Source organism: Lampetra planeri, chromosome 18, assembly GCF_965212315.1.
Source record: "Lampetra planeri chromosome 18, kcLamPlan1.2.h2, whole genome shotgun sequence".
NCBI classification, from domain to species: Eukaryota; Metazoa; Chordata; class Hyperoartia; order Petromyzontiformes; family Petromyzontidae; genus Lampetra; species Lampetra planeri.
Genome location: NC_136124.1, coordinates 6,365,200 through 6,631,309, shown reverse-complemented (window position 1 = coordinate 6,631,309; position 266,110 = coordinate 6,365,200). Strand labels below are relative to the sequence as shown.

At 50.1% G+C, this 266,110-nt stretch overlaps 5 protein-coding genes across 10 annotated transcripts; 2 read left to right on the top strand and 3 right to left on the bottom strand.

The window, feature by feature from the left end:
• The first annotated feature begins 3,115 nt into the window (after positions 1 to 3,115).
• On the top strand, positions 3,116 to 16,375 carry LOC144723549 (legumain-like). 2 transcript variants are annotated; one of them, XM_078602385.1, is made up of 15 exons: positions 3,116 to 3,216; positions 3,367 to 3,425; positions 5,567 to 5,731; positions 7,950 to 8,047; positions 9,026 to 9,107; positions 9,538 to 9,623; positions 10,090 to 10,165; positions 10,776 to 10,838; positions 10,955 to 11,021; positions 11,620 to 11,738; positions 12,667 to 12,756; positions 13,944 to 14,147; positions 14,296 to 14,466; positions 14,903 to 14,970; positions 15,165 to 16,375. In XM_078602385.1, the coding sequence occupies exons 3-15, from the start codon at positions 5,597 to 5,599 to the stop codon at positions 15,202 to 15,204; spliced, it is 1,299 nt and encodes a 432-aa protein (XP_078458511.1). In that variant the 5' UTR covers positions 3,116 to 3,216; positions 3,367 to 3,425; positions 5,567 to 5,596; the 3' UTR covers positions 15,205 to 16,375. The 2 variants fall into 2 exon arrangements, with proteins under 2 accessions (XP_078458511.1, XP_078458512.1); XM_078602386.1 differs by having other exon boundaries at positions 3,161 to 3,245.
• LOC144723548 (ras and Rab interactor 2-like) lies at positions 15,952 to 53,290 on the bottom strand. 2 transcript variants are annotated; one of them, XM_078602384.1, is made up of 12 exons: positions 52,792 to 53,290; positions 35,764 to 35,837; positions 33,413 to 33,617; positions 32,790 to 32,904; positions 31,531 to 31,588; positions 30,048 to 30,139; positions 27,649 to 28,841; positions 25,537 to 25,675; positions 24,694 to 25,062; positions 23,915 to 24,046; positions 22,569 to 22,735; positions 15,952 to 22,118 (listed from the first exon to the last, which is right to left on the bottom strand). In XM_078602384.1, exons 2-12 carry the CDS (start codon positions 35,796 to 35,798, stop codon positions 21,828 to 21,830), a joined length of 2,796 nt encoding a protein of 931 aa, XP_078458510.1. In that variant the 5' UTR covers positions 35,799 to 35,837; positions 52,792 to 53,290; the 3' UTR covers positions 15,952 to 21,827. The 2 variants fall into 2 exon arrangements, with proteins under 2 accessions (XP_078458510.1, XP_078458509.1); XM_078602383.1 differs by lacking the exon at positions 31,531 to 31,588 and adding an exon at positions 31,647 to 31,719 and having other exon boundaries at positions 52,792 to 53,289.
• A 10,913-nt stretch (positions 53,291 to 64,203) lies between these two features.
• Positions 64,204 to 205,085, bottom strand: LOC144723547 (sodium/potassium/calcium exchanger 3-like). Its single transcript, XM_078602382.1, has 17 exons — positions 204,150 to 205,085; positions 199,225 to 199,398; positions 143,870 to 143,946; positions 140,977 to 141,051; positions 138,311 to 138,395; positions 133,909 to 134,012; positions 133,041 to 133,115; positions 119,183 to 119,208; positions 118,266 to 118,319; positions 117,891 to 117,985; positions 115,398 to 115,576; positions 111,222 to 111,600; positions 106,723 to 106,889; positions 105,850 to 105,964; positions 101,917 to 102,029; positions 96,864 to 96,929; positions 64,204 to 65,232 (listed from the first exon to the last, which is right to left on the bottom strand). Exons 1-17 carry the CDS (start codon positions 204,262 to 204,264, stop codon positions 65,083 to 65,085), a joined length of 2,049 nt encoding a protein of 682 aa, XP_078458508.1. The 5' UTR covers positions 204,265 to 205,085; the 3' UTR covers positions 64,204 to 65,082.
• Positions 205,086 to 214,717: 9,632 nt separating this feature from the next.
• CPSF2 (cleavage and polyadenylation specific factor 2) lies at positions 214,718 to 232,465 on the bottom strand. Of its 4 annotated transcripts, XM_078602380.1 has the most exons (16): positions 232,319 to 232,437; positions 231,685 to 231,806; positions 230,278 to 230,468; positions 229,338 to 229,497; positions 228,808 to 228,913; positions 227,889 to 228,018; positions 227,609 to 227,724; positions 226,188 to 226,375; positions 225,105 to 225,395; positions 224,475 to 224,575; positions 222,734 to 222,934; positions 221,501 to 221,647; positions 219,929 to 220,154; positions 217,642 to 218,031; positions 217,131 to 217,265; positions 214,718 to 215,251 (listed from the first exon to the last, which is right to left on the bottom strand). In XM_078602380.1, the coding sequence occupies exons 3-16, from the start codon at positions 230,424 to 230,426 to the stop codon at positions 215,159 to 215,161; spliced, it is 2,433 nt and encodes an 810-aa protein (XP_078458506.1). In that variant the 5' UTR covers positions 230,427 to 230,468; positions 231,685 to 231,806; positions 232,319 to 232,437; the 3' UTR covers positions 214,718 to 215,158. The 4 variants fall into 4 exon arrangements, with proteins under 4 accessions (XP_078458506.1, XP_078458504.1, XP_078458505.1 ...); XM_078602378.1 differs by lacking the exon at positions 231,685 to 231,806 and having other exon boundaries at positions 232,319 to 232,465; XM_078602379.1 differs by lacking the exon at positions 231,685 to 231,806 and having other exon boundaries at positions 232,214 to 232,431.
• A 29,515-nt stretch (positions 232,466 to 261,980) lies between these two features.
• LOC144723544 (insulinoma-associated protein 1b-like) lies at positions 261,981 to 265,050 on the top strand. The gene has a single exon (XM_078602377.1). It carries the CDS (start codon positions 262,498 to 262,500, stop codon positions 264,214 to 264,216), a length of 1,719 nt encoding a protein of 572 aa, XP_078458503.1. The 5' UTR covers positions 261,981 to 262,497; the 3' UTR covers positions 264,217 to 265,050.
• Positions 265,051 to 266,110: the final 1,060 nt, after the last annotated feature.

The following is a 266,110-nucleotide window of genomic DNA, read 5'->3' as shown; positions in this document are numbered from 1 at the left end:
AACAGGTTTTGGGTAGCACTTATGATAAAACAAATATTCGTTATTTTAACCAGGTGACAATCTCTTGAAAATTAAAATCTAAGTGGTCAAATACAGGAATAAGAATTGCATAAAATGGTATGAATGTAAAAAAACCCGATTAAACATAGCTCACATAACTCAAAAAATTAATACAAAACACGCAGATGAACATATTAAACAAAAAAACGAAACAAAACGAAGGCTACCAAAAAAAGACCCCACGAAGAAGTCCTCTCTCCATATTAATTTAAATTTTTTTTAAAGGGACTGGCTCCCTACGTAAGATGGCCGCCGCCACGTGCGTGCGTGTTGTTGACATCACGGGGCCCTCATTCACGTGGAGCTGCCACGCCGCTGCCACGCAGGGAGAAGCTACTCCCATCACTTTTAATTCCCCACAACCCACGGGCAGATTATTTTCTAAGGCTCGCGAATGGCTCAGGCCCAGGGGCTCTCTGTGGGTCAACACGCCATGGCAATTAACCGATGGTGTGGCTTCAATTGAGAAGGCATTTCATACTAAGAAATTATCCTGACCCTGCGTGTGGCCAGAGGCAATCCCGGTGGTGTGATCAGCCCACGCGAATGCCCTTTGCACATCATCTTCATAGATGGACGATTCAAGACCTCCCAAAGTAGTGCGATTGTGGGCATGCAGAAACCCCCCCCCCACTAACTCTGGAGTCTGAACCATATCGTAAACAACTGTACATAGTCTGTGCTCTGTCGTGGCTAACAGACGTATCTAGACACTGCCAATTAGTTCCTAAACATTGCTGACGTACGCAAGATGAGAATGATTGTCGAATAGTTGAATTGAATGTAATATCTTTCTCGAGAGCATAAACGTATCTGTGTCGAGAGTATACGTATATACCGTACGTAGTATAACGATTTCGGCATGATTGCGCATATTCATGGCCTCACCTGATGATGGTTGCTTGTGTTGCGATCGAAACGTCGTGATCCATTAATTTTCTACCTACGTGACTTTACCGAAAGAACCAAAGAGTATGGATTCCTGCAGTCACGAAAGCTTCAAATCAAGATATTCATGGCCTATTTTGCTTTGCAACGCGAGTTTGTCTTTGGAAGCGTTTAATTAATTTCAGGTGGCATGGCCCAGCGGGGTATCCCGTGTGTCGTTTGCAGAGATTCGCGGTTCGACCCAGCAGCCCGCACTGATTAATACTGCAGGTGCATTAACCATATTCCACACAGTGAACGTTAAATATCCCTTGATGTCATTCGCAAGAGCATGCCATTGTGTGCCGGTAACAGTGGTCCAAATTTGAAAACAAAATACAGGACTATCCCTGCAAATTACTCGGAATAATATAAAGAGCAATCATCGCCCCCAACTGCAAAAAAAACTTGGCAGGACCCTCCTAAAAAGTTTATATGCCATTTTACTCATGTTTTGCGCAAACGTAACTTTACACTTCGGCTTCGTTCATATTGGATCATCTTCATGAGTTACCCCCCCAGGCCATAACCCCTCCCGCTCCTGAGGGATGGAAGAAGAGGCAATGCATAGACGCTTGCAGATAAACAGCCTTTGCAAATCCACATTTGCTCGGCCATACTTCACCACCAGCTGATCAATGCGGGTTGGATCGGTTTGGAGATCACCCGGTGGGACTTATGATGCAGGGTGGGTGACGCAGTGGATTATATACTTATCTGCGGCTGCAGGTACTTCAGTTTGATTCCCGGTCACGCCTGACATCACTGGCAAGCAATATCGAAACCGAACCTGGCCTTCCACTAGCATTTGATTGACAAATGTCTCTAAATTGTTATTAGATGAGAGTACTGTATAATACATTCAACTGGTGAACGGGTACAACAAAAATCTGTATTGCAGGTCCAGGGTGGTGGGATAAAGTGTGGGTATATCCTCAACCTGTTACAAGACGTCTGCCCAGTGTGGAAGACGAAGCCAACGTACCCCCCTTGGATGGGTTCTCCAAAGCTCCCCTCTAGTGGCGGTCCTTCCATCAGTCGTGGCATGAGCGAGAAATTTCACGGTTGAACTTTAGCCTACATTGGTTGACCATCAACAAAAACACTTTTCTCAAAAGTCTTACAACTCATGTTTAGTGTCTCCTTGGGTAAAGAATTGAAATGCAGACCATAGATCCCGGCTGTATAGTAACAAAAAAACCCGACTAAAACACTCTAGGTATTTCGACTACAATACAATTTCCAAGAATTCAAAACAAAAAACCCTAGAGGTATAAGAGACCTCTAGTCTGGCAACGTTCATTGTCGGAATGGGTTTGGCCAGTGGGTGGTGCTAACCCGGTGGTCGGGCAAACCAAAATAACAAGAGACGACATTTTTAAAAATGTAATGCGGTAACAAAAACCCTTCAATATTTCAAAAGCCCCAATGCATGTAATGAATACGAGACGGTGTGGTCCTTAATAAACAACGCCACGACGCAGGTTTGGCGACCTCTGGCAGCAAACCCAATGTGGTCCCAAAGCGTAAATATTTTTCGGTGCATCACCAGACCACAAACGCTGAACAAGCTGCGTGATGCTGTTTCATTCCATCACGGTTGACTTAATTTAGATATCAGAATAATGACTGTAAAATTCATTATATTGAATTGTATTTTTTTTTTCTCTAAAAGTTTACGTTTGCGCCTCAACTCGTGTTTTTTTCCTTTATGTGCTTATACTCATGTCAGAATCCACTGTGGCCAAACTGACAAAAAATAAGGACTGAAACTACTCGATCATGGCCCCACTACTGCGGAAACTTGACAGGGACCCGCTAAAACTTGATTTGACCCGCTAACACGGGCGCTTTCTTGGCCGAACGAACCGTGACAATAATTTGTAAAACGTGTCAATCATGGCGCAGTCACTGTGCTTCTTGAGTCAACACCGACCCAGTGACTCTACGATCACAAGACCGCTGACATCACCTAACGTCCTAACTCATAGAAACTTGCGTGGGTTTTTTTTGCAATTTTTAGAATCTCACAACAAATGCCAAAGGGCACCCAAAGCCACAGGGGACACGCGAGTTGCAATTGGCCCGACCGGCAATCGTTGCTCGCGTCACGATTGGTCACATTGCCATGTGGGCGTCACCCACCGCAGCTTCTCAACCCAGACACCGACAAACACAATCCGTGTTGCCCTGCGCGCAGCCAAACCGAAAGGCGATTGAGTGTGACAGGTTTGATGTCACACACCGCGTGCCAGCCGGTTGGTTGATTAAGTCTCGGCGGTCCGAAACGTCTAGTGCCTTTTCTACGTCTCGGTTACAGTTTTTGTGTCATTTAAACGGACGTTGTTTTTCACCTTTCGATTTGTGTTAATGGTTTAGGTTTCACCGAACCAGCAGCTGGACATCATCCTTCCGTAATCTTCCAGCGCGTTCAAAAGGTTAGTACTGTACACTCGTTACATCGCCATTCGTTTGCCGTTCGACATATATATATGTGTGTGTGTGTGCCAATGTTGCCAGCCACTGCTCGCAGCACGCCGAGCACGATGTTGGGACTGGTTTACAATGGGATTGCGTTTCGAGTAACATTTGCTGGTCGCAATCACAATCGAGCGAGCCCTTTGTTCGGCCACCACGCTGGGTTTGCGACTAAGGCCGCCGCCGTCTCTGTCTCTACCACGTGGAGATTTCTCGTCCCTGGGCTTCTTGTCAGCTCTGTGTGTGTGTGTGGCTGCATCATTCACAACAAAACACCGGTGACGATTTTATCTGAACCGGTCCTGGGCCTCCCCTAGGTCGACCCGGCCTCAAATGAGTGACTTGGTGCGGCGTGTAAATATTGCCAGGGAGACAAAGGCGGCCGGGTGCGGTTGCTGGCCACCCACCCCCTGGTGTGTCGGCCCGGACTTAATAGGTGCTCGCTAACAGCACTTGCCCCAACACTGTGCTAATTGTGTTTAGTTTGGTTGACCCCGCAGCGAAAGGTCAACATAAAGTCCATACAAGGCTATAAGAGGGGTCTTTTGCCTTTGTCTCTCACTCACAAACAGGGCCGGTCTCGTCCACATTGGACAGACGTCTTGGAAGGGGTGAATTGTAAACACCTTTCGATTTAAAGCTTTCGTGACTGCAGGGATTCATCTTCTTGGTTCTTTCAGTAAAGTCACGTAGAATGGAAATAATAAAATAAGAAAAAATGCAAATAAAATAGAAATAAATAATGTTATATGCTTTTATTATGTTGTATTTTTTATTATTTTATTATTTCCATTCTACGTGACTTTACCGAAAGAACCAAGAAGTTGTAAACCCTTGTAAAGGAGCGAGTGTTGCTTTGTGGATTCAAGAGCTTAATCAGACTCGTACCAGTTAGGCAGCTACAGAGTATACAATTGCAACATTTAAGGCTCCATACATCGGACTGTAAAGGCTAACCTGATAAATTACATAGTTTACATATCTTTGTAATTTGAACATCGTACATCCACATAACAACACACCACAATCGTTATCCTACGTACATTATTTTTCCGTTATATATATCGGATTAAAACTTATATATTTATAAAAAAAATTATTACATATATTTTTAATTATTTTTTAAACATATTAATTAACGCGATCTAACCCAAAAACGTTTATTATGAATATATTAATTAAGTTTTAGATAACAGAATTATTTAATGCAAACCGAATGAACACTTTACGAGTCGTGTGCGATCGACGATGCCTTCTTTTGTTGTCGATTTGACCACGGGCTGTTTTCAACAGATGACCAAAGAGGTCACGCGCCCCTCCTCCACTGCCCACACGGTCCATGGCGCGGCTATTTATTTATTTAGGTCATGGCCTTTGTCTCTTCAGACAGGATCCTATTTGTTTGACCAGGGAGTTGTCCAAAACAGCCCTTGGAAATTTACCCCATGCCTTAATTCTTGTGTATTCTAGATTAGAAGTTTTCGTGACTGCAAGGATCCATACTCTTTGGTTCTTTCGGTAAAGTCACGTAGGTGAAAAATATAATAACATTTCAAATAAAAATGATAAGAATTTTATTATAATTTAGTTATTTTTATTTTAAATTGTATTATTATCTTGTGTATTCCTTTAGGCGTGCATTGACTTAGTCCTGGGGTCGGAAACTTAAATAACAAGAAGAGCCATATTTTTCCAATTCAGTAGGAAAGCGCATTCCAAGCGACGCGATACGTGTGAATACGAGATGGTGATCCTTAATAAGTAACGCCACAAAGCAGCCCTTAAATAGCCGCAGGTTGCCAACTCCTGGCTTAGCCAATATAAATTCAGCAGTAATATATTTAATCCACTTTTCAGTTTTTAAATGTTGGTTTGAGTGGTGCCAGTATGTACAATGCAATTAGGTCAAGCAATCGGTGACGAGATTATCTCAGTCTGTAGATTTCATCTCGTCACAGTCATGCTCTGATCTTTGGTGGGCAGTTCGTCATTGTTGGATGATTATCGTCCACTCGCAGTCACTCACTGTTGGCTAAAAATGAGAAAAACACTCGAATATGTTGGCCCGCTAATTACGGTAACAAAATTAACCACCGCGCAGTTCTGTGCAGGAGACATCCAGCCTGCGAGGATGCGTGCCGCCCTGCTCATGGTCCTGGTGGCAGGAGCTTGTGCCTCTGCGCTGCCCTTCAGTCCAGAAGCCGGGAGGAAGAACTGGGTTCTCATCGTGGCCGGCTCCAGTTCCTGGGACAATTACCGCCACCAGGTAAACAGCACTGCGTGGATATAACACGTGGCTACAGCGATGTACCGGTGCCTCGCCGACTGATATTGAGAGGGGCATCCCTGCATCCATGAACCTTTCAGTTTCATTTATTTGGTATAGCCCTGTGAGCCATTCGCCTCTTGAATTGGGTGCAACCGCAACAAACAAAAAACAAAAACATGAACAAGAAAACATCTTAGAGTGACTACGCGCAAACAGAAAAATGCAGTCAAAAAAACCAGCGTCTCCTGGATTCAATGCCTGACCACGGCTCGCATCAGTGGCAAGCGATACCTGAACCAGTCCTCCTGGCTCCCCAACACGAACTGACCGACGTGGTTGAATTATGGTCAAACAACTGCCATGACTGACACGGCATGGAGACTGGAGAGGGAGTCATCCATCAGCGGATTGACAAAGGGATTAAGGGGCCGTCGATAAATGACGTCAAACACCTAGGGGGGGAGGGGGGGTCAGACATTCGTGACGAGGGGGGGGGGTTGAGAAATGTGACGTCACATCAAAATGCGCAACTTAAAAAAATATAAACAATGGAATTGTTTTAACAACACAAATTTAGATTAATTTTTATTATTAACTATTTTATTATTTAAATATACTAAGGGGCTGTCCATAAATGACGTCACGCCATTTTGGACGATTTTTGTTTGTAGAAAGTTCCATTCCAGTTGAAGTAAGTGTTGGTGAGGCAGTGTCTCACCAGGGCCGGTACATCAGCATTCAGGCCTTGTTGGACCAAGTCTTCAATGATTGCAATGGTGTCAGGCACAGGAACTTTGGTAAACAAATATAGACTACATCGAAACTAACGAGCAAATCACCTGGAGATAGTGAGATGACCTTAATTAACGATACCAAGTGAGCTGAGTTAAGTACAGCTGTGGTGGTCTTACCAGTGAATGGTTGTAAGGTCTCAGACAGAAATCGGGCCAGTTTGTAGGTGGGTGAGTCAACATTGAAGACGATAGGACGAAGGGGTGTACCCTCTTTATGGATTTTTGGTAAGCCATACAATCTGGGTGGTCTAGTAGTAGAGGGTTTTAAGGAAATCCGCTTGGTTGGTTCATTTAAAGATGTAGAATCGGTGAGGATATTGTTGGTTTTCGTAACGAGGCTGTTGGTGGAATCTCTTTAAATTTTTGGATAGCTACCATCATTAAGTAGGTCCTGAATTTTGTTATTGTATGTGGTTTTGTCCATGATTGTGGCATTGCCCTTGTCGGCTGAGAGGATGACGATGTCATCTCTCTTTTTTAATTTGGAAAGCTCAAAACGCTCATCCTTACTGATGTTAAGTTAATCAGTATAGCCTGCTGCAGAGTTGCGTCATGGGCAGCAGAGGGCATTGCAGTAAAATCCACTATTGCCCCTGTACTTCTATGCTCCCGCATCTAGAAGGAATGGAGGTGGTGGTGGCATCAACATCAGTGGATGTGATGACCTCTTTAACTTGAATTTTAGTGGTTCTCCAGACACAAGTGGGTACATATTTTGATTAGGGAGAGGGTGTTTCTGCCCTAGGCCTCCACAATTTTTTTCTCTGGCGAGGTTTTCATCGAACATTTATTTGGGGGCAGAGCTAATGATGTAATCCATTCGAACCTGTCTAAGTTGGACTAATTGGGGGAGAAAGAGCATTTACGGTTATGGGGGGACGTCCGGCACACTGCAATTCCTGACACACGATGAGCATAAAGCTTCACCACATGGTAGCCTGATACATGCAGGTTGACTGCAGAACGCCGTTTCCTACCACACGCAGCATAATTCTCTGTACTTTTTCTTCTTGGTTCTTTCGGTAAAGTCACGTAGAAGGGAAATAATAAAATAATAAAAATAAAACATAATAAAATAATTCTCACGACGTTTCGGCCACAACGCAAGCAGCCGTGAGGACGGCTGCTTGCGTTGTGGCCGACGGCTGCTTGCGTTGTGGCCGAAACGTCGTGAGAATTTTATTTTATTATGTTTTATTATTTTATTATTTCCCTTCTACGTGACTTTACCGAAAGAAGCAGATGAATCCCTGCAGTCACGAAAGCTTTAAATCGAAATTTAAATCTCTGTACTTTACTTTGATTGTTTTTGGTTGTCTTATCCCTCGTCTGATCCCGAATTCTCGCCCCCTTCAAGTCTGGCTTCGAGACGTTTTACTGCAGCGTGTGCAAGCTCAGCAGTTCTGCGATCCTTCCTCTAGGCCGACGTCTGCCACGCCTACCAGGTCGTGCACAAGCATGGCCTTCCGGACTCTCAGATTGTCGTCATGATGTTTGACGATCTCGCCAACAACTCCGCGTGAGTATCCAGGGTCCACGGTCCCACACTTTGCTCCTCCAGGCACGGAGGTGAAAAAGCAGCCACAGGAGGGAATGCGCCGAAGGGGACATTCACCGGCGAGTTGGAGTAATGAGGATGAGCTCTTGTGCATGTGATTGGGTGGGTGGCCGTAACAACTTGGGGAAGTATACATCCAGCAGTAGATTGAACATGGCAGATGATGATGAGACTGTAGCGTGGGCATATAAAATTTCGTCCGTGATTAAATTCAGTATCATTATTTATAATCGCGATTTGTTAAACTGGTTGATCTTAAATCGTTAACAAATATAGCGTTTTTTTAACCACGGTAAGCTTGAAAGCATACAGTTACAGAGCTCGTAAGGGTTACATTATTTTAATTCCGTTTCCAAAAACGATGTCACCCCCTAAGGCTGATTGAGGCAAGAATGGACACCAAGTCGGGTGTGATGACTGTATTTTCCTGTGAAATATGGGGCGGCTTCATTTTTTTATTTTACAAAAGCAATATTCATAATTATTTACGAGATTTATTTTTACGGAAACTGCTTTGCATCTGTTCCTCTCAAACACGCGTGATTGTCATGACTAACTTGATTCTCCAAGTGAAACTGCACACGTTGGCTTGCGGATAATAATCAACACAAGGGTTTATACGACTAACTAAACGCGGTTTGTCAGCAAATAATTATTCAATGTCACCAGCAGCCCACTGGAAGGGTATCTTCTGTTTAACTCATGCCAACATCCACTTGCCACGTCATCGCAAAAATATTACTGTTAAAGTGATCAAACGAACGACGTGTGGTTTTCGAACACCGTCCATTCACTCTAGCTTCCATTTAAAAACAAAAAATCTGAACACAATAGTGGAAAGTCGGTGTCTTCATTTAGACTTCCCTTGAACAATACTGTCCTGTATTTCGGGTCCTAAAAAAAACGCTGACGATCGCGAAACGTTCGAATTTGTCGCAGGAATCCAACTCCAGGGAAGATTATAAACCGACCCAATGGACCTGATGTTTACAAGGGTGTGCCCAAGGACTACGTCGGAAAGGTGGGTCTGTTGATCGTTCCGCTGGTTGCGGCGCTCACAAATAATTCTGTGCCCCCAAACTCGTCGCGGTAGGTATAAGACAAAGGCTGGCGTTTCTATACAAATAGTGTCATTTTGATATTTTTTAAACAATCTTAAACTCCTAAAATATACGCTTTGTTGTTCGGAGTAAAATAATGGTCTGTATGATGATAGCGTAGTAGCTGGAAATAGGCCCATCTTCTAAAAGCACAGTTGTGGTATAAGCAACACATCTTTACATTACACTGTTGGGTAGGGAATGGCACAGGGTAACTTCTGACACAAGCACACTACTTTAGATATGAGCACACTTTGGCCTTCCTCCCGTGTGGTGTGCTTATATCCAGCCTCTGCCGTGTCTGTGAACGTCACGGGCGAACAAACTGCTGTGAATCTTTCCTGCGCGCAGGACGTCACGCCTGAAAACTTCCTGGCTGTGCTGCGGGGAGAACGTGACGCTGTCAACGGAATTGGCAGTGGTAAAGTTCTCCAGAGGTAAGCCCAAAAAATAATATTCGCCGTCGATTCACCCATTGCGACGCTGCCATCGGGCCTAATGAACAACCTGTGACCCGGCCTTGCTGTCGTGGGTAGCACACTTAAGACTTGCAATCCCAAAGCTTCATTCCTTCAGCCCACAAGTTTAAACGATGGCGGCATGAATGGGTGCACCCCCCCCCCTCCCCAGTCAGTCGATAAGCAGGTCATGTGCGGTGGGGTAAAGTGTGGGTATTCGGAACTCTTTCAAAGACGTCTGGCTAACGTGGAAGAGTAGGCCAAGTAATCTAATCTTAGAGGGAGCTCTTTAGAGTTCCCTGCAATTTGCTTGCTCACTTTTACCAAAATCTTTTTACATTCTACCGGCTGAAAAGTATTTATAAGGAATGCTCGCGTTGAATGTGTATGTTGACGGGTGGATGTTACCGCTGACTTGGCCTCTGTGCTTTGTGTGTCTCTGCAGTGGACCGGACGATCACATCTTCGTTTTTTTTACTGATCACGGGGCTCCTGGCATCCTGGGCTTCCCGGATCAAGAAGTAAGCAAAGTGGATAGAAATATAACCTTGGAAGAACTTGAATGTTGAACTGGAGATTGATTAATCTTGATTTTAAGCTTGCGTGACTGCAGGAATTCATACTCTTTGGTTCTGTCTGTAAAGTCACGTAGATTGAAAAACAAATAATAGATCACGACGTTTCGATTGCAACAACAAGCAACCGTCTTCAGGTGAGAAAGAGAAAGAAGCCGCTGTGACGGGGCATTATATAGATCCGAGGGAGGGGAGGGGCTGCCGTAACGGGCGAGAGGGTGAAATTCAAAAGAGGGAACAAGGTGAGAGGGAAAAAAGATAAAACTTAGCAAAATTTAGAAATGTAATGCAACTCAGAGAAGTCGGCCAACACTACAGTTAACACTTTACCTGGTTGATCAACGTCCTTCCAAATCTTGCTTGATGTAATGATCGAAACGTCGTGATCTATTACTTATTTTTCTATCTACGCGACTTTACCGAAAGAACCAAAGAGTATGGAGATTGATTTTTTACGTGGAAACAGGGCGCCGAGGATGTGCCCTTTAAAATGCTGCACTCCTAAAATGTATTAACAGTCACATGTGACTTGTTTCCTCGGTGAAATTGTGTTTAGTTGCACGTGGAGGATTTGAACAAAACAATCCAAGATATGCATGACAACAAGCAGTTTGCCAAGGTAAGAGTTCCACGTGCACGACAATCATTTTGTAAGTATATTAGATGCCTTTTGAAATTGCGTTGTGACTATACAAGCGAACGTTTCGTGTAAATCTTGTGTCTCTGCTCGTGTAGATGGTGTTTTACATCGAGGCCTGCGAGTCTGGCTCGATGATGATTAACCTGGCGAGCGACGTTAACGGCAAGTACATTTTATCCTACACCGTGGCCTACAAGTAATGCCCTCGGATCTTGATATCGTTGATATCGTCAAATAGTTTTATTTTCCCGAAGCCGATGACCGCAATGAATCGTGTTTTGTTCTTAAGAGGTTTGTGTTGGTGTGTTCCTGAAAGATAAAGCGGTTACACATTTTCAATTTATGTTTGTGTGCAAAGTGGGGCTCTTCCATTTTGCATTAATGGTGTAACGCCTGCCTGTCTGCCGTCTGCTGTGGATTTTCACCCACGTTAACATAACTGCGTATCATTTAAATAGTTTAATCTTGTCTCTGCTTCTGGCCATATTAACTCCTCGGTCAGAGGTGGCACGATCCTGAGGATACTTGGCACCTGGACCTAATTAGAACTGCGTGCAAATGTGAAGCATGGTGGCACTGTGATATAAAACGTGCAGCTTGCAATTTTTCACTCTTGATGTTTCTCACCCTCACAAAAAGCATCTTGCATTGCACGAGCACGCATACCGCACGTCAAGCATTTTCTAAAAGCGGTGGATTTTTTGGTGTCCGTCTCTCTCTCTCTCTACAACTTGACATGCTTGGCACTTTCACCTCACAGTATACGCCACGACAGCGGCCGGCACAAACGAGCCATCCTACGCCTGCTATTACGATGACGATAGGGAGACCTACCTCGGAGACGTGTACAGCGTCAAGTGGATGGAGGACAGCGACTCGGTTAGTTCATGAGCTGAGGGGATCGGTCGTATGTGCGTGCGTAAGTTGAACTTCTGATATATAACACAGAAAAATAATGTACGTAGGATGAGTGTTGTATGTTTTTGATGTGGATGTACTCTGTACAAATTACAAACATGTAAACGGTGTAGTTTATCAGGATATCGTTTACAGTCAGATTTATTTTACCTTAAATGTTGTATAGCTGCTTTCTTAGTACGAGTTGTATGAAGCTCTTGAATCTACAAAGCAACAATCGCTCTTTTACAAGGGTTTACAATTCACCCCTTCCATTGTGGACAAGACGGTCCTTTTTGTGAGTGAGACCAAGACAAAGATCCCCCGTAAAGCCCTGTATGTATGTTGAACTTCTTTCGCACCGTACGTAGCCAACCATGCTAATCGGAGGTGCGGGGGAAGAACAAACGAAACACAAAAAGCATTTCTAAAAATACGAGTGTTCATTCTGTATCGATACCACCTGGGGTGGGCAGAAAGCTTCGCGTCAACCATGTGGTTTATAGTCAAGCTTCCTATTTCATTTTTATATTCTGTACATGTTTTGTATCATGTGTGGTTTTTTTCAGCACGGTTTTCTCTATAAAACGTAGCAAGGTACCAATTGATTAAACATTTTCTCATCAACGGCTACCTTGGTGACGTTGCTATCACACAAATTTGTGATCTGGAGACGAAATGCTCCCTAGTATTCATCGCTAGCATTTGCCACCATGGCGGGTACCAATACGCCGTTGTTGGGCCAATGGCCACCTCACATCGCACGTGAACTACCATTCGTTCCTGCTGTTATCCAAATTGTGTCTTTGAAGACACTTGTGTGCGTTTGTGTGACAATACATTTCAATGCAGGTCAGTTCGATGGAATGAGCTAATGGGATATTTTTTTTTTAACCATAATCATTTCCAGGAAGACTTGTACAAAGAGACGATACACAAGCAGTTCAAGATCGTCAAGGAGGAAACGAACACGAGCCACGTGCAACAGTACGGCGACAAGGTGACCACGCGTCGTCACGGACAACGCTCGCACATCAAAACCCGTTGGCCAGGACAGTCTTGTCACAGCTCAGACTGTCTGCGGTCTTGTCTCATTTTCATCGAGACTTATCGTCTCCTTGGGTTCGTTTTTCACGCGTGCGCCGTCAGTTCCCATAATACAGCAGTTGCAGTGATGTTTTGTGGGAGGAATCGCATGTCAAGACGGTAGCAATTGTGAATTAGATGGTGTGTGGTTTCCTCACTACAGCAGTGGCTTAATATTGTAAGCTTGAGACTAATCAATTACTCAATGGCTAAAACGTAAGTCACTTATGAAACTGCGATTGACTCGTATGTTCACGGCAAAACAGAGAATGTGTGCATGCCACATGTTTTAACACAATTCGTGCTTGATGGAGAGCTCTGCTTATGCAATCTTAAAATTGTTGGCAAGACGAGGCTGCAACTCTTGGCACCTCGCCCATCATCCTGCAACATGGGAGTCACTCCCCCTTCTATTTCACTCATGCCTCTCATCTCACTTGCCTCCTGCGTGACGACTTAAGGCCATCTGTCAAAAAAGAGTCCACCTTGCCCAAATAACTGCACGTTAACATTAGGCAGCCCTTAATCCACTGTTGGATTAAGGCCTCCCCCCATGCTGCGTCGGTGACTGGGGGTTGTTCGAGCCATATGTAACCACGCTGGTCAGTGCGGATTGGTGAAGGGGCGCACGCCCATGACCGGTGGCGAGATATTAACTACCTCGCCTGGTAGGCAGGAGGTCGTGGGTTCGATCCCGACCCTTACGCTTGTATATTTGGAGTTTGCATGTCTCTCCCCGTGGTTGCATGGATTTTTCTCCCGAGTCCTCCGGTTTTTACCTCCACATTTAGAAGCAACGTGCGTTTTAGAGTATTTGGCTGTGATCACTTTCCAAGCGGTAAGCCACTTCGTTGAGCGATCAGGGCGCTTCTGAAAAAGAGCTACATAGCTCAGTGGGCCTTACCTGGTATAATAAAAAAAAGTTTTATATCACTGGCCACTGATGTTAGCCGTGGCCGAGAATGACACTCAACCCATCGGAGGGTTCATAGCGCAGTGCGCTCAGCACCGCTCAACGGTTTAAAAGCGCGCACGGCGGTGAGTCGAGCGTCACCCGAGTTGGAGGCTGCAGTGCCCATCTCATCCGTTGCGCTCGTGCAGACAATCTCGCACATGAAGCTGGTGGAGTTCCAGGGCGACCTGGAGGCGGTGCCCCCGCCGCCGCTTGTGTTGCCGCCTGCATCCGTGAAGGACGCCGTCCCAAGCCCCGACGTGCCGCTCGCCATCCTGGAGCACCGGCTGAACGCGGCGCGCGACCCCGAAGTGGCATCGCGCATCTTCGCCGACATCCAGACGCTGCTGCAGGTGAGGTCGTGGCCGCCGTCTTTGCCCCCACCCCCACGCCTCCCATATTCGTAGTCAACTGGGCTAATTGGAGGTGCGGCAGCCGCGCGCACGGCCGGGGCCTGCGTTTAACTCGATCGCGCGAACTCTCGACTCGTCGTCCGTGCAGACGCGGAAGCGCATGGAGGAGGTGGTGAGGGGCATAGTGGGGCTGTGCGCCGCCACTCCCGAGCAGGCCCAGCATCTGCTGGAGTTGCGCCAGGACCTGAACGAGCACGGCTGCTACCGCACGGCCGTGACCCACTTCAAGAGTCGCTGCTTCAACTGGAGCGACCAGAAGGTATCCGTCGCTAGGGGGCGAGCGGCTCACGGTCATGCGTTACACACGAGAAGGGATAGAAGACACGCTTCCCCCACCTTCCCCACCCACCCGCTCCCACCCCAGTTGTTCACAGCGGAATTAGAAGACGTTTGCCAAAAAACTGGATTGGAGTAATAAATGCATAAACGTGAACGGGTAAAATATTAACAGTCTCCGATTTGCCAATATCCGTCTTCGTTTACGAACAAATGAAAACGAATTACAGGAAGTGATAGTTAATAAAGGTCTGCGAAGTGGGGCTCGAGATAAAACACGAGCGAAACAAAAGTCACGGAACGAAACGTGCGTGCACTCCTATGCGTATAGGTAGCGGAGGGAAGCGAGGCTTGGTTGACATCGAGGGCGGCGCGTTATCGCTCTTAACGATTCGTTCTGCTTGTGTGCGTGCCCGCAGTACCAGTACGCTCTGCGCCACCTGTACGTCCTGCTCAACATGTGCGAAGAAAAGATTCCCATCGGAAGGTGATTGTTAACTTTTGTGAATATCTAAATGAAGCCGGCGGTGTCTGCGATTGGACGCGCTGCGCTAAAAGCAAATATTGGTACGGTAACTCTACTGCTGGAAGTTCGTCGGTTAGGTTTTTTAAATTGAATTTTGTATCACGTGCTCATTGAGGTTCACCTACAACGGCCGTTCTGTGCTCTTTATTTCACAGAATCGAGGAAGCCATGGACAAGATGTGCCTTGCACTGTGAAGGGAAAAGCTAGAAGGAAGCTTGAGTTCGAATTTCAGTGAAATTTAAGATCAATAATGATTCAAGAATAATTATTCTGGTTAATCGTTGGGATGGGTTTTAGATTTGTAGTTTTTTTGGATATCAGGTTTGTGGATTCTTTGGTCCAATTTGGGATTTTATTTCCCACTTTCAGATTTACGAATTTAAAAGGTCTTCAACCTGCCCGACTTGTTTTCACACTCAATTGAATCTGTTGAATCACTTTTAAATACGAATCCTGCAAAATGTTAACATTAAGTTCCATCGGTAAAATGGTGAAATTTAACGTAAACATTTCGATGTCACGTGATGGCGCTTTTGGCGGAAAAAAGCGATAAAGTGCGGTGACTTCCTGCGATGTCACATTTCCATATCCAGTCCCTGCTTGGCTTTTAGATTTTTTAAAGATTGTTTAAAAATAACTGAAATCACACCCCTACCTTATAGTATTTACAGTTTTAGTATAAGATATACCACTACTAGCAGTAGTTTATTTTTAACTTGCACATATGTGGCGTGAAATTGTTTAACGCTGACGGTTGTGCAATACATGAAACCCTTTAAAGCGATGTTACTGTTGCTTCTAGATTTTCTGTTGCTTCATAATGTCACAATGAGACAAGAATGTGGATGGATCCTTTCAAAAAAGATAACACTGAGGTTCACCAGCCAAAAAGGTCAAACAGATTAATAACTTTCAGCATTCATTCAAAAACATGCTGCTAAATTGCCAGGACAGCTCTTGCTCATACAGTAACACACCCTGCTGATGAGATCCAATCCAGGGTTTGCCTTGCTCGCACAAACGGTGCTGGGAAACACTGCCCACCAAAGCTTTTTTGGTTGACAAGACTACCTAACTGTTATTTTATTTTTGACGAAGAAACCAACACCCCTTGTGTGTTCATTCTGTCATTACTCACAATCCACAACGACAGCGTGTACTTGTGTGCGCGGTTTACGCCCGTATGTGCATAGGTATTCTGAAGAAATTGCTGCACGCTGACTATTACTTGACAATGTTAAAACATGTTTTAACTTTCCTTTGAGCCATGTCCTATTCTGTTTGATTAATCTCTTGCCATTTGGTTTACGATTACTCATTTTAAGTTTTGTGGTGTTACAAATCAAAATAAACGTTTGAACTCAACCCCAACATTGCTACGTGGAGTTTTTTCAACGCAAAGAGATAAAAAGGCATCCGCGAGTTATTCTGAATTGAGAAAACAAAACAAAAGAGACGCTCAAAGAGACTTGCAAGAGGAATTAAAAAAAACGATTTACTTGCATACAAATATTACATAGTGTTAAAAACAGTGCTTTACACACGATGTTAACGATGAATAGCGCAGTTATTAGCTTTAAGAAACAGATGTGTGAAAGTTAAACAGTCCTTCAAGCCTATGATGAAGCCCATACCGTACCAGTGGGCATCATTTAACAGGGAGCCTGATCACAAGTTTTATTTTTTGCATTCTAATTAATACATAGAGTACATTATGATGTGATGTCAACTACTCCACTATTGCATATTTGCTCTACATCACACACACACAAGTATCGAAGCGCATACATGCAAGACCACTGTAAAAAGCCACCACCTTTTTCACTTCCCGTCATTCCAACAACTGGCGCGTTGAACAAAGAGGAAGACGATCCCTGACGGCGACTGCGATATTGCAATCAGTCAGGCCGGGGGGCTCCTTGGACACTTTCCCGATGCTGCAAGGCCACTTAATTCAAGACTTTTCTCAGATCCACCGCACTTAACTACTAAGCCCCTCTCTCTCGCTTCATAAAATTGACGACGCACAGAGCAAGTTGGCTGCACGGGAAATATTAAATTGCCAATGACTATGCCAGTTTTATTTACTATAATAATAAAAAATACACTTTTTGGAACGATGTCTTTTCCTAGAAACCAGTGGTGCAATATATATTTTTTTTATCAACGGCTGGGTAAAAAACATGTTGTTGTCCAAGAGCATTGACAGTGTTGGTATGCCCAGACCACATCTAGAAACCCACCCCAAGACACATCATCACGTTTCCGGCACTTAAGATGCGACAGACGTGGCCACAATACAGTAAAACCTTGGATTGCGAGCATAATTCGTTCCAGAAACGTGTTTGTAATCCAAAGCATTCTTACATCAGTTGTGATCACGTGACGCTCGGCAGACAAAGCGTATACGTACTACTCATATTGCAAGACCTCGCTCGTTTATCAAATTAATATTTATTTAAAACTTTTGCTCGTCTTGCAAAACACTCGCAGACCAAACAACTCGCGATCCAAGGTTTTACTGTATATTATTGTTGTTCTCGTAAATGCTGTGCTAAAAGTACAGAATGCTTTCCCGCCTTAAAATTACAAGATAACTCCACGTTTACGGAGGAAAGTTTACTTCATCATATCTCTCCTTACCCAATTGTCCTCTAAGAAAAACATCAGTGACACCTCAGATGTGATGCCGCCAATCTTACGTAACAATAACGACACTCTCTTTTGGATGTTTTATCGGTTTATATTAAATTCTATTAAATTTAAGCCAATTGTTTTTTCTTTAACGTCCGCCGCTGTGGTGATCTAATGCCCTCGTCCGTAACGCCCAGTTTTTTTCCGACGGCAGTTGTTTATGAGCAGGCCTCACTAGTGATGAATATTTTGGACAGTTTTTTTTTCACTTGTTCAGTGGCTGCCTGAACTCTGAACATTCTCATAATACATTTGAACGAGGCTTTTTTTTAATTACCCAAGTTTGGTCCCATGCTCTGACAACATTACCAGGCTGTGCAGCACGTGTCACGGCTCGGAGCAGCTGTTCACTGCCCCAAAAAGATTATTTTTAATCGAGAAGTAGCGCGTCGGGTTAGTGCACTGCGCGAATTCCAACCTGATGGAAGTTGTGATATCGCAAGATAAAAAAAAATCCCATTTATCCATAATATATACATTTATTACATGATATCAATGCATCGTATATGCCAATATTGCCATATTGAGTATGCTGTCATACACTGATATAAGAGATCAATACAGTATACATAATATTAAAATGTCAAGTAAAAACACGATCTTAAGTAGACAGTATGATAATAGATTGTGCAGGTGAATGTTTATAAGACACATTTGCCACGTGGACAAATAGCGTCTTATCACGTGAATAGAAATTGTTTAGGAAGATCATTGAGAACATAATGATGGCCAACCAACCACAGGAGTAATCTGCGTTTCGGAAATGTTTCTCTACCATCGACCACATACACACGATCAGATACTGAAAGTTCTAACGAATATCGAATACCTTGATGCCGAGCCATCGGAGACTTTAAAAAAAAGCATGAATTCCGTGGGAAATTTATAAGTCACCCAAGCGTTCACAAAGCAGGGCCTAAATAACAAAACATTTAGATAGAATTTTTTTTTTATAAAAAATGGCACAGCAACGCTGATATTCTGTGAGTAAGGTACTAAAATGCAAATGCAGAATGCAAGTCGGCTGAGGGAAATTGCTTCAGGTTGGCATTAGGATGTCTTCCAAAAATTGTAATAAAGCCACAAACACATGGTTGAAAACATAATAAATCATCTCTGATGTGTTCAAGACACTCGTCACAACAACCAAATGCAATTTAACCGAATGCAAATTAACCGCAGGTTTTTAAATTCGAGAACAACTTGGTAATGATGGCTGCATTGTTGGGTGCAAGATACATGAGCAAAATAAAAGTTAACTTACTAGTTGTACGAAGAGGTTTCCGTGCAGCAGTGGATAGATCATGGCCGATTAAGAGGACTTAAAACATTGTGATGATGGTTCCGAGTTGAATCTCATTTCTGCTCAGCAAATATGAGTTTCAGATACAACCAAGGGCTGAGTTGGGACATTTGCTTATGCGGTAAGTGTTATATTGGACAGACGGGACGTAACATTAGCGTAAGACTAAAAGAACACCAAAGGAACATTAAATTCTCCCAAACACAGCTGTCAGCAGTGGCAGAGCATGCTTGCCAACAAGGACATTCAATTGATTTTGATAACGTTGAAGTGATATGCAGGACTAATTATCACTGGCTAAGATTAGTTAGAGAATCAATTGAAATTGAGAATTCAAATAATTTTAATCGCTGTGATAGCTATAGACTCAGCGCAGCCTGGAAGCGTATTATTAAGTAATACACAACACATTGCAATTCCTTACAGGTGAGTCACATGCTAAGTGGCTGATTACTGATCTATTACATAATTGCATACACTCCCACTTCCGCCTCTGAGCTCGAATCCTGATGGGTTCAACAATGATGACGTCACCCTGCTGCTCTATTTAAGACCGGAAGCAGGTGGATGGCTTTACTATTCTGGCAAATCGCCCGAAGATGCTGGATGGAATTTCCAGCGAAGCGTTGTACTCAAATTGTAAATGTTGTGGATCCACTCTTCAACACACCGGTGGGCTAAAGTAGTGAACTATTTGTCTTTTGTCAACGTGACACATTTTTTACTGATTGGTCGTGTCGGGTGGTGGAGGGTTGCGACACATTTATCCATAACGCGATCCAACCCAAAAACTTTTATTATGAAAAGTTAGGGCATTGAATAAAGTTGTCAGATATGATCGATATTTTACTTTGCAAATAACTCGGCTACAGGATAAGAGATGGGTTAACATATGTCCAGGAGAAAATGACACAATATGCCACTCCATGAGATTTGATGGCACTTGAGAATTTAGTACAGTATTGAACTTATTTTGGCCACAAAAACAGATAGAGTACAGTATTGTAATTGCTCTATATTTAGGTAGCTTATATTTAATAATTAGTGCTTTGCTCAGCAAGGTTCTTAACTTTAAAAATCAAATTAACTTAAGAAATGTTCTAAGTTCGTATTCAAGTAATTGTTTTTTTAAATCTTGCTCACCTGTGCTCCAAAGCCAGCTCAGGCCCACAGAAGAAGCCATAAATAGGTAAAATGTACATCTGCTGATACTAAGCAAAATAAAATTGCCACGAAATATGGAATGCTACCACTTAAGTACAAAGGGCTCTAGCTCTCGGCCAGCCAATGGAGAATAATCCATTCCTTGCTCCCCACACAGTTTACACATTTGTATTGTTGTCACCAGATACGCACCAAAGATGTCGTAATGACCTGTATCGGAGTGTGAACCAAGATTGGTAAAACTGTAAACAAGAACCGTGGGGAGCACGAGGAATAGCATTTTGAAAAACGTAATGGCAGGATGCAGACGAATATTTGCGGAGGTGAGGGGAGGATGCTGGCGGAGCCAATCGTGGACTTTCTTATTGCAGACTTACGAGTAAATATTACCGCGTTCACGATTGGCAATTTAAGTGTCGCGCTACACAACTATCCCACAATAATTGACACGTCGGCAACGACGGTGGGTAAAAACGAGGCAGTGATGACAGCTGGGACCGTCAGGGGGTGTGTCCAAGCTACGGCCACCAGCGAACAGCAACGGTGCACGAACGCCCGGCGATCAACTCGGTGCGCCGCTCGCCGTTGCCAACGGGCATCCTCACGCGCCTCCTTCGCCCGTGACGCTCGTGAGACGTCGCCGCTCGCGAATACACAATCTTTATTTAGACTGGAGGAATCCGATGAGCTGTGAAGCTCTTTTTTCACAGATGGCCCAATAAGATGAAAGCGAGGTCACTCTGGCCAACGCACGCGACGTCGCGATCGCCAAAGCTGTCCACGTGACCGGGCACCATGGCCCTGCGGGCAGATGAGCGATTCCCAACGCTGCCCGCACACCCCTGGCTCGGATCGTGACATCACGGTCTTTCTCTGGACTGCATCGTATTCTAAGTGCATGGGAACTCCACAATGAGGTCACAATTCAAGTGCGTTCGTAGTGCCTCCGTTGCTGAATTCTGTGCGTGTTAAAACACACGTGGCTAACAGTGGCTCATTTCTTTCCGTCAAGTTACAGGGCACCGCAAAAAGGGAGTAGAGTTTAAGAGTCACGAATAATGAACTGCGTTTCCAACGACCACTTAAGAAACAAGACGCGAAGCCGTGCTGGGTCACGACACGGATGGCGTAGGACCACTTGGGTTTTGTCTCAATGTTCCATAAGCCACGCGCGGTCAGTGAACTTAGCCCCTTCTTCCCCTTCGTCCCCCACACAACCCCCTCCACCCTTCCCAACCACGGTCCGAAGGAAACAACTGCAGTTTCAAAAATTAACACATCTGTGGGTTCAGCTGTGGTATTAAAAACAACTTCAAGTTATTTAATCCAAAACACAACCCTGCAAGTTGACCTAAGCGAGAGACGCCGACGATCGCCGGTCTGTCTTCTACGTTGACCCCGTGAGATCGCGACTGTTTTTCCGAGGGCAAATGGACCCTTACGTGGCCCACTGACAGGGAGCCACGCGGCCCAGTTGGTGGCCGCTGGCTCAGCCCGGCAAGGCTGCCACGGGAATCCAGGTCAAGCCCAATTAGGCCCGGTCCGTGAACCAGGCTGGGTCACTTCCCAGTCGTCAAAGGAGTAGTCGCCAGATCCCTCTTTAATCCATACCTCCCCGCCTCCTCCGTGGTGCAAACCTCCCCGACGTGGGCCTCCTCAGGGCCCAGGCGAGGGCAGGGGGCTGGTGCCCAGGCGGCGGTAGATGAAGAAGAAGGGCTGCAGGCGCTCCTTGCTGTGGAGCTCGGCCTTGATCTTGAGCGGGTGCGTGTCCCCCGCGAGCTGTTGCCACGTGCCGTCCACCAGCAGGAAGAGGCCGAAGTTGGCCGGGTCCGGCACGCGGAACTTGTCGGCGCACAGGCGGGACACCTCGTCCGTCGTGGCGTAAGGATGTGTGGACAGGGTCTTGCCCGTGCAGCCGCTGTCCTGGAAAGCCACGCGGATGAAATTCTGTGGGGGGGGGGTGGGGGGGGCGGGGTGGGGGGTAAACAAGTATGATTGATAATAGTTTTGAAATTCCCACAGCTGCTGCGCTGCGAGATACCGAGCAGATGGTAGCACAGCAAGTAGACGCTCGAATGAACCCGGTTTGAAAAATGGAACTTGATCATGTTCAGTTCGTTCATGACCTAATCACCCAGAATGCTTTCCATCTCATTCGATCTCAGAAGCTAAGCAGTGTTGAGCCTCGATAGTAATTGGATGGGGAACCCCCATGCATAACCATGCATAACCAGGCTGTGTGATAATGCTGCCTGTCGTCACCAAACTCGCACTGACCAGCGTGGCGACGTATGGTCAAGCAGCCCCACGACCTGCATGGAAATCGAGGCCGTCATCCAGCAGCGGATGGACTAAAGGGAATGTACGTGCGTTTACGCGGAGTCGTGAGTGTTGAACCTGAATGTCATCAAAGGAGGGCAGGTCCTTGTTGTTGACCGTGCGCCGGCGATGCCACTGCCGCAAGGAGTCGCGTGCGTCCGTCTTGAGCCGCCATCCGGCCTCCTCCTGGTGGTAGTTCTTGAGCAGGAAGAGGGCGCCGTACACCGTTGTCAAATAGTAGCCCCCTGCATACCGCGAAACGCACGCACGCAGGGACACACGCACGCAGGGATGCACAGATATGCAGCAGTCGTCACCACAGGTTCCGGCACATCCCGAGAGAGAGCGTTCAAGTTCATGGAGCTCTGCTACAGATTCCCGCGGAGGTAATTGCGTGCTCACGCGCGCTGCTGCTGGAAGGGCCTCTAGCAGGAGCTTGTGGGGAGCCAGAGGGTATTGTGGCTGACTCTTCCACGCTGGGACAGACGTCGTGGAAGAGGTGGTGGTCTCAAAGGTCACCCACGACCTTTGAGTTGACACACTCGAGCCTGCACACTTGCCCTTAACAAATTCTGAGCGTATAATAATACCACTGGCCTCATGTCGGCGCCAAACTCACACCTTCCAATGGCTCTCGTAAGCCACTAGAGGCCATGATGCACCGGATAAACTTTCGCGTAAAGGCTGCACTGCCTCGCATTTTTTTCCCGATTGTCAAAATCATCGGTTGCCAAAATCTGGACAAATACGATCGCTACCCCCCCCCCCCCTTGTGGGCACCCGGGGTGGCAGTTTCAAAGATATTCGTAGACCAAACCTTCTACTACATGAAATACACTCTTCAACAAACGCTTGTTTTCATTAGCGTCTGTCATTCTATGCCATTGCCATACCAATTGTTTACAGTTGCTCATTGTAAAAGCATTGGTGGTGAGGATTGTGGGTGAGGATTGCTGGTAACGAATCCCAGGAATGTTCCCTCGTGTATAAATCTGCCCTACAGTTGTGTGCTTGGCATGACAAATAAGAATGCTAACAACTGACTGTTGGGTCTTCCCGAGTATGGCTGAGTGGTAGGGCACAAGCCGGTTGTATCTTCTTCATATCTAAACCTGCTTTTTGTGGTTAGTTTGTTGTGCTTCCCTGGCACTTCCGATTAGCACGGTTAACTTGGGAGGGTGCGAAAGAAGCTCAACATATATACATACCATTACAGGTAAGGAACTATCTCATCAAGAAGATGACAGTCCACATACATTCCAGTTCCCGAGAGCTGAGGACTCCTGAGCAGCTACCATTAGGACTGGTCTCACGATCAGCTGTCGAAACATTGCCACGGTTGGAGAGGCATCTTCTCGGCGAGATCTTTCCTTCACCGTAACGGTTGAGACAGTCCCAATCCCGACCGCCATAATAAAAGGCACCTTCTCCACTGAGCAGCGACGGGTCGAGCAGCTCCATCATGTACTCCACCTCCATGTCGAGGAACGGCATGTCGCAGCGCGCCAGCACGTACATCAGCACCGGCATGAAGTCGTCCGCCCCAAACATCGTGCCTGTGCATCGGCACCGAATCGACCAATCAGTGAACAGAAGCGCAAGCGTTACCTGCATGCCCCGTTCCATGCGAGAATTCTCATATTGATTTTTTACCTGCCCCCATCTCCCCACCTAGACCATCAACGCAATGCCCATTATTGCGCTTGTTATCGCATTATTCAAAGTGGCGACATCCAGGTCATCAGTTGGCTCGGTTCTCGTCCAGCAGCAAAACGAACCATGGCTGACAATTAGAAATGGCACGGAACTGTGTCCCAGGCAACAGCTGAATTGAACTGGGGTGCAGCAATTTCGCAAAATCATAAAACGCTCATTCCGGTTGACAACTCCACGCCAACGAGCGAGCACGGAACCCACCGACGATCGCTGTCGATTCCACGCGGGCACCGGTGCGGCGGGTCCCGCGGAGTCTTAACTATTTTTATTTTAGCAGGTAAGGCCACGCTTTTTCAGAAGCTACTTGGCCACAAACGATAGCTCATCACGTGGAAATTGAAAGTGGCCAAATACTCGGGAGAAAAATCCACGAGACCGCGGGGAGAACATGCAAACAAATATACAGCAGGTGTCGGTCAGCATCGAACCCACGACCCCCTGCATACCGGGCGAGGTAGTTAACATCTTGCCACCATGGCGCCCTTACCAAGGCCGCTTCCCATGGCGTCGTAGATGAACTTGCACGCCTTGAGCAGCAGCAGCACCTTCTTGGAGGGCGAGTAGGTGGCATGCATGTGCGCCAGGGTGACACGGATCCGCTCAAGGCAGGCGGCATCCGGCACGTTGGGGAGCCGTACTGCCGCCCCTGCACCGGCCCCCCCAGCCGCCCCCCCGGCCGCTCCCCCGGCGCCGCCGGCCCCGAAGTCCGCCAGACTGCTCTCGCGGGCGAGCTGCAGGTTTTCGCGCAGGCGTCGCGCGCTGCCGTCCATCGAGCGGAAGTCACGCATCCACGCGTCCACCTGGCCCTTGAGCGGCTTGAGCAGGCACTTGTGCAGGGCCTTCTCGATGACCGCGTCTGCGTGGAAGGGACGGGGGTCGAGATGCCAAGGCCGGAGTCGGTGAGACCGGCCGGCAGAAGGGGCACGTACGCGAGCGCGCTCGGGCACGCGACGATGCCGACTCGTGGCGTGATGTGCAGTTTTATGATGTCGTCACACACGGCAAATTGCGCACGTTAAGAATTGATGTATTCACGACTGGTGAATGTTGTGTGTGGGGCGGAGAGGGTGGCATAGTAGCTAGCGCGCCGAGCTATGGATTTGGCGACCCGAGTTGGATACCCGGCCATGTACCTATGACAGTCTGGCACACACAGTGGTCACCCATACGAGCACTATCCAGGCTTAAGCCTGCTTAGCTTCTGAGATCTGAATGATCGGGGCTCATTCTGGGCCATTGGAGGTGATATTATAGAATCCAGTTGAATTTTTTTTACGACCCTGAATATGAGCGTGATGATCCATCCGGAGGGCTCTGCATCTCGCTTTACCGATGTCGCTGTCGGGAATGAGCGACTCGATGGGTGGATCAAGCTCGTGGGTGTGCAGCAGGTAGGCCTTGAGCTGGTTGAGGAGCTGCCGGACGGCCTGCAACAGGTCCGAGCTGCTCTGGTAGTTGTTGCCGTTCTCCTGCGAGCGCCGGGCAGAGTTGGAACGACACGACAATTGGCAATCGCCAGCGCTTTATCTACAGATATAAAAGTAAGTCAGGAGCGAACAGAAGAGATAGGAAAGAATGGGGCTCGCCGACGCTGCTGTTAAAGCAATGTAAAACAATGGGCAGGACACGTCGTGAGAAACAGCTGACGAGAGATGAGGCAAACGTAACCATGGGGTGGCGATCGAGAGAAGGCAGGAGAAGCAGGGGAAGTTAGCGGAATGCAGTGAGATGAAATCACAGAACTCGGAGGCCACTACCAGACAGCAGCAGCGAAGGAAAGGAAGGGATGGAAAATAATCGGGGGAGGCCCTTTGCCCAGCAATGGGAAGGAAGAGACTGCAACAACAATAACTACAGCGACAACAGTGCTGCAAATGCAACAAGCCATGGTCTTGCCCCACCCTATCTTGCTTCTCTCAAATATTACCACTCTATTCCATCCCGTCCTCTGCGCTCCCAGCCTCGACTGTCCTTCTCTGCCCTCGCCCTGCGCCCAGTCACACTCTTGTTACTTTTCCCTTCTTGCTCCCCTTCACTGGAACCAACTACCACTGCAGCACAGAGACATCATGTTCACTGGAACCTGGGGCTTAAATTCCACCTCTTCTACTTCGCCCATCATCCTGCTACTGCTACTACTCCCTGTCCCCCAGTTACGACCAGGCATACCGCAACCCCTATCACTACCCCCCTATCACTACTCTCCTATCACTACCCTCCTATCACTACCCCCCTATCACTACCCCTATCACTACCCCCCTATCACTACCCCTATCACTAGCACTATCACTACCCCCCTATCACTACCCCTATCACTAGCACTAGCACTGCACCTATAACTACTCCTATCACTACCCCTATCACTACCCCTACCACTATCACTACCCCTAATGCTACTCCATGCCACTACCCCCCAGCTATGACCAGGCCTACCCCAACCCCTCCTTAACCTCTGCCACCTGTCCTCCTGTCACCATCACTACACCACCACTTTTAATGACAACCCCACTCTTTATTTTAACCACTATCATCTTATGTACAATTTTATTTTTGTTGTAAAGTACCTTGGATTAAGGCGCTATATAAATGTACATGAGATAAGAGATAACAACAACGCCAAACTGCTTGGCATCCTAGGCGTTGTGGTTCTGCCGTTGTAAAAAAATCTATCCGGTTAATAATTACATTCACGATGATGGATAATATGTTACGAACGTGGAGAGTGCGGCGGTCGGAAATTGAGCAACGGCATCGGCAATAAAAACAACGAAATGTCTGGTAAAGGTGCAGCCCTGCAACTGTCCGCTCATGCAACTGCTGGAGGAAGGGCCTCCACCAGAGGGAGCTCTAGGGAGCCCCTCTCTCTATAGAGGGTATTTGGCCTACTCTTTCACGCTGGCCAGACTTCTTGGAAGCAGTGGGAGTACCCACACTTTACCCCACCAGAATTGGCCTGCCGGATCAACTGGTAAATAGAGGTTTGGGACGTTTAAGAAACCGGCAATGTTCGTTTCAGCTGCCGCGAAGGGTGATCAAATCGAACCAGCGACCCCTGGATTTCCAAGTCCGATGTTTAAAATTGTTTTACCAGGTAAGGCACCACTGAGCTAGATTGCTCTTTTTCAGAAGTGACCTGGCCACAAATGATAGCCCAACAAAGTGGCCTATCATGTGGAATTGTATAGCAGCTAAATACTCTAAACACATGTTTCTAAATGTGGAGGGAAGACCCGGAGGACCCGGAGAAAAATCAACGCGACCACGGCGAGAACATGCAGACTCCAAATATAAAAGGCGTCAGGATCGAGATCGAACCCACGACCTCCTGCATACCAGACGAGGGAGTTAACATCTCCTAGCCACCGTGGCCCCCCAACGTGCTCACCATTACCCTCGGCAGCGTGTGGATTACAAGACCCTCCTGACGAGATGTGGCGGGTACCTGTATGAAGGTGATGTAGTCCTGCAGGAGAGAGCCAAAGTACGAGCGCTTCTCCTGCGCCAACTCCACAATCTTCCGCACGACGCGCCGCTCCGGCGTGAGCAGCAGGTGCAGCACCTCGCTGAACTTGCGAAAACTCGAGCGGACTTTCCCTCGCAGCGCCAGCGCGGTGGAGCGGCGTAGCGCCGGCGGCGTCTGGTAGCTGCTCTCGGTCTCGTCCACCTCCAGAACTTCGCCGAATATGCCTTCCTCCTCCTCCTCCTCCTCGTCGTCCTCCTCCTCCTCCATGCTGCTCATGGAGGCCGAGTCGAGCTCGGGGATGGCGGGCACCTTCCCGGCGATGAAGTCAAACAGGCTCTGGTCGTCGCTGAGCAGCTCGTTGCTCAGAGTGTCCGAGCCCTGGTCGTCCGCCAGAGAATCGTTGCCGTTCGTCAAGAAGCAGCTCCCGCTGAAGGCGTGTGCGGAGGAAAGTGGGACCCGGTAACCCGTTGGCGTGTCCGCACTCTCCGACTCCTGCCGCTCCCGGGGCTTCTCTTCTGACGGGGCCCTCTCCAACTGCGCATGATCGACGTGGTCCGCCACCCAGCCCACCTTGGCCACCCTGCCCTGCGTAGACAGTGGTTTCTTTTCAACGGGCGAGCTCGACAGTTTCTTCAGTCTGGGCGGAGGCACTGGCCTCACCATCGGCGCCTTCGGGACATCGTAGCTGCCGCCGCCGCCACAGCCGCCTCCGGCAGCGTGGCCGTTCACGTCGGGCGGCTCACGGCGCGGGGGGACGACGCCGGAGTCGGACGAGCCGGCTCGGTGGGTGGCGGCGTCGGCGGCGGCATCGTCGCCTTCTCCCGAGAGCGAGTGCCGGAGGTCGTTGCCGTTGCGGGAGCCCGCACCGTCGTTGGAGCTGCCCCGGCGGCGGGGAACGGGTGGGGGCGGGCGCGGCGGCGGGGACAGTTGGCTCGTGCCGGTCTCCGTGGAGACCCGGACGCCTCCGGCGGAGCGGCTCCAGGCGCGGCGCAGCGAGGCCCCTTCCGTGTGCTCCTCCAGGAAGAGGGGGTTGATGAAGCAAAGGGCGCGGCCCTTGGGCGTGGCGAGCTGGCAGGGCGCCCGCGTGCGCACCGACGGGCTCCCGCCCGTGCCACCGGCGTCGCCTGTGCCACGCTCGGCTTTCCTCTGGTTGCGCGAGGAGTTCCAAAACTCTGGAAGAGAAAATAAAAAGTGTGTTGTTGGAAGGAACCAGAAAGAGAGGAAGACCTCAGAGAGAATGGCTTTCTGGTGCCAGAAAGATGTCGCACTACTTGAGCATATTGGCAGACAGAGGAAAGTGGAAACAAATTACGAAATGTGCAGTGGACACCCACGGGCTATTTGCCCATGGATCGTGATGATGATGGAAGAGAAAGAAGCGCCACAAATCCACCGCGCTGTTACTTTCACGGATTTATTTTGGCGAGACACCGTCCACCCCTTAGTATAAATGGGCAACACCGCAGTTAGTCGATGGGGACTTCCACTGCTTCCAAGTTGTCTGGCCAGCCTGGAAGTGTAGGCCAAATACCCACCCTTCTAAAAAATGTATGACCTGTCTCCCTCCTGGACACCTGTGAAAAAGAACTTCATAGCCCATCGGATTCCTCCAGTCTAAATTCTGTCTGTCTGGATGGTGGGCAAGGGTAGGCCCAAAATGCATTCTAGGCCCGGCTCTCTCATCGGCAGCAGTGGCACGGGCAATAACTTGCAGCCCTGCGCCTTTACGGTCAGCAATAATGTGTCAGTTTAATTGCGCGAGTACAGGATGTTTAACTAGAGGCGCGTGAAAGTTCACCGAGATAAGAATCTCTTTGACAAAGAAGGTGTGGTATGTGGTGTATGGTACAGAATGCGATGGTGAAAAGGGAACGATGATAAAGAGACATCAAGATAAAAAAAACGTGTACTTCAGGGAACACTTATTGTACACGCAATTCCCACCACGAAAGAATCCTTCAGTTCTATATTTCCCACAGATATAGGTGAAGTGGTGCGCCAACAAAAAGAACGTTAAAAGAAATAATTTATAAAAACTATGAATAAGCTGTGAAATACACAAGTAACGAAACGTGTAAACCCTTTTCTAACAACGTCGACCAATTTGTAAACGATCTACATATTGTCACTACGCGAGTACAAACAAAGGATGAAAACTTGGAATACTTTGACAAACGTGAGTTTAGAATTGGTGCGGAAAGTGTTACACACGCTCTATAATAAATTCCTGTAGCAATCTCCAAGCAATAACCTCGGTTTATATCCTTTGAACGTCATAGCGATTTACTGGGTGGTAGTAATGAACAAATAAATCAACAACCCTAATGGCCCCTAATGGGCTGTGACAGAGCGAACGATAGCATTGCCGGCGCACGCACCTATTCCCAGGTGAGAAATGGCCTCAAGCTCCTTGGCGGACGTGGCGGCGTCAATGGCGTGCGGCAGCTTGAGTGTGAAGGGCAGCACGTCCCTGGGGAAGGGGGGGGGTGAGCGGAATGGCAGGCACTCGGACTCACAAAACTCACGACATCAGCAGGCCGCGCGAAACACACAAGCCAGGCTCTCGAGTAAAATCTCTTTGAAAAAGGCTGACCACCCCCTTCCCCCCCATCCCCTCCACATTACCCCACACCACCCTTCGCTGAGCGTCCCGGCGCTACGCACGAGTTGCATTAACGCTGCAATGACAACGCGCTGCCGCTCCTGGCTAGGGTTGCCACCTGTCGTCTCGGTTGTACCAGGAACGTTCTTTTTGTTGACGCAGCTGTTCTCGGAAATCTGTGTACGTCTCCCGGATGTTAAAGTCCTGCGTTTTTTTTCTGGCAGTTGCGTAAACAATACACCGCTCGAGATGATCTCCTCTCCCGTGTCCGCCCACCAAAGTCAAACGACTTTCCGGTGGCGAGCACATCTTAGCGATGGCAGGTTGCCCCGCAGGTGACATCTCGCACAGTGCAGGAGCCTTCCTCGAGCGATGGGCAGAGCAAGAGGTGTCGCGCCGTCTGCCTCTCGCCACAGCCGCAGCGATCGCAGTAAGCCCTCTGCTTTTGTGGAGTAACGGACTGCCACGTGGCCAGTTTGGAACTTGGCTTGCCGACTTGGGCACGAATTCGGATCGGGATGATGTATTTAAATGGAGTCTCCCTCCCCCCTCCCCCAACCTGTCTCCTGGTATTGCGAGACATTCTTCGGCTTCGCACGATGCGTCCCTGTTTGTTGTACTGTACCTACTCACAGGTGGCAACCCTGCACTAGGCCTGCTGGGTAACCGCACAGCGTGGTGGTCACCTAAATACACTGGATTACAGGACAGCTTAGAGCATCCGATCATCACAATTAATTTATATGCGAGGTAGATAAAGCGTTTTATGCCTAAGAGGTACAGTCAAAACATCATAAAATCAGTTACGAGCGAACTTTAGCCTAACATCAATACAATGAAAATACAATTACTGTAGCCAACATAAATAAGGCACATATCTTCGAAAAAAGCTTAACATGAATACTTATAGTAATTTGTAAATACAATGCTGAATGAAGGCCATCCCTGAATGTCTGTCATGACAGTTGTTTGACCATACTTCACCGTGCTCATCAGTGCACGATGGTGAAGGGGGCGGGAGCCAGAACCGGTTCAGACAGCACTCGCTACTGATATCAGCCATGGCCAGGTATCAAACCTAAGTTTTCCAGGTTCATAGCGCAGTGCGGTAACCATTGTACCACCACTGATTTGGTAGGTAGACCATTTTTTAACAATGTGAACATAAACCAACTCAATTATGCAAAGTTCAGTATACAAATTTAAACTTATTCTGAGCAAAAAACAAAACCTCATTCAACCAGTCCATGGCCACAAACCTCAACGTGTTTTCAGTGTTAGTCAGCTGTTGATGTTTCCACGCATTCTTTGCATGCACTAAACGAGGCGTAAAACAGCGTCGTGTTATTGGTGGACTGCGAGTTTTCGAACCCACCTGCTTACACAGTAGAAGGCAACGAGGCGGAAAAGGTCGGCAAAACTAATACTGGATCCCTCCAGAGAGAAAGCTTTTATAACAACAGGGGGAGAAAAGGAGGGGGTGGGGGGGAGGAGAAGAAGAAATGAGAAAAAAAACTTCAAAATACGACAACACTTTTGTTTGTTTTTACTCGTCCGCCGCAAATTTCGTGAAAAAAAATAAAACATTTCATCAAAACATTTAAAGAGCTTTTGCTATCGCGGGTCGATGGCGCAGCGCCAGAGGCTACGAGCGAGCGGCACGAACAATATCGTCGCCAAGCAAACAGTAGTGGGCGGCAGTAACGAGCGAGGTCGCCAGAAAGAGCACGCACGCATTTCCCCAGAACGCTACGTAACAAAAATCACATTTGCTTTGCATCAACCACGGGGAATGGCATCGGTGTCAGTGCCGGATTATCTTAGTAGAAAAAGTAGCATATGCTATGGGCCCGCACTTTCAAGGGCCCCGCGCTAAATGCTTTCAAGCTATCAATTCCGGTTCAGTGATTCTGCACTTGCTCTATTACTAGTTAGCGATTTGCCGTATTATCTGGCTGTATAAAAAATGAAAAAATACAATTACTTTACTATGCAAGTAAAAAATTGTGTGTTTTAATATGTGTTTTTTGTCTTATTTAGGGACCCTTTATAACACATGCTACAGGCCCCGCACTGGCTTAATCTGGCACTGATCACTGTTGTTGAGGTGCAGGGGATGGCGAGTGAGGCTCTCTGACGATTCATGTTGCCATATTCGATAATTACATGGCAAACTTACTCAATCGAGACTATACATAGCAATCGTCACCCCATCCTGGCGGACCGATGCCCCAGGTCACTCTTGCAAATGGGACACACCCTGGTTTCTTTCAGTTCACAACTGGTGAGACAAAATTAAATCGAACCAACAACTCTTGTTACCTGGGTCGGACCCGAGATGGACCCGACTGGATGCTGGCATGCCGGCAGATTTCACTCTGCGAAGAACCATCTGGCCGGAAACCAAAGCCACTAAATCTCCAATATAAAACTTAGCAGCGCCGCGTTAACATGGGGGAAACGGTGACTGACAGGACCCCTGTGGAAGTGTATCGTCTCACTGTTTCCAGCCACTCACTTGACTGCGTTTCGATGATGGCAAAGTCTTTGACGAAGCAGGATCCTTCCTCGCTCGAGAGACGCACGGAAAGAATTTTCTTCTGAATGGTGGATGATCTTCTCACTAAAAATGCCTGGGTTAAATACAAAATATCAGTCAGAGGGCATGTCTGACCATACTTCACCATGCTGCTCAGTGTGGGAGTTGGTGAAGCGGGGGTGGACTCAGGACCAGCACTGATGTTAGCGCCAGGGCCGGGATTCGAACTCAGGAATGCCGTGTGTTTACGAGCAGTGCGCCAACCGCTTTACCAACGCCCCACCTCAGGACAAAATAGGGTGCAAGATCTCTCGCACAGCATTGCAACCTTCATTGTTTAGAGAATGTCCCGCAGAATTGGAAATCTCAGAAGTTCTGAAATCGCTGCAAGCGACCCCTGGTACACGCAGCAGGGGGAATCACTTTTTCGCCTGACCTCCGAGCCAGCGTGCCATCTTTTAAAATTTACGACCGTACAGCGCAATCTGGCCCATTCATACGACGGCAAACTTAGCTCAGCGGGAGGTCGCTCATTCTCCTGCCACCCCCCCCCCCCCCATTTGGTGGAACTCTCTTCCCCCAGCAATCTGCGTGCGTCTCACCCCGCAGGGCTCCCTCTGCAAGATGTGCATGGCCTTGGCGGGGTTCACGGTGAGCTGCAGCCACACAGGGTGCGAGAGGATGAGGCGGTCGAGGACGCTGATGTTGCGTCGCGACGGCTGCCGCGGCAGGCACCAGGAGCGCGCCGGCGGGGGCCGCTCCTCCAGCTCATCGTAGTCGGGCTCGCAGCCGGACTCGTCCATCATCCTGCGTGCGATGGACAGATTGCTCAATGTCAATTTGAAGATCGCATTCACCGTCGTCAAGATACCCAGTGGCACCGCTCATGCCTGCTTCCTCCGTCTCAGATCACTGCCACCTCCACACACGCCGTTTCATTTCCTCTCAGCTCGCTCCAGAGGTTGCAAATGGGTTTTGATTCCTTACCCGTACCCGGCCGCACCAGGGTCGAAAACGGGTATCCGTACCCTACCCGATATCCGGCTACCCGTACCCGGCCAGGTATCGGGTAGGGTACGGGTACCCGATTGCGATCTCTGGGATTAAGCCATGTTGCAGGCGCGGGTGGGTTGATTCTAGGAACTTGAATTGTGAGAAGAGACAAGACGTTGGGAAATGAGTGACAAACGGTGACTCACCAGTGACTCACGGCCTACCCATACCCGTACCTGGCCGCACCAGGGTCGCAAACGGGTACCCGTACCCGGCCGGGTACGGGTAGCCGGGTATCGGGTAGGGTACGGGTATCGGGTATTGGGTACCCGGTTGCGACCTCTGGCTCGCTCTACTCCACACACTTCTCCTACCTCTGCCCTCTCATCTCACTCTACTCACCTCCACACAAAGTGCAACCTCTCCCCTCTACTCTCACTCTACTCTTCTCCACGCACTCTCCTACCCATCTCCTCTCATTGTACTCCCCCACACAATCTCCCACCTCTATCCTCTGATCTCATTCTGCTCTCATCCACGTACTCTCAGAACTCTCCACAAAATGAGGTTTCTGCATCTTCGCTCCTTCTGCCCCTATTGTGGAATTCCTTTCACCCAGCCATCCGTGCTGTGGACTCCCTGCCTCTGTCCAAGTCCAGACTCCAGACGTTCCTTTTTTCCTCTGCCTATGATGGACTGCCTCTCTCAATAACAAATGTAAAAAAGCCTACTCTCTTGGTACAGAAGGTTGAGACGAAGTCACACGTAAACACTATATAAATCAAAACCATACTGAAGAAATTCTAAGTCATCCGATTACAAATCCAAACGAGTGGTCACCTGCTGTCAGCTTTATGCCGTTGGGGCTAAACCAACATTGAGCACCTGTCAGGGCTGATACAACACGCAAGGGGATGGACGGTTGGGCAAACACCCCACCTGGCCATTTAAGTCCGGCTCCGTCTCGCGTTGGTGTTGATTCATTTTAGATTAGTTGACCTAGGGGAGGCCCCTAGATTGGCAGGTGAAGGGAAATAACCACAGCTGTCACCGAAGCGCACGGTATGAATAGGAATCGCACGCGGGGAGATTGGGACTGCTGCTGCACAGGTGTGTGGCAATTTCAACGAGGATTGCTCTTGCGCTTTGACACGCAAGAACGGGCACGCCCGTCCGCACGCAAACTTTTACCACGATGGAAAAACGCCGCCGTCCTCCCGGTGCAAGTCAACACAGCTCAGCCCACGCAAGCAGTACTGTGCGCAACAAGGTACCATAGTTTAGATGGAGTGCTCTTGCCAACAACATCTGCTATGCCAGCAGCATTTGTTTAATAAGCCTGACTCTGCTGATTAGTATTATTATTGTTGAGCTTATTTTACCCAGGAAAGCCTCATTGAATCTAATTATTCTTTCTCGGGAAAATTCTGCCAGATTTTTGCAGTAGGGGACAACAAATTTTATGATTTTTTTTTACTTTGCAAAAATTGGACCATAACGGTCGGGCACACATCGGCCTACTCTTAAGAATGACATTACGGGATCTTTAACCGTCAGTGTAGTATATTCACGGTTCTTACACCTGCAGGTATTAACCAGGAGCAGACGCTGGATTCGAATCGGGGGCCTCTGCAACAAGCGGCGAACGCGCTTCCACTGGGTCACGTCACTGATGAGACTAAGAAGGTCGAAACTGGTCCACAAATGCTGCTCGATAATGTTAAAGTGGAAAAACGATAAAGGACTGAATTTTTTTTTCTATTTATATGTGAGAATAGACCAGAGTTATGATGATTTTCACTATGACATTAAAGCAGTGGTCCGAATCCATGTGGAGAAGGTGTCATGGTCAGACTCAAATAGAATTACGAAGGCAAGGGCACACACGCTGCTAGAACAACCTGCAGGGAACACGCATGACGGAAAACACATTTGTAAAACACATTAAAAATCACTTCACCTCTGAAGTTTACTGGGGCCAGAAGTGACTGCCATTGTGGAGGTGTTCTTTGTCTTCTGACATCAACGTAAATCCTGAAAATTAAACAAAAAACGTTTAAATATCATTAACATCCAAACAGGAATGCAGGTGATGAGGCGGTAATGCATTTAAATCGATGACCAACTATCTGTAACGAACCCCAGTTTCGTGATGGGCGGATCGAGTGTGCTGGAGAAGCGCGTGTGGATGCCAACACTTCTTCCAAGACGTCGTCTGGCAGACATGGAAGAGTAGGCCAAAATAATCTCTCTATAGAAAGAGGTGTTCTCTAGAGCTCCCTCTAGTGGAGGCCTATCCTACAGCAGAGGTAGGAGCAGGAAAGCTCAGGGCTGCACCTTTACCTTTTGCTCATTTGATATGAAGAAATGATAAAAATATGTAACGTTTCATTTGTACCATGTTATTCATTTAACAACAAATACAATTACATTAAATGAATATAAATCTCTGGTGAGACCTCTCACTTTGGGTCTGTTGTTAAAAACCATTGGCACCACACGATCAATCTGTAATGGCCGGGTGGGGGGAGGCAGGGGGGGGTGCGAGCGGGGTGGTGGGGGGTTAAGCTGACAGTGAAAATGTCAAGCCAAGGCTTGCGTGTGTGCAAAATTCCAACACACGCTGACCTCACTGGAAAACAGGAAAGGGATAGTCCCAGCGAATAAGGTCACATGTTTTGGGGCTCAAGGCGCCTGTGTGGTTCAAGTTATCTCATTGAGCCTCAAGCCAAGGGGCAGTTAACGCGGGGGTGAGAGGGAACTGACATTCGAAGAAAAACGGTCTTTGGATGCAATTCAAACAAAGATTGCGCAAGCCTTCAAAACAAACCACTGTGCGCCTAGGAAATGGCAAAACAACACAGATAGCTCAGGCCACAGATGTATATTTAGTGAGTTCAACTGAGTCGTAGACATACTCTTTGGAGGCAACACATTTATTAACACCAACACACGGAGTAACTGCCCCTCAACAGAATAGCAACCTATGGTGGTGACCACCAGGCTGACTACGCTAATTACAACGTAACTAGTTACAATGGACTGGACCACAGCTTGGGTCCAGGTCCACATGTTGGAGACTCTGTAGGACGTAGAACGTAGACGAAGGCTTCTTCAGGATGAACAACAACGCCGGTCCCTCTGGAATCCTCTAGCAGGATCTGGACCCTGACCACGTGACCACCCCAAGCCCCCACTGGGGGGCCCTCTGTAGACTTAACCGGTCACGCGTCCTCTTGGGTCAACCAGAGTGCACAGCCTCTAGTAACACCTTTCCTTTGGCCAGCACTCTCCCACCCGGTCCTCTCATGCTGGCATTGTACGCCAAGCGTGATGCCATCCAGCGCTGTCAATAAGCGCTGACAGAGCCCCTCTAGGGCCGGTACTGCACCCACATCCTCGTGGTGTCCACAATGTCAATGCACTGCACGCCGTGCCTCTGTAGGCCCGGCATTACACAGTGACATCCCGCGATGTCACTACATATACATTAGTTATTTTCCTGAGTTTTGCCATGTTTATATGTGCTGCAAAATGTTAAACAAACCTTCACACAACCCAAACTTTGGTATTAATCATTCCGTGGGAAGTAGGCTGTACATGAAGTTATTTTCCGAAAACATCTCACAAGAGCCGTGAGCATGAATTATTCACGAGTTCGTGACAAAACGACAGCCTTACTGAGTATTTGTACCGATTCCTTGCTAACATTTGACAGTTGTCTCATAAAAAGACAGAAAAAGACAGAAAAACACGCTTGTTTTGAGTACAAAATCGTCAGTCCAACACAGTACAACACTGGAACAACTGCCAAAGGCCTTTCCAATAGCTTTAAAATGTGATATTTTTTCCCCCCACACAAAAAAACGCCAAAAATTTAACCAAGGCCAGGGCTAACCGCTACCATTCTACTGCAGTATTAGACACGTTAACAATGCATCGATTATTCCGTTAAGATCGATTGTTACGCTCACGATGGCTGCATCATATCGCGTCTGTAAGAATCGCGAATTTTCAAGTCGGTATGTGTTGTGACAAATTGTTTGGCGATGCTGCTGCTTGCGTTGGCGGTAGTACACAATCACAGACAACACATGAAAATTCAACCACTGTTTGTCAACGACATTGTGGCCTTAAACAAGACCAGTACATAATAGGTGACGTTGCGGGAAATGCCCCTTCTTCGCAGCCTCTCTATTGCATAATATTTTTCTTTTTCATCACGACACAACATGAGCTCCGAGACAATACTGCTATTGCCATTGGAGGAGGAACGGAAACTCCTTGAATAGCAACTCCAATTCGGCGTGGCGGCAATCATACGTGGGGGGTAAGGGGGGGGGTGGATTGGACACGCTGCCCCAGCCAAGTAGGGATCAAGCGCAGGCCCGGACTGGCCATAGGGCAGCAGTCCATAGGGAAAAGGCCCCAGTCGGCCGGTCCATTCTGAGGGCCGGTGGGCCGGTCTGTATGGGGAAAATTGCGAATTTGATCGGAGCAAAACATAGGGCTTTTTTTTATTACGATATTTTATAAGCTCTAATGTGTACGCTTCATTGCGTATTTACGCTCTCAGTTGGCATTAAGTCCCCGTATATTTGGCAGCCTCAAAGATTCTTCCTCACCGGCCAATGAGATCGCACGGCAATTTAGGCCCGGTGTGTTTACAAATACCTGGGACGATTTTTTGTCCCAGTCCATCACTGACCACGCATAGGAGCATGAGGATGTATATGGGGGAGGGGAGGGGAGGAAAAAGGGGGAAGAGGAAAAAGGCAACTAACATACTGAGGGAAACCCAAGGGCCGGGGAGAGAAGGGGGAGAATGAGCAAAGAGGGGAGGAAAGATAAACCCTACAAATAAAATAATATACATGCGGAATATGGGCTCATGCGCTAACCTTCCACCGCTCATGGGTCCGCTCCCCGCTCGTTCATGGCTGCGGGGCGCTGCCCCTCTTTACACCCATCCCCATCTTCCGACCTCCCCGTCCCCTGCTCCCCTCGTTTTAGGTTTCGTAGGAAGGGAGACCGAACCTGGTCTCGAACTTCCATTCCCTCCCTTCAAGCGTGTGGCTTCAGTGGCTTAATAGTAGCTTGGGCTAAAAGGGGTGCTTGCGCCACTGCTTCCACAAGGGGGGGGGGGGGGGGTCAGGACCTATCCAGTTAGCCATATGGTCTTCTTTTGGCCGTAATATTAAAGGTTTGAAGTAGAGCGTGTTGACGTTTTGCCAGTGCGTCGTGTTTCATGGCCCACAGAGTCGTTTCAACTGAAGGGGTGAGATTGGTACGACAAGACGCTTGTTCAAAAATAAAGTCTGTGATCTCCCGGGAGAGTTTTGCAACGTCTGGGTATAGCTAAAAGGTGCATGGAGGTAGGACTGAAACGAACCCCGGGGGACATCTGGGATAATCTGGGGACACCTCCATGAATTTCGCTCTTCTATCATTGGTCATAAGCAGTGGCAGGATGTTAACTACCTCGGTTGGTATACAGGAGGTCGTGGGTTCGATCCTAACCCTGACGCTTGCTGTATATTTGACGTTTGCATGTTCTCATGGTCACATGGATTTTTTTCCGGGTCCTCCAGTTTTTTCCTCCACATTTAGAATCAATGTGCATTTACAGTATTTGGCTGCTATACATTTGCACATGATAAGGCACTTCGTTGGACTATCATTTGTGGCCAGGTTGCTTCTGAAAAAAAGCTATATAGCCCAGTGGGCATTACCTGGTGAACTAAAAACAGTTGAATTGTTTTAACATGTTAACATAGGTGCCACGTATAAATTTGAATTGAATAGGCCTCAGTGGAAACTACCTTGGGCCAGACTGACGGTCTCGCCAGATCTGTGTACACTCCTGCAAGGGGGCCTCAAAGGACAGACACCTGTTCCAGTGGTTCCTAGTAACCGGTCTGGTGCGGGCTATACTTTGTGGTTTCAAAGCAGTGTTATTGAGGAATGTGTCGAGTTTATTTTTTTATTGCCCTGTACGTGTTGCAAGAAATTGTTTTGTGTGACCTCTGCAGCCGATGGCATCGTGGGGGCTGCAATTCGCCACGGCGTTTAAACAAATAAAAAATATACACCCCGTAAAGATTTTCGCAATTGAATTACGACTCCCAAAATCGCGACAATTTATCAAACTCTCAGTCGGGGTGAACTGTTATACGCTTTAATAACGATGTCAACTCCCAAAAAAATGTCAAGACATTTTTTTATGTCAAGACATTTTTTTTAGTTGATTTATGCTTAACCATGTGAGCTGACTTGCGGTAAAACGAGGACTTAACAACTTGAAGAAAATCCTACAGTTCAGGAATATTATCAGAGTCAAAATGCGAATATGTATTTCTAGTGGAGGAATCCGATGAGCTGTTAAGCTCTTTTTCACAGGTGTCCAGTACAAACACACGGTAGTAGTGCAACGTACAAGAAAGGTAAAAAAGCACCCAAACACAAATACAACAAAACCATCCCACATCCTACAAGACAAAGCCCACTGAGGTATTCACTTATTTTTCAGAAGCGACCTGGCCACAAATGAGAGCTCAACAAAGTGGCCCATCATTTGAACATTCATAGTACCAAAACAACCAAAATAATCTCAACAAACCTGTGATGCAATAATAATGTATTTGACAATAGCAGCTGCATGTCCAAAAACATTGGGCTTCGAGAGCCTCCACTTCCGTGTTAACATTCCTGACAGACCGCAGAAGGACCGCTTGCATGGACAAAGATTGGCACCAGATGTTAGCCAGAGGAAATGGCGCACTCCCCGTCTCCACCTTTCTTTCTTGTTGGAGAGATGCATGTCTGGTGTACGTTAATTAATGCGAAACGAGTCAGCGGTCCAACGGCCGTGTTAAAAAAAAACATGGTTTTGACAAACTGAGCGAGAGAGCCGGGCCAAGCGAGCTCGTTTGTTTCGCATGAACGTGCCCCTTTGTGAAGTCACGCGTGGGAAGACGGCTGTAACCAATCGCGCGGAAATGAGTTGCAAAGCGGAGGATCGCTCGCGATTGTGTTTAAAAACGTTTAGACAGGGTGACACAATATTACAAACACTAACGTGCAATTATATACAATTTTCTCAGAAAAAACCCCGAGAGTTACCGACGAAAATGTTCACATTGCCTACACAAGAACTGGTTGAAAATCATCTTGCAAACCTTTTGGTGACAACCAACGTTTACAATCGTGAGCTAGACCAAGACACATTGCAGGCGTGATCACAAAACGGCTCCATCAACTGACTTAAAACTATATTTATTTTACCAGGTAGGGCCAACTTAGCTCCACTGTATAGCTCTTTTTCAGAAGCGACCTGGCCACAAACGACAGTAAACCATACTCTTTGTTTTTTTCGGTAAAGTCATGTAGGTAAAACAATCAATAAAATAAAATAAATGAAAACAACTAATTGTGATTTAATTTAGTTGTTTTCATTTATTTTATTTTATTGACTGTTTTACCTACGTAACTTTACTGAAAAAAAACAAAGTATGAATCCTTGCAGTCACGAAAGCTTCAAATCTAGAATAGATAGTAAACCACTGTCTTCTGCGCTCCTTCAACGGAGGAGGAACAGCAAGATTTCACAAACTCTCCTTTCCTGATGCCCTTAGTCATGGCCAACGGCAGAGAACTCGACTTTGGCATCGAGCTCCTGAACCACATCGCTGCCATCATGCCCAAGACGATTGTAGACTGGGAATGGTTTGATAGCCAACCGTGCAATGCTGCTTGCACCAGTTCAACTATTAAGCATTGTATTTTAACAGGAAAGGCCCACCGAGCTATGGAGCTCTTTTTCAGACGCGACCTGGCCACAAGTGGATTATCACGTGGAAATTGATAGCAGCCAAATACTTTAAATGTACGTTGATTCTAAATGTGGAGAGAACAACCGGAGGACCCGCAGAAAAATCCACGCGAGCAAGGGGAGAGAGACATCCAAACTCCAAATATACAGGCATCAGGGTCGGTATCGAACCCCCACTCTTAGAAGACGTCTGTATACAAATAAATCGTCTTCAGATTTATAGAATGGGGGCCATTCTGGGCTGTGCCTTTACCTTCTTCGATGCCCTAAAAAAACACAAGGTTTTTAATTTAGGTCATGTCTGAGCGAGTCTGTACAGTACGGCCAAAAAGAGGTTCACTGTGATCACTGAATTTTTTATGTGGTACAAACAATTAAAGCTGAAAGCCGTGGTTATAAAATAGGACAGTAATGCTGTGTAAAACTTAAAGTGTCGATTCTTGAATCCAATTGTGATTCCAAACCAGAACAACTAAATTTGAAAAAAGGGAGTGGTGGTGGTGGGGTTGGTAGTCACATACCTTACTACTGCACAATAATTGAATCAAACGCCAATGACCAAATCCCCAAGAATGCGCACACAATCTGATTAAATTCTCAGAAGCCAAGGGCACGATCGGTGCCCGGATACTGCTGGGAGGGGACGCGACCACCACGCGTGGCGCAGGTGTTGTCGGCTGCTGATGCTGCTACGTGGCGAAGCTGTCAGCAGAAGGCAGTGCAGAAAAATCCATTTGTTGTACCGCACCACGATCCAAAATGTGCACTCGGCCTTCACCAGCCGACACCGTTCACCCGACGTATAAACGTGCCAATGTTGGGCTAACGTTGGCACAACGTTCCGTGTTGACTGGGCAGTGGTGGTGCATCGAGATTAAAAAAACAAAAACCCTCGAAGACCCGCACGGCGTAGAGAGGAGGCCCTAATCCCCATCTAGCGCTCGATTGACATCCGGTGGTTGATTGGCATCCAGCGGTGGATTGACATGTACACTGAGGGTCATATACGTACGTTGCTGACACCAAGCGGTCATGGCAACGGGTGGATTACCAGAGGTGGGACAAAGTCATTGTTATGCAAGTCCAAGTCGAGTCGCAAGTCATCAAATTCATGACTCGAGTCTGACTCGAGTCCAAGTCACATGACTCGAGTCCACATCTCATAGGTGGGACAAAGTCATTGTTATGCAAGTCCAAGTCGAGTCGCAAGTCATCAAATTCATGACTCGAGTCTGACTCGAGTCCAAGTCACATGACTCGAGTCCACATCTCATAGGTGGGACAAAGTCATTGTTATGCAAGTCCAAGTCGAGTCGCAAGTCATCAAATTCATGACTCGAGTCTGACTCGAGTCCAAGTCACATGACTCGAGTCCACATCTCATAGGTGGGACAAAGTCATTGTTATGCAAGTCCAAGTCGAGTCGCAAGTCATCAAATTCATGACTCGAGTCTGACTCGAGTCCAAGTCACATGACTCGAGTCCACACCTCTGTGGATTACTAATGATGGGGCCGGCAAGGCGGGCAGCCACGGGCAGTGATGGAATGCTGCTTTCAGCTGGATTACCAACCGCAAAACATTCCTGAGGTTTCAAGCCAGGCTATAGCCTTCCCTCCTTTACAAGACCACTCGGTTTGGTGCATTCTTCTTACACATTCAAGTTTATTTTATTTTTTAAAAGGCATAAGCCCACGTACAGTGCCACAGACTGGAAATCTAGAGGTTTTGATTGACCCCATAGCTGTCAACCCATTCGGTTTATCCGTATTCTTGTACAGGGACATTGAGTTTTCAGGTCTATACGGCGTACAGACGTTTCAATACGGACACAAATTTTGTCTATTTGTTTGTGTTTCTCCCTTGTGATGGGACTTTGCAGGATGAACGTTGAGATGTATAAGGGTGATCAATAAGATTAGTCTGTATGAAGGTAGGCAGCACTGATAAGGGGTTGGCAGGTATGAGACCCATTAGGCCAAGCAAGTACAGTACGAATTGTATACAGTATATAATCTTACTCTAGTAATGTAGTAAAGTATTTCAAGATATTAAATGATTATCACCTTGTCAATCCACTGCTGGATGAAGGTCTATTCATGCTGCGTCGGTCACAGGTATTGTTTTGAGCATACTCCACCATGCCGGTCAGTGCGTGTTGATGAAGTGAGGAGACGATGTTGGAGAGAGGGTCTGGTTTTGATGTCACTCATCACTGATGTTAGCCGTGGCCGGGAATCAAACTCAACTCATTATGGAGGGGGGGGGGGGTTCATAGGATGGAGCACTATCCAGTGTGCCCACCGCTCTACTCGGGGTAATGGGCAAGCCATGGCGAACCAAGCGGTCTGCCCCCTTCGAAGATTTCCTCTCCGCGATGAACCCCCCCCCCCCGCCGTTGAGTGTCTGCTCTGCCCTCGCAGAAAGCGGCGCTCACGGAGACATTTTCAAATCTGCTGCCAGTTGGGCACGCACGGACGAACATCGGGGCAGGGCCATGCGCAATTTTAAAGCTCACTGCAGGCTTCACTCAACGATTATTTTAACCCCAGGGTGGCAGCCCTCGATATACTCCACACACGCTGTGTTCCAGTGGCTGGGTCTCGACTCGGTCCAGTGGTGCTGGGTGGACAGAAATGGAGTGTGGAGGGTGAGGTGGTGGGGTGTGATTATTTAAGAAACTTGTTTGACCTGCCACACCGGGAGATCGAATCGAACCGGCCACCTGCAGATTGCTAACCGTGATAGCAACTGTGACAGGCATCCATTATACTGGTAGGAACCACCTGGTTCCACCAGCCCACAGGGGAGTATTGTGTCCGTCCGTCGTGGTGCCCTTATAAAACTCAACGTTTAACCTACTCACGCCGGCTTGTGCCCGCCCTCAGTCAGGCATATTTGCGGAATACACCACGCCGCCGTTGACCCTGGCCATTGACCGAGCAACCCAACGTTCCTACCAGCCCCCTCCGCAGGAATGTGTTTTAGTACAGTATGTGTGTATAAATGCATACCTTTTTTCAAAATATATATTTCTGAAATTGAGAATTGTACATGGACGTAAACACACATCGGCAGTTGCGAACGTGATCAATTGTGACGTTACACTGGTGTTTATCTACCACATTGTTCCGACCCGTTGTTAAAAATAAATGACCTCAGTTCTTCGGAGCCAAAAAGAGCCTGCTGGCTCTACTCTCTCTCTCTTTCCCATTTGCTGGCCCGTTATTGCGGCAACAGAAATATTCACCGAAAATCAAGAGGATGAGCCCGGTAAGAACATCACGTTCCCAACGTTGCATCAGTAAAAATTGCAATGTTTTGCGGTTATAACAAAGCGTTAATATTGACCCTGCGCATATTTCAGGGTGCATATGACCCTTTAAATCAACATCACCAGCATCTTACTGGACATCTGTGAAAAAGCTTTATAGCTCATCGGATTTCTCCAGTATAAATAAATATTCTGATTCTGATCGTGCAAATTAACTGCATCTCCATTGTACATCTGGAATCTTCCATAAAACATGAAAATATGTATGGCATCGTCTCTGCTATGGCAATACAATATGGAAAGAAATATGTATCAGTAGCAGTGCTTTCTCAATCCACTGCTGGATGAAAGCCCCCCTCCCTCGTGTTTTGTAAGTCACGGGCGTTGTTGACCAATAAGTTGGTGCTGGGCGGTCAGTCAAGGCCCGTTTCCAATATCACTCGCCACCCATGTTTGTTAGCCCTGGTGTGGAATTGAACTCAGGTTTGCCGGGTGCGGAGCAGTGCGGTGCGCCAACCACTGTGCCACCGCTCCACCTGAGCAATAATATAGTACTGTACTGCAGTCAAGAATTTCAACCAGAAAAGGGAACGTCACAATGTAAATGGAACGCAAAGCAGGAACGCGCAATGTGCTATATTCGTCATACCTGGCTGTGTCAAGTCGACAGATGCAGCTTTGAAAACAACAAAAAATTGCCGACAATACAGTACGTGAGAAATTATGCATGCCTGGGGGTGAGGGAGTTCGCTTGCGAATTACAATTGTGACCTCCGCTTATAAATAAATACAGCTCTTACAGCCACAGTGCTGGAATCCTGCAAATGGGAAAAAGGTTAAGGTGCAGGACTGCAATTTCCTGCTCACGCCCCTGCTGATGGAAAGGCGTCCACTCGAGGAAGCTCCAGGAGTCCCTCTGGAGGGTATTTTTGACCTCGTCTTCCACGCTGGCCAGAAAATATTGCAAGTGGTTGCGAGTACCCACACTTTGCCCGACCACCGCATGTGACACGCTGATCGGCTAACTCCTGGGTGGCCAGAGCCAGAGGAGGGGATATCACAACGTTGTCCGCAATTTAAACTGCCACGCCAGGAGATCGATTGATTTGAACCGATCCAAATTCTGCGTTGAAATTCCAGTGCGCTCACCATTACATCACGGCAGTATCCCTCTTGACAACGGGTACCCAGGTACAAAAGCATTTAAATTAAATGGCGTGAAACATCACACGGGCTCTGACATCAAATGTGTGTGAATTACAAGGCAGAGGAGCAACATGCTCGAGTAGCAATGAACCCGATTCCATCGTAGACGGACGTCGAAATGACAAGCCCAGCGGGCGAGTGACGAATCTCTTTTTTTTTAGGGCGAAAGACAAACATGAAGTCGTTATACGACTACACGCAAATCGATTTAGCGCCGAGTAATGTCATACAAACTTTACCCAATGTCTGCCAAGAGAGTGAATTTGCACAGAGGAGCTGTTGTATTATCGGAGATTCGAGCAACTGGGAGCTTTAAATCTGTAAACAGAGCGAGCTGCGGTGGGGGGGGGGTTATTGTCTTTACACATTAATTTGTTCCATGCAAATAATAATTCCTGCAGTCACGAAAGTTCTAAAATTAAGTTCTAAAATTAAGATTGTTCCATGCACCCATCCGTAAAAAAAACCCACCGACGTGTTCACTCGACAATTATGATAACGGAGCATCCGTGGCATTGCTAACGTGAGAAACAATATGCTAACCAAGTTCTTCTTGACCTGGAATACACGCACTCCCTGGGGGTGCGAGACATGGCAGGATTTTTTTTTAGAAGGTAAATAATCGAAAACACAAATTAGACATGGGCACGTAAGTACAACTACTTTGTTTAATCAAACCGATGTATGTATGTATTAACATTATAGATGTCTTAACGATTGATAACCAATGGGGTGCAGGCTGCAGTAACCAGTCCTGTGAACATAACAAGGGCGACCCGCTACTGCCACGTGATTCCACTCCACTTAAAACCCACAAAAGAAAAGATCTCGTCACATCCTGGTTTAAGCAAAACTGACGCTGCCAAAAAATCATCTGCTAATGAGTGTCCAAGGAAATGAGTTCCTGTGCTGGGTTGGTGAGAGGGAGGGGAGGGTAGGCGAACGTGTTGCGTGTCTACGTCTGAAGCTTCAGTCTGTGGCAAAAGCTCGCACGCCACACACACACACTGAATCATTTAAAACGTTCCACGAAAAGAGGACACATCAAATCGGATGTACGTTTTGGTCCATTTTCTCAGAATTTAACACTTTTTTCACGTTGGGAAAAAAAGTGGGTAACCCATATTCTTGGAATCAAATGGCTTGCCCAATGTAAATAAACACCCGACCCCTCTACACACGGCGTCAACACATCCATGCAGTTATTTTGAGCATGAAATCCATTGGTAAATATTAAGAACACGTTCAAACATAGAACTTTCGTATGTATGTATTTTAAACTTATTTCACACTGTATGTCGCCAACAGTGCATATCGCAGGTGCGGTTAACAGATGAACCATCATCACAAGTCATTGTTTATCCACTGCTGGATGAAGCCTGCACAGCATCGTCGCTATCCCACGTGGTCCAACAATGCCACAAACCATCCAACTCCTGCAACGAGATCCGATAGTATGACTCCACCTCTGTGATGGTGATCGTCTGGGGCACTTTGGCTACCATTCCATCACCAATCTCAAAACATCAACCACCATCCATCTCTTCGAGTGACGTCACCTAATGTATGCTGCTCTAGCTGACTTTTCCTGCTGTGACGTCTCCCGGTTTGCGTTTGTTCCCCGAAAGACAAGATGCCTCTTCCTGTTCCTACGTGCCATCCTGCGCACTCATCTCTCTACAATTTGTTGCGCGCTTCCATGATTTTGCTCGAATACACGTGTTTATTTTCACGGCCGTGTTGTGTCCGGGTTGTTCATGTCCGACGTTTCGCTCCACGTGCTCGGGAACATTTTTTTGATAAAGCAGCGCTTTTGCTAATAGCGGGACCGTTTTTTTGCTCGTTGCCCAACGCAATTGCGGCCGCAGAACTTTGCCGTGCAAATCGTTGCCAGAGCACAATAACCTCCCTTGCCGTGAAGAATTTCACCATGCAACAATGAATCCGGCTGCAAAGCTTGAGAACTAGTCCATAGGGCAGTCTCTAATGTGAATCTTTTTTCCTTTTATTTTGCTCGCTCACGTATCAGCTTCTGAAAACTTGGTTGGCATGAAGGGCACCGCTGTAAAAAAACAACAATGCCTTGGTTGTGTAACTAACCGAATCGCCGAGCTCCAAGACAATGAGTTAAAGACTACGGCGAGACACTGACACGCAAACCCACATGGAGCCATCTATCATCTTGCACTGAAAACCCCTCGAACAAAATGTGGCCCTAGAAATAAAAAAACCACACAGCCAATAGGGACCGGAGCCCAGGGTTTAGTTACAAGACAAAAGGGCTACAACCAACCAGACCCTCAGCCGGCGAGCGTTGTTTTTTGGCCTGAGGGGTTGTTGGTGGGGTGGAGGAAACTAAATGCAGATGGATGTCGGAACGCTCACAAGAGTTATAATAAACAAATGGCATAAAACACACACACGTGCCGAAGAGGAACGCGATTAAAAGTATGGATTTAAACACAAGTACTGCAATAGGTAGAGGTGCAGGCCGTGTAAGTATTAGCTCGTGCCACTGCTGGCAGAAGGGCCTCTACTTGAGAGCCTCTCTAGAGGGTAATTTGTCCTCCTTTTCGAAGCTGGCCAGCCGTCTTGGAAGAGGTGAGAATAACCACAGTTTACACCAGAGACAAAGATCCCCCATCTAGCCTGTGACAGACGGTTGGGGCAAGTGCTGTTAGCGAGCGCCTATGAAGGCCGGCACGGTACACGAGGTAGTGGATGGCCAGCACCACGCCTGTCTTCCTAGTGACGAGGTTTACATACCGCGCCAGGTACTCATTTGAGGCCGAGTCCACCTAGGGGAGGCCCAGCACCGGTTTAGATAATCGTCGCCGGTGTTGGCCGTGAGCGGGAATCGAACTCGGGTCGCCGGGTTTGTAGCGCAGTGTGTTAACCCTTGCACTACTACTCCCCACACAGTTTACACCACCACCACCACACGCGACTATGGTTGTACCCATTCGCACTGCTGAGTGGACAGAGGCGAGGAAGTTTTAAGAAACCTCAACTTCAGCGCCGTAAAACTGAATCGATCCGACAAAGTCTGGACTGCAAGTCTGTTGTGGTGACCATCCGCATAACTAAGTACTGTGCAGTAATATTCACCATCTATAATATTACGGTGCCTAGGTGTCACAGGGATATCACTTGAATACAATCAAATGCACCTCTGATGCTGGCATTGGGCCATCACCGCATCATATTTGGTGATACGAAGGGCTCTGGTGGCTGAAGCTGATCCAACAAAAGAGTGCTGGGAATATATCTGGTCAAATTAGCGGACTGGTACTGGGCCAGTGAGCTTGGCAAGCAATCAGGAACTCTACTTTGGGCCTCGATGATGTCGTGAGCCAAGCACTCGCAACCAAAACAAAAGTGATGGCATGGGGTTGCAGAGAGAGAGCGAGAGCAGAAAAAAACACCCACTGAAAAACAAGCGACGTCTCTCCCGAGTTGTGCTCGATACTCAACCAACAACACTTCAAAACCAATTTCGGAGCTTTCGTGACTGCAGGAATTATTCTTTGGTTCTTTCGGTAAAGTCACGTATAAAGATAAAATAATAAATTAAATAATAGCATACTACGACGTTTCGATTGCAACACAAGCAATCTTCATCAGGTATAAAAGAAATAGCAACAAAAATCTAACCAGAAAACGATATATGATGTCTGTCTGCTTGTATGTCTGTCTATAGTTTTCTGGTTAGATGTTTGTTGCTATTTCTTTTATACCTGATGAAGATTGCTTGTGTTGCAATCGAAACGTCGTAGTATGCTATTATTTAATTTATTATTTTATCTTTATACGTGACTTTACCGAAAGAACCAAAGAACACTTCAAGAGGCCTGCGTTAGAACCGACAGCAGCGCGGAGAGCTCGTGATTCTGGTATGGCCGGGCCAAGAGCGGTGAAGTGCTGTGGATGTGCGAGAAGTCAATGCCCCCGGGGTGCGGACGAGTGGCCTGGTTGACGCTGTAACTTGACCGACCGACAGACCGCCTTCTGCGGGGATGGGACACGATCTCGGGCCGCTATGCGTCATTGCCAAAATACCGCGATGGTGTGCAAGACATTGCAGAGACACCTCGGTGGTGTGTCACACCACAAACAACTCAGCTGCTGCGTCCATTATCTCACCCAAAAAAATCACGAGGGATGTTTAAACCATCACCAAATCACACCTGCGGCGTGCAAAACTTCACCAACAAAATGCAGCGTAGCTTTGGATGGTAAAAAATACATATACTAAAAGCCTATTTAAACCATTGCCTATTTACAGTGTTTTAACAAACCATGTGCCGCTGTCAATGGCAAAACTTCATGTCACAAATTTTCAATGACTAGATTTTATTTGCAGCTTTGGCAGGGGAACCCACGATGGTTAAACGGACTCACGTGTTGCGAAACACGACATGCACATGACTGAAACGCAAACCAAGGAAGTTGACTGCCGGCATGTGTGTATGTATGTTGAACTTCTTTCGTACAGCACGTAGCCAACAGCGCTAATAGGAGGAGCGGGGGGGGACAACGAACTAAACACGCCAAAAAGGACATTTCCACAGATTATACAAGCTGGCAGTCAAAATTTCACTAATTCTAAGACTGTAACATACCAGCTGTAATGTTCTATTGGTTTAGAGCACGTGGCTTATTCATGGGATAAAATCAGTGGGTTTGACACAGACTCGACAAATGAATGCACCATCCAACCTCCCAGCATGGTTATACAGTATGTAGAAAAAGGTCACTAAAGGTCTGTTAGTCCGAGTACATTGTGACACCGTGGTATGTTACGCGAGTTCCTCCCTTATCAAGACAAATATATCATTCTTATCTCAACTACAGTCGTAGTTGGTTGATGTCCCAGTAATACTGGTAGGAACCTCCTGGTTACACTAGCCCACAGGGGATTATTGTGTCCGTCCGTCCGTCGTGCAGGAAGGGGAGGGTGGGGCTGGGTGGGGAGGGTGGGGCTGGGTGGGGGGTGGGAGGGGTGGGGCTGGGTGGGGGGTGGGAGGGGTGGGGCTGGGTGGGGGGTGGGAGGGGTAGGGCTGGGTGGGGGGTTGGAGGGGTGGGGCTGGGTGGGGGGTGGGAGGGGTGGGGCTGGGTGGGGGGTGGGAGGGGTGGGGCTGGGTGGGGGGTGGGAGGGGTGGGGCTGGGTGGGGGGTGGGAGGGGTGGGGCTGGGTGGGGGGTGGGAGGGGTGGGGCTGGGTGGGGAAGGGGCTGGTCACCCCGTGGTGCCCTTATAAAACTCAACGTTTAACCTACTCACGCCGGCTTGTGCCCGCCCTCACAGTCGGGCATATTTGCGGAATACACCACGCCTTGGCCGTTGACCCTGGCCATTGACCGAGCAACCCAACGTTCCTCTACCAGCTCCCTCCGCAGGAATGTATTTATGCAACGTTGGGTTGACGTTGGAACCCAATGTTGTACAAAGAGCTTCATCGCTCTTCGGATTCCTCCAGGAAAAGAAATCCGATTCTGATTCCAGCGGATGAATCGACGTCGAACCAACGTTGTACATTTACTTGGATAGTGCAACCGCCGAGTTGAATATGAAAACAAAAGTACATATAAAAAGCCACTTTTAGCGATTACAATTGTAGATATTAGCACGACGCCCCTTAACGTTTCTGCAAAGTCTGTCCCCGGGAAACCGTGGAACCACTCCCCGAAAGGAAACTTTGGAAGTTGCCCCCCTTTTGTTTAGAATCATAAGACGCGCTCTTACTCTTGTGCAGTAAACACTTTATTGTGGCTATAAGCGATCGTGGGCTACGTGGTGCGTCGTATTATCAGGTTTGCTTGAGGGTAGAGAGAGAGAGAGACCAGATTTTGTTGAAGAGTTAACAACATTATTGACACCGGGCACACGCTTGGTACAGGATGCGTCTTATAATCCGGACAATGCGAGTGCGAGGCGTGTGTGATTCTATGACAAAAAAAAAACCAAACACATTGTTCCGTTAAAATCGGCAATAGAATACAGAAGACTAAATAACACCACAGCTCGCGTGGTGTAATAATTATTAATCGTTATTATTGTGGATGTTTCACACCGTAAAACTCCACACGGGTGTCTCTGCTCTAGACGTGGTCAACAGCGTTGAGGATAAATGACGACGATTGGCGCCTCTTGTCCAACGGTTTACCCACAACTTTACCTAACCAAAATAAGGCATCACCCAACAACAACAACAGCGAACGAAGCGACGAATTCAACGGCGCGGCTCCAAAGTTGACACCGCTGGTATGAAGTTGTTGATGATGGCGAGGATGGTGATGATGGTGGTGGTGGCGGCGGTGAACCAAACACAAAAACGCAAAGACAATGTGGAGTTTAAAACTCCGCCGCACACACAAACCACACACACACCACACACACTACACACACCACACTACACACAACACACACACGACACACACAATAGCAACACACTACACACACACTACACACACAATAATAACACACTACACACACACTACACACACACCACACACACACACAATAACAACACACTACACACACACTACACACACACTAACAACACACACTACACACACACCACACACACAATAACAACACACTACACACATACACCACACACACTACACACACCGCACGGGTGTGCAAAGTGAACGAGTGTGCATTGAAGAAGAACTCACCAACAAAGCGTGAGGCCGGTGTGTGTAGAAGTTTAAGAATCTCCGCCGGGAACTACATCGCCGTCCCTCTTCCTCCTCCTCCGCCTCCTCATGTCCAGCACCACCGACTCATCCTCTCCCGCCTTGCTCGCCACTTTGTTTCGTCTCCGTGTGTGTCCGTGTGTGTATCCGTGTGTGTGTCTTCGTGTCTCCGTGTGTGCGTCTCCGTGTGTATCCGTGTGTGTGTCTTCGTGTCTCCGTGTGTGTGTCTCCGTGTGTGTGTCTCCGTGTGTGTGTCTCAGTGTGTGTGTCTCAGTGTGTCTCCGTGTGTTGTCTCCGTGTGTGTCCGTCTGTGTTTTTTGTCGGTGACGTCAGCGGCTGCTCGCTTGTTGCTTTCGGAATAAAGAGCAGCAGCAGGAGGAGGAGAAAAAGCAGACAAAAAGAGAGAGAGAGGGAGTTCTGGGTCTTAAAGCGGAGAAATAATGAAATAAAAGCGGCATTTTAAAAAAACCACACACACAGAGAAACGTGAAGAACATTGCTCCCCCTCCAATTCGCTCAGACCGAAGTCCCCCTTCCTCCGTCCTGACGTCAGGCAGACGTCGCCCGCCCGTCCGGGCAGCCCGGGCAGCCCCCACAACGTTCACACGGGGACGCCCTCTGCTGCCAACACGGGAATCAATCGCCTCCTCGTCAACTTCTTGTGGATGTCCAACTTCTTGTGGATGTCCAACTTCTTTCGCACCGTGCGTAAAGCCGGTGCGCGGTGGGGTGGTGGTGGGAGGAAATACGACAAACTGAACGCACGGAACGAAGTTCTAAAGAAATGAGCTTTCAGTTCTAAAGAAATAAAGAGAAACGAGTATTTTTTACGGCTGCTTTTGTTATTGTTGTGGGGTCTTAAGGGCTGGTCTGTCCACTTCTTCACCACGTGGCTGACATTGGCAGAGAGCGGGCCAGCTGTCCTTCTACAGCGAGGTGGTTCATCAAGTTCAAGTTCATTGATTAGGTATAGCCCTGTGAGCCATTCGGCTCTTGAATCGGGTGCAAACGCAACAAACAAAAAACAAAAACATGGACAAGAAAACATCTTAAAGTGACTAAGTGCAAACAGAAAATCCAAGAGAAGACAGCAAAATATTGCAGAAAAAGTGTGTGCAAAAATCCCAGTGGGATGCAAGTCAAACAACAACAACCACAAGACAACTTAGATTAAGGCCATCAGTCTTCATGAGACGGATGATTGCGCCAGGATTAGCGGAGTTGCTGTATTATGATGGATTCATTTTGAACGATTTGCTTACCTTTCCGATATCTAGATTTGAAGTTTTCGTGACTGTAAGGATTCATACTCTTAGGTTTTTTCGGTAAAGTCACGTAGGTAAAAAATTAAATTAAAAATTAATAAAATTAATAAAAGTAATAATAGAAAGTAATAATTTTATTTGTATTATTACTTTTATTAATTTTTTATTTAATTTTTTACCTACGAGTACCTTTCCGATACTTTATACTCCTAGCATGTTTTGTATTGTGTGTTTGTTGTAATTTACTGACCCGCCTTTACTGGACATCTGTGAAAAAGAGCTTTATAGCTAATCGAATTTATCCACGATAACTAAACAATCAGATTTTGCATCGCTGCTGTGATCATGTCTCCTTATTATACATCTGTGAGTCAATGGGTCTCTGTGTGAGTGTATTTATTGTTCTGTATGTTAATCTATATATTTTTGCCTGAATCTATGGGTCTCTATGTGAATGTATTCTTTACGTGAATCGCTATTGTTCTGTATTCGAATCTATAGATCTCTGTGTGAGTGGCGAGATGTTAACTACCTTGCCTGGTATACAGGAGGTCGTGGGTTCGATCTCGACCCTGTACATTTGGAGTTGTCCTGTTCTCCCCGTGGTCGCGTGGATGTTTCTCTGGGTCCTACAGTTTTCCACCTACACATTTAGAATTGATGAGCGTTTAGAATATTTGGCTGCTGTAAATGTCCACACGATAAGCCACTTTGTTGAGCTATCATATGTGGTCAGGTCGCTTCTGATAAAAGAGCTATATAGCTGAGTGGGCCTTACCTGGTGAACTAAAAAAGAGTTATAGTTGCCTGTGGGTACGTAATAGAGGTGTTTTTGGTTTGATCACTTCACCCAAAAAACGCGATCTAACCCAAACAAACCTTAATTATGGAAAATATTTGTCGCGAAAGCCTACTGCGCGTTAAATTGCCTTTGGGTATGTGAGTGCATTGTTCTGCATTCGAATCTATAAATCTCTGTTATTATTTGTACGGTTGTTATATGGTTTGTAGAGCGACATCTGTAGTTTTACATTGGGCCGGTTAATGAGGCAGATTATTGCATCAGGCGTGGCGGAATGGTGTATCGCTTGCTTGTGAGGATGTCTCGTCGGTCGTGTGTGTGAATCAGGCTCCGCGTCGTCATACCTTGCGCGGTCAATTACGGGTGATGAGAGTTTCGTAATGAGAAACCACTCAACACATTCGTCACAACAGTGTGCGGCCTTAAAAGGAAATATAGATGAGGTGACGTTTCAAGCAAACACCCTACTTCATAGCACACAAGTAGCTCAGAGAGACAGGGCGGATAATAAGACTGAATTTGACACCATGAAGCCAGGTAATAAATACATTCTATCAGTTTCCCGATGGGGAACGGTTTTAAGTTGGCGTGCCAATAGTTATTTTAGAGTTACTTCACATGGCATAGACACAGAGGGAAATACAGACAGGAACATGCACACACAAAGAGAGAAGCCCCAGTGACAACATCGATGCACGTATAGACAAAGACGCAGCAATACAGCCAGAGAGAGGGAGACACACAAATACAAGACACAGGCAGACAGACAGACACACACACACATACACAGAGACACAAGAACAGTTAGAGAACAACAAACACACGCACAAAGACACAAGCCAGATGTATGGACACAGAGAGACGAAGAGAGAGAGAGAGAGTAAATACCACAGAGACAACGCACATTCACAACAGCAGCCACTCGCTACAAAGTGGTGGTGACGTAGAGCCTTCTACACTTCACGTGAGGCCACGTGAAGTGTAGAAGGCTCGCTGACAGGAGGTCACGGTTCAGACCCAGGTGCCATTGGTTGACTGCTGTGCCAGGCTAGGTACGGGAGGTCACGGGACAGAACCAGGTGCCATGGGTTGACTGCTGTGCCAAGCTAGGTGCAGGAGGCAGAGGTCGCAACCGGGTACCCGATACCCGTACCCTACCCGATACCCGGCTACCCGTACCCGGCCGGGTATGGGTACGGGTACCCATTTGCGACCCTGGTGCGGCCGGGTACGGGTACGGGTAGGCCGTGAGTCACTGGTGAGTAACCGTTTGTCACTCATTTCCCAACGTCTTGTCTCTTCTCACAATTCAGGTTCCTAGAATCAACCCACCCGCGCCTGCAACATGGCTTCATCCCAGAGGTCACAATCAAGTACCCGATACTCGTACCCTACCCGTATTCGGCCGGGTACGGGTAGGGTACGGGTACCCGTTTGCGACCCTGGTGCGGCCGGGTACGGGTACGGGTAAGGAATCAAAACCCGTTTGCGACCTCTGGCAGGAGGTCACGGGACAGACCCAGGTGCCATCGATTGATTGACTGAGATGACTGGCTGAGATGACACAGAGACAAAGCACAAACAGACAGACGCAGACAGCTTGAGGGTCTCTATACATATGATGTATGTTGCATGAGTAAACATGACACTTGGCTGGAGCACACTGTCAGTGTGATTGTGGTCCCAAATCTGAGGTTGATCTCCTATAACGTCTGCTGTAGCTGTGTGGTGCACATACAGAGGTAAAATTATTTAAACCATTTTTATTTTATTTTACCAGGTAAGGCCCAATGAGCTACACAGCTCTTTTTAAGAAACCAACCTAGCCACAAACGATAGCTCAACGAAGTGGCTTATCATATGGAAATGTAAAGCAGCCAAATAGTCTAAAAGCATGTTTCTCAACGTTGAGGAAAACAAACTGGACGACCGGGAAAAAAATCCACGTGTCCACAACTCCAAATAATAAAGGCATCAGGGTCGGGATCAGGATCGAGATCAAACCCACGACCTCCTGTATAGCGGGCAATGTAGTTACATCTCAGGCCACCGTGTTGTGGGAATACACTGGCTGGAGAGGGACGCACGTGCTTTGTGAATCACAGCATGTGTAATCGGGCATATGCAGTTTGCCAGGTGGCTCAATGGTAAAGTGAGCGGTCCGCAGTCAGGGGTTGCGAGTTCAAATCCACGTTGGGAGGGTGACTCCACCCATCATTTCGATTGAAAGCTTTCGTGACTGCAGGGATTCATCTGCTTGGTTCTTTCGGTAAAGTCAGAGTCTTATCGACATACCTGTTCTTCGCCTGAGGACGGCTGCTTGCGTTGTGGCCGAAACGTCGTGAGAGTTATTTTACTATGTTTAATTTTGATTATTTTATTATTTCCATTCCACCCATCATCCCTGCGAGATCGGTCAAATGAGTACCACTTCATGGGGAAGTCAAACGTAGTTATCCTACGGTTAGACCTGCCCCGTCATAGGAACAGGGAGTTATTAATCACTGGCTCAGGGCTGTAAACAGGAAATCAGCAACGCCACAGTGCTAATTTGAGCATGGAAATCACTGCTTTTTGACGAAATGCGGTTTTGATGGCTGCTATATGCTATTAGTCTATGAGTCTATGACTAATTTAATTATTTCACAAGTGCCAAAATGTGACTGTCAGATTAAAGTGTGCAACATCACAGAAGAGACGCTGCCAATTTCTTTTTTGGAACATTTAACGCCCCCAAATTTCTGCTTGGGGAAGTAAAAATGGGGAACTCTGCCAAATGTTGAACAGAGATCTTGGAAAAAATTGCTCATTTTTGTTCACAAAAAAAAGAAACACGACCATTTTTTCCCCCACCGCTAGCCTTTTGGTGAAATATTCGAGCATGTGGGGGAAAAACTACTCACGCATTCTATAGCAGCTAAACAACAAATTCCTCTTCTTGGTTCTTTCGGTAAAGTCACGTAGAAGGGACATAATAAAATAATAAAAATAAAACATAAATAAAATAATTCTCACGACGTTTCGGCCACAACGCAAGCAGCCGTCCTCAGGTGAAGAACAGGTCTGTCGGAAAGACAGCGTCTGAATGAACACCACCACGCTTGGCAGCGTATATTTAAGCTGGGTTGGAGGGGGAAGAGCGCCTTGACAAAGGAATTTGCATATCAAATTCCTGTCACTGCACTTTCTAGAGGTAGCGACCATGGCGTGGCTTTATTTTACTGCTATGAAAGGTAAAGGTGCAGCCCTGCAATTGCGGATTGAAGTGTTGGCAGCGGGGCGTCCACTAGCGGGAGCTCAAGAGTGTCTCTCGAGAGGGTATTTTTGGCCTACTCTTCCACGCTCGCCCACGTGGGAGTACCACACACTTTATCCCACTATACGCCACCGACGTGCCGATCAATAAACTGCTGTGTGGACCAGAGATGGGGGTGGGGGGATTTTATGAACATGCCCCATTGTTTTAAGTGCCGCGCCGGAAGATCGAACCGGCGGTGAGCTCTGTTCTGGATTGCAACAGGAACATATTCCAGCAAATGCCCAATTAGTTTTGCTTTCACGGTAGCTGAGCATTTCCCCGTGCACACTACAAATAAAAAGCGTGCATAATTGGCGGTGGAAATTTTTGTTTTAATTACGCTATTAATTTTCTACAGCTGAAAGGTGTGAATGTTGTTCAGGGAAAATATCACGGTCATTGTCTAAAGGCTTATTGGAGTTTGAATCAAAACGAAGCGTTTCATTTTCCCATTAAAAAGCCCCCCTTCTCCCCGCACACTCCTTAGATATGGATTTACACACGGGGTTAGATGTAACACATCTCTAAATTAATATGGTAATGGGATTTATCGTGCTTACACGTTTCATTATGAATGGCGTATATTTGCAAGATATTTTTTTGGCGATGTTTAATTCACATGACCTTACAATCCCGGCCACAAACCAAGCCCCTCATACCACAAAAGACAAAGATTCCCGGTTTAGCCTGAACAGACTGTTGGAGCAAGTGCTGTTAGCGAGCACCTATGAAGGTCGGCACGGAACACGAGGGGGTGGGTGGCCAGCACCACGCCCGGCCGCCTTTGTCTCCCCAGTGGCGATGTTTACACACCGCAACAGGTACTCATTGGAGGCTGGGTCGACCTAGGGGAGGCCCAGGACCGGTTCAGATAATCGTCGCTGGTGTCGAGCGTGAGCAGGAATCGAAACCCGGGTCGCCGGGTTTGTAACGCAGCGCGCTAACCGCTGCGCCACCGTTCCCCACCACCACCGCTCACTCACCATCACCACCGCTGCCACCGCCCTCAGTTTCCCCGACAGCCGCAAGTCTGCCAATCACAATCCCCAGCCATGGTCAATGCACTTGCTGGATGAAAGCCACAGTCTTGCGCTGATCGACACGAATCGCAACACCGCGGTCAAGCCCAGGAGGTTTGCCGGGGCAAAACGTTGACACAGAGGAACACGCTTTAAAACGTATCTTCATCCTTGCAAAAGGGCGCTCAGGAATGACATCTGCAAAAAACGAGTTGGATTCCTTCTCAAATATCCACCGTATCTGGAAGAGTGTGTCCAATCCAATGACACCATGGCGATCTGTTTACAGACACCCCACTGATTTCTTAATGACCATTGGCTCTTAATTTCATTTTCAACAAGCCGATTGAATATTGCGAAAGTGACGGCTCCACGTCTCACGCGTTAAAGGAGTTAATGAGCGAATTGAGATTGGTGGGAGGCGTGTAGAGCCCATGAAATAACATGTTGGGTTCTCTATATAAGTGTTCTTCACTATCTTCTTGGTTTTATCGGTAAAGTCACGTAGAAGGGAAATAATAAAATATTAGAAAGAAAACATAATTAAAATACAATTCTCACGACGTTTCGGCCACAACGCAAGCAGCCGTCCTCAGGTCGTCCTCAGGTGAAGAACCTGAGGACGGCTGCTTGCGTGGTGGCCGAAACGTCGTGAGAATTGTATTTTATTATGTTTTTTTATTTTATTATTTCCCTTCTACGTGACTTTACCGAAAGAACCAAGAAGATGAATCCCTGCACTCACGAAAGCTTTAAATCGAAATTGTTCTTCACTAATTTTCAGAGGGGGCCGCCACGCATTTGAAACCATTGGGGTTTGACAGCAGCACGATGATGATGATGATGACGGGGGGGGGGGGGCGCACGTCAGGGGCCACACTAAATGCCACCAGGGGCCGCTAGTGCCCCCCGCGGGGCTTGCAATGAAGAACGCTGCCCGATATAAGCTCCACCATATTTTAGTGGGGTATCTCTAAACGGATCGATCACCCTGTGCGGCTGTGGTCACCGCTCTATTTGTTTGTGTCGCTGTACCTCATTCTGCCCACGAGGTGGCGAGATGATTGCAAGCCGTGGATGGAATCGGCTTCAGCTCGCGTGTAAACATTGAACGAGATAACGTCATCTCTACCATGGATAAATGTAACTCGCGTTTAAAGTGAAGACGCAAACGTGTCATTTTGTCTGTGGCCACAATATGGTGCTTTAAAAACCGTAACAAGTATAACCCGTAAAAACAAAGTTTTTCACTATAAATCCTTTAGATGCGTGGCGGCTAGAGTCCTCTCGTCCTCTGGCTTGAGATGGCTGCCACCTATGGGTCAGATGATTGCATGGCAGCATTAAGCAATTGGTAATTAAATACAATATTTTTGTCCTAAAAAGTGTAAAATTTTGGAAAAACGAACATGCATTGCCACGCACAACGAGTCTGTGTGCAAAATGTCAGCTCGATTGGATCACGGGAAGTGGGTTAAAAAACGACCGAAAGATTTGCACGGTCCTAAGCAAGCAAGCAAGTGAACTTAATATAAAGGATTTAAAAATGTTGTACGTGTGCCGATTTGTTTGAGCGTAACTTATGCGGTGACCGGGGTAAAGGTGCAGCCCTGCAATTGTCTGCTCACGCCAATGCTGATTGACGGCCCTCCACGAGAGGGCGTTCTAGCCCTAGAGCCCACACCCCCAAAAGGGAATTTGGCCTATTCTTCCTCGTTAACTTACTCCCACGAGGATACAATCGTAAACTCAGCTCGTCCGTCTTCAAGTGAATCATTCAAACTAAACACATTTCTCAATCACACTCCCTTATAAAAGGTTATTAAGTGACCTCTTGGACAACAACCAGTCGCAGCACATCGAGAGGCCAGAGAATGTATGTGCTGTGAAGGGTCATTGCCCGAAACGTCACCTATAACATACTTTTATTTATTTTAAGGCCAGTGTTACCGACTTGGCTGTACTTATGCACCACTGCCAACACAGCAACATCACCAAATACCGACTATAATCACCCAGGAATGTCTGTCCTTAAAGCTCGTGACGTCACTCCACATCGACCAGCCCCCCTAATTAACATTCATGAGCAAGTGACATCCTCCAAATGGACCACCCCCCCCCCCCCCATTATTATGACCTACTATAATGAGCCAAGAATGTCTGTGTGCAACGCTCGTGACGTCACTCCCCGTCGACCAGCCCTCCTCTTTAATACTAATCATGAACATGTTACGTCCTCCACATTAACCCCCCCTCATTAATGATGCGCAGGTGACGTCACTCCACATGGAGCACCCTCCCCCCTCATTAATAATAATCATGAGCAGGTGACGTCCTTCAAATGGACACCCCCCCCCACCATTCATAATAATTAGCGGCTGACGTCACTCCAACTGGGAGGGGGGGCGAGGCGCCTCCTCCCCCCTCCTCAACGTCAACTCACAACCCTCACGACAAAGGCAGAACCCTCACGTCACGTGATCTGCGTAACGCTATTGACACATCAAAGTAAAAAGGACGTCACGATGAACAAGGGATTATAACCTTCATATGAAATAGGTCTGTCTCACCACGCCCTTACACATTGCACACGCATTAATGCAATGAATATCACGTGGCGGTCTGCTTTTCGCTTGCAAGTTTCAGATTTACTGCAATACACCCGTCCTTGGACGGGCAAATGGCTAGTCATTTATAAATGTAATGACCTCAGCTAAGGTGAGCGGGACCACGTTTTCAAAGTCACTCAAAAGATGGAGAGAAAAATAACCTCCGGCAAAATGTGAATAAAAAAAACATTCCAACAGTGACATCATCCAGAGCTTCAGACCTCAATGTCAAACTCGTTCACACCTCAAAAAAAAAATACTAATTCCCATCCACCGACTCGCACTCCCCATACCGCGAAATTGAACGACACAAATTTGACACCTGCATGAACAACGGATAGAAAAACACTGCATGCACAACCACCCAATTATAACCGGTGATTCTTCTTGTTTAAAACTGTAGGGGTAGCGATGCACAATTCACTGACCCGGATGTGATGTGTTTTTGATGTCTTTTATTGTTTTAAAGGCTGCATGTTTCATTGCCGACACGTGTACATAAATCGCCACTCAATTTCATTCCGAGCGAAACTTCTCGATACAAAAAAAACGCAAACTACAAAATTTTCTTGTATCAGCCTTGGCAAAAACATCTCGCTATTTCAAGCTTTTTTGTTGATTTTAAAACCACTTGGCCATACCCGCCCCGTGATAGTTTTGCCTTCGTTCAAATCCAATTCTCAATTAGGTCAACGTTGACCGTGTTACGAGGGGTCAAAATTCGAAGAGAAAATTGTAATGTTGGGTAAAAAGGGACTTTTTTTTTTTAGCAAACGACTGAATAAATGCCCCCAATGAGCTTGATTAATGCTGCTCAAATAATTTGAATGTTGCATTCAAAGGTTCACAAAGGACGGAGAACATTCATTCCCATGCAGCACGGTTAAATGAACACAGAATTCAAAAGCGTCTCTGACAAGGTTGCACGCAGTATAAAAAGCCACACATTTATTGCACGAATTATTTTAGATTTTTGTTTTAAATCATATATATATATTTTAAATTGTACATACATATATTGTTTTTACAAACCCTGCACATGCCGTAAAGTGTAAATACAATTCCCATACAGTTTTTTGTACTATTCAAAAAGTAGTAATTCTACGACACAGCACGACAAATATTGGAGTTGAGACAGCCTCACCGCTCGACAATTCATGCACGCTAATAAAGTGATCTCATCAAAGATTTCCTCCTGTTTTTCAGTGTGGACGAAAATACTACTTTCCCAAATACATTCATTTCATTTGAAGAGAGAGAGAGAAACAGAGAAAGCATTTTTTTTAGAAATGCGTCGTTTAAAAAATCCAAGAAATGATCCATTATTAGCAGGAATCTGCACACTCGTCTAAGGTTACGATATTTGTATGTGTTGTTCATTTGGTGAATATAGTAGTGATGAGGATGGTGACCGAGATTGCGATGGAGTAATAGCTACCATTGCACAGACGTCGAGTGATGATGTATGTCCTATCCGGTGTGCGTTTTTTTGACTTATAGATACAGTATAACGTCTACAAAACTTAAAGCAAACGCACTCTTAACTTGGTTGCATGTGTGTTGTGGGTTATTTACAACCGCTGGTTTCACTGCTTATAATACCGCTCATTAAATACAACAATCATATTCGCCATTATTTTGTTTTTCTTAATTGTAAAAAATAAACCTCACAGAGCATTACAAATAAAAACATCTAAATTGTTGTTAATGGCCTAAGTGTCCTTGCGTTACCGTTGCTTAATTTTGGTGCAATTATGGTACTAAAAAAAAATAAAATTACAGCGAATTATCTCGTGGCTCTTGACACGAGGCCGAGGGACATCGGATCGTGAGCCGAGCCCCAAAACTTCGCTTCGTGTGCTTGGTGACAATGGGGAACCCCCCCCTCACCCATCCTCCCCGCATGCCACAAGGCCAAATTGTATATACACAACTGCCGGGCAGAATACAAAATGTGAACCCTTGCCTCCCTCGCCACTGGGGGGAAACGTCTGTTCAGCAGCTTGTTCAGAATGCTGCCGAGAAACACGGCCAACTTTGCCGCACAACGCAACCGAATGCACCCTGAGCTCGGAGGCCGGGCAAGTTGTACGTGCAGATGCGGCCTCGCGGGGGCTTCGGGATGGATGGCAGATGCCCAATTTAAATATTTCCCTCGAGCCTTGCACTTTCATTTGTAATTCCCCTCGAATCCCCCCGCTAGGGGTGCAAGCGGTTGGTACGGCGGGGGAGTGCCGCTGCGTCTCTGAACCCGACAAGCCGAGATTCACGAGCCGGCAACGGCTAACATTAGTGGCGAGTCGATGTCTCAGGTCCCCCCAGCCCCCCCGCATCGGCAACCCGCACTGACCAGCGTGGTGAAGCGTGGCAAACCTCCACCCCCTCCCCCCTGCCTCCGCTCGCCCACCCAACAACTGCCTATGGTCCTGGGGAAGCCTTCAACCATCGGTGGATTGAGAATGGCTGGAAAACAATCCTCTTTTTCTTGCAGGATTACTACACTGCAAAATAAATTTGATTTCCAGTTAAGGGACATACTGTACCTGCTACGAAAAACAATTGCCGTAAATAGTTACCATTACCGTACGAGTGATGTGTAGCAAATATGAAATGAAAAAAAAACCTAAGCGCTATCATTGTTATACGATTGCTTTCTTGCAATAAATTAAGGTAAACATTATATGCAGTAATTATGTAAACCTGAAATTTATATCAGTAGTTTACAGCAAAATGGAATTAAGTGTAATTGATTTACAGTCATTTATCCGTGCAGAAATCACACATGTCAAGTAAAATAATATAAATTAACAGAAACACCCAGTGCAAACATTGCTTTGATTCAACGATACCAGAATAAGCCACTCGTCTCAAGCCCTGGCAAGTTTTGCCACCTGCAGAACATCGATTCTATTCATCTCTCTCACAAGCAAAACTACACCCAGCATCGTATCGACAGACAAAACGAACAGAACGTTTCGGAGAGAGAGAGAGAAAGAAATGACGACAACGTACATCAGACTTTCCAGCAGCAGCGAAATGTCATTCAATGTCACCACAACCCTGTGCACACATCTTTTCAGAACGAAGCACTTGCAATTTTTAGTTTTTTTCCCCACCACCTTTCATCAATGGCCTCTATAATCTCCCTGCCATCCTAGCAAGGAGACCATGGCTGGTGCAGTACGACTATTGACGGTCATCCCAAAGGAAGGTATTGGGAGGGGAGGGATGGGGGTGGAGGGGGGTACACGGGGAGGGGCGAGGGGGGGGTATGAGCTCATTTCTCGCGGCACGTGGGCAGGTTGACGAACGTGAAGACGTTGAACTCGATGAGGATGGAGAAGCTGATGAACACCACGTAGAGCAGCAAACAGCCGAGGCCCAATTTCTTGTCCAGTCTCCACTTGTTGAGGCCGACGGCGAGCACCTGCACACATGATGAGGAGAGGTGCGGGGGGGGGACAGATCAGTCTCTCATGTCTATCCACTGCTGGATGATGGCATCCACATACTGGCGTGCAAATCGTTTTTTTTTCTTTCTTTGCACGTGAAACTGTTTTCGAGTACAGGCCCAAAACGTCGAATGGCCCAGCAAGCAAGCGGCACCAAAGATGTAAAAGATTTTGCGAGATCCCAGGCCAAATATCGCACTGGTCGGTACAACCTGAGCTTGCATAGCTAGAGTGGTTCTCATTTGTTTCATGAAGCAATTGACGGTGCATTGTGCGATAACCGTTTTAGATGGTTCATCAAGTAATTCAGTCAAAGCAGCCGTATGGCATGGCTAAAGTTCTGCTTGCCACAGGCGGTGTACCACTCTCCGCTCTGGTCCGTGGACTATGTTATCCTCGTTATAGTTTTGACCATTAGATTAGAAGGCACTTTGATAATCATATTCTTGGTTCTTTCGGTAAAGTCACGTAGAAGGGAAACAATAAAATAATAAAAATATAAAACAATAAATTCTCACGACGTTTCGACTGCAACACAAGGTGTGACACACCTGATGATGATTGACAATATGAATCCCTGCAGTCACAAAATCTTTAAATCAAAATTGATAATCATGTTTTAAAAACAAATTAATAATGAAGTGTCAAAGTTATTTCTTATTCGAATGAGCATCGAGGCAGTGATCATGTCCTGTCCACAACCCTGACTCATTGGTGGAAATTTCACAATCCTCTTGGTGGGGGTGTGGGGAGGTTGTAATTGTTATCGACCACAGAGAGATGATGAAGATGATGGGCTGAGTAAACCCCCCCACATCCGGGATGCGAACTCGCAAACCTCCCCATGTTTGAGCTGCTCGCCCTGCCGCCGCCGCCGCTGTAAACAAGAATTCCCTCCCGATGGTAGATTTGCAGGCGATTAAAAAAAAAGTTTTGGTTCCAGAAAAAATGAAAAAAAACACGCGATGTAGATTAATGTGTGTATGGGGGGGGGGTTACCATTTATCTGGATAAACCCGACTTAAAATAACCCGTGTGACACGCTCGCTTCTGCGCTCTTTGCTTTGGCACGTCCGATCCCAACGTTAGCATCAGCAGCCAGTCGCACAGATGGCGCGTTATGTAACGGCGGCCCATGCGGTGGCTCCGCCGTGAGAGTCGGACGCAGCCGTCGTCGTCAGGAGTTTTGAGGTCGTGTCCGCATTTCGGCCGTGCGACAAACGCCGACCTTGCCTCGAGTCGGAGCAGTTCGGACAAAGACAAAGATCCCCTGTGTAACCTTAGCAGACTGTTGGGGGCAAGTGCTGTTAGCGAGCACCTGTGAAGGCCGGCACGGCACACGAGGGGGTTGGGTGGTCAGCACCACGCCCGGCCGCCTTTGTCTCCACAGTGGCGATGTTTACACAGCGCACCAGGTACTTATTTGAGGCTGAGTCGACCTAGGGGAGGCCCAGGACCGGTTAAGATAATCGTCACTGGATGTTGGCTGTGAGCGGGAATCGAACTCGGGCCGCCGGGTTCGTAGCGCAGCGTGGCGCTAACCGCTACACCACCGCTCCCCAGTTCGTCCGCTCACACACGCACACACGCACGCACACGTCCATTCGGGATAACGCCGACAAAAGCTTCAAGTCCGCGTTATCTAAACTTTTACAACCGCCGTTAATGCATCGTAGCAATTAAGCGGCACTCTAATCAATGCGAGTTTGTCGATGTGACGTTTAATATTCCAAGCGCGTAATGACTTTCTATTCTTGACAAAAAAAATTTCGACAGGGTCGTATTGCCATCGATTTGCAGATCTCCCTCGAAAAATACACTCCCATTATCACCACGGGCTCTCTGACGGAAATGCCACGCCATTGCCGGATAATGGGCTCCAACCAACACAGAATCAGAAGACAATCAGAATATTTTTCAAAAGAAAGGTTTTTGGGTTAGATTGCGTAAGTATAAATGTGTTGAAACCATCCACCACCCGACACAGCCAATCAGTAAGGGATATGTCACGTTAACAAAACGCCAATTAGTTACTACTGTCAGTCCACCGGTGTGTTGGACAGTAAATCCACAACATTTACAATTTTAGGACGACGTTTCGCTGGTAATTACATCCAGCATCATCGGGTGATTTGACAGAATAGACAAATCCCTTACTAATTGGTTGTGTCGGGTGGTGGACGGTTTGGACACATGTATACTTACGCGATCTAACCCAATAACCTTTATTATGAATAATATTGGTCGCGAAACCCGACGTGTTAATCAGAATATTTACTGTATACTGGAGGAATCCGATGAGCTATAAAGCTCTTTTCACAGATGTCCAGGATGGGCGGGTAAGAACGTTACAACAACAAACAGCACGAAAACATGATAGTCGTGCAAAGTTCAAGAAAGGTAAACAAATCACCACACCCAGGGGGTCACGTGGGATATTTACCATACTTCACCATACTGGTCAGTGCGGATTGGGGAAGTGTTTGGGGGGGGAGGGGTGTATCCGAATGATCTATCTAGGTTTAGAATAATCAGATTGTATTTATCGTCACTGATAAACGCACAAATATATAAACAAAAATGCTTTTACCAAGTAAGGCCCACTAAGTTATAGAGCTATTTTTCAGAAGTGACCTGGCAACAAATGGTCGCTCATTGAAGTGACTTATCAAGTGGAAAATGTAGAGCAGCCACATACTCTAAACACATGATTCTAAATGTGGAGGGAAAACCGGAGGACCTGGATAAAAAAACACGCAACGACAGGAGAGCGAGAACACACAAACAGCAGGCGTCAGATTCGGCATCAAACCCACACGACCTCCTGTATACCAGGCGAGGTAGTTAACATCTCGCCACCATTGTACCCGTGGCAAATCCCCCCCCCCCCCGTGCAGACGCCACAAAGTGGTGACGTGGCCCAGCGGGTGTGGGCGCAGAGGCGCGCGGTTCGAATCCAGCGGCCAACCCAATTAATACTGCGACATGTGTGTGTATTAGCTGTAATAATCCTCTATGTGCTGTCTGCATCGCAGCAGCGGACGTTAGAGATCCCGTGGCGTCAGTCGCAAGAGTACGCCGTTGTGTGCCGACGTCGCGGTCCAAATCTTGGCAAATTTGAAAAATTACACTGCAAATTTGCCCGATTGGGATTACACATCTCAAATCATCCCCCCCCCCACCACCTCCACCGTGAAAACTTGGCAGAACGCTCCTGGAAAAATGTGAAAAGACTTGGTGTGGCTTTTATGGTCAAACAAAGAGAATATATTACAAATAAATAAGCATAAAATGTTTTTTTTGGCCAACAGCAGGGTATTGAATGAGTCGACAAGATTGTTTTCGTGATGCTGCCTTGTCCAAAATTTCATTTGGTTTTGAAAAATCGGCAGGAATTGATGTACTGTACTTATGTAATTTGTTCTTATATCGCACCTCTGATTGGCATGGTTGGCTACGTACGGTGCGAAAGAAGTGCAACGTTCATCCTACAAAGTTCCATGACAAGGGAGAAACACAAACAAATAGAATGTTTTTTCACCCTATTGAAACGGCTGTACACTGTATGGACCTGAAAACTAAATTTCCCTGTACAAGAATACGGGCAAACCGTATGGGTGTTGACAGGTATGCACACCACGCAGAGTCACTACTCATTGTCTCCGAACTTTTATAATTTTGTATTATTATTGTTGTCTATTTAGGCGAAATAATTCTCGACGGGAGGAGACGGGTCTGAGTGACGAATATGAATGTGCAGTGGTTGTACTCGTTTTGAAGATAGCCACAACAAGATGCCTTGAGATAGTTTATTGTAATGTTAGTACTGCAGTCGAATTGTTGGATGATTGCTGTGCTGTACGATGCATATTTCGATGATTCAGACTTTAGTAAAGTATTCTAAATGAGCAATGGCTTGCTTGTACGTAATATTAAATCTGAACTTGTACATTGTATGGCCTAGTTGTAAACTTGTATACATTGTACACTGTGGGATGGATGTGTAAGTCTACACGATTGCAGTATGCCAAAGGGTGTAAGTAGGCAACGCTGTATTTCTCTTTGTTTCTTTCAGTTTCACAATGGTCCCGACAAATATTGGACGTAGTTCTAATTGAACTTTAAAAGAGTTGTTTCAATAACTACAAAGAAGCGCAGGTAATTTTGTGTTCCACATACATTGTTGGGGACAGTGTTTAACTATCTGTACAGTCACGCACGAGCAGGACAAAATAATACTTAATTTACATTTATTAACTTGCTTAACTTTATGAGACTTTGCACTCCTATCCGTGTTTTTTTATTGTTTCTTGTTGTAACTTTGTGACTCCGTGTTCCAAACTGGACATCTTTGGGTAAACAAAAAAGAGCTTCATAGCTCATCGGATTCTTCCAGGCTAAATACAATTTCTGATTCTGGAGTGATTGCAGGGCAACGACAACATGGGAACACATTCAATGCAGGGACACATACAGACGGAAAAACGAGAAGGGAGTTGGAAACGTTCGCCTTCGAAACTCATGAGCGAGAAGTGTGCATTTCAGGGAAACCTCCAAACTCGCCCGTGACTACTCCAGAGACGGTGTCGGCGGCAAATATCAAAGGTTTATCGCGACGTTTCAACAACGCGTAATAATAATGACTCCAACATGTTTTTTAAAACATTGGACTTTTTTTTTGCGCTGCTCCACCGCGCGGGGTTTTTATAGCGGCGTAAGCATCACTTGCTGCCAGGATTTCCGACTGCTCCGCAACATTTTCATTAAAAAAATGTTTATTTTTATTTTTACAAGGTAAGGCCCCCCACTGAGCCATATGGCTCCTTTTCAGAAGTGACCTGGGCACAAATCCTAGCTCAATAAAATGGCTCATGTGGAAATTAATAGCAACCAAATACTCTAAATGCACGTGTTTATAAATGTGGAGGGAAAGCCTGGAGGTCCCGGAGAAGAAAATCCACGCGACCGCGGAGAAACAGACGCGCAAACTCCAAATCTACGGCAGGCGTCAAGGGGGTCGAGATCGAACCCACGACCTCCTACTTAACGGGCGAGGGAGTTGACATCTCGCTACCACGGCGCCTCGACACCGTGCTCAGACGCCGTGCTTTCGATTTCCCACTGTTTGTTTTAAATCACGCGATTACATTTTTTTCACACCCCCCCCACCCACTCGCCTTACACATTTCATCTCCCTCCTCGGCACTTCCCACCCACTCATTGACGACCGTTGATGGGGGCACGCGCGCGCGGCGTTCCGAAAAGGCGCCGCGAGGTGCCACCGCGGTGATGAGTGCAGAGGGCCGTGATAACATCCCACAAGTCGACGCTCCTCGCCATCCATCTGACACGGCGGCGGTGTGCGCAAGACGAGCTGCCTGCAGAAGCTCGGCGTTGATTGAACACCTCCCCCCCCGCTCAGTGTACACATCGGCCCTGCTCCCCTCCCATCTCGCTCTACTCCCCACCACGCATCAGAGGTCGCAAACGGGTTTTGATTCCTTACCCGTACCCGTACCTGGCCGCACCAGGGTTGCAAACGGGTACCCGTACCCGGCTGTACCCGTACTCTACCGGTACCCGGTCGGGTACGGGTATCGGGTACCTGATTGCGACCTCTGGGATAAAGCCATGTTGCAGGCGCGGGTGGGTTGATTCTAGGAACTTGAATTGTGAGAAGAGACAAGACGTTAGGAAATGAGTGACAAACAGTTACTCACCAGTAACTCACGGTCTACCCGTACCCGGCCGCACCAGGGTCGCAAACGGGTACCCGTACCCGTATCCGGCCGGGTATGGGTAGCCGGGTATCGGGTAGGGTACGGGTATCGACTACCCGGTTGCGACCTCTGCCACGCATTCTCCTACCTCTCCCCTCTCATCGAACTCTGCTTCACACCACACTCTCCTACCTGTCTCGTCTCAACCTACTCCCCTCCATGCACTCTCCCACCTCTTCCGTAAGGTCGCTCGACTCTCCTCTACGCACTCTCCAACCTTGTCTTTGATCGAGCTCTGCACAGATGGATTCGAGAATCCATTGCTGCACAGACCATATTCCAGGCCATGTTGGGGCTGTGATGCGGTTCCAGCGGTAGTGCATTCACTGTGACTGTCGCAGAGAGTTGGCTACGTACGGTGCGAAGGAAGTTCAACGTACATACATAACACGTACCGTCTGTGTAGTGGTGGTATTGACGTGCGCCGACTGTGACAGTGATAGATCACGGGGCGGCGCGGGGTGCGGGGTTGGGCACGCGTTGTGGGCGTGGTGTGGACGCGCGCGCCGGGAGTGACAGATGACGGTGCGGCGCGGCGTGGCGCCCGGCGATTGGTCGAGTGAGTGGGTGCTCGCAGCGACGTCGGCAGGTGGGGTATAAAGGGGGACGCGCGAGAGCACTCGGGGAGAGTTACCTAGTTGAAGACCCGAAGACGGAGCTGAAGACCTAGTGAAGCCGAGTAGCTCAGTGGCGTTAGTCGCCGAGTAGCTAAGTGGATGTTGGTCATCCGAGTAGCTCAGTGGCGTTAGTCGCCGAGTAGCTAAGTGGATGTTGGTCATCCGAGTAGCTCAGTAGGTGTTAGTCACCTGTAACCAAGTTTGATAAAATAAAGAGTGTGTTACCCGTGAAGTCGTCTCCCGCCGAGTTACTACACTACAACTGGTGTCAGAAGTAAACCTGTCTTCAAGAAGTATGGACACAAGGAAGACTACCCGTACCCACGAGCGAGGTCGGGATGACGACGGCGTACCGGGGACACCGACTACGGTAGTAGAGGACGAGGAGTTGCCGCCGATGCAGCACTTCGCGGTGATGGCCGACGCTCCGCTTGTCTCCGACACCAGCCTCCAGGATGCGCACTCCCGGTTGGCGGAGTTGCTGCTCGCCGCCGCTGCAATCTTGGCCGAGATTTCCGTTTCAGCGGGCGGGAAAACGGCTGCGGGGTTGGAGGAAGGAGCGAGGCTGGCGGGATCCCGCCAAACGGCGCTTCGCGCCGAAAGTCTGGAAGTTCCCGCCGTTTTTGAGGGGCCGCCATTGATTGGCGGGAAAGACGGACGCCACGTGGCCGGACACCTCCGCGCAGCGCAGCCCACGTCATCAGCGCGCGCCGGAGCCCTCCATTTTGCGCCTGACAACCGAGCCGACATTTTACACAACTCCAGCGGAGCGCGGGAAAATCTCTCCGACGTCGACGACGATCGGGTCCTCCAGCAAAGATTGCCCGCGCTGTCGGCGTTCAAGGCGGATTGGGCGACTGGGGAGCCTTCCAACGAAGGTTCCTCGCTCATCAGGAGATGTCGGGGTGGTCCGACACCACTGCCCTGCGTGCGTTGCCAGCGATGCTTGACGACGACGCGCTTGCAGCTTTCACATCTGCTGCAAGGTCGTCCCGCTCTACGCTCCAGGCCGCACTACACCTGATGGCGAAGGTGTTCGGGCCGCCCTCCACGTGTCGCCACCAGTTCTACGATCGGCGGAAGGTGGATGGGGAAACGACGCTAGCCTACCGCACGGCACTACTCGCCTTGGCGGACGCGGCTTTTCCCCGCATGGATAAGGAGGGGAAGGACGCCATGGTGACGGAGCAGCTGCTGGTGTTGGCCCACGAGTTGGGGGTCCCCATCAACGTGGCAGACGAGATGGAGATCTGCTCCCTGGCGATCGCCACGAGCATTCACGCGTACGAGGTCCTCAAACGCAGGCCGGGGGTCGTCTGCAAATGGCCGGGGAATGCGGCACTGGCCGCCACGATCGCCGAACCTCAGCCAGCTGCGGTGCAGGAGCGGGGCTTCGCTGCATCGTGTCCGGGGGAGTGGAGAACGGGAGGTCGTTCGCCCGCACGTTCGCCCCGCAAGCTGGAGCAACCGAAACCTACGACGTCCGTCGTCTGCTACAACTGCGGCCTTCGGGGTCACGTCGCAGCCGGGTGCCGGGCCCCGCGTCCGCGCGCCGCAGGACCACGTCGGGACGACGACCAGGGCCACAAGTCATCCCAACAAAACCCGGCAAGTCGCGGCACCTCACACGTTCGGTCCACAAACACGGCACATTCGGGTCGCCGCTTCGCGGTGGGGGGTTCGCGGCTGGGTGCCGGGGGTTCAATTCGGCGAGGGGGGTCCGTATGCGGCCCGCAAGCAGTCGAGTGGTCCGAATTGGCTCACAGGATCGTGGCTGCGTCGGCCGGGTCGTCCGTGGTAACGGGGTTCATTGACGGGGTTGAGGTCCGGGTGCTTGTTGACACGGGTGCGTCGGCCACCATCATCTCGGACCTTATTTATAACATTCTTCCCGTCCAAAGTAGACCCCTTCTGCCGGTAGACGTGCCATTTTATGCGGCGAATGGGGGATCCCTGGGGATCATCGGCCAGATTCGGGCGACTATTTGCATTGGTGACATTAAATTAGCGGGCCCTATTTTTGTATCATCATCGCTGGCCGTTCCCTGTTTGCTAGGTACGGACTTTTTGTCAAAAATGCCCATCAAAATTCTTATAGATCAGGCCTGCATAGAGCTTCCGTCAGGTCGGCGGGTTGCCTTCTTGTCGAGCCCTACCAAAGTGCGCACGGTTTGTGCGACGGTGCAGGCGCTGGCGACTCACACTGTACGGGTGCCCCCGGGATCGCAAATGTTAGTACCCCTTCGGTTCAGGAAGCCACTCGAGGTGGGTGCGGAGGCACAGGGGGTGCTGTTGGGGCCGTCAAACAGAGCCAGTAAGGGCCTCGACTTAGCGGTTGCTCAAACCATGGTGAGAGGGGACAGTGAGCCGTTCGTAATGGTCCTGAATACGGGGTCGCGGCCGGCCGTAATTGCGCAGGGAATGGTGCTGGCTCACGCCGCGCCGCTACCCGTTGAGGAACGGCTCGTGGCTCAAGCAGATTTCACTGTCAAGTCGCATCCTCTGAGTGATGAGGGGACTGAGTGGTTGGACTCGCTGTGTGCGGGTTCTGCTAACTTGTCCGGGGTGCAATTGGGAGCATTGAGGGGTTTGCTCATCGAGTTTGCTGACGTGTTCAGCAAACATAAGTACGATATCGGCTGCACTGACCTGTTGCGCCACCACATAGCTACAGGGGACGCGGCCCCTATTCGTCAGAATCCCTTCCGGCTCAGCCCGGCCGAGAAGGAACATGTGCAATCGGCGGTTAATGATATGTTGGCGGCAGATATCATTTCGCCCTCTTCTAGTCCGTGGGGTGCTCCTATTGTCCTAGTAAAGAAACAGGACGGGTCCTTGCGGTTTTGTGTCGATTTCCGCCGCTTAAACAAAATCTCGATGGCGGATGCGTATCCGCTCCCCAGGATGGATGAGTCGCTGGATGCCTTGGCGGGAGCGCAGTTTTTTTCCACACTCGATCTGCTTTCTGGATTTTGGCAATTGCCACTCGATAACGAGTCTAAACCTAAAACTGCTTTCCGAACACCTGGGGGCCTATTTGAATTCAACCGTTTGCCCATGGGCTTACATTCCGCTCCCGCCACGTTCCAGAGACTCATGGAATTGGTTTTGTCAGGGCTCCAATGGGATACCTGTTTGATTTATCTTGACGATATTATCGTCTTTAGTCGGACTTTCGAGGAGCACCTCCAGCGGCTGAGAGCGGTGTTCCTCAGGATGCGTTCCGCTAAGCTTAAATTTAAACCGGCTAAATGTTTTCTGCTTCGGGAATCGGTCAGGTATTTGGGCCATATCGTGAGTCGTTCAGGGATCTCGACGGACCCTGCTAAGACGCATTGTGTCAGCTCATGGCCAACGCCAACCTCGGTCGCGGAGGTTCGTAGTTTCATTGGTTTTGCCTCCTATTACCGTCGTTTTGTCAAGCAATTTGCCACCATAGCCAAGCCCCTGCACGCTTTGACGGCTAAGGGGGTGAGGTTTCGCTGGGGGGCGGAAGAGGAGGCTGCGTTCTGCTCCCTCCGTGACGCTTTGGTGCAGGCTCCCCCCTTGTGTTACCCCGATTTCACACAACCGTTTTTGCTTGACACGGACGCCAGCAATACGGGTATCGGGGGGGTGCTCTCACAGGTGGTCGGGGGGGTTGAACGGGTGGTCGCCTACGGTAGTAGGGTTCTTTCCCCCGCAGAACAACGCTATTGCGTAACTCGTCGTGAATTGTTAGCCATTGTGGTTTTTACACAGCAATTCAGGCCATATCTTTACGGCCGTCATTTTACGGTCCGGACGGACCATGCGGCTCTACAATACGCTATGCGCGTGGCACAGCCATCGGGCCAATTGTCCCGATGGTTGGAGGTCCTTCAAGACTACCAATTCACGACGATTTACCGCAAGGGGTTGCGGCACTCAAACGCGGACGCCTTGTCGCGGTTGCCGCCGTGCACGGACTGCACATGTTTGTTGGGATCAGCGCGGTGCAAACCCCCGGTTGCCGGCACCCCGGGAGTTGCGCTCGCCGCCACTGACACCCCGGGAGAGGACGCCCCCACGGGGAGGGATTCGCTGTTGTCGTTGCCCCTCATTGAGTGGGGCCGCCTCCAGATGTCCGACAGCTCCCTACTTACGCTGCGTCGGAAAGTTGGCGCTCCCGAAGAAGGGGAGGCGCGGGTCGGTTCCTGGGTGTGCAGACAGGGCCTTTTGATGAGGTGGGACAACATGTCCCGGCGTCACGTGCTCGTTGTGCCTGTTGCTATGCGGGGTAGGGTTGTTCTGGCAGCTCATGAACGGCTCATGCATTTGGGTTTTCACAAAACGCTCGCCCTAATCCAGCGAGACTATTATTGGCCGGGGATGGGTAACGACGTGGCGAATATTCTTAAGGGATGCGTAGGGTGCGCCAAAAGGAAACCGCCACCATTTGCAGCTAATCCACCGCTGCAATCCATTCAGGTTTCGCGTATAAACGAATTGGTAGCGTTGGACATCTTGGGGCCCTTTCCGGTTACACCAAGGGGAAATAGGTTCCTGCTGGTTGGCGTGGAATATTTCACCCGATGGCCTATGGCATGGCCGCTCGCCAACCAGTCGGCTGCGGCGGTGGCGGACGCCTTTGTCCAGGGTTATGTGTTGGACAAGGGCGCCCCCGAACGCTTGCTGACGGATCAAGGGCAGAATTTTTCGAGCGTTTTGTTGCGCGAGGTGTGCGACCTGTTGGGTACAAAGAAAGTGCGTACTTCCCCCTACCACCCGCAGACTGACGGGATGGTTGAGCGTCTGAACAGGACGATTACGTCTATGTTGTGCCAACAGGTCTGCGACGATCAGGTTGATTGGGACTTACAGGTGCCGGGGGTACTTGCGGCCTATCGAATGGCCCCTCATGCGGCGACGGGGTTTTCCCCATTTTTTCTTATGTATGGGCGGGAGGCCGATCCGGCCATGGACGTCCAACTGGGGATTTCCCAGCCACGTGCAAAATCTAAATTGGCAGACCACATCAAATTTAATATCGCCAAATTGACTGAAGCGCGGGAGGCGGCAAGGTTGAATTCGCGGTCGCGGCAAATTGCAAACGAGAAATTGCATGAGCGGAGGGTGCATACGCATGATTGGAAACCAGGCGATAAGGCCTGGCTGCATTGTCCACATGCACCGTTGGCTACGTCCCCCAAGTTGTTGAGACCTTGGAGGGGACCGGTGGAAATTGTGCGGGTTGCACGACCCCAGAGTATACAGATAAAATGGGGGAAACGCCGTTGGTATGTGCACCCCTCCCGACTGAAGCCCTATGCGGCACCGTGTGACCCCGTTCTGTGCCGTAACGACCGGGCGTGTGATGTGACCTTCGACTCGGGGAGGGAGGTGTCGCAGGCTGCTCCTCACGTGTTTCCACCTGACCCACCCCCAGGTGCCTCGGGCTTGACGGCTGCTGACCGTCGGGAGCCTGAACCCTGCGGCACGCACGGGTCCTCGGTGCCTGGCCGATGTCTTTCTGAACCGCCGGCACCACCGGACGTTCAACCGCGTCTGGTGCCGTACGACGGACCGGCAAGGCGGACTCGGGCTAGGGCTCGACAATTTTCATGAAGACGTTTTTTTCTCTATACCGAGCTCGCCCGGTGTTCCCCTCTGCCGGGGTATTGTCCCGTTGTAGGGACGCTCGGAAAGAAGGGGACACCGCACGAGTCGTGAAAAAAAAAAAAAAAATTTTGTCTATTTATTTTTCTTTCTGCATACACATTGCTATTGTCACTCGCCGGTTTGTATATATTGTTCTATTGTCGCGGTGGCATTGGTTGATGGTTGCTGATGGTAGTGTTCGCGTCGTGTTGTGTTGTTACGTTAGTTGTTGTTCTTGTTGTGGTGTTGTGTTACGGGGCACACAGGGCGGTTTGTATATTTTTATAGCAGCCGGGTCGGCTGCGAGCTATGTGGTAGGGGGTGATGTAGTGGTGGTATTGACGTGCGCCGACTGTGACAGTGATAGATCACGGGGCGGCGCGGGGTGCGGGGTTGGGCACGCGTTGTGGGCGTGGTGTGGACGCGCGCGCCGGGAGTGACAGATGACGGTGCGGCGCGGCGTGGCGCCCGGCGATTGGTCGAGTGAGTGGGTGCTCGCAGCGACGTCGGCAGGTGGGGTATAAAGGGGGACGCGCGAGAGCACTCGGGGAGAGTTACCTAGTTGAAGACCCGAAGACGGAGCTGAAGACCTAGTGAAGCCGAGTAGCTCAGTGGCGTTAGTCGCCGAGTAGCTAAGTGGATGTTGGTCATCCGAGTAGCTCAGTGGCGTTAGTCGCCGAGTAGCTAAGTGGATGTTGGTCATCCGAGTAGCTCAGTAGGTGTTAGTCACCTGTAACCAAGTTTGATAAAAATAAAGAGTGTGTTACCCGTGAAGTCGTCTCCCGCCGAGTTACTACACTACAAACATTATTGTTCATTTGGGGTCATTCGCAACAGTAGGTCGTCGGGTGCCGACGTCACGGTCCAAATTTGCCAATTTATTTTTTTACCAACGACTCGCCAAAATTTACTCAATTGCGATTATAATACACGGCTAGCATTTCACCCCTTACGGGGAAAAAAAAACCTGGTAGCACCCTCTCGAAAGAGTGTGTCATGAGACTCGTTGAGAGGCTTTTCCCTGGGTTGAACGAGCGTAATAATAAGAATGTCAATAACCGAGGGTGATTTGGGGACTTGCTGCATAATACGACGGGAATATCTTTTAAAAAAATCACAATCACCACCTCTCACTCTCGTGCATTCGGGGTCAAGCCGACATCACACCACGCGGCTCTCCACTTGCGCGTTTTTCCCGTGACGTTAACCGCGCGGCGAGGAATAAGGAAGCGTGTGTGTGTGTGTCGGGAGTGCATTAGCGTGGCTCTACGGTTACACACTCAAGACGGATTGCACATCGAAGAGTGGCGGGCGGTAAGTGGTGGGTGGGAAGGATGGAGGAGCAGGGGGTAATTATGGTGGTGGGGGGGAGGGAGGGAGGGCACCCCACCTCCCTCTTGAGATCCGTATACACTTGGGACTATGTAAAGGAGTCGCCCCTTCCGAGGCGATGTCACGAATTGCAAAGATCGCAGGGTCTGCGATTGAGATTTAATTATTATTGTCTCGTTTCTTGCCCCCTCGTTTGTATTGTTCAATTTTGTTCAAATCTCCTTTCTACAGTCGTGTTTGATCCATTATCTTTCATGTAAATTCGTGTATAATTTGCAAACCGTTTGCATAAGTAGATGTAAAAAACCCACTGCGTCTTACTCACGTGATTCGATGTATGTATTGTGAACCTTTAGAATCATTATTCAAGGAATTAATGCATTGTTACACTCCTAGTTACCCGAAAACATCACGATCAGCATCAGCCATGATCCATCCTTGGCTGGTGGATGAAGGTTCCATCACCACATCTCCCACGGTCTCAGGATGCAACAATCCGTCTAGCTCCTGCACACGGAGGGAATTCCACACTCCCCATCGCCACCACGGTGGACGTCCCGTCGGACCGTTCACCCTCCTTTCACTGCCACTCCATCGTTAGTCTCGACCACCGCCCATCGTTCCTTACAGTGGCGTGTCATGCCCCAAGCCCAGAGTCGAAACGACGTCCGCTGACCAGGCCCCTACAGAACATCTGTGAAAAAAAGAGCTTAATAGCTCATCGGATTTCTCCGGTATAAATAAAGATTCTGCATTTGCTCTCTCTCTTGCGCACGCTGCTATTCCTCTGTGTGTATTTTCCAAGCACGAGCCTCTCCATGGTCCTAAGTTAATTATTTGAACGTCAATAATATTTGCATTTATATTACGATCAAATGCCAAAGCGCCTTGCATCACAGCTCATCTCAAACACCCCCCCCTCCCCCGGTGGCAGCTGTCCCTGTGCGGCAGGAGGCGAAACCTGGCGATGATTGCTTGTTAATTGCCCTGCGCAATCCTAATTGCGGCATTTTTTAGGGGTTTTGGGAGGGTGGGGGGGGAAATTTGGCAAAGTTGGACCATGACGACGTCACACAATGGCCGACTCTTGAGGGTGACGTCACGGGATCTTTAGCGTCCACTGTGGAGCGGGCGGCGTGGAGTTCAGAGTTGATATGCACACCGCAGTATTTACATCGCCTGGCTTAAGGGTCCGCTGGGCAGGGGTGCGATTTGTCAGAAGTGGACCTGCTGTTCCGCAAGATCCCCATTTCATTTCCCACCCACTTTGTGCGTTTAGGCAGAACCGGCCCTAGACCTTTGGGGGCCCTAAGCAAAATTTGGTTGGAGGCCCCTTTGATGTATGATTTTGTTCACCCACTAGCTAGCAGTGACTCTAGGGGGCCCTCTGCTGGCCACGGGGCCCTTTGCAATTGCAAGGGTCGCTTAGTGGCTGGGCCGGCTCTGCGTTTAGGTGACATTTTTTTTAAACTTCCATACGTTTTAAACCAGGTACTAAAAAATAACTCATTAATGTGTTTGGCTATCACAATTTAAAGGAAAAAAAAAACACCCAAATAACGTGGCATACGAACTTGGTAGAGCAGAACGGGTTTAACAAAACACCCCAAAACAGCACGACAAAACCCCATCATGCTTTGCACACGTGTCATGTGACCACCAACCACACTCGGCCTTACCTAAGCCACCAGCTTGGTAACAGCTGAACGTGTGGGGCAGTTTTGTTGTTAAGGACTCAACAAAAAAATAGGACAGAGTTCAAATCGTTTTTATATCCCTCCTCCATTGAAGGAGCGCAGACTACAGCGGTTTAACCAACTGGTCCATAGTTTGGGTTAAGTGGCCACAATCGCACCGATGCTTTGGATTTTGAATTTGAGAGCAGAATGCCAACACTCGCGATGGGATCTGAACGCTGTTTGCAACTCCCAGCGCGAGTGCACGCGTGCTGAAATTGCATCGCGCAGTGCGAGAGCGCTGCCAAACGTGCCACTTGTGCTCGCGGATTCCAAGAAATTCAATATCCATTCTGTGCCGCAGTTTCGTCACAGAACTTGCGGCATTAGAGTGCAAATAGGCCAAACAGGGTTGCCCAACGGGACACAATGTCTGGCTTGATCCACTGCACACTAACAACATCGCAGTCTATTGGGGGCTAAACGAGGACAGAGTAGGATGGCAGGATTATTTTATCCTGTTTGCCTCTTTTATTTAGTTATACACACACGGCACGCTTTCGCCAGTCGTACGACTTGGGACAACCTCATCACAGCCGCTTCGAAGCCACCGCGATCAACATGAAACGGCGGAGAAAGTAAAATCCTCAGTATTGGTTTAGTGCTGTTACTGCGGTCACCAGTGTCACACCACGGACCACGCGGTTACGCCAAGGCCTTATGAGATAATTCGCCAGCGGCGTTTCAGATATTCACCCAGGCTGGTCCCAAAGCCACGCTGCTACTGCCACTGCTGCTGCCTGGGTTGTCGCAGTCGTGCTGCCGTGTAGCTCTCTTCGCCGTGGTCTCGGGTCGTACCGCGTGTTTTCGGCACGGTGTCTGACGTTTCGCGCCCACGCGGTGGGTAGGAGCTTCAGTAGGAACACAATGGAGGGGCTCACTTCCTTTCCTGCTCGCCCCCAAAGCGAGCAGCTCTATTCAGCTTCCCAAAGAATCTCCGCGCACGCGGAGCCAAACGTCGGACAGTGTGCCAAACAGCACGCGGCACGGCCCCAGCACACGTGTGATAGCTACTCCTGAAGCTGTCCACTGGTTCACAGAGCTCGACGTGAACGTGGACACATCGCCCACCAACCCACCCCCGTCCCATCTGTGAAAATGAGCTGTATAGCTCATCGGATTCCTCCAGTATTAGTAAAGGTTCCGATTCCGAAAGAATGCGTGTTCCATGAAAGGGCACATCTCACGTATCTCTGTCAATCAAAGACAAAGATCCCCCGTATAGCCTTAACAAACTGTTTGGGGGCAAGTGCTGTGAGAGAGCACCTATGAAGGCCGGCACGGCACACGAAGGGTTGGGTCGCCAACACCATGCTCGGCCATCTCCGTCTTCCCCAGTGGCGATGTTTACACACCGCACCAGTTACTCATTTGAGGCCGAGTCGGCCTAGAGGAGGCTCAGGACCGGTTCAGATAACACTGGTCAACAAAACAAACATTTTTTCATGGCCTGGACGTTTGCAGCTGTTTTAGACTAATTTCAGGGTGCTGATTCCAAATCTGGTCTCAGATTTGCTCTATCACATAATTTTTATGCTATCGGCATACCCCATTTTCATTGATTTTACCCGAAATTAACTCTGTCACTTATGATTGCAAGTTGTTGCGAGTCAGTGACTGCTTTAGTGTTAAAATATGGTGCTGTATTTTTAGGATAGTGTGTTTATAATATCATTTTATGTAGATATCCACATTTATTTAATATTTTTCTTCTGCAGTTTTTATTGAAAATGCAATATTTGATATCTCAAAAACCTGATGTGATAAACAAAAACTGATGCCAAATTTGGAATCAGCACCACAAAATTACATTAAAACCTTTGGAATACCTTATGCCAGAAAAAGTGTGTTGACCAGTGTTATCGTCGCTGTTGACCGCCAGCGGGAATCGAAATCGTGCCACTGGCTTCGTAGCGCAGCGCGGTAACCGCGACACCACCGCTGTGCACAGTCAATCACAACTCCCCCCCCCCACCACCACCACCACGCCAGCGAGCGTACGGAGACGCACACGCTCTGTTCATCCGATTGGCAAGGGCGGAGGTTGATCGGTGGTGGAAAGACGAACGGAGGTTGTGGTGACCGCCGCTCGTGGCACGTCACTCGAAAAATCTGCTCGATGACCCGCCCCCCCTCCATCCCAGCCCCCCCTCCATCCCAGCCCCCACCCGCCCCCCACTCGCGTACACCTGGCCCAGGCCACACACGTCTCGCACAGCTGTGCGTAAGAGCGGTGCACGTCCCTGCACACTTCCTCTCCTTCGCATGGCTGATGTCGACGGACAGAGCAGATGGTCGCGTCAGGAGGAGCAGAGTAGTGCAATCGCTGTGATCATGACTCCTTGGTATAGATCTCTGTGTTAGTCCATGGGTCTTTACGTGAGCCCATGGTGTGTGGATAGTAATCTATAAATCTTTGTTAGTCCATGGGTCTCTACGTGAGTCCATGGTGCCTGGATGTGAATCTATAGATCTCTCTGTTAGTCCATAGGTCTCTACGTGAGTCCATGGTGTCTGTATGTGAATCTACAGATCTCTGTGTGAGTGAATGGGTCTCTATGTGAGCCCATGGTGTGTGGATGTGAATCTACAGATCTCTGTGTGAGTGAATGGGTCTCTATGTGAGCCCATGGTGTGTGGATGTGAATCTACAGATCTCTGTGTGAGTCCATGGGTCTCTACGTGAGCCCATGGTGTGTGGATGTGAATCTACAGATCTCCGCATGATATTGATGCGCCTTCCGCGCCACGTCGACCCTGCAAAGCAACGGGTCTGTGTACGGTGGACGCGCATCCAAGAAGTGCTGGCCAGGCTCCACACTCCTGCTTGGCTTGACGAGAGATCTGACGAGATCGGGCGCGTTCCGAGCGAATTTTTCATTGGGGATGCGCGCCCGCGGGTGTATGTGTGTGTGTACATGTGAGGAGCGGTTGTGTAGTGGTTAGCACGCTGTGCTACGAACCTGGCGACCCGAGTTCGATTCCCGCTCACGGCCAACACCCAGTGACGATTATCTGAACCGGTCCTGGGCCCTCCCCTAGCTCGACTCGGCCTCAAATGAGTACCCGGTGCGGTGTGTAAACATCGCCACTGGGGAGACAAAGGCGGTCGGGCGTGGTGCTGGCCACCCACCCTCTCGTGTACCGTTCCGGCCTTCATAGGGGAATCTTTGTCTTTGTACATGCACCCCCCCCCCCATAATGAGGAGCAGTGGCCCTTGCCGTGCAAAACCCCACCCCCCATCCCATTTAGAGGCACTTTCATTATCCGTGGAATATTCGTCTCTGTAATTGCGCCAATATTCATCCGTGGCAAATGGAGCAATTGCACAGACGCGGGGAACACAGCCCGATTCCTACGGAACGGCGGGGCGGAGGAGCCCGAGAATCGGACAGCTCTTCCGACACGTGACGCGTTTGCGCGCTACCACGTCCGATGTTTCGCTCCGCGGGGCGCTGGGAGCTTCTGCAGGAACTCGGGCACGCGCGGGGACAAGCCCGGACTGACGCACATCAGAGAGTTATCAGGTTGCGCCCCCCCCCACCCCACGCGAGTAGATTTCCCCCGAAGGTGCCTCATGTATTACCGCGTCCTAGAATAGCCACTGCTTGAAAGCGCAAATGGAGGGTGCACTTACTCTTGAAACAAAGACCAAAGTCCCTGGCACAAAATCCCGAAACGCTCCCATCCCCCCCCCCTCGACCTCATTTTAAGACATCAATCTATAAATAGACCATAGGACACAGAACAATGACTGGCCGCTGGTGTGTTTGGAGATGTACGTAAAAAAAAAACCTACACTTATCCTGGGCCCAGATCAAAAGCAATGCGGGGTGAAAAACCAAATCTCGCTGCTGATTAAAAGTGTGGTGGTCGTTTAATGAGGCTCGGGATCTCAGCAGCAAAGCTTCAAATGCAACCTCTTCTCTGCCCCCCCCCCCCGATATTGCTGCGAAGTGCTGCAGCTGGGGCAAGCATTTCGATATTATCGTTACCATCAGACAGACAGCCATGGTCAATCCACCGTTAGATGAAGCCCCCCCCCCCTCCACCCAAAGTTGAGTATTTGGCTGCTAAAAATGTCCACGTGATGAGATCAGCCACTTCGTTCGTTGAGCGAGCATTTGTGATAGCCAGGTCGCTTATTACCTGGTACAATAAAAAAACCCACAAATATCTCGCGATGCCACGTGGCTGGCCGCCTGCACGCAAACCGTTACACCATCGCTCCGTCTCCTCGGTTGTGCGAGACCACCCCGACCTCGGATGGACGGGGCCGTCTCGGACGCGTTCCCCCTCCCTGCGGCTGCCACTCCCGTCGCGACTCACGATCCATCCGTCATCGTCCCTGCGAGCCGCGGCGTGTCCTGCGCCCAAGCACGATGGACTCGTCTGTCTTGCTGACAGCCAGAACGATGCCATTAGCCTGCGAGTGTTCTCCAATCCAGCCATTCATTCCACCCCCTTTTCTCCGTCTCTCATTCCGAATGCGAGCAAACGCATCTTTTCCCATTTTTCTTTATCGCAGCACTTATCGTTTCGTTTGTTTCCCGCTTTCTTTGGTAATGATCGTGTTGTTTTCCGATCCATGTCGCAGCTGGCAGTACGGTAATCATTTATTGACATTTCTATGCGAGGCCTTTTGGTCAAACGTTCAATTAAAACAAAAACGCAAGTCACGTGCTCGTAATGTCATCATGCCCAACATTTGTTCGAGTTTTGTATTGAACTCGGCACAGCCGGGTTTAACCCAACGGCGTTGGCGGTGAGGGGGGCACCGACAGTGGTCGTGCAACGGACAGACTTACCCCTGCCATATGAATGAGGAATGTCCACCCCTGCCTCAGGGCTGCAAAGAGGAGATGAGTACCATCCATCTCAATGTGTATTTGAGCAGGAAATTACTGACTTTTTATTTTGTTTAACGTTTGCTTTTGAGCCGATATCGAATTGCTTCACTGCCATCGTTTGTTCTGCTTTTGTCATTTGTGGCGACCCAGGTCACTCCTGAATATGACTCCTCCTGGTCCCTAGAGCACTCACCTCGTTCATCTTCCTCCTCGAATCCCTCCACCGGAATAAACTTCCCCTTTTATGTGAAGCAGCACTGCCCATAGACTCAGCACTGCCCATAGACTCAGCACTGCCCATAGACTCAGCACTGCCCATAGACTCAGCACTGCCCATAGACTCAGCACTGCCCATAGACTCAGCACTGCCCATAGACTCACCACTGCCCATAGACTCAGCACTGCCCCAGACTCAGTACTGCCCCATAGACTCAGCACTGCCCATAGACTCACCACTGCACCATAGACTCACCACTGCCCATAGACTCATCACTGCCCATAGACTCATCACTGCCCATAGACTCATCATTGCCCATAGACTCAGCACTGCCCCAGACTCAGCACTACTCATAGACTCAGCACTGCCCATAGACTCACCACTGCCCATAGACTCAGCACTGCCCATAGACTCAGCACTGCCCATAGACTCAACACTGCCCATAGACTCAGTACTGCCCCATAGACTCAGCACTGCCCATAGACTCACCACTGCACCATAGACTCACCACTGCCCATAGACTCATCACTGCCCATAGACTCAACACTGTCCATAGACTCATCATTGCCCATAGACTCATCACTGCCCATAGACTCATCATTGCCCATAGACTCATCACTGCCCATAGACTCATCACTGCCCATAGACTCATCATTGCCCATAGACTCAGCACTGCCCATAGACTCAGCACTGCCCCAGACTCAGCACTACTCATAGACTCAGCACTGCCCATAGACTCAGCACTGCCCATAGACTCACCACTGCCCATAGACTCAGCACTGCCCATAGACTCAGCACTGCCCATAGACTCAACACTGCCCATAGACTCAGTACTGCCCCATAGACTCAGCACTGCCCATAGACTCACCACTGCACCATAGACTCACCACTGCCCATAGACTCATCACTGCCCATAGACTCAACACTGTCCATAGACTCATCATTGCCCATAGACTCAGCACTGCACAAAATACTCAATACTGACCCCAGACTCAGCACTGACCATAGACTCAGCACTACCCCTGTACGTTGAGCAGTCCAACTCCTTAACCTCCTTCCATTCCTCTCTTAAAGCAACGCCTCTTTTTTGTTGCCCATTCTCTTCCTCTTCCCTCCCTTCGCCCCTCCACTCCTTCCCGTCCCTCCCCTAAAGCCCTTTCACGATCCCCAAGTGACTCCTCTATCGCTGCCAATCATTCCTCAATACCTTGTAGCACTGCCCAAGTCAACTGGGAACGGCTTTATTTTGGTGATTTCGAAAAGTGTATTGGTTTAGCCATGTTTGTTGGTTGTTTGACTTGCATCCCACTGGGATTTTTGCACACAGCGTTGGTGTACGGTGTTTTTTCTGCAATATTTTGCTGTCTTTTCTTGGATTTTCTGTTTGCACTCAGTCACATAATCACTTTAAGATGCTTTTTGTCCATGTTTTTGTTTTTTGTTTGTTGCGTTTGCACCCGATTCAAGAGCCGAATGGCTCACATGGCTATACCTAATAAATTAACTTGAACTACACCATTGCATTCTGTGTCACCGCTTTGTAAGTTGTGTCAGAGCGCCTTGAGGGAAGGGGCTCTTTAAATATGAATTAGATTAATACAAAATTACTTTAAATGCCCTTAGGTGTTGGTATTGGACCCCCTTTAAACAAGGTCACAAGCACAGAGTTGACTGGACTCACCATGGGGTTGCTGCCACTGTGTTGCAAGTGGCCGAGCGTTCCTGGCCCAACCCGCGAGATCACGGCTCGGCAAGCCTGCGGTTCCGGAGCTGCATGCGGTGGCTCTTTAAGGAACTGCTTCGTGACACGTTACTCATTAAAGACCGCCCCGTCTCATATTCACGTGCAATGCGGCTCTTGAAATATTGAGTATTTTTTTTACCGATTTCGGAAAATTGGTTGGCCGACCCATGTGCTGGATTAACAAGGCACGCGCGTGTGTGCGCGTGCGTGCGTGTGCGTGTGTGCGCACATGGCGTCGTGAGATCGCATCTCCTACAACGACGCTAATAAATTCACGATCTTCTCAAAAACCATCTCCCCTTTCCCCCATCGCCGGCTTTTCCGCCGAGCGTCCACATCGCCAAACGCAGCACTTACAGGTGATTTGAACGCTCCCGCCACCTTCCACGGGAAAAAAAAAACGTCAAGGGAGCAATGTGCCGGTGCGATGAAAACGAATTTCAGATTACGCGCACATACTGACAATGAACATCGGGGTTAATCGCTACCTCGGCACGCGAGCTCACTTCGTTTTTGTTAAAGCTATGGGCAACGTTGCAGAGAATGCTCGGAATACGTGTGGCTTTATTCTATATTTAATCAATGCGTGTTTCAATTAGACAGGCGAGAGCCCATTGGGATTAATTTGTTTTAAGATGACGCATATTTTGTACACATGTAATTGTGTGTCCGTCTGTGCGAGGGTGTGTGTGTGATTGCGTATATGCGATTGTGTGTGAGGTTGTGTGTGAGGTTGTGTGTGTGTGATTCTCTGTCTGCGCGAGTCTGTGTGTGATTGTGTATATGTGGGGAGCGGTGGTGCAGTGATCAGCGCGCTGCGCTATAAACCCGGCGACACGAGTTACATTCCCGCTCACGGCCAACATCACTGACCATTATCTGAATAGGTCCTGAGCCTTCTCCCCTAGGTCGACTCGGCCTCAAATAAGTATCTGGTGCAATGTGTAAAACATCGCTACTGGGGAGACAGATGTGGCCGGGCGTGGTGCTGGCCACCCACCCCCTCGCATGCTGTGCCGGCCTTCATCGGTGCTCGCTAAGGGCACTTGCCCCAAAAGTCTGTGAAAGTTATACAGGGGATCTTTGTCTTGTGCCCGTGTGTGTATGTATGCCCTAATGTGTTTTGTGCCAGAGTAGGGAGCGGAGGCACAGCAGTTAGCGCACTGAGCTATGAACCGGGCCACCTGAGTTCGACTCTCGTCCACTGCTAATTCCAGCGGTGAGCCTCTGCCTTCACCAACCCGCACTGACCAGCACGGTGAAGTATAGTCATTACCAGAGGTGGGACAAAGTCATTGTTATGCAAGTCCAAGTCGAGTCGCAAGTCATCAAATTCATGACTCGAGTCTGACTCGAGTCCAAGTCACATGACTCGAGTCCACATCTCATAGGTGGGACAAAGTCATTGTTATGCAAGTCCAAGTCGAGTCGCAAGTCATCAAATTCATGACTCGAGTCTGACTCGAGTCCAAGTCACATGACTCGAGTCCACATCTCATAGGTGGGACAAAGTCATTGTTATGCAAGTCCAAGTCGAGTCGCAAGTCATCAAATTCATGACTCGAGTCTGACTCGAGTCCAAGTCACATGACTCGAGTCCACATCTCAGAGGTGGGACAAAGTCATTGTTATGCAAGTCCAAGTCGAGTCGCAAGTCATCAAATTCATGACTCGAGTCTGACTCGAGTCCAAGTCACATGACTCGAGTCCACACCTCTGGTCATGACCCACACGGTGTGAGGCCTTCATCCAGCAGTAGACTGGCAAGGGTTACGTAAATGATCAACATACCAATTCTGCGTAAACTGCTGAGGATTATTCGGTCCCTAAGAGGAGGGCCAGTGTCACGCCTCTCCTGGTCGTTGGTGTCTGCCTTGCGTTTTGGCATTCGGTCTTGGAGCTCTGCACTTTTCAATCTAGATTGAACACTCATTTCTTCAGTACTGCTTTTTGTGTTTAAAATAGTTTTCCTTCCCACCCCCCCGTACCTCCGATGAGCGCGGCTGGGCTACGTAGGGCACGGCAGAAGTTCAACGTGCACCAACAACTGAGAATTTCTATGGAGAAGCATGAACTTGGAGGGTTTGCGAACCGAGCGAACGTGCGTTATTAGTTCAGCGATCCCGCAAAGGGCACGGCGTGCAGAAGGAGGCCAAGGTGCCAACGCACCCCCCCCCCCCACCTCCTGTAACCGAACGAACCTCCTCCCCCTCCGCCGTTCGCCACCACGATGGCGTCGGGAACGCGGTTGCGTGAGTTTGGCGTGGCCTGCTACAAAAGGACGGACGGAGACCCCGCCGACAGTCGGAATGTGCACCACCCAACCTCAAGGATAAGCCGTGGCATAGAAACAAAACAAACAAAACATTACAGGGGCATATGAGTGTGCAGTGGAGATTTGTGATTTGTGGTCCTCTTTGGGGGCATTACAGTCTGCAGCATAATTCAATATATTAAGAAGCTTAGCATCGAGAGTCTGTGCATGCATCAGCCTCGATTTGCATAAATCCGTATTCACCACATCTCAGTTTCATCAATGTTTTTTTAGTTTAAGTATTAAATCAGTGCACAGGCTGCAAACACACACACACACACATTAGGTTACACAACACCAGGGGGCCGCGCAGGGTTACGCAACACAAGATGTAATCCCGCGCGCGTGTGTGTGTGTGTGTACGAACTGTGTCGAGGTGACACAGCAGTCAGAGCACCGCACTCGGAATTCGGTGACCCCGAGTTCCACGTCCAGCCACGGCAAACGTCGGAATCAGAATATGTATTTGTACTTGAGGAAGCCGATGAGCTGTAAAGCTCTTTTTGTTACAGATGTCCAGAACGTTACAACAACCATCATATGGCAAACTTTGGGCGCCACGGTGGCGAGGAGATGTTAACTACCTCGCCTGGTATACAGGAGGTCGTGGGTTCGACCCCGACCTTGACCCCTGTTGAATATCTGGCGTTTGCGTGTCTCTCTCCCCGTGGCCGTGTGGATTTTTCTCAAGGTCCTCCGGTTTTTCTCTCCACATTTAGAATCAACATCACGCGTTTAGAGTATTTGGCTGCTGTACATTTCCACACGACGATAAGCCACTTCTCGTTGGGCTCTCATTTGTGGCCAAGGTTCCTTCTGAAAAATATCTCTATAGCTCAGTGGGCTTTACCGGGTAAAATGAAAATCGTCGTTGTTATAGTTTAATACAAAACACGATGGGAGTCTAAAGTATAGGCAAGGTAAGCAAAACACACAAAAAAAGCATTTTTTTTTATTTTAGCAGCTCAAGTCCACTGAGCTGTCAGCTTCTCTTCCAGAAGCGACCACAAATGATAGCTCAACGAAGTGGCTTATCACGTGGACATTGATAGCAGCCAAATGAATGTCTATGGCGACCGATTGAGATCCGAAACGGTCCTCCACACACCCTCAACCCCCCCCCCCCCCTTTCACCAACTTGTGACCAGCGTGGTGAAGTATGGTAAAACAATCCCCAACGATTGACATGGTGTGTGGTGTAGGGCCTCTATCCGATCATCCAGCAGTGGATTGACAGATCGGTTGTAAGTGAAGGTGTTTTGTTGTTGCGTAGTGGGAGGGCTGTGGACCACGCCGAACTACGCTCAGACGCGGCACGGGGAGATCTCTTTCTCTCTCTCTGTTGCTCCGTCTGTCTCTCTCTGTCCCTCTCTCTGGCCTTCTGTCTCTGTGTGTCTCTCTCTTACTGTCTCTCTCTCTCTCTCTGTCTGTCTCTTTCTGTTTCTGTGTGACGTCGTACAAGCTGTTATATAAATGGAGGTATTGGCAGTACACTGGTGCAGCATAAAACACCGGGTCCTCATAAAAGTCCAAATGTCGAAATTTGAACCGACATTTGTCCTACGACTACGAGAACTGATGTTGACGCACCACCCCGGGGTTGCGAATCGCGGGAAAATAGATGAATTAATTAATTACTGTGAAAAAATTGCTTTTGAAAATATATACACCATGCATCACTGATGTACCGCAAATACATTCAAATGTAAAATCAAAGAATCGCCAAACTGCGACTGTGGCGAAGCCAATGGCGGAGCCAGGATTTTCAGGTAGTGGGGGCAACCCCTCCAGCAATGACAAATGATAGAGGAGTTGTTCGTAAGTAAGGACTTGTTTTTTTTATTCGACGCGTGTGCGGCGATGGCGCAGCCATCGATCGAGGGTCGAATTCGAATCGTGTGTGATCGGCATCGTGCTCGCTGAAGGTGTTTGCCTTCAGGGAAGTCGTGTGCTGGATACGCAACTGCACACAATTCTGTGAGTCACTTATAACTGCTTTGCCGTTACTTTTTGCCAATTATGGACTCAAACTATTGTCCTATCATCTCATAAAGTCCCTGGCACGTAATAATATGCTGCAATCCCTACAGCGTCGACTGCCGCCTTTGGATTGGTTGAAGGACCTTAACGTTCAACTATGACGTCATCGACACAAACCGTTGCTTCCCCCAACCCCACCCCCCACCCCCCACCCCCACCCCCAACCCCACCCCCACCCATGCCAGACGAAAGGAGGAGGAGAAGAAGAGTTAACGCAGCAAAGGGCATGTTGGAAGTGAAGGGGTGGGGGGGGGGAGCGTCGAGTGACGACTGCGTCGACAGAGCCGAAGTTGGGCGAGAATCGACCGAGACGGCTCGGACGTGTGGCCAGAAAGGCGGGTGGACGATGGTGACAAGAAAGTTCAGAGGGAAAGGAGAAAGAAGATGGGAGATTGAAGAGGAGGCGGCAGAAAGTTGCTGTCAACAACAACGACGACGACGACGAGGGAGCACTGTGGGGTTACCGAGCGGGCGGTGCCGATGGATCGAATGCGACGACTCCTCTCGCTCCACGCGTGGCGGCGTTCACGCCGTGACGCGTCCTCGCTACGACGCCGTTCTTCTATTCGGGAGCAACTTTTCGCACAACGCGGAACTAATTTTTCTTCAGAGCTGCGTCTTGTGTGTGTTTAGTTTGTTGTCCTTTGCCCGCACCTACGACGAGTAGGGTTGGGCTACGTGCGGTGCGAAAGAAGTTCGACTTGCACGCAGAACTGTACGGCACGCAGTCTAGACCGAGATAAAACAGCGGGCAAAGCTTATTCTTTTTTTTTATGTCGCTTTATATTAAAATTAGAGCATGCCGAGTAATCAGATGGCGCTTCGGTTAGCCGACATACAAGGCAATGGGCGCAGTTCTTGATAGCATTGCGTGCACTGTACGCCGAGAGATGAATACATTCCGGGTGGATTATTTTGAGAGCGGAAAATAAAATCCGCGCCAATTTTTGATGAAACGGGGGCCCACGACGGCTTGCGAAGGACGTCCTCCATTGTACCATTTCCCACGTTTCAAACGACCGATCCTCGAATTCCAAATCGGCCTCTTTCACCATCTCATCTCTGCGTTACGGCCATCAAAGCCTATCGTCAGTTCTGAAGAAGACAGCAGCTGACAATGTGCGTGCTGCTGTACATAACGTGGCGTCCTTGCTGCACTAAGACTTCGTCTCGCCCCACACCGCTATCCGTTCTGATTTGACACCTGTGACAAAGAGACAAAGATCCCCCGTGTCTCAACCTAACAGACTGTTGGGGCAAGTGCTGTTAGCGAACACCTATGAAGGCCGACACGGCACACGAGGTGGTGGGTGGCCACCACCACGCCTGGCTGTCGTTATCTCCAAAGTGGCGATGTTTACACACCACTAGTATGGGGTTTTCTTGTTTTTGGCTTCGATATAAATGCGTCGTTAAACCCGCCACCACCCGGACACAGCCAATTAGTAAGGGTTGTCACGTAAACAGAATATGACAATTCGTCACTAATACAGCACTAGTGTGTAGTAGTGTAGTGTATAGTGTAGTGTACTAGTACAGCACACCGGTGTGTTGCAGAACAAATCACCAAATTTACAATCTGAGTTCGGCGTTTCGCCAGTTATTACAACCAGCTTCATCAGGCGACAGGCGGTGGCGGGTTTAACGACACATTTATATTTACGCGATCTAACCTAAAAAAAAACACCTAGATTATGGATATTGGTCGAGAAAGCCGACGTGTTTACACAGCACATCAGGTACTCATTTGAGGCTGAGTCGACCGAGGGGAGGCCAAGGTCCGATTCAGATAATTATGATCACCGGTGTTGTCCGCGAGCGGGAATCGAACTCGGTTCACCGGGCTAATAGCGCAACGCGTTAACCGTGACACCACCGCATCCCACAGACACACAAATTGGTCTTGCACATGTCACTTCGCAAACATTTCCTAAAGTTTTCCACGTCGCAAGAAATTACGCCACCGATAAAAAACGCCGCTTTCTTTTTAGCATCCAAAAAAGCTGCGTCGCACGAAGACGCAGCACATCCTTACAAAATGTAAATTGTGGAAAAATATATACGAAAATTGTGCTGGAAAATGCAATATTTGAAACGTTTTCATATAAAACTCATCCGTATTATATGGCGCGCACACGGTTTCATTTTAAATGGGGCGCAAACTTTTTACAAATCAATGTACTGTTTTCCCCAGCATGATACGAAATATTGAAGCACATTTATTTATTTATTAAATAGGCTAAAGCAAAGCATGCACGGCAAAATAAGTTAGAAACTTAGCATCGTGAAAATCCATATTAATCGTGACTAGAAAAATTATGGGAATGCCCCATAACCACATCAGAATATCAACAACAGGCCAGTGCTTACCACCTCTCAATAGCTGGAAAATTAAAAACACGAGCCACAGTAGTAGTGCGACTGTGGGCATGCAGCCCACACTACGGATCATATAGTAAACCACTGTCGTCTGCGCTCCTTCATTGCAGGAGGAACAGCAACATTTCACGAACTCGACATTGGCATCTCGCTCCTGAACCACATCACTGCCATCATCTCCAAGAAGATTATAGACTGGGAATGGTTCGATAGCCAACCATGCAAACTGAAACTTTTTATTTTATTTTACCAGGAAAGGCCCACTGAGCTATGTAGCTCTTATTTTTTTGGAAGCGACCTGGCCACAAATGATAGCTCAACTACGTGGATTATCACGTGGGAATTTATAGGAGCCAAATACTCTAAAGGCATGTTTCTAAATGTGGAGGGAAAACCTGGAGGACCCGGAGAAATATACACGCAGCCATGGGGAGAACACGCAAACTCCAAATATACAGGTATTAACACTTGGGATCTAACCCACGACCTCCTGTGCACAAGCCCAGGGAGTTAACCAGTTAATCAGTGCCTGCTGCGTCTCAACACAGCTCTTTACGCACACACAAACAAATCTTCAGCGACACAGAGCGACTAGCCAGCCAGACCTCCGGCCAGGTACCCCCATCGTGCCCCCTTGTGAAATGTATTTGCCAACATTGCACAAAGTTAGATAAGGAAATGTGGGTTCTTTATTCTGCACGGATCTATATGTGGGTAAGCAATCACACTTGAGCAACGAATCAATGTTCTACAGCTGCAGAATACGGCCCTGTTGAAATACTCCCACTTATACAACGGAAACTTGGCAACCCATTCAAGAAAACAATTGTAAGCGTTTGATCATGCAAAGGAGGTACAATTTATACCATTAATATAATACGGCCAATTCTCGATCCACCAACGGATGAAGACTGAGCACACTTTGCCAGGCTTGTCAGTGCAGGTTGGTGGAGGAGGGGGAAGGAGGAAGGTTTCTGATATCACTTGCCCTTAAGATGAGCCGTGTCCAGGTATCGAACGCGGGTTGCCGGAATCGTAGTGCAGTGCACCGCCGCTCCACTCTCCATTTCGCCCTCCCCTGCCCACTCGGGCTGAACGATGAATCGATTTCAAATCGAAACTGCTATTTGAAATAATGCAATCAGCCAATCGCAAAGGCTGCGATTTTATGCGATTTGAAAGTCCTATTACTTTCTTATTGGAATAGGTTTATTATTTAGTATAATGACTTAATTGATTTAACATCACAACTTTTTTATGTTTGATTGTTCTATTTCAATTAATTTTTTTTAATAAATACATGTTGGAAGCAATTCATATCTATTAAGTTCTCATCCTTTCATTAGAATAGCAGTTCATATTTAGATGGTATCATGTGGTAATACTCCATCACATGTTTTAAATCTATTACACAGTGAATATTAAACTGAAGCTTGACTTTAAAAAATTTTAATCGCAAATCAAATTGCAATCGCAATATCTGTCAGAAAAATCGCAATTAGATATTTTCCCCAAATCGTTCAGCCCTCCTGCCCACCCCTTATTTCCATAAACCACATTTTTTAAATTACGGGAACCCAAATTAATCTATAACCAATAACATTTAAAGTCTAAATAAAATACTTTCAATTATTCTCAGGGTGGCCGCAACTCGTTTCGACATAACGTGATTAATAGCAGCAACACAAATTTCAAGGCAAGACTCTCAGTGTGTGGCCACATGCACACTGCTGACTGCTCCTGCCAAGCTGCACTCAAATCCTAGCCTCGCAGAGTTTAATGGGAACAATTTACAAGGAATGCTACATCACTCGAGAATTCTTAATTTCAACACTCACCCGCTGCCCCGTGTAGATTGCGGGCCTATTCACCGCAGCTTTCTCTAAACCTCGTATGCAACGTGCACGTTACAGCCCTCTCATCAAATCCACTGCTGGATGAGGGCCTCCCCCCGGGGCCATGGGGGGGGGGGGGGGGGGGTTATCCGACTGGCCTTCTCTGGTCAGTGGCAGGTCGGTCAAAATGGTGAGCGCAGACGTCAGAGCGTGGCACAGTACAAAAAAAACACAACGTGATGCACTGCCCTCCACGCAATTCTACCGAGCGTCCTGGCGACTCTCCAGGCACGAGCCTGCTTAGCCGCCGAGATCCGACGAGATGGTGGTGTAGGGGGGGGTGGGGTGCGCATTCCGGGTGACTTTGGTCGTAGGCTTCCGACAAGCACGCAACGCGCAATGAAGCGAGAGTGATGAAGGGTGAATACAATTTTCGTATTAAATATTCATTTGCCCCAGTTGTTTTTTTGCGTTGGGCACGCCAACAACGTGCGCGCAATTCCACGCACGATCTTAAAAGCATAGCTTGTCAACCGATATGGTTTACCCGTATTCTTGTACAGGGAAACTGAGTTTTTCAGGTCCTTACGGCGTATGGCCGTTTCAATATGGGAAGTTGTAGGATGAACGTTGAGATTTATAAGACCAATAAGGTCTGAATTGGTCTGTAATAAGGTAGGCACTGGTAAGGGGTTGTCAGGTAGTGTAGTCGGGTCTTGTATAGTGCAGTGAATAGTGTAGTGTGAAGTCGTATAGTGTAAAGTAGTGTATAGTGTAGTGCATAGTGTAATCTGTAGAAGTGTCGTGTATAGTAGTGTATAGTAATGTAGAGTGCAATGTGTAGTAGTGTAGTGGACAGTGTAGTGTATAGTAGTGCGGCGTATAGTGTCGTGTGTAGGAGTGTAATGTGTAGTGTAGTGTACAGTGTCGTGTATAGTGTAGTGTATAGGGTGAACGTTGAGATCTATAAGGGCACGGGGTGACCAATAAGGTCTGAATTGGTCTGTAATGAGGTAGGGCACTGGTAAGGGGTTGATGGTGGGTGGCCGTAATTTGCAAGACGACGCGATGGCAAGCGGGTTTTCGCTTGCCGTCGGAAGTCGTGATTTTATTTTTTGAGACTCGATTCGGGTGCCACTCACCGTCATGAACACTGAGGCCAGCAGCAGGATGACGGAGTAGACGAGACCCCGGCTGTTGATGGCCACCTGAGAAGGAAACAAAAGGGGAGGTGAAAAAAAACCCCAACATCACTGCCACCATGAAAGAGATTTAACGGTGAATAACGAACAGTCGACATCAAACGCAACGATTATCCAAATTGTACGTGGAAGATCAGACCGAGATGAAAGATAACGCTATGGCCGACCGTTACATGTAAAATATATATAAATATAACGGTATGGCATTCCATAAAACATTAAAACAATTTTTTTTTACCAAATAAGTAGTTTTGTGTGCAGTGAATGTTGCCTTTTTCAGCATGGATTATTTCACGAGCAGACTGGGGCTGCATTTTTACAAATAGATACAGTGGCAAAGCGGCATATTTCACATTTGAAATGGAAACATTGTGAAGACATACATGGCTTTCACAAACACAATATTTCTTCATATCTTGAATATTATCTGGCTCAATAAAAACACTTTTGCCGACGGCATGGGATGTGCTGCATTCATAGTGGGGCCTTACGTTTGGTCTGTGAGCGAAGATATTTAGCTTTTATTCATATATACACACACAATTTAAAATGTGGAAAAAAACTATATTGGTAATTCATTTCACAATTTGTTTTCGTCGTCAAATTCAACAGGGACTGTAAAAATGGAGATACTGAGGGTGAAATCACGTGTGTTTTTTATTTACCACATCTGTCACTGCTAACACTGCCGGGTAGCAGTAACAGATCAAATAGACCAATATTGCAACGGCCCTCGTTGAGCAGAGGTTTTCACGGCCGTGCCGTGCACCCTCCTCTCCAAATAATTTTCACCTTCTACCGCGTGTCGTTGGGAACAATGTTCGATCCATCGAGATTACCAAACACTTGAACCCGGCTAGCGCGACCTTCTGACCATAGCCCGTGGTGAACCCATTCGTGCTGCTTGGGCGGACAGAGGCGGTGGGAGAGGGGGGGGGGGCGGTGATTTAAGGAAACTTGCACCGTTGTTTCAAACTCCGCGGCGGGAGGTGGCATCGAGCGGGCGACCTGCGTATTTACGGGGTGGCGCTGACCGTTCTACCGCGACGGCGGCAATTCCGCTAATTCCACCGTGCGACGATCGGAACTCAACCTCCGCACTCCGCAGCACGCGGTGTTCGCGACGGGGCGTGCGCGTCGGTCTTCCGCAGTTAGTGCACGCGCGTCAACTGGCTGCCCGTTGGCACCCGTGCGGTGTTTGTCGGCGGTTTGGGGCTGGCCAACACGGCCCGGTGGGGGAGCGCATTCGCCGCTTGTTTGCGGAGGTTGTTGGTTCGGATTTGCCGGGCCGCCCAGGTTGTGCTCACCGTTTAAAAACATATATGTAGGCTACGTGACGTCTGCTTTGCAGTGGGAGTTAATCATCCCGTGACGTCGTTCGCAAGGGCAGACCGCTGCGTGCCGATGTTACGGTTCAAATTTGCCCAATCTGGGAGAAAAAAAATACCCTGGAATTTACTCATTTGGAAGATACGTAGCAATCGTCACCAACTACTACAGGGACCCTCCTGAAAAAATAGTTACGAGCCTGGGGAGATGCCTTACTGGGTTAACAAGTATAACATAATGCATAAAAAAATATATATAATGGTATGGCGGAATGGCGCACAGGCCAAGCAGCTCACGGTGAACAAGCTCGCGACGATGACTCACGCACCGGCTCAGCCTCGCCACACCGCCCACAACCACCTCCCTCACCCATCATCTCCGCTTCTCTCCACAGACATTTCATTTAATGCAACCCTTGCCTGTACCCCCACCCCCCCGGTTTCAGCCCCGCCGCCATTATTTATGCAGGAATTGTGGCATCCTCGCTCCGTAATTGGACGCGGGGAGGAGGGCCACAGATACTCAGCAGTGCATTTCCATTTACCCTGCCAAGCCACCGGCTTACAGCGACTTGTGCTTGGAGTCGCCACAGAGCTAATCTCACGCCTCTCTGAAGACACGTGGGCGTCAAAAACGTGAGGGCAGTGCACAGGTTAGCACACGCACAGGTGCGCGCGCACAGGGGCGCGCGCACAGGCACGCGCGCACAGGCACGCACGCACAGGTACGCGTGCACAGGTACGCGTGCACAGGTGCGCGTGCACAGGTACGCGTGCACAGGTACGCGTGCACAGGTACGCGTGCATAGGTACGCATCCACAGGTGCACATGCACAGGTACACGTGCACAGGTACGCATGCACAGGTACGCACGCACAGGTACGCACGCACAGGTACGCATGCACAGGTACGCACGCACAGGTACGCACGCACAGGGACACATGCAAAGGGACGCGCGCGCGCATCCTGCCAGGTGGCTCAGCGCAAGAGAAAGCGGCTCGCAATCGGGGGGGTTGCAAGTTCAAATTCTGGCTGGTTGGACGTTGATTTCTCATCCTTGGGTAAGAAGTCAACGGTGAATATCTTAGAGGCAGACTCGCCCCTGCCAAAGGAATGTGGAATTCCCACCACCGGATGCAGGCACCGCCTTAATAACGGTCCCTAGAGCAGGAAATAATTTTGAAGCTATTTGTTGGAGAGCAGTAGCTGGATATAAGCACACAAAGGCCATCACCAAGTAAGCAAATGAAATAAACAAATTATTTGGTGATGCTTCTGCGTTGGCAGTGGTGCACAGACATTATTAACAAAAAAACACACCGCATCCATCAAATAGTTCACATGCTATGAAAAAGGGCCATTGCCCTTAAAGTCGCCTATTATATACTTTTCCTTTTAAGGCCACACAGTGTTATTGACGAACGTGTTGATTTGATATTTATTTGAGAACTGTGCTTACAGCCAACTTCGAGGGCACCGGAGGATTCTAAATCTGTGGGCGCGTGCATTTTCTAACCGTCGACGTTTGCAAACTCTTCCTTTGCTCGTGAAGTGTCCCGGCAAGGATGGTGGCTAGTGGGATTGGACGGGGTGGACGGCGGGGTGCCACTGCTCACCGACGGCAGGGGTGGAATGCGCGGAATCGTCTTTGTCAGAAATCGCGTGAAGCTTAAGTAGCCTCCTTGGATTCCAGGTGCTCAGTGCGGGATTTTTATACAAACATTATTGACGTTCTGGGGCCAAGGGGCTCCTTAAAGGGGCCGGGTGGAACTTTACATCGTGCGGCGCCTATCGACCCCACATTGCCGATCGTGGATAAAGCTTTCATCTTCCCCTGGCGCGCACAACCCGTGCACACAACACGCGAGCACAACCCGTGCACAACCCGTGCGCAACACGTGCACACAACACGTGCACACAACACGTGCACACAACACGTGCACACAACACGTGCACAACACGTGCACACAACACGTGCACACAACACGTGCACACAACACGCGCACACAATACGCGCACACAACCCGTGGGCGCAACTTGCACGCACAACACGCGCGCACAACGCACGCGCACAAACACACAAAACACACGCACATGATACGTGCACACAACGCGCACGCACGACACACGAACACACAAAACACACGCGCGCGCGACACGCGGGCGCGTGCGATCAGCGGTTCAGCACAATTCCTCCGGAATCTCAGAATTCAACGGACATGGGGCTTGGGGCTCAAAGCGTCGTAGCATCGAACGTTTGGACGTCTCGGGATTCGGTGGCCACGGGGCCCCTGCTTCAGTGGGAAACGTGGCCGGGCGACCGTCAGTTACTGGAGTTGGGGCCTGGGCCATCAAACGTCCACGTGGCCCACCCAGGCTCACACCCTCCTCAGACTGAATACCTGGGTGTTGGACAGCTGTTTTAGCTGAGAATGGACTAAATTACGAACGATTTCTTTTTCTTATTTTATTTTACCAAGTAAGGCCGACTCTGAGCTATGGCAGCTCTTTTTAAGAAGCGACCTGGCCACAAGTGAAAGCTCAACGAAGTGGCTTATCACGTGGAAATGTATAGCGGCCAAATGCTCTAAACGCTTGTTTATAAATGTGGAGGGAAAAGCCGGAGGAACCAGGAGAAATAATATATAACGTCTGTGGGTTACATCACACGTGACCCAGATGAAACGCCGAGCTGTCTGCTCTGCTGATAATTATAGTTTTCGGTACATGTTGGGACTTGCGTTAATGATATAAATTAATTAGTATCGTGGATTCATTTTTTTACCAATTTCTCACTTCAAACAGAGGCTTATGCTGCTTTCAATGAGCTCCCACCTCTTCACAAACACAGCGAGTCGGTGCTGCGAGTTCAAATCCTGATTTGGGGAGTTCACCCAGCCCATCATCTCCTCCTTCCAGGGTCAATAAAATTAGCATCACCTTGGTGTGCGAGGTCAACAGTTGTTGTTCTATAGATAAGACTCGCCACCTGCCATAGTAATGTGGAATTTCCACCGCAGGCTCTGCGGTGGAAATGTCCACTCGAGCAGGCAACCGCAGCGGCGGCGGAGAGCGATCGTCAAGAGCGGCGACGCGAGGCGCTAAACGGAGGCACCCCTCGCTTAGCGTTTTAATTCCGTTGGCGCGCCAGGGGACTTATTTTAGACTCGTGCGAGCCGGGCGCGATAAATGATGATTGAGGTCTCCTTCAGCCCCCACCGGGGTTGCCGTAGCGCCGCCCCCCCCCCCCCCGCGGGGGTTGCTATAGCGCCCCCCTACCGGGGTTGCCATAGCGCCCCCCTACCGGGGTTGCCATAGCGCCCCCCTACCGGGGTTGCCATAGCGCCCCCCTACCGGGGTTGCCATAGCGCCCCCCCCGCGGGGGTTGCCATATCGCCACCCTACCCGGGTTGCCATAGCGCCACCCTACCGGGGTTGCCATAGCGCCCCCCTACCGGGGTTGCCATAGCGCCCCCCCCGCGGGGGTTGCCATAGCGCCCCCCTACCGGGGTTGCCATATCGCCACCCTACCCGGGTTGCCATAGCGCCACCCTACCGGGGTTGCCGTAGTGCCCCCCCGTGAGGCTGGCCTTAGCGCCCCCCCCCCCCCCCAGGGTTGCCGTGACGCCCCCCATGAGGGTTGCCGTAGCGATGTTCATTCTCACCTGGGAGCCGTGATTCACCGCCAGCGTCTGCAGGGCCCAGGGGAAGCCGAGGCCCACGAGGATATCGAAGACGTTGCTCCCGATGGAGTTCGACACGGCCATGTCGCCCAGCCCTGTTGGTGGTGGTGTAGGGCAGCAGGGATAGAGGGGGGGGGGGGGAGGGGTTAGAGACGGGGGGGGGGAAGGAAGGGGAGCGGAGGAGGCTGGTGCTGGGACACACATTCGTGCACACACACATGCCAAACCGCCACCACCACAGCGACAAAGATCCCCCGTATAGCCTTAACAGACTGTTGGGGCAAGTGCTGTTAAATTTCGATTTAAAGCTTTCGTGACTGCAGGGATTCATCTTCTTGGTTCTTTCGGTAAAGTCACGTAGAAGGGAAGTAATAAAATAATAAAAATAAAACATAATAAAACAATTCTCACTAGTGCTGTTAGCGAGCACCTATTAAGGCTGGAACGTCACACGAGGGGGTGGGTGGCCAGCACCACGCACGACCGCCTTCGTCTCCCGAGTGACGATGTTTACTCACCGCACCAGGTACTCATTTGAGGCTGAGTTGACCTAGGAGATGCCCAGGACTGGTTAAAATAATTCTCACCGGTGTTGGCCATGAGCGGGAATCGAACTCGGGTCGCCGAGTTCACAGCGCAGCATGCTAACCGCTACACCACCGCTCCCCACAGCGACACACACGCACACACGCCGCGTGGTATTAAAACGCCATTCCGAATGCCGGCAGATAATCCATACTAAGTGGGGCACATGTGGCGCTTCTCATCATAGGTGGCACCTCTGGCAGCAACTACACATTACCAGCCCCTGCCACCACCACCACCGCCCCCCCCCTCCTCCCTCGTGCCCCCCTCCCTCAGCACCCGCCCCGGAGCGATCCGGGGGAGGAGAGCGGCGTTCACACAAAATGCTGCTACGAGCAGTTTTGAGATCAGAATTCATTTTGGTGCAGCGCGGCTTGGATTTATGCGGCGTGTAAAATGCGGCCGCATCTCCAGAGGTTGCACGGAAGCAGTTGGGGGCGGGGGGGGGGTATTGTATAGAGAGAAAGACAGAGAGAGACAGAGAGAGAGGCAGAAGAAAACGGCTGGTGTTAAGCTCACACACGGACATCTGCAGGGGAGTCGACAGCACGGATGGCAGAGGGAAACGAGTTCCAGACGACGGGGAGTATGGAGGAGAATGAGCGACTTCTCACCGAGTGAAGGGGGATGCAGGAGAGTGCATGGAGTGGTGTGAGATGGGAGGGGAGAGGTAGGAGAGTGTGTGGAGGGGAGTGGTGTGAGATGGGAGGGGAGAGGTAGGAGAGTGGGTGGAGGGGAGTGGAGTGAGATGGGAGGGGAGAGGTAGGAGAGTGGGTGGAGGGGAGTGGTGTGAGATGGGAGGGGAGAGGTAGGAGAGTGGGTGGAGGGGAGTGGAGTGAGATAAGAGGGGTGAGGTAGGAGAGTGGGTGGAGGTGAGTGGAGTGAGATGAGAGGGGTGAGGTTGGAGAGTGGGGGGAGGGGAGTGCAGTGAGATGAGAGGGGTGAGGTAGGAGAGTGGGGGGAGGGGAGTGCAGTGAGATGAGAGGGGTGAGGTAGGAGAGTGGGGGGAGGGGAGTGCAGTGAGATGAGAGGGGTGAGGTAGGAGAGTGAGTGGAGGCGAGTGGAGTGAGATGATAGGGGTGAGGTAGGAGAGTGCGTGGACGGGAGTGGAGTGAGATGAGAGGGGTGAGGTAGGAGAGTGGGGGGAGGGGAGTGCAGTGAGATGAGAGGGGTGAGGTAGGAGAGTGAGTGGAGGCGAGTGGAGTGAGATGATAGGGGTGAGGTAGGAGAGTGCGTGGACGGGAGTGGAGTGAGATGAGAGGGGAGAGATAGGAGAGTGTGTGGAGGGGAGTGGAGTGAGATGGGAGGGGAGAGGTAGGAGAGTGGGTGGAGGGGAGTGGTGTGAGATGGGAGGGGAGAGGTAGGAGAGTGGGTGGAGGGGAGTGGAGTGAGATAAGAGGGATGAGGTTGGAGAGTGGGTGGAGGGGAGTGGAGTGAGATGAGAGGGGTGAGGTTGGAGAGTGGGTGGAGGGGAGTGCAGTGAGATAAGAGGGGTGAGGTAGGAGAGTGGGGGAGGGGAGTGCAGTGAGATGAGAGGGGTGAGGTAGGAGAGTGAGTGGAGGCGAGTGGAGTGAGATGATAGGGGTGAGGTAGGAGAGTGGGGGGAGGGGAGTGCAGTGAGATGAGAGGGGTGAGGTAGGAGAGTGAGTGGAGGCGAGAGGAGTGAGATGATAGGGGTGAGGTAGGAGAGTGGGTAAAGGAGAGTGGAGTGAGATGAGAGGGGTGAGGTAGGAGAGTGCATGGAGGGGAGTGGAGTGAGATGAGAGGGGTGAGGTAGGAGAGTGGGTGGAGGGGAGTGGAGTGAGATGGGAGGGGAGAGGTAGGAGAGTGGGTGGAGGGGAGTGGAGTGAGATGAGAGGGGTGAGGTAGGAGAGTGCATGGAGGGGAGTGGAGTGAGATGAGAGGGGTGAGGTAGGAGAGTGGGTGGAGGGGAGTGGAGTGAGATGGGAGGGGAGAGGTAGGAGAGTGGGTGGAGGGGAGTGGAGTGAGATGAGAGGGGTGAGGTAGGAGAGTGGGTGGAGGAGAGTGGAGTGAGATGAGAGGGGTGAGGTAGGAGAGTGCATGGAGGAGAGTGGAGTGAGATGAGAGTGGTGAGGTAGGAGAGTGGGTGGAGGGGAGTGGAGTGAGATGAGAGGGGAGAGAAGGCAGGCGGGAGTTCAGAGGGTCTAGAGGACTGCGAGTGCGATCTTGACATTGTTTTGAGTTTCCTACGGTGCTGATGATTGTGCAGTGTGACGCAGCAGTTGCTGCCACTCGCCTCTGCTGCAGCTCCCTGCTGGGGGAGGGGGGGCCTGGTGGGGGGGGGCTGGAGGGAGAGGCACCAGGTGGGGGAGTGGGGGCTTGCACGCTGCTTGTGAAATTCTGTTCGCTGTACGTTCCGTGACCGTCCTCCCAACGGTTTTCATTTGCACGATGGCTCAGGACAAGATATCTCCGCAATCCCTCTGCCGGGATTAGGGATTTATTATCGTGCTGGAACCCCACCTCGTAGCCCGCCAGCCCTCATCACCCTCTGCTTACTGTCGCAGAAAATGTAATGTCTACGCCTCACGTGTCCGTGCTTTTGTAATGCCGTCCTTTTTATATATATATAACATGTCTGCTCACAAGTTCTAGTTTAAAGAGCCGTATCGTTTCAAATAGCCGGTGCCGCTTGCGACTCGCGCTGCGATAAGTAAGGGTTTAGATGACTCGCGCCATCGCCATCACCGTCGGCATCGGCATCATCGCCAGCGTTTCCATGATAATCGTCAGAAATATCACCACACGGCATTCAAAATGTAAACGTGTGCTTTTCTCGCGATGATCACCGATACGATGGTGGTGACAGTGACGACGGACAGTTGATCACGTTCCACCGAGGAGGTGGAGCGACGAAATCGGCTCGCTCGTGTCCACGGGGTGCCGGAGGCGGATTGTCACGACGCTGGATTAAGCAGAGGTGACGGTGGCTTGGGGCAGGCAGTGGATTGACCGTGCCTGGTAAAGCTCACTGAGCCTATATTGCTGTTTTTCTGAAGCAACCTGGCCACAAATAATATATAAAAAAGTGGCTTATCACGTGGACATTTACAGTAGCAGCCAAAGACTCTAAACGCACGTAGATTCTAAATGTGTGGGGAAAAACTGGAGCACCCGGAGAAAAATCCACGTGACCACTGGGAGAGAGAGAGAGACATGCAAACTCCAAATATACAGCAGGCGCCAAGGGGTTGGAATCGCACCCACAACCTCCTGTATACCAGGCGAGGTAGTTAACATCTCGCCACTGCGGCACCCCATTGACGACGCCGCGAGTTCACACTCCTGCCGAGCAACGACGACGCTCACCCTGCCTGGCCACGATGAGGCTGGCCATGCAGTCCGGCACGCTCGTCCCGGCCGCCAGGAAGGTGATGCCCATGATGACGTCGGGAATGCCCAGCGTGTACCCGATAATGGTGACCTTCATCCACGAATGGAGAGATGGAGGAGGGCAAGGAGACAGACAGAGAACAGAAACCACCGCCGATATCAACAAATAAATAACCATGAAAGTCACGGGCCTCATTAGAGAGAGGCGAGACGCACTTCGTTTCCACCGCGCGGCAACGCGACGCCTTCTGCTCGTGAATTGAACGGGGACCGCGTCGCGTTCCCTCACGTCCCCCGGCTGAGCCTCGCCGCAGCAAGCAGCCCCCGCCGGAGATTCCCAACTTCGTGCACTGGAGGTCAGCAGCGCGAGATGCACTTGCCCCCCCCCCCACCTCTCCCCTACCACCACTCCCCACCTCCCCCCACCACGGGACAGGCGCGGTGTGATAACACCACCAAAGACAAAGATCCCCCCGTACGGCCCTAGCGGAGAGCTGTCAGCGAGCTACATAAGCTTCACGCGATCATCGGGACACTTGTATATACAAATAAAAAAAATCACGCACCGAGCAAGCGGAATACAAGGAGGCGACTCAAGCTTCACGCGATTTTTTGGCAAAGACGACTCCACCCCCGGGATCATCTCTCGTTCAAACCCCGCCGTGGGTGAGCAGTGGGCACGCCGCGGTCAACCCCCTCCCGCCGTCCCTTTAGCCGCGATGGTTGTCGGGGCGAGCACTATCGGCGAGCACCTGCGAAGAAGGGGCGGCCCCCCACAAGGGGATGCCGCGCTTCCCCGACACTCCGTTGGCGGCCTGCATGCGCCGCTGGAGCTTGCACGCGACTCACCATCCAGACCATGACGTAGGAGAAAATCGCGATCCAGAGCGTGGACAGGATGAAGGTGGCCATGAACCAGCTCTCCCAGCGCGGCTGGGCCACGTTGGGCACCGTCAGGTAGAGCAGCAGCGCCAGCGGCCACGACACCAGCCACTTGAAGCGGGCGAGGTAGCCGTCTGCACGCGATTGCGCGGGGGGAACGGCACCCCGTCAAGCGGCACAGCGATGGCGTTTCGAACAGCGCGCGGAACAGCACACGGAACAGCGCACAAGACAGCGCATGGAACAGCGCGCGGAACAGCGCACAAAACAGCACACGCAACAGCGCACGGAACACACGGAAGAGCGTGTGGAACAACGTGTCAAACAGTGTATTGAACAGCGCATAGAACAACAGCTCATGGAACAACAGCGCATCGAAGATTGCGTCGGACAGCATGTCGAACGACGCATGGAACAGCACATCGAACAGTGCGTCGAACAGCACATTCAAAACAACAACACGCACTCAACAAAGCCACTCGCTCCCGAGCTGGGCGATTGCGTGGCTTATGCAGACAAGGATGCTGCCGTGGTGCGGTGGTTCGCACAGTGGACATGCAATCGACAATTCGCCGGTTGGATCTCCCGGCGTGGCAGTGGAGACAATGGGGCAGTCTAAATGGTTGCACCACCAAGCCGTTCAGCAGGTCGCGTGCGGTGGGGTCAAGTGTGGAAGAGTAGGCCAAATACCCTCCCTGCAGAAGCTCCCTCGAGCATGTGCAAACAGTCAGTGTGAGCGAGCTGCACCTTTACCTGGTGGGGTCAAGTGTGGAAGAGTAGGCCAAATACCCTCTCTGGAGGGGCTTTCTAGAGCCCCCTCTAGCGGAGATCCTTCCTGCAATCCGTAGCTCCACGCCTTCACCAACCCGCACTCGGCAGCCTGGCTAAGTGCGGCTAAATTGTGTGCTCTTCTTGCGTACGACGGCAGATACGTTCAGGAGCTCAACGCCAACGTTGAGGTTTTTCTGGCCACGACGAGAGGGCTTCAAGGGAGTTAAGACGTCCTGAAACGAGTTCCAGCCAGCGGCACCGTACGGCATGGGAAGGCCGTCCAATCCAGCAGCGGGTTGACCGCGGGGTGGCGGAGAGCGAGCGCCGTACAACCGGAGCGTGACAATGCGGTCACCGCAGACACTCGTCCCGCGTCAGAGATGACATCGCCGTTTGTGTCGGCGGCCGTTTGGGAAACAGAAGAGGTTTTTTTTTTTTTAGCCGGTAATGGTTTCGTTTAAATGAGGCCATCGCCACGTCATTTGTCGGTGCCGGGGGCAATTGACCGTCATGCCCCCCGAGTTGCGTAGTTTTCCCAGGAAGGCGGGGGGGGGGGGCGGGTGTAGTGGGGTGGTGGTGGTGGGTGGGGGGGGAGCATCTGGGGAGAAACGAAGCCAGCGGAGTGGAACGCGCGTGTCGAGTCTACAAGGAGCGTTGCGCGGGCGGCCGCGATACGAGCACCGAACGGAGCATCAACGACGGCCCCCTCTTCCGCGAGCCGCCGTGATTAATGGGCCCCCATGCCCCCCACCCAGCCCCCCCCCCCCGCACGTTCACGCTCGCGTAAGAGAGACGACGTGCGAGAGGACAGCCCGGCGTTCCGCTTGCTCGTCACAGCTTGCGCCAAGGCAACCGGTCCCCATTCCTCGTTGTTGCTGATGTCCTTGGGAGGATTATCACAAGTCTACGCGGTCGTGCAGAAAAGTAAATACAAATATTTCTCTAAAGTTCACCAGCGAATGCCGGTTGGAGGTGAAGGCGCAGACCCTGCAACTGCACGTTCACGTCACTGTAGAAGCATCGATATCTGGCTCTACGTAACGATGGTTCTAAAGCTCTCGCTTTGAAACGAGTTAGCGAACCTCAACGGGCTTACAACTGGACTTTGGATTGGAATGGATTTCATGATTGTATCATTTGACGCAATAATAATTTAATTCGCATTGACGTCGAGTGGACATGGAATTTAAACCAAAGAGCGCTTTGCATTACCAGATGTTGGGGGAAATTGCATGCCTGCTGCCTCTAGTTAAGCTGCAAATTAATGACATTTAGGACAATTTTCGTTCGGTGGCTGCCAACTCGGACACCACAGTGGCTGAGATCTGTAAACGCAGTGTTGTGGCAGCCCCCTATATATACACACACACAATCGACGTAATGTTTCAAGATACGATATCGGTTTTCAGAGGGCCATGGTGTGTTTGTAATCGCACCTCGTGTGTGCGTGTGTGTGCGCGTCTTTGTGCTTTCCTGTACCTCCACCATACAAGCAGAGATTAAATCAGAGCAGAGGTTCGCTCAGAGCAGCGGCTCGCTCAGAGCAGCGGCTCGCTCAGAGCAGCGGCTCGCTCAGAGCAGAGGTTGACTCAGAGCAGCGGCTCGCTCAGAGCAGAGGTTGACTCCAACGCTCAACTGACACTCGCCCCTCATGGCAACTGTAACAACCTACAACGGCCACAGCTGCACATGCTGTCGGCCACACGATAATTAACGTATTAATTAGTAGGCATAATTATTATTATTATCGTCCGCTCATCTTGCCGAGACGAGACGACAGACGTTTTCATCGGCAGCGCGAATTGGAGGCCCCCCCTGCCCCCCATTAACCCCCCTTAACCTCCCTGCCCCCCCTCCTGTCCCCCCTGCCCCCCCCCCCCCCCCCCCCACTAAGAGCACCGCTGAGTCCAGGCCACGGGACCCGCTAGACGACAGAGTGGGTGGTGGTGGTGGGTGTGGTGGTGGTCACGTTGGCCCCAGGTGTAGGAGGGGAGGTTGGCCACACAGAGACCCTGGCCGCTACGGAACCACTGTTGATGACCTGTGATAGTCTACACATGACCTTCTAGAATAGTCTATGAATGATCTTCAACAATAGTATACACATGCCCTTCTACAAGTCTATATATGACCTTCCACAATGGATTACGTATGACCTCCTATAATCGTCTATATGTGACCTTCTACAATAGTATACACATGCCCTTCTACAAGTCTATACATGACCTTCTACAATAGCCTAGGCTTGCTTGAAGTTGCCTAATGGATAATACTACGTTGGACACGTTTATTCAGAACTCTTCACGATTGCGTTGGCTTTTCGACACCGTGGTACCACCGTATCCTGGTGACCCTTCATTCAACCTCACCAGCACGGCTGCTGCTTGCTGGATGCTGGAGAAAAAACGGGCGATGAACATCATCGGGGGAAGGTGTTACGTCCCTGTCCAGTTGGAATAATCCCCTCCCCCCCCTCCCTCCCCCAAATTTTTTTTCCAAATAAAAAAATAAATCAGACGGACCTGGGAACGCATGCAGCAAAAGGGCCTCTGATGACGATCACGGAACGTTGCGTTCACATTGAACGTCCCCCGTCCCTTAATTGGCGTGCTTCTTCTCAAAAGCAATCTTTCTCTCCGCTGCAGGTGAAGCAAAGCGCCACGCCGCAGGTCCCAATTTATCCACCGCCTCTTTCCCTCCCTCCCGCCCCCCGCCCCCCGCCCCCCTAGGCCTTCAAAAAGACCTCGAGGATGAAGTGAATTTTTGTGAACCACTTCCGGCGGCTTAGATCCGGCCGACGGTGGCTCAGCGGCAGAGCGAGCGGCTCGCCATCGGAAGGCCGTGGAGTTCAATCCCGCTTGGTGTTGTTGGCTATGAAGCGATTACCAATTTGTGGAGGGGGAAGTCAACAGTGGTCGTCCTTCGGATAAACTCGCCACCCCCCTTTCCGCCCCCTCCCGTCAGAGGAAAACGGAATTTCCACCGCTGGCTCAGGAGTTGTCGGCAGCAGATGAGCGCGCACTGCCTTATAAAGCTCATCTGAGCGAGGGATGCTGTTTTGACCTGACATATCGTTGATGGAGCCACCGGCGCTGCTCACGGAGAGCAGAAAATCTCTTCGGCATTGTTTTTTATGCAGCTTCATTGAATTAACCTGCTCCCGTGCTACACACGGACGGTGAACGCAGGTTTATTGGTTGGAGCGCAATTCTTGAAATATATTAGGAAATATAAAACGCATGAATAATTAATGAGAAACAGCCAATTCTTACATTTTCCTGTCAATTAAAGCACTGCATGGCTCCCGACATCCACGCTTAATTGGCTCGTTCCTTATCCGGCTACGAGTACAAATGTGGTTTCGCCTTAATGGGTGGAAGACATTTATTGTGAAAGATGAGCCTCACCCTCCTGCTTCTAAGCCACGAGTTCCATTACTGCTCACATTCTGTCTCTCCACATCATTCTACTCCCTGCCTTTTTTCGAGTCACATCCACCGTCCGTACATCGAGATGCACAGACTCACATAAAGATCCACAGATTCACATAGAGATCCACAGACTTAAACCACACGTCCAAAACCGCGGTTGCAAACATCACCTCCGCTCTGTCACACCGCATCACGATGCACCGCATCACACCGCGTCGCTCCACGTCACCGCACCGCGTCACACCGCACGATCGCATTGCTCACCGGGCACAACGCACGGCGAGGACACTCCCTCGTCGTCCTCCTCCTCCTCCTCGCAGCCTGCGCCCTCTTTCCCCGCGCCCTCTTTCCCCGCGCCCTCCTTCCCCGGGCCCTCCTTCCCCGGGCCGTCTTTCGTCCGCCCGTCGTTGCCCACGGCCGCCACCGTCACCTCCGCCGCTGCCGCTACCACCGCTCCCCCCGGCGAGACGGCGCCATTCTCCGCGTCGCCGCCACCGCCGCTGTTCGCCGGCGCGGCGGTGGCGCCCGCCACGGCGTCGCCGCCGCCGCTCGCGTTGGCGCCCGAGCGGTACTTGCGCTGGATCTTGTGGGCGACCTCGCACTCGCTGCAGGCGACTCCGCGCCCGCGCAACAGCCGCTGCCTCTGCTCGGTCGGGGGGGGGGGGGGACACGCGCGCGCAGCACTCAGGGTGTACCGCCGGCGCGTCGTGTCGACGCACGGACGCACACGCGAGCAGAGGCGTCGCCGACAACTGGGGACTTCTGGACATGGGGACAGCACCGTAGGAGTATCACACACCGACGATGAGTGCATGGGTGTATGTTGAACTTCTTTCGCACCGTACGTAGCCAGCTGTGCTAATTGGATGTGCGTGGAAAGCACAAAATAAACTAACGTGATGGTTAATGGTAGATTTGTTTGTTACAACCCAGGTGAATCACTCAGCAGCTGTTCATTTTCATCAGCAGCAGCAACCATTTTCCATCCACTGCTGGAGGCCTTCATCCAGCAGCGAAGAGACCATGGCTGCAACATTCCGGCACGGCCCTGCAATGCCACAATCCACGCGATGTGGTTGCCAGCGATCACCGCCAAGCACAACACGCGCCGCTTGCTAATAGGGGCAGGCACGGGTCACCAGCCCTGACGTACGGACCAGAAACGTTGACACTGGCCAAGAATAAGGAACGGAAAACTATATAAATATAAAATATTTTACCAGGTGAGGCCCAGTGAGCCATGTAGCTCTTTTTCAGAAGTGACCTGGCTATAAATGATAGCTCAACGAAGTGGGCTTATCATTGATAGCAACCAAACAGTCAAAACAACTGTTTCTAAATAGAGAGGGAAAACCAGAGGAACCGGAAAAAATCCACACGACCACTTGAAGAGAGACGCGCAAACTCGAAAATACACAGCAGGCGTCAGGATAGGGATCGAACCCACGACCTCATGCACACCAGGCGAGGTAGTTAACATCTCCTAGCCACCGTGGCGCCCTAAAGCTGAGGAGTGGACAAAAAATAATTGTGAGAAGCATGTTTGGTGTGACACTGGGACAGAGAGAGGGGGGCACATGGAGCAGGGAACACGTGCTGGAGAGATCTCTTCATTTGACTGTTCACGAAAGCAAGGTCGAGGCATGGGCCATGGCGGACGGGCGAGACCGCTGATGAAATGCCAGCTGTGACAGGAACGCACCCTACAGGATGTACACCGCAGACACGGAATGGTGCGATCACTCCAGTCCGGGAGATGGATTGTGGCATTGCATGCTGGGGGGGGGGGGGGGGGGGGTGGGGGGGGTAGAGGAAGGGCCTTCATTCATCCAGCAGTGGACAGAGCGTGGCTCATGATGGTGATGATGATGGTGGTGAGCAGCTGCCATCGGGCACGAGCATGGCTGTGTAATCGCTGTGAACTTTGACCATGAGGTCACGCTCATGACATACAAAGTTCTTGCCACAAATGAACCACAACACCTTGCTGATCTCGTCAAGGAGCATAAGCCATCACGCGAACTCCGGTCACGCTCAACGAAAGCAGCAGCTTTTGGCTAGCCCTCGAACAAAGACGTTGGTCATCGCACGCTTCCAGATGCGCTTCTGCGGTCATCTGGAACGCTCTCTCCTTCCGATGTTAGGAAGCCACTGTAGCTGTGCACTTTAAAATCATCTAAATTGACAAACTAATTTCTTCACAACTGCTTTTTTGTTTGTTTAGTGTTATCCTTCTCCCGCACCTCCGATTAGCACGGTTGGCTACGTACGGTGCGAAAGAAGTTCAACACACACACGTACGTACGTACACAGCAACGCGACTTGTGACGGGGCTGCGGTTGCAGCTCTTATTCGTGACAAAAAAGACAAAGATCCCCCAAGTAGCCTTAGCAGACTTTTCGGGGGCAAGTGCTGTTTTGCGATGAGCACCTATGCAGGCCGGCACGGCGCACGACGGAGTGGGTGGCCAGCACCACGCCCGGCCGGCCCGTGACCAGTTCAGATAATCGTCACGAGTGTTGGTGGCTGTGGGCAGGAATCAAGCTCGGGTCGCCGGGTTCGTAGCGCGGCACGCTAACCGCTACGCGACCGCTCCCCGCACACGCACACGCACGCACACACTAAAAAACACCACTAAAATAGAGGGATTACATCTGTACATGATGGCAAAAGCGGGTTTGTAAAAAGACCAGAACGCTAATTGAGCGGACGTCTGAATAGAAGACGAATGCCAGCAACAGCTGTGGAGGCGACAATGCCCCCTTTGTGAGCCGGATGGAGGAGTGGGGAAGTGGACGGCAGCCCCGTCGATGGGAGAGGGGGGGGAGGATTGGGGGGATACGAAACCCCCCCCCCCCCACAGTCTAAATTATTATAATGCGTAGTAGCAGGCTTTCGCAACCAATATCAGCTATAAGAGGTTTTTTTGGGTTAGATCGCGTAAATATATAAATGTGTCGTTAAACCCACCACCACCCGACACAGCCAACTAGTAAGGGTTGTCATTTAAACAGAAGGTGGGCAATTAGTCACTAGTACAGCACTAACGGGTGTGTTGGAGAGCCCAGCCACAACATTTACAAACCGAGTACAGCGTTTCGCCAGTAATTACAACTCGCTTCATCAGGCAACAGCCAGATTCGTGGAGAAATCCTCCTGTTTCGTTCCTTATATAGAGGCGTAGATGTGGTGACCACACTTGTGCACTCTCCAACACACCGGTGTGCTGTAATAGTGACGAATTGGCACGTTCTGTTTACATGAGAACCCTTACTAGTTGGCTGTGTCAGGTGGTGGCGGGTTTAACGACACATTTATATATTTACCGGTACGCAATCTAACTAAAAAAAAAAAATCTCTATTATGGATAAATTGTTATAGTCCGGTCAACGCAAGTTGGGCAAACGTTTACCGCCACGTTCGGGTTTTATTCAAACTTTGCCCCGTTCGTTAGACACCCATTACCATATCCAGCCTCACACACACACAGGGCCTGTGTGTGTGTGGGTATATGCATCTCTCTATATATACACACCCCCTGTGTGTGGATATTCATCTATACACACATACACACGAGGAGAATGCACGACGTACAAAAGCAGATAGCATCGTTGCTTGTTCTGTTCAGCGTTTAACGTTGGTTTAGAGTTCGTCTCTGACTAGCCCCCATCCTGAGTTTGTCTGCACTACAGGGTTGGTGGATAGAGTGAGCTAGCGGGAGGGAGGAGTGGGCTCGTGGATGGAGGAGTGGGTAGTGGATGGACTAGCATGATGGAGGAGTGGGTAGTGGATGGAGGAGTGGGTAGTGGATGGAGGAGTGGACTAGCATGATGGAGGAGTGGGTAGTGGATGGAGGAGTGGGTTAGTGGATGGAGGTGTGGGTAGTGGATGGAGGAGTGGGTAGTGGATGGACTAGCATGATGGAGGAGTGGGCAGTGGATGGAGGAGTGGGTAGTGGATGGACTAGCAGGATGGAGGAGTGGGCTAGTGGATGGAGGAGTGGGCTAGTGGATGGAGGAGTGGGTAGTGGATGGAGGAGTGGGTAGTGAATGGACTAGCAGGATGGAGGAGTGGGCTAGTGGATGGAGGAGTGGGCTAGTGGATGGAGGAGTGGGTAGTGAATGGACTAGCAGGATGGAGGAGTGGGCTAGTGGATGGAGGAGTGGGTAGTGGATGCAGGAGTGGGTAGTGGATGGGGGATTGGGCTCGTGGATGAACTTGCATGATGGAGGAGTGGTCTAGTGGATGGAGGAGTGGGCTAGTGGATGGAGGAGTGGTCTAGTGGATGGAGGAGTGGGTTAGTGGATGGAGGAGTGGGTAGTAGATGGACTAGCATGATGGAGGAGTGGGTAGTGGAAGAGGAGTGGGCTCATGGATGGACTAGCAGGATGCAGGAGTGGGCTAGTAGTATGGGGCTAGCGGGAATCAGGGAGCCGTCACCTCATTGATGAGCATGCGGCTGGCCATGCGGAGGCGCGTGCGCGGCCGGAAGTGGTTGGTGATCATGATGCGGAGCCCGGCCTCCGAGAAGTCCAGCTTGTGTGGACACACGGAGAGCAGCTCGTCCACCATAAGCACCGAGGTGCTGCGGCACATGTCCGCCACGTGGTTCGGGTTCACTGGGCCACGGCGACACCACGACACACACACCGCACACCACACACACCGCACAGACACAACAAAAACAACAGAATTACATTTACATCGATATTTACATGTGAGGCACTCTTAAATGCTCCGGCAACTCAATGTGCCTTTATCTCATCCCAATTATTCTCGATGTAATGTTGGCCTGAGGGACCCCCTGATGGCAACTGTGCCTGTGTAGTAAGTTCGAGGAGACGAGGTCGGAGTTGAGGCACACTCTGTTTATTAACTCAGTGACAGGCACAATAGTTGAAGGGGTAACAGCCCCTTCACCCGTACTATGGGAAACCCACCCTAGTACTATGCCCTCTGTCCTGTTCCCCAGTCCTCCTCTACTGGGCTACGGAAGACTGACTGATCTGGCCCTGGCAAGCACAGATCTCGGCACCAGCTAAGCCGGCCTTGCATGACAAGGTCAGAGGTCCGGGAGCTCTTGGGCCGCGCCGCTGGCTTACCCAGCTCGGCCCTGACAAGGGCAGCGAGACAGGGGAGTCCCAGGGCCTAATCTCCGAGTCTTCGATCTTCACTGGTCAGCTTCGTGTTGTACTGCCTCGAGCTCTCTGGCTCCCCGCCTTTTATAGGGATCCCCTCAGAGGGCCGGGGGCGTGGGGGATCACGCATGCGGACGTCGGTGCGACCACCCCGTGTGTGTGAGTGCACACACCCCTGTGTTTCTCGTCCGCCGTTTCTCCCGTAATAACCCCTACACCTGCAACAACCCTTCAAGGTGAAGGCCTCAACAGAGCGCTCGACTCTTTCAACCGCAATGTGTTGAACAAAACAAAGAAATACATTAAAACAACGAATTCATACTTTTAGGTTTTTTCGGTAAAGTCACGTAGGTAAAAATAAGTAATAAAATAAAAATTCTATAAATAATAATAGAAATAAAATTATAAATCACGACGTTTCGGAGGCAACACAAGTCTCCGTCATCAGGTGGAACCGTCACAGCCAGATTTACTGTATCAAGTGAGGCAAAAATTCCAAGATACAAGTTCTTAAATACAAGTTAAGGGAGGAGGAGAGGGGGAGGGGCTTATCTGAATGTGGTAGCCAATGAATGGAACGTATTGGGAGGGGGCGGGGCTAAAAGGGAGCAACAGGTGCACATGCTAGAAGAGAACGACAATGCACATGTTGCATTCCTACCCGTAAGCCATAACCACGTGTGGTGCAAGAGTCGCTAGTGAGCGAGCACCTAGGCTGGTACGGCCACACAAGAGGGGTGGAGCGGCCAGCCTGACACCCAGACGCCTCCTGTATTCCTCGTGCTCGTTTGAGGCGGAGTTGACCTCGGAGAGGCCCAGGACTGGTTCGGATATCCACTATCAATTGTAGCTGTGCGTGGGAATCGAACTCAGGTCGCCAGGTTTGGAACACGCTGCACTAGACACTGCGTCACCACAGCCCAAAGACACGCACACTCCCAAAGACACACTCGCACGCACGCACGTGTGCGTGTGTGCGTGCGTGCGTGCACACACACATACGGCACTCTTACGGGCTTCCCGAAACAGCCACCTGAGGTTGATAAATTAATCTTGGCATGGAAGCAATAAAAATGTATTCCTTTGGCTGCCGTGCACCAACAGTAATCTTGCTGTGCCGTTGTCCTCCAATTAGAAATGCACGGGGACGTGACTTTGTTGACGGCACGGCCGTGCGACGCAACTCGCGGAACAAGGCCAGCGGTGCCCGTCGGGAGTTTTACTGCGGGTAACTTTCAAGCGACACTGCAACAAAGTTTGGGCGACCCTCGTGTGAACCCCGTCGACGCCGTGGCCGTGAATTCGTTTGAACGGGGGCGCAAAGCGAGCACCACCCCCCTCAGGGAGTTGTTTCCAGTTGATTTTGATTCACGATGTGAGAGCTCGAGGGACCAGGGTGAGAGTCTCATTTAGGGTCACCAAGGTGGCTAGGAGATGTTAACTACCTCGCCTGGTAGGCAGGAGGTCGTGGGTTCGATCCCCACCCTGACACCGGTTGTATATTTGGAGTTTGCATGTCCCTCTCTCCCCCGTGGTCACGTGGATTTTTCTCCGGGTTTTCCCTTCTACATTTTAAATCAACACGCGTTTAAAGGATTTAGCCGGTATACATTTAAATGCGATAAGCCACTTCGTTGAACTACCATTTGCGGCCAGGTCACTTCTGAAAAAGAGCTACATAGCTCAGTGGGCCTTACCCGGTAAATGTTTTAAAATAGTTTTAGAGTTTAAGTAGTTTATATCGTATCATCGTATCCATGACAACCGCCGCCGTGGGAACCCTCGTGGAGTTTACCGTCCTCCATCTCGTTGCTGTTGGCCACCCCGTTGGCCGTGTTCCTGCCGCCCTTTTGGAGTCGTGAAAAGAAGGCGTGGAGACGCATGTTGAACCTGGTGGGCGGCGTAGCACACAACCGGGGGGGGGGGGGGGGGGGTCACGTGTGGGGGGTCAGATCCGGCCGTAAACGAAAACCCTCGTGCGCCCACCACTTGTCGAGCCGTGTCGGCGACAATCCCAGCGGCGCTTGGTTGCACTTCTCGCACACGCGCAGAGTTGCATGCGTGAAATATCGCTCGCAAAAGGTGCTTTATATTTCAACGTGCACAACGCCCCGGACGGTGTGTGTTGCGTGACGGAGGGGGATATACGCAAGGGCGTACGCGCACTCACTTCATCAAAACGATGTAAATCACGTACATGGTCACGAGAATCACGGCCTCCCACCTGGGAAGAAACGAAGTAATAATTAATTTTTGTATTAAAAAATATATGATCGTACCACTCTTTCCTTAAATATATATTATTTAAAAAGATCACATTCATGTTTAACGCTTATCGATTACACCTTCAATTTATGCTGTTTATTGCCGGCTGCCGGACTTTTCTGGGCCTCTGGCTCAACAACCCTGATTTTCATTACAATTGCAATAACAAATCAATATTATTATTTCAAAATAAAATTACCATCCATACCCATATCACGCTGCAATACGCAACCACCGTGAGTGGTTTCCAATCCTGGCGGACATTCGTGACGTCATCGCGAGACACGAAAAGCGTGCCGCTCATCAGCGTTATCGCGAGACACGAAAAGCAACGTTGCCACGCAGCTCGCGTTTGGCCGAATCGTCGCGGTTCTGCTTCGTAGTTTCAGAGTTATATGAATGCCGTTTGCAACGCAGGAAAGCCTCGGAATGTGTGCGAGTGTGCGTTTTCTCGTCTTTGTGATCGCCACCCACCCCCTCCCTCGTGTGCCACAGTGCCGGCCTTCGTAGGTGCTACTCGCTAACAGCTTTTGCCTGGACAGTCTGTGAAGGCTATACGGGGGTGGGGGAGGGATGATGATTTTTGTCTTTGTTTGCCCGTGACCAATTTCATCATCGTTATGGGAGCGCCAGAAAAAAACGAGCGTGCAAAGTCACCACGGAAATGGCAGGAAAGTTGCATTGAACGCATCGCTGATCGGGGGTGCATTGCGTGCGCGCCGGCTTCACGCGCCGCAAACCTCGGCACGGACCCTCCGCGGGATTGTAAAAGAGGGAAGGCAATTTGTGGGAACGGGGATTGGGGTTTCATTTGTTACGTACCAGACGACCTTCTCGTCGTAAATGAACTGCAACGAAAAAACAAACAGCGCGATGTAGTGGATAAGATGCGCGAGGGAATCGCGGTCGTGTTTCACATCGACGCAAGAAATAACGACAAAACACCGCTTGCAAACGTCTTTCGCGATAAAACGTTCACGTTGCGAAGGGAAAGTTTAAACAATCTCAAAACATACAATATGGGACATTTTTTGCCAGTATTAAAGTAATGAAAAAAAAGAATAGGCTTTAACCTTCCTGTAAATATTTTGCCACAAGCTTGTGTGGTAAATGTACATATCGGCGGTACACCGGTGCAGAATAATACACCGGTCCTCAAGAAAGAGTTTGAAATAAAAATTTTAATCAGCAAATCTGTTTATCAGCCTTTAACTGACCCTGTCACCAAGATTGACGCGATTCGAAGCTGTATTCAGTCTTACGAGACTTACGGCAAGTAGAGTGTTGGGATCGTTAGGGTTAGGTTAGGGTTATTGTAATGGTAACAATAAATGAGGTCAAGAATATAAATCTCTTGTGAACAACAAAAGGCTATTTAAGGACAAGGTTTTCCGAAGTAGGCAGAATTTGTTTATGAAAGGTCAATGCTCGTATTTCTCGAACCCTAACCTGGTCCTAAACGCCCGACCACGTCTGGGGGCAGGAGAAGTCAAATCCGTGTAGAGCACGAGTCGGAACACGGAGCAGCCAATCGTCATCGGCACGGGTGCCGCTGTACGGCAACAGACTGGGAAGCTTCTTCACGTTCAGGCCCTCCGTAAATATTCGTCCTCCGACTGCTTAGACGTCACAAGAACCGATTTTGACGCGCCAACAACCCCACAAGATTTTCTGACCGGGGATCGCGAATCGCAGGGGAAATAAATACAATCAATAAGTTTTGTAAAAAATGTGCTTTCCTTATACCGCGCACTGCCGGTGTACCGCCAATACGTTCAAATGCAGATTCGATGCCTTGCAATGAGTATCGATTCGGTGTTTGAACATCTTAACACCTGTTTTATGTGCCAGCACATGCGAACGCAATACAGTATTTCCTCCGATTAAAATGTAAAAAAATTTACACACACACACATACACACATGGCGCCTATACAATTTTAATGGACGTACCGTGACCGCGTTTTGTTTGGGATGGAACGACGTTACAAAAGATACATATATATAATATACAAACCCCACTGGTGGCCAGGTTGCAAGGACCTCCCCCCCCCAAACCCCCGGGAGAGGACAGACGAGAACAACGAAGCGCTCTCTCAGACTCCAGCAGCACAAAACATCGCAAAATTCGCCGTCGAAGCGAAACATTGGGACCATAATTTTTTTTGCCGGCGAGAGGGGGGGGGGGGGGGACCCCCTCCGCGTGGATGTCCCGATGATGCTCGGTGGAAAAGCAGCAGCAGCAGCAGCGAAACGTCACGGTACTCAAATTGTAAAATGATTTTACTCTCCAACACACCGGTGGGCTGAAGTCGAAACTAATTGGTACATTTTGCTGACGTGACAAACCTTTCTGCCTTGGCTGTGTCGGCTGCTGGCGGGTTGACGACACCTCTATATTTACGTGATCTAACCACGAAAAAATGTTACGATTTCTGATCGCATTTACTGACAGCGAAGACCCCCTCCACGCACACGCCCACCCCCCCCTCCTCCTTCCCCCTCCACCCCCCAAAGAAAATCCTCCCATCGCCGAGGCAATCGCAAAAGTAACATTTTTGTTTCAAAATTCTGACGAAGAGCCCGGCGGCGGTACAGAGCGCAAGGAAACACAACAACGGAAGGGGGGCACAGAAATCCCCGTGGGCCGAAGCCCGACACACGCAGTGCTCACACGGGGTTGGTGGGACCAGGGAGAGACACGGGCTCGCCAAGACCCCACAGGGACTGCGAGCGGGAGCACGGACTTGCTTATAAGGGGAAGGGATGGCGAGGGGAAAAGGAGCAGAAGGGGAAGAAGGGTGGGCAGGTGGGTGAGAAGAGGGTGTGACCAAAGTACATTCTTAATAATGCCGAGAGCAGGTACAGCACTCCCTGCCTGCTTGGGCAATGTGGCCCGTGCACTGAATACACGAGAGGCGCAATGAAGGGGAACGGGGGTGAGGGAGGGAGGGGTGGGGGGCGCGTGAGTTTTGGGGGGGGGGGGGGGACAGTCCTCTCGAGCGAGCGAACGTTAACGATAATTAGGGCGTAATGAACGCGGGGAGTTCACTGCGCTGCGCTGCGCAGCACCGCGTGCAATGCGTTGGTTCCATTAGCGCCGGCTCGTCAGCGGGTGTGAGCACAGATTATACACACAAAGACAACGGATCCCCCGTGTAGCCTTTAACAGATTGTTGGAGCAAGTGCTGTTAGCGAGCACCTATGAAGGCCAGAACGGCACACGAAGGTGGGTGGGTAGCCAGCACCACGAGTGGCGGTGTTTTTACACATCGCACCAGGTACTCAATTAAGGCCGATTCGACCTAGGGTAGGCCCAGGTCCGGTTAAAATAATCATCATTGATGTTGGCCGAGAGCGGGAATCGAACCCGGGTTGTTGGGTTCGTAGCGCAGCGTAGCGCTAACCGCTCCCCACAAGACACAAAGATCTCCCCCGTCAGTCCCCATAGGCTTAACAAAGACACACACACACAGACGCACACACGGGGGGGGGGGGGGGTGAGGGGGGTTCGCGGTGGCGGCGATGATTGGCAGTCTCTCGAGGCGGCTGCCCACTTTTCAAGATTGTGTGTTTTTTGTTTGATTCGTTTTGGGATCGTTAACGGAGCGTGCAGGAGAGAAGCGGGCGCGCTCCCCCCACCCTGCACGACAGCTTCTCACTTTGTGCATCGCATGCGTGTTGAACTTCCTTTGCACCGTACGTAGTCGGCCGTGCTAATCGGCGGTGCGGAGGAAGGACAACAAACTAAAATAAATGGGGTTTCAATCGAGATGATTTAAAAAGACACAGCTTGAATGGCATCCTCATATCGGAGGGAAGAGCGTTCCAGACGGCCGCAGAAGCGCCTCTGCTCTCATCTGTGCCATTGTATTCAAGGCTGGAGGAACTAAATGAGGGTGCCGTGGTGGCGAGATGTTATCTACCTCGCCTGGTATACAGGAGGTCGTGGGCTCGATTCTGACCCTGCCACCTGTATATTTTGAATTTGCGTCTTCTCCCAGTGATTGCGTCGATTTTGCTTCGGGGTCCTCCGGTTTTTTCCCCTCCACATTTATAAAAACGCATTTACAAGCGATTAGCCACTTCTCGCTCGGCGATTATTTGTGGCCTCGGTCGCGTCTGAAAAGAGCTTCACACCTCACTGGGGCCATACCTGATAAAATAAAAATAAGAGCTATAAGGGGTCTCAATTTCACTGGTGTTGGCCTTTAATTTCTCCAGCCTTGGGGCCATATCCTCCTGCCCTCCAGTTACCCGCGGACTGGTACAACAACGCTTCCCCTTTCACGGGTCTCGGAGCTGGGTACGAACCGCAGTGGCGCGGGCATCGTCGTGCGGGGCGCGCCTCCTTCCCCCCCCCGCCCCCGCCCCCTCCCCCTCCCTACCCCCGGGGGACGTGTGGTTAATATCCCCGCACGCGGTGTGTGTGTGCCAGCCACGCGGTGCGCCAAGCCAGCCGTCAAGTCTCCTCGTAACCTTGGAAGCCGCGTGTGGCAGGACCACCGTGGCGGAAACTGGGGAACGTGCAGAGATGAGGTCACGCAGCAAAGCGCCCCCCCCCACCACCTTCAGAGCCTGAACAGACAAGTTTCGGCTAAGTGGGGCAACTATTGAAGCTGGCATTGGAGCACAAGAGACGCTATTGGGTTGGCCAGCACCATGCCTGCGCTGAATTAAGGCTGAGTCGATCCTGGGGAGTCCCAGGAATGATGTTAACTGTGGTGATAAGTGGAGTGCGTTAACCACTGCACCACCTCTCAACCGACTGCTCCTAATAACATACGTGCACAGTATAAACACAAATATCCCCTATAGTCTTAACAGTAGGAGCAAGTGCTGTTAGCGAGCACCCTATAAAGGCCGGCACAGCACACGAGGGGGTGGGTGGCCAGCACCACGCCCGGCCGCCTTTGTCTCCCAAGTAGCGATGTTTACACACCATACCAGGTACTCATTTGAGGCCGAGTCGACCAAGGGGAGGCCCCGGACCGATTCAGATAATCGTCACTGGTGATGTTGGCCATGAGCGGGAATCCAAGTCGGGTCGACGATTTCGTAGCGCAGCGAGTTACCAGCTGCACTACCGCTCCCCAAGACGAATACAAGTGTAGTGGTGATACGCGCTGGGTGTATATGTCGTGTGCCAGCGCGTATGTACGGGTGTGTGTGTGGTGACGCGCGCTGACGGGGAGGAGCAGGCGTCAGTGCGCGGGTGGGGGTAGTGCTGCTGATTGGCTGTGTGCCGGTGACGCGCCCAGAGGGAGTGATCGGGTAGCAGCGCGGTGTGATTGGTCGGGGAGTGGAAACACGCGCTGAGCGGAACCGGATCGTAGGGATAGCGCGTGGGGATTGGGTAACTGAGGAGCGGTGCCGACGTTGAGGTCCGCATCCGCTCCGTCTCCCGGGAAGAAGAGGTATATAAGGTGATGCACAGAGGAGCAGGGGGCAGAAGTGGAACCATCTAAGAATGAAGACGAAGGTGCAGAGATAGAGCCCGGAGAGGAGAGTAGAGGAGAGTAGAGGAGAGTAATGGAGAGTAGAGGAGAGTAATGGAGAATAGAGGAGAGTAAGGTATAAGTGTGTAGCCAGCGAGAGAGAACGGTCTACACGAGCTGAGTAATGTATAGTGTGTAGCCAGCGAGAGAGAACGGTCTACACGAGCTGAGTAATGTATAGTGTGTAGCCAGCGAGAGAGAACGGTCTACACGAGCTGAGTAATGTATAGTGTGTAGCCAGAGAGAGAGAACGGTCTACACGAGCCGAGTATGCATACGGTGTAGCCAGAGAGAGAGGAAGGTCTACACGAGCCGAGTATGCATACGGTGTAGCCAGAGAGAGAGATGCAAAGTCTACACGAGGCGAGTGGAGAGTGTAGCAGAGGCGCAGAGTCTACACGAGGCGAGAGAAGAGTGTAGCCGAGGCGCGGAGTCTACACGAGGCACAGAGAGCCAGCAGCACAGAATCCAGAGAGTCAAGAGAAGCGTAGGGTGAAGAAGAAGAGGTCACGAGTTGTACCGTTGTATGGTGACCGCATTGTGAAGAAGAGAGGCCACGCGTTGTATTGTTACAAGTCAAGATTTAATAAAATAAGTGTGTTCCCGTCAAGGAGTTTCCTGCCGTCATTTTCCAATACTTCACAAGTGTAGAGGAGAGAAATATGTGGCGCGCACAGTAATGCGGGTACAACGGAGGGCAAACAGGTGCGCGCGTTGCAACATGAGGTTTGCACAGAGTGTAAGCAGGTGACTTGTTGCAACGTGTCAGTTTGAGTAATATTATTTGGGTCTTTCGGTAAAGTCACGTAGATAGCTTCAAAGAAAATGACAAAAAATAACAAAAAACTACGACGTTTTTATTATTTTTTCGTTATTTTCTTTGAACCTATCTACGTGACTTTACCGAAAGACCCAAAGAATAAGAATTCCTGCAGTCACGAAAGCTTTAAGTGAAGGTGTGAGTAATTTTTGAAGACACTACACAAGGATCTCCCGTATTTCCTGCACACACTGTAGGAGCAAGGGCTGTTAGCTCCCCAAAGACAAAGATCCCCCGTATAGCCTGCACAGACTGTAGGAGCAAGTGCTGTTAGCGAGCACCTATAAAGGCCGGCACAGCAGACGAGGGGGTGGGTGGCCAGCACCACGCCCGGTCTCCCCAGTGACGATGTTTACACACCGCACCAGGTACCCATTTTCGGCTGAGTCGACCTAGGGGAGGCCCATGACCAATTCATATAATCGTCACCTGTGTTGGCAGGAATTGAACTCGGGTCGCCAGGCTCGTAGCGCAGCGCGCTAACCGCTACACCACCGCTCCCCACCACAGGCACATACACTCACAGACACATGCTTGACACATGCGCCCACACACGCACACCCACACAAAGGCCAGCGACCCATAACACCATCGCTAACCCACCCCACACGTCGCAGGGCTCGCCTCACACCACTCGCTTCAAAGCAACCCCTCCCCCCTCTCGCCTCCTTCTCCTCATCCTCTTCCTCCTCATCCCGCCGCGACGGCCAGGGATGGGAGGGCACGGAGTCGGCAGATGAGCTGACAAGTGGAAGGCGAACCGTCCTCCCACGGCCACCGATGTGTCAAGAGTAACGATCCAGCAAAGAAAGCCGTTTAATTTGGGCGAGCGAGAGAGAGAGAAAAAATGTACGACTCGTTCTGTACAGACAGAGAGGCAACAGTAAAAAAGAAAATCTTGCTGCGATTCCTCTCGCTCCGTCAAGAAAAATGTTCCTTTCTCAACGCGTGCTCAACCACGTCCGTGTGTGTACGCTGCTTAATTAAGATGAATTGCGTCCCATCCCCCCGCCGCCTCCTCCTCTGCCTTGACTTCAAAAATAACCCCCCTCCCTGCCCCCCCCTAAAGAGCGACGAAGCGGGGTGAGTGAAACTGTGAGCGATTCGCAAACGTGTCGCCAAAGACGCGTCCGGGTGATTCTCTGAGAGCGTCATCGTCGCTGCTGCTGCTGCAATTGCCTAATTTGACGCGAATAAGATTATACCGTATTTTGTAATTGCTTTTGATTAGGTTCTTCATAAAATCCCTATTATGAACGAATGCCATTTTTTTCCTTTCACATTTTCCTTGAGTGTGTTCTCTAATTTTTAGATATTTTTTTTATACGTGTCTTGATTTTGTAGGTAGGACTACCTTAGTTTAATTTATACTGTAAAGTATTGTGATGACCTCTTTAGCGGGGGCGAGTTCTGACTCCAAAAAGACATTGAATCAATGAATTAATAGTTTTGTATGTGTATATTAGAAAAACAAACAAACCTCACCGCCATCGCAGAAACGGGCTATGTTCAGCATAATGTATTGTAACTTCTCAAGAAAATTGCGGCAGAGAGGGACAAAGAGAGAGAGAGAGAAGGAATCCCATTAAGTGAAAGGATTCCACAATTACAGCCGAATAAATAAATCATCTCGGAGTTTCCGCGCGACAACACATGGCGCTTAGTGGGCCTTGCAGTGTCCCGTGCGAGTAAAACACATCGCACCCCCCAGGCGCATCAACATCTACCCCCCCCCCCCACTCTGCTTAGGAGCGCTCCGATCGCCCGGTGGCATTGAGAACGGCCCCTATTGTCACAAGAAAGCGGCGATGGCGCTGGAAAGGCCACGGGGCAGTGTTAAGGACTTGGTGGCTTCCGTGGCGTTGTTACTACCCGCTCACGACTCTGAGTTGTTCATACTCTTTGGTTCTTACCGAAAGAACCAAAAAGTATGAATTCCTGCAGTCACGAAAGCTTCAAATCAAGATTGAACCGCCTCTACGGGGAGGATTTCCACACAACTCAGACGTGACTTCAGCCGAGAAGATGGATGCAAAATTTGTAAATCTTTGGAAGGACGTTGATCAACCAGGTAAAGTGTTAAACTGTTGTGTTGGCCGACTCTCTGAGTTGCATTATATTTCTAAGTTTGCTAAGTTTTATCTTTTTTCTTTTTCTCTCCATCACCTTGTTCGATCTGTGAATTTCTCCCCCACCCTCTCGCCCATTACGGATTAGCCGAGGTTTGCCGAGCTCTGCGATCTTACATTGACTTGCAAATTCCATCCATTGCCCCGCCCACTTACCCTTGGGTTGTACCCATCTCAAACCTGTATAACCTTTGTCTGCAGTAGCTCTCCCGCTACATTCTTTCCTGTCTCAGCAGTGCGCCTGCTGTATTGTTTCACCTGAAGACGATTGCTCGTGTTGTGATCGATTGATGCTCCTGTTGTTGTGGAGTGACTCATGCAGCCAGCTATGGCTGCAGGGTTTTGGTAGTACATGTTGTTTATGCCATTTATTGTGAAAATTCCGTCACAGTTCCTATGATTGCTTTTTCATTGCTTTCATGGCTTTATTTTGGTGATTTCGAAAAGTGTATTGGTTTGGCCATGTTTGTTTGTTGTAGTACAGAGTTAGACTGATGGCCTTAATCTAAGTTGTCTTGTGGTTGTTGTTGTTTGACTTGCATCCCACTGGGATGTTTGCACACAGCGTTGGTGTACGGTGCTTTTTCTGCAATATTTTGCTGTCTTTTCTTGGATTTTCTGTTTGCACTTAGTCACATATTCACTTTAAGATGTTTTTTGTTTGTTGCGGTTGCACCCGATTCAAGAGCCGAATGGCTCACAGGGCTATACCTAATAAATGAACTTGAACTTGATCTATTAGTTATTTTTCGATTTAAAGCTTTCGTGACTGCAGGGATTCATATTCTTGCATCTTTCGGTAAAGTCACGTAGAATGGAAATAATAAAATAATAAAAATAAAACATAAAATAATTCTCACGACGTTTCGGCCACAACGCAAGCAGCCGTCCTCAGGTGAAGAATACGTCTGTCGATTCAGACTCTGTCTTCTCGATTCAGATTCTGTCTTCTCGACAGACCTATTCTTCACCTGAGGACGGCTGCTTGCGTTGTGGCCGAAACGTCGTGAGAATTATTTTATAATGTTTTATTATTTATTATTTTATTATTTCCATTCTACGTGACTTTACCGAAAGAACCAAGAAGAGGTGTGAGACTTTATATTACAAAGATTAGATTAGTCGAATAATGGAACTGATCATCGGTCGAGTGACCGATGGCTTAAAAAAATCGGAGAGCCCACCTCCACAGAAAATAGCAGTGGAGCGGTTTCATGAGATATATGATCGTGTCTTATTCTTTTAAAATCAATAGCAGCTCGCGTTAAATATAACGATGCTCTCTGTACGGTAGAAGTACATATAACATACAAAAACAAATAAAACAATTCCGTGCGGAACAAAACTCAATGGGGATATTAAACCAAAAAAATTACCAGGCAGCGTGAATAATGAGACATCACTTTCTCATTTTGTTCGGCTGATAATTACAGTTCTTCTCAAATACAACAACACAGTGGGACACAATTACATTACACGGACTTTTATACACCAGCAAAAAAGAGCAAGTCTCTGTGTGCATGTACAGTATAATTATACGTAACAATAATAATAATAATTTACAACCCCTTTGTTAATCCACCACTGGATGAAGGCTTTCCTAATGCTGTGTCAATTATGGGGGTTGTTTGACCATACTTCACATTGTGGAGCCATTCAGGTTGTTGAAGGGGGGGGGGAGGTAGGGGGCGTGGGGTAGGGGGGAGTAGGGGAGGGAGTACCTGGTGCGGTGTGTAAATATCAGCACTGGGGAGACAAACGCGGCCGGGCGTGGTGCTGGTCACTCACTCCCTCGTGTGACATGCCGGCCTTCATAGGCCTTTGCTTACAGCACTTGCCCCAACGGTCTGTTTAAGGCTACACGGGGGATTTTTTTCTTTGTTGGGGGATGTGGGTGGTGGGAGAGGGGTCCAGGATCGGTCCAGGGTCCAGGACCGGTTTAGATATCATTCTCCAATGACTTTAATCTTGGCCAAGAATTTAAATAATGTCGCCGGCTTCATAGCGCAGTGGCTACCACTACAACAGATGACATTCAGTATACAACTGCAATTTAAACGCAATTCATGAAACTGTAAAAAAAATTGTTTACCTACCTTCCCATCCCCACTTTTGTAGTCGTATTTATTCTGTAAATGCATTTTAATAACGATAATGCTGCATACATCGACTTAACTGCCTAGGGCTGTCATCGCCCTTCAAAACAAACGGCTCTCTCTCAAGCCAATCACGCTTGTGAAATTAGTGTCTCCAGTTTGTGGCAAGATCATCATTCGGTAGGAATTTAATGCCATTTCCTTTTGTGAGGGGTTTCCCACCCCCAACCCCCCCGCCCACCCCTTCCCCCCTCAATGTTTCCAAAAGCTGGCCGACAAATCCACGACGAGAGGATTAACAAAAAGACACGGCAAGCCAAATGTCATCAATACCGATTCAGAGAGAGAGAGAAAGGTTACAATGCGATTCGCGGTAGCAAACAAAAAAAAACCATTCGCATCTCCGGCCAAAACATCAGAGCTTGTTTGTACGTTTTCTCACTTGCAATATTTATGAAAGCTCGTTAATTCAAACCTGCAGAGCAATATAATTCCAATAAGCTTCGGTGCATATATATATAATGTATACAACTGATGACATTGCACGTGTCGCATGCTGATAATGAACACACGCATTTTTTTTGGATGTGCTGCGATGAAAAAATCCTTATTGAACCCTAGATTGATATGGGTATATATATATGTTGCGGTAGGCAGAGGTGTTAATTATTAATTCTATCACAGCTGCGAAAGAGAACACTGTGGACTCTGTTCCCCGCTTGACGAGATTTTCGCAATCTGGGTCGCAATTACTGTTACGGCGTTTGTACAATCCCAACGGGCAGAGCGCACCCACGTACAAAAAAAGTGCTCCCAACGCGTTTAGGTCCAACAACCACCATCTGGGATTTTTAAAAATATAAATGTATACGATTCGCTTTTTTAATTGCTGAAAATAACCACACAAATTATTTTGGGATGTACATTCCATTCCAGTGGAATGTGTTAATGTCTACAAGTGGAATTTTTTTTTATTCCACTGGCAGATTTGCTCACGGTAATATGCATGTGGTTACACATTTGATAGAGGCCCTCGGTTAAATACATCGGGAGAAATTGCGGAGAAAAATAAGCACGTGATTTCAAAGCCTCCACACGTCCATCCCACCCGTCTTAACACAAGCTTTAAATGTTTTAACTCTCTCCCAATATTCATAATAATTATCATGTCAACTTTGAATGCGCTGCACGGCAATCGCTCACTCGTGAAGAGAGAGGGAAATGAATCCGAGGTGCAAGGAGGTAACCAGCCAGTGCCAGATTCTTTCCTCCAAGCTCTGCAGTCCTCCATATATTAAGGTGTTATCGGCCAATTAACGAGTGTTTATACATGAGGGAAGACACCGGGGCACGTGGAGAAAACCCACAGGGTGTGAGGTGGTAATCATGCAGATGGAACAGGTGGAGTCCACATTTTGCTGTACTACCGTCTCCTGGAAAGCCAGGGTATGGCACCTTCTTGACACCCATGGGAAGGTTTTTTATTCACAACATCTGTGTGTGATCCACCAATCCTCACCTCCTCCACTGCTGGATGATGGGTGTGCCATGGGTCTCACAATATTCAATCGCCCGATGAGAATAAACGGGCGATTGAATATCAGAGGGCCATCTGTAAGTGGGTCGCCATGTATAGATGTATTACACACACACAACCCCGCGAGATGTATTCCCAATTTTCGGACTTTTCTAAAAAGTGTGAAAATTGGGCCAAGGCACGAGATTTTAGACGGATCCGAAAATATGATGTTATAGCAAGATGTCGCAGGAAATGTCACTCTATAAGAAGTCACTCTTGTGCCTTTCCCGCCAAAACCTGTATCACGCAGCATCTGGTGACGTCACTCGGGTTAACGCGACGTTGTATTAATTATTCACGTAATGTCAATCTCCCAAAAACATGGAAATCCAAATTGTTTTAAAATCATAAACCTACCTCTCTCTCACACACACACAGATTCACGTTGAAGAAGGGCCAATGCCTGAATCGTCAGCTCCTAAGAAATCTCCATGTTATGAGGCAGTGTTAATGATAAATGCAGAGCGTTTTAGTGAAGTATGTATGTTGAACTTCTTTCACACTGTACATAGCAAAACTGCGATAATCTGAGGTGTGTGCCTATGCATGCACGAAGAATCTGGTTCCTTAATTATAAATATATTTAGTATTTAATCCAAACCACTAACACGTGTCTTTCCATAATGTAGTTTTTTTGGGGGTTCGATCGCGTAAATATAAATGTGCCGTTAAACCCGCCACCACCCGACACATTCAATAAGCAAGGTTTGTCACGTAAACAGAACATAACCAATTCGCTATGAGTACAGCACACCGGTGTGTTGGAGAGCAAATCCACAACATCTACAATTGTGAAAGCCTACGTGTTAAACTGACGTGCCTTTCCAGAGCCACAATCTGTAGCAGGCAGACACATCTGTGAAGGTGAACCAGGACTCGGAGCAGATTGTTGCCTTCAATGTAATAATTATCCTGTGTGCCAAGATTTTGCAATCCGAGTCAATTAATATTTCTATTGCTACACAATATAGACATAACAGGTCATAACATCTGTTGCGTTGGGTCAAAATGACTAATATCTACATTTTTACTGCTTAAAAGTGATAAACCTTTCAGCCATTAAACTGGCAGACACGCTCCGTATGCGTATACGTGCGTGTATACGATTATACGACAACAGCAGCCGCTGTTCACCACTAAGTGGTGGATATGTCACCACGGCGCCTGTGCCAGGCTAGGTGTACTCTGAGGCCGTCACGTGAAGTGCGGAAGGCTCGTTGCTGGCAGGAGGTCACGGGACAGACCCGGGTGTTAAGGGCCGACCGAGATGACTGGCAGATGCACGACCTGCCTGCTTCCCAATGGGCCAACATCAAAATACACGCACACACGCATTCTCGCTGCAGTTTGGAGATTGCCTTAAAACATCAGCCGATGGTATGTTTTGACGTCGTACGGCGGTGTTAATGCCGAATGTGTAGAGCTGTATTGAAATGCGTGTCTGAGCGTCGACCGCCGATGTCGCCCATTATTTATTTACAAACCACGCACTCGTCTTTGCACAGCCAAATTACGCAGGATACAAAAAACCCAAACATAAAAAATGTGTTTTTTTTAAGTATCAACAATCTTGAAGGAAAATTAAGGCTCTGTGCACTGGACCAGTGGAAAACATTACAATAATATTATATGCAAAACATCACACGAAAAAAGTCACGAGGAAAAAAATATATAAAAATAGTAACAATAATTACAATGTAAATTAACGACCCAGGAACACCTCACAGAGTTCCCCAAGACCCGTGTTCAGGAGGGTCCTGGATTGGGAATGTTTGGCCGATCCCAACGATAACCATGTGTGACCTTAAAATTGAAATGCAAATATAAAATAGGCGAGACGCTTCAGGCAATGGGGCCCTCCCCCTAACACAAATGGGCCAGAGGTAAGCGTTGACAAGAGCTGGGAGGCTGCACCTAACAAACGTTGAGTGTTTTGGCTTCACGTGGGGAGGAGACTTGAGAAACTCCGGAGAAATCCCACACACAGGAGGGCCACCTCGCAGCCCTGACCCGCCACCCCTGCTCCTACAACTCCCGGCAAAGCCCAGGTCCCCACCCGTACGAAGCCCGAAGCAGGCTCAAAAATCCACTGCTCAGCATTCCACACCCGACGAGCTCTGGAGCACTCGTGGCGACTTGCGTCAAGGAGGCGTTGGACGTGCCGTGCGATACCGCGGCGTTCAGAACGGGACGCTTTCCGCACGTCGCCGGACGCGGTTATAGCACGAGCTCTTATCGCCGGCGATGGGGCGAGTTGCGGGCCAGAATATTTACGGCCGCGATTTGCGCCACGTGCAAGAGGGGATGCGCCAACCTCCCCAGGTGGCAGCAGCGTGACTAACGGCCCCGCGGGCGGGCGGGCAGAAACAGAACGCCACCACACGCTCGGGGGGCAGGGGAAACACCGAAAAAACAAACCGCGATATAATAATTATTGTTAAATAAAATCTTAAGTCGCTCAAGGTGAAAGAAACGCTCGCTGAGGCGAGGCGATTCAAGCGAGGGGGGGGGGGGGTGGCGGTCGTGTTGGCGAGTGAGCGCCGTGCCCGTCGCTCTCACCAGGATGAGGGCGATCACGGAGAAGGTGTAGTAGACGGAATCCCTGCAGATGGGCCACCACGTGAGGCACACCACCTGCAAGGAAGCGGGCGCGACAAATTAACAGGCCACCCCCCCCCCCTCAACCACCCCCACTCCGTTTACGCCTCCTCTTTGACTTTGTGGCCTAAAACTTTACGACGGCCACACGGTCGCCTCTTTCGAGGCGGTAGTCTGGACAAGGCTGGGAGGATTGTGTGCGCGTCGCGGTGGACACGCGCACGGGCTTTAGTTGGCGAGTTGGTTCGTTAAGTCTTGGAGCCAGCTGGCCAGGATTGGGCAAGGCTCGGCCCACTTGTCACGCAGGGGTTCGTAGCACCGAGCACAAACCCGTCTTGCTCATCACGTGCACAGGTCATCAGCTGGGTTGCCAACTCTGTGCCAAAGCCATCGGTTTGGAAATCACTCGCCACCGGGGGGGGCACGCGCTTCACCGTTCCGCGGAGAGATCGCGGCTGACGGCGAATGACGATGACAGTGACGTTGATGAAGATGATGATGACGGTGATGGTGATGATGATGACGGTGATGGTAACGATGATGATGGTGACGATGACAAAGGTGAAGACGATGAGAGCGACGGTGATGATGATGATGGTGATGATGACGGTGATGATGACGGTGATGATGACGGTGATGGTGAAGATGATGATGGTGATGACGATGACTGTGAAGGTGACAACGATGATGTTGACGACGATACCGGTGAAGATGATGAGAGCGACGGTGATGACGACGGTGACCGTGATGACGATGAAGATGGCGAGGACAGCAGGGCGGAGACGAGACTACGGGCGGCGTGCAGGGGGGGGGGGGGCAGGGTGCCCACCTGGCCTGCAAAGATCCCGCAGACGCCGACGATGCAGAGGATGTTGAAGACGGCCGAGCCCACGATGGTGCCAACGCCCACGTCACCCTTGGTGATGAACACACCTGGGGGTGGGGGGGCGGTGGGGGCAGTCGTTTGACGAGCGGTCAGGTTAATGGCGGATTGATGGTCCAGCACTCACCGATTCACTCCGTTCCCTCACCGGCGGTCAGTCACCTCCGTATCGCTCTTTGATGGCTTCGAGCACGGTTATTTGTTCCAGTGCGCCTCCAATCAGCAAGGTTGGCTACGTACGGTGCGAAAGAAGTTCAACGTACGTACACACAGCTTCACTCGTCGATTTCCTGCACCCACGTGGAGGATTCTTGTTTACCAGACACATTCCACAACCACTAGGCTGCAGGTTAAAGTGTATTGGATTTGTTACACGGCTTATTGCCCCTTTATCCAGCTGCCTGGCTGTTTTACAAGGGAGATTCGTGGTGCGTGAGCACAGCAGCAGCAACAAAACAAAAGTGACAAAAACAGAACTATTGTAGAGAACAACTCGGAGGGGACCTTACGGAACATCGCACAACCAACAAACGAGACATTTAACGGCCGCAAACAGAACACACGAGAATAAGCAAAACAACTGTGGAAATATATTCCGAGAGCAAGTAGAAAAAGTTAGGTGCAGGTGCAAGTAAGTCCTATATTTTACTACTACTACGGTACTATTTACTACTATTTCTATTTTACCAGGTAATGCACATTGAGCTGTATAGCGCTTTTTGAGAAGCGACCTGGCCACAAATGAAAGCTCAACGAAGTGGCTTGTCACGTGGAAATGTATAGCAGCAAAATACTCCAAATGCGTGATGTTGATTCGAAATGTGCAGGGAAAATCCGGAGGACCCGGAGAAAAATCCACCAGACCACGAGGAGATAGAGACACGCAAACTCCAAATATACAGCAGGCATAAGGGTCTGGATCGGACCCGCGACCTCCTGTATACCAGGCGAGGTAGTTAACATCTTGCCAACGCGTCTAACAGTGGCAGGTAACAACCACAACTCGCTTGCTCACCCACTCCATTATTCACCCAATCACCCACTCAACCATCATCACCAGATGATTTTAAGTATGAGGTAAATAGCTTTGTCTCAAAGGAAGTCTTCCCATCCCTTTTGATGGTGTACGTTTTTTGGCTTTCATCAACTAAACCCAACAGAGAAAAATCTATAATTATGACCTGAGAAATCGTACCCGTTCGCTCAGTTATTATTTTAAACTGGTGCCCAATTTCATATGTGAGGGTTTTTTTGTTTTGTTTTATTTGAAGTTTCCACAACATATTATTTGTGCCTCCGAAAAGTTCCACGAACTGGTTTATTTTCCCTGGCTTCTAAATTCCCGAGGGTTTAAATTAAACTCTGTGGAATCCAGAAACCGTCATGAACAAACGACGGACACTGCCACAACTGCCCCCCTCCCACCACCGTCAGCCATAACTCGCAATGCTGACGGCAAAAACATTGTTGTTGGTGGTGGTGGCGGCGGCGATAAGTACAGCGCGCACCTCATTATTTCGCGGGTTGACAGTTGCAGGTCACGTTCAGTTTGGGAGGTGGCTGATGCAGAAAATACGTGGAGGCGAAGTTAAGTGGGTCAGGCCTGGATAGGGCAGTTAATACAAGTATACAGACATTATGAGTGCTCTGCAGGGCCTGAATTGACACAATCTGTGACCTCAATCGTGGCACGGTGCAGATATTTTGAGGCTGCACTTTTCTTTCACCGCAACCAACCGAGATCAAAAAGAATAAATACGTCATTGTGACCAAAGCCGTTGGTGTTAAGACCTCTCACGGGAGACACGCAGACTTCCAAGATCGTGCCCCGATAGTCCCATCCCCACCATCTGTGCTGAGACTCGCACAGAGACCCACAGAATCACACAGAGATCCATAGACTCACAGAGACCCACAGAATCACACAGAGATCCATAGCCTCACATAAAGAACTAGAGACTCACACAGAGACCCAGAGCTTCACAAGAGACCCAGAGCCTCACACAGAAACCCACAGACTCACACAGAAACCCACAGACTCACACAGAGACCCAGAGACTCACATAGAGAACCACAGACTCACATAGAGAACCACAGACTTATGAAGAGACCTATAGATCTACTCTAACAGTATCGCACCAACCCGAGATATTAATGTTTTTATATTTACAATGACTTTGTGCTGTTCACCTTTTGGAGTTATCTGGCCTAACACTGATGAAAGAAGGCCATAAAAGAGGCGGTCTCTGTTGTAGGTCAAAAGATAATGCATATATGACACTGTGTAAAATGTATTTATTTATTTTTGTTCCTGTGTAGTAAGTGTTATTTCCCAATTGCTTATGCCTCAAAAATACAGAAAATGGCTATTATTCCCCACAAACTTTGCTTTTGTGACCAGGACAGTGATATTTTTAAATTTACACATTTTCCAGAACATTCCAGATAGATTCAGTGCCGAGTAAACTTGGAGTAACTTCTAGAACATTCTAGAACTTTCCAGTAATATAAATAGTAGTACAAGTCTAGTTCCAGCTGCCTAAGTGGATACATATCTGCATTCTTCTGAGAGGGCATCAAGAGGCATAAGTAATTACGAAATAACACTTACTACCCAGGAACAAAAATTGTGTTGCGTAGTGTTATCAGAGCATGTTTGTTTGCATGTTTTACCACAAGCATGATGTGTGAGGTTAATGCAGACCTGATGATGCCTTGTGATGGTTGTTTGAACATCTTAACACCTCTTGTATTATCGCTAGCAAGAGTACAGCATATTATATTTTTTCATCACGGTAAGGTAGGCTTAATTATTTGTGTGCATAGGTTGGCCAGAAGTCAGTACGTTGAGGTGCTGAGATCCAGGTTTCTAAACTATACACTATTTATTTATTTTATCAGATAAGGCCCACTGAGCTATGTAGCTCTTTTTCAGAAGTGACCTGGCCACAAATGATAGCTCAACGAAGTGGCTTATCGTGTGGAAATTTATAGCAGCCAAATATCTAAACACGTGTTTCTAAATGTGGAGGGAAAAACCGGAGGACCCGAAGAAAAATCCACACAACCATGGAGAGAGAAAACACGCAAACTCCAAATATACAGCAGGCGTCAGGGTCGGGATCAAACCCACGACCTCCTGCATACCGGGCGAGGGGGTTAACATCTCAACTTCAGCCACTTGTTACGAAACTGGGCCCTTGGGAATGGCGAGTTGATGGTCTCAGTCCAACAATCGCACAACACACACACACAATTGAAAAAACACCCATCGCTTTCAAGTTAGTTTTGCACTTAACGTATCTACATTCCAACTCCGAGAATAAAACACGTCTGTTTTGACTGCTGAGCGGGGGAAAAAACCTCCCCAAAGAAAACAATCTCATAGCAGAGTGTACAGCAGGATATAGAAAGGCCACGGAGAAATAACTTTTAGAAGTCCTGTGAAAAAACTCTAGCGCGGGGTTCCTCCGGCACTTGGGCATGCTGAGATTCACCCACCTGCATGATACCGTGCGTGGAATCGTGGTAACCAGAGGCGGCCGGCAATATATTTAAAATATTCTTGACATGCATCCGAGGCGATTAAACATCGTTCATAGGCCTGTTTAATGCTGTTCATTCTTTTGCTTTGCTTATAACAAAAATATTGGAATTAAATTAGGGTAGAATGGTTGGGGCAATGCGGCTTATCACCATGGCGTTGTTAAGAAGTCAAGGTGCAGCCCTAAAATGTCCTGCTCAGTCCACTGCTGCCGGAAGGGCCTCATCCACTATAAAGGAGCTCTCGACGGCCTTCCCCCCCAAGGTGGCATTTTGGCCTCCTCTTCCAGGCTGGCCAGGCGTCTTGTAAGAGGTAAGAGAACCCACACTTAACCCCACCCACAACTTAACCCCACCACGAAAACACGTGCCCATTGATTCAACTGCAACTCCGGGAGATCGAACCATCGTGCCCGTCAATCGCAAGTGCGGCGTGCTAACTATTGCAATAGCAGCAGTGTCACACGGTGCTGGATTGTTGTTTCTTTTAAGCACTTTTGTCCAAAGTCCTGAGCCTGGCTCACAACCTATGAATTGCAACCAATGATTATGCCCTACGAATTACGACCCACGAATTACGACCTACAAATCACGACCCTACGAATTAAGACCCATGAATTACGACCCACAATTTTTACGACCCACGAATCACGACCCGCGGAATCACGACCCGCGGAATCACGACCTACAAATCACGACCCTACGAATTAAGACCCATGAATTACGACCCACAATTTTTACGACCCACGAATCACGACCCGCGGAATCACGACCGTGGGCAATAGCCGCGATCGCGAGCAGATACCGATTATGGACGTGAAGAGCTCCGGCGCCGAGCTCCCGGCCGCCATGAAGGTGGCGCCAGCCACGTCCTCGTCCAAGTGCAGGCGCTGGCGGGCGGGAGGGGGTGGTGGTGGTGGGGGGGGTACAAGGTTATGGTGCCGCGTGGGGCGATGCATTATTAACGACTCCTTCAAGGTCGTCGCGGCACAACGCGGGAGGGCGGACGGCCGGGCTGCCACCTTTTCCTGCGCACGTCACCACCGGCGAGCGAGCGCCACGCGCGAGTGCACGGAGGTGGAGGAGATGGGGGGGGTGCGAATGCCACGCGCCGTGGGTGACACGCGGGTCGCGTGCGTGGATTAACGATCTACGCAGGAGGGTCAGGGGATGGGCCAGCAGATTAATTTAACTGTGCTAGCGTCAGAAGTCCGCGTCGTGGTTTGCCGTTGATCTTTAAAAACGAAAGGTAAAAAAAATGTACATTTTCGCGTTGTTGGTATTTTTGACCGGTGAAAATGCAGAACCGGGAGACGTTCAGGGTGAGGATGACCGGCAACAGAAGGACGGCTCAAAAACCTACGGGCCGAGTTGTTAAGCTCGGCAGCACAGAGCAGCAGGGGGCAGAGAGAGACAGAAGGAGGAAGATTGTAGAGAGAGTTGGCTGGCAAAGAGGAAACGGCGCAAAATAATCGAGCTGGTTTGTCAAGTGTTTTGGTTCGTGCTAAATGTTTCGAATTTTCTCTCCGTGTGTGCAGTTTTACTAATTAAAGCAATTTAATATGAATGGCGGGAACGTTTGTAGAGTTTCGGTAAAATTGAGAGTGAACATTGAAATGCATTTGGATGCAAATCGCACAGAACGGCATTTGCTAAAAAAAATAGAATTTTAATGGGACTAAAGGACTTAGCTGCTGAAAATTCCAAAATCGTTAAAGACGGTTATGAGCAGCACACTTCCGTGCTGTTTCCTGGATGCATTTGTATTTTTTGCTTTTGCTAATCCGTGGTTGTTTTTACGTAACATCAAAGCGCTTCCCAAGCAAAACAAAGCGACGGAATTTTTCTTCAATCGCAGCCGTTCAGCTGCCAAGACCAGGAGTTTCAGCGGCTGATAAATGATGCATAGGGGGGGGGGGGACCAATGCCAGAAGCTTTACGCCGGTTCGCGATACGAGCTGCAACCAAATTAGCTCCGACAAAACCCAATTACCTTCGCGGTAAAAACACACTTCTGTAAAAGTGATTTGCTGCAAGTAAGAGTGGTGCTCATGTCTTGTTTACAGACTTTGAAACAGTGGTGGAAATTCCACGTTCCTATGACAAGGTTGCAGGAGGGGGGGGGGGGTGTTCACATCTCTTGATTGGAAAACCGCTCGACTTCCCCATGATAATGGTACCCATCTTTGTCGACCCCAAAGGAATGGTGGACCGAATCAACCCCCCCCACGACCAGGATTTGAACTCGGAACCTTTCACGCAAGAGCAGATGATGCAGGATGTAATCTCCAGCGAAATGTCGAGTAGAACATTGTCAACATTTGGCTCACTTTTCAACAATTCCTCCTTGGCTTTTTTGCTGAAGAACCATTTAAGCAAATGGCACATTTGCCCATGGTGTGGACAACCTGATTTGATTTGCTCTGTCGGGTGATGGAGGGTTGGAGTTAAAATTTGGCATTGTACCTGGGCGATGACATTGACCCAAAATAAACAAATGACTAATCGCAGCCTTCTGATTTGTGAGCCATTGGCTCCACTGCCGAGCCGCCGGGGTGGTCCTTACGTTTGATACTGCGACGCCCGACAATCACATTCGATATTTACACTGCCTTGGCTGCGTGTGTGCGCTTTCGTGTGTGTACGCGTGCGTGTGTGTACGCGTGCGTGTGTACGCGTGCGTGTGTACGCGTGCGTGTGTGTACGCGTGCGTGTGTGCGCTTGTGTGTATGTGTGCGCGTGTGTGCGTGTTCGCGTGTGTGCGTGTGTGCGTGTTCGCGTGTGTGCGTGTGCGCGTGTGTGCGTGTGCGCGTGGTAGTGTAACAGTTAATGCGCTGCGCTTTGAACCCGGCAACCCGAGTTCGATTCTCGCTCACGGCCAACACCAGTGACGATAATTTGAACCGTTCCTGGGCGTGCCCTAGGTCGACTCAGCCTCAAATGAGTACCTGGTGTGGTGCATAGTAAATATCGCCATGAGGCAGACAAAGGCGGCCGAACGTGATTCTGACCACCCACCCCCTTCGTGTACCGTGCCGGCCTTCATAGGTGCTCGCTAACAGCACTTGCCCCAACAGTCTGCTCAGGGTTACACGGGGGATCTGTGTCCTTGCCTTCATTTAAAACTCATGGGCTCCACTTAACAAACAGAGGCGTGCGGCAAGAGAGGCAGGACAGCACGGCCTGTGATTGTGCCACATCCCCGCGGCTCCGTTTGTCCAACTTCTCGTTAATAGCGCTAATGAGCATTATCTCCCATTTTGCGGTTCCCATTTGGCACATTTCCGGAGCGCGTAGCGAACACACCGCCTCTGTTAATTACAACCCGTGGGAAATAAAAACCCAACAAGAAGGCAGTGGGGCCACGGGGGTGGGGGGTAGGGGTGGGGGTGCACTCAGTAGAAATGTTCCCCTCCGCTGCAATGCGAAGAGAACAACGAACGATCGTTGGGTTGAACGCGTTGTCCTTACCTCGCAGATTTTTTCCAGTGACGGGACAAAGAAGTCGTCGCAAACGATAGCCAAAGCGTAGAACATGTACATGGTCTGCAACAAACACCAGAACAGGTAAAGGCAGGGAGGGGGACATGCTGCGAAATATTGAATGGCGACACTCTCATACAATCAACTAAGGTAAATGCTTTAAAATAGGGTTTTACCCTTTCTGGCAATACAACAGCTGTGTTAAGATGTTAAAACACCAAAACCGAAACCTTTCGCAAGGAATCATGGATTGCATTAACCACATATACCCGTGGTGAACATGCAAACAAAACACGTGCTCTGATACTATATGTATTGTCTTTGAAACTGATTGGTCCACACCAGAGACAACTTCTTTAGAGCCTCGTCTCAAACAGTGTTAGACCAGAGGACGCCAAAAGGTGAACAGGACAAAGACAATGCACTATCAGGACATTGAGAGCTCGGGGTGAGAAGCTACATCATGGGACCTACCCTTTCTGGCAATTTCTTTAAAGGGTAAAACCTATTCTTACATTTTTATACTGGCAAGGGAGGTCCCATAACGTAAATGTTCTGCACAGTAAAGCCTCTCTTATTAGCCAGATTCGAGTAAGCCAGAATATTGCGTAGCCATAAAAGGCTACCGGAAAAAAGGTAAATAAAGACACAAAATGTCTCCAAGAACACTCAGACTAGAAAACTGTTTTGCATGCCAATTAAGCTGCGAGTGGCAAAACAGCTCTATGCTAATGGCGAGAAGGAAATTCGAGATATGCTTGTCAACTCCAGGAAGTGTTAGATGCCATCCCCCCACCAACGAATGAAAATAAATACAAGAGTTGTAGCGATTTAAAGCTTTCGTGACTGCAGGGATTCATTTTCTTGGTTCTTTCAGTACAGTCACGTAGAATGGAAATAATAAAATAATAAAAATAAAACAATAATAAAATAATTCTCACGACGTTTCGGCCACAACGCAAGCAGCCGTCCTCAGGTGGAGAACAGGTCTGTCGGAAAGACAGCGTCTGGGGCCTGTCATTCAGACGCTGTCTTTCCGACAGACCTGTTCTCCACCTGAGGACGGCTGCTTGCGTTGTGGCCGAAACGTCGTGAGAATTATTTTATTATGTTTTATGTTTATTATTTTATTATTTCCATTCTACGTGACTTTACCGAAAGAACCAAGAAGAAGAGCTGTAGCGTGTGCGCGCACTAGAAAATCTAACGCCACACGCTTATCCGTTGTATGGGATTTGGTGAACCTGTGCCCTCGGATTCCTCGGTCATCTGCACGCTAGGGCGATGCTCGTTACTTTTGAAAAACATTCGGTGATGCTGCTCCGTTAGCAGTGGTGCGCAAGCGTAATTAACGAAAAACAAACTTGACACATTTGCATTTTTATTTATTAATTTCTAATCACAAAATATATTCATCCAGGCTGTCAGAAAATCTGCTCAAGCATCAGCATCCATTCAATTAGTATAAATATTTATTAAATAATTGAGGCTGCCCCTGTAACTCGTGGTGTTGGTGCTGCTCGTGTTACTGTTGTTGATTGCCATGGTGGTGTTGGAGCTACTGTTGGTGGTGGTGGTGGTCATGGTGGTGGTTGAGCTATTATTGTTGCTGCTGTTGCTAGTGTTGATGGTGCAGTTGTTATCGGTGGTTGTGGTGGCAGCGGTTGTGCTGGTGGAGCTACTGTTGGTGGTAGTGGTGGAGTCATGGTAGTTTCTGTTGTTGTTGTTCACGGTGGTGGAGGTGGTGACAGACAGACGTTCATGTTGCTGCTGCTGTTGTTGTTGCTGTTGGTGCGGCTACTGTTGTTGCTGTTGCCATTGTTATTGGTGGTGGTGGTGGTAGTAGAATATGGGCATCTTCATCTTTCGTGGTAGCAGTGGTGGCGGAGCCGTTGCTGGGGTGGTGCTAGCCACCCACCCCTCGTGTGCCTTGCGCCGGCCTTCATAGGTTCCACTCGCTAACAGCACTTGCCCCAACAGTCTATTAAGGCTATACACGGGGGGTATCTTTGTCTTTGGAGCTACTGTTGCTGCTGCTGCTGTTGGTGGTGGCATTGCTATCCATGGCGGTGTTGTTGGTGGATCAATTGTTGTTGTTGGTGATGCGGAGCTGTTGGTGGTGGTGGGGGTGGTGGTGGGGGTGGTGGTGGGAGTGGTGGTGGGGGTGGTGGTGGGGGTGGTGTGGGTGGTGGGGGGTGGTGGTGGGAGTGGTGGTGGGAGTGGTGGTGGGGGTGGTGTGGGTGGTGGGGGTGGTGGTGGGAGTGGTGGTGGGAGTGGTGGTGGGGGTGGTGTGGGTGGTGGGGGTGGTGGTGGGGGTGGTGGTGGGAGTGGTGGTGGTGGTGGTGGTGGGGGGTGGTGGGGGTGGTGGTGGTGGGGGTGGTGGTGGGGGTGGTGGTGGGGGTGGTGGGGGTGGTGGGGGTGGGGGTGGTGTGGGTGGTGGGGGTGGTGGGGGTGGTGGGGGTGGTGGGGGTGGTGTGGGTGGTGGGGGTGGTGGTGGGGGTGGTGGTGGGAGTGGTGGTGGGGGTGGTGTGGGTGGTGGGGGTGGTGGTGGTGGGAGTGGTGGTGGTGGTGGTGGTGGGAGTGGTGGTGGGGGTGGTGGTGGGGGTGGTGGTGGGGGTGGTGGTGGGGGGTGGTGGTGGGGGGTGGTGGTGGGGGTGGTGGTGGGAGTGGTGGTGGGGGTGGTGGTGGTGGTGGTGGTGGTGGGGGGTGGTGGTGGTGGTGGGGGTGGTGGTGTGGGTGGTGGGGGTGGTGGTGGGGGTGGGGGTGGTGGTGGGGGTGGTGGTGGTGGGGGGTGGTGGTGGGGGTGGTGGTGGGAGTGGTGGTGGGGGTGGTGGTGGGGGTGGTGGGGGTGGGGGTGGTGGTGGGGGTGGGGGTTACTCACACACAGCACGTGCAGCAACACGGCGCCATGCCGGCGCTGCACGTTGTTGAAGATGTCTTCTGGGAACTCGTGGATTCCTGCGCAAAGGAGAGAGAGAGATAAAAACATTTATATTTTAAAAAAACGTTGGGGTAAAATTGCAATAAATCTGCGTCGTTTTTCGGCTGGGGCGGAGCTCGTCGAGAGAGACAAACCAATTAAGGGACTTTTGTTGCCAGAGCATTACGAGCACAAATAAAATAACGTATTCTTTGGTTCTTTCGGCATTAATAAATTTTATTATTTATAATTTTTAGTCACTTTTTTATTATAATGTTTTTTTCTATCTACGTGATTTTACCGAAAGAATCAAAGAGCATGAATTCCACCACCACCAAATCACCGGCTGGCCGTCGTCAATAACATTTGGTTTATGACTCACAGAAAACAGAGCAGGCCACGGTGAAGGTCAATTAGGTCCCTCGTCGGGGCATCATTATCATCACGATCCAGATAGCCCGTAGCGGGGTGTCCACTGCAACATTTTGTCATTCCTTTCCACGTTCGTCCGTATTTTGCCAATTCTCTCAAGGAGTGGCCACATCTCTCTGGCACCAATTATCTTTGTGTGATGTCGTCATCAAGCCATTCTCTCCATTGGAACCTCATTTGCCAGTAGAAAAACATGATAATTGTTTTTTTACCCTTTTATCTGGCAACAAAACTGACACCTTTTTTTACGAGGAGTCATGTTTGCATAGACCACAATACCTGCAGTCATAATGCAAAAAAAAACACAACTCTGATAATGTATGCACTGTCCTTGAAGTTGATTGGTCCACACCCGAGACAGCTTTCCTTAGAGCCTAGTCTCACGTGGTGTTGGACCAGATGACGCCAAAAGGCGCACAACTCAAAGACAATGCACCATCAGAGTATGAGATCTCGGGGTAAGCATTTACACCATTGGAACCTCATTTTGCCAGTAAAAAATATGATAATTGTTTTTGTACCCTTCTATCTGGCAACAAAACTGACACCTTTTTACGAAGAGTCATGTTTGCATAGACCACAATACCTGCAGTCATAATGCAGATGACGGCATCATCTGGTCCAACACCATGTGAGACTAGGCTCTAAGGAAAGCTGTCTCGGGTGTGGACCAATCAACTTCAAGGACAGTGCATACATTATCAGAGTTATGTTTTTATTTGCATTATGGCTGCAGGTATTGTCGTCTATGCAAACATGACTCCTCGTAAAAAAGGTGTCAGTTTTGTTGCCAGATAAAAGGGTAAAAAACCAATTATCAAGCCATTCTCTGTTCGGTCTTACTCTCTTTCCGGTTCCTTACACTTTTCCCAAACAGCACTATTTTAAATTTCCTGTGGTTGTCCATCCTGCACGTGTGCCCAAATAGTGCCCCAGTTTCCTTCTCATCACTGCCTGCATCGTCATCATCATCAGCTCGTCTTCTCTGCCTTTGTATCACTTCTACGTTGGTCACTCTTTGGGTCCAGTTTGTTAGATGCAGCTGTGTCCCCTTCCGTGGCGATGCATTTCGACGAATGCAAGACGATGAATCATGTAATGGGCGTTGGAGAGCAGTAGGAGCGTCGTCACGGAGGATTCATCGATTCGTACCGATGTTTTCTGCTCGACACACTGCAACATGCGCACTCACCCCGCTCAGTGAGAATTGATTGAAAGCAGTGCCCCGGTTTACGTCGGTGGGGGGGGGGGGGGATGCGTTCCTGAAAGGTGCGACGACGAATATCGAAACGACGTAAATCGAAGCGATTCTTACAGGGTAGTAAGTAGGTGGTGGTGGTGGAGGCGAGGGCCTGAGAGGCGACGGAGGACGACCGCTTGTGTTGCGATCAAAACGTCGTAGTTTTTAGTTCTTTTGTTATTTTCTTTGAACCGATCTACGTGACTTTACCAAAAGACCCAATGAATATGAATTCCTGCAGTCACGAAAGCTTTAAGTCAAGATTTGTGACAATTAATTGAAATTTAAGAAAAGAGGAGGCGGGTTGTGGGGTGAGGGGGGGGGGGTCATTACGTTTTTTGTATTCATTTGTACATAATTCAGCGCCGGATATTTGCAGGTCTTGCCTAAGGTTTGCAACGCGCTGTAATCCCACGCCCGTGGGCTGGATATGGGTCTCGGTGAGCGACCCCAAACCAAGAAACCCCAAACCGAGCAGTCCCAAACTAAGCAACCTGAAATAGCAGAGCGGCGGCAGCGCGGAACGCTTGTGGCATGGACGTCGCTCGTCGTGTTGCCGAGGGTTTAGCGTTATGTTCGGATCTCGAGAAATCGATTCCGTCGATTCTGTCGAGCGGCCAGATCCAGTGGATTCCGAGTGCAGTCGATGCATTCAGGGTGCGTTGATGAAAGAGTAAAGAGATGGAGGAAAGGGGGGGGGGGGGTCAGAGTGGATTCCAACTCATGAATTGTTACATTACTCCCAAAGACAGATAAACGGACTGTAATGGTCGATTACAGCAGGTGGCCCAAACTGTGCACCAACAGCTGCAACAACAACAACAAGAAGCCCCCAATACATTGCTCAAGGAGACTGTTCGTGAGAAAAACCAAAAAAAATAATCGGTGACGCTGCAGGCAATGACCCTTCTCTATCACGGATAAATCATGGCAGACCCATCTCTCCGCTATGAATAAGGGCCGTTGCCCGAAACGTTGCCTCTTATTATTTCCCTTAGCGGCCACAACGCTACGAACGAAATGTGTGTTGAGTTTTCGTTGTATTGTGCTCGCGGACTCCTTCTGCCTGCTCGTTTAACAACCTGGGAACAGACGTCCCAATCTTGATATCATGCAGGGGGCACCGTGCCCACATTGATCTGGGGTACAGGTGGCTCAACATCCATCCCCCACAGATCCTTCGCTGCCTCTGGTCGGCATTTAGACGAGCGGCTTTAAGAGCCCTCCCAACGAAACAGAAAAGAAAAAAATTAAGAGCCGCGAGGTGCAGGGAAATTGACCTCAAAGGTCAAATTCAATGTCATGTCTGCCCCCTTTCCACAAGACAACGGTGCATACGGCACGGATCTGAGATCGTTACGGGTCCTGACTTTTGTCGAACCCTTCTGCAAGACCTTGTCTCTGAATGTAAAATAAAATAACATTTTAGTTCATTAGCCGGTTATGCGCTTTCCTGAGCCATAGCAGGGGTTAGTCATATCGCCGGGAGGGTAAGGGAGGCGAGACGTAGCGGGTTTGGGCTTGTGGCAAAAAGAGACCAAGAAGGTGCAATTAGAAGGGCCATGGAGATTAGAGAGCCATAGACTCACACAGAGACCCTTAGGCTCACAAGAGGCCCACAGACTTGTTGCTGCTGTGCTCACGCACACCACGGATGCCCCTCGTTAAATATCCAGGCAGCTGGCTAAACGGGACCATCGTCCGTGCGACAAATCAAAATACACTCAAAACACAGAGACCCGTAGACTCGCACGGAGAGCCATAAATGAGTAGGGCTGTGGGGTTGCAACCGGTGCAGGTCACAAGTAGAGAGGGAGACCAAGGGCGGGAGGGGAGGATGCGGTGGAACGAGAGACGAGGAACAATGTGGATGGGATGAGAGAAGAGGTACAGAATAGAAAACTAAACTCTTAAGCTATTCCATTGGAACCTCATTTGCCAGTAAAAATATGATAATTGGTTTTTTACCCTTCTATCTGGCAACAAAACTGACACCTTTTTTACAAGGAGTCATGTTTACATAGACCACAATACCTGCAGTCATAATGCAAACAAAAAACATAACTCTGATAATGTGCATTGTCCTTGAAGTTGATTGACTGCGCCTTTTGGCGTTATCTGGTCCAACACCACGTGAGACTAGGCTCTAAGGAAAGCTGTCTCGGGTGTGGACCAATCAACTTCAAGGACAGTGCATACATTATCAGAGTTATGTTTTTTGTTTGCATTATGACTGCAGGTATTGTGGTCTATGTAAACATGACTCCTAGTAAAAAAGGTGTCAGTTTTGTTGCCAGATAGAAGGGTAAAAAACAATTATCTTAAGCTATTGTTCATTTTACCAGGTAAGGCCCACTGAGCTATAGAGCTCTTTTTTTAGAAGGGACCTGGCCATAAATGATAGCTCAACGAAGTGGCTCATCACGTGATAATTTATACCTGCCAAATACTATAAAGGCATGTGAATTCTAAACACATTTTCTAAATGTGGAGGGAAAAACCGGTGGAACCAGAGAAAAATTCAAGTGGCTACCGGGAGAGAAATACACGCAAACTCCAAATATACAGCAGGCGTCAGGGTTGGGATCGAACGCAGGACCTCCTGCATGCCAGGCGAGGTAGTTAATATCTCCTAGCCACCGTGATGATGATGAGACACACAAACTCCAAATATACAGCAGGCATCAGGGTCGAGATCGAACCCTCGACCTCCTGCATGCCAGGCGAGGTAGTTAACATTTCCTAGCCACCGATGCTCATGGAGAATCGAATCCGAGCAGCCGACCCCGATGCAATAAGCAAGACTTCTGGCTGAGAAGAAAAGAAGCCAATGTTTCCCCCCCCCCAGTCTCAACAGCAGAGTGCGGCCTGCATAACAATTTTCTGCATCGCTGATTGTCGGATGTTATTGGCAAGCGAACTCCACGCACACCACAGGACCCGTGGTGTTGCTTGGCACGACGGACATCGCGTTTGTCGCCAAAAAATGAAACCGACGTGAACACGCCGCTTTCTTAACGTCAAGTGCCAATGTGAGCAAGGAACTGTCACATGCAACTTATATAAAATATAAAACGCATTTCTTTTTTACAATTTAACGTATTACTTAAGGGTTTCACGCAAGACAAACAACATGAATAAGCTCTAGACATTTATCTCGTTAACAAATGCGACGTCATCTTGACAAGACAACCGTAAAACTCCCAACACGTCAAAATCAGTCGAACATATTCAATCGGCAAACAGTTGTGGTTATGACTGACAGGTAAACTGTTGGCTTGCGTTTTCTGCTTCATCGTTGATTAAATGAAGTGGAAAAATAAACAAAGTGAAAAAATTAATACATTGTGAAAGGCAATTACGAAAATTGAAGAAAATTGAAAAAAATGGTAATGGCTGCGGCTCAAGAAATGGTGTTGTCGTTACACGTATGTTGAACCTCTATCGCACCGTACATAGTCAACGGTGCTAATCGGAGGTGCGGGGGAAGGACAACAAAAACTAAACCCAAAAATCAGTTCTCAAGAAATGAGTTTTCAACATAGATTTACAAGTGCACGGCTCCACTGTCTTTCTAATATCGGAAGCAAGAGCGTTCCAGACGGCCGCGAAAGCGCATCTGTAAGCGCTGCGCGTGGACGCGGGTGAACCATCTTCGTCCGGTGGCCAGCTGACGGAATTCGCCGTTCATATCTCGATTCATCCTTTGAGCGCCATCTCCTCCAAGTCGGGGGGGGAGGGGGCGTACGAGCTCGCTCAGAACTCTTAGGCCCCCCCGGGGCCTCGCTGTTCCTGCTGCTCGTCAAGACCACCGGGGGGGGGGGGGGGGGGGGGGACGAGCGACTGACCTCCCCTCCAGGCGACTTTGGGGTGTTTTTTTTCCTTCCACTGTAATTCAAGTTCACGAGGGGCCGGCGATAATTGGGGTCAGCGGCTAAGGGAGAAGTGTTGCCCGGGCACTCGAGCAGTGGATGTGACTTTTCGCAGAAACGCAATTGATGTATCGTCACTGCAACTCGTAGATCATAGGGGATTTAGGACCAGTGCAACTAATTGGGGCAGGAGGAGGTGGGGAATCTGGGCATTTGACACATTCCATTCGAGCAGCAGCAACAGCAGCGGAACAAAAAAATAAAATACAATCAGATTCAAAGAGTTTTTTCGTCTTCATTGACGAAGGACAAAAAGCACGCGTCCGCCGTTTTTTTGTTGTTTGTTAAACGTGCGCGTTTGCTAATTGAAACGCGAACGGGCGGCGAAAACAGAACTAATAAATTCGCCGTCAAACTACTCGTAATTATGAAGCACGCTTGGAAATTAGGCTAAGTGGTCACCGTGGGATGCGGCGCGTCCCTTGGGGGGACAGAATTGGTGGAGGGTGGGGGGACAGGGGGAGAGGTAAGTTTGGGGGGGGGGGGGGAACCCAGTAGAAGCCACCATTCCCCACTTGCTCAGCCAGCGTCTCTCTCTCTCGCAGGACTCCGCGTGATTGATCGCCGCTCTCCGCCAGGGTTCCGGCTCGCGCCGTGCGGGCGACGTGATGGATGAGTGCCGCCTGCACCGCCGCTCCGCTCGCACCCCACACCGCCCCCCCCCCCCGTGTCCCACGGCTCGTTACCGCGATGCGGGAACGTTCGCAGTGCCGGACCGCAACCGCCGCCAATCGGCAATTCCGTTTGAACCACACGCGAGTGTTTGTTTTTTGAACGCGCGTGCATGTGTACGTGCGCGTGTACGCGTGTGCGTGAAAGCGCGCGTGTGTGTGTGTGTGCGTGAACGCGCGTATTTTCGTGATCGTGCGGCACATCTGCTGGTGAAATGGGTGCCCACGTAAGGGCACCTGGAACGTGTTTGGTCAAACCATCAGTGGCGGCGCCAGCCACAAGCAAAGTCTGAAGGCCCCAACAAGCTCAAGGTGGGCCTGGAGTAAACAACGGCGCAAAATACCGCCACAAACTCACGTCTTTAAAAATGCATATATATATAAAGACCATCATTCTGATAAAACTATTAACATAATTTTCTTAAGAGACTGTTGGGGCAAGTGATGTTGGCGAGTAGCACTTATGAAGTCCGGCACGGCACACGACGGGTGGGCCAGCACCACGCCCGGCAGCCTTTGTCTTCCCAGTTGCGATGTTTACACATCGCACCAGGTACTCATTTCAGGCCAAGTCGACCTAGGGGAGGCCCAGAACCGGTGCAGATAATCCTCACCTGGTGGTGGCCGTGAGCGGGAGTTGGACTCGGGTCGCCGCGTTCGAAGAGACGCACGCTCACCGCTTTACGACCGTGAAAGCAACCACACATTATCACAAACAAAGACAAATATCCCCCATATAGCCTTAACAGACTGTTGGGACAAGTGCTGTTAGCGAGCACCTATAAAGGCCAGCACGATACACGAGGGGTGGGTGGCCAGCACCACGCCCGGCAGCCTTTGTCTTCCCAGTGGCGATGTTTACTACACACCGCACCAGGTACTCATTTCAGGCCAAGTCAACCTAGAAGAGCCCCAGGACCGGTTCAGATAATTATCACCGGTGTTGGCCGTGAGCGGAAATCGAACTCGGGTCGCCGGGTTAGTAGCGCCGCGCACTAACCACTACACTACCGCTCCCCACATTATCACACACGCACACACGCCTCAGCGTCGTCAGATAATCACGCAGATATAAGGTGCGTGTCAACCCAACGTGCAGCGAGGCCCTCGCGGCGAGGGAAGTGACCGTGCGTGCAGAAAAAAAAAATCCCTCTCGAGGACTGCAGACGAGTTAATGTCACTTACGGGGCCCATTTCCAAGAGGAAGGCCCCTTACCCCGTCCACCGTGGGCCACCAATTTGCGCATTCCCTACACTGGAAAATGTCCCGCAATGTCTTGGGTTCTGCGGCCACCTCTCGTAAAATAGCTGCTCAGCGCAATGCGGGGGCGGAGGGCGGCGTGGGGGGGCCTTACCCAGCTTGAAACAAAGTCTGAGAGTGAACTGAAGCCGCGGGGGGGGGGGGAGCCCTGGTGAAATGAAGTCACGGGCCGCGCAATCGAAAGCCGTGTGCCCAACGCAGCCCGCCGCGGCTGGAGGTATCCACCACGCGTCACGTGGAGAGCGATTCGCGGGGGGGGGGGGGGGTCTGGCTTACACCGTAACCTGCCGTTTCGATGAAGCAATTTAACTTTCGTTCACAATCTTGCTCCCGTCAGCCAATTATTTGACAATTTCATGGTTCAATTACACATCAGGCTATCAGGCTTGGGCCGCTGTGAACACCTGGGAGGTACGAATGACAGCGATGAAAATGTATTTCTTCCCATGTTGCCTGGGGATCAATCTATTACACTGTAGGACTGTGAGAGACGACGGGAGCTTGGATTGGCCATGGCCGATGACGACGATGATGATGGTAATAATGATGTTGATTGCCTTGGGATGGTTACAGTTCGCGCTCGCCACGAGAGATAAAAATAATACCGTAATTAAAAAACTGCTTGTGTAAAGAGTTATTTACGTAATGCTAACAATAAAGAGAATGCATCTATCATGCGACTTAAATTGCCAAATATGCCTAAATTTCACGTTTCAGAGCACAGGATTTTTCTTCATTCAAATCAACCTACATCCCTGATTAAAGCAACATGTAATTTAGTTTTGTCCAATTGTGCTATTGGTGTCGTGTCGCTAGACAACGCAAACCCCGAACGGGCACAGCAGCACACCGCCCTGCGATCGAGTACGGTCCGTGGAAGGAGATATGCCAGAAGTACTTCTGAGATCCAGTTAAGCGACTTATTTTATCCATCCACTAAAGCGGGCAGCACTCTCTTGTACACCCTACATACAGAGAAGACATTGTCATAAGGCAGCCACACATTTTTAAAAATGATTTTCACAGCTGGAATTTTTCCAAATTGAGCGTCGAACCCCACTGAACCAGAGTGTGTGTGTGTAGTTGTTGGTTATCAGTGGGGAGCGATAGTGCGGCGGGATAGTGTGCTTTGCTACAAACCAGGTGACCCGAATTCGATTCCCGATCAGGGCCAACATAAGTGACGATTATCTGAACCGGTCCCTGGCCTCCTCTAGGTCGACACAATCTCAAATGAGTACCTGGTGTGATGTTTGAACATCGCTGCTGGGGAGACAAAGGCGACCGGGCGTGGTACTGGCCACCCACCCCCTCGTGTGCCATGTCGATCTTCAGAGGTGCTCACTAACAGCTTTGACGCCTACAGTCTTAATGCGGGGGGGGGGGGGGTTCTTAGTCGTTCTCTTTGCAGTTATTGGTGACCGGCCTGAGCACATCATCTCACTTCACTTGAAAACCCGGCTGAAACCAAGATCCAGGATCGCAGCATTGCCAGCTCAGCGCTCCGACCTCTGAGCCACCCTGATGGGTGGAGTAAAGTGTCGTACGGTATTTCAGAAAAACAATCTTTATTCATCCTCGAGAAATTCGATGAGCTATGAAACTCTTTTTCACAGACGTCCACTCAAAGGGTCCAATTTGGGTTCAGCATCCTGGTGTTTGAGCTGTGACTCTTGTCACCATATGAGTGTTAAATCCGCCAACCCTGCCTCCCAGACACCGGATTGCAGGTGTGAGCCACCACTCCTGGCGACCGACAGGCACGCGCAGATCGGCGTCGCCTTTCGGGCCGTTCAAATTATGTCAACGCCCTGTCGTCTTTGGAATTGAGAAGCCTCGCACTTTGAGTTTATCTCAAATATAAACGAAAAGCAAATTATGCGGACGCGGAGGCCTCATCTCACCAGTGTCAGCGGCTTTTCTGTGTCTCTCACGACGTGGAGATCCCAGCATCAGAGTCGCGCTTAGAATACAGAGACATATCTCAAGAGGTGGTTGCCCAATTAGGCCACTGGGCAATGCCATCAACCCCGCGCCATGCCTCATCCCCAGCCCTAATGCATTCGTTGCATGCTCCATTAAATTAAATTGACCCACCTCCGCCTGGTTTCCCCAAGAGCTCTGTACCAGCAGCGCCGACCTCTCCGCCTCCGCCGTGACACCAACACCTGCCTCCTCCTCCTACAGCCTCGCTGGCCCAGAGCCGTCTTCGCCCACCGGGGCACAGCGCCGAGTGGCGGAGGCCAAAGTTGTTTGGGCTGTTCGGTCTTCATGGGAACCATTCCAGCACCGTAGCGTCGGTGGGGGGCAGGGCTGGAGGGGGGCGGGGGGGGCGGGGGGGCTGGGTGCCACCCCTCTCAAACCCTTATAATTTTCTATATTTTTTCATAATTAGGTTGAAAATTGTTGGGACGAAATGTGACACCGTTGGCGGTTTTGCATGGGGGTTCTTCTTAGACACGGGGGGGGGGGAGGCTGGAGCGAAATTCCCGATAACAGCATGAGGTGAAAGAATGACTTGTTATATCATGATGTGATAATAGGGCACTTGTCGGTGACCAGGCTGAGACCATTAACCGTCTACGCTCGAGAGCCCAGTTCCATCGCTGGCGGTGGAGATCGAGATTGATACCCAGAATCTCAGCGGCACTGACCTCTGACCTTTCAGCTACAAGGCTGCCTCTTACTGTAACACAGCAGCATACAAATGTATGAGAATAAAAAAAAACTATCATTGCCCTGCCCACATTCATTTTGGACACAATTTGGCACCTCTGAGATACAAACTAACAAACATCTTAAGATATCACGGAAAATGGAATATCTCACAATACCAGAAGAGGGGAGAGAACTACATGCAATGCACAAAAAAATAGGATTTAATATTTAATGTCGCAGCAAGATTTATATATTTCCCAGGACAGCCAACGCGAACCGAGGAAAATCCTGTCGAAATTTGGACAGGTGGCGATGGCACTTTTAAATATATAATTATTTAAATTATGCTTTGCAACAGAGACAAAAGAGAGGATGCCGAGCAAATGAAACATTCCACTGTGCTCCCATTGGCCCCTGATTAGGAAAGACAGAGTGAAGCGAGCGACGGAGAACAACAGGTGACACTGGAGAGAGAAGACGAAGAGGGCGGGGGGCGCCTGCTCCCGATCATCCATGGCCTGGACAAGGCCAACGGCTCCGCGTGCCTCCCCCTCGCACGCGGAGCCCCGAGAGCCAGGGGCTCGTGATCGCCGGTCAGCTGAGTGAGATTTTCGAGCCGCGTTGTTCTCCATTGCCCGTCAGTCCATGCGTGCGTCCGTCCGTCGTTCCATGCGTCCGACCGTTCTCGCGTGACCTGCAGCCGTTGTCGGCGGGGCCCGCGGGCGCGCTCGCTACGATTGTGGCGCTCGCTGTGGGAGTCTACGCCCCCTCCCCCCCCCATCTGACGGCTACGAGGCCGCGTTGTCTGAGCGCGCAGCGTTTGACACCGGCAGAGGTCCGGGGGAGGCTGCCGGCTGAATGGCTGATTAGAAACGTGGGTGGTGGCGATGGGACGAGGCGGGCTGGGAGGGACCGGGTTAGGCGGTAATGGCGTGCTGCGACGTTTTTTTTGGGTTTTATTTTTGAGAGGGAAAGAGTTTGACAATTATTTTGCCGCATCGCCGGGGGGTGGGTGGGGGTGGCGGGTGGTGGCGGGTGGTGGCAGGTGGGGGCGGGGGAGGCTCGGGTACACTGCACTGGATGTAATAGCTTTAGTGCCCGCAGTCACTTCTCAGCGGCTCACACAACCGTCAACAAGCGAGTCAAGTGCGCGCCTGCAAACAAACTGCTGTTGTCACCCGAGGCTAATTACACGCGCAAAGACAAAGATGCACCCCCCCCCGTATAGCCTAAACAGACTGTTGGGGCACGTGCTGTTAGCGAGCACCTATGAAGGCCGGCACTGTGGCACACGACGGGATGACGTGGCCAGCACCACGCCCGACCGCCTTTGTCTCCCAAGTTGCGATGTTTACGCACCGCACCAGGTACTCAGTTGGGGCTGAGTCGACCTAGGGGAGGAGGCCCAGGACCGGTTCAGATAATCGTCACTGGTGATATTGGCCGTGAGCGGGAATCGAACCCGGGTCACCAGGTTCGTAGCGCAGCGTAGCGCTAACCGCTACACTACCGCTCCCCACACACAAACACGGACACACACGTGCACACGCGTGCACACGCGCGCAAGCGCTGCACAAAGGGAACTAATGGGGCGCGTTTTCAAGCGCATCGACTTCCATTCGCGGAGAGAGACGGCAAAAGTTGTACCGCTTTTAACCAAGTCAATTAACAAGCGCGTCTCGAGTGGATTAGAATGGGCCTCTCCTTGGCATGTCCCGGTAATTACGACAATTAGACGAGACTGCCTGAAGCAGGTGCCGTTTTGAATTCACTGCTTTCGCCCCCTTAAAATGAGACCGTTTTTTTCGTGTTAAATCTTCCACACACACACACAAAAAGTCCCATCGCAGGCGGTGATTGAAATGGCACTGAAAAATCATCCGCGCCACTCGCAGCAATTATCAACGACAAAGTCTAACGGCTGTAGTTAAAAAATAATAAAGTCATACAATTTCCCATCTCATCATCCGTTATTCTCTCTCTCTTCCCTCTGCCTATTCCCGACGCGAGATCACAACCAGCTCCTCCTTGTGTGGATTCACTCGTTTCCGCCAGACACGGAGATCCGTTGCGTCGCGAGTTCTGTCTGCGTACGTTCGCATTGTTTGCAGGACACAGTACGCGTGTAATGCCCCTAGAATTGAAATGTCAGATGGGCTACGTCCACTTCAATCGGCTGTGCATCGGTCAAGAAACGATGTCGAGTTTCCTCGCGGCTCCTCGGCCTTCGCTAAAATGAGCAGAACGGTGAATTTGACGGCGTCGCATTTAGAAAAGAGTTCAGCGTTGTGCGTGAACAACAACAACAAGTGCAGTTTGTTTTATATATTAATGAAAACGTGCGCAAGTACGCACATACGACACACACAACGATGAAAACAATTCAGAGAAATGTCACGGCTGTTAATTTCGAATGTTTTTCTCCCAAACGCCGGTCCCAATTTAACCTAAATTCCAGCCCCCCCCCCCCCTTTGTGATAGGGCTAACCTGAGAACATCTTGTAGCTTGCAACACAACTGGGCCAGCACAGCGGTTTCACTTCTCTAATTATCTCCCGTGGGACTCGGCACCATAAACAACAACAGAACAACAGAACAACAACTAAAGCAACTCTTTTCCACAACCGTGCGCACAAAACTCTGACAATCCGTTTTTATAACCATCGAGAAATCGTGCAGTTAATGCGATGCACACAAATAACGATACGCGTGGGCAGCCCGTCCTGCAGACGGGGTGACACGTGACACTCAACGGGACACTCCGCTTGGCTACCCTCGGCATACGCCCGCCACTCACCTGACAGCGGAGTTTATTACTGGTAGGAAGCCCTCCTGGTTACACCAGCCCACAGGGGATTATTGTGTCCGTCCGTCCGTCGTGCATCCAAAAATGGGAGGAGTGGGGCTAGATGGAGAGGGGAGGGTGGGGAGGGGCTGGGTGGGGAGGGTGGGGAGGTGTCTGGGTGGGGAGGGGCTGGTCACCCCGTGGTGCTCTTATAAAACTCAACGTTTACCTACTCACGCCTGCTTGTGCCCGCCCTCACAGTCAGGCATATTTGCGGAATACACCACGCGGCCGTTGACCCTGGCCATTGACCGAGCAACCCAACGTTCCTACCAGCTCCCTCCGCAGGAATGTGTTAACTTCTCGTGAAATATTTCTCAGGGCCAAATGAACCCCCCCCCCACCCCAAAACGACACGGGGACCTCGACTAGAATCAGAAAATGGATTTAGACTGGAGGAATCCAATGAGCTGTAACGCTTTTTTCACAAATGTCCAGTAGGGTCGGGTCAGAACGTTACAGCAACAAATAATACAAACACGATAGGAGTGCCAATTATAGGTAAGGTAGCATTGGAACCTCCTTTGCCAGAAGCAAAATATGATAATTGCTTTTTTAATCATTTTATCTGGCAACAAAACTGACACCTTTTTTTTACAAGGAGTCATGTTTGCATTGACCACAATACCTGCAGTCGGAATGCAAACAAAATAACACAACTCTGATAATGTATGCACTGTCCTTGTAATTGATTGGTCCACACCCGAGACAGCTTTTTATTATAGGTAAGGTAAACAAATCACTTTAAACAATACATACACAAATAAAACTAAACGATTTATTTTTTGTATCTTACAAGGTAAAGCCCACCGAGCCATTAGCTTCTTTTTCATAAGCGAATTGGCCACAGGTGATAGCCCAACGAAGTGGCTTGCCACGTGGAGATCCACATGACACCAACTGCGATGGACCCAGGGGTTAACATCTCAATGTTGTCCCACGCCGCTGGTGCGACAACAGGACTCGCGGATTGTTTACCCAGCCAATGCCTCACCGAGTTTCGTGACTCTTCATCAGGGAGGCTCCTGCCAATATTTCAAAGCACAGTAGTGGGAAAACTATAATCCCAGTGGAGTAATAATTTACAACGTCACATTTTCAAAGAGACAGATGCCCAGTGAGCGACTGGGACTAAGAATCGGCCCAGACATTCGTAAACACAGCGGTGCCAAATTGCCGTGCGAGCTCATTGGCCCATTTGGGGCCGGTGAGGAAAAATCTTTGGGGCTGCCGAACATATGGGGACTTTAATGGTAACTGAAGCGTACACAGTAGGAGGTAATACAATATTTGAATTAAATAATAAAACATATATTTTACTCCGATCACATATTTGCAATTTCCCCACACAAACCGGCCCACGTGCTCGGCCCAACCGGGCATTCGCCCTCTGGACTGCAACCCTATGGTTCAGTCCGGGGGCCTGGAGATTGCCAGTTGCGCGTAAAACCACTCGTAAAATATTCACTCGTGCTTGCTGGGCAGGACCCCTGCGCAGCGAGCGAGCGAGTGTGTGTGAGTGTGTTGTGAGTGTGTCTGGTGAGTGTCTGTTGAGTGTGTGAGTGTGTATGTATGTGAGTGTGCATGTGTGTATGTGAGTGTGTATGTGAGTGTGCGAGTGTGTGCGCGCGCGCACGTGGGCTGCAGTCATCGCTGATGTACGAGGCCCACGATGTTTGCTGTAAACCAAAGTGCTGCTGGGATAACTTAATTAGCGCTGCTTGAGGCTCCTCGATTTAACTAACCTACGGGGCAACGAGGAAATGTTTTTCTCCGCTGTAGCATCAGGGAAATGCGATGTGGAGTTGGGTTTACCCGTGCCATCTTCGACGGTGTGTGTTGTTTTTTTGTTGATGATGTTGACAGTTTGTGTGACATTGTGTAATGTCACACCCACAGAAGCAATCCAGGGCGCAGGTTAGATTCCTTATCTGGGTGCGGCAATTAAAACAATGCGCAGATTTCATAAATTTCCCCATCCCTTTCCCCAAACCCCACGCCTCTCCCCACCCAGCTCTATCAATGTGTACACCACGGTTAGTTGATTACAAAGATCCCCCCCGTAGAGCCTGAACAGACTTTTGGGGCAAGTGTTGTTAGCGAGTACAATCTATTGAGGCCGGCACGGCACACGAGGGGGTGGTTGTTCAGCACCAAGCTCAACCGCCTTTGTCTCCCCAGTGGCGATGTTTACACACCGCACCAGGTACCCATTTTAGGCTGAGTCGACTTAGAGGAGGCCCAGGACCGGTTCAGATAATCGTCGCTGGTGTTGGCCGTGAGCGGGAATCGAACTCGGGTTGCCAGGTTCGTAGCGCAGCGCGCTAACCGCTGCACCACCGCTCCCCTGTAGTTGATCACAAACTCAGATTTTTCAATAACACAGACGCCTGAGAGATGAGTGGATTAGAATCGGAGACTATAATTTAATGTGTTCTGACTACTCGTTTTATGTTTAAATAGGCATATGACGTTACCTTATATAAGCTGTTGATTAACAAACAAGCTGTTCAAAAAATCATAAAGCGTCACGACTAAATAAAGGAATTTATATAAAAAGTCAAAGAAAAAAATATATCCGGCACATTGCATTGTGGGGGAGTTCGATTTTTGCAAGGACAAGGCACACAATCCACTCAGCAATGTAGTTTTGGGCCCAATCACAATTTCAAGAAAAACCTAATTAACTGCGGATAAATCTGAGAAATAAAAAGCGAGGTAAAGAGCACACCAGGTAATCAATCGGATAATCAAATTGGCAAAGTTGGTTAATTAGATAACCAAATTGGCACAGTTGGCTATCCGATTGATTTACCTGTTGTGCTTTTTACTTTGCCCGTTTTATTTCTCAGATTTATCCGCAGTTAATTCGCTTTTATTGAAAAGGGTGACACAGGACATCATGCCGTGACGATGTCCTCGGAGCTCATCGAGATGTCATGAAGACATCACCGCAGAAACCAGCAAGAGCCTCCTCTTTTACTGGTAGGAACCGCCTGGTTCCACCAGCCCACAGGGGATTATTGTGTCTGTCCGTCCGTCGTGCATCCAAAAATGGGAAGGGTGGAGCTGAGTGGAAAGGGGAGGGTGGGGAGGGACTGGGTGGGGAGAGGAGGGTGGGGAAAGGCTGGGTGGGGCTGGGTGGGGAGGGGCTGGTCACCCCGTGGTGCCCTTATAAAACTCAACGTTTAACCTACTCACGCCGGCTTGTGCCCGCCCTCACAGTCGGCCATATTTGCAGAATATACCACACCGCCATTGACCCTGGCCCTTGATCGAGCAACCCAACGTTCCCACCAGCTCCCTCCGCAGGAATGTGTTTGGGACGGAAAGGCAAAACAGAAAATAAAGTTTACAATCTCACTTCGTCCAGTGGTGCCAAAACTCCCCGAGACAGATCGCAAATAGCAGCAAATCGATCCGTAAATAATAACCGCGTTACTATCCACGGCGAATGACAGACAGACTGGCTCGAGATTTTTTTCTCTCTTCTCTTGGCAGATGCTTGTAAAATGTACGACTTATTTAATGGGGGGGGGGGGGGGGCGCGGGGGGCTTACAACCTCGGAGAGAGATTGAGTGGATGGCCGGGCTGGGCAGCTGGGGCCCCTCCTTGTCTGTCCCACCCTTAAATATTCTTCTTCTTCCGAACGGCTTATGATGTGGATGCAGTGCAACAACTAAGAATTTCACATTCAGGTGGTCATGAGTGTATCGCTGCGACGTCTCCTTCGTATTTGTGGATCGGGGGCATTGCATCGTTATACGCTGTACGGTTTTGGTCTCTGATGGATGACCACAATCGCAAACTGCTGGAGAGTTTTTACTTTTCCATTTGTGCATCATCAAAATATCTGCATCCGCAGCCATGGTTTGTGCAGTGGATGCGGTTTAGGGTGGACAATGAACTTCGTGGAAGACCAAACCCCAGGGATCTTCTGCGTTGGGCCTTTCCACCATAAACGCTTGCATTGCAGGACGATGAGAGACGGCGGTGAGTTGGGAAGGCCTTCATTCGGCAATGGATTGAGCATGCCCGCTGCCGCTGATGATGATGAAATTACAAGGCATTTCACCAGCCAAGAGAAAGAGTAAAAAATGTTGTGATTGAAGCCATCATGCGAAACGGGCTCATCTCTCGATGCTGCTATACAGCACAACTGGAGCAGAAACCCGCAGAGTGCCGATTCTCTTTCTCGGGAGAAAGCGGCAGAGTCCTCGCTTTTTGCTTTATTTTTAGAGGACGCATACATTATGCTGCGGGGGACTTAGTCCATTGATTTTCCGTACGCGGGGAGGCACAAAGGATTATAGATGCACGCCGCACTTGATAGAAGCGTACGCTGCGGGGAGGCAGGGGCATCGTCAGTGGGGAATTTTTGCTCGTGATCTCTCTCGCTCTCTCAAACATGACGGGGGGGGGGGGGGGGCTCTCTCATGTGATCTGAACGCGCTCGCTCTCCACATCCAAACTCGCTCCTTTCTCCCCAGGGCAGTGACCCCGGCCCCAGTGGTATGGCGCGTTTGCCTTCGCCACTTGTTCGCAGAGGATCGCGGTTTCGAATCCAGCGGCCGCCCTGGTTAATAGTGCGCAGGTGTAATAACCGTAAAACTAAACTATTTTATCTTTTTATTTTACCAGGCAAGGGTCACCGAGCTCTATAGCTCTTTTTTCCAGAAGCGACCTGGCCACAAATGTATGCCTCAATGAAGTGGCTTATCGCGTGGAAATGTATAGCAGCCAAATGCTCTGGACGCGTGTTTCGTAACGATACGACTTTCATCAGCCGTCTGCTACGTAGCGGTCATTAAAGATCCCCCTGATGTCATTCACAAAGCGTAGGCAAACGGGTGCCGATGTCGTTGTTCAAAATGTAGAATAATCAGCAAATTACTCAATTGGGATCACACAGAGCAAGCATTGTCCACCTACCAGCAGCAGACTAATGCCCCAGGTCACTCTCGCAAGAGTTTAAGGACACGAAGATTATTATCCTTTCAGCTTGCTCGCCAGTAAGCTGACGAACAATTCTCACAGCAAAATGTAGCTCTTAGATTAATGTAATTCGATTTATATAATTGCTACATTTGATCTTGGTATTGGCAATTGTATGTATCCGATTGCTGAATGTGGTTGTGAACAGTTTGGTTTCAGTGTCAAAATAGTTAATTTGTATTTGTTTCACGATGATGGCTAGTGGAGGGTCTTACGACACAAATCATTACGCGGCCCGACAAAACACACGCACAGCTACCGTGAACCGTTCCATCCCAGATGACTCTAACATGACTGTTTCCACAACACTTCCGTTGCGGGCTGCTGCTAATGATGCGGCATCTGTTTTAACCGTTCCGATTGTTCTCTTCCACTTGTTGTATACTTTTACCGGTAATTTCTCGGCAACGCACAGCGTGATGAAACTAACCGCGCAGACAATTACCTGACGACGAACACGAGAAAGCTCCCGAAATAGACGCCGTGTAACGCACACCTCCCCCTATGTAACGCGCTCACGCGCGCGCGCGCGGCGCTAAAAATTGCCAGGCTAAAAATTTAATCTGGCTCCGATACCTTGAGAATGGAAACTAAAAAAAAAACACACACACACGTGTAATCAATAACCGTGAAATTTTAATCGCGCAATAACGACGGCGCTCGGTCACGCGCGGACGAATCTCCGTCGCCTTCGGACACAAAAATTGGGTGCAAGGGATCACACACGGGGGGGTGGGGTGTGGGCGAGAAGGGAAGTGGCGCTCCATGAGAGCTCGCGATGCCGTCCCCCCGTGCCAAACGCGCCGTTAAACGAGCGGCGGGTGGGCCCCTCGCGACGCACGCACGCACCCATCCTAAAAAAATTAAACTATTACAACTATTTTTATTTTACAAGGCGAGACCCACCACCAAGCTTGTTAGCGTCTATCACGAATGATAGCTCGACGAAGTGGCGTATCACGTGGATATTTATAGCAGCCAAATTGCTCCTAAACGCGTGATTTTGATTCTAAATGTGGAGGGGAAAAATCGGAGGCCCCAGAGATAATTTTACGTCACCACGGAGAGAAGACGCAAACTCCAAATATACAGATGTCAGGGTCGGCATCGAACCCACGACCTCCTGCATACCAGGTGAGGTAGTTAACATCTTCTCGCCACTGTGGTGCCCTGAAATTGCTCACTTGTGGCACTGCTGCTCCCCACCCTCCCTGCCGTTCCCCTCTCGAGGGTATTTGTCCTGCTCTTCCAAACTCTCCACGAGTCTTGGAAGGGGTGGAAGTCCCCACGCTTTACCCCACCGCTTCACAACCCCGCCGAATGATTGTGAACTCATTTGTGCTGCTGGGTGAAAAGATACGTGAGGGCGGGGGGGCGGTTGAGGATTTAAGAAGCTTGCACCGTTGTTTCAACTGCCGCGCTGGCAGATGGATGGCACCAGCGACCCAATGGATGGGCAAGTCCGGTGCGGCGCAGCTGCCGACCGTGACACCGCCACTGTGGCAGGCAGCGTCCCTCCACCCACGAGCCGCCCCCACGAAGGCAAAGCACCCCCCCCCCGGTCCGCCGTGCCACCGGACAAACTTCGACGCGAGAGCTTTCACGGTCGGCGCTTCTTTGGCGATCACTTCCGCGCGAGGTCAGAGGCTGCCAATGAGCACGGCTGGACGCGGTGTACCTTCGGCGGAATTCGCCGTTTGATTTCTGGAGGGAGTAAAAAAAAATTATCGGCTTGCCGGATTTCATGGCCGTACAGAAGCTGGCTTGGAGAGGGCCACAATTGGTCACTCACTTAAATTTCCACACGATAAGCCACTTCTCGTTGGACTATCATTTGTGGCCAGGTCGCTTCTGAAAAAGACCTACATAGTTCAGTGGGCCTAACCCGGGTAAAATAAAAATTGTTAATAGTTAGTAACAGTAATTATTACAACGCGCCTACTTCGCTGTGAAGTTCAAAAGTCATCCCCGGTTCTCTCCATGACACCGCCCTCGCCCGCGCACAAAATCCGTCGGCACGCGCCCGCCCGATCTCGTCACATCTCGCAAGCTAAGCGGGGCTCGAACTTGGATAGCACTTTACACGGGTGACCGCCGACCATGCACAGGACAGGTTCTCATAGGCTCGAGGGGAAGCTGCATGGCTGGCAGAAGAGGGCAGTGCATAAAAATCCAGTTGTACTGTATTTCTATGCTCCCACGTCTAGATGACATTACTCCCCCCCACCCGCCCCACCTTCACCAACTCGTAACGTGGTAAAGCGTGGTCAAATAACGCCCGCCAATGTCGGGAGGTGCTCATCCATCAGTGGATTGACCACATGGCTGTATGGCTACCATCTAACTGGACATCTGTGAAAAAGAGCTTTACAACTCATCGGATTCCTCCAGTCTAAATAGGAATTCAGATTCTGATCTAATCTGTGCCGTCTCGTGTTTGTTCTGCATTGATTTATTTATATTAATCTGGAAGTGCATTAGCATATACATTGCATTTAGGTACAGGGGCAGCCCTGCAAGTTGCTTACACAACCCACTGATGGCGTAAGGACTCCCACTAGAAGGAGGCCCTGGAGTGAGCCCCTCCCTGGAGGGAATATTTTGGCCTACTCTTTCCACGCCGGTCTCGGAAGAGGCGAGAGAAAGCCACACACGTTGCACACCACCACCACCATCACACGGGACTATTTCCGATCGACTCGTAGCGAGTGGGCGCAACCGTTTGTACCGCTGTGTGGACGGAGGCGGGGAGGTATGTTAAGAAACTCGCAATTTTGCTTCACATGCCACGCTGGGAAATCGAAGCGAAGACTCGTGCGCTGACCATTATACCGCGGTAGAATCCCTTCCATGTAATGTCGAGAAATTACAGCCATCGTCGGAATCGGTCCAGAGCTTGCTTGCATTAATTAAACCGATGCTGCCGATGGCAAAGATCGCCCTCAGAAAGTTGTGTGGCTGACGGGATGGGAGGAAAAAAAACTTAAAAACTTGTTCACGTGGAGAAATAGCCGTGGAAAAAGGGGGGGCGGCGCGTCGTCCCATTACGCTCCATCAATTTAATCGCGAGAAGGGCGATTTCGCCGCGCGTGTTGCGAGCACAAAAACAAAGCGGCAGATTTTACCACCAAAGTTGTGCATGGACACAGCCACAGTGGGGCACGGCGAACAAGCAACAGTTGTTCCCTAAGCGGCAATGGTTTCTCGATGCCTCGACCGTTCCCTAGCAAGTCGCGTTCTACGCCACGACCAAATGTCGCGGCTACTTGCTGCCCAAGACAAGACAGGACGACAACAATAATAATACTAATACGCGTAAATAAATAACTCTGCAACGCACTGCATTAGGCTCTCTGCGAGGCAATATATCACGCAGAAAAGCATGCCAGTTCCAATCCTGCCTAAGCCCTGTGAAGACGCCTCTTGCGGGAATTCAACGAGGGAAGGAGGGGGGGAAGAGGATAAATAAGGCAACGCGCGGGTTGACAAAAAAAACGAAATTGCGCACAACATTTCCCGGGTTAGCGGGCAGCTTGTGACGACGGCAAACACCGCCGTGGCCTGGGGAAGAAGCACGCTCCTGGTCAACAACACGGAGCGCCGAGCGACGGGAATCCAACAACGACCACGCTCACGCCGTAGAGGGGTGGCGTGGGGATCACGGAAGGGCTATCGGGGAGGGACGGGGAGGAGTTGAGGGGGGTAAGAGAAAGGGAGTGGGCAATGCATACGTATACACACGTGTAACACGCGTGTGTATGTGTACACACACACACACATATACACGTGCCCGCACCTCCCATTAGCACGGTTGGCAACGTACGGTGCGAAATAAGTTCCACATACACACAAAAGACAAAAAGACCTCCCCTCCCACTCCATGTCGCCTTTAAGAGACTGTTGGGGCTAGCGCTGTTAGCGAACACCGATGAAGGCGAGAAGGGCACACGAGGGGGTGAGTGACCAGCACCACGTCTGGCTGCCTTTGTCTCCGTCCGCGTACTTTCGAGTACGTCGCAGTACGTTCTCGTGTACGTCCGCCGACATCCGTGTACGTCTGAAGCACAGTAACAACTGCGTCCCCGTGTTCAAAGCCGTTGGAGCTTCATGGCCTTGTGACGTGCCCACCCCGCGTGCCACGGTCAGGATTCGACACTTGTTCACATTTTGACCTTTTTACAAATTCGGCTGGGCCACAGTTCCCAGCGAGTCAGATATGTGGGTGGGTGGGTGGGGGGGGGATCACGGGAAACCGAATGAAAGAAATATGTTAGAAACCGGTTCAATCGGTTTGAACCGGTTTTACCCCGTTTCAACACCGGTTGGCCGCGCACGTAGGGTAATGTCTCGAGCAGTAAACGTGGAATACGTTCACGAATTACAAATGAAACACGAACGCAGCTGCCGCGTTGAAATGGTAAGTCTCACAATTTCGCTTTTTTATTTTCCTTTTAAATAGTCCGCCCCCCCACCCTCCTCTTACATTAATAATGAATAAACAATCAGTTGTCATTGGTTTGGTAAATATCAACAAAGGGGGAGTGGGGTTCGCCCCCCATCGCCCCCCCCCTCTCACACCTCCCTTCGATCCACCCACTCGCCACAATGCTCGTTTTGTGGCAGGAAATCACTCATTTGTCTTGTTTGACATCTCCCTCGGAGTCGATAAATGAGGCAGCCACGAGGACGCGTCGCTCTGACAACCCGCACGTCAAACACACCGCATGCGCACACACGCATGCACACACACACACACGCATGCACACACACACACGCACACGCGCATGCAAATGCACACACACGCATGCAAATGCACACTGCGCGCACACATGCACGTGCATGCACGCGCACGCGCACACAAAGATTCCCCCGTATAACCTTAACGGAATCTTGGGGCAAGTGCTGTAAGCGCGAGCCGGCACGGCACACGAGGGGGTTGGGTGGCCAGCACCACGCCCGACCACCTTTGTCTCCCTAGCGGCGATGTCCACCACACCACACCAGGCACTCGAACTCGGGTCGCCGGGTTCACGGCGCTCTGCGCAAACCACTGCACTACCGCTCCGCACGCACACAGAGACGCGCGCAAACACACAGACCAGCAGCGAACCAATCGCACAGCCGCGGAACCCCTCGGCCGCTGCGGTGTTTTGCGGTTAAAAATAAATAAATCAACCCCCCCCTCCGCCCCCTCCGCTAATAATTTATTTAAAAAGCGCGTGTATTTTTCATGGAAAAAAAAAAGAGACAGAGAGCGACGCTCGATAAATCATCCGCACGTGACCGGAGCGGAGGCCGTCGAGTGAAAGCCGCTTGCAAACTCCGCGGGCGCGGCATAAAAAAAATCGTGCGGGAGCATAGGAGTACAGCACAACGGTAGGATTTTACTGCGCCGTTCCTCCTCTGCTGCTCACAACGTACCCCGGCAGCCGATGTAACACACGCGCTACGCCCACACTTCGTTGTGGCCGATCTGACGTGTCACCAACCTTGTTGAGATTTTGACAATAGTGCTGAGATTAGGACGCGTTTCTCGGCGATTTGGTCAAACGCGCCCCCCCTCCCCCGCGTGATCGTCTTTGCGCAGGTCACGCGCTCGCGGTTCGAACGCGGAGCATTCAGGCGAGGCGGAGTGCAAAAAACCGTACGTGCACGCACACAGACTTGACTATGAACGATACAAACGCGATGGTGAAAAGAGACGCACAATTATTTCAGGATTCTGTTATTTGATCCAAGAATTGTGCCGATTTCTCAAATCACTGGAAGGATGGGTTAATCATTAGAAGCTCTGTTCTTACCAATCCATAATCTCACCAGAGCATATTCCTATCAATTCCTGTTTTATTTAACAACTTTACCAAATCAATAATTTTCTTTGACTTACTCACACAGCACGGATATAACGGCCACACCTGAGAAAGTTTGCCGAGCAAAAGGTGTTCTCTGTCAATGTTGGTGGCCACAAAGTGGATCATCGCACTTGGCAGAGATCAGACAGACAGACAGACGCCCGAGTGATTGCCCCTGGCTTCTGAAATGTGCAGCCGGCACGTCGTGTCTGGGGGGCCAGACCCCCGGGACAGAGCGTCCACGCAGGGTCGTGGTGGTGGAGCTGTTTGCCGGGTTCCTAGAGGCCGCGTGGCAGGACGTGGGTTGGCATTCATCCAAGCCGTTGGCAGCGCTGAGCACAAGCAAAAACCGAGCAAATGCGCAAGTTCCCAAACGGCTAAAAGTGGGGCAACGGAATTCATGAACACATTTTCGTGCGTGTGCGCATGCGTGTGTGTGCGCCCAGTTTCAGATTCAAGTAAAATCCTCATAAACATGACACGTCGATTAACATTAAAGCAAACCGTGCTCTCTCATCTCTATCTTGTCTGCGTTTCTCTTATCTACCTGGATCTAATTCTCTCATCTATATTTATTCTGTCATCTCACGAGGAATATTTATTGAAAGAGATGCTCCCAAAATCATTTCTGGCTATTGTCTTTTTTTTACATTTCCATTATCTCACGACATCTCTATCTCTCGTCTCTATATCTCTCGTCATCTCAATAGGAGTCCCGTGAATTGAAACGGGGGGGGGGGGGGATGGGGGGTATGGCAGGCAGTGCCGTCCCCCCGCCAAACCATTTCGTCACGAAGAGAACGTGGATCGGTCGTGCAGCCACGACTCAATAGCGGGACTCTGATCAATCGTGAATCACAGCCGCTTATTGAAACCCGTTTTTATTATCGTCGCGACGCAGAGGTTTGCTTGACGCCGCATCGATTACCCCCGCATAGCCAGATTTCTCAGCTCTCCGCCCCCCCCCGCCACCGATACCACCGCCACCACAGCCACCACAGCCACCACAGCCACCACCGCCACACATGTAAATTGTCCAGAGCCTCCCCGCCACGTGCAGGTAGCGGCGCAAATTAGCTCGCGCTGGTCCCCAAAAACAACGCGAGGCCCATGCGGAAATGAGGGCCCAGATGATCTGCTTCCCCCCCCCTCCTCCTCCCCCTTAATGAGATCTGGACACCCGGCGTCTGGGGAGAGCCACGGCAATTACGTGGCATTAACCGGCGAGGAAAAATCTCCGGGGCTGTTGCGAGCTTGAAATCTGCGACGTCTCAACCGTGAAAATTCTTTGAGGGTCAAAAGGTGCTCTCAGACGTAATACGCAAAGGGGTCAAAAGGTGCGTCCGTAGGCCAATCAGGAGCGGCGGTCGCAGGCCAATCAGTTCCAAGGAAAAAGTCGTACATTTTCAAACTGTATCTGTTTGCGTGTTTTACCGCAAGCATGATTTGTGGTTAATGCAGACTTGATGATGCCTTGCGGTAGGTGCCTATTTGGCGTTTGAACATCTCAACACCACCTCCTGTGTTCTTGCCGGAACGATTAAAGTAAAAAAAATGTGTTCTCTGTTCGTCATCTTGACATCCGGCAACAAAAGGAGTCCCAGAGACGGTGGAGCGTCGGGGTTGGCTGAACGGTGGCAGAGGGAGTCGTGGATTGAACCATTTTTATTACTAAACCATTTGTTATTTTTTCTAGATTTGAAGTTTTCGTGAATGCAAGAGTCCATGCTCTTTGGTTTTTTCGGTAAAGTCACGTAGGTGAAAATGAAATAAAAATAAATTAAATTACGACGTTTCGGAAGCAACACAAGCATCCGTCATCAGGTGACAGCTCCAGCCCCATTGAGCTGTATAACTCAACGAAGTGGCCTTATCGTGCGGCCATGTATAGCAGCCAAATGCATATGTCTCTAAATGTGGATGGGAGAACTTGCAAACTCGAAAAATACAGGCGTCGGGGTCGGGATCGAAGCCACGATTTCCTGTGTACCAGGCGAGGTAGTTAACATCTCGCCACCTCGGCGCCCTTAACGAATTCACGGCCCAGAGCTGCATCTGTCGCTACACTTCAAATGGCCCACTTCTCTTCTCAGATTCGTTTCATCTGTGCCTTTTAAATTGTTGTTGTTTTTTTTGGCCTGTGATCTTGACAATGTAGGAGGTGGGTGGAGGGGGGGAGAGTTCCGCATCCATCAATTATACGCATTTTTCCATACGCCACCCCATTTGTCCAAATCGGAGGCGTCATCGCCGTCGATCCGTCTGTCCACCAAAGGTTCCCGCCGTCCGAGTCCTCGTGCAGGCTCATCGCCTGCGCGTACAGATCGCCCGGGGACGCGCGCGACACCCCATCGCACCTCGAAAGCTAAGCCGGTGTGAGCCTGCATCGTGCCTGGACGGGCGACCGCCAAAGCACAGCAAACAGGCGCGGTTGGCGTTGTGGGCAGTGAAGCTAAATCTATTCTTACGCAACGGGCACCCCGCCACCCCAACCCGTCTCATTTTCACCAACCCGCAATCAGCAAGAGTGGTGAAGTATGGTCAAATAAATCTTACCATCCGCAGGGTGCGGGGGGAGGCCTACATTAGGGTGCCACGGTGGTGAGATGTTAACTACCTCGCCTGGTATACAGGAGGTCGTGGGTTCGATCCAGACCCTGACGCCTGCTGTATATTTGGAGTTTGCATGTCTTTCTCTCTCTCTCCGTGGCCGCATGGATTTTTTTCCGGGTCCTCCGGTTTATCCCTCCACATTTATAATCGACGTGTGTTTAGAGCATTTGGCTGTTATACATTTCCACGTGATAAGCCACTTCATTGGGCTATCATTTGTGGCCAGGTCGCTTCTGAAAAAGAACAATGCAGCTCAGTGCGCCTTACCCGGTAAAATAAACTAAACTAAACCTTTTTAAAAAGTTTGTTCAGTTTTCTTATACCGAGGTCTGGAAACTGGTTACTTGACTGCTGCTTCGAACTTTATCGCAGGTAGGTTTGGTCCTGCAGTGGGAGAGGCGGTGTGACCTTACCGCTCCCCCAGCAGTGGAATCGACAAACGGGCTGTGGCGTGCGTTCGTCGATGCGAACCGCGCTCTAAACGTCCGCCCATCGCTCCTCATCATCACTCTTCGCGCTCGCCGCAAAGCGTGTGACTGTGGCGGTGCGCAAGTTTTGGCGAACCGCACCACGGAAGCCGGCGCCCCGCGTCCCATCGCCGGCCACGGCAAACATCGCCGGCCACGGCAAACATCTGCGGCCACGGCAAACATTGGCGGCCACGGCAAACATCTGCGGCCACGGCAAACATCGCCGGCCACGGCAAACATCGCCGGCCATGGCAAACATCGCCGGCCACGGCAAACATCTGCGGCCACGGCAAACATCGGCGGCCACGGCAAACATCGGCGGCCACGGCAAACATCGGCGGCCACGGCAAACATTGGCGGCCACGGCAAACATTGGCGGCCACGGCAAACATCGCCGGCCACGGCAAACATCGGCGGCCACGGCAAACATTGGCGGCCACGGCAAACATTGGCGGCCACGGCAAACATCGCCGGCCACGGCAAACATCGCCGGCCACGGCAAACATTGGCGGCCACGGCAAACATTGCCGGCCACGGCAAACATTGCCGGCCACGGCAAACATTGCCGGCCACGGCAAACATTGCCGGCCACGGCAAACATCGGCGGCCACGGCAAACATCGCCGGCCACGGCAAACATTGGCAGCTAGCGACGCCCGGACCTGACCTGCCTGGGCCTTCCCCCTTTTAGCAACCCGCACTGACAAGCGTGGTGATGTATGGTCAAACCACCCCCCCCTCCGCCTGCCTCCATCCCATAACCGAAACGGGGTGGGGGTCTCTACGTGAGTCTATGGGTCTCTATGCGAGTCTATGGGTCTCTACGCGAGTCTATGGGTCTCTACGCTAGGTTATGGGTCTCTACGCGAGTCTATGGGTCTCTACGCGAGTCTATGGGTCTCTACGCGAGTCTATGGGTCTCTACGCGAGTCTATGGGTCTCTACGCGAGTCTATGGGTCTCTACGCCCGTGTATGGGTCTCTACGCGAGTCTATGGGTCTCTACGCGAGTCTATGGGTCTCTATGCTAGGTTATGGGTCTCTACGCGAGTCTATGGGTCTCTACGCGAGTCTATGGGTCTCTACGCGAGTCTATGGGTCTCTACGCGAGTCTATGGGTCTCTACGCGAGTCTATGGGTCTCTACGCGAGTCTATGGGTCTCTACGCGAGACTATGGGTCTCTACGCGAGTCTATGGGTCTCTACGCGAGTCTATGGGTCTCTACGCGAGTCTATGGGTCTCTACGCGAGTCTATGGGTCTCTACGCGAGTCTATGGGTCTCTACGCGAGTCTATGGGTCTCTACGCGAGTCTATGGGTCTCTACGCGAGTCTATGGGTCTCTACGCGAGTCTATGGGTCTCTACGCGAGTCTATGGTTCTCTACGCGAGTCTATGGGTCTCTACGCGAGTCTATGGGTCTCTACGCGAGTCTATGGGTCTCTACGCGAGTCTATGGGTCTCTACGCGAGTCTATGGGTCTCTACGTGAGTCTATGGGTCTCTACGCGAGGTTATGGGTCTCTACGCGAGTCTATGGGTCTCTACGCGAGTCTATGGGTCTCTACGCGAGGTTATGGGTCTCTACGCGAGTCTATGGGTCTCTACGCAAGGTTATGGGTCTCTGTGTGAACGACGGAGATTAGCTCTCCGTGCCTGGAAGCCAGGAGCCGGATTCACAACCCAGACGACTTGGATCTATAACCGCTGCTCAATTCACGTCACAACAAAATCACAAGACGATGAGACTGGGTAAGGGGGGTTTTGTGCGGTTGGCAGCGCTGTCATCAGAGACTCGGGGTGGCGATGCAGCTCAAACGGGAGCACCTGGAGGGGATGATGCACTGCCTCCTCATCAGTCGAGTGGAATGAAAGAACTTGTGGACTGCTTCTTGGCAGGAAGCGTGCCATCACGGAAGAGGAATGGGTGGGGGGTGGGAGTATAGGTGGGGGGGATTGGGGATGGGGTGATGCAATTGAACGTTTGACAGGTGGCCTGGCGGCTCTGTGCTGGCACCGCTGAGATCCTCCGGATGAAAAATCTTGGCAGCCGCCCGTGATTAAATCATCATTTTCGAGTGTAGCCGGTCCCATCCCAGTCACCGATAACTGCATAAAAGGCATCACCATAAAATCGATATTTTCACTTACTTTGTCAAAATTCGAAGCTCCTGGAATTACTTTTTTTTCGTGTTTCCGCTGCTATGCGGCGAACACTTCTACGCGACGGCATGCGTGAAAAAGCGCAGCGTGGGCGAGCGGGTCAATTGAAAGGATCTTGGAAGCACTTTAGTGTCACCCGCTTCCACGGGCCGGTGGCTAACACCACCGGGCCGAAGCGCCGCTCGGGGAGCGCTGCGAACGATCGTCTCACGGCGCGAACGGCCGATGGTCGCACGGTCAGAGGGCGTAAAAATTGCAGGAAGAGAGACGCGCACACACACACAAACGAGATCAGACCCTCGCGCCGCGTTTCACAGAATGACAACAATTTGGCGACCATCTCAACAATTGGGCGACCATCACAACATTTGGGCGACCATCACAAAAGGACAACAATTGGGCGACCGTTTTGAAAAAGGCGGCAAAGCCCCCAGACCCGGCACGCGGCTCCGCTTGCCCACCACCACGACTCCCATCAGCGTTGATCCTATTGGTTTTCATTTCAACTCAGAATTCTTTGGCAGATAGCCCTCCGAGGTTGTACGGGCCTACGACGCCTCGTGCGAAAAACTTTGGCAGGACCCTCCGGCAAGAGAGTCACGGGACAGGGTGAGGCTCTCCTGGGGAGAAGAAGATACATAATAAAAAATGATGGGACTCTTGTTCGCGGGAGACCCCCACGGGTTACAACGGCAGACGCAACAGAATGAGCGCGACGATGAACTCTCCAACGAGGGTGCAGGTTGTGCTCCGTGTCGCATCGGAGGGGGGTGGCTACAAACCGCGGAAATTTCTGCCGCAGCAGCAGTCGATGGTTAACAAATTAAATGCCAACGATGTAAACACTGAAATCTATACCGGCTATCAGTGAAACTCTTTACGGCTTAAACATGTTTTTTTTTAACTAAAATCCATAAATACAAGCAAAAACAAAACGACCAATCGGACCGTCCAAGCAATGGATCCAGTCTGCCATACCTATCAGATTTATAGAAGCCACGGTCGGTAAATATACAAAGGGGCACTCATATTGGTCGCGAATTAAAGCGGCACCCTCCCATTCTCGTGTTGACGTGCGTCTGCTGTGCTAGACTTAAACAGACGCATGATGAAGTTTTTATAGTTAGCTCGTGCAATTATACAGTCCCTCCAGAAAAACGCGGAGTTTTTTTGTGATTGTTGCGGGCAAAAATCGTTGATTATGCGGCACGTTTTCTTAAAAAATGCGATGGAATATGCGGGATATTTATGCAATTTTATGCGATTAAATTGCGGGAACTTGCAAAAATTGCGGGAACTTGCAAAAATTGCGGGAACTTGCAAAAACTGCGGTTTGATGAAAAAGAGAAAAAAAAGTGATTCCCCCAACACCCTATTCACTAGGCTACTACTTTAATGTAAAGAGTAATTTCTTATTACTTCCTATGATAAGCAAGCATACTACATCACAGAAAGTGCTGGGAATATTTAAGTTCTCATCTTGTTTTATTTCAGACCTTAACAAACAGATGGCTCAAACTTACAAAACATTGAGTCAAACAAGTTCTGTAGCTTTACAAAATGAATATGCTACAACTTCTGTAAAAATGAATAAATAAAATATTAAAAAATTAAATGTGTGCTTCCTGTTTTACAGAGGTAGCTATGCAAAATAATTTGCCCCCACTGTCATGTAACACACTGGGGAACTGCTTTGCGCGGTCTTTTGCGCTTATGTTTGTTGGCAAATGAGAAAGATTTGCGGGCTTCATCATGGTTTCATTGGCATCGCGGGGTTTGCAGCTTTTCAATGATGTCGCGTAATGAGTGACGTCACTTCATAACGTTCCCATGGCAACAGGGGAAATGGCTGCGCTTGTGTGAAGTAAACGCAACATTTTTCAACTTTCTGCTAAGATATATGTGACTTTTTGCAACGAAAATGCGGGGATTATGAAATCATGCAAGCCCGCATATTTTGCGCGCGGAAATCTGCAATTTATGCGGCGAAAGTGCGGCGTATTTGAAAAAACGCGCCCCCCGCATAAATATGCGGACTTTGGCTGATTTTGCGTGAAATCTTGCGATCGCATAATCGCGTTTTTCTGGAGGGACTGGCGTCTGCTGTGCTAGACTTAAACAGACGCATGATGAAGTTTTTTATAGTTAGCTCGTGCAATTATAAGTACAGTATGTGTCTCGTTAACTCGCCACCACCCGACACAGCCAATTAGTAAGGTTTGTCACGCAACCGAAACGTGTCAATTAGTGACTACTTCAGCAGACCGGTGTGTTAGAGAGCAAACCCACAACATTCACTTCTTTGAGTATCGCGATTACAACCAGCTTCATCAGGCGATTTGCCAGACGGGCTGCTTACAGCTGTTCACAAATTAGTTAGTTAATTAATTAATTCTGCGTTGTGCGTAATCATTGCCGGGCCCATGCAACGGGAAGCCCTCAGCGGCCACGTGTGATGAATGTTGAATGTCGATGCCATCAAAACCAACGTTTGATGTCGACTCCACTCGGCGTGTTACACAGTAACCTCGCAAGAGTGAGCATGTCGAGTTCAAAACGAACATTGTCATCATCATCAATCATCCATGATCTATCCACTGATGGATGAACATCTTCCTCAGGCCGTTGCCCGCTCCCTCGTCACGGTGCTGCGATGCGTAAAAAGGAAGGCGATATTAGTTCCAGACCTGCGATGCGTCGCAAAGGAAGGGATGGGTGTTCTAATCTCATATTAATGTTTATCCGTATTAAAGATTCATACTAATGTGCTGCGTACCGCTCTTGGCGATGAATGTTCAAAGAGTTGCGCGCACCCACAACTGCCTCCCATCGGCAACTTTCCTTTCTGCAGATCACGGGAAATAAATTATAAAAGTTTTTTCGGGGGGGGGGGGGGGGTGGAGAATTGAAGAGAGCTAAAGAATCCCCTCGAAGGACTCACTCTTCTTCCCCTGCTAACGAAGCATTGGGCATTAAGTATTAATTGCTCAGAGAGAGAGAGAAAAAAACACACATGTTTGGGTGTATTATTGTCAAGCGTCACATATCCCATGGCGATTTGAGGAGGTAAAAAAAAATCGTACGACAGACATTCTTTAAAAGCCCCGTTACGCAAACTGCACTGGCGGTACGCGCTGTTACACCTGCAGCAAGACAGCAGGAGAACCCTCACAAGGATTTTTTTTATCACTAAAAGCATTACAACTAAAATATATCTTTTCAACTTTGGTAAATAGAGATGAAATTAAGATAGATTTTCTTTTTTTACAAAACACCTTCCGATGCAGTGTTACAGCCCCGATGCAGCTTTCCTTGCCGTTATCATTACGGTTGTCATACTCGGGGCAGATAGCCGCACCGAGTCTCAAGACTCCTTTTCAGGAGGGGGGTGGGGGGGGGCAATGTTGCTCTTGCTGCTGCTGCTATGTTAACTCAGTTGGTAGAGCATCAGATGTTTAATCCGTCGGTCCAGGGTCCATGTCTCTGACTAGGCGCAATGTACGCACCTCCTATTAGCGCAGTTGGCTACGTACGGTGCGAAAGAAGTTCAACATACACACGTACGTACATACGTGTGTAATCCCATGTCAGCATTGGGACGTTTTGGCCGATCCCAGTTGGATTATGCGTAACTGTTTTTTTTGTCCCCGTGGGAAGATTGCTGTAAACCCGGAGTAAAACCCAGCAACAGAACGGGGTGAGAACCATGAAAACTCCACACAGGAAAGGTGGCCGTGGTGAGGAATCAAACCCGGGCGCCTCGTGCCGTGAGGCCTCGACTTGCACGAGCGTTATGCCGTGAGCCACCCAATGCTGAAGGCAGCAACACGAGCCTTTGGTGCTTTCAGCTGGGGCTATTATTCAAGGCAAGCGAATTGAATGACTCTCCTTTGCATTGCACTTGGAGATGTTCCTACAAAAATTACCAGCTGCGCGACGCCTTTTTTTTAAACCAGGGGGATGTGAAAATGCACAGAAGCACTCAAAAGTGAAGAAACGAGGGAGTTGTACGACTTGGCAGTCACCGCGAACAACAAATATGTAAAACAAAGCTCGCGGTGGAAACACAAAATGCGTCTCTTCCGGGCAACGGACTCTGGTTATACTAATAGGGGGTTTCCCCTTTTTTCTGGCAACAAAACTGATACCTTTTGCAAGGAATCATGCTTACATTAACCACAATACTTGCAGTCAAATGTAAGCATGATTCCTTGCAAAAGGTATCAGTTTTGTTGCCAGAAAAAAAAGGAAAACCCCTATTAGTATATGTTGGTACTGGCAAAGGAGGTCCCATGATGTAGCTGCTCAACCAGAGCCCTCATTACTCTGGTAGTGCGTTGTCTTGGAACTGTGCGCCTTTTGGCGTCATCTGGTCGAACACCATATGAGACGAGGTTCCAAAGAAAGCTGTCTCTGGTGTGGACCAATCCGTTTCAAAGACAATGCATAAAATATCAGAGTATTGTTTTTTGTTTGCATTTGACTGCAAGTATTGTGGTTAATGTAAGCATGATTCCTTGCAAAAGGTATCAGTTTTGTTGCCATAAAAAAGGGGGAAACCCCTATTAGTATATTTTGGTACTGGCAAAGGAGGTCCCATGATGGACTCTGGTTAATCTTTGAATATTACTCGCATTCTATAAGCAGACGCCACGCACAACGACAAAGATCCATCCCCCTGTATAGCCTGTAACAGACTGTTGGGGCAAGTGCCGTTAGCGAGCACCTATGAAGGCCGGCACGACACACGAGAGGGTGGCGTGGCAAGAACCACGCCCGGCCACCTTTGTCTCCCCTGTGACGATGTTTACACAATGCACCTGGTACTCATTTGAGGTTGAGTCGACCTAGAGGAGGCCCAGAACCAGTTACAATAATCGTCACTGGTGTTGGCCATGAGCGGGAATCGAACGCGGTCCGCCGGGTTCGTAGCGCAGCGTAGCGCTAACCACTACACCACCGCTCCCCACCCATCAGTCCCCCCCAGCCCACTCTGTCCCAGCATCGCATCCACGACACAGAATGACACACGTCTTTCAATTTTAGTTTGAATCATCATCATCACCACCGAGGTCACCAGAGACTCCCGTCTGCCTGAAATGGAACGAAATTGGCGTCTCTGTGATGGAGCCGCTCTCGATTTCTGTTCTCTTCCCCGAGCTCTTGCGGTGGCTCTCATTTTAGCCGGCCAGGCAGTTCGTCGCTCGAGGCTGGGCGCGGGGGCTCGCAAAATCTGGAGGTCGCCTCTCCGGCGCGAATAAAAAATGAGATTCTACTTCGTGGGGAAGTCAACGGTGGTTGTCCGGTGGATGGACCCGGTCACCCCCCCCCCCCACTTGCCATATGAATGAGGAATTTCCACCGCTGACTCACAGCTGTCAAATGGGAAATGAACGCCGCCGCGATGCTCATTTGAGAACGGATGCCCCTTGACTCGTACCGATTGGGCTCGTGACCACCTAAACGGCGCCGCCACCGTTGATTTTATTTCGTGATACTCTTGGGGGGGGAGGGGGCCGATTGTGCAGCACGCGGCACCACGGTGAGCACGCAGCAAATGAAGCCTTCATCAACTCCCAATCCAACACTCGCGATGCCGTAAATGACGAGAAAGCACCGTTACGACAGGAGAGCACAGCGTTGCTGCTGACAACAAATAGATTGAACAAACGCGCGAAGGTTGTCTGGCGCTCACAAACAGCAGGAGGAGCAACACAATTCCTCCCAACAACAAGACGGCAACACACGTTCAGCTCGCCTGAGTTGGTGCTGTGGATGAGGATGAGAAGCTCGGTATATACACACACGCACACACAATGATGTGGTGATCACGTGACATGCACACAATGCATCGTGGGAGTTCTGCCTTCCTGCTTTTGTCCGAGGCCACCATTACAATGAACGTGACCCAGCGTTGGCTGCGTTGTGGAATACAACTTCTGATTTGGTGCTCCAGACGACCGTGGTCTTTTTTCACCACTAAATAAAGACACCACCCCACTCCCTCGCCGAAGGAAAATACAAAGGGAGCCACTCGCCCCACTCTCCCGACAACGATCGGCCCCCTTGGTCCCAATCGTCGTCATCGTCATCAACGATCCGGCCACGGTTGGACGAAGGCCTCCCAAAGCTCCGAAGCCGTTGCGGCGCTCCCTCGCGGTTCCGCGATGCGACGAGCTTCTGCTCACCAGCTGATCCCATCCGCTCCACCTCCGTGGTGGACAATCCTCTGGGCCACAATGGGACCTTTTTCTTTGGCGGTATCAAAGTATGAAAAACAAGAATCGGTTTAACCGTTTCTGGCAATAAAACAGGTGGTGTTAAGATGTTCAAACACCAAATAGAAACCTTTTGCAAGGAATCGAATTAGCATTAACCACACGTACTTGTGGTGAACATGCAAACAACCATGTTCTGATAATATATGGCATTGTCTTTGAAACTGATTGGCCTACATCAGAGACGGCAGCATACTTTAGGGCCTAGTCTCACCAGTCTCAGACCAGAGAACGCCAAAAGGCGAACAGTACAAAGACAATGCCACTATCAGAGGATGTATAGCTCGGGGTGAGCAGCTACAAAATGGGACCTTTTTTCAGGGCCTGCTTACATCTGGAGTGACATCGCAGGATGTCAATGTGCAGTGTCGACCCGAGAGAGGCACAGCGTGCGGTGTAACGACACCACGGATACCACAATGGTGTGGGTGCAGTACCGGCCCTAGAGGGGCCCGGTGAGCGCTGATTGATAGCACTAGATGGCACCACGCTTTGCGTGCAGTGCCAATCCTATAGGACAGGGTGTGTGAGTGCCGGCCGAAGGATGAGGTTACTCGAGGCCATGGCATTCTGGTTGACGCGGGAGGACACGTGACCAGTTAAGTCTACACAGGGGCCCCAAGTGGGGGCTAGGGGTGGTCATGTGGTTGGGACCCAGATCCTGCTCGAGGATTCTGGAAGGTAGTCGTGGCCAAGGGCGGAGCCAGCCACGCTGCAGAGGATATAAGCCGGGTCCCGAGAGGGACCAGGGTTGTTGTTCATACTGAAGAAGTCTTCGTCTACGTTCTCCATTCAACGAGTCTCCAACACGTGGACCTGGACCCGAGCTGTTGGTCCCGGTCTGTAGTAGCAGTTACGTTGTAACTAGTGTAGTTAGCCTGGTGGTCATCACTGTCGGATGTTATTCTGTTAAGGGGAAAGTTACCCCGTGTGTTAGAGTTAAATAAATGTGTTACCTCCAAATCTACGTCTGCGACTCAGTTGAACCCATTACACATCTTTAGGCTGCCACTCGTCAGTGTGGCAGCCTATGTATACACGTGAATATATATACACACACAAGATGGAACATTCATTTCTTTAGAACGGATTTGTGGTTAGTTTGTTCTCCTTTCCCGCACCTCCGATTAGCACGGTCGTCTGCGTATGGTGCGGAAGAAGTTTGTATGCTGAGCTTATTTTGCACCGGCACAAGCCTGCTCTTCCTGAGGCCAATGCGACATCTCTGACGTGCGTTTACCCTGCGATCCACGCGTACCCCTTCCTGTTTGCAAGCACCTATGAAGGCCAGCACAGCGCACAAGGCAGTGGGTGGCTCAGCACTACGCCTGGCCACCTTTGTCTCCCCAAGTGCTGATTTTTTCACAGAGCACCGGGTACTCTCCCCCCCACCCCCCTCTCTCCGTGCTTCTATGCAACTTCGCAACTTTCGTTCCAAAAGTGTTTTATTATTGCCCAAGGTTCTGATCCGCGTCATAAATAGCAGGCAATAACGCACTGATCATAAACATCTTGAGGCACATTGGAACGTTTTTGCTTCTTCGTAACTGTCAAATATGTTCCCCGCAACTGATGAAAATTATTTTAAAAATACTTTCTAAAAAATAAAACCCTCGCCATGTTCCTTGCCGATCACACTCGACGCCTTGGAGTAGACATTTCTGGCGAATGTTGCCAATGCAATAAAAATAACACTCGTGAAAAGGGGGGCTGTGACGTACGCATGAATGTGCGTACGTTGAACACCTTAGAATACTACGCGTCACAGTGGACATTAAAGATCTCCTGATGCCATTCGCAAGAGTAGGCCATTGTGTGCCAGCCTCATGGTACAAATTTAGCAAATTCGAAAATGACTCAATTGGGATTACACACACAGCAGCAACCATCACCCCACTTCGAGTCGACCGATGCCCCAGGTCAACTCTTGCAAATGAGACTCATCCCGGTCTCTTGAGTTCTCATCTAGAGCCACACGAAAATAGTTTATACCAACAGCTCTGAAGCAGGGAGGCGGAGTTGCGCAGTTGGAGAGGCAACGAGAGGAACACCTTCGATTGTTCGGTGATTGTCCACAACCCCAAGAGGGGCACGGCTGTACCAAACGCAGCTTGCCGTCCAGCGCAGCAAATACTAGAACAGGCCAGACGCCTGCTGCCGAGCGGCGAGATGTTAACTATCTCGCCTGGTATACAGGAGGTCGTGGGTTTGATCTCGATCCTGATGCCTGCTGCATATTTTTTGAGTTTGCACTTCTCTCTCCCTGTGGCCACGTGGATTTTTCTCCAGTGTCCTCTGCCTTTTCCCCTCCACATTTAGAATAAACGTGCCTTTAAAGTATTTGGCCACTATACATTTCGACACGACGATAAGCCATTTCGTTGAGCTACCATTTGTGTGGCCAGGTGGCTTCTGCAAAAATTGCGCTATCGTGGGCCTTACCTGGTAGAATTTAACAGAAATGTTTAGTTCGGTTCGTAGTTTTAGAGTGGGAACCCAGGCACCGCCCAAGTGACACGTTGCGTGCACGCACGTGCTCAGATTCAGCAAAGGAAGCGTGCGAGGGGATGTGAGAGGGATGACATCTCTCGGTGTGACTGCTGGACACAGCACTAGAGAACATTCGCTGCTCTTCCACGTAAACACAACGCCAACCTTCCGTACAAGTCCAACAGCCAGAGGGCAGATTTCTGTAAAAGGGTTTTATTATTATTTATTTGTGACAGGCAGCATCCATCTCTGGGTTTGTCGAGTCTGTGATCAGCGTGGCTCCCGGTCGCAAGGTTCTGGCCGTCTGGGGCTCCTGCCACCTTCGCTCAGCCACTCGTTGGCTCAAGCGCCACTGGGCTAGGTCTGAAAATACTCACGCGGAGTGCTGGGGGAGGTGTCCCAACTGCAGGGCAATTGCTGCCAACCGATAGCAATCACAACAATACTAATAATACACACGGGAGCTGCTGACAAGGGGAGCGCTGTTGAGATTTTGCGATGCTATCGCCACCGCCATCATCACCATTACAAGCATCACTGGCGATCATAAGAATCATAATCACCACCAGCACCCCGTGCCACCACCGGCACCATCAACCAACGGCTACCTCCACTCATGCCACCGTCACCGATGTTCGAATCTCACCGTCGACGCACACAGAGGTCCCCCTTCTGCGGCCCTGGGAGTGAAATAAACGTCACAATCGTTCCCTCCAGTGGGCAACCGTGTGAAAATCAGAGACACTCGAAGACCACGTTGAGCAGTGATTGGAGGATTGGACCGAGATTGTCTGCTGCTCGCAATCCACACACCAGGGGCCGGAATCTGGAATCTCTCGGGAACGTGTGGCTCTGTCTGCCCCAATGTGGCAACAGGAACAGAAGCTGCAGCAGCAGCGGTAGCGCTGCGGTGTTATTCTATCATGGCAAGGTCACGTCTAGGGGATAATTATGGCACCGGGATATATATACGCACACGAGAAGGGTAAATACTCCATTTGGAGGCCTATTACTGGAGCGGAATCAGGACAAGTGTACATTGTCCTGCCAGCATGGATTTGGGACGGTGGCGGGAAGGTGAGCAGGCAGGGGTAGTGGGAAATGGTGGAGAGGGGTGTCTGAGACACTTTGATGAGGCAGAACATAAAAACGGGATCGAGCCATCCCTCAATCTCGCGTACGCACCAACACTCGCTCGCACACTCGCTCTCAGTGCGCGCCCTAACCGGCATCAACCGCCACATTCACTTGATGTCCTCCTGCCTTGCCACTGAAAGGACAATTGAACATCAAATCAGCTGGATGCTGACCCTTGTCGGTCATTCAGACCCCCTTTTGGCTCGACGCCGACCCCCCCCCCACATCCCCCGTACTTGAGAACAACGGAGCCCAGCCCACGGCCGCCTGCACGAGGCGCCCCTCAACCCCAAACACCGAGTGGCACGTACGCACGCATGCGTTACAGTACGTTGAACTTTTCACGTAGTCAACCGTGCTAATCGGAGGTGCGGGGGAAGGACAACAAACGAAACAACAAGGTCGATGCGAAATCGGGTCGCGGTGTTAATAATAATTAAGTGACGACGTATTTGCAGAACGACCTAAACGGGGGAGACGTAAATCGTGGTTTTACCGCAGTAAACATTTTAACAGTCGAGTCAAACGAGATGGGGGCGAGGAAGATGGTGGAGGGATGCGGGTTGAGTTCGCGAACTATTACTAACTATTTTTATTTTAGCAAGTATGGTTCACCGAGCTAAGCGGCTCTTTTTTTTACTCCCATAAGTGACCTGGCCACAAATGATAGTTCAACGAAGTGGTTTATCATCGTGTGGAAATTTATAGCAGCCAAATACCCTGAACGCATGTTGATTCCAAATATGGAGGGGAAAAACTGGAGGACCGGGAAAAAAAAATCCATGCACCCACGAGCAGAACACGCAAACCCCAAATATACAGGCGTCACAGGGTCGGGATCGAACCCACGACCTCCTGTATACGAGGCGAGGTAGTAAACATCTCGCGCCCATCGTACCCAGAGCTTACCATCGATGGCACTCATGCAGGTCGTCGTGAGCTCGTCATCATTTATTAAAACTGGAGCTGTGCGCCGAGGCCAAAAGAAGCAAGGTTCTCCGTGTGTGCACAACCAAGCGTGCAAAGACAAAGATCCCCTGGATAGCCTTCAGACTGTTGGGGGACAAGTGCCGTGGGCGAGCACCTCCCAAGGAAGGCCACGTGGGGCGACGGCGGTGGGGGGGAGGCGACACCACACGCTTCCGGGTACCCATTTTTAAGGCTGAGTCGACCTAGGGGAGGCCCAGGACCGGTTCGAATGTTCGCTGCCACTGTTATTGAGTTGTGAAAGGAAATTGAATTGGGGTCGCTGGGTAGGTAGCGCAGTGCGCCAACCACTGTGCCACCGCTCCCCACGCGTGCACGCACACACACACAAGGCAATCACAGCGGCATGTCCATCAAGTGGCGCTTACTTCACCGAGGCATCCGTGCCAGGCTTGGTGCAATCACACACACTCATACAAAGACAAAGATCCCCCGTATAGCCTTATACAGACTGTAGGGGCAAATGTTGTTAGCGAGCACCTATGAAGGCCGGAACGGTACACGAGGGGGTGGGTGGCCAGCACCACGTCCGACCGCCTTCGTCTCCCCAGTGGCGATGTTGACACACTGCACCAGGTACTCATTTGAGGCCGAGTCGACCTAGGTGAGGCCCAGGACCGGTTCAGATAATCGTCACTAGTGTTGACCGTGAGCAGGAATCGAACCCAGGTCGCCGGGTTCATAGCGCAGCGTAGCGCTAACCGCTACACTACCGCTCCCCACACACACACACACGCGCGCACCCGCACGGGGAGCGATTCAATATGGAAGACGAACCCAGGAGGAAAACGCAATCAACGTGCTAATTAACCCCTGGTGTTGCATTCGGATGTTCGGCCAATTCCATGAACGAGTATTTGGCTTTCATGTGCGAGGGAACGGGAGCACCCAGACAACGACGCCCGCATACACGCAGCAACACACTCAAGGAGCCCCACGCAGCTGCGTATTCAAGGACACAATAGCCGTGGCTTCGACAAGAGGCGCGGGATGAAAATGCGCTTCCCTTCACTGTCAGCGTGATGCGGCAGTGGCATACAAACTGGCGTTCCCTATTTAGTTCGTCTCTGATAATCCCAGACAATTGCTTACAACACCCAGCCAAGCCTTTGTGGTCAGCCAAAGCAATTACTAACCAGGGCCCCCCAGCCTGGTTAGCTTCCGAGAAGATCAATGCTGCCCGTCAGTCGACCACGTTTGCAGCACTTTGTTGGTGGCCCTCTTGTCACCATCAAAATAAAGAACTTCGTCAGGAACTGTAAATGGCGTTCTTTTTGCGCAATGCACAAAGGCCGAATGTTACTGGTAGGAGGCACCTGGATTCCACCAGCCCACAGGGGATTATTGTGTCCGTCCGTCCGTCGTGCATCCAAAAATGGGAGGGGTGGGGCTGAGTGGAGAGGGGAGGGTGGGGAGGAGCTGGGCAGGGTGGGGAGGGGCTGGGTGGGGAGGAAAGGGTGGGGAGGGGTTGGTCACCCCGTGGTGCCCTTATAAAACTCAACGTTTAACCTACTCACGCCGGCTTGTGCCCGCCCTCACAGTCGGCCATATTTGCGGAATACACCACGCCGCCGTTGACCCTGGCCATTGACCGAGCAACCCAACGTTCCTACCAGCTCCCTCCGCAGGAATGTGTTTTCCAGACGCCTGTGTTGCTCGAAACCCACGGTTTTACCGGCGTGTGATGATATCGTTCCGTCGCGATGGGGTAGGTCTCGGCATTTAACAGATTTTGATCCGAAAAGAGGACGGCACGCCGACACCTAAAATCTGCAGCACCTCCGATTAGCCCGGTAAGGCTACTTATGGTGCGAAAGAATTTCAACAGGAATACAAACGTACACACATGCACAGAGCGTTGCGCTTTGCGGAGTAAACTGTGCCCTGTGGAGGCCCGGCTCCTGCCTTGCGCATTGTGTTTCATGCACTACAAAGCGCACCCGCCGGGACAGTGGCTACTAGGGACCCGGTGAACTGGGTTCGATTCCTGGACACGACTAACGTCAGTGGCGAGTGGTATCTCAAAAGCGATCGCCCCCCTCTCCCCCACCACCCCCCAACGTTCCCCCCATCCCACTTTGATCAGCGTGATGAAGTATGGTTTATAAAAAAAAAGAAACCCCATGACCAACAGGGCACCTCCGAAAGAAGTTCAACACACATCACAGACACACACGCGAAGGCCTTCATCCAGTGGTGGATCGAGGATGGCTGGAATGTGTTTTGATTTCAAGGGCTACGGCAAACAACAGGCTCCTTGGGGGGCAAAGACGGCGGTCACGGCGATCCGTTTGAGAGCCGACAGCACGGGAGTCATTCACCCGCTGCCTGCCGTGTGCCCAGGAACTAACGGCCAGCTAAAAACAACGTGGACACATGTATAATCCAAGAAACACATTTAATAAACATGGGCTCTTATCAATAAATTCAACGCGCACGGTTGCATTGCAGGGAGCGAGCGTGGCGCGTGCCAAACACTCTGCTCGAGACATCCACGCTCTCTCCCGCTCACTCACCGCCCCCGTCCCGTCAAGCGCCGTCTCAAAATGCCCATTTATTATTGTTATTATTTTATTTTTTTCCCAGAAAGTGTTTATCGTCTGTGGGTGATGATCGCTCCCAGTGTGCACTCAGCAGCCTTCGTAAAGGTTGTCGCATGGCCCCGTGGCTACGCGGGCTGACGTCCACTCACACATAACATCGACGTACATACGTAGTTATTTAATTTATTTCTCTTGTGTATCTGGTGCTCTGTGTAAAAGTCACGTGTAAAAGTATTTGCGAAATAAAAGCCTTCCTAAAAAAAACGAATCCCCCCTCCCCCCACCCCGTTGACGAGAGCGCTCGACGCACCCTCCCACCCCTCCCCTCCCCTCCCTCCCTCCCGAGCGAGCGATGCGCGCACTCAGCCCCGGCGACGTCGGTCGACGAATCCCTTCGAGATGAAGGTGGAAGCGGCGAGGATGCGACGGACGCGGCGTGGGACCACCGCCCCCCCTCCACTCCCTCTACCCCCCCCCACCTCCCCGTAATGCATAATTAGGTCACCAAGGTCCCGCGTGTCGAACACAGCCCGCCTGCCCACCCGCACCGACGTTACACATTTTTCCGTCCCATGTCCTGCTCGCTCGAGCATCGAGGCATCTGTCCTCATGTTTCGCAGTCCAGAGTCAGTGGTCGAAATTCCCCATTCCGGTTGGTGGGTTCGGCGTGGGGGGCGGTGGGGAGTGGGGGACGAAGCGGCGAGAGTCAATCCGCAAGACTTGCCTCAAAAACTGGAAGTGGACGCCGATTGTATCTTTCACTGAAACGATGAGCGAGCGGGATGGACATCCATCCGGCGCGAACGAGGACCGCCACCAACCGATAGAGCGCGACTGACCGCGACGAGAGCAAACTGGGCAAAGGGCGCAGACGACGGAAGACGACTTGGCGAGTTCACCCATGCAGGACAGACCCATCGAGGGCGATTGGCCACGTGTCAATAAAAGAATGTTCACCGAGTTCGCCGTTCGGGTTCGAAGGGCCTGATAACAACAGTGGGGGGAGAAATTGCGCACCCCCCCCCCTCCTTACCACCGCCTTGCACCAACAACATTCGATCAGCGAGGGGGTCGACGTTTGTGATTAAGGGGGGGGGGGGGGGCAGGGGGGGCGGGGTGATGGAAAGAAAATCCACTGGTGAAGACTCGACGAACATTTCACGAGCGGAGGCAAAATGAGAAACTTGAAAACTTGACCTTGTAGACCTGCTCGGAAGAGACTCCGTCCCGGACACGGAGGCGGGAGGCAGCAGTCGAGTCACACTGCCGGGTGTCTGCCCCGGCCACGCGGACACCGTGGGATTTCAATTAGCAAAGTGGTGCATCGCTGCCTTCCCCGGGGCTTCTTGTGCTCTGCGTTCGCGAGCCATCCAATTTCCCCACGAGAATGTTGTTGTTGTTGTTATTTTAACCCATCGACGATGAGCGACGCAAGCTTCACGTAATTTCCGCACCGTCGAGTGGGAGAGACGCACGCGGTACGTCCGGCGACGAGTACCAAAGCTAGACGTTCGAAAAACAGGACAAAACTGTGGCCTTAAAAAAATGAAAAATATATTATAGGCGACGTTTCGGGCAAAGGTCGTTCTGCATGTGTTACGTGGTAATGTACAGTTTAATCAAACAGCGCCCCATGACCGACACAGCCTATGCAGGCCTTCATCCAGCGAGCAGGTCCTTAAGTTTCTCAATGCATATTTTTCCGGCGCGTGGGTTGACTGGAGTAAGCGTGTGACTAATAGCCAAAGCCGTATCGCGAGCTATGGTCCATGCGGTGTGGCGGGTGTGGGAAATATAAAAATACGCTCCATACAGCGGCCGCTGCTGCTGCGGTGTATCGGTTCGCGCACTGGACTTGCAATCCAGCGGCGCTACAGTTGAAACAATGGAGCAAAGTTGTTTAAATCCCACCGACCTCTGCCCACATAACGGCGTAAACGTGTCCCGCCACCGTTAGTCGTATCGACAGGGCGCATGTGGTGGGGTAAAGTGTGGGAGCTCCATCTTCCAAGACCAGCGTCGAAGAGTCGGCCAAAATACCTTGCGGAGGAGCTCCCTCTCTCCAGCGCCTCCTTCGAGTTTGTTTGCTGTTGGAACTCGCCGACCCGCCCCTAACTGGGCATCTGTGATCAAAAAGAGCTTCATAGCTCATCGGATTCCTCCAGCCCGAATAAAGATTCCGATTCTGATGGTTTTCGTGGGGGCCCTCTTCCTCCACAGTAGCGGGCTGTTGCAGGGCTGCGCCTTCGCCTTGACCCCGCGAGAACAAGTGGAGCCGATTGCAATTCAAGTAAAGCGACTCCTGCGGAGCAAAGGGCCTCCGGGCGGATTGCGGCACGCGAGGGGGGCCGCTTGACGAGCGGCTATCGCCCCGAGAGCCGCCGGGGGCGACGGTCTCGCGACGGTCTCGCGACGGTGGCAGCGTCGCCGGAACACGACGCTGCACTGCGCTGCGGTGGCGGCTGAAGAGGCGGTGTAGGGACCCCGGTCTTAGGGACCCCGGTCTTATGGACCCCGGTGTAGGGACCCCGGTGTAGGGACCCCGGTGTAGGGACCCCGGTGTAGGGACCCCGGTGTAGGGACCCCGGTGTCACCGGCATCAAAGCTGGGGGGAGGGGGTTTCTTTTTTTTTTTACGATTCGCATATCGAAGCGGCCCATTTCTGCGGCACCGCATTTGGACCAAGTCCCCTGTGCACTCACCCGGCAGTGGCTCCTGTGACAGGCCCGGCCCATTTCCCAATTTGATTTGAGAGTTTTTTTTTATTTCAACGTGTTTTTTTTCTTTTTCCTTTCTCACCATTTTCCCCGCGGTAGCAATTGCTAACCGCCAGTTATTTTTATGCCCAGTTTCTTCTGCTGCTGCTGCTGCCGCTTCTGCTGCATCTCGTCCAGCGCTTTGAGATCCGAGATGAGGGGGGTGCCGCCATAGGCTGGGCCACACCACTGGCAGATGTGTGCATCACAATGATAGTTGCCACTGGGGGGGCCCTAGGCTTGACCACACAGCAGCAATCATCGCCCCCCCGCCTACTTGCAGAATGACGTCCCGCTTACAGGCGAGGAGCCGAGACACCTGGTGCCACATAGGGACAGCTGCCACCGGGGGTGCCCGAGGCTAGACAACTACTGGCAGCCTGATATAATTATTATTATTATTTCGTATAATTTCAGCATTGCCGAAGCAGAATAGTGCTGGATACAACTGCTTTTGCAAGATGTGATTTGTAATTTCACCGGTGTAACAATAGTTCTATTTTAATGTGCGATTGTATTGAGGGACTGTGTGTGTTGTCTTGGTGTGGTCCCGTGACTGTTGTCTTGCTGTTGGTTTGCTGCCTTGTCCAAGCTTGGGAATTGGTGTACTTATGCAATTTGAACTAAAATACCTTTATATTTTACAATTTTATTTTTAGAGATTTGCTTTCCTTTTCTTTGCTTTTTGCACCATCTGCCCTTGTAACTTTCTGACCCCATCTGTGAAAAAGAGCTTCATAGCTCATCAAATCCCCCCCCCCGCCCACCCAGGATAAATAAAGATTCTGCTAAAATTAAAGATTCTGAACGTGGTAGTCAAACGAGACGTGGTCCCCTCTGCTGCTGTGGGCTACTGTGAGCGGTATCGATGGGTGACCACACGAGACTCCCCCCCCCCCCTCTCACAGTGCAGCAGCTGTGCCGGCAAACACCGCAACGTGATTTATTGAGGAGTTGGGGTGGCCCAACAGTCGGGCGCCAAAAATGACGACACCTGCAGCACCTGACCTCGCGCTCATATTTGCCAAACTTTCCATCGCTGCTAGTTCGGCCGTAAAAACTAAACTCCGTTCTGTTAAACTTCCAAACTAACGGTAACAACCGTTCATCATCATCATCATCATCGGCGGCCGTGCTCCATTACCAGCTGGATCAAGGCCTCCCTTCGCCGTGGCCATCTCTCCTCGCGGTCCTGCAAAATCACGATCCATCTTCGCTCCCGCGCACGAGCCGATTTCATTGCTCCATCTCCGCGGACGACGTACTCTCAGAGCTATCGTTCACTTTGACTGCCATTCCATTAACAGTCTTGGCCGTCAGCCATCTGTCCTTCCAGTGACTCGTCCAGCCCGAACTCACTAACTGCACTTCCACAACATACAACGCCATTCCCAAGCATGTCACGGGGCGGCACGGTGGAGAGATGTCATCTCCCCCCGCCTTGTATACAGGAGGTCGTGGGTTCGATTCTGACCCAGACGTCTGCTGTATATTTTGAGTTTGCATGTTCTCCCCGTGGTCGTGTGGATTTTTCTACTGGTCCTCCGGTTTTTTCCTCCACATTTAAAATCAACGATGCATTTACAGTATTTGTCCACTACAAATGTCCACGTGATAAGCTACTTCCGATTAGCACGGTTGGCCACGTACGGTGCGAAAGAAGTCCAAGATACAGTACATACGTACACTTCGTTGAGCTATCATTTGTGGCCAGGTCTCTTCTGAAAAAGAGCTACACAGCCCAGTGGGCCTTACCTGGTTAAAATAAAAAAAAAATGGGATAGGTTAACTTTTATGCATCTCTCCATGCTTCGTCGTGCACTTAAAAACTACAAACCACGATCCCTCCATCAGTGTCCAGGTCTGTACAAGGTCACAAGAGGCAACAACGCTGCAATAGAAAAAGCGGTCTCCGTTCGGTGCGCATTGGTACGCCAACTTACGCCGAGTATTTCGCAGCCGACACACCACGATCCGTTACGCGTCTTGGGTCAGGTCACGTGGTAGTTTCTCGCCAAAATTCGTGTTGTCGTTATCCCTCCACCCGTCGATACGATCGTCACACGTCTACGGAGGTGCGATCGATACCCAGCCAACGTACGGTGCGGTACCGTCCCAATTCTGACTCCTCCTTTAGAGATGCTTCCGTGTGTCTTAGTCTGTCGTCGTTCCCCCGCACCTCCGATTAGCACGGCTGGCTACGTGCTGTGTGAAAGAAGTTCAACACACATAGACACTGAAAGCCACCAGCGGCTCACCGGCGGATCGAGACTTTTCGTGACCGGATGCAACGCCGCCGACGACGTCTGGAGTGCGCTGCACCAAGTGAAGATTTGGTGATGCCGCTGTGCTGCATTGGCAGTGGCGGACAAACAACAACAATAAACACGCGTTCGTCATCAACAACAAGTGTGTGTGGCCTTGATAGGAAAAATATAAAAATAGGCGACGTTTAGGGAAACCATCGTTCTTCATAGCACAGAAACGCTCATTTTAGGCTGTTGTGAAGTAGGACTATTGCCTGAAACGTCGCCCCATTGGATTTATTTCTTCCTTTTAAGGCCACATGCAGTGTTAATGACGAACGTATGGAGTCGTTGTCGTTGTAGCATCGCGATGCTGCTTTTGATTACCAAACCCCCATCCCTCACCCCACCGTGCAGAGAGACGATGGCCGATACCAGCTCGGCAGCAGCATCACCACGCATTTGGTTGAAAATTAAAAATAATAAAAACCATCTGCGGTGTCACTGCGTGGATTCCCCCCCCACCGACGCCCCCCCCCTCTCCCTCTTGTTGACCTTGAAAATAAAAACTCTTTGATCCCTGTACCGCAATATCGGGTACAGTAGGTGGAAATCTCAACAAATAAACCTTCCACCTGCTCGCGGACATGCCCCCCCCCCCCACGTGCCCCCCAAACTCCCCCGCCACGTGCTCCCCAACCACCCCCACGTGCCCCTCCAACCCCCCCTCCACGTCACGTGCCCCTCCAACCCCCCCTCCACGTCACGTGCCCCTCCAAGTCACGTGCCCCTCCAACCCCCCCTCCACGTCACGTGCCCCTCCAACCCCCCCTCCACGTCACGTGCCCCTCCAACCCCCACTCCACGTCACGTGCCCCTCCAACCCCCCCTCCACGTCACGTGCCCCCCCAACCCCCCCTCCACGTGCCCCCCACTGCCCTCACAACTGCGTGGACCAGACCAGCCCTTTTCCGGCAGAGGAACGGGCTCGCTGAGCTTTTTTGTTTTAAGGAAATATATATTTATTGGTGAACACTCAAAAAAACCTTCCCCCCTGCCCCCCCACCACACACACAAAAAATACAATTCGGTGAAAACTAATAAAATTGGGTGCCACGCAAATCTTCGCTCAACTCGGTCGACATAATACTTCGGGTTGATGTGTTCCACGTTGTTGTCTTAGTCCATGATCTGTCCACTGCTGGATGGATACCGAGAGTTTGTGCCGGGCAGGAAGTGCTGCCCATCAGACGGTCAGCAGCCAGGGCTCAATTTCTCGCCCAACAATATTCCGAATCGCTGGTCCACTGGAATCGAGCCGGGGTGATTAGTCAATTAAGCCAATTATGCCACGAAAATTTGTAATTAAATACTTTCCTTGTGGTCAATGACTCTGGCCCATTTACAAAGTGTGACCGACCGACACGCTGCCTACCCGAATGCAGAAAAAACGCCTTCAAGCCATGCCCAACCCGACGAATCACCAAGCCACGACAATCACCTCCCGTCCAGCGGCACACGTGGGGAACGGAGGCGAGACCAGCTGCAAATCCGCGGTTACCAGAGTATGAATCGAGACGATTGGACTGATAATCGACGGAGCTATCGACAACAATTACTTTAACGAACGGAGAACTGAGAACTACGCTGGTGTAGGCTAAATCCGGCACGGGAAAAACTAAACTAAACTTTAAAACTTTAAAAAAATGTATTTTACCAAGTAAGGCCCACTGAGCTATGAAGCTCTTTTTCAGAAGTGACCTGGCCACGAATGATAGCTCAACAAAGTGGCTTGTCACGTGGAAATTTATAGCAGCCAAATACTCTGAACGCACGTTTATGAATGTGGGGGAAAATTACCCGAGGACCCGAAGAAAAATTCACGCGATCACGGGGAGAACGTGAAAACTCCAAATATACAGGCGTCAGGGTCGGGATCAAACCCACGACCTCCTGTATACAAGGAGAGGTAGTTAGCAGCATCTCGCCACCGCGATCGTCGATGCCTGACAGATCCGGCTGAAATAAAGCTCCGCTGCTGTCAAGCTCAGAAACCTCGAGCCGATACCCACAAACAGATATACGCAGAGTGCATCGTCTCCACACACCGAAGCTCACAACACCGCGGAAAAATACCTCGCCCCCAAACCTCCAACTCTCACTGTCCAGCGCCAATTCAGTTGACATTAAAAATAACATACATATCTTTGTAGTCATCGTCTCAGTCTATCATGGTCGATGTCGATGACGACACCAACAACACCACGCGGAATTTCGGCCGCAAACATCGGAACCCAGGGTTGACACCGACCGACAGACGGACGCGTCAACGCCTACCGACACGGAGGCCGAAGATTTTTCACCCCCCCCCCCCCCTCCTCCAAACCCTCGCTCACGAGCGACGGGAGCAATCCCACGGGACGGCGCGGCCGCGCCACCAAGGACCCCCCCGTCCCCTCGAACGCCCGCGGCAGATCACGAGGAGGACGCAATTCCACATCGGCGACGGCGGCGGCTGTGACGGTGGCGGCGCCGTAGCACCCCTGGGCTTCAGCGCCGAACAAAAACCCTGGCTGGCACCGGGCGCTGCGTTGTTTGCACGCTTTTAATAATTGAAGCGTTTGTCAGTCGCTCGGTCGTTTCAATGCTTAGTGGGGGTGGGGGGGGATTTTTTTTTTCTCTTATTTCTTTCCGGTAAACGGGCAGCCTTTGCGCCGATTGTATTCCTTTAGCCGATGCCGCGCACACGCATCGAAACAAGGTGTCGGCGCTCGGGCAGCAAGCGAGCGGTTTGCAATGTGAAAGCTGGCGAATTCAAAATCCTTGCTGTTGAGGAGAACTCGGCCCATCGTCCCGTCGTCAAGGCGAGCAGAACGAGTGTGCCGCTTTGGTGGACATTCAAACGGTTGTTTGAATGTCCGACACTGTGACTGGTCTCCGCCACAGGAATGTGGAGTTTTCCAGCACTGGCTCAGGATCCGTGAGTGTCAAAAGGAGGCAATGCTCACGGACAAATGGTCTGGAGACGCGATGGCACTTTCCCCTTTCTTCCGAGGAGGTGTCCTATCAATATTTTACAATATTTACCTGCGTTTTAAATACAAATTACTGTTGGCAACAGCGTGTTGGCCAAGGGGCCCTCGTAAGCCCATTAGACATTACATTGTCTAAACACTTTGTCCCCATTTAAAGACTCATTATGCATCATTGTGGAGTATTGTGGGTAATACATGAATATATAAACAGACAGAAATCAGTCGAGTCATGAATAAATAAGTATTTTGTCAGTCCGCCACCCTGTGGGCCTTCCGGAACAAATATTTAATGGCGGCCTTTGTTTAGGCAGGTGAAGCCTCCACCCGGCTTCGACTTCGTGCGTCTCATCAGCAGAGCCATGCCTGCGAAACCAGCGCTGTTAATGTAGCGCAACGGTTAGTGTGCTGCGCTACGGCCACCACCAGCGATGATTCTCTGAACTGGTCGTGGGCCTCCCCCCTCCCCCCCGAGGTGGACTAAACAAATTAGTACCTGGTGCGATGTGGGGGACAGAGGTGGCCCGGGCATGGTTTTTGACCACCCACCCCCCTCGTGTGCTGGCCATCGTAGCTGCTCGCAAACAGCACTGGCCCCCAAAACATCTGTAATGGCTATACGGGGGATCTTTGTCTTTGTCAACGTGTCCAAATGTGACGGACAGGATCCGTTCACCATCTCGTGCAGCGCAGCACAAAGTAAAACCATACAGAAGTTCACATTTTACCTCCCAGCTTCAGCGAAAACTACATTGTTTTGTGATGATGCTGCTGCTGCTCCGTTGGCAGTTGTGCACAAGCACACAAACAACAACAACAACACCCCGCACATCCGTCAATAACGCCGCGTGGCCTTCAAAATAAAATTATTTAACGGGCAACGATTCGGGCAACGGGCCCTATTTTCATAGCCCACGGCGATGAAGATCTGGCTGCCTGTCGCGTGGCTCCGTGGACCTGACGTTCAGCCGGAGGACATTTTATACATTATATATAAAGAAACCCCATGCGGTGTATCAGTTGTTCTAGGCGTGCATGTGTAACGGCACAAGCTCCGTAAATAACTGAATTAATTGATGAACAAGCAAGTAGGTCTGAGTGGCCCACCAAACATGTGACAACAGGCAACCTATTTTGAGAAGATGGAGAACAAAAAAAACCTCAAGGGACCCCAGGGATCCGCTGCTGACAGCCGTCTGGCCGAGGAACCGCGCTCACTCTCGACGGCCACGCGGCCGTTGGATCTCTCCCCCCCCCCTGTGCCGTCGTCGCCCGCCCCCTCGATAATGAGCCCACGTGAGGAGGGGGGGAGGGACGAGGTGGGTCACGCGCCACGACCCTCGACCCCCCCCCCCCCCAAAAGCAAAGGCAGTGTCCACCCGACTCGCACGCTCATCGCGCAGACCCAGGGATTCAATTCCTACAACTCCACCCGACCTCTGGGTATTGACGACCGTTAACAAAAAAAAAGGCAATTTCTTCATTTGCTCGTTGTAATTTGTTTGTCTTTTCTGCGTGCGCAGGAAATGCGCACCCTGTAATCGGACTGTGGGAATGCAGTTGAAAGGCATCAGGCGGGCAGGCATGCCTCATTGCAGGCAGACGAAAATGCTGTGATCGTTCGGCCAAGATCAACAAGTTTTTTTGACCAAAAACGGTGGGGAAAAAAACCACAAATCAACAGTTGTACGGAACAGGCAGTGACTCCCGATTAAATAAATCAGTCCGTCATCCCGGTACGTACGGAATCCCGCGGGTATACATCGGCACGCTTCAGGATGTATTTAACCTGTACGGAATGGTTTTGTGTTGCTGCACGAGCCCATCGCCCTTCCCGGGGTTGCTGCGACTATTCGCGTAGCGACCCCAGAATCGTGACAATTCATAAAATCATGGGGGGGGGGGGGTGAGGAAGTTGTGAATCATTCCACCCAGAGTACAGAATGTCCGCATCACAAGACTTGGGGAGTTGGTGGGCGGTGGTCACAAGAACTCCGTTTGCTTCGTCCCATTTTTTTTTCCCCTCCCCCGGCGAGTCTTAAGAGGCGCCGCCGACGTCTCATCCGCTGCGCTATTTTCTGCTCTGCCTGCACCGACTGCCACGTTACGACGAATCAAAGTAACGCATTTTGACAGCTACTGTACACGGACATTTTTTCCCGGGGGGGGGGGTGTGGGGGGGTAGGTGGGTGGGTGGGGGGTTCAGATGTGCTCGCGGTCGTAGGCGCCACGGCAAGAGTGCAAATATAAATTTGGATTAATTCAAGTATTGAAAGAGCGCGATTTGATATTCAAATAGCCTCCCTTCAGTTACGTCCCCTCCCCCCCCCCATATTTATCCATCGCGTCGGTGCCGAAATAATTAAACCGCCGCCGAGCCTAGCGCCGTGCCGTGTTGGCCGGGCTACAGGGGACCCAACGCCACGATGTTCGCTTTGGTGGAAGGTCATTAATGGACGATGTTCGCTTTGGTGGAAGGTCATTAAGTGACGATGTTCGCTTTGGTGGAAGGTCATTAAGTGACGATGTTCGCTTTGGTGGAAGGTCATTAATGGACGATGTTCGCTTTAGTGGAAGGTCATTAATTGACGATGTTCGTTTTGGTGGAAGGTCATTAATTGACGATGTTCGCTTTGGTGGAGGTCATTAATTGATGATGTTCGCTCTTTGTCCTCACCCGGTTTGCCCCGTGTTCTCCAGCCCCCCCCCCCCCCGCCGTTTTTCTCTCATGTATTTTGTTTTTATCATCATTGCTACGACGCCGCTTGTTTACCCAGGAGAGTCTCAAGACTCGCTTCCAGGAGGGTCCTGCCAGGTTTTACCAGGAGTGGGCAACGATCACTCGTGTGTTAACCCAATCCATTTTTACGTTGTGTTTTTCACCAGGTAAGGCACACCGAACTCCATAGCTCTTTTCAGAATCGGACCTGGCCACAAACGATAGCTCAACGAAGCATCTCATCCACATAGGTAGATTTACATCGGCCAACTACTCCAAACACACGTTGATTCTAAACGTGGAGAGACAAACCGGAGGACCCGGAGAAAAATCCACACGACCAAATAAACTGCAGGTACTGTCAGTGTCGAGATTGAACCCACGACCTCCTGTATGTCAGGCGAGGTAGTTGACATCTCGCCACCGTGATGGTACAGCATGATGCTCATCGCCGTTGTGAGGCCGCGCCAATCAGAGGCCTCCATCCAACGCCGCCGATCACAGGCTGACCAGCGCGGCGATGTATGGTTCAAACAGTTCACCCCTCCGCGACTCACACGGAGAGGAAAGGCGCCATTGGCCAGCAGCGGATTGACAGGCGGGCTGTGCGAATCGTCAATTTCATCTGTTAAACACACGTGCGCTCCGAGCTCTCAAAGCCTCCGCTTCTCCCACCGGGCGATAGGGGTGGCCGGACAGCGGGGGTTGGGGGGCGGGAATCGGGGGGGTTCCTGGGGTGGGGGTTCCCCCCATCTCCCGCAAATCGTAGATCCACCCATGTACTGCGATGCGGTGCGTCATTATTATTCAAATCGTCCCCCCCCACCCCCCCCTCCGCATTACGCATTCCGTGCCGGATTCGACATTTCCATCCGAACGATGTGGACAGCACGAAAAGTCAACACGGACGGATGGTCCAGTGTCCCCCACGGCAGTGACGGGGGCGAGCGCAATGGATGAGTGTTCAAACAATAAAGAATGATAATGATGATGTGAATAACGGTAAGAGTAATGGGAATGAAATCGAACAACGGTTGGGCCCAACGTCATGTGGACGTCTCCTCTGGGCGATTCGCATTTTTTGTTGTTGTCCGATGTCAGCTTTCAAATCTGACGGGAGTCTGAGAAACATTTATTGAAACTCGTGATGACGGGAGCGGCCCCGTGTGTGCCTGCGAGGCTCAAGTTGCATTAGCCCTCGGAAGGAAGAAAATAAATCGCTCGGCTAACCCCCCCTCCTCCCCCACCGCCCACACGGGCAACCAAACCACCCCACACAAGTTGCGCCACAAACGGTGGCCTGGCTCCTGCCACGAGAACGGAGGATTTCCACCCCCGGCGAGCTGAACAAAAACCGACACCGCATCGATGACGGTCATTCTTGGTCTACTTTGGGTGACGACTTTCCCCACCTCGTGTCGTGTCGGTCACAAGGGCTATGTGACCATACTTCTCCCACCGAGCTGATCAGTGTGGGTTTGATGGAGGATATGGTGGGGGGGGGGGGGGGGCTTGATTTCAGCCGCGATCTGCGCAGGTCGGCGACCCGGCAAATTCTTTGGCACCCAGCACACCACTCCAGCAACACCTCTCGCTATGGGCTGTGGCTGACAGTGACGCAGAGGTCGCAATCGGGTACCTGATACCCGTACCCTACCCGATACCCGGCTACCCGTACCCATTTGCGACCCTGGTGCGGCCGGGAACGGGTAAGGGTAAGCCGTGAGTCACTGGTGAGTAACCGTTTGTCACTCATTTCCCAACGTCTTGTCTCTTCTCACAATTCAAGATCCTAGAATCAACCCACCCGCGCCTGCAACATGGCTTCATCCCAGAGGTAGCAATCGGGTACCCGTACCCTACCCGATACCCGGCCGGGTACGGGTAGCCGGGTATAGGGTACCCGTTTGCGACCCTGGTGCGGCCGGGTACGGGTAAGGAATCAAAACCCGTTTGCGACCTCTGCAGTGACGTGCTACCTCTGCCGCCGCCGCCTCACCGGGTTCTGTGCAGTTCTTCTCTTCCTCCTCCTCCGACGTGGCGTTCCATTCGGGCGAGGACAGCAACCTCCTGCCGCCATGGGCCCCCCTAGACGAGGCGGCGTGCGTCCCGCCCCCCGCGCCTCCACGGGGGGGTCCCGAGGGTGCCCCGTCACGCCGGTGTGACAGGTCCTCTGCAGGGGAGGGGGGGAGGGGGGGCAGAAACACTCTCGTCACTCCCCGCGAATTTCGACGCACATCCGCACCACCACCCACCCCAAGTCGTCATCATCATCATCATCACTCTCGCAAGCACAGCCTCCCGTAATCCGGTTAATGTGTGCGGCGCATGTGGCACGGTCGTTCTGAAGGAGATTAAGTAATGCGACTGGAAGCTGGAAAGCCGATGGGCCCCGTTTCTAATACAATTTAACATTTCTCAGTGTAATTGAAGGAGCTCGGGGGCAGCCTCGGGACGACACGATCCATCCAGCACCTGCGCAGGAGCCGGCTTCGTTGCTCCGTCTCTGTGGTGGACGTGCGCTCCGTCTCCTCTCTCTCCTTTGGCTGCCATCGAATGTTTGGAAAAAGTCAGTGGGCTTGGGGGTGAGACTTGTCGCTTTGCCTAGGCGTGGAGCAGCCAGTGGTCGAGACTAACAACGAAGCAAAGCCAAAGGAGGGAATTCGTGTCTACGTAATTATATTTAGATACACGAGAGTTTTTTGGGTGAGATCGCGTAAATTTAAATGTGTCGTTAAACCCGCCACCACCCGACACAGCCAATTAGTGAGGTTTGTCACGTAAACAAAACGTGACAATTATTTACTATTTCAGTGTACCGGCGTGTTGGAGAGTAAAACCACAACATTTACACTGAATATTTTTACGCAATCTAATAAAAAAATATTATCGATAATATTGGTCGCGAAAGCCTATGTGTTCAACATTAATGATAATTACTACACTATTATTATCATCATCGCCCCCGGCACGGCAGACAGATGCTCGCCGGTGGGCCAGGTTCTGCGTGCCACCTTGTTCCTGCTGCTCAGAGACAGCTGCCACTGGGGGTGCCCTGTCACGTGTGTTGTGGCAAGATGCGGTGCATGTCGCTTGACCACGTGTAAACCTCTATTGAGAGGCCACCGGCGAGAAGCCGGGCAGCCTCTATCGAACACAAGTCATTATTATTGTACGCCTTTTGGCGTCCTCTAGTCTAACACCGTTTTGAGACTCGGCTCAAAAGAAAGCTGTCTCTGGTGTGGACCAATCAGTTTCAAAGACAATGCATATATTACACTGGTGAACAAAAATATTTTTTTTCTGGCCTGGACTTTTGCAGCTGTTTTAGACTAATTTCAGGGTGCTGATTCCAAATCGGATCTCAGATTTGCTCTATCACATCTCATTTTTATGCTATCGGCATACCCCATTTTCATTGATTTTACCCGAAATAAAATTTGTCACTTACGATTGCAAGTTGTTGCGAGTCAGTGACTGCTTTAGTGTTAAAATATGGTGTTGTATTTTTAGGATAGTGTGTTTATAATATCATTTTATGTAGATATCCACATTTATTTAATATTTTTCGTCTGCAGTTTTTATTGAAAATGCAATATTTGATATCTCAAAAACCTGATGTGATAGACAAAAACTGATGCCAGATTTGGAATCAGCACCCCAAAATTACCTTAACACCGTTGGAATACCTTATGCCAGAAAAAGTGTGTTGACCAGTGTTATCAGAGTACGTTTTTTTGTTTGCATTCTGACCACAAGCATTGTGGTTAATGCAGACATGATTCCTTGTAAAAGGTTTCAGTTTGGTGTTTTAACATCTTAACACCTGTTTTGTTGGCAGAAAAAATGGGAAAACCTATTCTCACTATTGTACTGTATTATTCAGTTTGTTGTTCTACCCCCGCACCTCTGATTAGCAAGGTTGGCTACGTACGGTGCGAAAGAAGTTCAACATACATACATTATCATTGCGAGCAATTGGACGGGACTTCCCTTCAGAGCACGCCGATGGCAAATGATGGAAAGCATCGGTCATGCAAATCAACCCCCAGTTACGAGGCTGCAGCCAAGCTAGGACGGATTGATGTTGGACAAGCAGAAAACGACGAGGTCTTCACCTCCGCACACCAGCGTCTAGAGGCAACGACGTTCACCGGAGCGTGGAACAAGAAGGCAGCGGGGGACGGGAGTGGGATGGCGTTGAGAGAACTCAAAATTGCCGAGAGACGACGGGTCGACAGGAACGACACGCAGACAAGAACTTGGGAAGGCATTGAGACGCCCGGTCATGGGGGCGGAGGAGAGAGAGAAGCAATGTCCCGACCAAGGGACCGGTTACAGGAGAGATTGAGGCGGCAACGACGAAGAGAGAGCCCCGTTTTAGACCTTTGGGGTCAGCAGAAGAGAAGGAGCGAGCACCAGGTAGAACAGGTGCCATTGAAGGAGGCTGCTCGCGCTGAATTGTGAAGGAGGTTGACGCTGGTGGCGGACAGCAGCACGCACAGGGACACTCATCACGTGCGCAAAGTGAACGCCACGCGTACACGCACACCACTGTTGTGTGTCTCTCTCCACTGCTGGATGAGGCCCTCGCCACGCTGCAAGGCTCGTGGGGGTTATTCATGACCATAGCTCGCCACGCGAGTCAGTGCGGGCTGTTGGGCGAATGCGGGCAGCAGATTATATAGAAGCACAGTACAATGTGTTCCTGCAATGCCTTCTTTTGCCCATCACGCAGTCCAAGTATTAATCAGGTTTAAAAAAAAAACCTGCTTAGTTTAGGATGTCTGACGGTGTCGGGCACGTTCCCGGTGATTTAGTCACGCAACCAACACGACGAGACGTTACACGCTGCTTTACAAGCACTCTTCAAAATTAAATGGCATTAAATTATTCACCGACATTGTCACGTGGGTTTATTTTTTATAGACTATACTTCACCGCGCTGGTCAGTGCGAGTTGGTGAAGGGGAGATAGGGAAGGACCGGTTTCTGATTTCAGTTGGCACTGCTGATGGGCGTGGACAGGAATATAACTTTGGATTCTTGCGGTTGGCTTCCTCCAGTCAAAATAATGATGATTCCTATTCTGGTTCATCGCGCCAGGGGCGTGCCAACCACTGCGCCACCGCTCCTCCACCACTACGCAAATGACCGATGTAAAAGAAACGACTTCGACATCTCAACAGCTGAAGCGTCACCACCTCCCCAACCCCACACCCCCCAACATTCTAAATTCCTACTGTCCGTACTTCACCACGCTGGTGTAGTCAATGTGATAATAATGCTGGGACGATATCTAACAGCGGCACGGTGGCTTAGATGTTACATACCTCGCCTTGTATACAGGAGGTCGTGGGTTCGATCCCGACCCCTAACGCCTGCTGTATATTTGGAGTTTGCGTGTCTCTATCTCCCCGTGGTCGCGTGGATTTTTTTTTCTTTCTCCGGGTCCTGCAGTGTTTTCTCCCCATCCACACTTACAATCAACGTCACGCGTTCAGAGCATTTGGTTGCAAGGCATTTCCACCTGATAAGCCACTTTTGTTGAGCTATCATTCGTGATAATCGGATTCCCTTCTGAAAAATAGATCTAGAAGCCCAGTGGTACAATATGCGTAGTTTAAACAGCAGTAGCGAGGGGGGCTGCAGGGCAGAGTGCGCGCGACGAACGGGGGCAAAATTACACCGTTACTCAGTCTGCTCAGCGTTTGACATTTGTTTAAAGTTTGTTTTAACATTGACTGGGGACGCCCCCCCCAACCAAACCCAACCCCCCTGGCGAGCTCGTATATGGCCCAGCTTGTCCATTTAAACAAGGTCACGCTGCTACGACACAGAGATGCACACAAAGCATGCGTGAAGCAAAATGTGTGCACTGTTGTTGTGTGTGTGGGCACAGGTCCACAGGGCCCATATAAAACGACAGGCGGCCTGCGGCAGCCAGCACTATTATTATGAGTATGTGGCGAGTCTATGGGTCCCCACGTGGCTACGTGGGTCTCTGTGCGAGTAGCATACGGGTCACTGTGTGAGTGTGTATGGAAAGTGAGGAGCGAGTGGTTAGCGTGCGGCACTACGAACCCGGCGACCCGAGTTCGATTCCCGCTTACGGTCAATACCAGTGACGATTATCTGAATCGGTCCTGGGCCTCCCCTAGGTCGACTCAGCCTCCAGCGAGTGCTTGGTGCCGTGTGTAAACATCGCCGCCACTGGGAAGACAAAGGCGGCCGGGCGTGGTGCTGGCCACCCAACCCCAACGGTGTGCCGTGCCCTGCCTTCATAGGCGCTACTCGCTAACATCACTTGCATCCAACAGTCTGTTGCAGGCTATGCGGCGGGGGGAGGGGGGGAGGATCTTTGTGCAGGTTGCAGAGTTTGTGTCTCAGTGCAACCTGTGCGCGAGAGACGTTCCGCTGCCAGCACCCACAACAGCGGCGGCGGCGCAGGCATCACCCCCCGCCCGCCAGCCCTCCCCTTGCCAAAAATTGCGAGCCCCCACCTCGCCGCAACCCCCCACCCGCTTGCTCGCGTCGCCAACAATTCGACCACACATTCGGGCTGACGTCTGCCGCTTCGGGAGAGGGGGGTGGGGGTGGTTGAGGGGGGGGGGCAGCCGCCCTGCCAGCGCGTGCACGAGCGCTCCGTCAGGGGCACCACGTGCTGTGTGTGCGGAGGGAGAGGAGAGGGGAGCGGAGCGGAGGCCGTCGGACTGCAAGAAGGGCTGCGTGCAGAACGAGAGAGAGAGTGAGAGCGAGAGGTGGGAGTTTTACATAAAGCTAAGTAAAAATTTTTTTTTTTACGAAATAATGAACGAAGCAAAGTGCCGAATACACCGAGCATCTTCTTGTTTCCACTGATCGTAAAAAAAGGAGAGAGAGAGAGAGGAGAGGGGAGCGAGAGAATGTGAGTCCGTCGTGCTACCTGCGAGAGAGGCCAAGTTGCTGAACACCGCGGTCCCCAGCAGAGCGGCTCCCACGAAACAAATCTGCGCGGCCAGCTTCTCGCGCCGTCCGCGGCGCGCCAGGGCACTTCGCATTCTCTATCCACTGCTGCACGCTGCTGCACGCTGCTGTTCGCGGCTACGAGAGAGCGAGAGAGAGGCAGGGGTGTCGGCGGCGATGCTGTTTTCGCTGTCGTCGATTTTGGAGCTGTTGCTTGGCGATTAAACTTTCACAGCGTCGGGATCTTCTCGTTGTTGTTTTTGTTGTTGTGTTGTTGTTGTTTTCTTTTCGCGTGCGGAGTCATACATGGAGGGTCGGATTGCTGCTGTGATCATCTGGCCTCGGGTAACTCCACGTGCGCGCCGCGTTCCATCCTCGCTGCCAACTCGGTAGCTTCGGCGCAGAGATGATGCCACTGGTGGTGATCCTGCTACTGATGATACTGCAGCTGTTGCTACTGCTACTTGATGCTACTGCAGCAGCTGCTACTGCTACTTGATGCTACTGCAGCAGCTGCTGTTGATGATGATGCTGTTACTACTGATGATGATGCTGCTGCTACTACTGATGATGATGATGATGCTGCTGCAGCTGTTGCTACTGCTACTTGATGCTACTGCAGCAGCTGCTGTTGATGATGATGCTGGCGCCGCTGCTACTGATACCGCTGCTGCTGCTACAGCTGAGCGAGGCGAGTGGGTCTGTGGGTGGGTGGATGTATGGATGCGTGAACGAACGGCGGGGCGGCTGAACAGCTGTGGAGCTGGGAAACCGCGTGGATGAACCGCCGAGCGGATTTTCGGCTGGGCTGGGAGCCTTGTAAGGAGCGTGCGCGCTGACTGGCTGACTGGCTGGCTGGCTGACTGGCTGGCTGGCTGGCTGGCTGACTGGCTGACTGGCTGGCTGACTGGCTGGCTGGCTGGCTGACTGGCTGTGGCTGGCTGGCTGGCTGACTGGCTGCTGTATGACCGGCTCGCAATACCTAAGTGGTTAACTGGCTGTCAGTCTTCGTGCTTGCCTGACCGCCTGACCGCCTGCCCACCTAATTGCTTGGTTATCCGGATGCCTCGCTATCTGGGCCAGCCGAGTGACTTCGCCGTCTGACTGAGAGGTACCTAATTGGTTAGCTCACTGGCTATCCGACTCGGTAACTGGCCGGCCGGCTGGCTGCCTGACCATGCGACTGGCCAGTTCACTGGCTGGCAGCACTAGACAGACGCGGGGTGGCTGGAATCTCTCGCCCTCTGTGCCGGAATCCTCGTGTCGCTCGTTCGCTCGTTCGTTCGCTCGCTCTCTCGCGCGCGCAGCTTTCGAACGCAGCAGGCGACAGAGTGGAAGGCGCTCCCCTGCGCGGAGCGCGAGCCACGTGATGGGGGGTGGAGGATATTCAGCGGGGGGGGGGGGCACGCTTTGTCTCACGAACGCTCGGGGTAATGGAGGGGAGGGTTGCGGATCATAATGGCCTGCTCCTCCCCCTCCTCTCCCTCCCCCTCCTCTCCCTCCCCCTCACACCCTCTCTCTCTCTCTCTCTGTCACCCCTCCCCTCCATCACACTCCCCCTCACCCCCTCCATCCCGATCTCCCTCCCTGCTCCCCTTCCTCCCTGTCTCGCTCCGTCTCTCCACTCGCTGCCTCCATCACTCACTGCCTCCCGACCACCCGCTCACACTACACCTGCTCCTATCGGAGTCAATCTGGGAATCGGCCGTAAGAGCTCTTAGGGGCCGTCCATAAATGACGTCACGCACCTAAGGAGGGGGGGGGGTCAGACATTTGTGACGATGTGTGACGAGGGCGGGGGGTGTTGAGAAAATATAGACAACACGTTCTACTTAATTAAATATACTTTTTTTTTTAATAAATGTTTGCTCCTACAACATCAGAGTGCAGCGCCACATAAAATACGCACTACAATGACAATAGTTTAAAGCGATTTGAAGCATTTTTTTGGGGGGGGGGGGGGGCAGAGCTTTGTGACGTCATATTTGAGGGGGGGGGGTCTGACTTTTTGTGACGTCGTGTGACGAAAGGGGTGGGGGGGGGTCAAAAATCGTCCGAAATCGCGTGACGTCATTTATGGACGGCCCCTTAACGCGTCCCCACCGCTCGTTCGCTCGCTCGCGAAGAGAGAGAGAGGACGGCTCAGAGGCAGCAGGAGCAGCAGCAGAAGGAGCAGCAGGAGCAGCAGCAAGAGCCTGGTGGTGAGCCGGAACCAAATCCCACCCCCCACAAGCTCGGCGGTCCTCTATATATGGGGCCGTCCATAAATGACGTCACGCGATTTTGGACGATTTTTGACTCCCCCCCCCCATCGTCACACGGCGTCACAAAAAGTCAGACCACCCTCAAATATGACGTCACAAAGCTCTGCCCCCCCCCCCCCCAAAATAAATAAACATACTTTAAATCGCTTTAAACTATTGTCATTGTAGTGCGTATTTAATGTGGCGCTGCACTCTGATGTTGTAGGAGAAAACATTTATTAAAACGTCTATTTAATTAAGTAGAACGTGTTGTCTATATTTATTTAAAGTTGCGCATTTTGATGTGAAGTCACATTTCTCAAACTCCCCTCCCCACCTCGTCACACATCGTCACAAATGTCTGACCCCCCCCCCCCCCAGGTGCGTGACGTCATTTATGGACGGCCCCTATGAAGGTGCCTATCGACCAATTAAGAAACCGAAACAGCCGCGTAAAACGCGGAGCGCTGCTCGGCAAGCTTCGAGTGGGGAATCCCGGCGTATGAAGATACTACACACTCAGAGTGCAAGGCGCGCCTTCCCACATTAATCGTCTACTGGTGCACCCAACGTTTTAATACTCGTACGTAGAGGCTAGAGAGAGAGAGAGAAAAAAAACGAGGCGAGAAGATTTGATGTGGCTTGACAACATAATTACGGCTGCAATTCAGCACTGGTCTCAGCACAGGTGAATGCAATCACTGAAGTGGAGCGCTGCGTGACAGATGATGCACTTGCATATTCGAGTGATTTCCTCGAATTGAGCACTGGGGCCGTACTCACCTCATGTGTACAGCCCTGAGCCGGTTGTGGGAAAGTCCACATCCCCAAACCTACAAAATAGTAGATATTTTATCGACCCCCGAAGAGATGATGGGCTGAGTCGGCCACCCAAACAGGGTTTGAAACTCGCAACTTTCCGATTCCGAGCCGCTCGCTTTGCCGCTGAGCCACGTGGCCGGGTTTGTTGTCAATCGTTGTTTTCTCTCTTTCCGCTCCAACACGAATGAACTTTTCAACGAACCCAAGGACACAATTTGTTTTTTTTTACTGATTACATTAAAAGCCAATCTCGGCGTTTCTTTTTTTTTTAGCGCGACGCCAGAATCTCATCTCATCTCTCTCTCTCATTTAAGCATTAATTGCGCTTGATTAAATTAACGCAGCCGATGAAGGAGGGGGGTGGGGGGGTGGAATTCGCGTGGAGCCTCAGCGTCGCTTCCTCGCTGTGCCTTTTAATGAAAAAGAAGTGAAATTCGCTGAGACGAGGCACGGTAGCGCCAGACCGACGTTGCCTTCACGCGGCCAAGATCAACCCCTGAGCTTGCCCGATAACGCAGTGGTCTCGGAAAGCGAATCGGATATTCGAGCCTGGCTATCGTCACTCTGGAGTTGCGACCAAAATCGGACCTTGACCCACTCGCTGTGTATTGCGTTGTGATGAATTATGGCATGTTTTTTTTTCTTTTCTTTTTGGCTCAGATCGCTGCGTCAGTAAAACGCTGCGTCGTAAACCCCTCTTCCACCCGACACGGCCAATTAATAAGAGTTGTCACGTGATGAACAAACGTGCTCAATGTGTTAGCGTTGCACCACCGGTGTGACGGTGGAGAGCAATGCTAGTTAAACAACCGGCATCATCACGCAGCTGCCAGAATTGTAAATGCGTTGAGTGGCGTTTTATTTATGTATTTATTACGCAACTTACACAACGTCCCGTAGTGTTTTAGCGTGGAGACAGCAGCTGCCAGATGACTATCCTGGTAAAATCAGGACATGGTGGCAACCTTTGTCCACACACATCATCTGGTGTTACTGCTGCTACGGAGGCAGTGGTGCACAAACACAATTAACACAAACTCAACACATTGGTTAGTTGGGTGGATTATTGGTTGGTTTGGTGGATTGGTGGTGGGGTTTTGGTCGATTTGGTGGGTTTGTCGGTGGATGGATGGGTTGGTGGGTGGATGGGTGGGTTATTGGTTGGTAGGTGGGTTATTGGTTGGTAGGTGGGTTATTGGTTGGTTGGTGGGCTATTGGTTGGTTGGCTATTGGTTGGTTGGTGGGTTATTGGTCGATTGGGTGGATTTGTGCGTGGGTGGATTTGTGGGTGGGAAGCAAAATCACGTTGCTGCGAGCCAAAATAATCTCGGCAGATTCGGGGATTGTGAACATGCCTTTAAGCTGCACAGCAATAGAAGTCGGGGCTTAGAGTTTGTGTGAGAGGCAAGGCGATGTGGGGTGCGGGGAGAGGTTGGATGGGGTTCAATATTGGCTTACTGCTGGGGGTTTAATGGGGTAGAGGATCAAGCTACAAAGAGGCCCGCTTTGGTCGGGGCAGTCCCAGTGGTTTCAGAAACGCTGCCCCGGTTTGACCACCAGAAGCTTTATCCTAAAATCGAGATTGTGTCCTGGTTTTAAAATGTTCCCGCCTCATTCTTGACTTACTAATGATACGAAACAAACCACCCAAATTATGCCAGATCTCGGAAGATCAGCGGGTGTGAGCCTGGACAGCGCCTGGATGGGCGACCACCATGCCTAACCGGCGCTATAGATTGTCGACTACGGCATATCGCACCAGCCGGGTGAAGTATGGTCAAATAACCCACGGCCCACACGACGTGTGGCGGTGGCACTCGCGTCAGTCCACCGGTGGTCTGGCGAAACGGGGCTTCGCATCCACGTACCACATAAGCGTGAGTAGGTTAGCGACGAATTCTAATTCTAAAGACGTTATAGAAGGGCCGGGCAGGTGAATGTTGGCCACCTCCAGGCATACAGGCAGGCACAGATTCAGAGCAGACAGGTTATAACATTGTAACGGCACGTGCATTGCGTTTTTTTTAAACTCAAAAGTCGATGATATCGCAATAGTGACCAAATCTCAACACCCCAACCCACTCACGTGCTATTCAATCTCCCAAAATGACCTCCCAAAGACAAAGATCCGCCTTATAGCCTTAACAGGCTGTTGGGGCAAGTGCTAGCAGCTCGCTAGCACCGATGAAGGCCGTCACAGCACACGAGGGGGTGGGGGTAGCCAGCACCATGCTTGGCCGCCTTTGCCCTCCACCAGTGTTGACGTTTACACAGCACCAGGTACTGATTCGAGGCCGAGTAGACCTAGGGGCGGCCCAGGACCGGTTCAAATATTCGCCACTGTTATTGGTCGTGAGCGGGAATTGAGCTCGGGTCGTCGTGTTTGTAGCGCGGCGCGCTGAACACAGCTTCCCATGGTGCGGTCATCACCACCACCACCGCCACCTGCCTCTCGTCAAATAGAATGCGGTCACGGCTGCTTGATCACAATTCTAATTGTTTTAATTAAATTGCCTCCCCCCGCCCCCCATAGCCCGTGCAGGATGCTTCGTTAGGCTAATCAGCACGTGCGCGCGTGTGGGGAGCGGTGGCGCAGTGGTTAGCGCCGCACTGCTCGACGAACCCGGCAAAGACTCCAGTTTGAGGACCGCTCACGGCCAACATCTGTGATTAATGTAAACCGGTCCCGGGCCTCTCCTAGGTGGCCTCGGCCTCAAATGTTGCCTGGTGTGTAAACATCGTCACTGGGGAGACAAAGGCGGTCGGGCGTGGTGCTAACCACCCATCTTCTCGTGTGACGTTCGCCTTGATCGGTGCTTGCGAGCAGCACTTGCCCCAGCAGCCTGTTACAAGCTATTCGGGGGATGTTTGTCTCTTGTGTCTTGGTGTATCCCACGATACACAGCTCCCATTCAAATTAAGAAGAAAATAACTCAACGCTTACGTCAATAACACGGTGCCATTTAAAGGAATCATATATAATAGGTGACGTTTCGGGCAACGGCCCTTCGTCATGTATGTGATGTGAAAAGGGGCCATTGCCCTTAAAGTCACCCGTTACAGTATATATTGTCTCCTTGAAGGCCACGGTGCTATTGACGAATGTGTTGAGTTTTGTGTCGTTATTTTTTCGTGTCACTTTGCACACCGCTGCCAACGCAGTATCGCACAAAACCAAAGAGCCTTTTGCGTGCCGCGTGTGGATGGCGCACAGTCCATTTTACATCTCCATAAACAAACGTACGGGGGGAGCCTCTTTGCGCTCGAAGCTCAATTATTGAGAATGCCTCTGCACAGACAGCTTTGCCTCCTGTAAAACCACTCTGCCATCCATGTGCCGGTGTCAATTATTTACCCAGAAGAGGCCCCTGGGTGCAGGGCCGTCCGGAGTGGGATGTGCGCCCCCCCCCCCCAGCCAATGCCTTCAGAATAAAGTATTACATCTGACACCGTGACGTCGAAGCGGGGCGCCCCCCAAAGCGCGGGGCCCGGGGCGATCTCCCCCATTCGCCGCACCCCTCGTGAACGGCTGTCTCGACAACGAGGTCCTGCACGGTGGCGTAGCGTGGTTGGCATGGGCTCTGGTCCAAGGAATTAAATGGGCCCCCCCTGTCCAATTACCTCCCTTCACCGTGACCTGGCGCCGAGCGTGCCTGCCCCCCCCCCTGGAACCCTGTCCCCCTCCGACGTGCAGCTGCATCGTCCGCATGGGATTGAGATCACTCGGCAATGACGACGTGAGCTATGGATCGGCCCGGCAATCGAACTCAGGTGGCCAGATCATTCGCGCAATGCGCCAACACCACTGCGACGCCACCTCCACTAACCACCACTGGTGATATGACCCAGATTCATTTTCACACGCGGCTCACCCACAATCGGGATACCCCCCCCCCTCGTCGATTGCTGCGGCTGCGAGTCGCGCGTCGTCAGTGGGCTTTGCTTGGTAGGATGGGGGTGGGTTTGGTTAATTTTTTTTGTTTTTTGGGTTATTTATTTACCGTTCTTATACCTTGCACTCCTATCGTATTGTTTGTTGTTGTAACGTCCTTTACTAGCCCCTTACTGAACATCTGTGAAAAAAAGAGCTTTGCAGCTCGTAGGATTCCTTCAGTATATATGTAAACAAAAATATGATTCGCAAACCCAGGACCTATTGCGCCCTGGTCGGAGGCAAGCCGAGGGAGCCGTGCCAGCTCCTCCGAGCCGAGCGAGCGCCATACGGAGGAGGGGAGGGAAAGAGGGGCTTGGCTTCGTCGCCCTCCCCGCGACGCGACACGTGAAGGTCACGGTCGCCGGAGAGGACGAAAGGCCCGGGGACAGACATCGCGGGAAGGGCGACGCGGCGTCGGGAAGGGCGACGATTCGCCTCGCAGCCCGGGATGCGTCGTTTCAGTGGGGGGGGGGGGGGGGAGTCGACGGACAAAAACGTGGTCCAAAAATAACTGCGAAATTGAACGGCTTCTGGCGCAGAATGGATAAGGTCACGGGGCACAGCGGCTGTCGTGTAATGCGATCCTATAGCGCGACGTGAACCGATACACCACGTCTCCTGCGTCGCGTCCGCACCAGCGCGGCCACGCGAAAATGACAAGAGACCTGAATGGGGGAATTTAACGTCGCGGCGAGAGATGTCCCCGTGTTTGTTGTTGTTGTTGCTGCTGCTGCTGCAATGGGTTAAACCGTCGGCTGTGAGAGTGGGTTTTGTGCGGAGGTGGGTAGGGGAGGGTTGCATGTCAGGACATGATGCGGGGATGCGTCCGTCCGTTGTCAGAGACAAATACGGCAGCGTGTGAATGTAGGAAAGAGGGCAAGGGGGGCACGCCTCGGCACATTCAGAATGTTTCCGTGGCTGCTAACGCGAGACAAGATAGAGACGTTGCACATCGCATGCTGTATTCGAAGCGACCGAGAACCAAGGGTTGGTTTGACAATTCCATTGATTTGCTGAACACAGGCTGCACTACAAAAGAGGCGAGTGGCCTTTGAATTAGAGGCACGCGATGCTAGGAATTCACGGCACGATGGGCTAAACAACTTGCAAGTTCAAAATGCGTGCCAAGAAAGTAGTGTACATGTACCTAATTAGAGAAGGGCGATTGCAATGGGTGGCACAGGTGTACAGGGTGTGGGGCAGGTTACCCAGACGGGTGGGGCATTGCAATGGCACCTAGAGGATTGCAGTGGCACCTAAAAAGCCAGATGGAAGAACACTGGAACAGGTCAGGTTTCGATTATGCAACCGCTGGAGGGTTGAGCACAGGGGTGGCCAACCTATAACAAACCAAGAAACAACAAGTACCCCATGAGTTCTGCAAAGTGCCAAGTGATATATATATACACAAGCGTGTGTGTGTGTAAATAGTGAGTTTTGGGCACAGCACGGGAGACATTCATTTGTCTTTGCTACTACGACTGTAATAGTACGTTCTACGTTATGTCCCTTCGATAGAGTCGCATGCCGCTCGGGGAGAAGCCAGTTGGCCACCCGCTGGTCGAGCAAAAGGAAGCGATGAGCTGGGGTGGCATCCACAGAACTGGCCGTTGTCATCAACAGTACTGGCTGTAGTCTGTTTCCATTCAGAACAAAGGCTGCGGAGGATTCACAATCGCATAATTTAAGCTACACACACACAACGTTAAAATGCATGTCGTAGATGGAATTAAAAACATTATGTAGAGAGCAGCCGTACAACATACAACAAGGCTTTTGACGAGATTTAAAGAGACACAATTTTGATATATTTTTTGACAATGCATTATTTATGCGGACATTTATCATTAGATACAAAGGGTACTGGGACTGATAGTAAGTCTTGAAATACCAGTGCATATTGATATGGGAGACTGCTCTCAAAAGACAATGACGAATGCTCTGCATGTGAAAATATTTAAAAAAATTTGTCACATCACATGCTGAGCAACGTGGCACGAGTTCAATCCTGATGGGGATTGACTCAGCCCATCATCCGTACATGGTCGACAAAATTAGTACCAGATTTTGGGCACGTCAACAGTGGTTATCCTACTTGACAAGCCTCGCACCCACCATAAGAAGGTGGGGTTTCCACCACTGGCTCAGGGCTCTATATTGCATCAGTGCTCGTATATTTTGTATTGAGGTCACAGACTTAACAGGTAGGGGGGCTGCAGTCACAACACTGCCTAAAACAAGTTGCAAAGAAGCTCCAGAAGCCAAGCATCTGCTCGGGCGGTGCGAACGGCAAATCCAATTTAACCTTTAAGCGGTCAACGCGGCCCAACAAAGGTGAGATTCGTGCACCGTAGAAAAAGTTCACCCCATAACCTGGATGTGCGCCAATCGTGCAGAACACGGCTGAAAGCAGCCGCCGAACTGGAAACGCCCACACACCTTTTTTTTTACTCAGATTGCAAAAATGATCGAGTTGATACTTGTGAAAGGCGACGTGTGTCAATTCCGCTGCAACGTTTGACACTGGCGAGGGGTGGCAGATTGGCTAATTGCGAGAGAGCAGCCCAGACAACAGATGCATTGCATATGCTGCTGCCCTCTAGAGAAAAAAACGAAGTCCTGTCTCATGAAAATGTGGGCAGGGAGAGTTAACCTTACTCTCTGTCTCTCTACAGCATTGCTACCTTTTTAGTATTCTGGCCACTTTTCAGATATAATCAAACTTCCCATTTAGTCCATGGGTTAAGAGCAGAAATCGGTACCAGAGGTGCAAAGCTTTCGTAGTACCGATATATTCACATGGTGAATACGAGAGTGAATTACTTGATAGCGCCACTCATTTCAAACGTTTATCTCGTGATCCACTGTTATTGGACATATGCGCCACCTCAGGTGGTACAAACTGGGGAAATACCTGGTCTGGGTCCTTTGAACATTTACCGTGCGCGAGTGGTAACACTGGCGCCTCACAACAGGAAGGTCCTGGGTTTGACTCCCGACTCGGGCACCTTTCTGCGTGTGGGGTTTGTACGCTCTCCTCCTGTTTTGCATGGGTTTCCTCCGGGTTCTTCCGTTTTCTCCCATAAGAAAAAAGAAATGGCCAAACATCCCAATATTGAAACATTCCCTGCAAATTACTCAATCACCATGACAGCAACGTCACCCGTCCGACTGCAAAAACTGGGCAGGACCCTCCTGAAAAAGAGTTTTGAGACTCAGTGAGGCTTTCCTGGCCAAAATAAATAATAAGTTGACAGAGCAAATCGGGCCACGCTACGTCTGCCATTGGCCATGCAATCTTTGTCGTTGGAAATTATCTTCTTGCTTCAGTGAGCATCGAGGCATCTCCCGTGTATAGCCGCGCGGGCAGTGCCAATTCCGCATTTCATATCGCGAAGGAGCGAGTGAGCTGTTGTAAATATGCACGTAATAAATTAATGCAACACTTAAATTTTTACCGGTATATTCACTGCCGTTAACATCACCAACAGCAGGAAATGTATCGATTACAAACAGCAAATGGGTATTAAAATCAAGTTGCAAGCGTCATTACATGGATGCATTTGTTTTATTTGTACAGGTGGAAAAGGAAACATTGGCAGCCGTGAAAATATGTATTCTGTATTCCAATTCCACGGGCCATCCTGGCCAGCGAACAGCGGAAAACATACGTTTACTGTACACAAGAATCGCCTTCGGTTAAAACTATATCCACTACCAGAAGCATTCCTTGAACGGCCAATTATGATGAACGGTGACCTACGTCTCCCTTTCATAATTGTCAAAAATGCTCTGAATAAAAAAAAAACTGGCATTTTCTCCGAAAGCTTACCCGACGTTACGATCCACGGCTTCGTGTCGCCGTCATTTACATTCGGGATGGGGAGACTAGAAAAGTACGAAGACAATCGTCGTCACGCAAGGGGAGTGGACGCGCCACCAAAAAGGCCCTCTCAGCATCACCACCTTCAGCGCCCGGAGCCAGAGAGGTCACACAATAGCGTACTGCTGGTACAGGAGGTCGCGGATCTTGTAGTAGTCCTCACATATGCATCCTTCCAGGCCGATGCGGCCCGCCTCCGTCTGCAAAGACAAAGATCCCCCGTGTAGCCTTTACAAAACTGTTGGGGCAAGTGCTGTTAGCGAGGAGTACCTCCGAAGGCCGGTGTGGCACATGGACGGGGTTGATGGCCAGCACCACGACCGGGCCACTTTTGTCTCCCCAGGGGCTGACGTTTACACACCGCTGCAGGTACTCATTTGATGCTGAGTCCATTGCGGGGATGCCCAGTACACCGGTTCAGATATTCATCACGGGTGTTGGGGGGCATCCGGGTGGGAATCGAACTCGGGTCGCCGGGATCGTAGCACGGTGCACTGCTAACCCCATTGCTATACCACTGTATCCGCACACAGCACGGCACACGCACGAAGACAAGGGTAGCCACTTGAGCCTGGTTTGATTACCACGGCTGGTGCCGTTTGCAAAGGGAGAATATTCTGCCGTGCTGGGAATAGAAACGACCCTGCCATGCGCCGTGCCGGGGGGGGGCAGATGAATGCAATGGGGGTGATACATTATCCTAAGACATGCAATCCAATCTTAATTTTTTTCATCAGAAGATGAAACGAACACAGTTAAGACAAATGTGAAAACGTTGCCTTGTTTGCAAAGGTGACCCCCTGGGTGACATCAAATTAAATTACAACTAATCCTGGCAGCAAATCCAATCATTTGGTAACGGACAAAAGGTTCAAAGTGAAGATATAAAATTCATATAAATGAGAAAAATTGCACAATGATTAAATAAATTGACGTAATATATTTAACAATGATACAAACATTTTAAAGCACAATTAAATGTATTTTTTTTCTCGGTTCCCCAAATAATCTTGCTGGTTTTGATAAAAATGTATAATCAGAGGGGAAGAACTTCAAAACAGAAACGGGGCATCAGCAGTGTTGCAAGGATGCTGTCCACTAAAGGCAGACAAGGCGTGCCCACAACAGCCGTTTGCAAAACGTTCTTGGATTTCAAGAATTTGAATCCGGCAGACGTAAACTGGAGAGGCTCGCGCAGCGGGTCTCAGCCCGTGGGTCAGGGGGCATGAAAGCCTTTCTCAGGAGATAGAGGCGCAGGCTGCGACATGGATACCGTGCAGGAGAAATGATGAATGTGCGCAGGTGACGTCAGCGCTAAAACATGAAAACTCAACGTGAACCACATGCCTTACTAACACGAAAGACACCACTACACAACACGAAACACGTGCCTTGCCGTCACAAAACACGAATACACGTGATGCACATGCCTTACTATGCGAAAACACGAACAATGTATGTATGTCAAACCTATTTCGCATCGTACGTAGCAAACCGTGCTAATCGGAGGTGTGGGAAATGGAAACAAAAACTAAACACAAAAAGCGGTTCTAAAGTAACGAATAACCTGTTTCTAATACACGTGAAACACATCTTACGATCACAAAAAAAACACTAATAGGGTTAAACATGTGCCTAACACCATATTGAATGGAACGGTGGCCATGTGATCACTCTCTATTGTGGCCTTAATAACCTTCGGTGTGTATCTGGGGCTGGGGGAGCAAGTGGTTCTTGATTGGGGGGAGGCAAGGTGGGGTGGGTTCAATACCGTGGAGAGCAAAGGGTGAGAGGCAGCGGGGTGCAGGTGGTGGGGGGGGGAGGCAGCACTCTATATCAGAATCTTTATCCCAGAGAAATCCGATGAGCTATGAAGCTTTTTTTTTACGGAAGTCCAAGTAGGGCCAGGTCAGAAAGTTACAACGACAAACAAGAAAACGATAGAAGTGTAAAGAATAGGAAAGGTGAGAAAAATCACGAAAAACAAAAATAGGTGAAAATTTGATAACGTATACAAGTTCAAATTGCATGAATAACACCAAATCCCACGATTGGGGTAAGGCAGGAAAAGCAACCCACCCTGCGAACGGCCACCACGTTGTTGCACACGAGCACGCCGCCAATGAACTCGGCCTGGATGCCCTCTCGCAGCAGCACCTGCTTGAAGTCGGAGAGGCGCGGCTCGTTAATGAACACCGCCGCGTGGTCCTGCGCCTGGGAGACAAAAAAGACGGCAGCCGAACGGACGGCGTTTCACAACCGCCACCAGCAGCAGCAGCAGCGGCGGCGGCGACAACGACAGCCACCATTCCTGACTACGTGACGGTGAGACGTCACCGTCGCACCTGTGCTAGGCTCGGTGTACGTGAAATGTAGACTCACTGGCAGGGCACGGGGCAGCCCCAGGTGTTACAGGTTCACGGGGATCACTGGCAAATGTACCGCAAAGCGCTTTGCTCGTTGTCGTGAGCGTCGATCTTCCGCCCTCAGTCATTGCTGCAGGGGGGTTACCCCTGCCACCAAACTGCCCTGTCGCATCCTTCACAAACCTCCTCCTCCCTCTCCTAACTCAGAACCGGCCGCTACCAACCTCGTTTGGCTGCAGCGGCTCCAGAGTGGGGATGATGTCGCCCTCCTCGGGGCCGACGGTGACGCGCGCCGACGTCGTCGCATCTTCGTCGATAAACAGCCCGGCGAGGGGCTGCGCTTGAGAGCGGCCCGCGATGCCGGGGGCGGCCTCGGTTTCGTGGGCGGCAGCTCGGTGCGGGCGATCGACCTCCATGGTCTCGCCGGAGCCGCCCGCCGAGGTGCCGGCCGTCGCCGCCGCGTTGTCGTCGTCGCGCGGCGTCCCGTCCTCGGGCACCACCCCCGTGTCGACGCGCGCCACCCGCAGGTCCAGCGCGCCCTCGATCCACGCCAGCTCGGCGTCCCGTGCCCGGCAGAAGCGCAGGGAGCTCACGAGCGAGTCCTTGAGCCTCACCTTGGGGGGAAAAGTAGGCGCGAGCATAAAAAAAAAACAATAAAAAAACGTCGAGCCGAACATCGTTTTTGACCAGGATGTCTATTTTGCAGTGATTGTTGAGCTCAAATAAACTATCACGATAATAAATTATAACTTATTTATTTGCAGCCCTTTGTCAATCCACTGTTATATTAAGGTCTCCCCACCCCCGCCCATCCCTCATCCCATGCTGTTTCGATCACAGGGGTTGTTTGGCCACACTTTAGCTTGCTGGTCAGTGAGGGTTAGTGCGGGTTGGGGGGTTCCCAGGACAGGTTCAGGCAGTACAAGCCACCAATTTTAGTGTAGCTGGGAATCGAAATCGGGTTACTGGGTTCAAAGCACAATGCGCTACCCATTGTATCATGGCTCTAGCCTATTATCATCGTTCACAACCGAAATGTTACGCTTTGGGAGTATAAAAGAATGATAAAACAAAAGCGAGAACTCCTCACAGCGGGTCGTGCCGTGTTTCTGCGGGAACAAATTTGCCTTTCCTGCTCGCACTGTCCAAAAATCACACCCAGTCTCAACAATAAAAAACAACAATTTACATTTATATAGCATCTAAATACGATCGCATGTCAAGACGCTGTGCACAAACAGTAATAAAAAAAATCTTTCATCGTCAAAAGAATAAAATGGTCTTCCTGCCACAAATGGAGCCTTGGAATTCAGTGAACAGCACGATAAGAATACACACTGCTCATCACCGCAGAAATAATGTTGACGGGAGCGTTGTAAAGAAGAAAACTAATTTGCGGGCCCGGTGAGAGGGCCCGGCGATGGTGTGTATGCCACTTACTGCAAAGGTTCCCAAGTTCGAATCCCCAACGGCCGTTTGGTTAACACCGGGTGTGTTAATTGTAACAAATACACGCCGCGTGCTTTGCAGTAGACGTCAAAAGCCGTTTTGCGTTATTGGAAAAAAGGTAGGTTATGTGTGCCGGTATTGTGGCCTCGACATTTTTTCAAATGTTATAAATAACCCAACGGACGTAAGAATGCCCACTTGCAGGCTGTTGCTGCGTTCACCCTGTGCCCCCATTCACCTCGAAATGTACTGCATCAGAGGCACTGGTGTAAATATTAATGGTTTATAATCATTATTATTGGTACTACGCTTGTTCACACAGGAAAGCCCCACCGAGTCTCACGACGCTCTTTTGAGAGGGTCCTGCCAAGTGTTCACCGCTGAGGGCGGTGTTTGCTGTGTGTGTGTGTAATCCCATTCGAGCAATTTGTGAGTAATTCCTCAAACCATACACTTTTGCACCATGATGCCGACATAGACTGGCCTACCCTTGCAAATTACGTCAGGGGGATCTTCAATGTCCGCTGCAACGCAGTACTGTACTAACTGGGGCGACCGCCAGATTCGAACCGTGAATTTCTGCAATAAGCAGCTAACTTGTTACCGCCGGCCCGCGTCACAGCCCTGGCGATGCTGACGCATGTACGTATGGGTGCCACGATGGCTAGATGTTGACTACCTCGCCTGGTATACAGGAGGTTGTGGGTTCCATCCCGACCCTGATGCCTGTATATTTGGAGTTTGCATGTTCTCCCCGTGGTCGCGTGGATTTTTCTCCGGGTACTACGGTTTATCCCCTCCACATTTCGAATGAACTTCATGCGTTTAGAGTATTTGGCTGCTAAACATTTCCACGTGATAAGCCACTTTGTTGAGTTATCATTTGTCGCAAGGCCACTTCTGAAAAAGAGCTACATTGCGCAGTGGGCCTTACCTGGTAAAATAAAAATAGCATAGTTTAGTATGTTGAACTTCTTTTGGAATTGTACCCACGATGACGCGCCGATGACGCGTGCGCACACACAGCACGCACACACAGCACGCACGCCCGGCACGCCACACCTGGTAGATGAGGTTCTCGCTCGTGGCGTCGACCGTCTCGTGCAGCCTCGGCGTGTACACCTTCATCTCCTTGCCGCCGAACGCACGGCATGCATCGGCCAGGTGGCGCGTGGCGTCAGGCGGCCCGTGCACAATCACCAGCTGGCGCGGGCGCATCTGGCTGATGAGCTTCTTGAGCGACTCGCCGTCTGAGCGCCCTTCGTAGTCGATATAGATCAACTTGGCCCTTGAAGCGAACGGGGGAAGGGAACGCGAACGGAACACGAAGGGTTTACACATGCACACAAAAAATGGAAAATTGCACTTCGACTCAAGCACACTGGCAACAACAGTAATAATTTTAAGGACGTCACTGACAATCCGTAATAATTATACAATTTGGTCATTACCCGCTGATTGCTGTTCCGGCACGATCCTGATTGATCAGGCAGAACAGCCACCAATGATGGATGGTCTGCTTGACCAGCGAGTGTTGGATTGGCTAAGAGATTCAAAGGGGATTCCGGCGGGAGTGGCGGGAGCTGTGGTTAAAGTTGGGATGGCTGAGGTTGGTTGACGATTTCCCTACGGGTGGACTGCTGGTGGTGTACACCAAGGAGCGATATGACAATGTGCCTGTAGAACAATATATTTAATCAGTGTGTTGTCTGCCTTTCATCACTAGTTGGTACAGAAACATGGACAAAAACATTGGCACAATAGCTGGTAAGTACACACAGAAGCACGCAGAAGTGTGCATGCTTTAACTTACACTGAGATATGTGAAGAGAAACACATAGATTATAAAACATAGTAGCTTAAAGAGACATCATATATAAGTGTCATCCTGGCTACACCACGCCCGCGTGAGCCGTGCTGGCCTTCACAGGTGCTTGTCAACAGCAATTGCCGCAACGATCCGATACAGAACGTCTTCGTTTTTTTGTGTGCGCTCATGGATGACCTGTGGCCGAGACGATCAACCTCTCACGATTGATGGCCCAATTATATCGCGGCTGACTGAAACGTCGCTTCGGATTCACGAGCCTATCGGTACCAACTCAGTGCAATGAACCCCCCTGAACTGTTGGCCACAGCCTTCATAAAACGCATTCCAACCGTATCATCAGCGTGACTAGGCCTACCCGTCCACTGCCATATTTTTTGCTTACACAGGAGGTACGGACGCCATACGTACATCAAGCAACTAGCGATGCCGTCAAATGGATTACCGCGCTCGACGTACAAATTATAACGTTTCACATCAGCAGCTTTTCAAATGCCGTACGAAGAAAAGTGGCAGCACAGAAAGCGAGGGGAACATTTTCAATCAGGATCGGGAGGGAATAAGTCTTTGTGAGTATGTATGTATGCCGAACTTTCGCACTGTATGTAGCCAACCGTGCTAACTGGAGTTGTGGGGGAAGGACAACAAATTAAACACGAAAAACAGTTCTAAAAAAATGAGTTTTTAATCTAGGTTTACAAACGCATCGCTCTCGTGGCTTCTTAATATCGGAAGAGTGTTCCAGACGTCCTCAGGAGCGCATCTGAATGCTCGCGATGCAGTGTGGAGGGCGCAGCGCCGCGTACCGAATTTCGACCGTGTGGCTGCTGGAGATGCACTTGGTGGGCACATCCGTCAGGTCCTGCTCCATGGCCTCCTCTGCCTGGTGATGAGCTTCGACACCCTTGTCCTCATCCACGCTTGGCAACTCGGGCATGAAAAAATCTTCGGGCCTGTGCACACACGAAGACACAACGGAGTTTGTACTGCACGGTCCCTCTGATACCAGCCACGGAAACCCAATAAGCTCCGATAACAGCTGTTATGCATGGTGGTCACCCATACGCACACACTATCCAGGCTCAAAACCTGCTTGGGTTCTGAGATTTGACATCGGGAGCATCATGGGTGATTTGGCCATATATGGTCAAAGCACATATACATTTTGCCACTTCAACAGCCCAAATGTATTCATGGAAACTATATGCATGCATGCAGTTTCCTAATGCATTTTGCTACATCTGGCAGCGCAAATTGTTCTTAATATATTTGACGAATATTAACCTAGAGTAAAATGTAAAGGTGCAGCCCTGCAAATGCTTTCTCGTGCCACTGCTGGTAAAAGGAGCTCCACTCGAGGCAGTTGTAGAGTCCCTCCAGAGGGTATTCCATGCTGGCCAGATATCCTGGAAAGAGGTGGGAGTTCCCACACTTTACCCCACCACACGCGGCCTGCCAATCAACAACCTGCCGTATACCCATTTACACCGCTGGGTGGACAAAGACGGGGGATGGGGGGGGGTGCGGGGGAGATTCGGAAAAAACTTGCACCGCTGTTTCAACTGCCGCGCCGGGAGTTCAAACCGAACCGGTGACCTCTGGACTGCAAGTCCAGTGTGCTGACCACGACACCACCGCGTCATCCGTACACCGACTGCATTTGCTAAAATCCGACTATCTCGTATTCGATGTTTACCGACATGGACGTGCGAATGTTTCTCAATAAATCCATGAAGGAGCGAGTGAATTTACAGAGGTAAGGCCCGCTGAGTTATGCAGCTCTTTTTCAAAAGCGACCTGGCCACAAACGATAGCTCAACGAAGTGGCTTATTATGTGGAAATTTAGAGCAGCTAAATCCTCTAAAAGCACGCTGATTCTGAATGTGGAGAGAAAAATTGGAGGACCTGGAGAAAAATCCACGTGAACACGGGGAGAGAGAACATGCCAACGCCAAATATACAGGCGTCAAGGTCGGGATCATACGCACGACCTTCTGTTTTCCAGGCAAGGTATCGAATCTCGGCGACGCGCCCTTACTTTATGATCTCCCCGTAGTCGTCCCACTTGATTTTCTCCTCCGTCGATGGGTACATGGGGTAGGACTTCTTGGCATGCTTGAAGAAGCTGCCCTTGCGACTGTTCTCGCTCTTCATCATCAAGTCGTGCTTGGCCTTGCCCGCCGGCTGGTACTCCATGTCACCCTCCAGGTCGCTGTCGTCGCTCGAAAATTCATCATCGCTGCACCGACGCGTTCGGACACATTCGATCAAAACCAGGCCGACTGGGCGATGCTTCTTGGGGGGTGGGCTGGTGGGAGTGGGGGGTGGGGGGGTGGGCATGCCCAAGCGGCTGTCTGCGACGAGCGGCTCACAGATATCGGCAGAAATACGGTCGATGTGTCGCCCGCGCATTACTGATAAGTTTGCAATATAATTGCGAGACAACTCGCCACCATCCCACCATCCATTTCAATTATTTGGTGCGAAATGTGTGACCTTTGAAGGCAACGTTAATATTTCTCACTCGTACAAAGAGCGAGTTGATGAGTTCTCAGCCTGATTATTCGACTGTACAGCAAGTCCCCGGGTTGCGGAATACCCGACTCAAGGAAATCCGACTTTATGGAAATGCTCCCAAAATCATGTTAAATTTGTTTTCAATTTCAGTAAATGTTTGCATTAGTTACGTAAGCGCAAATAGTGCAGCGCAGTGAGGCTGCGGATGAATACCGCGGAGCGTAAATAAAACTCCACCTTCACCGAGCTTCACCGAGGATTAATATAAATGTATTTTTTTGCAGCGTTATGTAATCCTTTTCTTTTGTAGCATTACGTAATTGTTTGTTTTATATGCTTAGAACTGTCTATTTTTCTATTGTTAGTTTTTTTTATTTTAAGTTTATCTCATGAGTTATTTACTGGATGTACTTTATTTAACACAATTATGCTTAGATTACTTATGGTCTCGGCCAACAGCGATCGGAGAAGTCTAGGCCTAACCTAATGCACGGTAAACGAACATTCGGAACGGAGCGCTTTCTGTTAACAATTAATATTAAAATGTTTTGTGATATTCATAAACAGTTGGATATAGTATATGTTCCATTAGTTTAATTATGGGTAGTGTTAGGGTAGATATTCGATGAAATGAAAGAATTGTAGGAAGTGCAGAGCATATTACAGCGACACAATACAGGTAACGATATAAAACGGAGGACAGCACGATACGGTACCGAGATAATACGAACCTAGTAATTGGGAAGGAGAGGCACAACTATTTCCGGCTTTGGGATTTTATCGTTGATGTTTGGGGGAAAATAGTTCAGTTTCCGTTCAGTTTCCTATGGAAAATTTGGGCTACGGATCGATCTCGGGAACCTAACCCTTTCGTAACCCGGGGGCTGCCTGTACAATGAACACCCCCCCATCGCACAAAATGTAGTTCTGCCCTTAATTCGGCCAAATTGATGCTCTGAGAATTAAATAAATCGCTGTCGCTGTCACGTGCCAAACGTCCCTGACCTTGGCCAAGCAAACGGGAAAGTGCTGCCCCCTACCGCGTGGACCTGTGGTCACTTCAAGAGAGGTCAGATGTAGCTCGCTGTGCTCTCTGCTGCTGTGGGGCAGTTCTCTAACAACCAGGGGTCCCCCGGCTGCTGTGCGAAAGGATAATTTGTCTCACAACATGCCGCCAATTAGCACCGGTGTTTAAGTATGGCACAATAGGCATAAGCCCTGGGGAAAAGATATATATATAAAAAAACAATTGTATTGCTCACTCTTTGGCTTGCTCTTGCTTTTTCGCTTCTTCTTTCTTTATTTTGTCTTTTTCCATATATTCTTCGAGCTCTTTACCTTCAAGCTTGACACGTTTGCGTATCTGAATAAGAAAAAATGCGGATATCATCACGGTGATTATTTGTCTCATCATTAACACGTGGCCAGGCATCTTGTGAGAACCCACACTTTACCCCACCGCACACACAGAAACCAGCCGATCGACTGTGTTGTTCCAATTTACTGGGCGCACAGACAAAGGCGGGTCGATTTAAGCAACAGTGTTTCAACTGTCATGCCGGGAGAAGGCATCGGCGACCTCTGGATTGCAGGTCCAATGTGCTAGCCATTAAACCACGCTACATACGCTAACCCAAAGTTTATTTGGTTAAATGTTATTTCACTTCCGCTCCGAAAGAGCCGACCCTACTGATGTGGACGTACGCCGACTTTCTTTTTGTAAATTGGCAACCACCGAGGAGCGTGCTTGGCTACGTACGGCGCGAAAGAAGTTCAACACGCGTACGCACATACGTACCTACACACACAGAGCGTGCGATGGCAGCAACGCAAGTTCACGGCTAAAATCCACCCTCCCCACCCCCCGCCCCAAACGCAAATGCGAACCTCACCTCCAGTTCTGCCCGGCGCAGTCCTGGCTTCTCGATGAGCGTGCGCGCCAGCGTGCCTGGCATGGTGCGGGCCGTGAAGATGACGCAGTGCCTCGGGTCGCCGCACCACTGGATGAAGAGCTCGCGCGAGAAGCCGCACTCCAGGTCGGGCTGACTGCACAGCACCACCTTGGGGCTCGGCACCTTGGCCAGGTCGGCCAGGCTGTGGCACAGGGACAGGTGCCTGAACTGGAACGGGTTGTTGCGCTTGTCCTCGAAGCACCGCATCAGTTTGTCGCTCATCCACTCCACCTGCGGTCGACGATGCGTGGGTGGGTGGGAACACAGGTTCACATACGTGGCCGCTCAAGGCAGAAAAGACACTCGGCGTCAGGGTTCTTTTAATGATGCATCTTTCGATTGACCACATAATAATACTAAATGTGCACGCTGTCAAAGCGTCACGAGACGTCTGAACGTCGTATGTGTCGCGTGTACGGACGTTAAAACCGCTGAGACACGAGGTCAGAATTCTGCCACTGTATTTTCTCGTGGGTAACAATGCAACTAGTGTGTGTGTGTGCACTGAGAGGCCGCACAGAGTCATAGTGTCATGCGATGTCTAAATGTCTTGTGTACAGATGTTGACATCACATGATCCCTCTGACATTATAACATCTGTACATGTGATCGCTCATCTGTAGCTCGTGTGTTCGAGTCCCTCATCCCTCTATCTTGTTGAGCTCTCTTTCGTCTCACTAATGTCTATCTCTCATAATGTCTCTCCAAGCCATATATATTTCGGCGGGCTATAGATCTGCGGGCCACCAGTTGAAAGAGCCCTGAAACTCGGTGATTTGGTCTACTCTTGCTCTTGAAGACATATGCGTGTTTTCGCACACAAATTGTACTTAAAAGAGACATTCACCATGAGAATCGAGCCATCGATATTTACGCGACTGTCAAAACACGGGAGCGCGTTTGTCACACCCGCGCAGAAGAGAACGATCGAGTATAGGGGAAGGAAGGAAAAAACAAATAACGCAGGCGATCAAACCCAATGCACAAAGAGGAAGCGGGGTCGCCCAAACAAACGGTACGAACCTGAGACTTTGAGAACTCGACGACGTTGTAGCTGACGTTGTTGAGCAGCGCGAGGGAGTACGCTCCCAGCCCCGCGTCCTTGGTCCTCCAGATCTGGTCGAGCAGCTGGGCCAGCTCCAGCACGCGACCCGCCGTGTCCACGGCAAGCAGCACGTTGCCGTCCCCACGCAGCGTCTCAAGGATATTCGCTGCGGGGACGCGGATATATGAACACAGGGCATTACAAAACGTTGCCCGTGTTTCACATCGGCATTTAAAGGCAGGTGAGAGTACACAGGTCACTGAGAAGGGATCTCAAGAGATAGTTGTGTGATATCTGCTTCCGTGTGGGCAATTACGCGAGATCTGTACGTATGTATGTTGAACTTCTATCGCACCGTACGTAGCCAACTGTGCTAATTGGATGTGTGGGCTAATTGGAGGTGTGGGATAATCGGAATTATCTGAAAAGATACTTCGTATCATGACATGAGGCTGAATGCAAAAGCAGAATATAATTCGAAAAGATTTTAATAGGTTATTTTGTTTAAATCAGGCGACAGCCAATTCAAGCAGTCTGTCTTCAAGGGAGGTCTGTTTATAATGATTGTCGCTCATACATTCAACAACTAACGATGACAAGTAACAATCACTTTATGATTGCATTAATAACAAAGTAATTTCTACTGTACTCAGTAATACATGAAAACTAGTGGACAGTTTTTAACCACGTAAAACTACAATTTTCATCAATCAACCTAAGTGTTTTCAGAATCCCATCTCTTTTTTTTAGCAGCAAATTTAACTCTCTCAAGACCAGCTTCCACTTTTAGTCTCATGAGCAGTCAGGCCGGCTAAAACAACTGCTGCCGAGTTGCATGACATGACAGACAAGAGCCCTCTATGAGAACGGAGGGCCCCTGACAAAACAGTGTAAATCTGCATCTCTTATCCACAGCTCTTTCTCATCCATATCTCCTGTTAGGCTCGCTTTCATTCCACCGATCTGTAGCTCTTGTACTATTACAGTGAGGCAGCATGGCTGTCATGCTTCAAAGTATAGACGTTTCTTGCCCAAAGAAATTTGGGGCGGTGCTCATCCTCGGTTTACAGCTCTGAGCCAGCGGTGGAAATTCCAAATTGCTGTGGCAACAATGAATACAACCCACAGGATAATCACTGTTGACTTCCAAGCAGAGTGGAAAGTCAATTTATCATTCCTGAAAAAAATTAAGTTTGAGTAGACCACCGGGCACGAATTAATCCGGCAAAGTTCCAATTGCGAGTGGCATGCTTTAAAAAAAATTTATAACTTTCCAATAGACAACACCAGTATACAAACTCGTAAGTGACGCATGCAAAGACGAACATCAAACTCTTGTGTAATGGAACATGTTAAATGGGATGAAAATATAAAGTGTTCCTTCGGTAAGGAAACATACTTAGCAGCTGTTCATCTCGTTGTTTCCTCCTGGCTTGAACGTATGTGGCATTTAGTGAGTCAGTGATGAGCAGTGATGGTCTTGTGACAGTCTCTAAAGTGCAACCGTTTAAGTGTCTACATCAAACAAAACAAAAAAAACAGGTGAACAGTTAATAAATGATGAGTATACAATCATTCACAAGCAGTTATAACGGAATCTGACATTAAAATGGAATACAAGTAAACAGTGTACTTTCATATTAGCTGCTAGAGCTGTACGTTCACGTCCTGTAGCTTACATCTCTCTTTTGTGGTTGTAATCCACCGCATAGATGATCTCCTCCTCTCCGTCTTTTACAATCTTCCACACTGTGCCCCCAATCATGTGGCCAGCAGGCAGCGGGGTTATAGACAAGCCATGTCCCTTGCCTGAATGAAGGAATACAATGTTATATTGAACGTGATAAAGACAACACCAAATATAAGCCGAAATAGCTTTAAACATCTCAAATTTCGCCGACGGCAAGTCTTTAGAACAACTATCAGGGTTGAAGCGCAGGAAATTACTGCATAGTTTGGGTCAGTCAGGATTAACATGATGGCTGGTGGTCGAGACTACGTACGGAGTGGTAGGCAAAGGAGGGAACACGTTAAAGGGGGTGTCTAAGTGGTGGTAGGTCAATTCAATCTCGTGGACAGAAGCCTGGTGGATTGGTGCATCATGAGACTAAGAGATCGTGAACACTTGGGGAATCCTTCATTAAGCAGTGAATATTTTTTATTATATTTTACCAACTAAGACCCACTGAGCCATATATAGCTCTTTATTAGAAGCAACCTGGTCACGAATGATAGATCAAGGAAGTGGCTTATCATGTGGAAATTTAGAGCAGCCAAATACTCCAAATGCACGTTTCTAAATATGGAGGGAAAAACCGGAGGACCCGGAGAAAAATCCACGCGACCACAGGGAGAACATGCAAACTCCAAATATACAGCAGGTGTCAAGCTCAGGATAGAACCCATGATCTCCTGCACACCAGGCGAAGGAGTTAACATCTCGCCACCGTAGCAAATAAAACATTGCTGATGATGATGATGCATATTTGTCCATCGAGTCAAAATGTACTTTTCGTGAGTTTTAAAAAATTCTCTAAAAGGGAAACATTACATAACCTATCAATAAAGCATTGTAGGATATAATTAACGAAAACAAACCTTTAAGGTAAACAATCTGGTTGTACTTCAGTTGCTGGATTTTGTCAAAAGCAGCGTCGACATCATCCAGCGTAAACAAATTGAAATCTTCCGAGTTGTGCCTTGACTGTGGAAACAATTGCGGAAAGATCATTTAATGAAACAATTATCTCACGTTTATCAACATCCGCAACCGAAGTTGAAGAGTATTTAAGTCGACATTCGTTTAACCAAGTGGGAACTCGGGATGGCCTCATTTACAAAAGTGACCCGAGTCATCAAAACGACAAAAGTAATAAAATAAACCAATGAAGCAAATAAAAATTAGAGAATAAATAACAACCGAATTACAAAAATCGAATAGACAGCACAAATGTAATTCAACATTAAAGAGATTAAATGTCCTGAAACGTAAGTTGTCTCGGAAATTACTGTTAAACAGTTCACAGTACGATTAAGTTACAGACACAACAAACAGATGTAGTGATTATCATCCACGGACATGTACCAGCATGTATTGCACAATGACGCCTATAATGCAAGGCTTTCACCTGATAGAGGTCATACATGAACATCTGGCCCATCTTGTACACAGGAATGGTGGCATAAATGGCACAGTTCAGCCCGAGCTTTCCCACGGCGAACGGCAGGGCGCCCAGATGTGGAGTGTCAGGGTGCGAGAGAAGAACTGCATCTATCTGATGGATGTGCCTGCAAGCGAGAAAAACACAACGATGAAAGAACGTGCTACTGTGATATTTTGTTTAGCACGGTTGGCTACGTACGGTGCAAAAGATGTTCAACATACATATACGAACAAATCCTGTAGCCACACACACACACATTTTCGCTGAACCATGATCACAAAATATCGTTCACGTCCGGCTAGGTGAATCAACGGCAGATTGAGCGGCTCGTAATCGGAAGGGTTGGGAGTTCAAATCCTGATTGGGGTTTTACTCGGCCCATCATCCCTCTGGGTTGATAAAAGAGGTACTAATTTGTGGGGAGGTCAACAGTGGTTGTCCTATGGATAGACTTGCTACCGCCATAAGAATGAGGACTGTACACCACTGGCTCAGAACTGTTAATAGGAGATGAGCACCACCCAAATGCTAATTTGAGCAGATATCACCGACTTTAACATTGTCACACTCTTGACTGCATTGCACATGAATGAATATAACGGTGAATTTATTCATAAACATTATCGTGTGAACGATATAGGCACAATCATACATACATATTATTGCAGGATACATTATGGTATTTACATGGAATAAGTGTACATTATTTAGGTGGAACGGTGGTGGAGTGGTGAGTGTACAGTTCTATGAACCTGGTGACTTTGAGTTAGATTCCTGGCCACAGCTAACACCAGTGGTGACCGACTGAAAAAAAAGGTTAATGAATAGAATCTCGGTCTGTATCGAGACAATCTACAATCGCCGTGGTAGGGGTGATGAATCGTTTGAAGAGGTGCTTTGCTACCGTTTGAGGATTTCCACAAAGTCCGCCTTGAAGTTCTCATCCCAGCCGCAGTCGAGAAGGAACCTGAACTCGTCGACCTGCAGGAGGTAGCAAAGGGCGCCCTCATCCTGCACTCCGGACAGGGCCGTGAGCTTGATGATGGAGGTCATGGCTGCTTCGTCCCTTTCTCAGTCTTCTGGTACCTGTTGTCACTGCAGGGGTGCAGGGGTTGAACACCAGGACAACCTGAGCATACGATTGTTGTAAAGTGCAACGAGTGGCAAATGTTAATCTTCCAAGTACAAAAACATATTTTGTACATGTGCAACACTTTTGTCAAACCACTGCTGGATGAGGGCCTACCCGAACCCCCATGTTTTACTTAGAACAGTGGTGACCAATAAGTCAAGCATTGCGATCCACTTCGGTGGAAATCAACGGGCTCGTAATCCACCAGAGCTATGACCAACATGTTCCTAGTTTGTATATGTGCATATGTTCAACTTCTTTCGTACCCAACCGTGCTAATCGGAGGTGCTGGGGAAAGGACAACAAAATATACAAAGAGTCAGAAGTGGGTAGCTCCAGTGGCTTCCTAATATCGGACGAGCGTTCCAGATGGCCACAGAAGCGCATCTGATTTACTTTTTTAACCGAGATTAACCTTTTTACCTAGATTTAACGCAATCACCGAGCATTGCCGGTCACGAGTAAGCAAGCTGTGACATCTCGCTTGAGTCAGAGATTTCATAACCCTTTTTCAGATGAACGAGGGCTCCAATTCGTGTCGGGCAGGGTGGGTAACCCGACTACTAACACACAAGCGACGGAATACGTCTCTATTATATTTGTACAAGTGGAATAAGTGACTTTAATTGTAACTGAGCCTTTAATTCGTAAAGACCATTTACATGGGAAATGAAAGGAAAACCACAGTCTTGATTTGAAGCTTTCGTGACTGCAGGAATCCATACTTTCTGGTTCTTTCGGTAAAGTCACGTAGGTAGAAAAAATAATAAAAGAAACACGACGTTTCGGTCGCTACACAAGCGTCCGTCATCCTTGATGACTTTACCGAAAGAACCAGAGAGTAGGAAAACCACAGTAGTGTGATTGTGGCCACGCAATGCGAACTGTGGACCATACCGTATATTCTGGGGCACATCGAGCTCAACTCAACTATTGTTTTACATTTTATTTTACCAGGTAAGGCCCACTGAGCGACTGAAAATAGATTTTTTCAGAAGCGACTTGGCCACAAATGATGGCTCAACCAAGTGTCTTATCGTGTGGTAATTTATAGCAGCCAAATACTCTTAAACAGACGTACGTAGACCCATAAGGATACACAGAGACCCATTCAAGACAAGCCGCAGTAGTGCGATTGTGGCCATGCAACTAAAGCTACGGACTACGGAGTAAACCCACTGTCGCCTGCGCTCCTTCAACGGAGGAACAGCAAAACGACGCGAATTCTCTCCCTCCTGAAAGCCATCTCTCATCGTCGTCGTTGTGGCCAGCAGTAGACTTCGCCATCGGTAGTTTAGCTCCTGAACACACGGACATTCGCCAAGACAATTTTCAAAACCCGCATCATAAACGGGACGAAGTTCTTAGCGACAAGACCAATGGTTTAAGCACGCACACACTGCACGAACTAAAACCCGGCAAACCCGAGTTCGATCCCCCCCCCCCATCCACAGCTCCCGTCAGTGACGATACCCAAATCGTGGCCTCGCCTTCCCACGACACAATGTGGCGAAGTATGGTCAAACCACCAACCCACGACCGACTTAGTCTCGTTAAACCTTCATCGAGCAGTGCATTCACAGTGGCGGGTGGGTGGCCGTAAATAAACACAACTCTTGAATTACAATTCAACACGGAGGCTTTCGCGACCAATATCACCCACGACAAGAGGCGTTTTGGATTACAAGCCTAACAGCGTAGGCCTCACGTCCGTACGTCGACGGCGGAGGAGAAGACGGCAACTCCGCTCGGTACAGCGCCCGGCAGTGGGTGCGTGGCGCCTCGGGGTGTGTTGGGGGGTGGACGAGGATACCTGAGGAAGGAACCTGTCGGGACACGGAGACTTTGTGTGGGGGGGGGGGGTGGCCCCCTAACTTCGAGGGAAATTCGCGCGTGTCCAACACGGACGGACGCGGCGCCAATTCTGAGACTGGCGTGGAAAATCGTAGAGCGCACAAGCAAGCGGGGGGGAGGCGGGGCTCGGGGAAGACGCACGCGATTGGTCGGTTGAGATCGACCGGGGGCTCGCTTGTAGCCAATCGGCGGCGAGCGTCGCTTACGCGTGTTGGGAAATTTGCGGCGTTTGATGTGACGTCATCTACCCCCCTACACTTTTATTAGTTGTGACGTCATGCTTTAACTGTGAACTGAATTTGAATATTTTATTTACATTGGAGGAATCCGATGAGCTATGAAGCTCTTTTTCACAGCTGTCAAGTGGGTTCACCATACCTGTCAACCCATGCGGCTTACCCGTATTCCTGTACAGGGAAATTGAGTTTTCACGTCCATATAGTGTACAGCCGTTTCAATACGGGCAAAATGTGTGTTTGTCTGTTTGTGTTTCTCCCTTGTGATGGGACTTTGTTTGGATGAACGTTGAGATTGATAAGGGCACGGGGTGACAGATAAGGTCTGAGTTGGTCTGTAATAAGATAGGGCACTGATCAGGGGTTGACAGCTATGGGCCCGTCCATAAATGACGTCACGCGATTTTGGACGGTTTTTGACACCCCCCCCCTCTCGTCACACGGCGTCACAAAAAGTCAGCCCCCCCTCTCAAATATGACGTCACAAAACTCTGCCCCCCACCCCCCCAAAAAAAATAAAACATTCTTCAAATCGCTATAAACTATTGTCATTGTAGTGCGTATTTAATGTGGCGCTGCACTCTGATGTTGTAGGAGAAAATATTTATTTAAAAGTCTATTTAATTAAGTAGAACGTGTTTTCTATATTTATTAAAAGTTGCGCATTTTGATGTGACGTCACAGTTCTCAACCCTCCCCCATCGTTACACATCGTCACAAATATCTGACCCCCCCCCCCCTAGGTGCGTGACGTCATTTATGGACGGCCCCCACTGTGGATTTGACAAGGCGCCGGGCCATAGTCGTGGAAGCATAGAATCACAGTACAACGTGGGCTACGTTGCTGGACTGCCCACCACGTAGCACACTGACCCGCAACCACCTGTGCCATGCGCGGTGGTCGCACATGCAAGCCACGATCCAGACTCGACCCACTGCCGAGCTTCGGAGAGCTCGTGAGATGGAGCGTATTTCCGGGTGATTGGGTCATAGACAATGAGAGTCGTTAGCTATGTTTAAGTCTGTCTTGAAAACTCACCTCTTGCAATTGGCCTTCTTTACCTGCAGGCTCTGTTTGTTTCCTGCTTCCCATACACGGCGGCGCATTTGTGGATATTGGAATGAAATACCCCTGACAATTGTAAATCATTATTCTAGCCACTGGTTCATTATTTGCCCATTGGCCGCTTTATTCCCAAAGGGCTGTTGATTAGGGGCCATTGAGTACGTACGCATGGAGGGGGGAGGGGGGTTAACCCAAATGTGTACGCTTGCGTATGGGGGGTCTACTGACAATGTGCGTAGCATAGGAAACGGGGGGCGGAGGGGGTGAAGCCTCGATAATAATTTGTCTACATTGGCCTTCAAATGAGCCACAGTTCAGTTTCTTCAGCTGTCAGATAATTACGACCGGGAGAAGTGGGACTGTGGTAGAGGTGTCACCGTAACCCTGACTGCAGCTATCACGCAGCTCAGCAAAATAAGTGGCCAAGGTACGCAACTTAATTATTTAATGCAGCCGGCGGTGGACTATCTGTTTGCTAGTTTAACACGTAGGCTTTCGCGACCAATATTGTTCATAATCAACGATTTTTGGGTTTAGATCGCGTTATTTATAAATGTGTCGTAACCCTCCACCACCCGACACGGCCAATCAGTAAAAAAAAAAGTGTCACGTTGACAAAAGACAAATAGTTCACTGCTTTAGCCCACCGGTGTGTTGAAGCGTGAAACCACAACATTTACAATTTTTGAGTACGACGTTTCGCTGGTAATTGCATCCAGCATCATCGGGCAATTCGCCAGAATGGTGAGGCTCTGCTGTGTCTCCCGTTCTTATATAGAGCAGCAGCAGGGTGACGTCATCATTAACTCATTAACTCATCAGGTGCAAAGATTTGAGGGGGGGGTTATTGTAATATACTTGATTATCTGTTTGCTTCAACACGTTAATATTATGAATCCTTGATCGTTTCAAGCGTGAATTAAATATCGGCCGTTCAATAGGATTCAAGCGTACGGGTCAAGCGAACGTACGCAGGTGGGGGGGGGGGGGGGAGAAAGTACGCGTCCGTACAGGGAGGGGGTGGAGGGGTCAAGTTTTCACATATTTTTGCGTACCTAATAAATGGATGATGGCCCCTTACTCTGCAGTCTTCGTTCATTCAACCCAGCTAAGCTATACATTGTCCATTAGGTGGCGCACACATCCATGCTTTCCTGAACAACTTTGCGGACAGTTTAACACGTAGTGTTTTTTTGGGTTAGATTGCATAAATATAAATTTATCGTTAAAACCGCCACCACCCGAAACCGCCAATTGGTGAGGTTTATCACGTAAAACAAAACGTGTCAATTAGTTACTACTTCAACACGCCGGTGAGTTGGAGAGTAAACCGACAACATGCACAATTAGAGTACGGCGTTTCGCTGGTGATTACAAGCAGCTTAATCAGGCGATTAGCCAGAATTGTGAAGAAACATTGAGCACAACACCCGCGCGCGTGTCTGTGCATCGTTATTGACCCGAGTTCGAATCCCGCTCATGGCCAACACCGGTGACAATTTTCTGAACCGTTCCTGGGCCTCCTGTCCGAGGTAGACTCAGCCTCAAATGAGTATTTGGTGCGGCGTGTAAAAATCGCCGCGAGGGAGACAAAGGCGGTCGGGCGTGGTGCTGGCAACCCGACCCCTCGTGTGCCGCACCGGCCTTCGTAGCTGTTTGCTCACAGCGCTTGTCCCAACAATTTGTTGTTAAAGTCTACACGGGGGTTCTTTGTCTTGGTTAAAGTCAGCCATGGTCAGCCACTGCTGGATGAAATCTCTCCGCCAGCCATCGCCATATCTCTCACAATCCACCCAACGACACCTACATGCACACGAGCTGATTCTATGGCTCCATCTCATCGGTGGACGTACTCTCAGATGAGTCCTGATTCTTCTCGGCTGGCACTCCCATCACGATTTCCCGAAATACAATATGACGAGATTACACATTTCTGAAGAAGATTAGATTAACTCTACTTTAGTGGACAGTGCAAATTTAGTCAACACAAACCCCATTAATTTCAATGTAAATAAATCATAGATGATATATATAAATGTAGAGCACGTGTTAAGGTCATGTAGAAAAATATGAAGTGGTTATGGATTTACAACGCTAATCGAGTGTTCATTGTGTTGTATCGATACGTAAAGATGATATTGACAAGCCTCAGCAATTACGCCAATATCACACATCAACTGTGTCAGTTAACGCATTCATAACTAAGTATTTAACTTCAGATTACAGTATCCAGCAATGCTTATGACCAAATCATCCAAACTCAGCCTGAACTCGTCAGATATGGGAGGCTAAGCAGTCTCGAGTCGAGATAGCGCTTCTATGGATAGACGACCACCATGCAAAATAACAGGTGTTATAGGCTGCTGCGGGACTATGCTGTCAGCAGAGCGCAGTACAGCAAAATCCATTGTGTTGTACCATACTTCCAATTTCTATGCTCCTCTCTTTCATCGACCAGCATGGTGAAGTATGGTCAAATGACCCATCATCAAGCTCGAGTGGTGTGTTGGCAAAAGGTCCGCACATGGACATACAAACATTCACCAGTACAAAATGGCATCACATCGCAACCCATAGTGAAGTTAACCAGGTGCACTCGCGCCAGTACGTTTACCTAGGAGAGTCTGAGTCCCAAGTCTGAGTCTCAAGACTCAGAACAGAAGGTCCTTGATTTTGGGATGGATGCCCCATCGGACGGTGGTGGCAACGCACGTCACCTGCAAAACTCCCTTCCCGGGGGTATCGAGGCGGTGCCATACTCTGGCTCGCCAGGAGAATGCGGTACAGCACAGCAAAACAAATGTGGACTCTACCTATTGTACCCGTGTGGGATAGAGTGTTTCTCCATCACACACGTGGGTTTTTTTCCCCTGGGTGCTCTGGTTTCATCCCACGTAAAAAAAAACTCATTAATCGGTCGATAGCAGCACCTCCGATTGGCACGTATGGTGCGAAAGAAGTTCAACATACATGCATACACAGAGGATTGCAGAGCTTGGGCAATTGTTGGCGCCGGTTCACCACGTGGCTGCGGCTCTTCCCCGCGCCTCCGAGTCGTCGTCTCTCTTCGAGAGCGAGTGAATATTGTGCGGTGGGGCACTTCAAGTTGCCGTGATTACATTAAATTCAAGTACAGAGCGTATATATGTTGAACTTCTTTCGTACCGCACATAGCCAACCGTGCTAATCGGCGGAGGTTTTTGTTTTTGTTTTCAAGGAATGTTTTAAGAAAATACACCGACGGTCCTGGCCCTGCTAATGCATTGAAAACGCACGGCAGCCGTTTGACAAATCCCATCTCGCGATTTGAAACGAGGCGTCGTCATCATTGCGGCTGCACAACTTTGCGTGACAACCGTCGCCACCAATCGTGAGACCGGGGTTGGGGCGGGGGAGATACACGTGATCTGTCTTATCCCGGCTTCTTTTTGCGTGTGCGCGCGTGTCTCTGTGTGTCTTTGTTTCCCTCTTTTATTTTATTTCCTCGTCAAGGTAATTGGCCACCTCTTTAATCGGGTCCCCCCAATTCGTCGTTGCCACCGCTACTCGTTTGCGCACACGCGCGCGGTCTCCCAAAGCGCGCGCCCCCCTTTTTAACCCGCAATGATCCATTGTCCCGGCCTGGATAATACAGTCGACGAATCTTGATTTAATTGGACAGCTCCTTTGAGATTGGGCAATTATGTTATTTCTGGTTACCAGATCACCGCGACCACTGCTGCCTCGCACCGCCTTCTACCACCGGAGGGCCGCCACTTCCCGTCGCTCTGTCGGAGCTCACAAAGCCCGTGGCAGATTGCGAGATTTGAGGTTGTGCGCGAGACGTTGAAAGTCTGGGTAGGGCATCAGATAATACACAATACACACCCACACACCATCGCACACACACACACACACCAGCGTACAGACAACACGGCCGCACAACATTACACACTCAGCCACCACCGCACAGACAACCCACCCACACACCTGTGCACACCCACACACCACCTCACAGACAACACACCCACCCACACACCTTTGCCCACCCACCCACCACCGCACACACCACTGCAACATCATGAAGACAAACGAAGGCAGCGAGATGGAGATGGCTGTGTCGGGTGGTGGAGGTTAACGACAACAGTCATGTTTACGCGATCTAACCCAAACACACCTTTATTATGGATTATTACGAGATGAACATGGCGTGCCAACTTAAACTCCCGGAACAGCATTTCAGATTGTGCCAGGAGAAATTAAACTCATAATTGACGAAAAATGGCAGAAGGATCAGCATAATGGAACATGTATGCACTAATTGCACAGTAAAAGGGTACGTCATTTAGACTCGGAATATAATAGACCTCAAGTGACTTAAATTATGCAATTCATTGTACGAATCCAATTAGCAGCATCTCAGATGGAAATTCTGCTCGAAAGGCGTGTGTATTATAATTGGTCTATTTTTGTTTCGTAATTATTCTCCCCATTAATATTTTCGCGTACCCTTTCGCCTTCACGATTAGATTTAAACGTGCAATCAATGGCCACTCAGTTAATTAATCGGATCAAATGTTTATCAATGGGGCATTACTCGTCCCGCGTCGACGCAGTGACGTGAGATGGAGTGATGAAATCAGCTCGTGCGCAAAGTTCTGGGGTGGATCGTTGCATCGTTAGGATCCGACCAGGTGGCAGCTGCTTGGGTAGGGCCTTCATCCAGCAGTAGATCGACCGCGGCTGCTGACAATTATGGAAGCGCAACAAGAATTTTTTTTTTTGCCACCTGTGGGTAATTTCACAAACTTTGGTGGTGACGCCACGAACACATGGCACATGGCCCTACTGCACAGAAAGAGTCGTGAGACTCAATAGTTCGTCTTTCTCTGGGTAAAACAAGCGGAAGGCAATAATACATTCGTCAGCTCGTACGTATTTACGTTGGATTTTTTTTCGCACCGTACGCAGCCAACTCTGCTAACCGGGGGGGGGGAGGGGTGTGCGGAGGAAGGACGACAGCAACAAAAAGCAGTCCTCGCGAGACGAGAGGACGCATCGAGTGGTCACGGACTCTCATTGGCCACGAGATGGCGCTGCGAACTCCAGAAACAAAACAAACAACATTTTAAGAGGCCATATGTTACAACGGCTCATTGGGAGAGGGAACACGATTTGGGATTGGGCTACACGAGCCAACACCACTCCAGCCGAGGGTGTTTCACCCCCCCTCCTCCTCCTCATTGCAAGACGAATCAACGCGTTGCGCGCTGCACGCGCCCGATAGTTATTAAACAAGCCCCACGTGACGCCCTCAGCAATTGACGATCTCCGCGTTCATAACACTGTTCAACAAAAAATAAATTTCTGGCCTGGACTTTTGCAGCTGTTTTAGACTAATTTCAGGGTGCTGATTCCAAATCTGATCTCAGATTTCCTCTATCACATCTCATTTTAAGCTATCGGCATACCCCATTTTCATTTATTTTACCTGAAATTAACTCTGTCACTTATGATTGCAAGTTGTTGCGAGTCAGTGACTGCTTTAGTGTTAAAATATGGTGCTGTATTTTTAGGATAGTGTGTTTATAATATAATTTTATGTAGATATCCACATTTATTTAATATTTTTCTTCTGCAGTTTTGATTGAAAATGCAATATTTGATATCTCAAAAACCTGATGTGATAGACACAAAATGATAACAGATTTGGAATCAGCACCCCAAAATTTCCTTAAACCCGTTGGAATACCTTATGCCAGAAAAGTGTGTTGACCAGCGTAATAGAGCCGATTCAAATTAAGATTGACATCTCAGTGTGTGTGTGTGTTGTTGTATTGTGTGTTGTTGTAACGTTCTGACCCCGTGCCCCTACTGGATGTCTGTGAAAAAAGAACTTTATAGCTCATCGGATACCTCCAGGATAAATAAAGACTCTGATTCTGTGTGCACGCGTGTGATTTTTCTCCGATGACGCTACAACTTTTCTCGTTGCGGCACCAACGTTTCTGGAACAACCGTGTTTCCTTCCCGAACACGGTAAAAAAAAACTTCCTTTAAAATCATATCCTCGAGTAGATGATTAGCGCTGGATATAACCACATTTGCCAACGTGATTTGTAACTTTGATCCTTGCCCGTGTTATCGATAGTTCAAGTTTACTGTGCAATTTTAGTGAGGGACTGTGCGTTGTTGTCTTGCTGTGGTCTGGGACTGTTGTTATTGTTTTGCTGCCCTGCCCAAGCTGCCATTTATTGTTGAAAACTCGTCAGGAAGTGATATTATTTTGCAATTTGCACTCACATACTGCCACTACGACGAGGGTAACACACTCAAAGCTCCGCACAGATGGATTCACATATACGTCGCTGCACTGCCATCTCTCGACGACCTTGCAGCTTAAGTCTACGACACCTGGGTATCCATATGCTTCTACCAAGGGTAATTTAACTATAAAGCAGCGTGGGTTTGTGAAGCCGACGAGCATAGACATGGCAGCATAGTACAGTACAACAATGCGTGTTGCCGCCCTGCCCTCGACTGCTATCCACAGCGTAGCGCCGCAGCAGCCTAGAACACATGTTCTTTCTCATGGTGGTGTCCTTTGTTATTAATACCGCGACCCGATTTGCGTCGCTTCAAACCCACACACTTACGTCGTTCTCAGCCTCCGCATCCACCACGACCTACTGCTCTGTTCAATCGCTTCGATTTACGTCGTTTGTGATGATCGTCGTCGCACGTTTCAGGAACGCATCCCCCCGCTCGCCCCCAGCCGACGTAAAGCGGGGCATTGCTGTTTTAATTAACCAGCCTCAAGCCCTACTGAGCTTCCGAGCTTCTGGTGGGGGGGCGATGCGCGCATAGCCTAGGAAGGGGCTTGGGTGGGGGGGACCCTAGCAACCCAAGGGGGCGGGAGTCGGCGGGTGCCTGCTGATGCCGAGGCCACGGCCTCTCTGTGCGTCCCCCTTAATCCCGGGGCCTCTGACAATCAATAGCCACAGGCTGACGCGTCTGGGACACGTGCCCCAGTCCAATGCCACGGTCGAGATAAAACAATTAAACATGTAAATGCGCAGCCCTGCAATTGTTTGCTCGCGCCAATGGTGGCGGGACGGGGTAGCTCCAGAGAGCTAACCCACCTCTCGAGGGATAGCTTGGCCTACTCTTCCACTCTGGCCAGCCGGCTTGGGGGAAGTGGAAGGATCTACGGTGTTTCCCCCCAACACACGCGACCTGCCCCGTTCGACTCGATGGGCTCTCGTCGAGATACAGAGAGGGCAACACGACGAGGCAGATCTCACTCTGCAGACAAACTCCAGCTAGGTGAACGGTGTAGTGGTTGTCACATTGGTCTTGAAATCCAGGGGTGGCCGGTTCAATTCGATTTCCCGGCGCGGCAGCTGAAACTGAGGACAATTCCTAAACCCCCGCTCAGAGGTGCAAATGGGTACAGAGTCGTCGCGTGTGGTGGGGTGAAGTGTGGATACTCCCATCTCTTTCCAGACGCCTATGCAGCGTGGAAGAGTAGGCCTAAACACGGTCTCGAGGAAGAGGGGGCGGGGAGGGTTTTAGACATATCCAGGGCGGAGTCGCTTCCGCCAGCAGCGAACGCGAGCGAGGAACATTGCAGGGCCGCGCCTTGTACGCGGCCACGGCGAGGGTGAGTGGCGTAGTGGCGACGTCGTGCATGGCCCTGGTAAGTGGAGTGAAATGGGCACCCTCTCACCTCATTCTAGATTTGAAGCTTTCGTGACTGCAAGGATTCATATTCTTAGGTTTTTTCGGTAAAGTCACGTAGGTAAAATGTTTTAATTAATAAAAGTACAATAAAAATCACGACGTTTCGGAGGCAACACAAGCCTCCGTCTTCAGGTGGAACCGTCACAGCACGATAGCTTTTTTTAACTACGTGACTTTACCGAAAAACCTAAAAATATGAACCCTCCCACCTCCCCTAGTACCGGTGGGCCCCGAGTGCAGTTGCAGCGCCTGCACAAAATAACAACGTAACAACGGGGGGGGGGGGGGGATTATCTCTTCCTTCCTCGGAAACATGTTAAGAAGAACACCAAACAGCAGCGTCGCGTTAGAACGCAGCGGTCTTGGTGCAATTACGCAAGCCACTAAACGAGTGTTCGGCGACGATGTCCACACGCCACTGTTGGTTAATTGACAACTTCTATAATTCGCCTTCATTCGCTACGTGGGTCATAACGCCTCGACACGGCGTGTTGCATGGGGGGCGTTGGGCGCTTTAACCGAACTCGATGAAGCTGACGACGACGATGATGGGTGGTATTGAATTATCAGCGGCAATCGTTGCTGACAAGGCCCCCCGTGTGATCGGGATTTATTTGGACGCAGACGTCAACACACAGACGCACACACACCACACACACCACACGCCCCACATACACCACACGCACCACACAGACGCATACACACCACACGCACCACACACACCACACGCACCACACAGACGCACACGCACCACACGCACCACACGCACGGCCAAAATTATAATCGTGAGCGATGTTGAAGGCTTTGGGAAGTCGTCCTCATCATCCAGCAGTGAATGGACCATGGCTGCTGCTGCTGATGATTGATTAGTGGTACAACTCACGTCACAACTTACGTGGGCTGCTTGGCTGTGAATGTATTTTCACTGACACGTTCATTTTCTTGTATGAATCCCCTTCTCTTAGTTATTTCCTTTCTTTTCAAAATTAAATATTAATTCGCGGGTCCCTTTGCGCTGTCCCCACCGCGGCAACAACACACAAGGAGGGCGCTTGTGTCGGGAGAGTTATGCGCACGTCACTGCCACGAGGCAATGAAACTGAAACAAACACCCGGAGACAAATTAAATATTGAAATGTGGTATTTCACAAGTGAGAGGGGGGGGGGCTCACACCCCCCCCGCCTCCTCCTCCCGACCGTACCCTCATCAACCAGCAGTGGACACAACACGAGACGAAGATGACGCTCGATGGAAAGAGAGACCGGTTACGGAGTGGCAGCGGTCGGCGCAAAACGCGTCCCGTGACAACGTTAGGCCAAATCTTGGCATTTGTTTGGAACCGTTGGTCCAACGTTGACCCAACGTTCCTCCAACGTTGTACCAACGTTGATCCAACGTTACGCCAACGTCGCCCCGACGTTCCACCAACGTTGCCTCAACGTTCCTTCAACGTTATGCTAACGTTAGTCTAACGTTAGTTCAACGTTGGAGCAACGTTCCATATTTACTTGGGCACCGCGGAGATGGGAGCGATGAGATGAGTTCATGTGCAGCAGCACTAAACCGTGAGGGATGGCGTGGGGAGGTCTTTATCCAGCAGTGGATAGACACTGGCTCCTACTGCTGACGATGTACATCCCCAGGGCTTCTTGGCCCTCTTGTGGAATCACGCTCCGCTCGCCAGATTCTCACCCCGGCTCCACGCGAGGACAAAAAAAAGACAAATACAAAGACCCCCCCCTCCCCCCACCATCTCCACCTCCACATTGGCGTTGACGTGATTTTGGGGCAAGTGCCCCTACCAAGGCCCGCACCGAGGTAGTGACGTGGGCCGCCACCACACAAGGCCCGCTGCTGGTTCTTTTTGACACGCGGTGCCGGGTATTCATACGAGGCTGAGTTGACCCAGAGGAGAATCCAGAAGCGGTTCGAACAATCACCAAATGATGTTAGTTAGCCGTAGCTCTGCGATCGAGCTCGGGTTGCCGGGAATTAAAAGCTTCATCCTCCGGGGTTCGAATCGCACAGTGCGCTCATGCGGGAAGGACAAAAGATAAAGATCCCCCGTATAGCCTTAACAGACTGTCGGGGCAAGTGCCGTTAGCGAGTCGGATCTATGAAGGCCGGCACGGAACACGAGGGGATGGGTGGCTAATCATCACGCCCGACCGCCTTTATCTCCCGAGTAGCGATATTTACACACTGCACCAGGTACTAATTTGTGGCTGAGTCTACCTAGGGGATGCCCAAGATCGGTTCAGATAATTGTCACTGGTGTTGGCCGTGAGTGGCTAATCGAACTCGGGTCCCCGGGTTCGTAGCGCACTAACCGCTACATTACCACTCCCCACTACACAGACACACAAATCAAAAGACAAAGATAGAAAAAGAATAATAAAAAATAAAGTGAATAAAAATCATACTAATAAAATAATAAAAACAGAATAACCACTAATGTAGACTTTAGCCTGGTTTTTAATCGGAGTGAGTGTACTGGAAATGTATGTGCACTGTAGCCTGGTTATTAAGTTTGGTGAGTGTACTGGCAGTCTATAATGTACACTGTAGCAATGGTTATTAAGCTGGGTGAGTGTACTGGCAGTCTATAATGTAGACTGTAGCAATGGCTATTAAGCTGGGTGAGTGTACTGGCAAGTCTATAATGTAGACAAAGATCCCCTGTACAGCCTTACCAGACTTTTGGGGTAAGCGATGTTAGCGAGCGCCTCGGAAGGCCGGAACGGCACACTAGGGGGGGTGGGTGGCCGGAATCACGTCCGACCGTCTTTGTATCCGTCGTAGCGATGTTTTTACGCACCGCACCAGGTACTCATTTGAGGCTGAGTCGACCTAAGCGAGGCCCAGGACCGGTTCAGATAATCGTCACTGGTGTAGGCCTGGAGCGGGAATCGAACTCGGGTGGCCAAGTTCGTAGTGCAGCGCGCTAACCGCTACACCACCGCCACACACACACACACGTACACACTTAAACATACACACACCACACACACACGCACGTACACACACGCACGTACACACACAGCCCCGAGCAGAGAGGGAGCGGGGCAGCTGTATGCTAATCAACTCGTATGCGGCCATCACCCAACCACTACCCCCACCACTCGACCAAAAAAAAATCTCTATTCGCCTTTATCTTATACCCTTGTTTCTCTGTCTCTCTCTCTCTTCTCTCTTTTCCCCCGGCGACCGTCTAACCCTCTCAGACACCCAATGCGCAAAAAACAACAACAACAACACATGCTCTGGTCAACAACCGTGGCACGTGCGTTACGACGCGTCCGTAGCGTTTTATTGATATGCGTATACAGATTATATATTAAACAGACAATATATTGTGTGTGTTTTTTTCTTGTTGAGATTTCTCTCTCTCTGTGTTTCGCTGCGTCGGCTTTGTTCTCAAAAGGCGCGCGAAGCAACAAGCCCACCTCCTCCCCCCCATAGCACGGCTTTGTTGTTGGTGTCGACAGGTGTGGAGGTGGGCGATGGATAGCACAGAGGAGAAAGGAGAGAGAGAGAGAGAACGCGCGCGGCAGTGACAGAGGAATACGGGGAGCAAAAAGGCGTTCCTATGCCAAGCGTGGTAAGCAAACAAGAGGGAGGAGGAGGAGGCAACGGCGCCTTTAAATATAGGCGGAGGGGTCGGGTTACACGAGGTGGTGTAGTTGGTGGTGAGTGGAGCTGCCCCCCACCCTCTCCACCACACCTGCTCCTCGTAATGCCAGGCTACCTGAGCCGTGCCCTCGCACTCCCCCAACATTCACCCCCAACACGCCCGGGCAGCAACCCTGACACGCTCTGCGCACGCGGCTACGTGTATGTAGTCATGCATGCACGTGTAATATTATGGGGGGCGGGGGGGTGCCGGTAGCGTAGTGGTTATCGCACCGTGCGCTTGCGGATTCGATTTCCGGTCACGGTTAACATCAGTGGTGGTTTATCTATCCAAACCGGTTTCGTGACACCCCTAGGTCGACTCGGCCTTAAATGAGTAAACTGCTGCGGTATGTAAAACATCATCACTGGGGAGACAAAGGCGGCCGGACGTAGTGTTGGTCACCCACCCCACCTACCTGCCTCGTGTGTTGTGCCGGCCTTAATAGGTGCTCGCTAGCAGCACTTGCCCAAGCAGTCTGCATACAGCGACACTGCGTGGTGTGTGTGGTATCTTAACGTGTTCTGTGCCCTCCTCCCGTGAGCCGCTTCATCATGACATGAATATCCGACGCGATGCGCGAACACCATTCATCGGGAAGATAAAGACGGTCCTACAACAGCGCTCTCCCCCCCTTCTCCTCCACCAACCCCACCTCCTCCATCCAACCCGTGCATCGTTCGCCTTCCTTTCCGGTCTTAAAATAGGTGCTCGCTAACAGGCGCGTGTCCCGACGGCCTGCCAAGCTCAAGGGAGGATATTCTTTGTCTTGGCGGCGTGCGCGCGCGTGTGTGTGTTTGCGCGTTTTCCAGTTTCTCTGTATAAATATTTAAACACATCTATACAGTACATACATCTCATATGTTATCCGCCGTGTACACCAATTCCTCCCCTCCCCGCCTCTTTGTTTATTGCGCACATCGGTCGTGCACCAGGTGAGAGGCTATACCACTTGGCCGCAGGTGCAGTTAAAATAAAACACACCACACACACACACACGTGCATGCATACCTTGGGGGTGGGGTGTCAATATTTTCCGGAGCTCAGCCTCCGGACAGCTCCACATATGTATTTTTATTTTCAAATAATATCCACCCCTTACCGCGTGATAATTCGAATCAATCGCCGGTTATTTTACTGTGCTATCAAGGACCATTATCCGAAACGTCGCCTGTTTTATATATGTTTTCCTTCTAAGAGAGTGTTATTTATGAGTGTGTTGAGTTATTTGTTACGTGTATTTGGGAACCACTGCCAATGCAGTATAGCCAAATATATATTGTTTCTAAATTCAACATTGTGGTGAGTTTAGCGGCCTCCAGTGCTTGTAGATGGCCACGTGATCCCATCACCTGCAACGCAATACGACTCGAAACTCATCGGTTCCTGCACACGCGCGGTTCTAATGCACGCATCGCTAGGCACGTGTGTACACAAACATCCCTTTTTGCTAATCCACTGCTGGATGAGAACCTAAACCACGCCCAAGAGGCCGCTACACTGACCAGCGTGGTGAAGTATGTCATCCAGCGTTGGATTGCCCGACAGGGCCGTACGTGAGATGTTAACGCTCTCGAAACGCATCATGGCCAGTGAAGATCGGCAAGAGATCAACTTTCACGCAGACGCACGGAGCCACAATCTTACGGCAAAAGACTTCTTTGAAACCGCAAGCTAACAATGCAAGCGACGGGGCAGGTGGCAAGCAGGCAGACAGGCAGACGAGAGGCATGCATAGCTCCCAGGTCTATAGAGCACACACACAAGACAAAGATCACCCGTGTAGCCTTCAGCAGACTTTTTGGGGCAAGTGCTTGCTGGCTGTTAGCGAGTTGCAATTGCGAAGGTTGGCACGGCACACGAGGAGGTGGGTGGCCAGCACCACGCCCGGCCGCCTTTGTCTCCCCAGTGGCGATGATTGTACACACCGCACCAGGTACTCATTTAAAGCTGAGTCCACCTATAGCGTGCAAAGACAAAGAGCCTCCGTATAGCCTTAGCAGACTGTTGGGCAAGTGCCTACACACACTCGTTTACCCTCAGCACAGGCAAAATTGTATCCTTGGGCTGTTGTGTGTGTGTGCCTTGCCTGAAACTAACGTTTCAACAACAAAACATATACAACTCAACACATGTGTCAATAAAGCTGTCGCCTTCAAAGAAAACATATAATCGGCGACGTTTCGGGCAATAGTCCTCCTCCATAACAGACAACTGAGACATTTTCTGAAACGTAAATAATATATCATGTTCCTTTTAGTACGATGTTATCCAAAGCCAAATAGTTTACTAAATATACCTAAACAACAACAACAAAACACCTTACGTAATTCAACACGCGACAGGACATGTAAATACACAACTACGAAACGTGCTCAAACGCGCTTTTCGAGACGCCTGTAAGAGTGGCGATATGTTGTGGACGTTTTGTGAGAACGTAAAACTGCGAGGGCCACAACGCCACTCGGAGTCGGCGGGACTTTGTCTGGCTCAGGGAGCCGCATGATGCGGGCTCTTTAAGCGCATCAGTGGCGGCTCTTGAAATTCGAAATAAAAATGTCTCTTATTCTTATCTTGGTGGCCGATCCCCTGACCATAGAAGTGCAGTTCACCATGGGAGTCCAGTTCACCATGGAAGTGAAGTTCACCATGGAAGTACAGTTCACCATGGGAGTCCAGTTCACCATAGGAGTCCAGTTTACCATGGAAGTGCAGTTCACCATGGAAGTACAGTTCACCATGGGAGTCCAGTTTACCATGGAAGTGCAGTTCACCATGGAAGTATAGTTCACCATGGGAGTCCAGTTCACCATAGGAGTCCAGTTTACCATGGAAGTGCAGTTCACCATGGAAGTACAGTTCACCATGGGAGTCCAGTTTACCATGGGAGTCCAGTTCACCATGGAAGTGCAGTTCACCATGGGAGTCCAGTTTACCATGGGAGTCCAGTTCACCATGGGAGTCCAATTCACCATGGAAGTGCAGTTCACCATGGGAGTCCAGTTTACCATGGAAGTGCAGTTCACCATGGAAGTACAGTTCACCATGGGAGTCCAGTTCACCATGGAAGTGCAGTTCACCATGGAAGTACAGTTCACCATGGGAGTCCAGTTTACCATGGGAGTCCAGTTCACCATGGAAGTGCAGTTCACCATGGGAGTCCAGTTTACCATGGGAGGCCAGTTCACCATGGGAGTCCAGTTTACCATGGGAGTCCAGTTCACCATGGGAGTCCAGTTCACCATGGGAGTCCAGTTCACCATGGACAGGGGTCGCCAACCTGCGGCTCTGGAACTGCATGCGGCTCATGAAGGACCGTTTCGTGACATTTATTAAGGACCACCATCTCGTATTCACCACAGTGAATTGTGGCTCTTGAAATCTTGAGTTTTTTTTTACCGAATTCGAAAAAAAAATGCCGCTTCTTGTTGTTTTGGTTGCCAACCCCTCGTCTGGCTCAATGTACGCGGGGCCCACGTGCGTGCCACCCCTCTGCCAACCGGGCAACGAGATGCGCTCAAACATATACAAAGCACATCTCAATACGGCCATACAATTACGTCTCTTATATATTAAATATATTATTCCTAAAAACAAAACTCAACACATTCATTGTCAATAGCACTGCCCTCAAAGGCAATGCAATACTGGATATACTCGGTGACGTCTCAGGCAATGGACCTTCTTCATAGCACATATGTGCCGGTTGCACTTATACACCACTGCCAAAGCAGTATCACGCAAATTGTTGAGTTGAATTATGTTATCGATAATGTATGGCCCTTGATCAATCCACTGCTGGACGAACAACGTCGCAAGCGGTGTCAATCGTAGAGGTTGTTTGACCATACTTCACCACGCTGTATCGTGAGGATTGGTCAAGACAGAGGATGGAGGTGGGGTATGGGGGGGGGGGGGAGATGTCCATAATCGGTTCAGATATTACTCTCCCGATATCAGCCGCGGTCAGGAATCGAACTCTGGTGGGCTGAGTTCGTAGTGCAGTGCGCTAACCATTGCACCACCGCTCCACTCAGTTCTAACTACGACTGCTCAAAATGTTGAGAACAATAAAACCATCTGTTATACCTCGAGAAACCGCACGTGCCTTTAATTGTGAGTTCATATTCCCGTGATTTGTGGAGAGTACTATATTTAAAAAAAAAATTCGCGTGGACTTGCTCATTTCAGAATCACAATATTTAATATGCTGGACAAATCCGATGAGCTATCACGCTCTTTCTGTTTACAGATGTCCAGTAACAGTGAACTATGCATATCCCATAGTGCACTGTGTATCTCTCATAGTGCACTGTGTATCTCTCATAGTGCACTGTGTATCTCTCATAGTGCACTGTGTATCTCTCATAGTGCACTGTGTATCTCTCATAGTGCACTGTGTATCTCTCATAGTGCACTGTGTATCTCTCATAGTGCACTGTGTATCTCTCATAGTGCACTGTGTATCTCACATAGTGAACTGTGTATCTCCCATAGTGCACTGTGTATCTCCCATAGTGCACTGTGTATCTCACATAGTGAACTGTGTATCTCTCATAGTGAACTGTGTATCTCTCATAGTGCACTGTGTATCTCACATAGTGAACTGTGTATCTCCCATAGTGCACTGTGTATCTCCCATAGTGAACTGTGTATCTCTCATAGTGAACTGTGTATCTCCCATAGTGCACTGTGTATCTCACATAGTGAACTGTGTATCTCTCATAGTGCACTGTGTATCTCTCATAGTGCACTGTGTATCTCACATAGTGAACTGTGTATCTCCCATAGTGCACTGTGTATCTCCCATAGTGCACTGTGTATCTCACATAGTGAACTGTGTATCTCTCATAGTGCACTGTGTATCTCTCATAGTGCACTGTGTATCTCACATAGTGAACTGTGTATCTCCCATAGTGCACTGTGTATCTCCCATAGTGCACTGTGTATCTCACATAGTGAACTGTGTATCTCTCATAGTGAACTGTGTATCTCTCATAGTGCACTGTGTATCTCACATAGTGAACTGTGTATCTCTCATAGTGAACTGTGTATCTCCCATAGTGAACTGTGCATCTCACATAGTGAACTGTGTATCTCCCATAGTGCACTGTGTATCTCACATAGTGAACTGTGTATCTCTCATAGTGAACTGTGTATCTCACATAGTGAACTGTGTATCTCTCATAGTGAATTGTGTATCTCTCATAGTGAACTGTGTATCTCACATAGTGAACTGTATATCTCACATAGTGAACTGTGTATCTCTCATAGTGAATTGTGTATCTCTCATAGTGAACTGTGTATCTCACATAGTTAACTGTGTATCTCACATAGTGAACTGTGTATCTCTCATAGTGCACTGTGTATCTCACATAGTGAACTGTGTATCTCTCATAGTGAACTGTGTATCTCTCATAGTGAACTGTATATCTCACATAGTGAACTGTGTATCTCCCATAGTGCACTGTGTATCTCACATAGTTAACTGTGTATCTCACATAGTGAACTGTGTATCTCTCATAGTGAACTGTGTATCTCTCATAGTGAACTGTGTATCTCACATAGTGAACTGTGTCTCACATAGTGAACTGTGTATCTCACATAGTGAACTGTGTATCTCTCATAGTGAACTGTGTATCTCTCATAGTGAACCGTGTATCTCTCATAGTGAACTGTGTATCTCTCATAGTGAACCGTGTATCTCTCATAGTGAACTGTGTATCTCTCATAGTGAACTGTGTATCTCTCATAGTGAACCGTGTATCTCTCATAGTGAACTGTGTATCTCTCATAGTGAACCGTGTATCTCTCATAGTGAACTGTGTATCTCTCATAGTGAACTGTGTATCTCTCATAGTGAACTGTGTATCTCTCATAGTGAACTGTGTATCTCTCATAGTGCACTGTGTATCTCTCATAGTGAACTGTGCATCTCTTATAGTGAACTGTGTATCTCTCATAGTGCACTGTGTATCTCTCATAGTGAACTGTGTATCTCTCATAGTGAACTGTGTATCTCTCATAGTGAACTGTGTTTCTCACATAGTGCACTGTGTATCTCTCATAGTGAACTGTGTATCTCTCATAGTGAACTGTGTATCTCCCATAGTGCACTGTGTATCTCCCATAGTGAACTGTGTATCTCTCATAGTGCACTGTGTATCTCTCATAGTGCACTGTGTATCTCTCATAGTGAACTGTGTATCTCCCATAGTGAACTGTGTATCTCTCATAGTGAACTGTGTATCTCACATTGTGAACTGTGTATCTCTCATAGTGAACTGTGTATCTCCCATAGTGCACTGTGTATCTCTCATAGTGCACTGTGTATCTCCCATAGTGAACTGTGTATCTCCCATAGTGAACTGTGTATCTCCCATAGTGCACTGTGCATCTCTCATAGTGAACTGTGTATCTCTCATAGTGCACTGTGTATCTCCCATAGTGAACTGTGTATCTCCCATAGTGAACTGTGTATCTCCCATAGTGCACTGTGCATCTCTCATAGTGCACTGTGTATCTCCCATAGTGCACTGTGTATCTCTCATAGTGAACTGTGTATCTCTCATAGTGAACTGTGTATCTCCCATAGTGCACTGTGTATCTCCCATAGTGCACTGTGTATCTCTCATAGTGCACTGTGTATCTCCCATAGTGAACTGTGTATCTCTCATAGTGCACTGTGCATCTCCCATAGTGCACTGTGTATCTCCCATAGTGCACTGTGTATCTCCCATAGTGAACTGTGTATCTCTCATAGTGAACTGTGTATCTCCCATAGTGCACTGTGTATCTCCCATAGTGCACTGTGTATCTCTCATAGTGCACTGTGTATCTCCCATAGTGAACTGTGTATCTCTCATAGTGAACTGTGTATCTCTCATAGTGCACTGTGCATCTCCCATAGTGCACTGTGTATCTCCCATAGTGAACTGTGTATCTCCCATAGTGCACTGTGTATCTCACATAGTGCACTGTGTATCTCTCATAGTGCACTGTGTATCTCACATAGTGAACTGTGTATCTCACATAGTGAACTGTGTATCTCTCATAGTGAACTGTGTATCTCACATAGTGCACTGTGTATCTCCCATAGTGCACTGTGTATCTCTCATAGTGAACTGTGTATCTCTCATAGTGAACTGTGTATCTCACATAGTGCACTGTGTATCTCCCATAGTGCACTGTATATCTCCCATAGTGCACTGTGTATCTCCCATAGTGCACTGTATATCTCCCATAGTGCACTGTGTATCTCCCATAGTGCACTGTGTATCTCCCATAGTGCACTGTGTATCTCCCATAGTGCACTGTATATCTCCCATAGTGCACTGTGTATCTCCCATAGTGCACTGTGTATCTCCCATAGTGCACTGTGTATCTCCCATAGTGCACTGTATATCTCCCATGGTGCACTGTGTATCTCCCATAGTGCACTGTGTATCTTCCATAGTGCACTGTGTATCTCCCATAGTGCACTGTGTATCTCCCATAGTGAACTGTGTATCTCTCATAGTGAACTGTGTATCTCCCATAGTGCACTGTGTATCTCCCATAGTGCACTGTGTATCTCTCATAGTGCACTGTGTATCTCCCATAGTGAACTGTGTATCTCTCATAGTGCACTGTGTATCTCCCATAGTGAACTGTGTATCTCTCATAGTGAACTGTGTATCTCTCATAGTGCACTGTGCATCTCCCATAGTGCACTGTGTATCTCCCATAGTGAACTGTGTATCTCCCATAGTGCACTGTGTATCTCACATAGTGCACTGTGTATCTCTCATAGTGCACTGTGTATCTCACATAGTGAACTGTGTATCTCACATAGTGAACTGTGTATCTCTCATAGTGAACTGTGTATCTCTCATAGTGAACTGTGTATCTCTCATAGTGAACTGTGTATCTCACATAGTGCACTGTGTATCTCCCATAGTGCACTGTGTATCTCTCATAGTGAACTGTGTATCTCTCATAGTGAACTGTGTATCTCACATAGTGCAGTGTATCTCCCATAGTGCACTGTATATCTCCCATAGTGCACTGTGTATCTCCCATAGTGCACTGTGTATCTCCCATAGTGCACTGTGTATCTCCCATAGTGCACTGTATATCTCCCATAGTGCACTGTATATCTCCCATAGTGCACTGTGTATCTCCCATAGTGCACTGTGTATCTCCCATAGTGCACTGTGTATCTCCCATAGTGCACTGTGTATCTCCCATAGTGCACTGTGTATCTCCCATAGTGCACTGTGTATCTCTAGTAGTGCGTCGAGTCCCTCTCAATCCAATATCTGTCGCTCCTGTGCAGCAGAAACACGATCCGCAGCCAAGACACAATACAAGGCCAGAGGCTGCCACTATGACTACCCCCCTCGCACCCCGCCCCAGCATTTATACACACACACACCCCGACCACTCATCCCACCCCTCCATCCAGAAGCCACACACAAAGACAAAGATCTCCTGTGTAGCCAGCCCGATAGACTGTTGGCGTGAGTGGTGTTAGCGATCACCTATTAAGGGCAAAACGAGGGGGGGGGGTAGCCCTCACCACGCCCGGCCGTCTTTGCCTCCCCATCGCTGATATATTGTTTTTACACAGCTCAACAGATACTAATTTTAGGGCTGAGTTGACCTATAGCAGAGGCCCGGCACCGGTTCAAATAATCATCACCACTGGTTTTATCCGTGGCCGGGAGTCGAACTTCGGGCCGGCTTAGTTTGTAGCGCAGTGCGCTAACCACTGGGCCACCGCTCAATCCACACCCACACATCAACCCAGCCACCATCACTCCCTACCCCGAGCATTCACGCGCGCACACACACACGCTTACACACACACACAGCCCTCCTAGCACCCACCCTATCCACGAATCCACCCCCAAGGCACACAAAGGAGGCCAAAGGGACACTCATTGTGTGGAGCCCGCGTGCCGGGCGCGTGCCGCCCAGACCCCCCCCTCACCCACCACTCCAACCCCCCTCCCATCCTCCACCCAACTCAGCTTGGCCTCGTGGCTTCGTGCCGCCACGAGCCGGGGGATAAACCCAGGCTTGACACCACGAGTCCCCCCCCCCTTCATCAAGACCCCCCCCCCCAACACACCCCCACACCCCTCCCCCCAAACCCCCCTCCCCCCAAGCCGCATATGCGTACCGTACGCATATGCGGCGGTCTCCTATCCACACACACACGCGCGCGCACAGACAAACACACACACGCGCGCGCGCGCGCGCACAGACAAACACACACACGCGCGCGCGCGCACCCACCCATAACTAAGCATGCACCCACATCTCCACGCACTCCAACGTCTCAACCGCACACACGCGCACACACCTTAAATATATATACACACACACGCGTCCTCTCGGCAGACGCACACAGACAAAGATCCCTGGTAAAGCCTCAACAGACTGTCGGGGCAAGTGCTGTTAGGGGGCACCTATGAAGGCTGGAACGGTACACGAGGGCGTGAGTGGGCAACACCACGCCCGGCCGCCTTTGTCTCCCCGGTAGTGATGCTTACAACGTCGGTGAAGCCCAGAACCGGCTCAGATAATCGTCACTGGTATTGACCGTGAGCGGAAAATCGAACTCAAATCGCCGGGGTTCGTAGGGCTGTGCGCTAACTATTGCGCCACCGCTCCCCACTACAAATAAAAAGATCCCCCGTATAGCCTGAACGGACGGTTGGGCCAAGTGCTGTTAGCGAGCACCAATGAAGACCGGCACGATACACGAAGGGGTGGGTGACCAACACCACGCCCGGCCGCCTTTGTCTCCCGAGTGGCGATATTTACCCACCGCACCAGGTACTCATTTGAGGTCGAGTCGACCTAGGGGAGGCCCATGACCAGTTCAGATAATCGTCACCGGCGTTGGCCGTGAGCGGGAATCGAACTCGGGTCGCCAGGTCCGTAGCGCAGCGTAGCGCTAACCGCTACACCACCGCTCCCCACTATTTTTACGCACACACACACATACATGCAAACACACACGCACGCGCGCACACACACGCAAACACCACTCGTCCCCTCCGCGCCAATCACACTCGCACCTGCCCAGATGATACCTTACAACTTCCAAAGCGAGAACGCTCGCCCGACCACCCCCGTCTCCTGTTCTACACCCTTTGTATTTACACACGCGCGCGCGTGTGTGCGCTCGCGCGTGTCCGTGCGCGCGCACGGTCGCGTGGGGAGCGGTGGCGCAACGGTTAGCGCTACGAGACCGGGCCTCCCGCGCGGGGATGCTGAGTTCGATTCCCGTTCACGGTCGACAGCAGGAGCGAATATCTGAAAGGGGTCCTGGGCTCACCCCGAGGTCGACTCGGGCTTAAAGGAGCGGCCTGGTGCGCTGTGTGTAACCATCCGCGCTGGGAGAGACGAAAAGTTGATCGCGTTGTTCTGCTCCGACCCGAATAGGTGCTCGCTAATAGCACGTGTCACCGACAGCCTGAACAGTCTGTACGGGGAATATTTGTCTTTGCCTGGACAGATTCACGTCGCTCTATGCGGGGTCAATTTCGCACCGTATTTGCGGCTAACCGATTTCGACCCACAATTCGCTGTATGCGGTTTGAATGAACTCAAATGCGACTATGCGGTCAGACGTGGGACAACAGTGTTTGTGTGTGTAGGGTGTGTACTCTGTGTGTACGGTGTGTGCTGCGTGTGTACTGTGCGTGTGTGTACGGTGTGCGTACTATGTGTACTATGTTTACTGTGTGTGTACTGTGTATGTACTGTGTGTGTACTGTGTGACCCGACACAGTTGGGAAGGTTTATCGCGTGAACAGGACGCGCCAATTGGTGACTATTAATCAGCACCACCGACGTGTTGGAAAGCAAACCCACGACGCTTACAATTAGAGTTCACGACGTTTCGCTGGTGATTACAACAGCCAGCATCATCATCATCATCATCAGGAAAGCGCCCGATGATGCCCGTTGCAATAACTGGTGGCAGAAAGCGAAGTGTTAACATTCACATCGTTTTCGCCCCAACCAACCAAAACAAAAATAGGACGCAACGCAAACACACAACTTGAACCGCGCGTTCCCTGTTTGGCAACAGGTGCTGTTACTACGCCAGGTGGTGCGCTGCGAGCTCCTAAAATTCCGAACGGAACAAGTTTTATCTTTCGATTTAAAATTATTTTATTATATAATTTTATTATTTTATTTAATTATATTATATTATTATCTTTTATTTTTATTATTTTATTATTTCCATTCTACGTGACTTTACCGAAAGAACCAAGAAGAGAAACTTGTTTTGTTTATTTCATTTCACTCTCTCTCTGTGTGTGAACTATTGTTGACAATTTTTATTTTACCAGGTAAGGCTCAACTGAGCAATGAGGCTCTTTTTCAGAAGCGATCAGTCCTTCACAAATGATAACTCAACGTAAGTGGCTTACCGTGTTTGAAATTTTTTTCGGGCAAATGCTCTGAGCGCACGTTGATTCTAAATGCGAAGTGACATAAAAATAAATACGGAGGATAAAAATCCACGCAAAACTACAAATACACAACAGTCGTCAGGGTCGGAATCGACCTGCAAGAACGCACGACCTCCTTGCGATACAGTCGAGGCAGATACACGCGCTCGCCACCCTTAGCGCCCCATTGCGTACTTCGCCGAAGTCGAGAGCACATTTAGAATGTGATAAGAGAAGACGAATAAGAAGCTGAAGAAAGAAGAAGCAGGAGAAGGATGATAACGAAGAATAAGAAGACGGAACAACGTCTGGACAAGAATGGCAGACGGGATATAAACAAGAACCCACGTGGCCTCTTCTTTGTGACGTCGATCTCGAGACGGCGCGAGCGCGGCCCGGCGAGTTTCGCGCTTTTGGCAGCGCGAGGCAGCATCATGGCAACAGCCCTGGCCAATCACCATCCACAGGTCACTCCCAGCAGCACTGGGACCTTCAATCAACTTGGAGGGGGAACGGGGGAGGGGGGGGGGCAATGTAGAAGGGGGAGGGGGATCTTGGGGGTTGGCATGTAATTAATTGGGTTTCTCACGCCATTGCTGGCAAAGAAAAGAGGGCCTCAAATAGAGTGTTGTTCTAGAGAACGCCTCTAGAACTCGAGGGAGTACTTGGTCTACTCCTCCACAGAGAGTGGAGGGAACGGGCACGTTTTCACCAAGTCGGCAGATGTTAAAGACGGACATCGACTATTGTGCGGTTTATTTTGTTTGCTTCAACGTTAAGTTTACCCCACTGATTGACAATGACCGTCGCCCTTACTGCCTTGTCAACGGGTCGATTGGATATCGTGAGAGGGACGGCCGCGCGTCTTACGAACGAGAGTGTTTAATGTGCGCGCGCTCTCGTGATCAAGCCACACGGAATGCGCCCCATCTCAACAGATCTCGGAGGCTAAGCAAGTTTGAGCCTGGGCAGTGCTTGACTGAGCGGCCGCCATGCATGAAACAGGTGCTATAGAGTTCGGGGCTACGTGGTGGGTAGCAGAAGGTAGTGCAGCACCGAACTATTGATAAAAAAAATCCATTGTTGTATTGTACTTTCCATGCTCCCACGTCTATGGCCCCAAACTTCATCACTGACCAACGCGGTCTGCGGTGCAGGTTGATGATGATAACTTAACCCCCCGTGACCCGTACGGCGATGACAGACGCTCATCCAGCAGTGGATAGAACACAAGGAATGCCCAGTTACAATGCGCAAACATGTTTCTTTCAAATAAATTAATAAAACATTCCACAACCTTGACTCGTTTGTGTTGGTAGTTATCACCAATTGCTCAACTGCGATTTTGCGTAGAAATCATTGCCCCTGACTGGCAGACTAAAATGCCCGGTTTGCAGACCACCTCCGGTTAGCACGGCTGGCTGCGTACGGTGCGAAAGAAGTTCAACATGCATGCATACATACATACATGTGCCGCACAGGGAGAGCTGCTACTGGAGGGTGCCACTTCAAATGTGTTGAGATGCAAGTGCTGTTAGCTAGCACCTATGAAGGCCGGCACGGCACACGAGGGGGTGGGTGGCCAGCACCACGCCCAGCCGCCGTTGTCTGCCTAGTGGCGATGTTTACACACCGCACCATGTACTCATTTGAGGCTGAGTCGATCTAGGGAAGGCCCAGGACCGGTTCAGATAATCGTCACTGGCGTTGGCCCTGAGCGGGAATCGAATTCGGGACGCCGGGTTATTAGCGCAGAGCGCTATCCGCTACACTACGGCTCCCCACACGCATGCATGCAGGCACACACACACACACACGTGTACACACACACACGCACGTCCACACACACACACACACGTGTACACACACACACACGTGTACACACACACACGCATGCACACACGAACTAATTGGTGAAGTCCCCACCCCCCAACCCCCTCTCAATTATGCTACCTCTGTCTGACACGTGGCCTATCACGAAACACTGCCAGGGTAAATTTGCGGAAATTATTGTCGGGGTGTTAATTTGATTGTTTCCCCTAGATACCGCTGTAAGTAATTGTTTAATAAAGTGAATTTGCATGAGAATGTTAGAGCAACTATCAATCACGACACTGATATTGGTCAAATGTTATTGTTTGTCATTCCCCCCCTCGCACCACCAAGATGGATTTATCTACATATTATGGATGTGTTGCTTAATTGGGGTTGTTAATCATGTACGCATTGTCCAATAGTAGATAAAGGCGCAGCCTTGCAATTGCTTGCTCACGCCACCGCTTGCGAACAGACCTCCGCTAGAGGGATGGCTCTGTCTCTCTCGAAAGAGAGAGCCCCCCGCCCCCCGGCCTCTACAGAGTATTTGGCCTACTCATCCACGCTGGGTAACGTTGTGCTTCAACCAACACTCATGCCAATGATTTAACCTGGGATGGGGGAAGACTCCGTGAGTCTCAAATCCCTCGAGTTCTGGAGGGTTCCCTGCCTTGGGATGTTTTGCTGATCCGATCAATGAGCAATCGGCTCTCCCACTGTCAGATTAGGTCCGCACAGGAGTCTCTCGGCTCGCAGTGATTGACATCACACTCAGAACGTACGCACGCACGCACGATCGCGTTCTAGAAGCCAGCGTTGTGTTTATATTTTGTGCTATTGCTCCACGAAGCACCCACCGCCACCGCCTCCGCGGCATAATGCGTTGACAATCGTCGAATCGATAAAAAACAGAACAAGCCGAACCAAGCCCTCTTCGCCGAACCTCCGGCTCGTGTGTTAGCACGTGTTCTTTCCGTGCAGGTTGCACAACAATGGGGGGGGGGGGGCTTTTATTTTTTGGTGGGTAGGGGAGGGGGGAAGCGCTAATAATGTGTCTCTTTATTGCACAAAGCTAAAAGGCGCCGTGCATCATTCATAATTTCTTGCCACAATGCGAGTCTCGCGCGTAATGAAACGTTGCCAAGTTGGAATCGAACTGTCTGCCCGGACAAATAACGAGTTTGATTATTTCGAGGGGGTGGGGTGGGAGTGCAACAATGCCGGCCGGTTTATTCAAACAAAAAAATGGTAAACCGTGCCTCGAAAGACGCGCCATGATGATTTGTTTCACTCACTCCTTTGTCCACTCTGATTAAAAACCACGGATTTAAAAAAAATGTTTTATTCAAAAGTAAATTCCTGCCGTGTTCATCTCCTGTTTACAACCCTCAGCCGGTGGTGTGAAATTCCACATTCCCATGGCGGGTGGTCGGTCGGTGGGTGGGTAGGGGGGTGGGCGAGTTGACGCAAGACCTAACCGCTGTTGGCTTCCACACAAAGTGGTACTTGTTTTATTGACCCCGGAGGGATGATGGGCTGAGTCGACCCCTCTCCCCTCCTCCATCACCACTCACACCCCTACCCTGCCTATCCCACCCCCTCGCAACCTTTTAATTGGCCATCAGCTCGCTCTACGGCTGGGCCACCTGGCCAGGTTTTTACGATTTTTGAACTCGAATGAAAAAAAAATCATCCTCTTTGTACGTACGTGTGTGTGTATGTATGTATATATGTATATTATACAAAGATATGTGTGAGTGTGTATGTATGTGTACGCAATGTATATGGGGAGGGGTAGTGTAGCGGTTAGCGCGCTGTGCTCCGAAGAAGACGACCCGCTCATGATTCTCGCTCGTGGTCACCAACACCAATGACGGTTATCTGAACTGGTCCTGTGCATCCCCTAGATTGACTCAGCCTCAAATTACTGAGGTGTGTAAACATCGCCACTGGGAAGACAAAGGCGGTCGGGCGTGGTGTTGGCCACCCACGCGGCCTTCATAGGTGCTCGCAAACAGCACTTGCCCCAACAGTCTGCGAAGGCTGTATACGGGGGCATCTTTGTCTTTGTCTTTGCTGCACATCCTCGAGCAATAATTCCAGGTGGAAAATCCAGAATCGGTGAACGTTCAAAACAAATAATAAAAAATAGCAGCAGCGTCAAGTAAATATTGACACTCGAGAAGTGGAGAACACTAAGAGGCCATGACGCCGATGTTATTACATAAATATGGTCGCGTGATTTGTAAAGTCTGCCTCTCGCCCTAGACAATGCATGTTATTTATGGACTAAAGTGCATTCGAGAATAATATGTTGAAAGTTTAACACGTTGGCTTTCGCGATCAATGTTATCCACAATAAAAAAAAACTGGGAGGCGGGGGGAGTTAGATGGCGTAAATATAAATGTGTCGTTAAACCCGCCACCACCCGACGCAGCAAATGAGTAAGGGGTTGTCACGTAAACAAACCTTAATAAATTGGCTGTGCCGGGTGGTGGCGGATTTAACGACACATTTATATATATACGCGATCGAACCTCCCCGCCCCCCCCCCCCAAAAAAAAACCCCTTTATTACGGATAATATTTTACTCATATATATTTATTAGAAAAGACCTTTTCTCCCCACCCCACCTACGCGAGTCCCAACAACCAGTTGTGTCTCTTTTCCGCGCGCCCTCGGCTCTCCCGACGACGCGGGGCCAAACTTTGTCGCTCGCTCAAGTCGCCGGCGCGCTGAAGAAGAGGCGGTGGCGCCCTGAAGAAGAGGTGGTGCCCTGAAGAGGCGGCGCGCGCCGGGGGGGGGGAGGAGACATCTGAGTCGCCCAGCCCAGTGCGCTCGCGCACAAACCCGATCGATGCCGTGAAGTCGTCATTCAAGGACATGCTGTCTCTACACCTATCGGGAATGGTGGTGTTGGTGGTGGCGGTGGCTATACTCGGCATTTGTTCAACACAACGACCATTGAATATTCGCCCCCCATGAGATGAAGAAGAGAGAGAGAGCGGGGGGGAAGCGGAGGGCGACGGGGACTTGGAGGCGGGTGGCAGGGTGAGTGGGGGTGGTGGTGGTGGTGGTCGGGGCATTGAAATTCAAATTCCCTTGCTGCTGGCCTGACCTCATGCATAGTGAGCGCATACTTGAGTCGCGGCAGTTGGCAGCGTTCGGCCCTTCTGCGCTCCTAATAGCCGCCCGCGGGGCACAGACAAAGCGACGACGCGTGGCCGGCGCTCGCTCTCAATGGGGGCCGCACAATGGGAGGCGTGCGCCGCGTGGCAAGGCTGAATTATGGCTCAGAAAACAGCGAGGCTTGTGGGGAGACTGCCCAGGCTTGTGGTGGTGGTGGTGGTGGGGCGGGGGTGCGGGTGGGTGGGTGTGTGGTGTGGGGGGTTTGTCCAGGAGTTAGCGGTGGGGGTGTGTGGGGGGTGGGGTGCTGGTCGAGTCTTGGCCGCGGGTGCACGGGCGAAAGGGATGGGTTGTGGCGTGGTGCCGGGGGCGGGTAGGGAGCGAGGGAGGGAGGAGGGGAGCGATGGATGGGGGATGGATGTATGGAGGGGGTAGGGAGAGGTTGTGGTGGGTGAACGGGCGGGCGGGCGGAGTGGTGGTGGGGGAGTGAATTTGTCGGAAGGCGCTCGCTACATCTGCTCACTCAATTCTCCCGAGATGCGCGGTGCAAGTCCCCATTGGCTGGCGCGGCTCCACTCAGGCGCGACAAAGGAGGGAACAATAGCGGTGGGCGCCGTTAAAAACAGTGAAGAAATGCCCCGGCTCGCATTGCAAAGCACCGCGTCTCGGCCTCCCCCTCCTCGCCCGAGTCACCGCGTCCACAGCGCTGCTCGTTACCTTCCTGCGCCTTAGACCAACAAGAACACCACCACCACAGACATATATTTAGCGGAACAGCGAGAGCGTGCGCGTGTGTTTACTACGACGACTGCTGCTGCTACTGCCGCGAACACGGAACCAAACTTAAGCGGTCGTACTGGTGACGGCTGCTGCTGCTGGCTGTGAGACAATATCGTCGTTGATCCGCGCGCATGTTTTGACACCAAAAAAAAAACATTACCGAAGAGACGTTGACAGACCAGTGCCTGCATCCGTAAAATCCCCTCCGGTGGGGCGAAGCGATTTACAAATCCGGCGTCTGCGCTCGCGTGAACTAGAGAGGATGCCTCGCGGCTTCTTGGTGAAACGGAGCAAGCGCTCGGCCGCGAACTCGTACAGAATTCGCGAGCAGGACGACGGGTCGCCCAGCTCCGAGCCGGCGTCGCTCTACGACTCGTCCACCCATCTCCGGCCGGACCGCTCGCCACCGCCGCCGCCTCCTCCTCCTCCTCCTCCACCCCCACACGCCAGCCCGGCTCGCCTCTCGGCCTCCGTGACTCGCCGCGATGCGGGACCCTCGCCGCCGCCGCCGCCGCCTCCTCGGTCGCAGACGCCCACGCCGGAGCGCGAGCGGCCGGTTCAGTTCGGAACTCCCGACTCGGGCTACTCCTCCTACAGCCCCGTGCGGCCTGTGAGCGCCGGAGAGCAAGACAAGCAATTCTTCGGGCGCAGCTTTCACATGCAGGGCTCTCCCGTGGCGGCCGACTCGTTCCATCCGCACCCGCCACCACCACCACCTCCTCCGCTGTTGTCGATATCATCGTCGTCGTCGTCGTCATCCCTGCAGCAGCTGCCTCATCTGGAGAGAGTGTTCCACTCTGTCGCCGCACCGCCGATCGCGGTGAAGTTGGCGCTGTTGGGGGCCGTGCAACCGCCTCTCTCCGCGCCTCCTCCTCCTCCTCCTGCCGCTGTCGCCGTCGCCTCGAAGCGAGCGGGCGGCAAGAGCGCGGCGGCTGAGCGCGGAGACAAGCCGCCTCCCAAGAAGTACAAGACGTCCAAGAAGCTGAGCTTCAAGGAGGAGGTGCTCACGTCGCCCGTGCTCGGCCTGCGCATCAAAGAGGAGCCCGTGGAGCCCAAGCCCCGGCAGGTGGTCGACGGCGCCAGACCGCTGGCCGAGTTCATCTGCCAACTGTGCAAGGAAGAGTACCTCGACCCCCTGTCGCTGGCGCAGCACAAGTGCTCGCGCATCATCAAGGTCGAGTACCGCTGCCCCGAGTGCGACAAGGTGTTCAGCTGCCCGGCCAACTTGGCCTCGCACCGGCGGTGGCACAAGCCGCGATCTGTCGCAGCCGCCGCCGCCGCGGGCGCCGGCGCGGGCACAGACGCCGGACAGCACAAGGCAAGGGCGGAGGACGAATCCAAGGCGACAGGCGAGCACCAGCAGCAGCAGCAGGGCTGCGAGGGTGAGACGCAGCACGAGCAGCGGTCGGTACCCTCTAACGCTGTGCCGGACGAAGGGCAGTTCGAGTGTGATCAGTGCTCCAAGCGTTTCCGTCGCAAGGCGTCCCTGCAGAAGCACTTAGCCGTGCACCAGCCCGTTCAGCACCTTGGAGAGCGCGCCTTCGTCGAATCCACGCAACAGCAGCAGCAGCAGCAGAAGCAGCATTATCAGCAGCAACAGCAGCAGCAGCAACAGCAACAGCAACATCAGCAGCAGCAACAGCACGCTCGGCCGTGGCTCCTTCAGCAACAGCAGCATCACCATCACCACCAAGCGCCCGATGCCAGCGCCACGGCTCGCCGTTTCATGGAGGCACGAGAGGCGGCTCTGCAGGCGAGTGGAGGAGACCCCTACCTCATCGGGGAGCGGATAGCGGCCAAGGCGGCGGCCGTGGAGAGATTGATTCGACTGCAGGGAGCGGCCACCGAGGTGTTTCTGTGCAAGTTCTGCGCGCTCACATTCTACAGCTCCCCGGGTCTCACGCGGCACATTAACAAGTGTCACCCGTCCGAAAACCGGCAGGTCATTTTGCTTCAAATGCCCGTTCGGCCGACCTGTTGATGGAGGAGGGTTGAGCACCTTGCAACTCTCTTGACTGTCGCAACTCTCCCATGTCACGATTCGAGAGAGAGAGAGGGAGAGTGAGAGAGAGAGGGAGTCGAGTGAGAGAGTTGAGGTTATTTGCAGGATGTCACACAAAATAGCTTTTGCTGCGCTAAGTCCGAGAGGTGGCTAATTGTTCTTATCGTTGTCTTAAAAAGGGCCTCTCTCGTAACCCCAAGGTTTGTCACTGCTCACTCACAGATAGCCTTGTTTTCTAATAAATAAATAAATGCCATAAATATTAAACAAAAATATATATACCAGAGAAGAAGACACGCGTTAAGTGGTGTGTCATGTTCTGTACGCTTTAACATTTGTAAACATGAAAAAAAATGTCCTTGTTCAAAGGTATCTACAATCGCTTTTTGAAAATAATTATAATCGATTACATTGTTTTTTAAATTAATTGTTTTGTATCATGCGTGTGAATGCATAGCATTTGTTTATATTGTGCGTGTGCTTATTTGTCGGGGTGTCTGATTTGTGTCGCTTCATTCTTCGTTAAATAATATGTGCAACCTAAGTTATGAATTAAAAAAAAAGTTTTATTTATTATTAAATTGCGTTTAAATGTTTTGGATATATTAAGTATACGCTTCATCGTTATTTATTATGTCAAAATTGTAGAACACCTGATCTCTCTGAAGCTTTAGAGCATGTGTCATCCATGCTGCCTTATTCATGTAGTCAATCTTCAAGTGTCTTATATTGTCTCAGATGTATCTTTCGTATTATGGCGACTGTGTATTCGACAATAATACAGCAACAACAATTAAAAAATATTCAAAAGAACTGCTCTTGTCGATTGCAAGTTGTTTGTTGTCTGTTCAATGCGTTGAACTCGAAGGAGGTACTGCTGTGCGTACGTGTCACGGGTCCCACAAATCAGAAACAAACCCCACAAATTACTGACAATACACGACATGGCATGCACACGTACCCACTCACTCACCCACCTACTCACCCGTTCACTCACCCACTCACTTACCCACTCACTTACCCACCAACTCACCCAACCACTCACCCATTCACTCACCAAATGACTCACTCACCCATGCATCCACATTTTATTTCATTGGTGGCATTGTTAAAGAGTAGCTATTGCAGACTGTAATTCGGTATTTTCTCAGTACGGGGGATAACTACAACAATAGCAGCATGTTAAACTAAGTTATGCTGCACTTGTTATGCTGGCGATTAACCATCATACTATACATGATTACAACCAAGTTTTGCTGGCTGACTGGACGGTAATTCTCAAAGGACTTGCGCGCTGCTAGCTTATCAAATTTTGCAACTTTGAAAAAAAGTTATTTCAAACACAAGAAAACAAAATCGAAAAACAAAACCATAAAAAATATAATATCCGTTTTATTTCTCCTTACACATTTAATAGAGATGCTAAACACACACACACACACGATAAAAACGTTACACTCCCAATGTAATTTCACAGCCGCCCTGTGCAAGCAGAATGAATGAGCCTGCTATTGTGCCCCCTACTCGTTCCTGTCCACATCGGGCGGTGTGACATCATGGGCTGGAAGTGTTCATTTCTCCAGCCGCGGAGTCTTTGTCACGCGCCTAACGCTTGATTAAGAGAGAGCGATAGAGAGGGAGGGAGCTTGCGAGCATCGAATTCGCGGAGAGGGGCCACGCGGAGCGGGGAGGTGGAGGGAGTGATGGGGGGGTGAGCATTAAATATTTACCCACGAAGAAGTCAACAATTCCCTCGCTCTTGCGTTTCCGGTACCGCCTCGAGCAAGGGTGGCTCCGGTGATAGAAGCGAGAAGAGTGACTGACAAGATCCACTTTCAGGTCGGCCCACCGGAAGTCTGCAGGGACACCAAAT

Bases quoted from the DNA above. Each gene is read 5' to 3' on its own strand.
- LOC144723549 (XM_078602385.1), top strand. From the start codon at position 5,597: ATGCGTGCCGCCCTGCTCATGGTCCTGGTGGCAGGAGCTTGTGCCTCT. The intron at 11,022-11,619 runs GCAAGTACATTT...TTCACCTCACAG, and splicing joins CCTGGCGAGCGACGTTAACG to TATACGCCACGACAGCGGCC. The intron at 14,148-14,295 runs GTGAGGTCGTGG...TCGTCCGTGCAG, and splicing joins ACATCCAGACGCTGCTGCAG to ACGCGGAAGCGCATGGAGGA.
- LOC144723548 (XM_078602383.1), bottom strand. From the start codon at position 35,798: ATGGCAGTCACTTCTGGCCCCAGTAAACTTCAGAG. The intron at 25,676-27,648 runs GTACCCGCCACA...CGGCGCTCGCAG, and splicing joins ACTACATCACCTTCATACAG to GAGAACGGCAACAACTACCA. The intron at 22,119-22,568 runs GTTCAACACTCA...CCCCCCCCACAG, and splicing joins CCTCCTTTGATGACATTCAG to AATTTCATCCGCGTGGCTTT.
- LOC144723547 (XM_078602382.1), bottom strand. From the start codon at position 204,264: ATGCGAAGTGCCCTGGCGCGCCGCGGACGGCGCGAGAAGCTGGCCGCG. The intron at 134,013-138,310 runs GTATCTGCTCGC...CCCCACCCCCAG, and splicing joins GCTCTTCACGTCCATAATCG to GTGTGTTCATCACCAAGGGT. The intron at 117,986-118,265 runs GTGAGTGCGCGT...GCCGCCCACCAG, and splicing joins ATTTACATCGTTTTGATGAA to GTTCAACATGCGTCTCCACG.
- CPSF2 (XM_078602378.1), bottom strand. From the start codon at position 230,426: ATGACCTCCATCATCAAGCTCACGGCCCTGTCCGGAGTGCAGGATGAG. The intron at 220,155-221,500 runs GTACGCGGCGCT...GTTCGCTTCAAG, and splicing joins AGCCACACGGTCGAAATTCG to GGCCAAGTTGATCTATATCG. The intron at 217,266-217,641 runs GTTGGTAGCGGC...TTTGTCTCCCAG, and splicing joins AGCCGCTGCAGCCAAACGAG to GCGCAGGACCACGCGGCGGT.
- LOC144723544 (XM_078602377.1), top strand. From the start codon at position 262,498: ATGCCTCGCGGCTTCTTGGTGAAACGGAGCAAGCGCTCGGCCGCGAAC.